This window comes from Mauremys reevesii, linkage group 7, assembly GCF_016161935.1.
Source record: "Mauremys reevesii isolate NIE-2019 linkage group 7, ASM1616193v1, whole genome shotgun sequence".
NCBI classification, from domain to species: domain Eukaryota; kingdom Metazoa; phylum Chordata; order Testudines; family Geoemydidae; genus Mauremys; species Mauremys reevesii.
In genome coordinates this window covers 102,164,665-102,374,270 of record NC_052629.1, presented here as the reverse complement: position 1 = coordinate 102,374,270, position 209,606 = coordinate 102,164,665, and the positions used below count along the sequence as shown (strand labels likewise).

Genomic DNA, 209,606 nt, shown 5'->3' with positions numbered 1-209,606 from the left:
GCTGTAGACGGGTTCTTTAAATTTTTTTAATGTGATAACCTAGACAAGGAAACAAAGTGAAAACTCCAAGGTTTTCTGCCTTAGAGTAATGAAGTTACATGGTCTATGTTGCAGGTGCATTTAAACCCAAAAGACAGCCTGAAAATAAAACAAAATTAGTTTCAAATGAATATATTAGAAAGTTAAAACTATACAGAGAATAGAGCAGGTTCTGAATTAGAAACCTTAAACTTGTCTCCCACAGAAACAATTAAAGAGGGAAATAATTACAGAGGTTGCAGATCTGACATAAAACCAGTCATACTAGGCAACAGCACGGAGTTTTGCATTTCTAATATATGTAACAAACACCAAAGCTCACGACAGCTTGTCACTTTTTGATGGATGATGGAAGACTCCATTTCTGATGTAGAAAGTATCCTTTACAATTCCAGACCTGGCATGAATTGGAGCCTTGATTTCAGTAATAACGTCTCCTGAAAAATAAGCGCATTTGATTAGCTTTTATGTCTTAAACAGTCTGACAATTACACTATTGTATTCAGCGTTGTTGTAGCTGTGTCAGTCATGGGATATTAGAGAGACAAGGCAGGTGAGGCAGTATCTTTTATTGGACCAACTTCTGTTGGTGAGAGAGACAAGCTTTCGAGTGACACAGAGCTCTTCTGTGGGGCTGGGAAATGTACTCAGAGTCGGAGTATTCAGACTACTTTCCCCAGACCTGAAGAAGAGCTCTGTATAAGTTTGAAAGCTTGTCTCGTCCGCCAACAGAAGTTGGTCCAATAAAAGATATTGCCTTGCCCACCTTGTTGCTCTGATAATTACAGAAAGGGCTGAGGTAAAGCTGAAAGTGACAGTTTGTTCAGCAAATTGGGCCCAATCCTGCAAAGCAGGAAGTAACCTCAACTCCAATGAAATCAACGCTTCACAGGAGGTTTTCAGCCTAGCACAACATCCCACCCATAGTGTACTGGTTGCATTATGCCCTAGTTGGATCCCCTGCAAGACTGCAATTCGGTATGTTAATAAGAGTGAAATACTTGACTCTGAATGACCCATGCTTTGGTAAGCTTTCAGCAGACACTTTTAAAATGTAATGTGCAAACTGCATGCATGCGTTCCACCAGTGACAGAAAAAGATGAGACTGTACTGGGGCCCTGGCAGATTGCCTTCTGGGTTTGTTGCTGGCTGGGATTTTAGCCAGGAAAAGAAAGGGTCCAGACCAAGCCCCCTCCTTTCCTGATAAGTTGCTTCCTTTTGTATCCTACTCTCTGCATGGAAGAATTGACGTTCTGCTACATTTTTCAGCACACCACACACTGAACAAACTAACTTAAACAAATTAAATATACAAACCCCAGCTGGTGAGACACTGGGGTCAAGTGAAGAGGAGGTGTAGAAAATTATGTCCTGACAGTAGAAACATGCTTAACTTTACTCTCATGAGCAGGCCCATTGACATCCATTGGATGGCTCCGGTGAGTAAAGTTAAACACATGTGTAGGCACTTGCTGAATCAGGGCCAGAGAGACCAGCTGGTAACTAGAGGGAAACATTTTGGATTAACTCTACTTTTGTGGTTTGTGTTCCAGCTGGATCCAAGCAGCAGGGAGTTGGGGTAGACAGAGAAGAAAGGGGTTGAAGAACATTAGCTAGTGTTAGATTTCCATCCCAAACAATCATTCTTTAGGCAGCCTTCTGCCTTACCTAAGCGCCAGCCATACTCCCAGGATGACAGGACTGGATAGTGGAATTTCTCCTCAGGATTCTTCAGCTTTCTCTCCTGCAGGTACAGGTGCCTTCCTTGGCCTTCCCGGGAGATGCCCTGGTACAGCAGATGCTTGGTCTTGGGGGTGGCAGGTCTCATTTCCTTAAGAAGGGGCTCCTGATCCTTATCCTCCTGCTTCCTGGGGAGGCTTATCCCCTCCCCCTGCTTCTTAAAGCCAGTTCCCTCCTCCTGGGTCCTAGGGGGACTGAGCCTCTCCTCCTGCTCCTTGAGAGGGCAAATAGCCGGTAGAATACATTTCCTCCTGGGGCCACTGCAGGGCTCTAGCCTGGGGAACTTGTGCCCATACTTCACCTTCCAGCTGACCCTGCTGAAAGCCTCTTTCTCAATCAACTCCTTCCAGCAGTGCTGGTCCCTTGTGGTCAACAGACCCCTCATAGCCTGGAGCAGGAGGCTAGCGGCTAGCTGCTGTGTGTTTGGTACAAGTTAGTTCCTGCAGCCTCTGGTGTCCAAGGAGACGGGGAGCCAGTGGAACAGGGTCTCAAGTTACAACCACCTCAGAGGAAGTGGAGAAGGGGCACTGCACTCTCCCTTCATCTCAGCTTCTCTGGACATTGAACAGGATATTTAAAGAGGTGTCAGTGAGCCCTTTAGTGCCCCTCAAGCTGAAAATCTGGATGAGCTGCAGGTTGGGGCCAGCCAACAGGTGGAACTAGTTACCCTCTCTGTGGCTGCAGAGTTTGTGAATCTTGGCAACAGCAGCATTACAGTTCACGTCCACTCCCAGGCATAAAATACTCCCACAATAACCCACCCTTTCGGGTGGCTGAAATCTTGTGAAGATCTTATTAGCACCTTGCTGTGCTGCAGGGGAAACACAAAGGGCTAGATCCTTGTTTTACTCACATCAGCAGCAAAACTCCCTCTGACCTGAATAGGGTCCAGCCCTGCACCCAGAGTGTGTGCGCACGCAAAGGATTTGTGAGAAACTTAAGTTCCATGGGTTTTATTTGTGTTGGGTTTGAACCAAACCAAAAACTCAAAGCAAAACTCAACAGAAACTACCAGTTTCACTGTGTTTGGGATCAGCTCCAAAAGGTTTCTGGGTTTCCCCTAACTTCCTGGTGGAACTAGACATTGGCCCTGGGTGGAACCTGTTCTCAGTGCCAGGTGCGTAATGCAAACCAGAACAGGGCAAGTTTTGACCGATTCGGGGTTTGTTATAAAAGTTTCCAATAGCTGAAGTACCATATCTATGATGCCAGTTATAACAATTGCCACAGACATGGATCAAGTGCCACTGGAAGACAGGTAGAGGAGATCTCTTTCCTTACTAACTGATATTTTCCTGATAAAGAGAGTACAATACACACACACTGGCTATATCTTCTATTTTTAAAAAAGTGCTTCAAAACAAAATATTACATGTGTGGACAGCAGACTCCGGTAAAGCTGTCAATGGAATCCTCACGATCACAAAATTTGAGAATCCTTATTACAGGGAATATAAAAAGAAAAGAGGCCATATGGAGAAATAAAGCCATACAACTTTTTTTTTTTTATCCTTTAATCAGAGTGAGACAGCAACCACACCCATAACAAAGTGGAAATATTTGGGCCCTGGGATTTAGCCACTAATTAAGTTCCAAATTCCAAATCTCCTCCTGAATATCAAGAATTTCACAGTAAACTAAAACTTAAAAAGGAGTGAAGTGTCTTAAATAACACTTTCATGAAACACTGAATTGTCTCTTTTGAAATTGTTGTACCCCAGAGCAGGGCAGAGAATAAAATACAGCTTTTGTCTACAACACAAAAGAGACACCCACAACAAAAAGGGGACATTTGACATCTATAAAAAAACATTTGAGAGAGTTTTGCCATTTAATAAGTTGCCTCCTACAACCAACATGAGACTTTGTTTTCACAGCATCCATTATACCACATACAATGAAGCCAAACAAAAAAATGCCCATTTGTTTTGGTCAGGAAGGGGCAGAGGCTAGTGGTGTTGTCAATGTCAAATATACTGCATGTGAGGATTACTCCAGGACAAATTTCCTGGTCACCCATCCCTGAAATCCCACTGTTGAGGTGGGGTATTCCAGCAGTGATTACAGAAGCAGCATTGTTTTTAAAACTAGGCTTCTGGCATTTTTTCAAATTTTTGTAAGAAAGGGTGTAACTGGAGCCAGGATAAACACAAAAGACACACAAACAACACGTGGAATGCCTTGTACAGTTATAAACGGAGACACTTGCTGTAGTAGGTGAGAGGTTATTTTTTTTTAAACTTGTTTTTAACACTGATGCTACCCACTTCAATCCATGTTAATTACGAAGAACCCAGTGTTCGTTTTCAGTCAAATTCCTTCATTTTAATCACTTAATCATGTGAGACCACGAGTTTTATTTGTGCAATGGTGTTATCACACAGCTAATAATTGTGCAAGTACCTACACCACCACTGGTTTTTGTTTTTACAGTTACTCTAAAATACATAATTATTTCAGGCCCCCACATCTGCAACCGAGTGCTGAGCGTGCATGCAGGCTCATTGACTTCAGTGGGGCTCTGCATGGGAACAGGGACACTTCCAGAGAGTCAACTGCAAGATCAGATACATGTAGCTTCCATTCATTAGAATAGAAACATTCCTTTTCATTGTGAGGGCACTTGGGTTTAGTTTGTACAATAAATAAGACTACAGTATTAAGTAAGCCTGTTTGTAAGCCTTTGATGTTGCTATTACCATTGTCCTATGGAACTGTGGATAGAAAATAAACATTCCAAGTACTACTTCAAACTATCAAGTGTCAGGGGGTAGCTGTGTTAGTCTGTATCCACAAAAACAACAAGGAGTCCAGTGGCACCTTAAAGACTAACCGATTTATTTGGGCATAAGCTTTTGGGGGTAAAACCCCACTTCTTCAGATGCATCAAACTATGTTTCATTTTGATACAATTTCCTTGTTTTTTGTCATTTTATAGGGGGAGATAAGTAGCTCGTGAGTAAAATCTATAGCACCCAGTAGAAAACAAAAGACTTGAGCGATGCTTTTATTACTATTGTCATGTTCGTGTGTACACACGAGAAATTTATTACTGATATTTCTGTTAGCAGCTTTTCTACTCGATCACTAATGGGTAATGCCCCCCACCCCCCTCTGGAATTTGGAGGCAGCCAATGTTGTTTCTGGTGCCTCTAGAACAGAGGTAGGGAAACTATGGCAGCCCGCGGGACCCCCCTGCCTGGCCCAGAAGGCTTGCCCCATCCCCTCCCCCACAGCCTCAGCTCAGTGCGCTGCCAGCGCAATGGTCTGGGCGGTAAACTCCTGGGGCAGTGCAGCTGCAGAGCCTGGTCTGACCCAGTGCTCTGTGCTGCGTGGCTGGCTCCATCCGGGCGGCTCGGCTGCAGTGCCGCCAGCTACCAGTGCTGCAAGCAGCGCAGTAGGGGGCGGGAGGGGGGTTAGATAGAGGGCAGGGGAGTTCGGGGTGGTGGTCAGGGGGCGAGGGTGTGGATAGGGGTCAGGAAAGTGAGAGGGCAGAGGTCCCGGGGGGCAGGCAGGAAGGAGGGGGGGTTGGATGTGGCAGTGGGCAGTCAGCGATAGGGGTTCCATGGGGGGGGGCAGGGGACAGGGAGGGTGGTTGGGGTCAGGGGTCCAGGGGGTCTGTCAGGGGGCCAGAAGCAGGGGGCCAGGCCACACACCCCCTCCCTTAACCAGCCCTCCATACAATTTCCAAAACCCGATGCAGCCCTCAGGCCAAAAAGTTTGCCCACCCCTGCTCTAGAACTAAGCCCTGACCTACAAGTCAGGCCATCAGAAGAGTTCTTGCAAAGCTTTAGAAATTCTCCAGCAACCATGTCACATGTCCAGCAACCATTAGCATTAAGACAACAACTTGTTATATTCATTAACCTTAAGACACTGATGTCATGCTTGCCCTTTTCAGAATGGGTGTATGCAATAAATCTTCTAACCCTGCTTTCCCTCACCGTGGGTGCTTGGATTGTGTCACCAAGACAGTGATTTCTTACCAGCGGTGTATTGCAATGTACACGGTGATTCTGTATGTATGTTTCACAGTAATGTGTTGCTTTCATCTTCCCAGAAATGACTGGAAGACCCACCCCACACTGTGGCAGACCATCTGCAAGGTATAAGAAAGCAGCCAAGATGCACTAGGGCAGACATGTTTCATGAGGTGATTCTGCACTCCCGAGCGGAGCTACATGATAAAAATAAATGGAGAGAAACCATGACAAAGTGGAAAGATGAAGAGATCCGAGACCGAAAAGAGAACAATGCTTTCCATAGGGAAACCACAGAGAGGCTAATCAAAGTTCTGGAGCTTCAGACAGCTCTGTTGCATTCTCTCATTACACTGCAGAGTGACCTGATTTGCGCCCGCCCCTCACTGCAGCAAGTGCAGAATTCTTTCCCATGCACTCCCCAAACTCCCACTGCACATTCTTGTAGGCTCGCTGCAAATTTTTCCATTTCTCAACAATCCACACCCACAGATAGCTTGTCAAATGACAGCTGGAGTTATACACAGCTGCTAGGTGTACGGTCCCCCCAGCCTGTTCGCCACCATCAAGGAGGATGGCTTGTAACGTTATCTGATTAGAATATGACCATATGGCTCATTGTTGCAACCACTGTTATATATTTGCAGCAAATAGTGTACAAAGGTTGCTGAGTGAGGTGTCTATAGAAAGCATAATCATAACCAACAAATCATAACCTATCTGTATGCATGGATCATTTCATATTGGCTCTATACCTGGATTTCAAATGTTTGCTCTTGGTGTAACACCCACAAAGTAATTAGCCAGCATATTTTGGAGGGGCCATTCAAATAGAGTGGCCCATCGAAAGAACATTTAACTGACCATGGGAGACGCCCATCTACACTTAATGACATTTCCTGCTGTGACTAGGGGAAATGCATGGACATGCAACTTGCCCATATAACTCCAAACTCCATCTTGTTGCTGTGATTTTCCACAGTAAAAACAATGGAATGCCCTCCACATGGCAAAAGCTATAAAAGGCCATGGAAACACCTCCCCTTTGTCCTCAGTCCTGCTTCTTACTTCTAGAGGAACTTTGCTACAAACTGAAACTCTAAACACTGGACTGAATGATCCATCCAAGCTGTGGATGTACTCCAGAGACTTGACTTAAGCCAGCCGCTTATTCCATCTCTGCTACAAGCCTGAACCCAGAACTTTGCCATTACTGTATGTAATTGATTCCGTTAACCAATTTTAATTCTCACCTCTCTTTTTTATAAATAAACCTTTAGATTTTAGATACTAAAGGATTGGCATCAGAATAATTTTTGGGGAAAGATCTTAGTTATATATATGTGGCTGGTCCTTTGGGATCAGAAGAACCTGTTATCTGATTAGACTGGTTGTAAAGAACCACTCATCTCTGAATCCAGTGTTTTTGGCGGTGATGTAAGAACTGGAATGCCTGAGGAAACTGCCTTTATGTTTTCTTGTTAGCTTGTGTGGTGAAACAGAAGTTTATTTTTGTGGCTGGTTTAGTATATATCTTATAAAAGAATAACCACCAGTTTTGGGTTGTGTTTGCCCTATTTCTCAGCAGTTCGCCCTGAATTTGGCATTCTTAGTTATGACCCACGAAGGCATGGTTACATGGCTATATGTACATGTGGTGTTCTCTTTTTTTTTTTTTTTAAAGCAGCAAGCTTTGTGTGTTCACATTTCTTTACATGTCATCACAGCTACAAGTCAACTAGCACTTCATCTTCACTGAAATTACAGACAGAACCGTTATGTAGCACAGCACATGCTGTTAACACTTCCTTTCCCAGGCACAGCAGCAAAGTTTAATGATTTTCATTTTCAAACATTTCCCTCAAGGAATCCCAGATCCCTAACCACCACACATTGTGCCCCTCTAATAGCCCTGGTATCTGGCTGCTGAAACTCAGCAGCCAGGCGTTCAGCCTCCACGCTCCACATAAGTAAGCCCTTCCCCTCACAAATGTTATGTAAAGTACAGCATGCTGCAATAACCATGGGAATATTTTCTTCACTCATTTCCAGTCTACTGTACGAACATCTCCAGCATGCTTTCAAATGGCCAAATGCACATTCAACAGCCATTCTGCACCTACTCAGCCTGTTGTTGAAACGTTCCTTACCGACATCTAGGTTTCCAGTGTATGGCTTCATGAGCCATGGCATTAATAGGTAAGCTGGGTCTCCCAGGCAGGGGCGGCTCTACAGCCCAGCCCGCCTGGCGCAGCGCGCGCCGCCGCCCGCTCCCCCCGCCGGTCGCCCGTCCCCTCCTCCGCTCTTCCCGGGGGCGCCATTTCTCCTCGTGGAGCTGCTCGCCCGCTCGCATGCGCAGGTCCACCGAGCCGGACGGGCGACGAGGGAGCGCGCAGCCTGCTGCGCGCGGAGCTCAAGCGAGGCAGCGGGAAGACGGGACGCCGCAGGCATGCGCAGCCGCGCCGCGCCCGGCCCGGACTGCGGTGGACGCGCAGGCATGCCGCGGAGCTCCACTCCCAATGACCGCCCCCCGCCCCAGGATGCCGCTGGCGGCGGGCGCCCGCTGGTGCCTAGAGCCGCCCCTGCTCCCAGGATCACAATGGGCATTTCCACTTCCCTGACGGTGATCCGCTGGTCTGGAAAGAAAGTCTCCGCTTGCAGCTTTCTGTACAGGCCAGTATTTCTGAAGATACGTACGTCATCCCAGACATGCATAACAATATGATCCCGCCACCCTGAGCTAGTTTCCCTTGCCCAAAAACACCGTTCCACAGTGCTCAGCTCCTCAGTTAATGCCAAAAGCAAATCAAATGTTACTTATTTCCATTTCAGGCAGCTCATTAGGCATCTCTGACTGCAGTTCTCTGTGCAAGTGACAGCTATCAGAGTAGTGGACAGCAGTGCAGGATCCATGTGGCGGGGAAAGCAGCCAGACAGCAAGAGGTGTTTAAAAAATGCCACGAAAGAAACAAGGAAGTACTGGTGCTGCTGTGACATGAAGTGGTGCACCACAGGGCACTGAGCAGGGACCCAGAATGACTTGTGCTTACCCCCCACCTTCCCACAAGGCCTATCATCAAAATGGAGAGAGCTGCACTGTGGGATAGCTACCCCTAGAGCGCTGCTCTCATTGGCAATGGCAGTATTGCAAATGTAAAAAACACTCTGATGCCCGTGGAAATGAGTGAGTACACAAACCAGCGCTTTTCTTTCACTGGTGAAACTGACAGCACAAAAAGTCTGCAAGTGTAGACATACCCTAAGGAACTATGCAGGAACCAAACTGGTAACACCTTCCTGCCAAAGGATGCCTCTGAGGAGGAATAGAAATTAATTTCACAGATCTGAGTCAGATGACTCACCTCCCCGACCCCAAATACTCCTATGGACTTTCTGTGAATAGTTTCCCAAATGCCTTGCATGCCAACCTGTGCAGGATTTTAATAGCATACCTGCAACAACTTGTGACCCTAAGCCTTGGCATTTTAGATGGAATGAGACAAACATGATACAAACGGCATGTGTATTCCATGTGCTTGAGATACATCTTCAGAACACTAGAAATGTCCATTCATGCCATTCTGGAACAAAATAGAACCATTTCCCAGGAATTGTGGAAAGAGGGGCTTACCTTGAAAGAATGATTACTTACCTTCCAGTGACTGTGACTCTTTGCGATGCTGTGGTCACTTTAGGTGAACTTACGCACCATACACACAAGACCAGATTTTTGAATAGCATTATCTTTGGGGGCAGCACATGGGTATCATGCTCCTGCGAGAGGTAATAGAGGTTCCACCAAGCTAGACCGGGTTACTCTTCAAGGCAAAGCCTGGGATCTAAGGAAATCTAAACCTCAGAGACCCTAGAAAAAGGGCAGTGCATTGAATGAGCTATGACTGACTGCCCAGCGTGTCAGTGAAAAGCTGAGAGGCAGGCACACAGAGCAGGGGCAGACTGCTTTCTGCAACTCAGGGGGATCCCAGAGGGGTTAGATTCAAGCATGTGTTGCTACCATTTGCTCTAAATGCTTTATACCTTTGGGAAAGGCATACATGATGCTTTGAATTGCTGGTTCTGTGTCACTGCAAACATGCTGTTACAGGCTCCCAAAGGGAAATTTGTGTAAGTGCCTAAGCAGAGTTGGACCTGTGTCATTAATGCATTTAGGAACCAGGTGAGGGGGGGGATGTTAATACATATAGGAACCTGTCCCCTAAGGGTCAAACTTGAGGGAAACTCAAAAAGGGTCTAAGATGCAGTTTGCCTGGTAACCATGACAGACCGTAGAGATAAACAAAAGGCTGGCCCATTTCAAGCATCTCTAAGGTCTGTCATGACACAAGTAATCAAGGATTTCAGTACTGAGGTTTGGACTGGGTCCAGACTGTTGGGCCACCCATATTGAGAACCTCATCCATTAGATGAGTACATCCATCTGGTAGATGTTTTTCTGCTGATTCAAGATTTCCTGGAGCTGTAGGAAGCAATCAACGATCTCGAAGAAGCTAATGTAGCTGAGATCACCAAAATAGTGTGATTATTGTATTTGGATTGCAGCAGCATCTGGAGGTCAGGGCCCCACTGGGCTGGGCACTGAACAAAGAGGCAGTACTTGCCCCAGAGATTTATTTCCCCTTGCACCAGAAACTTAATTTGATCAGATCAATGGAGTTTCCTGGTTACATTCTGTCTGGACACCAAAATGTCTCCAAGGCTAATGGAGAATCCCTGTTGAACTACACCTCCTTCCACAGCCCAGGCTGTTAACTGTAGGTGTTCCAGGTCTATGATTCAAGAGGTTTAATCTTTTCTGCATGTGTAATGTGGTTTCCTTGGCTGCCAAACAAGCCCAAAGCATCTTCTAGGCAAGTAGAGGACTAGGAGGAGGACTTGAGCTCTCCTCTTTCTGTATTTAAGTGAACTGACTTCAAAGGTAGCAACTTCTCCTTGACATCCTGGGCAGAGAAGATTTGACCTGGTTACTCCCTGCTTTTGGAAGGCATATAAACACACAAGCCTCACCCATAAGGCAACCCCTAAACAAAAACTTTATTTCTGCTGCAAGCATCTTGTTGCCCTCTGTGGTTTCTTGTTCCTTCTGAAGTTGGTACTGGCCACTGTCCTAGACAGGATGGTGTACTTTTCTCTGTATCGACCATTGGCTAGATCTCGGATGGCCATGTTTGGGATGCGTGGCCCCAAACACCACTAAAAACCATCCAAGTGAATAAACGGAACTCCGATTAGGACATTTGTCTTCAAGTAGGTTCCCCACCCTGTAATGTTTGTTTCCATAGTGAGTGTGCCAGGGCCTAGCATGAGGTTGGCTTGGCTTTCAGCACGTTGGTACTCACCTGCTCTCTCATGATTGAGAGCCACACCTAGTTGTCTTTCATCAGGTAGGTAGTTCCCTGTTTTCGTAGGTGCATTCTGAGAGCGCCACTGGGGATGAAGCCATTCTTTTGGATTTATACCAGAACACAGCACCTGTCCAACATTCTAGGTGCTCACCACAAAACACAGAAGATAATTAAGCCACTTACCCTCCGAGCCCCCCCCACCCCTCCCCAAAGTTCAATTCCCCCCACTGTTTTAATGAGAACTATTTGAGGAGACTTCCCCCAGGAACTGCTCAGTTAAAACATAAATTGCCCTCCCAAAACAGTCCCCCCCCACAATTTTGCCTTCCAAAGTCAGCAGTATTGCAAGTAGTCATCTGCAAGTGACTAGTCATCTGTCAAGCTCACTAGTGGTCATCTGCTGAGCCAAAGTTAGTACTCATTCAGATGCTTCTGTTACTTACTCCAAGTGGCTGGAAGAGTAAAAAAGTAAGGCACATGTGAACAGTATAAAAAAAACTGTCCTTTGAACTCCTGATTTCACAGAAGTCTGAAAGGACATTGCTCCCAGCTGATGCAAGCTTCAAAGGGACAATGAGCTTTTTTTGGGGGGTGGGGTGTGTGGGGCAGAGGGTGGCTTTCAAAAAGCTGAAATTTCAAATCCGAATGGTCTCAGCTTCTTGGTCCTCCCTCACCCTTCCCCCAGTTCAGAAATAAATTAGGCACTATCCACACAAAGGATTTTTGGGATGTTAGCAAGTAGCCACATTTATGCATAATCTTTATTTGTGGCCATATTCCAAGGTCTGGATTGAGACCAGTTAAGAGGCCTGTGTGCAATCCCACTACTGTTACTGGAACTAGAGTGGGTAATGGGTTTGTAGCAGAGAAGGGAACCGAGTTAATTATTCTACCATGTCTAAAATTCAAGCTTTATGGTTGTAATGCTGAAGTTTTTATTCCAATAGGGTGAACTTTGCTCCCAGAGCTGAGACAAACCCCTGCCATCATGACAAAGGTTACATGGAATTTGAGAGTAATTTACCTTAAACCCAGCATTTGCTAAATGTATTGCTAGCAAGTTCAATTTTGTGGATAAGTCACTTGGATTTTTATACTAAGGCACACCAGCCCTTGTATATTGTATACACAGGTAGAATGGTCTGCATTCTATAGCATAAATAGCAACATGGCACAGAATCAGTGTTTAGATTCTTGCATAAAAGTAACCTGGATGAAGGGATGAGAGGACAACTCTTAGGTTCAGCTTCAGTATAAGGCAGAGAAGGGTTAAATGGTAGCAGGCAAAAAGAGAAACTTCTGCCAGAGTACTAAAGGCACACCCATTTTCTCAATGCCTGTTTGCTGCAACAGGTGGGATAGTTTCACATTAATCAAAATGTCAGCCTTTATCTGGCTTCATTAGCTTTGTGCTAGGTCAGTTGCAACTAGGAAAGACAAATGCAATACAGGAGCCTCCTTGGCAGCAGTAACCTGCACAGAGTTTCTGGTTTCAGAGCTATTATTTGGAGTGGGAGTGCTTGTTTAGAAAAACATCTGCTAGTTTCTACAGCAACATATTGCTGTGTTAAACCTAATGAGATAAGGGTGTAATAAGCAGGTGGAAGCCACCCACCTTTTCTGATTTAGTAAATGCAGATTCTGCCTTTCAGTTATCAAAGCAAAGTCCCTGGCCTAGAAGGGAGTTTTGGACCAGCAAAACAAATCTTTGATTAGTTTAAGGAATTTAATGACTGACCAAATAAGTGCTGATGTATTAGCCATCCAAACGGAAGCACAGACCCAGCATGAGCAGTAGCAGCTTTTAAAGACTATGCTTCACTTGGAAGAGTGAAGACTGTTCAGTTGCCACATGCAATCCTTGGCCGAGACTACCAGCAAGGTGCCGGGCCAGGACTGGACACTGCTCTACTGGGCACTGGACTGAAGCCTTCAACTCCTTTAAAACAAAACTCACTTAACATCTAAGTGTTCATTACAATACACCCCACATGGATGGTACCTACAACCTCCAAATTTTACCCATCTGCAAGCCGTTCAGTCCACCTACCACCTTTGGGGTTGGTAAACCATACCTTTATCATTGAGTGCCTCATCTTTTGAGCCAAGCACAGTTGGATGTTTACTACACATCCTCCGTGCAATTTCAACTTATAAACAGCTAATTTAAGTGAAGCAGGTGTGGTTGAGCATGAACTGAAAGTTAAAAAAATACCAGTGATGAGCATGACAGACAGTAATTGAGGAGTGGAGACAGTATATAGTGTATATGCCTTATTTTTACTGTGCATCCATAAGTCACTATTTGTCTTTTAAAAATTGTAAAAAAAGGCAGACTGCATACTGATGCTAGTTCATTCTGAATGTTACCAGTGAAGTGTCTCACTGCAGTAGAGTGTCCTGTGGCACCTTATAGACTAATAGACATATTGGAGCATGAGCTTTCGTGGGTGAATACCCACTTCATCAGATGCATATAGTGCACCCACAAGAGCTCATGCTCTAATAAGTCTGTTAGTCTATAAGGTGCCACAGGACTCTTAGTCTGGAGCTGTAAAAGCAGCAAACACGGCTACCCCTCTGATACTTCTCTGCAGTATGATGGTTTTGCCTAGATTTAATCTTTTACTGCCCAGTCATTTTAGCAGCAAGACAGTCAGGAAAGTTTTAGACATGGCCAAATAGTTTCATTATGAGAACACAAGTCAAGTCTAAAGTAGGGTCAAACATGACTGTTTGAAGGGTTGTTGGTGACTAGTTTTAGGGACAGAAGATGTACTGTTACTGTGTACATGTGGCTGGAAGGTAGACATGCCACACAAGAGTGATGTTACTGTATTAACCAAGCTAAAACTGTTCCTTCAAATAGGCAAAGACAATCTGAGGTGGTTTTTAACATGCACATTTTAATGAAGCCAACATTGTTTTAATAAGTTAAGATACAATTTTACAATCTTGCATTTTCCAGTTTTATTTGTTTTTATGTCCTAGTTTACAATGTAGTAAGCATTTCACATTAAGGCACAAAGCATGGTAAAAAAATTACTCAATTTCCCCAATAAACTGTGCTCAAAAGTAGTGCATCGACATACAACTCCTACAAAATAGCTATATGTGGGAACCTCTCACTAGGGATAGGAGGTAAGCATCAACATATTTCCAACAAATTCTTCCTAATCATACAAAGTTAAAGCTATTTAGCCAAAAATTGTGCTCAGACCACAGCAGTTGGCAGTAAACTTCAGTTCAGCATTTGGAATGTATTTATTATGAAGGAAAACTTCACTATCATGAAAATTAGAACTAAGTGTTCATTCCTTATTCATAAGAAGGATGGATGAGCCCTTGTGCATTTTAGAAAGTTTGCAGCATGAAAGCGATTTCAGGAAATGAAGGTGCATTACTGAAGTCTTTAGACTGCAGTTCTCATAAAAAGATTATGATCTGATCAAGTAGCTTGTGCCTACTATGGTTACCTTGTGGACTCAGAGCACTGTTATTCATTGATAATTTCAGACATGCTACTGTGCAGAGCTAGTTTTCAAAGTTAAAGTTAAGTTTGGAGCAAGTGAATACCCCAAACATGAAGCTAAACCTTTGATCTTTTCCTTTTATGAGAGGCTACTGAGCTGTATGGAGTCACAACTTGATTTAAAGGATTTAAACCAACTGACTGGAGTTTGTGCTTAGAAACAAAGACTCCTGGGAAGTTATAACCAAAGTAATGATTGATCACACACTGGCAATCTATGGAGCAAGCTTCTATAGTAAGTTTCACTAGAAGCCCAAGCTAATTAAGCCACCATTACAAGCATTATGGAAAAAAGCTAATATAGTTTTACAAGGCATTAAATGCAGAAGGGCTGAAAGTAGACTGAAAGTTACTTCCTGGCAGCTTAGGGTTTGCTATAGCAAAATTAAGCAATTTCTCTTAAATGTAAACAATCAGCAAAGCATTTTGTAAAATATTCTCATGTTGAGTGGTAGTGCCACTTTAATAGCTTTTCATAATGTTAAGTATTAAAAATTGGTCAAGTATACAAAGGCACGTATTTAGTACCAGTTTTACCTCACTTCTTTACAGAAAGAATTTGAACTGGGGACAGCCCAAGTCATATTCCACAACTAAATGTAAAGTCTCCAGTCAAAAAACAAATCAGTAGTTTAAGATACCCAATTACAAAAGACAAATTCCAGTTTTCAATATCTCAAGTCTTTAACATCCACAAAGGAAATTAGTGTCTTAGTTATCCACGATTTTCAATGTTGATAGTTACCCACTGACAGTACTAAAGTTACAATTTTAAAAAAGGATATTAAATAGATTTACATTACATAGTATTATATTTAGGTAAAAAGTTGCAACACTTCTAAAAAACAGTTATAGAATTTACTTTTGGATGTATTGAAATGTGAGTTGCATGTATCTAGATACTGTATTTTGCTACAGAACTGCAAACAGTATTTATAAATCTGAATTGCAGATGCAAACATTAGATCCTAGAAGAACTTAAGGAACAGTGACATGGAATGGACTTCCAGGAATGTGCGCTTCGCCCCACTTCACTGCCAGGATATAGTCACCTCTCTCTTTGACTACATACGTTACATTGTATTGGTGGTTTCCCAAGTGTTTCACAGAAACTTCTTCGCATGGTGTTGTGGGTCCATGGACACCAACTAATAGCATGTTTGAACCTATGGTACAATGAGAAACTGTTAGCTTATCTATAATTATAGATAAGCTAACACATGGCTTTTACCCATGCCCCCTGGCCCCGCCCCAACTCTGCCCCATTCCAACCCCTTCCCAAAATCCCAGCCCCGCCTCCTCCCCCAGGCACACCACATTTCCCCTGGGAGGGAGGGGGAGAAGCGGAGCAGCAGCACTCTTGGGGAGGAGGCAGAGATGAGCTGGGGGAAGCAGTTCCTCTGCCCCCAGGGTACTTCCTGCAGCCCTCCCCACAACCCCCCACTGCCACAGCTCACCTCTGCTCAGGGCTGGCTTTTTGCACCCCAAGCAAAAAGGAGGCGGAGTGCCGCCCCAAGCACATGCTTGGAGCACTGGTGCCTAGAGCCAGCCCTGCTGGGTGCAAAAGAAACTCCAGAGCAAGGTATTGGAGAAAAATGCTTGGCAAAGCACAGTGAAGGTCTGTTAAATGCCACTGAAATTTTCCAAGACTAGGACCCACTGGCAGCCATGGAAAGGACACTATCTAGTTATCCTTAACGCAAAGAAAGCCCAAATCAAAGCAGCAGTTTCACAAGCATTATTTTTGATGGCTAACACTAACAAAATGTGCCACCTCCAGGGAGGACTGTAAAAGTCATAAAAGGCAAATTAAAATAGTAAAAAAGCAACTTAAATGTGTCATCTGCTTGTAACTTGCAGTTTACAAAAGGAACATTTCAGGAGTGTAAAGCCATTCTAGGAAAAAAGTTCAAAGGGGCTTTGCTATGCCAAGCAAGTTTAAAATATTTATTTGGTCTGTCGTAATACTGTTTACAACTTAGCAAGGGGCTGCAAATTTTAAAAAATACCTCTTAAAAAATGAGTAGAACTTATCTGTTAAATAAACTGCCTTTTAAAAAATTCCATCCATCCAAATCTTTAATTCAAGGTTGCAAAGCTGACACTCTTTGGGCAGTAGCCAACATCATCTGGCACTTAACTTTGCTAGTTAACCCTCAAGGTGTCAATGCTTTTAGAGTTCATTTTTTAAATTCAGTTAAAAATGTTAACCATAAATTGAAAATAAGGACTAAAGCTGCCAGAAGCAGAATTTACAGCACAAGAAAGAGGGACAAGTGCTGTAAAAATCTGTACAAGTTTTGCTTTAAAATGCTTCAAACTGTTATAACCTACAAATAAGGCCATGTATCAGAGGGGTAGCCATGTTAGTCTGGTTCTGTAGAAGCAGCAAAGAATCCTGTGGCACCTTATAGACTAACAGACGTTTTGCAGCATGAGCTTTCGTGGGTGAATACCCACTTCTTCGGATGCAAGTACCATGCTATCTTTTCCACTATAAAGCATCCTTTGCGACACCTATGAAAGTTGGCTCATTAATTGTTGGGATTTACAGGATGTCGTTAAATGAAGATGACTAGTGACATGTGCTTATCACCCTGAACACTTCACTTGCATCTTTTAACCCTGCTCCCTTACTGTCTGAGCCAGGGACTCTACAAAGTAAACCCAAGGCCTTGGGTACACTTGTGAGTTACAGCGCAATAAAGCAGCCCTGGGCACCCTAGCTCACTCCCCATCCACACCAGCAAAGCACAGAGCGCTCTGACTCCACAGCTACAGTGCTGCTGGTACTCCACCTCGGTGAGTGGAACAACATTTGCTGTTCCCCTGCTAGAGCACCGAGGCACCAGTGTGAACGAGGTGTTGTGTTACTGTGCTGCGATCAGCCTCTGGAAACATCCCATAGTCCCCTTAAAGTCAAGTCACTCTTGTTGTGAAATCGGCTGTAGGAACGCAGAAATGCCCTTTCAAAGCTCCATTTTGGAGAAACCGGCTGCTTATCAGCTCCAAGAAAAAGCAAACTTTACTGTTTGCTTTTTGGGGGAGGGAGGGGAAGGCGGTCTGAACTTACAAGACAGCATACTGACACTCAGCATCCAAAAACCCACTCCCCCCCACATACACACAACACTCCACCCCACCCCCATTTGAAAAGCACATTGCAGTCACTTGCATGCTGGGATAGCTACCCATAATGCACTGCTCCCAATGCCGCTGCAAGTGCCGCAAATGTGCTGGAAGCTCTCAGTGTGAATAGACTGCAGCACTTTCCCTACTGCACTCTATGAAGGTGGGTTTAACTCACAGGGCATCTACACTTGCAGATGTAGAGAGCTAAGTGTTCAGGCAGGGTCTGTTATCTACTCAATCATTAGTTTATTTAGCCCCATATGCATGGTACTAGGTGCTGTGGACGATTTTCCATTAGAGCTAGCACAACAGTTGAAATCCATGCTGTGGGAGGAGGGAGGTTTGTCTTGCAACACAACTGATTATTCCCCTTCTTCCTGCCATTATGCTAATTTATGCCTGATGAGTTGAGTGCCACTCACATTCAGTTCTGATTAATGGCTAACAATAGGCAGCTCACAGCACAGTCACATTCGTATGAGATAAATTCAGTTAGCTGGAAGTTTACCACCCCGGGATCTAAGAGCTGGTCTCCCACTGGACCCTTAAGGGCATAAATTAAACAGTTGCAGATACCTATTGCTTTGAGATCAAAATTCTTAAACTCATACCTGCTTTGCTGCAGTCTACAGTAAAGCTGCTTTTTTGACCCACAAAAGCCTTTGATAGTCCTGCACCTCTGGAAGTCACTCTGCTGGCATCAGATGTAGACTTGGGAATGGCACTATAGCAAGTTTCTGTTGATGACCTTGTCACCGATTCCACCATGATTGAGCTAGTTTCATTTGCACTGCCTGGGCTAACCAGTCGCTGGCCTAGAAAAGAGACAGATTTCTCAGTACATTTAGAAGGCATTCTGGGAAGTCGAGAAAGTAGTTATGTCAATAGGCTAGATTAAGATCAAAATATATTAATCACCTCACTGCAGTAGCACCTGAAGGTTCTCTCAGGAACCAGGATTTATTATCAACACTACCCAAACATGGCACATCCATGCCCTAATAAACCAGACTTGTAATTCAGTTCTCTGTTCACTGCCTAGTCTAAGTTTGTGGTGAACCTGGTTTCAAATCAGGAAGAAAAGCACTCAGGCCTGTGATGGTATAAAGAGTTTGTTAGAGAACAGTATTAGCACTCTTCTACTCAAGTCTAATTTTTACTTCAGCAGTACAGAGGCTAATACTAAGTATTCAGTTTGCATCTAGCACGGTAATATGCACACTGCAGACTTCACACGGCAAGTAATCAAGATTTTTCTATTTCTTGAACTCTTGCATTTTGATTTACAAACCAGGTGCTAGTTATGCTTGCAAACAGTTTAAGAGTAGTACATGAACCATGATTAAGTATCGGGCAATATTTAAAGATGGACTTGTTTATTATGCTTTTGCAGATTTGCGCCTACTATGATAAATGATTTGAATGAACATTTGCTATTATTTCTGGAAGCAATAGCACCCCAGTGCTTTTAAGCCAACACCAAGACCTCTGTAGTGCTTGAAAGCCAACAGGGACTTCAGATTTCATGAAGTGAAAAACTGGCTGAGAGAAAGGAGTATTGTACTTGAGTTGCTAAAGGCCAGGGAGATTTCATACACTTGAGTTGGCAGAACAGAGTGGGCGCAATTTTGTAGAAAGCTATGAAAATAGTCTGCCCAGGACTTAGCACGAGTGTGGTGGCATTTTACAGATGGGACAGCTAAGACAAGATGTGTAGTGTCCATTCCATGCTTTGAGCACAGTATTAGCAGACAAAGTCCACTGAGTTTTCCTGTATTTTCTTAAGAAAGCTGTTCAGAAGGTACCATTATCTGTCGATATGCAGGTCCTTGTCCTTAAAGAGGTTCCCTTTCTTTAAGGAAAAGTCAAAGACGAGATGGCATCCAGTAAATATAACTTATATCAGGGCAAGAAGTTTTGTAGTTGTCACTGGGAAAAAGTGAGCGATGTTTCACCCTCAATGCAGTATGCTGGAGCTACCACCTTTTCAGTATGTTCTAGGGAAGGTTTTGTTCAGCCATGGACAAACTTTCAATAGCAAGCACTTTAGTGGTGCCTGTCAACTTGTTCTGAAATAGAATCTCATTATCTAGAACAGGGGTCGGCAACCTTTCAGAAGTGGTGTGCAGAGTCTTCATTTATTCACTGAGTTAAGGTTCCGAGTACCAGTAATACTTAACATTTTTAAGTCTTTCTACAAAAGTCTATAATATTAGTGTTGCATGTAAAGAAATAAGGTTTAAAATGTTTAAGACGCTTCATTTAAAATTAAAATGCAGTGCCCCCCCCGGTGGCCAGGACCTGGGCAGTGAGAGTGCCACTGAAAATCAGCTTGCGTGCCATAGGTTGCCTACCCCTGATCTAGAAGATCTGAGAGGTGGGGAGTGCTCTACCCTTGATAGTCTTCAACATTGCTGCCAATAAATCCCTTTGCAGTATTGCACTGAGATATGCCACAGAAAACTAAAGACTAATTTAGTTCATGCCATCACTGGTTAGTATTTTTACCTGTGACTTTTGCCTTGAAAGGGCTGCCCAGTATATGGTTAGGTCCACCATATTTAATTCCAATTAGGTAGTTTCCTGGAGCCATAGGTGTATACATGACATCGTAACCCTCCGGAGTTTCCTGGCAGTCCATTTTCACCTTTGAGGGCCCTTCAATTGTAACGGAGAGCGTTCCTGGACCAGCTTTGGTTGTGTTTATGTGAAACTCCGATTGCAATCCTGGAAAGAGGTTTAGCATAAGAACAAAACACCAGGGTGCAGGAAAAGCAGTAATGCTTACCTATTTAAGGAATCACCAGCACGTACCTTACACAAGATCAGCGTGTGAATCAGCTAGTAAAAAGGCAGGCAAGAATATAGTACTGAAAAAGCTTGGTCACTTTTACAGTGTATGTAACAAAAAGGCAGCCATGAGTAGTCTAAGTGATGCTGATGCTTTGAAACAGATTGTTAAATACAGTAAGTCAAGCTCTCTGGCCCAGTTCTGCTCACTTATTCTGGCCTCATGCCAATGAAACCAGTGATTTCAGTGGGGTTACCTCTGCTCTACATTTGTAGAGAAGCAGAATTTTGCCTCTGGTATGTTTTCAGAAGTACAACCCCATGTTTTACCTATATGGGGCCATTATTGGCAATTCTTAATCAAATGCTTTTGCCCATTTTTTGGGCATCAGAAACATGGAGAAAAGCCCCTCAAGAGTTTAACAGGAATTGAGGAGGATCTTTTATGATACACGAGAGGCTAATTTAAAGGGGATGAAAAAACTCTTAAGAAAACTTTTCAGTCCCCTTTGCAGCCTATACTGACAAAGCTCTGCTCCAATCCTAAGCCCAGATAGGATCCCCATCTCCCTGCATCATTATAGCCACGCATCACAGAAGACCCCTTAAGTGTTGTCAGTAGGCCAAAGATTTCTTGGCCAAGTGTCACTGGTGTGAGTATATCTCTTGCAAAACAGTTATTCAGATCACCTTGGGTAGCCCTCCAAGCATTCTGCTTGAGTAGAAACAAAGCTTTGGTTTAGCTATAGCATTAGTTCAATACAGTGAAGTATTGATTTGTGTTAACAGTAACAGCACAATGCTATCAACATAACAGCTTTAAACAAAGTTTTCAGCCTCAGTCTGTCAGCTATTTGTAGCCTCAATAACTGCAAACTGGAAGGTCAGCTGTGCACAGATGTCCAAATACTACAATTAATCTTAAGATTCCCTTTCCAAGGTTTTATTATTCCTAGTCTAGTTTAAGTTTTTAAGTCTTTAAATGGCGCAACAGATGGAATAGAAGTTGCTAAATCCTGTTTTCCCACCAGTGCAAAGCAGGACTGTTTAGCAGAATGCCTGCTACCATGGGGACTGGAGGAATATAGGTGTGCAATCCTGTATCAGCCTACGGAGCCCACATAATATGGCATCTTTGCCAACAGCCAATACTCTGTCCTTGGGAAGGAGATTTTTTACTCCAACTCAATTTGTATGTTGGAAGAGCATTCTTTCCTTACCTCACTAAGTGATCAGTATGCAGCATGCGAATCTATTCCCTTTCTCTGCTTGTGAAGCTATGGGTATGACTACACAGGGACATCCATGGTTGGCCCAGGATGCAGGGCTAAAAATTGCAGTGTAGACATTTGGGCTCTGAATGCAGCCTGAGCTCTGGGACCCTCCACTTTTGCAGGAGCCCAGAGCTTGGGCTCCAACCTTAGCCCAAACATCTACACAGCAATTTTTCTGCTGGAGCCCAAGCCTGAGCTAGCTGACCTGGGTCAGCTGTGGTTTTTTAATCCATGCTTAGACATACCCTCTGAGTGTGTTAGTATTCGATTTGGACCTCCCATCGCTGTGAATTCCATCAGTGTTTGTTTACAATCAACTGCCCTGTTCTGCAGATTTAAGAGACTAGGAGGGAAAGATAGTTTCAAGTGTTCCTAGCTAGTCACTACCTACAGTCCTTCAGACTGGCCAATTGTTTGGGAGTCCTGCCATGTTGTCTCCAGCAGTTCCCAGGTTAACATGAACTCTGAGTTCCATAAGGGACTATTGGCCACATTCCTTGAGTTAATACTGGAATCTTTCACTGCAAAATCAGAGTAACATGTTTATGGATTTAAAAAATTCCATCTGAAATGTGTCAGTGGGCAGTGTCAAGGGAAACTTTCATTTCCATGGGGTAAAAAAAGGTGGGGATATTTTGTATCCATCACTGCTCTTCTGCACCCCACTGGTTACACTGCCAGGAATAGCTTTAACCAGGGATTGCCAGGGACCTACATTCTACCTTTGCAGAATGGAAGTACTGCAGAGTCCACAGCAGGGAGAAAGGAAACAAGGGGGGAGACCATGCTAGCTGTGGGTGACATCGCTACACACATCAAAATGAAAAGGCTTAAGTTTTAGTTGGCTACAGTGTTTTTGAACAATTTAAACGGTCCATAGTATGAGCACAAGAATGTCTTTGTATTGGATTACAAAGGGTAGAGTTAAGGTACCTTCATTTGTTTGAATGTTTAAAGAAATTGGCAAACTATTTGCAGGCAGGAGAGCTGAAATAATGGAGATTCCAGACTTCCAACAAGAACACTATTTAAGCAAGATTTTAAACAAACATTCTCTATACTGTTCCTAATACACAAATCACAAGATGCAATTCCTCATTAAACAGCAGCCAAAGCTTAAATTTAAAAACTCCCTTAAACTAAGTCAGAGGTTTAAGCTCCACTGCGATCCACAGAATTCCTGGTGAACCCTGTAGGTGCCTAAACTCACTTTTTGGCACCTAAGTTCTGGCTTCTTGGGAGGGTGGGGGTACATGTATACACACACAGTGCTGTCCCTCTTTAAGCACCCAAACACTTATTTCCCACCCAAGTCCCAGAGCAATTCACAAACTGGGCAAGGTGGATGAATGTCTATCTAATAAGTGTGCTTAGAGGTCACCTACCAGACTGGGTCCATTAGAAAAATAATGTGGGTGGCACCTCTGAGATAACTCCTAACCACTGGGTCACATCACTCACCTGGGATGTGGGAGACCCAGGTTTCATTTTCCCCCTCTCTGCCAGAGAGAAACCAGTACTGAACAGGCATCTCCTATCTCTTAGCGAAGTGTTCTAAGCACTGGGTATATGATATTGTGATGTGGGGCTCCATCATATCTGTTGAAGATGATCCACTGTGGATAAATATGAAGTCATTGGACCAGAGTGGAACTTACTGTAGTCTAGTAGTTAGGACACCCACCTGCAAAGTGAGCCCCAGACTCCAGTGTCCCTGCTCCAATCACTCATTTATCCACAGCAGAACAGCTTCAGTGGAGAGTCAGTGAGACAATACCCCACAGCTCAGTGGTCAGAGCACTCCCAAGAGGATTTGAACAGCAGTCTCCCACCTTTCTCCCCTCCTGCTAAAATGGAAGGAGTGGGGGAGAAGGGAATCAAACCTCTGTCTCATACCAGGCAAGTGCACCAATCACTGAGCTAAAAGTGGTTGCGTGGAGCAAGGCAGGCATATAACTCACAAGAAGATACTTAGGCACCTAACCCACCTGACTCCAGGAGACTGGTTCCTGTTTGTGGATCACTAAGCAGAGTGAATGATCTCTCTCAGGGAAGGATGGAGCCAAGGGACACACCTACTTGCCAGAATCTCCCACTGGCCAGTTTAGGCAGCCCCCTACCTAGTGTCTTGATGTTTCTGGATTGCATTCCAAGACACTTCTCTCTCCCACATTCATTGTATAGGAGCCTAGGCACCTCACTCAGTCTGTTGATTGCAGAGGTGTGTGTGTGTGTGTGTGTGTGTGTGTGTGTGTGTGTGTGTGTTTTTTTTCTAGGAACCTAAAAAAGTTACTCCCCATGTTGCTCAGCATTGCAACACCTAGGTACCTTGGTGAATCTGGGCTTGAATAATTTTCATCCTGCACTATCAATTCTCTTCCAAAGCTCTTTGGACAATGAGTTTAAAATGTCTTTATTTAAAAAAAAATACCTCCATCATCTTCTGCATACCTCATGTGTTAGAGCTTCCCACATGGGAATAAAGCCAAAGTATTTCCCAAGCTCCAGCGACCACCTAAGTTGAGCTGAGCTAACTGGCACAGATTTGCTTAGTCAAGTTACTCACCAATACAAGTGAAATCTTTGCTTCAACCACCAGAATTTGCAGTCTTTAATCCTACAAATTGCTGGTTATACAATCCTAGTAAGCTTTATAACAAGGCAGAATAAGAATGCATTGAGAAAAGGCGGAAGAACATATGCTTCTTAGTTTAGCTGCCTTGGCAAGGAGAAAGTAAATATTTACTATTGTATAAAAATCAGTCTAAAAGATGGCTTTTTGGAAGCATTAGAAAGGGGAATTTCCATTGGGCTAAACAGTATTTTCAGTCGGATTTCTGACTTTTAAGAGGGAAATTACCTGTGATACCACACTCTAGGCCAGGTCCATATGCAGTAACAAGTGCTGGATTGCCTGCCTGCCCTGGTTCCCCGACTCTGACTTTAAATGGGCTGCCTACCACATGGCTTCCATTAAACTTCACATCAATGGAGTGAATACCATTTTCATGTGGGATGAAACGAACAGCATACTTATCTGTAAGACAAGCACAGTGAAATATTTCAGTAATACTGCCAGTGAGGATGTAAAAAACACAAACTCCCTAACATTCAGTAAAATTTGAGGACCCAGATTAGGCTAGTTGGATTACACAGGTTGTCCTGCTTTCAATCTGAAGTAGGACTTTGGTGCCATGAAGAGTTTGACAAACTCTTATCTTCCCCATCTTGTGTAGAAGTGAGTGATCCTAACTGTTTAAAGCTGTACTGGTTTTTCAGTACAGCTTTAGATAGACTGGCTAGTAGAGCCATTTGCCTTATGCATCAGTTAAGATCACCAGCTGCATTTACTTTTGTGACCTAGAGAGTAAGCGCAAGGACAGCAAAGCTTTCTTCTTATTGCTTAAAGCACAACCTATTGTCCATTTGGTATAAGGGTTAAGTCAAGCCAAATCCCCCCTCAAATAGAAATGGGAATATGCAACTCAGGGATGATTGCTAAGTTACTTGGGGTTCCACATTTGAGAGAGTCACTTGACCATACAGTAGCATTTAGCATTTTTGGCATCACACATTAACCCAAGGAAAAAAGGCTATTTGAGTCTTTGAGCAACTCCCATTGACATTTTTAGGGAAGTCCCATTGACTTCAGAGTCTGAATTTCACTTAAGTTCTGTTTCCAGGCATCGGAAACACTGCCAGAGGCAAACAGCATACCCAACATTAACGACAGAACTGTGCTAACTGCTTTTGAAGTCGAACAGCAAGTCTTTCCCATCGTCATTTAGACTTTGGGATGAACTGCTGTACCAAAGTCTGTAAAAGGAAAACAGCAATTGAAATGGGAAATCATTGACTATTCTTCACACAAGAAAATTTAAACACATTTATTGCTTCTATTTCTGTGGTAATCCATGTCAGCCGATGATCAATTGAAAACGTAGCTTTGAATAAAACCTATTTGACCTTTAGGAAGAATCAGATTCTGTACTATTACAGAACAAGTACTTTCCAGCACCCAGAACAGAAAGTTTCAGTAACAGCACTATGTGCAAATTTCACTACACTACCAGTGAACAGGGAGTACTTGGAACTCAGGAATTTATACTGAGCAAGACAGGTAGCTACCTAATTCTAGCCCCCTGAAGTAAGGCATTATTCAAAATGAGCAAACATTTTCCCTTTAATTTTTTAAAACAAGTTTACATTGAGTTGATTTTTGAGACTGGGCAAGAAATTGCCCCATTAGATTGTGGTGTAATTCTAGTTGGAATTGTTCCAAAAGGCACATTTCCAGACTAGTTGCTTACTTTTCTGGTTTGTTACTAGTAAGTCAGAATGATTTGAGTTGCCAGCTACATTGGTGGTGCAAAAATAGTTAGCTGGTGTGAACATGATATTCAACCACTGTACTTAGGAAGTTATCAACTAATATCCGAGATATGGAAATCTGAGCTGTGTTTAAAATACAGCAGGCTTTCATTCATACAAGTTCTTACCAGGCTCCAGTTCAGAAACATGACATTCTTCTACAGCTCCAGAGGGGCTATGAACTTTAGCATCTATCTTGCCCTTAGCTCCATTAAGCCTTATAGCAAAAGATGCTGGCTGGTTAACTTTTAATCCAGATTCCTAAGAAAGCAATATATTTAGATTACCAAGTTTAGTTTCAGTGGTTTGAGACATTGTTAACAGAATAGTTACAAGGACACTTTAGTTACCAAAAATATTAGTGCTAGGAAACAAAGACATAGTTGAGTATTTGAGAGTTAAGTTATCCTGACCATAAGTGCTCTCTGCATTATCTTCACTGTTTGCCATTTTAAAAATGGAACATGTCAGCAGCGACCAGTGTGGTGCTCTGCTCTTGTTCGATGATAAGAGTCGGCTGCGTACATGTTCTCTCCGTGTGCTGCTCTGGCTCTGCACAGATAGCGGACACAGAAGACCGAGAGAACCCCTAAAGACCAGACTCTAAAGTACGAAGGAACCCGAGCCAGGTTTGTCAAACGAAGCACAGTAATAGTTTCCTGTAGACTCTACAAGACATACTATGAATTTGTGTCCCCTGACAATGGACCAGCTCAGTCAGTGGCAGGATTTTCCACTGCCCCATTGGCCAGACAAAGATGTGTACTCTGGGACCTACTTTTATACAGTTACAGGACACATTACTCATCCCTACTGACGTAGAGGTACAGCTCCTTGGCTCCCCTTAGGGTGCTGTCTCCCCTTTGATCATGTTTCAGACAAACAAATCTATTCATCATGCTGTCTTGTCTTTAAGATGCACCTGCCTGTTCCTTGTTATGTCTATGAGAGTGTCCTTGTACTGGGCTGTCCAGGTGTCATCTTGGCACAAGTGCCTCGTATTAGCACTTATATGTAAATGCACCTGCTTCTAATAACCCTCTTCTCACCATTTCTGTGAGTGAGGCCTGCCTCTGGCTCACAGCCCAGCTTTTGCTTAGCAATGCCTGGAAGTACTTTGGTTCAGGCTTCAGGCCTCAGACTGGGCCTCTGACAAAGTTTGTTTCAGGGCCTCATCTTACTACAGCAGACTTGTGTCCAGTAGACATTAACAGTGGATTTGTTAGTCAATGATTAACTAGAAAAACATTACACTTTCTACAGCTACCCAACAAGGCTTGTTTACTTATGGCTAGGAATTTGACATTCCATCAATAGTTTCATACTCCTACTCTGTCATGACGCAATCACCAATAATGTTCAATATCTGCCACCCACTATCACTGGAGGTGGAGTCAGTTTTCAGATGTTTGAGTGTCAGTTACATATTAGCTATAGTTTTACTTCGTCTGCTGATTCATTCCAACATTAATTCAGAAGACAGACAAGTCTATCAATGCAACTGTCAGAGGATCTAAATGCATATTGCAGGAAATTTAAAGTGACAGTGTCATCACAAGTGACGAATGGCAAGCTAAAGATTAACATGAAACCAGATGTTGCTATGCCACGTAAATAGATCAATATTTTGCACTTGCCTTCAACAAGTAATCAGTCCCAAGAAGTGTATTTCATAGTTATTCATGCAATTGATAGGGTCCTTATCGCTGAGGAATGGTTGCATTTGGTTAGGCTTTAGCCATGTTGACTATAATGCTTTGTAACAAGAACATACTTTACCTGATCCTATTTGCAGCTATACCCTGAAGAGGGAAATAAATGTAACTGAGTAGAATTTAAGTTAGATTAAAATGCACCCATGAAAAATTTAACTGATGGTGCAGGTTTTTGAACAGGTTGTATAGAATATTCAGCTTTATCTCCCTCTGCAGAAAAATTAGTTAAGAGCAATCCTGTCAAGAGTCTTTAAATGAAACACAAGAAAATCATCTATACCACAGTGACTAATTAAGGTCCATGCAACTCCTTGTTTAGGCTCTCAGAGGAATTACTATCCCATGTTAAATGTCAACTTTAATTTTAAAACTATGAAAAAATTAAATTTTTATCTAGGTTTAATCAGGTTGCGTTAAAGACAAGGAAGAGAGTGATCTCAACCTAGAAGAGCTCTAGCAAGAGCCACTTGAACAGTTCAAGTGCAGTAAGATCTAGGCACAACATACTAACTTACACTAGGTTCTCCGTCTCACTTCCAAGTGTCTTGTTTTTAGGTTTAAACCACACCTTTAATGTTACTTGTATTAATACAAGAAGCAACTCATGACTTTTTTGTGGTTAAGAATAACAGATGAGCCCAGAATGAGTACAAAGCTGGAATTCACTCACATTTGCTGCTGTTTATGCAGCTCAAATGGTTCAAGTCTGTGGTTTTAGGACATTGGCACATAAGTGAATCACTGCCTTGTATTCATCTATTTGCCCACATGGATTCTCAGAACAAGTCTAATGTAAAAAGGCTTGATTAAGTAAGTGTACACAGTTTTGTTTGTGTTTAAAGCTGTGGCTTAAAAAAAGTGTACCCTTACAAGTCAACTCAGCATTACTTGAGTAAACACAGTGAGTATTCACATTACAAGAGAGGATTCAGGGACAAGGGGCTCTAGGCTATACTAGAAGCTATAGGTTTATTCAACTCATCGGCAACTCTGCCAGATAATCGGAGGAGCAATCCCAAGTTTTACTGGACCAGTGTTCCCCCTCTTTCTTACTTGAATTCCCAAGTCTCCTAGTGTTAGCAACTGAAGCATGGCTAATGTTTTAAATACTAGTTTAGAGGTTGACCTTTAAGAATCTCCCTTGATTGCCGAAGGGCTTTCAGTTGCTTCAAGTTTTTTCTAGTTACAAGTATGAATCTATTTAAAACTGATCTAAAACTTAAGACAATTATTACAGCCTCTGAGAACAAGGACAAAAATCAGTCAGCATGTGGTAAATGATGAAGATGCTTCCTTATGTCTCACCTGAAGGCTAGTAACAGTGAGTCTACGAGCATCATCTGAAGGTTCGATGACAGGAACTAGGTAGGGGCTTTCTGGAATATGCTCATCGTTGAACTTTATGGACACCTCATAGTTACCTGAAAAACAAGGAAGTAGTTCGTAAGAAAGCCACACAAAAACCAAACTACAGAAGTTTCCAGAGCAGTGATTTCAGTATTTGGTCTCACTACGTACCAGGTTCTTGAGCAATGTAGGATACACCACAAGAGCCATCTTTATGGTCTTCAAAGGCAATTTCTGCTTTACTTGGGCCTTCTACTGCAATAGAAAGCCCTCCAGCTCCAGCTTCTCTTGTCCATATACTGAATTCAGCTGTTGACAAAGCATACAAGCAGAGTTTTCACTGAGACAATAACTGCTAGTGAAGATTTTGAATCCTTCGTCAAGAAGTAGGCTATTCCCTATGCAATGGTTTGAAAAATACTGATATGCCATGGTGATGACTTCTATCATGTGTAAGCAATAGACCTGGACTAACAGTTTACTATTTTTCTAAATCTAAATGGTAACAGTTAATTCATTTTCAGGTAGTGTTACTGACTGACAGGTTGAAGCTATAAGCACCTTCAACATGTAATTCTGCCTCTATTCACTGAATCAGTCAGGTTTAGTGCAGTTGTCTGAGTCAAAGCCCAACCTGGTGAGAGTTCTCTATTAAGTTAGAATAAACATTGAAGTTACATTTTAGGCCCCACCTGTAATGTTTTGCACTGATTTAACAGAGGCAAATCCCTAGTGTAGATGTGCACTGGTATTAGGTTAAGGTAGACCCAAGCAAGTTGCATCAGTGTTTTGCAGTGCCTTCTAGGGGTTTGTGCCATTTAGCTAAAAGGTAAGACAAGTCAGTTCCTAGTCAAGACAACCTTGGGGTTACCACATTCCTATCAATATGGCATGTCACTGAACACGAATTTAAAAAGCTGAAGATTCCTATACAAGACCTTCTTCACCCATGCAATGCAGCTGTATTTGTTATTTTCCTTGGCCTGTATTTCAGCTGCACACTGCACAGCTTGAAGTGATGCACCAATATTACAACTAAGCTCTAGTTGAGCCATCCAGCTGTACAGAGTCCTGTTTATAGCAGTTGACTATAGGGTACTACCTGACTTGCTGCTCTAAAGCCAAACATGCAATATTGTATTCCAAGCTACAGGAGTTTGGTAGGGAAAGCAAGGAATTCTCACCTGGGATGCCTGCTTCTGCTCTTTCAAGTCCTGGACCTCCAGCTGTTACTTTATTAGCTCCCCCTTCACCAAGTGGCCCAACGGTGAATTGGAAAGGACTGCCTGGGACGTGCTGTCCTCTGTATTTGACATCCACAGTATGGACCCCCATTTCTTGTGGCACAAAGCGGACACAGTATGTGTTTTTTCCAACTTCATTTATTTCTGCATCGGCCGTTCTTCCAGAGGGGCTAGTTACCTGGGCTGTCATATCACCACTATCAATTTCTAGATTGAAAGAGAGGTTAGCAGTCACTAATGGAACAAAATGATTAAGGTTGAGATTTGAGTCAATGGGCTTTGCAGGGCCAACTCCCTTAGGTACTTGTAAAAATATTCCACCTAAACAGATGCAAGCAAATCTATTATGGGCTAGATTAAAGAATAATGAATTTAGCTTTCACTTGATTTTTAAATGAAGCTGTGCATCCATGCTGGGTCCTGCCAAGGCTATCCCAGACCCAACTGCAAAGAATCCACCCCTTTATCTGGCATGGTAGCTTTCAGTCTCTGGGCTAGGAGTTTTACAGTCTATCAGAACTACTTCCAAGTCCAACAGGGCGATCCAGCGCTCCCTGACACAAGGGCAGAAGACACCATTTCTGTAGTTCTACCCTCCTAGTATGGAAGGCATTAAGCTTGAGAACATACATCTGTACTGCCTGGCATTGTTGAGCAAGACCCATAAATGGTCTGTTGCTTGTTTAGTTGGTCTAATCTTTCTTGTTCTAAGTGACAAAATGTTACAGATTTATGATCATGCTTGCAGAGCACCACTGACATGTTTAATAGAAGATGGTTAAGAGTTAATATGCATTGGATTTCCATAGTCTTCACAGTGGAGTCATTTACTCTAGCCAGCAATATCCAGGTAATTTCGTAGGAAGAGGTGAAATAGCCAGCCATTAAGGCAGGAAAAGCCTGCATAATTATTCGATATAAAAGGAACATTATGAATGTCACCATCAGTAAGACCATCACCAATATCATGGAAATTTCAGAATATTGTGGTTTAACTCGGAAGCATTCTTGAAAATAAGGTTTGTTCACCATAAGGTCATTTACCTAATCCAGAAAGTAGGAAATATGGTTGTTAAAAGTATTACAGATTGGGTGTGTCACCACTTCAGGACAGTTAGGACTCACCTCCACATTATGGAAGTAGCTACAAGTCACTTTTCTGGTTGTTTTTAAGGGGGCTAATAGGAGATTTGTTTGCCTATTGAACTTCACTTAATTCTTTGAAATTCTCTTAATGCAATACGTTTCTGCACACGGATATTCACATTTTAACACCATGTTCTGTAAGAATGGGATTTTTACAAGTCAGACTGGCTAATTAAATGTGAGCACACTGCCACTCAGACACCATGCGCCCAGTGCTAAAAATGCACCCTCCATCCCCACGAAGCCTCCACTGAGCACTTGGCATTGCTGTGGACCCAATAGGCAGATTGACTGAAAGTCTGGATCCTGAGAGTAGCTCATCCAGCCATGAAAATATGACACTGAGGTGCTCTCAACCGAGTTGGGCAATTGTCTTTCAGCTCAGACAAAAGTAATTCAATTGACAACAGAAATGAGGGAGTTTCTACAGAGATACAGCTATTTAAACCGAGTCACTAAGAGAAGGCAGTAAGGAAATGAAATAAGGGGAGGGGAAGATGCAAGAACAGCTGGGACAATTATTGTAATAGAAGTTGAAAAATTGTCAAAATACAGCTATAAAATTCTTCCATTAGAAACAGTAAATAAGCAAGCAGCTCAGGTCCTATAGCTCACAAGCTCACTTTAGCTGTTCATAATTAGTTTCTATCTATATCCTCTAAATACCATTTGCTGAATGAAAAACTTCACTGAAAATATTTCATAAGCATTTCGAAATAGTTACACCACACTAAGGAAGTGATAGTGGATTTAAAGAAGGTTATGTTGTTAAAAAGCCTACATTTCCCTCAAGTTTGCCAAGTTAAAAAACAAGAGTTAGACAGAAGTTGTCTCTAGGTTAAGTTAGTACAGTAATTGTTGTATAGCTCTACTTTCCACTTCACTATATGTGGTTTGATTTTATTTGTTCGCTAAGTTAGTCCTCCCTTTGTTAAACATTGTTACAGCCTACTTTCTAAATGGCTTAACTAATGCCTGAGAATATATAAATGCACTCTAAGTTTCAGGCCTCATTAAGACATTTAACATTTTGGCTAACAGCATGCTAAACTAGCAATCATTTGCAGGTTCAATGTTCCCACTATACTTTCTGTGGTAAGTGAGGTATGGATGTAAAACATGAAGTTAAGCCTTGTGGTATAAAATAGCCAGTCAGGAAGCATTACCTGGAATTTTCAAGTTAAGGTCACACATGCTTCCAACTGTTGCAACAGAGGGAGCTCCTCTTGCACGTGTGATACTCTCCTTCACTCTTCCTTCACCACTTATTTTCACAGTAAATGGACTACCTGTAAGTAGCACAACATTTCAGCTTGGAAATATTTGAAAGATAATGAATTTAAGTGTAGGATTTTTCAAGTTAGTGTAAAAGATGAGAAATAAAAGATACTGAGTCAATACATAGCCAAAAGACAGTAAATAGATATAATTGCCATGGCTAAGAAATTTTGGACACTTACTCCTTGTGATGAATAATGAAGAACCCAAAGGTTCAAGAGTCTGATATTGGTACCATTTGCTAACCAATCCTATGCAGCAACTGAAGAACTAGCAAGATTAATGGACCAGTTACTCTATTTGAGTACATGCCTTTTTGATGCCTCTCCAATCAAGGCCACCACTACTACACATTTCTTCAGAGACACGTTTTGTTGTGTGTGCAGACACTGAAGGGAGAAATCCACTTTCCTCCCATACCCAAGTTATGGTGCTGGGGTCCCCCTGCTCTGAACATGTTTGCAGAATAGGATGACTAATCCTGGTGTCTGTGCATCTGCAGAAAGTATCACTTAGGTCAGGATTTTAGATTGCTTCTCCCTCCTGCGTTAGTATGCAGTGAATTGAGCAGGGGGTAGGGGTGGTGGTGAGGGAGGGGAAGAGCCTTAGTTCAGAAAGTAGGGCCTTCTAGTATCCTTTCCTTTGCTTGAGGGGTGTTCCCACCAATATTCTTGGTCTTTTCCCTCTCTAAAGCAGTTACTCTGGAAGAGGTAAAACCGGAGCATGTAACCCACTAAACACCCCCCTGCATTCTAAGCTACTATTGTGTCTTTTGGGCATCATTTAATATGGCTAATAGACTGGTATTAGAGATGCAGTACACATCTTCCCTTGATGTTACCTCAGTGCTCCCTTATGGCTCTGATGGTTCAAGACAAGCACGTCCTAATGTCTGCGGCAAACAGGTCACAGCCAAGGCAACAAATATAACACAATGGAACCAGTACAGGAGCTAGGAGGTATTAAGTCCTTGACTCAGGTACAGCAAGCCATTCCTTCTTACCTGGAACATGCTCATCTGCAAATTTAGTGGACACGATGTACACACCAGGTACAGTTGGAAAATAGGATACTTGACAGGTTCCATCTTCTAGGTCTTCTGTTTGAATATCCACCTTACTAGGTCCTTCAACTGCCAGTGAGATCCCACCATAACCTACAAGTTGCAACATGTTAGTTTAGCCTCACGTATAGTTAAAAAAATTCAAATTATGGACAAATGATGTGAAGTCAAATATGGTTCAAACCCAAGCGTGGCAACTGATTTTGAAGTAAAACAATGCCAGTCATTTCAGTATATGGATGAACTAGTCACATGAAACCTTGAATAAAGATAGCCTAATGCTATTTTTATTGCAGTATGTTCTGGCTGTATAACCTGTATTGTATAACCTGAAAGGCAAGGTAGGTGAGGTAATATCTTTTACTGGACCAACATCTTTTGTTGAGAGACAAGCCTTTCAGCTTACACAGCTCTTCGGGGTGTGTTTGTTTTTTCTAAATTTATATTAAAAAAAGTCAGGTATAACCTGTTTTTTAGTTCTTAGATTGATGGAGTACTGACAGCATAACAATTAGTTTCAGACAGGGGAACTAGTTTCAGGTACTATACTTGGATTCCATGTCAGAAACTGGCAGTTTTACAGCCACATTTTCCTGACTTTGCAAGTGCACCTTCCCCTGTTGCAAGAGGCACCCATGAAGAGAGAAAAGAGGTATCCTACTACATGGGGGAAAAAAAAGAACAAACAAACATCAGGAAAGCTACTATATGCAAAATATCATAAAATTGGCTTCTTGAATCTATTCACTTAGTCTTAAGTGTTACTTTCAACAGGCAGAGACAGTTAGAAACAAGTGTCAAGGCTTTCAAAGAGAACTTGAATAGCATTAAAATTTAGTAACATGAATACTTAAGAGTGTTTGGGGCCAGCAACTGATTCCCACTTTGCATTAGACAACTTGGGGATTGTGCTTCAGGACTGAAAGTGGGGAAGAAAGGAGCAGCTGCATTACTTGGAGTACTTTCAAATGGAGAAGCCAAACATCAGAAAGGCACCATCCTGAAGAGCCCATAACTCAGGCCTATCTCAGAAGAAAAAAAAAAAGTGCGCTGGAACAGTCACATAGCACTAACCTGCATCTCTTGTATCTACAATGAAATCACACATCTCAAATGTGCGTCCTTCTATCAAGCCACGGCCTGAAACTTTTGCTCTGCTGGCATCTCCAATCTCTGACTGAACCACCATGATAGATACAGGGCTGTTTGGCACATGACTTCCATTTTTCTTAATGCTGACAAGGTGTTCGCCTACTTCTCGTGGAATGAATGAGATACCTACAAGGCAGACAATCATAGCAGAAATAAGACAGGCTGGCTTATAGGTTTGCATACATGCCACCCTGGTTAAAACCCTTGTCATATGAATCAAGAAGCACTGCACCGAGAAAGCGATTAAGCCTTTTAATTTTGCTGTGTAGCTGCAGTTCACATTTAAGGGGCCAATAGGAAATACCAGACTCTGGAAGATCAATTTGGATTAAACAGTCATGGGTAGCATCAGTGCACCTAGAGATGTGCCTTAACCCCAGCATGGAGTATTACTTAAGGGTGAGCCAGGCATTCAGTCTCCATACCCATTCTGTTCTTGGCCACCACACTTGCCAGGTGAGGACTGGAGGACACTGGAAAGAGATCAACCCAGTCCACAAGCTAGTGAATGACCAGCTAGTAACAAGTGCAAGACAGCATTTTAGTTTCCTTTTTTGGGAAGAGGTGGAGCTTACCAATGTGGTTATTGGGTAATCTTTTCAGAAGACAAGGCTCATCACGACCAGACGGGGCTCTAATACTGGCTGTTAAGAGGCTGAGATCAGACTCGTTAATGTCCAGCAAGAAGTCAGCCGCAGAACCAAGCTTAACTTGGGATCTTCTTCTGCCATCATCTACAAAAATACAAAAAAACAAACAAACAGATTCCAGTTAGATTTATATAGGACTAGCTTTATAATGCAGGCTGAGCTGGGAGGCCCATATCCTGTTCCTGGCTCTGTCAGACCATCAGTCTGAGCCAACAGCACACTCTGCCTTGTTTGCTTATCAGATAAAACACACTAGTGCTTTGAAATCACCTGATAGAGACACCAGATATCAGCTATGTATCTATATGGATCTAGTTAAGTGGCCCAGAAGAGCTTCAGTTCTACTTGCTCCTATATCCTAGGATATTTATCATGTCCTACTATGGTGGCCTCATAAGAACATCTGGAATTCTACTCCATGAAAGGATAAATATGGAACAAGATTATGTTAGGAAGACACTTAGCATGATTTTCTTTCCAGCTTGGTAACTTAAGTGAGCTGGTCAGTGTCACAAGGTTGTGTCTGTTTCCACTTTGAACACCTGCAGACCTCACCTAAAGGCATTCTGAGCCAGTGTGAGGCTAGATGCATGACCCTGAGGTCCTCCTCTCATCCCATGCGCTTACCATTACAGCAATTTAATTTATTACTGCCATTCTTGTGCTAGCTAATCTCATACATTACTAAATAGAGTAAGTTACTTGCTTACAGGTTAATTCACAAGGCTAATGTGTAGACTTCACTGGCTAAACATAAAATTGGCTACCTCACCCAGACTGCAGGCCAGAGAGTAAGTTCCCAATTTTGAAGTTGTACACTGAAGAGGCAGTTGGATTACACTCTGGAATCTGACCATCTGTTGATTGGAACAGTTAATTACTGTGTCAAAATTAGTGTGTTCTTCATACCTGTGATCTTGGCGGTGAATGGGCTGCCTGGGATGTGCTTGTCATTGTACTTCACAAGTATGCTGTAATCTCCAGGTAGGGTTGGCAGGTAAGTGACTGTGCAAGTGCCATCTTTGTTATCAATGCAGCTAATTTCTGCTTTTGAAGGTCCTTCAATAGCCAAGTCCAGTCCACCTGTTAGAAAGTAGTATTTAAATTTTATTTAAAGGTTACTCAATTAAAAGAGGCAAGGTAGCTGTAAAGGCAGCATCAGTTACTAATACATTGATTACTTAGTATTCAGTTTGAGGTTTACCGTTCAGTTTTATCCTTTCAGAAAAAGAATTTTAGCCGAAGAACCATTTGCTTTAGCCAGTTAGAAGTATGCCAAGGCGGCCTTGACAGAGCATGATTCAATCTAGTACATTTGATTCATGGAACACTGACTTTTCGGAGACAATTTACTGACAAATAAATTCCACCTCTTTCCCCTCCAAATTAAGCCAAGTTTATTATTCCAGGAAACAGTCTGAAATACTACTGTGTACAGGAAATGTTAGAGTTTTTACTCTGCTGTGTGCAAGTTAGAATTCAGAAAAAAGGAGTTTGACAAACAAACTCATGTCGGCATTTAACTTGAGTTTTCCCTTATAGAATCCCAGCTAACAAATTAACCTCTGAATAACTTTTCTGTTTATTTCCAGTAAATTAGAACATCACTATTAAATCATAAACTAAGTGCAATCATACGTACTGATTACATCTGATGTGTTTGAAATTGCGTTAGGCTTGTTTCTACAGAATTAAAGTTTGGTTAAAACAATATTTACCATCCCTCTTAAAGAACTCACCCTCTCCAGCATCTTCTGTGACAATGGTAAAAGTCGCTGGTTTGTTTGCTATACCATAAATGAGACCAGGTCCATAGGCAGACACATTCCCACTGTTCGGATAGTTTACATAGAACTGTAGTGGGCTCTCTACAGAGGATTTAAGAGATAAAACCAGACAATAAAATATGCACAAAACCACATTTTGGATGTTTAGAAGCACTGGATGTTTATTCAATGGTTTACAAGATCTTAGCTTTTCTAGTGTTATGTTTGGCATACACAATTCCTCGGAACCTTCCTTTTACCATTACACAATTATTGGAAATTCTTCTAAAAACCAAGGAATTGCAAACAAACATGCCAGTCTTCTTCCCAGCTCTTAAACATATTGCTCAGCTCATTCTGGGCCAAGATGGGAGACTTGTTAGCAAGTCACAACCACCACAAAACCTGGTTCCCAAAAACCAAATCCATGAAGTCTGTCTTGTGCTGCTAAACTGCACTGGAAGCTCCCCTGCCTCTTTCACTCTAGTTTCCCTGTCTATTGAAACAAGCAAAGCTATTTGAACAGTAAGTGCCTTTCAGGGAATTTCTAACTTTGGTTTAAGATGTATTCACTTCACTATCAAGTTACACAACCTGCCAGTTACAACTAAATTGCCAAAAAGATATCTGGGAGCAAACTGAACATTCCTAGTTTTACACTGACAATTTGTGTCACAATGCAAAGAAGGCTCAGCTAGACACTCACCTGGAATATGGTTTCCAATGTATTTTATGTGCATTTCATGCAGCCCAACCTCTGTAGGAGAATATCCAACTGTTACTGTACCATCTTTGTTATCCACAATCTCTGGTGTAGCAGTTTTTCCTGAGGGCATATGAACTTCACCTATAGAAGGCAATTTAAGAGTTAACGGAAACTGGAATAGCGCACACACACACACTCCTTTGAACAGTCAAGCTGACCATTTTGAACCAACGCATTTCAGATGCTTAAGTTACTTGTCCACGAGTACAAATACAAAACTAATGAGAATACCAAATATTCCTACTTGTGCTTCTATATTGTATTTGTACAGCAGACATATGGTGAACAGCCTAGTGGTGTGGCACAAGATTATACCGGCCAAATGAAAGTTTAGTAGGATGTATGATAATTGATCAAGTTACACTTCACTTCTGTAATGGGCTCCCCCACAATCCTTTAAAAGTGATGAGCACCTTAAAGGAAGCCACCTAGGCAACAGCCAAATACTGAGCTGAAGGACAAGTGTGCATGTTCTTGAAGAAAACCAATTCTAATAAATGCAGATACCTGGCCTACAGTGCATTTGGAGTGGGGAGCAGATGAGATGGGACACTTCATATTACTTTAGCCACCATCCCAGTGGAAAAATCCTTTAATTTGTGGCAGCTCCCTTAAGCTGTGCGTTTGAGGACTTGGCTTGGCTTCACTGCTAGAAGTGAACAGAATGTCAGCTACTGAGGCTGTACAGAAGGCCTGGAAGAAAAGTCAGCAGCTGTGGACTATGATCATCTATGCTGGAGGAGTTCACTTGGTAAGTTGCATTACAGTTTCAGGAGCAATATACAGGTGCTCTAGAAAGAAGCATCCAGAGCCCATGAATGGGATAGGTAACATCTCAGTTTTGGACTAACGGGATTAGTGGTAGTGCCAGGAGTTGCCTTGTTGAATTTTAGAACATATTTCACACATGCATATTTTATTAAGTACATTGCTTAGGCCTCCTGTATGCAAATAACCAAACAACTCAAGTTACGTAGTACTTAATATGTCAAGATATTCAATACTATTTTCTACACCACATTTACAGTTGTAAATGCTTAAGTGTGCTGTCAAAAGCTAGGTAGCTCCATGCAGCTTATCATACTATGAAGTGGTTACCTGTTATTTCTCCCTTCCTTACAGCCCAAGGAATAACTAGATCAAAGGGCTTAAATCCCACACCATTCATGTCACCAACAGGAATGTACGGTTCTTCTGTGACCTAAAGAAAACAAGGAGCTGTCATTTTATGGGGACAGAGCAAGTATAGAGCAGCTAGTGTTTGTTTACAGTACAAAGAGGAGAATTTGATCTGTGTGCAGTTTTGTGCAGTGCACAAAATTTGCACTAAGTACTGTAGAGATGAATCAACTACAGAATTTTGCCTAATAGACAACTGCCCAGTTAAGCATCCCTTGATATCCACTAGCTTAATATTGGCCCACCTGCCAAATAGTCAAAAGATTTTCAGCAAGTTTAAGATAAAAATTGCACATAAGTAAAGAAAATGAAAGACAAAATTTAGCACACACACAAGACGCAAAATGGTTCCATCTGAGAGAAGAGTTTTAGTTGCTCAAGGCCTGGAACAAAGTTTTTTTTTTAGAATGATTGCAATGTAAGCAGCAGCAAATTTTTGCTTGAAGAAATACAAGTTTCACAATGCAGTTTTAGACAAGACGCTGTTTGCCATTTTACTGGGAAAACGTTGCTTGAAGTTATACTGCAAAGTTGAATTTGTTAAGTTACACAGAATAGAAGCAATAAATGGACACTGTTCCTCTTCACGTTTGAGAGTTGAGAGTCCCTTTAAGCAGCAAAGAAAACAGATCTGCATGAAGTCTGAATCCCAAAATACATTTGATCAGCTGGAAAGCGGTGAACAAATGACCAGAAAGACCAAGCAGTCCCAAGCAGCAGGTTGTCATTTCTGAAATGGAATGTGAAGGAAGAGTAAAAAATTGTGTACCCAGGGATGGAATCCAGGGGGACATGCGCTTACTGGCTCCTGCGACATTACTGCAACTTCGTCTGCATCCGTAGCCTGGTTAGTGGCAAACGCAGGTTAATTCGATGTCAAGTGTGGAGGAATTAATACTTTTAGAGAGAGTACATAACTTAAGGGGTTTTACTTGATAGTCATTTCCCCATCCCAAAAATTTCCTCCCAGTTCTGTAGTGGCACCTCACCACCAGGAGGGAGACATTCAACTGCAGAATCTGACTGAGCATCCTTGACTAAATGTTAGCTGCTTAGTTAACGGATTCTCCTGATGCACGTTCTGGGATGGTGACTTCAGTGGAAAAGAACCATACTGGGTGTCATGAAGTCTCCCTTCCCACACGCACAGACAGGATGACTGGCAGACTCAAGTCATTCCTACTTAAAGCAACAGAAATCCAGAGTATCACATTAGGCCAGAACACTTCAGCTGGTGTTATGCCACTGAACTTGCTTTGCCCATTTACTTCATTGCAGATCCCTTAAGTGAAGCAACACACTGGGAATTTACACTGAAACAAAAAGATCTATTAGAGAGACAGCTATTGCTCTTTGGCATGAGCACCAAACCCCCACATCAGACTTACAAATGCATCAGTACATTAGGAAGTAGCAAATCGACTGCCTCTGGAACAGGTTCATTGACCTCAAGAGACGCTTCTGGCGGAATGTTTTGCATGGCTGTGAAGGGAGTCACTTCTCAATGAAGTGTCTTCAGGGGCTACAGTAGCTCAGAGTAAGCTAATATAAATTACCAAAGCATACGGCTTTGAAGGGCAACACTGGTACATCATGCTGTGAAGTGAAGACACGCAGTGATGCAACTGGATTAAAACTGGCTGGCTATAGGTACAATCACTATTGGCTGAGCTTTCTAAGCCTTTCAGCCCAATACCACAGTGGTTTAGTGATTAGGGGAGTCTGACAATACATGTTGCAATAACACTTGTTTTTCATAATACTGGGGAGAAGTGTTGAGACATGTTCTGCTCTACACTATGGGAACACCACCCACCAGTATTTAGGCACTGAAAAACAGTGCCTTTAGTAACCCCTAAGAAGTGGGATTTTTATCCCATGAAAGCTTATGTCCAAATAAAATCGGTTAGTCTTTAAGATGCCACTGGACTCCTTGTTTCTGTGGATACAAACTAACACAGCTACCCCTCTAATACTTGAGTAGTCGAGAGCTTCCTTCACCTATCCTGGGGTTTAGATTTATGTGACATAAAAAAAGCTGTGCACAGCATGATCTTAAACCAAGCTCTGTACTCAGGGTTTTGGTTTTTTTTAAAGCTATCTACTGCCAAGGGTCTCTTTGGTAATTACAATTCAACGGCTCTCAGCTGTGTCTGAAACCTCCTTAAACAGGCAAAATAAGGCCTAGCATGCCCATGTATAAATGGGTACTTGCTAGAAAACAGTGGGGATCTGACTTTAGATTAGAAGTCATTTAGCAGGCAATTGTGGAAAAAAAGTGTTTGGAATATTAACCACAGTATGTTCTACTATAGGTTATTTGGGTTGAACTTACAAATTACTGACAAGTCAGACATGATGCACATGTAGCAAAAAATGTACAGCTAAGGTAATAGGACTTTTAAAGCAGAGGCTATGGCCACTGACATGATTCTTAAAACCATCTAAAGTAAAGCAGAGATGAAAGCTCTGAAAGTGAAGATAAAAATCGGTCCAAAAGACCATCCTTGTACCATGTCCAACAACATGGTATCATGCACCCAATTGTACTGTGAAATGTAAAATATTTGTATGTACACAAGTAATGCATGTTCAAATGTTTCCCGCCAGACTATTTAAGAAACTACCATATAAAATCTGGAGTATGGCTGAGGGAAATAAAAACAAACAAAAAAAACTTACCATTACAGTGAAGGGGCTGTTTGGAATATCCACTCCACCAAAGCGGACATAAATCACATAGGTTCCTGGCTTAGCAGCGGTGTAGAAGATATCGTAAGTCCCATCCTCATTTTCAATAACATCTGCCTCAGCTTCTGTACCATCTGGTGTCAGGACTGTGCATGTCACTTTACCTTTTCCTGCAGATTTAGCATCTACTACAAACCCAACTTCCTCACCAGTCTTCACAGTGGATGCAATTCCAGGACCTAGAAAGCAGTTTTGGTTACAGAAAGTGTTCAGTTTTACCAATCAGTTTTTTCTAGGAAATAGGATGATTTGCTTCAATCATATCAGCAAACTAAACAGACATGCCCCCCGTGAAGACATTAAGGCTATAAGAGAAACAGTAACATGGTCACAGGACCAGTTTTATGGTATGGTACAAGTTGTGGTTCTGGTACAAGTGGTTTTTTTGCTTACATATTCATATGTTTCAGGAATTATTTTTCAGCTGCAAGAGCCAATTTTTAATCTTATTCTTCAGCTCAGTCAGGTAGGCTGGGTGAGGCTAAAATAAAATAAAGCTTTGAGGGAGAAAGCTGATGGACACTTACATTTAAGAAAGCAACCCATCACTTTTAATCCTTTATCATCAGGAGACAACTTCATATATGGATCCCCAACTGACCTAACCTAGTCACTTAACTAGATGCCCTGAGTGAAATAAGACTCAGTTCCTTAGTATGGGCTAAGGCAAGATATTCTATAGATTAGCAATTACAACTCACCATGTTTCCCCCTTCTCTGACTGCCAAGAAGTGCCTCTTAAAAAGGTATCATATTGATAGGGGGGGGGAGGGATAGCTCAGTGGCTTGCGCATTGGCCTGCTAAACCCAGGGTTGAGAGTTCAATCCTTGAGGGGGCCACTTAGGGATCTGGGGCAAAAATTAGTCCTGCTAGTGAAGGCAGGGGGCTGGACTCAATGACCTTTCAAGGTCCCTTCCAGTTCTAGGAGATAGGAGATATACCAATTATTTATTTTATTTTAACCCTTTCTGTATTAAGTATCAGAGGGGTAGCTGTGTTAGTCTGGATCTGTAAAAGCAGCAACAGGTCCTGTGGCACCTTATAGACTAACAGATGTACTGGAGCATGAGCTTTCATGGGTGCATGCATCTGACAAAGTGGGTATTCACCCACAGGACTTTGCTTCTTTTCTGTACTAGTTTCATTTGTTTGAGACACTCCCATGAATACACAGCAAACAAGTATAATCCAGTTTTAAAGATATGATTTAAGTCAGTGATGAGAAATATGACATTTAGGACATATGCTCTGGAATGCAAACAATGGCATTCATCACTGAAGAAAGCAATTTGTTCACATTTAATATAGATCAGCAGCATTTCAGTGTTTATATGAAAGCTACAGATAAGCATCAAATTTATTTGAAGGACATTTATTTTAAGGAAAGTGATTTAAGTGGACATCTGAGAACTTTCAATTCAACACTTTAGCAGTTAGTGCTGCTCTCAGCAACACTAAATTTTCACTAGATCAGAAAGTGGTATGAGGACATTAAGCCAAATGTTCTCCCCTGAATTTTGATTTGAGGTCCGAGGTGCTATTTCTTCATTTGATAGGAATCTATAGTTATTTTAGAAGCTTGAAGTGTCTCAACTGTCAAAAATACTAACTTTAGAAAGCGACAGTTAAACTTTATAAAAAAACTTTGTTAGTGCCAGGCTAAACCAAACCATTATCTAAAAATCCTTAGGGGTGTGTAGATGTAGATTAGATTTACATTAAATTCAGCAATGAAGTCAGTTTTTACTTACCAGCCAACATCCAAGTTCAAGATTCTATGCTTTTCCTGTAACTGTCATCAAAACCTGAAGTAGAGCTCTGTTGTGCGTGTTCACTACAGGAATTTAAGTCCTATAAACTGGCAGTTCGGAAGCCTCTGATCATTAAATTCAGTTCTACAGACTGAATTCAGGGAAAGGACTACTTCTCTGTCCAGGACTTAACACAATGGGCTTTGCGTGCACGTGTGCGTCACAGCTGTTACCTAATAGCACAAGTGCTCTTCTCACTTCAACTGAAGCTGGTTTCTGTACATTTGGCTCTGCTAGAATTTGCATGCAGGGTTGCATGTGAAGTGAGGTCTTAAGCATCTTACCCTGCATAGAGGGTGAGATTTTAAGTTCTTCAGCGAGACTCATTTATGCCAATGCAAGTTTCAAACTTCAACTGTTTGACTTTTCTACAGTCAAAGGGCTGCAGTTGAAGAGATCTGGCTTACCCCAGCAAGCTTCATCTTAATCCACAAAAAGGAATCATCCCTAAAAGATGATTTTAGGGAAGTCAATTCTGTCAGAATGATGTTCTATGAGAACATATTTTGGGACCTGCAGGTAACTGCACCTACTTTTGCAGTCTTTTCAGGCAAGGTCATTACAAAAGCCGTTTGTAGCTTGGCTAGAAATATTCATGTGAAAAAAAAGGGTAAGAATATACCAAGTACTTTGGAACACAGCAGACTCGCCACATACCTGTGGCCAAACACTTGCTTGCATCCCCTGCTGGCGACGCACGGATTCGGTAAGGAGAAGATGGGATGTCATCCCCACCATATTTAACACCAATCATATAACGGCCTGTCTTGTCTGGGACATATGTTACTGCATAAGTGCCATCCTTGTTGTCATGAACATCAGCTCTCTTTGGTTTGCCTTCTTGATCCTGAGGGGCACAAGTGAAATAGTTGCCTCATGAGTTACACATTTAATGTAAGGCTTTCTTAAGATGGCTAGAAGTGTTCAGGCCACAAATTTTACATTTAGAAATACACCTGCATGTTCTTAAACTCTGGAAGAGTTAGTACCAAGCTGGTTTAGTATACAGATCAAACAAGGGCTAGCACCAACACATGGCATTTAAAGTGGAAAATTAAACAGGCATCAGAAGCTATACTGCACAACTTTCACTGTCTATTTGCAGACAACTGTTCACAGCATCCAGCACTCCAACTCCTAATCCAGCCCCACCCAAGGCAGTTTCCAATACAACCCTTCAGGTCCTTTAGGATTCTTATGGTATGCTGAAAAAAAAATCTACACATTACCCCCTACAAACAAGAGTCCGTCCAAATGTTGCAAAAACCAGTTATGCAACAACTTGTTTTCAAGATGCTTATACACTCAGCATATCACCTTAAGGTTACAAGACAAGGCTATATTAATGCTTCCTGAAGTATCTAGTTGAATTCTATGGCAATTTGCATCTCATTTCCAGCACCTGTCCAGACTATGGTTAAGGTAGTCTGCCTTCTCAATAGCCATTTCTGTATGTCTGAAGTCTCAGATGGGCAGGGTTCAAATAGTTTAACATGAAGTATGTAAAAATAAGTTTCTGCCAGCTGCTTACTGAAAGATTAGCAATGTCAGGCAAAAGCATTGAGCCTACGTAAGCTTTCATCTGAAGAGACTGGTCTTGTAATGGTTTGAGCTGGGCAACAGCAAAGTTTACATTAGTCTAGTCAACTACCATTACTACAATGGATATTCAAAAAGCATTACAAGAACCGAGGAGCTGCTTGGACTTGCTGGTCGGGATAGTATTGAAGCTGAGGCATGCACAAGTTTTACATCTAAAACCAAGGTCAAGGCTGCACAAGATTGCTTCTAACAAAGCTGTTCTGAACACAGCTACAAAGCATGAAGTGAGCTTCCAGAAAACCCCACAATGGACCCCTTCATACTAAAGTTGCAGATCTCATTTAAGTTTATGACCTAAATGGTTCATATTTTAACACCTTAAAGCACTTTGACATCTTAGGTACAAGGAGTTATGCCTTGCTCCTTTAGTCTATGGGCTTGTCTACACTACCAAATTTTGTTGACAAAACTTGTCTGTCAACTTTTGGGTGTTGACATACAAAAATCACAGAAGGGCATTCACACTTGCTCCCTCTGTTGACAGATCATGTCTATACTGGGGACACCATCATTGACAGGGTGACCAATGCACCATGGGCATGTATCCCCACAACACTGCACGGTGGAAGGAAAAGCTGATCGCTGTGCATCTTGGGATTCTCTCCAAGTTCTCCCACAGCCCCTTCAGCCACCAAGAGCAGCATCACGAGTAGCTCTGTGAGCTCTCCGTACTGAGGAATTGCAAAGCTGCACAGCAGTCTGTCCCCCTACCTCTGCAGCTAGGGTGACCAGATGTCCTGATTTTATAGGGACAGTCCTGATTTTTGGGACTCTTATATAGGCTCTTATTACGCCCCACCCCCTCCCGATTTCACACTTGTGGTCTGGTCACCCTACCTGCAGCAACAGTCTGCCTGCTGCTGCGTTCCTAGTGCAGGGCAGAACAGGTGCATTCCAATGATTTGCTCTTTGTTTATTCCCCAAATAGAGCAGCACAGATACTTCCTGGAGCTTTCAAAAGGGGAGGGGCGCATGCCTGCAGGGCAGCAGAGATCAAGACACTGAGGCTTTGGCTACACTTACTCTTCAAAGCGCTTTGAAGTGCAAGTGTAGTCAAAGCGCCAGCGCTGGGAGAAAGCTCTCCCAGCGCTGTCCGTACTCCACCTCCCTGTGGGGAATAACGTACAGCGCTGGGAGCCGCGCTCCCAGCACTGGGGCTTTGACCACACTGGCGCTTTGCAGCACCGCAATTTGCAGCGCTGGAGAGGGTGTGTTTTCACACCCTGCTGCAGCGCTGCAAATTTGCAAGTGTAGCCAAGGCCTGAGAAAAGCAATCAGGGCAGGCACTGTAGGATACTGGCGGAAGCCAATTCCGTGACAAAACCATCAGCAGTGTCTACACTGGCTCCGTCAATAAAGGGAGGGGAAAAGACAAGTCTCTCTCATAGGGGTGGAAGTTTCATTGCCGCCATACCTAGGCATTTTTTGTGACAGAAGTCCCATTGTCATGTGTACCCTCTTGCTGTTGTGTCGCCAGAAGCCACCTTTTGGCAACAAACTTGCCAGTGTAGACAAGCCCTATATCAGATGAGTGAATGGAAGTAGAACCCCCAAAAATCAGACTGTACAAAGGATGTTTATAAGAGTAACTGAGTACGCAGCCACCTTCAATAAGACTAGCCTATGCAGTGCCGAGCACACTTAACTGTCACAGAATTTTATCTGGCAAGCTACTGCAAATTGGGAGGTTACGTATTTGCTACATGTTACGGATACTGTTAAACAGCAGAATTACAAACCAAGCAACTGCATTATGTAGTATGACTTTTGGCTGCACGAACCCTGCAAAGGCCATGAAATTGAAGATAGGGATAGAGAATGCAAAAAGGAGAAAGACTATCTATCTAAAACCATTTACTCCAGCCCTGATCAGTAAACTTTACTAGCTCACTGCACGAAGGGCAATTTTGCCCAAGCCACAGTCTTGCCACAACTCCTCCCCTACCTTATTAGATACTTCGGGGAACAAAGATGTCCTTGCAGCAATAGCAAAAACTTGTCAGACATACAAGTTACAGATGTATCAGTTTAAAGAGCCTGTAAATTTAGCAGCCTGAATAGGAGGATCATTTGATTAGTTTATCAAACACAACTGCAACAGCAGAAGTGCAAGACTGTGGCCTTGCTGGGTCAGGTAAATAGGAAGGCATTTACTTTTAAATTTAAAGTTTTTATTCGAGTCTGCAAACAGGAAGCTTGATTTCCCCCCCCCCCCTTCCTTTTAGTATCGGCATGTTTGATCTTTGGAGAAAGAGCAGAAAAACTAGAAGTTTACTACAGCACAACTGGTCATTAAATGCTTGGCCAGCCTTCATTTTCAGTTGTTTGAAGTTTAAGGATTAACACCCTGAAGTACATTTCCCAACCAATATCTGAATTTGACGTGATGTTTTAGCCAGAGCACACCTTTCAATGACTCCAGGTATTTCAGGGTGTGGCAACTGATAAGATAAGGAGAAGACTTTAAACCAACCTACTCCCACTCAGGAACACAGTGTGTGTTTGGATAAATAAGATTAATGATTTACCGTTATCTGTATGGACAGAAGCCCCTCTCCTGCATCTTTAGCATCAACAGCAAACTCCACAGGTAAACTGGCTGGAACTCCATACGAGCTGAGACCTGGTCCACTTGCAGTCACTTTACTGGCATCATATGTAGGAAGCACTTTTACCTTGAAAGGACTTGTTACAGGGGAACAAATGTGTTTAAGTCATCATTTGTTAGGCTTTACAGTAGGTACTATCACTATTCAGGACAACACTTAAGCATGTGCTTAAATCCCACTAACCAATATACTTTCCTGAATTGGGACCCAAGACTAATCTAGATTCTAGTTTGAAGGCAGCAGTAAATGGAGATCCTGTCGCTTAAGAGTTCACTTTTATCCTGGCATGCATATGCCACTGCATAAATCTCTCCCAAGTGCTAGGGGACAATAAGAGGAATCCAACAATACAAGATTAACCAGAGGCCACCTCAGAACCTTGCTGTGTTATAGTCTGGGGAATAGACACCACTTCTCAAGTCTAACACCAAGTTTAAAAATGCAGACTGGCTCTTGGGATCAACATCCAGAAAACCCCTCTAACTACACTGACTTAGGAGGAAGCATAAGTGTTCAAAGCAGTCAAAGTTACGAAGGCTAGGACTATTTAGCACTTCACTGCAGAGTTAATGTTCTGTTTAGGTAGGTGGCTTGTTCTGGAAAAATGGATGCTTTGTTAGCTTACCTGCGAGAAATCTCTTCATCTCCATATTTGACAGAGATTGCGTATGGGCCCTCCTGCATAGGTGTGTATGTTACCGTGTGAGTGCCATCTCCATTGTCAACTACATTAACAGGCTCCACCATTCCTAAAACAGAAACAGGCCACTTGTTCAACAGCACTAGTCAAACCCTTCCTATTGGAACAGCAGAATCGCATTAGCAGTTTTGTTGCTTCAAGCGTGAAGTGCTGCTGTTGATTTAAAGCCTTACAACAGATCTCATATAAGTCTCTGAGAATGACTTCACTGTGCAGATAGTTTCCACCACTTTGTGTTGACGAGCCATGGATCAGAGATAACCAGCATCCATCACCACCAGCCCTTTAGACTTTTTGCTGACTAAACTGACAATAGGCATCAGCAAAAGCCAATAGAACACTTCTAGAGAGCCAGAATGGTCTTGAAAGGCAGGCTAAGGGCAGTTAGACCACATCACTCCTCAAGTGCATCTGAAGAGCTTTACAAAAAGGGAAAGGTGATAGCAGTGACTGACAGCTGAGACAGCTAAGATTGCACACTATCACTGGAATACACTGCGAGCAGAGTCCAGTTCTAAAGCATGTTAGTACAAGACAGTGATTTTAGTCTCCTGCTCCCTCAGTGCATCTAGAAAAAAAAACTTTACTGCCCAATAGAGATTTACACTAAAACAAATGTTTAAGGAAAGTAGGTGGTCCAAAGCAGCTTCATTTTAAGATACAGGAAATCCTAAGATGAAGACTTGAAACAATTGTTTCAAGTCTTCTACTGCAGTTGCAGCAAATTTCTTAGCATGCAGTTAATCAGTTCAAATCATACATTTCAAGGCAAGCTATAATTATAATTGCAGTAATGCTTTAATATAAATTCAGTAATTCAGCAGCTATTAGGGAAGTTTAGTTGCCATGCAAAGCATTTAAAGCAAGTTATTTTTACAACTGATTTTTGCTCTTGGCAGAAGGATTTGTGCATATAGGCTGTCAGCAGTTAGTGAAAAATGCAAACCTGGCTCATTAGCTTCCCCCTTTGGGTCACCTTTAAAGAACTCTGAAATCGCTTTCAATGGACTGCGCCATGACTGGGAATCCGTTTCATCAGCTAGAATTAGATAATGGTTATTTGAAGAGCACTCATGTTTACAGAGCTATGGCTCATCTTTCCTTATGAAACAGGAGATTAGATGCTGACCACAGAAGCCGAGAGATCAGGCCAGAGGTGTCACAAACAAGATAACCCCTCCTAGTCAAATTCTTCTAGCACCATTAATCCTATATATTGATATTTGACTTAAGCTCTATGAGTTAATAGCAGTGTCTGCTTGTCCTGTAACATGTGGGTCATAGCTGTATCTAGTCAAGCTATGCAGGCCTTCCAAATGTACTCTGCAGACTTCTCAGCTTCCTACTGAAAGAGCAATCTTCCATTTTAAAAAGGGGAGTTTGGTATGCCCAGCATGCTTTTCTTGCTTTTTTTGACCAAAGAGGAGCAATCCTAGAGGGTAGGGGAGAAATGAACTACCACCCCTTAGATTTAGCTACTGGTACTTGGGATAGCTTTGTCTTGAACTATGCATTTACCTCTTCAATTGAAGTAGCATGTGTGTTCTGTCTGTGGACTTATTTGGCAGACTGGATTTGTCTAGTAGAGGCAACATGAACTAAAATGCAGTCCTAATGTTACACAGATCAGGGCACTGATTTAGTATTTTTGCTCACTTGACGGATTTGATTGTTCATGAAGCTAATGTGCGGTACAACTCATGTTGGGGCTTTATGGGGACAAAGATGCATTTCTCACCCTCCCAAAGGCAGGGGAAGATTGATACATTGCTTTAATAGGTCTGAATCTCACCCCACCTTAATATTTACCTCCTGAAATGTCAACTCTTCCAGGAGGAAGCCCATTCATTGTAGCCCCTCAGTTTCTTCCAAAGTTTAAGACTGAAGATCTATTTAAAGCTAATGTACTGCTAAAGTTACCCAGGAGAGCACAATTCTAGTATTTATAGAACAAGTCTGTCAATGGGGCTAATCATTAGTTTGGTAATCACATGCCCAGATTAACCAATGTGTACTCTGCACTCTCATGGCACCACCATCTCAAGCTCCCCTCCAGATTTAGGTGAGTGGTGCTGCAGCAGGCCAAATCTGTGTGGCACTGAACTGCAGCAATGCTACTTACTCAAATGTGGCCCATGCCACACTAGAGCAGGGTGGGTGATAGGAGTGGTGAGCTGGGGACATTGGTAAGTGGCTAGGAAGGTCCTGGACAAGCAGGATGTTCCCCCCCTTCCCTTCTCCCCCCATATGCACATCCCAGCAGTGCCGTCAGGACAAATGGGGCTGGTGGAGGGTTGATGGAGTATATATGGGGTATAAGTGCTTTGCTTAGCTGCTCCCATTTAAGCTGCATGGGGCTAGCAGCAGCAGGAGGAAGAGAGCTAGAGCAGGGTCACAGCACTGCTCAGGTTTGGCCTGACTGTCCTAACAGCAGCCAGGCCAAATTTGAGTGAAGGCACCACCTCCCCTCACCCCCATAATGCACAAGGCCCCACAATTCTTTGATCCAGCACCGCCTGCAAGATACAAAAGGTAGACATATCAAAGTAGGCTAAATGCTAAGGTCCTTACCTCTGGGTCCTGCCACCATAACTTCAAGAGGTGCTATTCCAGCCTTACTGGTGTCCACAGTAAAGGACTGTGGGATTTTGGCTCGAACTGCTGTTCCTAGACCTGGACCTGCAACCTTTACCTTGTATGGGTCAACAACATCTTTCACAGGAACTTTAAATGGACTGCCTGTAAAACAGAAGTGTAGACAATAGGCAATTTGAAGGGTTTAAGAAGTAAACGCAAGCTCACTGTAGCCTCCTGCCACCATCTTTTGCACCCCCAGTATTCTACAGTATTTCTTTCCAACATTAAGGGTAGAGATTGCTTTTTATTTTCAGGTATAGCAAAAAACTAAATATGCACTTCAGTTTGACAAAGGCTTCCAAGGGCAGTTGTGGAATCCCCATCATTGGAGAATAAGGACAGGTTGGACAAACCTGTCAAGGATGGTCTAGGTTTACTTGATCTTGCCTAAGCACGGGGCTGGACTAAATGACATTTCACCTTCCCTACATTTCTATGAATCTGACTATGATAAGGGAACACTATCCTCTAATTCAGAGCTGGTTTAGAAGATAAGCAGGTTTGGGGTGGAGAACTTTGAAGTTATGGTCACTTTTGATCAAGCAAAGTATTCAGGTCAAGTACTCCAAAAAAAGTCTTAAGAAAGGTAGGTCAGGTTTCAAGGCTCTATAATTGAGAGGTTGTTTCCAACGCCATCAGCTACAGTTTCCACTTGAGAAACTTGCTTATAGCTAAGGATACTTAACATCTCAAAAGAGAATTACGAGTCTAATATTTTTAAGGCAGGCTAACTTGCAAAATGTTGCAATCAATGGAAACCAGCTCACTTTTGTACCTTGGTTTCTTTCAAACTCTGTATCAAGAAGAAACCTGCTTCAAAAATTATCTACTCCACCACAGAGACAGTGAGTCTTCCAACATTGCCATCTACAGCCGTGTGTAGCCTAGTTTAAGATTTAGGACATGAGATTTGTGCTTTTGCAGCAGTCAATGTGGTTTAGTGGCTTCCACCCCATCCAGATGGCAACCTGTCCAAAAGTATGTAGTGGACAAGAATAAATAAGCACTTGAAGTCCCTAAAGCTTCTAGTCTGAAGTGTTTGGTTACAGCCACAGGAAAGTTTTAGTCTTCTCATTATTTCATGTGTTCCTAGTAATGCTGAAAACTAAAAGCTATTTTTCACACTACAGGTACAGTACAGGCTTCCCTGTGTTACCTTACTATTCCTCAATGTTGAAGGGAAGTGGCACTTTTAAAAGCGTAGTGAAGTTGGTCCCTATGCTCAGTCTTTTGTACTTCTGTGAAAGCCAGCTATCAAGTCTAATTGTTGTGCATATTCACCAAGACTCCACTACTAAGTGGATAGTTCTAGTCACTTACCTAGCTTTCAGTCTGTGGCAAGAAAATTAGTTGCATCACCATTCACTTTACCCCACTAGTATCCTGTTCATTTATAGCAGCTGAAAGTGACAGCTTAATTGTTCATTTGCTCATAAATTAAGGGCTTCACACAGATCCAATTTTGTAGGCTATTACACTTCTAAGCCTGCTGTGCAGTAAAAGTGTGCAGTATCCAGACAGAACGAGTTAAATTACATGTCAGTATTCCCTTTGAATTTCCATGTTGTGTTTTCACAAGTTTGACCATGTGTTAGCAAAATGCTATCAAGCTGTGCAGAAGTAGTGAGTGATCCAAAAGCAGAGCTGTATTAGGTAGTAAATCAAGAGAAGGGGCTACACTATGTAGATTTAACTGCAGGAAAAAGTCTTGTTGCTTACCAAAAAGAGGGGGATAAAGAACCAAAGAAACATTTGACGGGCCTGCAGACAGCAACTGGAAATATCTGGGCTACATGCCATAACTGGCTGGACCCAGAGTGCTCGCTAAAAAACACAAGTTTCACTGTTGGAAGTGACCTGCCGGCACCCTGCTCCTGTAAGCTGGATGTTTAGCTGTGAACCACTTGCTAGTCACATTGAGGAAGGAACAGAGTACAGGCAGAGGACAAGCCAGAAGCCCAAACGAAGGCGCATGCAAGCATCCAGTTCCTTGGCAGTTTACCAAGTTATAGTACATTGAGAAATGGGATTGGCAGGGGTAGAGTCAGTTCCATGAAGTCCTAGAAAGTGCACATTGTTCTACACACAGTCAAGGCTAAGTGCTCAGAACTATTTCAGCAGAAAATTAACAGCCATTTAATCCTTGGTACAATGCAAAACCATCTTAGCTAAAAATGTAAGTTAGTTGCTGCTAAACACTTGGAACTCTGTTCATGTGTTACTCCAATATACAAGCTGGAGATCCAGTGCACCTTTGAGGTAAACAGGCACCCATTCATTTTCATGGAAATGGTAGCACTAAAATGTTTTCAGTGACAAAAGTTTGCAGTGCATGATATAATCCCAGAAGACTGCGTCATCATTTTACAGCAAGCCATGGTCTTAACATTCACACCCTGGAAGGGCAGTCTTAGTCCGGCTCTGTCAAACGTCATTGTGCAATTCATTTCAAAATGCGTTTCCTAAATTGGCAGACTGCACTTTTAGAAAGCAAGTTCCCACACTAGTCTACTTCGTTTATGTCATGTCACAATATTCCACTGAACCAGATTTAGATAAGATGCTAATCACCTCACGATGCAAGAACAGACTGCACCAAGATGGAATGCTATGTCTATTATATTAGAGTCAGGAAAGACTGAAAACCATTCTTTCATATTCTCAGAAGTACCCAGAGTGAGTACAAAAAGGGCTTTACATTTTATTTCTGTTTGTATTGGACACCTATCCATTGCTCCCTACTACGTTCCAATAGCAGCTAAGGCTAATAGTTGTCTGGCTTCAGTTATTTTGCAGATGTTTTTGCAAGTTGATGTTTAAAATCCTCAGATTTTTTAAAGCCTGCCCAATGCTCCCAAATATTAGCTCAAGCAGCATCAGAGTGTCTACAAGTAGGGCACTGCAAGATTGTCTGTCAGCTCTGAGGAAGCTAAGCAAATTTTTTAAACCAGGATGATTGCATTCTTAGTGTCACCTCAGCCATTATTTAGCTACAATACACAACATTAATATCTGAAGACATGCTATGTGGATGCTAAAACTGATTTTACAATCCATTGTTAGTTTTAGGGCATCTTCTAATGGAAGAATTCTTACCAGGTATGTGTTCTCCCCCATATGTGATATTGACATCATAATCTCCTGGAGCATAAGGGATATATTCAGCACTGCAGCTGCCGTCTTTGTTATCTTTACAGCTTATCTTTGATTCAGATGGTCCTTCAACAGTTATTCCAAGTCCACCAATTCCTGCCCCTCTGCAAAAAAATGCAGCACATTGGTCTCCTTTCATATTTGTTGCAGATTTACAACAATCTCATTTACCACTTGCTAGCATTACTACACAAACTCTGAAATACATGGACAGAGTGTAGCTTTGCTGCATTTTACCCCAGAGGGGGCTACATTTCAATTGTGAATCAAACAGTTCAGGAATAGTTTGTGAAAGTGCTTATTAATGCCAGGTATGGATTGGGTGTTAACTTTTTTAGTTGCACAAGGGATACAAGACCACCAAAACAGGTTCGTGATACCTACTTCTGGAGGAACATTACCAAAGGCACACTGAATTCGATGGCAGTAACGAGCTATGTGACTCAGGATAGATTAGACTACTGAAGTTCAACCCCTGTAGTATTATTGGATTTAGGGTCTTATGTCAAGTTGTCCTGAATTACTTGCTACTATGTCTTCCACTGGATTGTGTGACTTAGTTACCTTGTGACAACAGTAAATTCGTTTGGTTTATTAGTGAATGCTTCCTTGAGTCCAGCTCCTTGGGCTTTTACACGTGATGGATGGCAGCCTTCAGTGACATCCACTTTAAAAGGACTGTTTGGAACAGGTACATCATCATAAGTCACTTCAACTGTGTGTGGACCTGTTAAGTGAAAAGCCATCACTAGGTTAAAATGATTAACCATCACCTTCAAGGAGTCATTCATTCAAGATACTGGAGACTGACTGCAACAGGTAGTGCTCCTCATCTACTCAAAAATGGTGTTTATTAGGGTCTTAAACTATACTTAATTCTAGGTTCTTTAAAATAGCATGTTCTGCTGAAGCTATACTTAAAAAGTGATGAATGTATAGTACATATAATCCTATACTATATCTCCTGCAGAAATAGCTCCTCAGTCAAAAAGACTATCTTGTACCTGGATGGTAATGTCAATAGTAATGCTAGTACTTAAAAACAAGCCCATTAACAGGGTATTTTTAGTTTGTCAGACAACAGGTTACCTTTTTCAAATGGTGTAAACTCTACTGCATATGTTCCATCAGCATTGTCTTTGATGAGGCAGTCTGTGGAAGCTCCCGAGGGATTTGTGATTTGTGCTTGGATATGGTCTCCTCCAGTCTTTGTTAGGGGCTGGGCATTTACCGTGAAATCTGTTGTAGCTTCACGGAAGACATCTGCAGAACACAATTTGAGAAGCCATTCTATTTAGATGAGCCTAGTATTTTAGGTCTATGAAAAATCCTTGATTATTCTTAGACATTTATGGCCACTTTGAATGACTGAAAGGTGTAGAAGTACATTATCTTGCAAAATTTATTTATATTATCTATCACTAGTTGCAATCCTGTACATAGATGTATCCACTATAGCCTTTCCCCTCCTTAAAATATTCTGTGTACAAACAGGCAGAGACAATATATGCTTAAGTCTTCTTACCTTTCCCTTCTATTCCTGGTCCAAACACTTTAATTTTGCTTGTGTCCACAGCTGGATCTACTTTAACACGGGCAGGAAATTTTGGCACTTGCTCTCCTCCATATTTCAACATAAGTGTATACATTCCAGCAGAGAGTGGCATATACGTAACTGCATAAGTTCCATCTTTGTTATTGTGAACTTTGACTTCAGCTTTAGAGCCAGAATCTGATACAGCTTCTACACCTAGTTCCCCAGGTCCAGCTTCTGAACAGTCAACATTGAGCAATCCTGCTTCACCTACTTTACCATGTTCAAGACCTGGGCCAGTGGCAATCACTTTAGATACATCAAATGGCATTTCAATATCTGCTTTAAATGGAGAACCAGGAATGTGAACCTCTTCAAACAGAATATTTACAAAGTACTCTCCAGGTTTAGTAGGCAGGTAAGAGACTGAGCATGTCCCATCCCCATTGTCAGAGCATTCAATTTTAGCTTCACATGGGCCCTCTACTGTCAAACCTAAACCTCCAGTTCCTGCTCCTTTGGTGTCTATTGTAAATTCTGCTGGTCTTCCAACAAGACCTCCTTGAAGGCCTGGACCATGGGCTTTTACCTAGGATAAAAATATTCAGTTAGATGAGAATTTGTGTAATTGCAATTGCATCTGGCAGTTGCCTGGCAAAATAACGGAGCAGTTTCATAAAGAACTGAAGACTAATTCATTTGGTAAGTCTTGTTAAAGTCTGCTAAACTCTCAAATTACGTAGACACATTACAGCAAGGAATAGGCTTCTTTCGTTTCATGGAAGAAAATCTTAATGTCAAGTTACATTAGAAACAATATGAAGTCCACTAAAGTTTCCATGCTTACAGACTTAAGCTTTGGCTGTCTTTGTACACCCATTAAACAAAAAGGTAGTAACATTAAGCAGTGCTTATACTGAGTTATTAGCCAACTGTATTACAGCACACATTCTTTGAGGGTGAAACCTCGAGTCTCATTAGATTAATAGGGCGTCATACTTCGTTTCATATTGCTTACAATACCTAGAGTTTGTTTTCAGTATTGAGCTTTTCAATTGCTGGTTTGAAGAATAAAGTAATTAGTTATGATTTTGTGATGCAAACAATTTAATCTTTAAGTAGCTCTTTAATTAATGTACTTGCTCCATAATCATGACAGGTCAAACAAAATGTGAAAGTTTGTTCTTATTTGATAGAGCACAATTCAGTTTGTGGCTAGCAAATATTTTTTGTATGTCAACAGCTGAAGCATTTCCTATGCATTTACCTTGGTAGGATCTGGAGGGAGAGTGGCTTCCACAGTATAAGGACTTCCTGGAATTGGATTGCCATCGTAACTTACATCAACCACGTAAAGTCCTTCTTCTCTTGGGATATACTTTGCAGTGCTGCACTCTTTGCCAAGAGCTGGCTCCACCACACATGGCACAGCTTTCCTTGTAGGGCTGGAAATACTAACATCCAGTTTACCCTGTCCACCAGCTCCTTGTGTGTCAATTATGAATTCCTGATCCTTCCCTACTTCCACTCCTTAAAGAGAAGGCGCATAATAGTATTTCAGGATTAATGGTCTGGTTAGATTTCTTAAATCCTATAGCTTAACATTCAGAAATGCCTCATCCACTGAGCAGTCGCTCAATGTTTTACAAGGATTTTTATCAACTGATAAGAACATTTCTTTCTGCTGGTCATGACAAGCTTCTTCAGCTAGACAATGGGTTAATTGGAAACTGCAAAGGGTCAATGGCAAGCACAATCGCTTTTAGACTTGTTTACACAGCCTCTCAACATATCTGAAATACATAATGCTCACTCAGGAGTTTACCACTATGTTGCAGCCTTCTGTTTCCCTGACTCCCTGCCAATTTACAGGTAGCAGAAGGTAATGTGCAATTTCAGCCCTTTCAATAACTGCATATTTGCTCAAGTTTTTCTGTCGGTAAATGAGGCTTGCAGAATAGTACTCCAATAGGTTACTGCAGCTGAGCTTTGTGAAGAACCAGCAGCTCAGAAGCAGTGGGATGGAGAAGTGCCACCATCCTTCGCTTTTGCTAGAAGCCAGTGTCCAGCAGGCACTTCATAGAGAAGAGATCCTTGAGAGCTAGTTTATGCTACATGTGTCAAAGTACGGCATTTGGAGCTAACAAAGTGTCTGGAGATCTAGGATCTTTTAACATGAAGGGTTTTCTAGACCCACCTACATCATACCAGTAACTATACCTTGTTGCAGAAATACACCTTTAAACTGAGTGTTCCATGGAACAGTCATGTACCGGACATTACTATTCAGGTTATTCTAGCAATTGTTTTAAAACTCTGGCTCTGGAGTTAAAAAGGTATTTAATGCAGTTAGGAGTCCAACTCCCATTGAAGTAAGTGGGGGCTAAGCACTTCAATCCCATTGAACATTTAAGTGCTTACTTGCTCCTTGAATTGCCCACCAGCCTATAAAAAAGTCTGGCCCCCAGTTATTTCATTTCAGTCACACACCGCCCAGTCATTGGCTTAACCCAGTTTCTAGAAGTCAGCCAATAAAGCGTCCACGCTTCTATTGGAGTGCAGTCTCAAAGGTCTGAATGAGCATAAAAAGCCAGCAGCTTTCCTATTGTGCTCCCACAAGAACAAGATTGTAAACAGACTGTAGAGGGAAGCTTGCATTGCCATAACTATATAGAGGACTAATCCCTGGGATTTAAGTAGGACATAGAGGTTTAGAGGACAAAAACCTAGTTAATCCTTGCTTTCGGAAACCTGTTGGGCACCCAGCTCAGGTTTAAAGCTGGGCACATTGATTCAATAATTAACTGGGTTTTATTCTCACTGGATTAGCATCCACTGACAAATGTCGGAGTCTGAAGTGGCAAAGTCATATCCATTTCCAGGTATTTGTGGTGCAATTTAGTCTTAAAATGATTCTTTCAGTGCAGCTTCTATGACGTGTTATCTCCTAGCAATAAAATGTTACCAAACCTTTAAAGGTAGAGAGACCCCACAATATTTACTACAAGATCACAAAAACTTGAAGTTGGTTCTGAATCCTTAAATTATAGCTAGATATAAACTAACTGGAGCAGAGAATTTAAACTGCCTGTTCCTATGACCAGGAATAAGACTTTAATTAAGGAGGGGAAAACCCCCTCATTTTAAAGTTTATCATCCTTCAGTATACTTCACAAGCTATACCTATATCATAATCCTGTTGGTAGTACTAGACAGAGATGGCTGCACCGCCTTGAAGAATTATGAAATTGAAATAATTCTCAAAGAAGAGTAGCTTATACCAAAGTGGTGGTGTTACAAAATTACTGTTTGGGCTAGAATACCAAGTGATTGTAAAAATCAGCAGAACAAGATTTTTTTTATTTGTTTTCACTCAAACATTTTAGCCAAGTTACTCAGTGATAAGATCTTAAGAAACATCCACACTAAACTAGACTATGCACTGCATTACTCATTTGCAAGTGTACTTACTGTTTTCAAGTCCATTGACTTTAATTTTGCTGAGATCCAGTGGAGCAGCAACCCCCACAGTGAAAGGGCTTTTGGGGACAGGATCACCACCATAGGTTACAGAAACTTTCATGGGACCCTGCCAAAAGGTTAATATTGTAGGTTAGGTCAGCCATTTCAGGCTTGTGCTTTGCTAGACAGACACTATATAAATTCTTTATGACTCAAGGTGTAATGGCAGACAGTGACCAGGCTCCAAGTGTCATGTGAGCTCCCTGCCCCAACTTCCCACTCCAGCCTTTTGAGCTTTGAACCCTTTTCATTTGACAGAGAGAAAGCTTGCTCTCCTGCCAACATTTGAGTACTATTTTGATTGCCTGGAAGAAATTCAGGTCCCAGGTTGATTCCCACCCTCCCAGAGCTCAGGCATGACAGCTGAATGAATGACCCAACTTGAAACTAGGTATCCTATTCCACCATACAGACAGCATGCCAAGTCCAGGCCCACAGAGGGGTTATATTTTTTTAATAGCATTTGAAATACCAAAGTTAAAATGTATAAATCAGAAACAGATTAATGCTCCTGTGTGCTTTGGCTGGAATGCCTAGTCATAGCCAGATTCAGCCCTAGATGTGTGATCCTTTTATGCTCTCCTACCATAGTCTATATTTCAGCTATACTCACTGTTTGCTTACTTTTCATTCTTGGCTGGCTCAGCTCCCAAGTGAAATATCCATGAATGTTTCACATAAGCCAACAGCCAGCTATAGCAGCACTGGGTGAAATCAGGAAGGCTGTTTGTATGTTATTCAGATGAAAATTACTCAACCTTATCTATAGCTGGTTAACAGTATTAACTCAAGATTTCTATTGATGCTGTCTCTTAGGAATTTTACTGCCTAGTAAGCCCCTCATCTCCATGAAAGATTTTATATAGGCCACACTCCAATGAGCTCTGCATGGAGACAAGCTACTGCACATAGACCAAAATATGGACACTGCTTAAAAAAACCAATGCCCAATAGCCACAATGTTTTCCCTTTTCCGCCAGGCTGGCAGTTTCCTCCACTCCTGTTGAGGAAGTGCTGTTACTTCACAGCCGCCCCCACCCCCAAGTCATTCTCCCAGATGCAGCTTGAAACCTCATGATCCCCACTGTCTGTACACCTATAATTTCCCCTGGCTTTTATACAGCAGCTTACTTGGGTGCCATGAGCTGAATGTTTATTGCCAAGAAGCTGCCATGCAGCTCTCTACAATGCTGAAGAATGGGTACAAGATTAATGTTACCAGCCTCTCGTCTTTCTTCTCTACAGAGCTGCTAGAAATCTCAGAAGCAGTAGAAGGATAGCATGGGATTGGATACTTTTCCCAAGTCATAATTAAAGATGCTAAATACTAGAGGTTCAGCTGGTTAGAGAGAATACAGTTGGTTTAATCCTTTGAATAGGTTTGAGAATGAAGTTGTTTTTACAGGGCTGAGAAAATGTTTGAAAAGTGGCATTAGTCATTGTTGTATTTACAGATTTGTCACAATTTCTCCTGCAATGTTTGCTTATTCTCCTCCTGCGGAAGATTTTAGACTGTCCTTTTCATTCCCCCCTAGTCTTTGCTATGTTCTGGTTTTTCACAGGCTAACATATGCTGCACTGGTCAAACAGGGTATTATTTCTTAAGAGTTACGCCACCCACTTTTCTTCATGTCTGACAAAGCTGGCTCGGTGCCATCTCCTTTACCCATACTGAATTATTCAGCTTCCTTTATCTAGCTGGAAGCCTTCAGGGCATGATATATTGATAGCCTATAAACAGTGTTTAGACATCCCACTAGCATTAGCAACCACCCTATTATACATGCCAGGGAAAGCTTTGAACACTGTCCAGGTCTGCTTATAGTTACTATAATCCAAAACCCATTTATTGGGTAAATAATTTCTCTACCCTAATGACAACACTGGCTGCCAGTAAGGTTATGGGTTTGGCAGTAGCAGCGATTCTGAGGAAACCCCCCTTGCATCGGGTGTACCAAGTCTGGCAGACTGCTTTCTTAACTGAGATGTGGTGTTATCCAGTCTTTCAGAGAAGCCAAGAATCAGCATTTGCTATTTGGAGGCAGCAATCTTCAGTTGGTTTTGCTGCCACTTTTACATGCAACAGCAAAGCCAGATTAGGAACCCTAGAGGCATGCTTTAAAACAGTGTTAGAAAGAGGATGTACAACTATCAGAAATGTGTTCCTTACTGCTTAACACACTCCAGGAAACAGATGATCCAGAATTAAAATCCAGTCCCATTGATATACGAAGCAGCCAAGCTCTGGTATCCGTAATACCACTCCAAATATTAGTTGAAGCTACTGATGTTTTCGTCATGAACTTGCCACATCCCAAGTGCACACCAATTTTATTGTAGATCAAAGAATCAGACAAGTTAGACTTCAGTTCTCACTTCTTAATAAGATCTGTCAGCTCATTTCCGTTTGATAGTACTAAATTCCTTAACCAGATTAGTCATTCTTGAATATGGCAATATAAGCCATCTTACTGGGAAAGTCATCTTAAAAACCACCCACCCATGCTTGCTTTTACTTCCATTACTGTTCTTGTCCTGTTACTCTATAGTCTAGGCAACTTGGTACCCAAGTCATCTTAAGTGCTGCAGTAGTTTCATTACTTTGCAACAATATAGTCCTAGAAATCTGGGATATAATGCACATTTAGAAGTACACACAAAGCTACAGGGAAAATATGCTCTGTAACTATTTCCATCTCTTTATTGTTGTAAGCTAGGAAAGCTGCATCCACTATCAACATGAAAGTTCCCTATCTGGGTTCCTTCCTCCTAGAGGCAAATGTTAAGTAACACCTAAACCATTGTGCAAAAAACTCATCTCAACTGAAAATACTGTTCTCTATCCTGCATAAAGTGTGTGTTGAGTCCTAAATGCAAACAAACTAGCTGAAGAGTTACTCTAGAAATGCATTTCACCATGAAATGAGTTGTGCACTATTGTTCAAGCACTGCAAATATCCGCAGATGTTTGTGGATTCCAATTTTGTTGCAGGACTCTAGCTATGTCTCCACTCCAGTTAATACTAGAGCTCATATTTGATTGAGGACAATTCAGTTTCACTACCTTCTATGGCTGAGTTGCAAACTACAGCCTGCAAAAATCTGCGGTGATTTGGAAGTCCCAAACATCTGGGCCAGGTCAATTCAGTTTAGTTAGTAAACTGTTGCTAATTTCAGATTGTTACCCAATGAGGGGTGCTGGAACAAGATTGGGGTGCCAGTGCAGGGGTGGGGCGCCCCCTCTTTTGGGGGGCTTCTGCCAACCTTTGTCAGTTGATAGACTGAAAATTACACTGTTGGTACAGCAGGATCTGTTTGTTACTGCTTCAGTAATAGTTCTCATGCCACCACCAAAATCTGCACTCATTTTCCAGTCAGATTTTCTGTGCATCCTTGTTTAAGTTGCTCTCAGGACAGGTCATTCCAAACATGTAGCCTATGGCTTTATTTATAAAAGTGATTCTAGAGTCTAACTGTACTGAGGAGGAAACAGACACTCATGACCCCTTACTGTGGAATTTTTGGGAGCTCTTGGGAATATTAAGCATTCCATTGCCATGTTTTTCCTCTGATCTGAAAAGTTCAGTTAGAGACAACACTTCATGCTAATTCATTTGCAATACATAGTTATTTTGTTGTGAACTGTGATTTCAAGGAGGATAACACCAATTTCTTCAGAAGAATCAGACCTACCTGCTGTACTGGAGTGTATTTAACAGTGTGGGAATAGTCATAGTTGTCAATAATGTCCAGGTCTTTCACAGCATCTCCTGGCACAGGTCCACTGAACTGCACATCCAGTGGTGCTTTCCCAGCACCCTTAGTGAATACAGTGAAGTGTGTTGGTTTGCCATTTTCCACACCTTAACAGAAAGTAACTTTGAAAGTTAGAATATGCTTGTGTTATCTATGCAGTATGTTTAAGTTCATAGTCCATATGAAAGTTGAGCAATTTCAACTTGGTCAAGTTCAAAGAGAGAGATACTGTACTTTTAATCTTGATGCCTCCAAAATTTGATGTTTGGCATAGAGTAATTCCATTCCAAATCCCTAGTGGGAAAATTGTGACATGGTTGTTTGCCCACATCATGAGTTTATGCTGCTGTCTAACTACCCCATGCTCATGTCAATATATTGCTTGGTATAAACCGAAGGAATCTCACCAGTTTTGCTTAGTCCAGGTCCTTCAGCTTTCACCTTGGTGGCATCATGTGAGGGGTCCACTTTAACTCTGAAAGGGCTGGCAGGAATTTCCTTCAACATAAAACATGCTACTTTAATATGACAGTTACAACCAGTTGTAGGCTAGCTCATGCTCTGCAGATAAAGCATTGCCTCCCAGTGAAAGGACTACTGTTTAAGTTTGAAATAAAGGCACTGTCTCAGATAAGACAGTCCGCTTTCCTGAAAGTTTTAGCCTGCCAAATAAATTTATTCTAAATGCATCCCATATGATTGCTAGCTGTTCCTGAGCAAAGCTGAAGTAATCTTCTGTATGTATTTTTGTCTTCCCTCGGAATTCCACTGCAACTACTAAAAAGGCAGAGTCACATTAAAGCCTCACCCTGATTACTGTTCTAGAACATTTCATTTTTGGCAAGCTTTATATTTTGCAGCTTAGACAAAGTGAAGCCAACTAGCCTTTGTGTTCTCAAGTACCAGCACAGCATTTGCCACACAGGTACTTTTGGTGTTACAATGGAGAGAGATTGAAGAAATTAAGATTATGGAAACATCTCTTTCTTGGCGTTTGGCCCAAATGACAAAGAACTTTTACAAAAAACTTAACAATGACCCCTTTTGAGTAATGCACATTGAAGAGTAATTTATATTAGGATTCAAAGCCTTCTGCATAGCTAATATTTCTAGTCAGCAAATAAAAGACACAAACCTCTCCTGCAAAAAGCACTTTGATAGTGTAACGCCCAGCAGCAGATGGTGCATATTTCACTGTAAATGTATCATTAGCATTGTGTATGATGTCAAAAGCTATGTCTTCCTCTTCCTCACTTATAACATGAGCATCACATTTAATGCCAACACTGACATCACCTAGGAGGAAACAGAGCAGCGTGCCACAGACAGTCAGGCATTTGTTTAGTATCCAAGTAGCTCTAGTACTGAGCAACTAAACAAGTCACATCTTGATTTTAAGTCCTTGGACAGATATGATAGTTTGTCAAGTACTTGTATGAATCACTCCATGTAATCTGTGTAACAGGACTTTAGCTACAGATTTCCCCTATGAAGCAAAAAGCTTGAAATCAAGAGTTTACAAATGAAGGGATCAGATTCCTGTTCAAATAGGGAGTGTTTATAGAACTAGTTTTGATACAAGACAGCAATACATTATCTACAGTCTGCTTTTACCTTCTCCTGCTTCTGTGCAGTCAACTGTGAAGTGAGTAGGCTCATTAGCTTTCAGACCAGCTCGCTCCACTCCAGGTCCAACTACTTTCACTTTCTGAGGATGACTGCCTTGTCCTATGAGAACCTAGATGGGGGTCACAAGTGTTCGGAGTTCTCATACTTGGGTCACATTGATTTATTAAGTTTAGCACCTGACAAAATGCCCTGACTTCTTAGCTATTCTTGCTTAGTTACTAAATAGAAAATAAAGCTCCTGACTTCCCTATGTTTATGCTGGGCTCACTGGTATCAGAGCCCTTTGACATGCTAGCCTACAGAATGGCACAGGCAACTTTCAGCTAGACTGATGCAACAAGAGTTTACTCATGAGTAGCTACTGACTTGTACTCACTAGCATTGGCAAGGACAACTAGCTTAAGGTTTGCTTGTTTTACAAGAACATGTACCACCAGTCCCCTGCAAAGTAATTTTGTAGGTGTTTGTACTTACCCTATATGGACTATTGGGTACATTAACTCCTCCCCAGACAACAGCAATAGTATGTTTGATTGGTTTAACTGGCATATAAGAAGCAGCACAGATTCCATCAGGATTGCTCTTCACTTGGATATCAATAGGGCTTCCTTCTGCATCCTGAAAGCAAGTATTTAACTGAGAATTAGATAACTGACTACATACAACTGTGTGCAGAGAGAAGGTACAGGTAGTTTTAAGATGGTGCTATCAAAAACAGTTGTGATCTCAAGAGCAACATCTACAGCAGAGCTATCTGGAATGGGGACGTTTTAATATCAATCTTACCACACATTTAAACTGCTCATCTCTCCTTGCCCGCACATACCGAACTGTAGAAGTCTGGTAGACTGACAATAGGACAATTTATGGGAGACCACTTCAAGAAGTCTTAACAGGTGCAAGACTAGTCACAGGCCTTAATAAAAGCCTTAATTAAATCTGTACTGAAGTTAGGCTTGTATAATCCCAAACAGCATTTAGATTAGAGGTTTACTATGCAGAAATGCAAGGACGGACCAAGATGCAGATCAAGTCACACAACTGCAGACAGACTTAGAACAAGACTCTCAGAATCTACATAAATATACTTATCAGGGGAGTGGCTAATGTGATGGAGCAAGGCTGGATGGCTACAGGAAAGTACCGAGGAGCAGGTATGTTAGCTCCAGGCTAAGCAAATCCCTAGTACCATGGGAACCAAATCAGCAGTTGCTCCAGGCTAATCAAGGCACCTGGGGCCAATTAAGAACTTTCTAGAAGGCACCGGAGAACTACATTGGCTGCAGGTGCTCCAATCAATCAGGACAGGCTAATCAAGGCACCTGGTATAAAAAGGGGAGCTCACTCCAGTCTAGGGAGGAGGAGCCAGAGGAAAGACGTGCACATGAGGAGCTGGGAGCAAGAGACACAAGGAACTAAGAACTGAGAGAGGGTACTACTGGACGATTGAGGAAAACACCATACAATCAAGCAGCATCAGACACCAGGAGGATCCTGTGGTGAGGATAAAGAAGGTGTTTGAAGGAGGCTATGGGGAAGTAGCCCAGGGAGCTGTAGCAGTCAAGCAGTGGTTACACGTAGCACTATAGAGACTGCTGCAATTCACATGGCCCTGGGCTGGAACCCGGAGTAGAGGGCAGGCCCAGCCCGGGTTCCCCCCAAGCCCCGCTACTCCTAATCAGACATAGGAGTAGTTGATCCAGACTATGGGTTTCATACAAGGGGAAAACCACTAAGGGGAAGAAATCCACCAATAAGCACAGGACCTACTAGAGGAGAGGAGGAACTTTGCCACACTAATTAGTCAGAGTGTGTTAGGTACTGGTTTCAAAGAAGAGACCATGACTATTGATAGGAGTTCCAGATAGTTAATGTGGGTGGTTACCTGTGCATATATCTTCAGAGGTGCATTCCCAGCTCCCTTGGTCTCAACTGTAAAATCAGCAGGGTTGTTTACAATGCATCCAGTTCTCTCCAAGCCTGGACCATAAGCCTTTACCTAACACAAAAAAGTGCACAAGTTTTACACTGATTCTACGGCAAAAGAAAGCAAAGCTCCTGGCTAAAAGCTAGGATTTCTAAAAGATGACCTGAAACCCTAACACAGGCCTTTGTGGATTGAGACTATCATGCATTAAAAACAAATTCACGATGGCCAAGCCTGAAGAGGCTTGAGCTTAGAATTTTGGCTGCCGAGAAGTACCCTGCCATGTTACCTGAAAGGATACTATAGTCGCATTCTTGCGACAGCTCTTATGCTCAGTCTAGTAGGGGCCAAGCAATAGCTTCATTTAGAGCATTTAAGAAAAAAGGACCATCATTGTGGTTGCCAACCAATCCATGGCTACAGATTGTAGAACATGAATGAAATTGAAAGATAAATTACAAGTTAGAGTTCTACAAGTAGCTTTTAAAATGTAACAGCCATATCAAAGGCTATTGATAGCTGAATTCTTCTGTATCTTGCCTTATCTGGGTTGAAGTCTGCAGAAGCAGGTCGGATAAAAGCCATGTATGGACTATCTTTTATGTCTTCATCATCACACATAATGTGAACAGCATATTCACCAGGTTCTTTGGGCCAATACTTCACATCACATGAGCCATCATTCTGATCATCACATTCTATTTTTGCTTGAGATGGGCCTTCAATGGCAAAGCCTAAAAGGAAACAAAAACATCTCATCTCCCAAAGAAGTGGGCATGAGGTGGGTTTTAAAGTCTTGCTCAAGCCTGCCTCCCAGTTGCCAGACATTTTCCTTGTTCACTGCTCTATTATACCTTTCCTGTGTATGGAGTAGGTGCTCTTTTTTTTATTAAAACCGACCCACTAACCCACAGAGGTACTCAATGGTGTTGTCTCCCCCTCAGCTGCAATATCTGTCTGTCCCAATGTATCCCACATTCTAGAAAACTAGAAAGTGGTTTCCTGTTCAATTGTAGTCAGATTTATGTAAGCTTAATGTTTAGTTAGTGACTGGGTGAGTCTCATGGGATCGCCATAATTGTCAGAAAGACTACTGCCATCAAGCAGTTCAACATTAAAGCTCCTGAAAATCCCAACCAGGACATTATTGACTTACCAAGAGAGCCAACTTCTGTGCCAATGGATTCTACAACGAAGTCAGCAGATTTACCAGCAATCCCTTCATGAAGTCCTGGTCCCCAAGCTCTCACTTTCTGAGGACCTGCTTCAGGTCCTACTTGAACTTCAAAAGGGCTATTGAATGGGGAAAGATGTCAAAATTCAGAAATAGCACCCACTCATTTCTGTCACTTTATTAATGACACTACATTATACAATGTGTGGCAAAGAGCCCAGCCCACCAGCCTATGGAGCAGTCTTTCAGACCGATTTGTCATTTGGAGCCAGTGTTCTAGATGAGTCATGCCACTGACAAAGAAGTCAAATAACTAGACAGTGTCTGCTGGAGTCCTCCACACTGACGTTCCATGAACCCTACTAAAAGCTCAATGAAAGTCTCCCCCATGGCCTATGCAGTTTAATACAAGTTGTGGATCACAGGAGGCATATGGGAGAGCCTGGAAAGACCTATGCAAGCCTCCTTTTACAAACCTTCCAAGGCAAGTTATGCTGGCCCTGGAGCAGAAATGAAGATATAGGTTAGAGCAACTAAAACAATTCTTGCCAGAGCTGCTTAGAATGCAAGTTTGGACCAGTGGATTCCTGTTAGCATTGGTTCCTACCCACATGATCTACTGAATGGTGCAACTCACCTTTTGGGGATATTGTGTCCACCCCATAAAATAGTGACAATGTATTTTCCTGGGCTAACTGGGTAGTATTCAAATGCGTATACATCATCCACAGAGTCCTTTTGTTTCACAAGCTCATCCAAGCCCTCTGTTGGAAGATCAGGTCAGCATTACTCAACAGGTTCCAGCCAACATCTTAAGTTATTCAGGCAAGTTCACATTTTCTAGTCTTTACATAGACTCTTGAGAATAAAGTTTTCCACCAGAAAGTGGTTAGGAAACAAAGATTGTTCTAGTTGCCCTCTAAGACAGAGATGGCATAAATGAGAGAATGTTTGAAGTCAGACTTAACAGGTTCCCTTATGTTTTGTCCTACGCTTTTTTGTTTCAAGAGGACATGGATCTCTGCTGACTAACATTTGTAGTCTGACAAATATTTAAGGAATGCCTACTTTTAGTTTTTCTGCAAGATAAAAAAAAGTCTTCCAAGAAAGGCTTAGTATACTGAAATTTATACTGATAAGTTTATTGCTTCTCTCCATACCATATTAAGCCACAGTGAGCTGGAATACCACTATCTCCCTAAACATTAAGGGTATGCAGGATACCCTGAGGGTTTACTTCAAAACTAGGAACAGTTAAAGAACAAGAGAGCTGGCATCACTGGTTAGCCCTGCCAAATTAGGGCAGGAGAAGACAAGCCAGCTGCTCCCAAAGCACTTGTGTGGTTGAATAGTGCTAGTTGCTTATCCTTATCCAAGTCTTCACACCATCTGAAGTTAAGGAAAGTGGGTGATGGGTGAAGCAAACAAGTTTCAGGCTGAAAACTCCTTCATTCACAGTTACGTAATTTAAGCCACACCCAAGAACTTAAATTAAGCTTTAGGATGCTCTATAGTGTTTACTTCCTTTGAGTAGGATCACAGCATTTCTAATTTCAGAGATTAGACATGGAAGCTTGCCCAATTTTGAATTTAACTGATTAAACTGGAAAGACTCCAACCTCTAGCATTAAGTGTTCAACTAATACGTTGTGTGTACACACAATTTTAACTTAATCACGCAGAAACTCGTTTTATTATCTAGCCCAGTGGTTTAGACAGACAATAGACGTTCATGGTGGACACTGGGCATTGAACCCCTGGAGTCTTGCTGCTGGAGGCTCAACCAAGGCTACGATTAAAAAATATTCGTGTCTAACATTCTTCAGTAGCTATGACGATCCTGTGTGTTACTTAAGACAGAATACTGTGGTGTCTGGCTATGCAACAGATGTGGATTGGAGTTCATGAAGTTTTCCAGCCCACTACAGTAAAAGTGGAGGACAAGCTATAGAAGTTACACCAAGTCATGATATGAAGCCACAGAGTGGTTGGCTTCATTGCTACATCTGAATACATATTTTACATATGAAAGAGTAAAGAACCACCTTAATTTTTTTTCTCCCTGTCACAATACTGAAGTCTCATACTGTGGATATCACTTAAAGCTACAATTCCTTGACTGGTCCACATCTGAGGCCTCTTTTTCCTTTTCCCCACAATACAGTACTGCAGACAACTTCAAAGAACTAACACTTACTTGGTCCTTTTATGGACACATTGATATCTCCACTCCCAGCTGCTTTAGTGTCAACCTTGAAGTCTGCAGTCTCTCTGATCCGGACTCCTTTAGGTTGCAGGCCTCTACCACTGGCACGACAAGCACTTGGACTGCATGCTGCAAATGAATTTTAGACATCAGTACAGCCTTTGATTCTCAAGTAGATGTAACCTAGCCAAGACAGCTTACAGCTATCTTTTACTTAGAACATTGACTCGGGGAGAATGTTTTAGCTTTTGAATGTGAAAAATCTGAATGACACTAGTCAAGGGGTTCTACATATGGCCTTTAGGCTTTTAGACTGTAGCATTAAGTTATTCCCCAATGTTCTGAGTCATTTACGTCAGCTGTTCTTAGAGAGGGCTTGTATACACTACTGCACAGGGTCAACCTAAGATCGTGTAGCTGAAGTTGTGTGAATAGCATAGCTGAAGTCGACATACTTAGATCTACTTACCGCGGTGTCTTCACTGCAGTAAGTCAACAGCTGATGCTCTCTCGTCAACTCTGCTTGTGCTTCTCATTCTGGAGGAGTACTAGAATTGACAGGAGAGCGCCCAGCAGCTGATAGACGTGATAGACCCCTGCTGGATTGATCTGGCAGGTAGCGTAGACAAGCCCTAACACTAAAAAGCCTTTGACATTTAAACACTGAAGACCAATTGCTATGTAGAACTTTAACACCAAACATTAGGAAGATGAGGATGAGAATGTTAATAATAATCCTGCCATTCCCAGAAAACTTTGCATTTGAGCCAAACTGCATGCAGTGTATAAAGTTTCACTGTAGGAGTGTGCCTTAGTAATCTACTGGCTAGTCCTTCAGGAGTAGAGCAGAGGTGGTAATATCTAAAGTGATCAGAACTGGCTTCACCAGACAGCTAGTACCTTGGAAGACATGAAATGGAAACTCTTGCTTTGCTGCAGGTTCATATGAATAATGAAAGATATGTTCTGCATTGACACATGCAGAGACTGAACAATGCCCCTTTGTACACTTTCAGGCAGAACAGAGTAATAGACGACAGAAGCAGAGTAGGTGGCAGAGTCTTAAACTTGATGGTTTGCATAAGTGTAGCTGTCCACAGCAAAGTGTTTTCCCAGCCATGAGCAAAGTGTAAATAGAAACTATTTCTACAAAATAAGCTACTGGGCAATTATGAATAACTGGCCTTACATAAATGCAATTCCAGCTATCAGGTAGTCTTTAGTCCAGTAACATTCTAGAGACAGATGACTCATTATAGGTTCCCAGTTCGGTCCCAGCATGCATTTATATTATGCATGTGCAGTGTTTATAGTAGAACAGTAGTGTACAGCATCTCTGGAAAGTCTGACAAGCAGTTCATTCTGCTTTTCATATATCAATAGTTTGAAGATAGTTGTTTTAATTATCTAGTAAATCCAACTCCTAATCCAGGCTGTATAAACAAGATCAACGCTTTAATCACATGCTACCTGCTAGCTCTGGAGAACACAGCAGCAAACCCAAGTTCAAACAGGAAAAATCCACATGCCCTTATGCAATTCAGTTAGGCAGTTAATTTGTGGTTAAGTAGTTTTACCAATTTGACTTATTGCAAATCAAATCTTGTTGCCCTAACTGGTAAGCGTTTTGTGTTCTGCCAAAGCAGCAAGGAAAAAAGCTGTTGATAAACAAGCTGCAGGTCAGAAGCTGAAAGACAGCAAAACCATGAAGAAAAGTAAGTCACCCTGCACCTCTTACCGAGGGAGCTTGCTCAACTAGGAAGCCATTAGCAGTGAAGTCCAAAATTCCACAAGTGGAGGGTAGCTCAGGAGAAGTGAGCAGAGGTTGAGAGCGTAGAGGCAGGTGAGGATGGAACAGAAAGTCAAGCTTCAGTTAAGGAGGAAAAACTGAGACAAAGTAAATATAGTAGACTGAGTCAGAGCTGGAGAAAAAAAAGTTAGACACTGAAATGGAGTTTAAAACAGCCGCTTCAAGAGAAAGGCCAGGATCTAGTTAAAGCCCACTGATAGGAGACTAGCACCTAGAGCCATATTACTAATATGGAATTAAGTGGATATGCAAGATAAACAATTCATTTGCTTTAATATTTGAAAAGCAAAAGATTGTCATACACAAGGTAATCTAATCCACCAATACAGATGAAAGCAGTCCATATTTACAGAAATACGTCAGTGCAGCCATCATCCCAATACATACCTTCTCCAACAGGAACAATGCAAGGACTTTTTGGAATAGTCTCTCCAGCAAATGTCACTCTGACCGTATGAGGCCCAGCTTGAGTAGGTTTGTAGGTGCAACGGTAGACTTGGCTCCCTTTGTCTTCTACCATAAGCTCCACTATATTCTTTCCTTGAGGATCCTCCACTTCCACATTAACATCACCCACACCAGCACCTACCCACATGAAAACAAGTTTAGCTCAGCCTTTGAACTCAGATGTTACAAGTGTCCACTTCCCTGGAAGCAAGACTCTTCCAAGTCTGACTCTGCTAAGATCCAAGATTAAGGCACGGTTTTGGGTTGGCTGCTTGTGTGTGAAGGGATCAGTCCATGAGGAAGCCAGCTTTGGAAGATTTTGCTATGGCCTAGCCATGCTACTGTAAGCGTATAAGTGACACACTAAGGTGGTCTGGTATACTGATAGCCTCTACTCAAAGCATTTGACTTAATACCACTTCTGTTCAGGAGGCACCTGAGTAGCAGAATTGAATCCTACCGCAGTGTTTACTTTTACCTTCTTGCCTCCCCTCCCTGGTTTGCAGACTTATGGCAAAAAGGGCCAGATCCTGTTTGCTAGTAAGTAAAGGCTGGCAGCTCCTTAAGGCAATGGAGCAACAGTTGCAGGGAATCCATCACTGCCTCCAGAACGGTTTTACAACCAGGATTATTCATTACTCTTTGCACTACATAGGCAGCTCTTTAGACAAACTATAGTATTTGGCTTTTCCTCCCCACAGAACCCTTTCACAATTCAGCCTGTTAGCACGCAACTGCAGAAGCCATCGGTTGTGGAGCTGGGGGGCCACCCAACCCAACTGCTTTTTGGCCACACCAAGCTTGAGTTGGCCACAACCCCATGTGCTACGTTGCAATACCATCATTTTCTGACAGAGGGACAACTGTCAAATCTGAGTCATTGTGATTTGACTTACAGGGTCACTAATGTTCAAGTTTGGTCCAGCGGCCCCTTGATCATGCAGGGGAATGTGGGCTAAATTTAAGTGAGGTGTTCCAACCTGGCACACACAAATTGAAGTGCCACTCAAATTTTCAGGGGGTTGGTAGAGGACAAACCTGAGCTCTGCACCTACTCCCTTTCTCTTCCTCCCCCCCCTTTTAAATAGCACTCCACAGCCCCTGGCAGAAGATAATCCAATTCTCTCTCTCAAAAAAAAAAAAACTTCCTTTGTATTGGCAACTTGCCCTACTTGAAAGGGGTTCCTGGACATTAACTGGGACTTAGTGATTCCAAAATGGTAAACTGGAATAACTCAGGAAAATTATTTTTATTCTATTCTTTAGAACTAGTTTAAATTAGAGCTTCTAAGCCAACATCTTATTCTAGACAAGGGTGTCTAAGTTTGTTCCTTTTCCTTCACCACCACTGAAGACACCTGTTATTCAACCATGTTGGTTGCTTGTTCAGCAGTACAAGGTGCTTTTTCAACATCCATGACTTAGTCCAGACATGTCTCTACATGAAGCAGATTACTACCTCTCCCAATTAGAAACAATGTTTTGCCAGAGTAGTGTGGCACTTGCCCTAGATCAGACAGCTGCAGCCAAGATTTTTAGGAGCCTCAGGCAGAAAGCAGTTATATATTAAACACTGGGTTCAAGTGTTTAAATACTTGAAGTAATTGCCCCATTTTGTTTTACAGTCAAGTTCTGCATCAGCATTTGCAATACCTTAAGCACACATTCCTGTGGAATATAGTATTATGGCCACAAAATGCTGTGAAGTAAATGGTCTATGAAGAAATGGTAACTTACAAGCTCACTAGTCATTTTATTAGACTGATTCTGGTTCATCAAGACAGAACTCAAACAGTAATTGGATCAATTATTTTGCTGCAGTTGGATACCGAATATGGTAAACATTGTGTTTTTATATTTACTGTTAATATTCAGTTTTTCTAGGAGGCAGATATATCATAGCCCCATTTTAGCAAGTAGTGGAGGGAAGACAGGTTAGTACTGCCCGAAAACACATCAAGCTGCAAGAGCTATTGTAGGGTATATAATTGTGTAACTGCTATACTAGAGATCTGTAGCACTCATTGAAGCATGCTTACCTGCTGTGTAAATTTCAAAGTAGGTAGGTTTATTGGCAATGTTTCCAGTTGCCTCCAAGCCTGGTCCTTTTGCTGTTACTTTGCTAGCATCTCCCTGGGCTTTGTCAACATTTACATCAAATGGACTCTTGGAAATATGCTGTCCAGCAAATAAAACTGTAACCTTAAAAAAGCACACAGACATTAGCACTGTGATAGTAGGATTAGAATTAAGAGGCCACCTTGCAATTATGTTAGGGGCCTGGTAGAAATGTTTTCAACTAGCAATAATCGCCCCTCGGATTAACCTCATTAGTTACGATACTGCCACTCCTTGAGCCACAAGATCAAGTGCTTGAACTCTTAAGGGTCAAGGCTAGGTTAAGAGGTCCTGTGGAGAAAACTTTGATGTTAAGTCCCTCACTTTCTGTGCCAACTGGAGGTACCCTAACCGCTTACTGCACTCTTAAGACGACATGGGAAATACTGGCCCTCAATTAGGTTTAAGTCTTAATGTCCCCATAAAAGATGCAGTTTTCCACTGCTGGGGGCTGAACTACTTGCAACAATCATGTTTATTATGCGAGTGCACAAGGACAGGATGGGACCCAATTGTACTTGGCTCTGTACAGACAGTTGTAGACAGTTCTCTGCCCTGAGAGTTTACAGTCTCAAAAGACAAGACTGAGGGTGGGGGAAGGGGAAGGGTAGACGAGTGAACAAGGTCATTATTTCCAATATTTGGAGGGAAAAGGGTTTGATCAGCTAAACTGAAAGCATGCCTATTGTGAAGTTGTGCTCCATCATTTAGACTCATTAGGCCAGGATGTGGCACCCTTTGGAGAAGCCATTTATTTGGACAATGAGCATGCACCACCATTTTCCTAGTTTCTGCTTATTTCTTGCACTAGAGAAATGCATCTTGGTCTTCCCTGGACCAGAATTAATGGACTCAAACTAGCAATTTGTTTGTCCACCAAGGACAATAGCTAGTTACAAGGATTAAGGACACATCTTGGACCAATGAGCTGAATACACATTCAAGAGACAAAATCCAAGGGCCACTTCAGGTGTGTTTTCCAAGCACACTAGATGAAGTGCCATATCTGCCTGATGAATCTAAGCTACACGAAGTCCCTGGCTTCTTCGGCCATGAATACTCCCAGTTAGAATGAAGTTTTATAGGAGATTAGTGATCCCCTACTATCTGTTGATAGCAACATGATTCAAGGCAACTAAGGGTATGTCTTCACTACCCGCCGGATCAGCAGGTAGCAATCGATTTCTCGGAGTTTGATGTATCGCGTCTCATCTAGAGATGATACATCGAACCCCGAACGCGCTCCCATCGACTCCGGAACTCCACCAGCGCAAGTGGCAGTAGCAGAGTCGACGAGAGAGCCGCGGACATCGATCCCGTGCCGTGAGGATGGGTAAGTAATTCGAGCTAAGGTACTTCGACTTCAGCTACGCTATTCACATAGCTGAAGTTGCGTGCCTTAGATCGACCCCCCGCCCCCTGCAGTGTAGACCAGGCCTAAAGCAGAGATGTTTGCTTCTCACTGCCCCTCCTACATGCTTCACTCCCAGTATATCCAGAGAAAAATGACAGTTTGAGGACCGAACTCTTATCATTGGCCCTAGAACTGGCCCTAGTTGGTTGCCAGTCAGAATGGTGACAAGAACAAGATTGGACACAGGACAGGGTTACAGGGTCTGAAACAAAGTTTTGAACTGAGATATTTTCCAGGTCTAGATCCTCCTGAAGAACTTGCAGGCATCTGTGTAGTCCAGGCACTCCAGATGGTAAATAAGATGAGGACCTACTGGAGATCAAAATGAAAGCCAGCTGAGGGTGCAGACTGCAGAGTTGGAGCAACTGAAGAAGAGAAATACGGAGACCCTCTGCAGGGTCAGCTTTCATACCTTGCCTGGTAGAACCATTAAGCTAGCAATCTAAAACATAGGAGACTAAAGTGGACACAGCTGTACAGCTAGGGAAGTTTTGAAAGGAACTTTTCCAGGCTTGGGGCAGGTGTGAAGATGACCAGAATAATCCAGAGGTTTGGCTTCATCATTGTTTCCCCTCTGGATCTAAATGGGACAGGGTGAATGACCGGCCTAACAACTCTACTGCATTTACTTTGGCCCCCAAAGTTGTCTGCATAAATAAAGATTCCAGGAGCCCAGGACCAGCATTTTAGAAGTACAACCCTAGAAGGCTGCTAGTTCTCTAATGCTTGAGCTTGGGAAGTAGGGGATACTGGAGAATGCTATGTATTGTAATGAAGCCCTTTCAACCATGTGGCTTAGAGTGGAACAAAACTTGAGAAAACTGCAGCACTGAGGAGGCAGGAGGAGCTGAATGGAGCCCATCCCTCCAATTCATTCTTGCCAGCCTTTTCCTGGGAGCGGTCAATGGTCCCGCTGTGGTTACCATCTTGGTGGGCCCCCAAGTCAGGGTGAGTCACAGGCCCTACTCCTGGTACTAAAAGCTCATGGAGACCAAAAGGCTCTGCTCATGCTCTGGAGAAGTATCTGCTAACACCAGTGTTGAGAAAAGAGCAGAGGATGAGCCCAGCGACACAGAGTGAGTGCTTTTCCCCATCCCTTTGGAGAGGATGGGGTATCCTTTTGATCAGCAGCAGGTCATCCCGTTATCCTTGCGCATCACATTAAGTAGGAGTATGGACCACAAGACCATGTTCTCTCACAAACTGGAGAAATGTGGGAGGGTTCATCCCTTAAGGGAAGGGAGAGAAGAGTCCACTAGCCCCAGACTGTGGAGACTTGAACAGAAAATGGAAACAGGTTATTTACACCAGGGTTTCTGGGTAGTTATGTCACCAGTAAATATGATAGTTTAAGGTGCCCATTTATAGTGCAATATTAACAAGCATGTTGAGCATCATGAACACCCAAAATCTTCTTGCTCACTCACCTTGTGAGGTCCAGTAACTTTTGGCACATACTGTACAGAGTAGGTTTTGTTCTTCTCATTGTCAGGTGTCACTTTTGCCTAGAAAGGAAAGGAAAGCATTTGTCCCAGAAACATTGAGTCTACACTTGATGATCTGCTAAACTAGGACTTTTCACAAGTGACACTAAATCTTTAGTTGGTAGAATTTGAAGCTGAAACTAGTCAAGAGAAGAATGATTCTCTTTAGGACCCACAGTAATGTTAGATACAGTTGCCATGGCAGCAAGTACACTTGATAGCTATCTGTTCCCCAATATTTGTGCAAAAGCCAGACATTTCTAGAAACACATGAACCAAGTTAAAATACACCTGGTGACCTGTTCTGTTCCTTTGCTACCAGGGGTGACTCCATGCACCAGTGTAGGAACTGGTGCTTGGGGTAGCCAATTCAAAGGGGTGGCACTCCATCTGGTATCAGGGCAGCACGTCTAGGTCTTCAGCGGTGGGTCCCGCATTCCCTTGCTTCCTCTTTGAGCTGCCGCTTAAGTGCTGCCACTTTTGGGGATGGAGAGTGCCTGCTGCTTGGGACAGCAGCAAAGCTGGAGCTGGTCCTGTTTGCTACCAACAACTAAACTGGGGCCCGACCAACATTTTTAACCAATATCAACTGCAGTATAATTGTACTTGTCTGGAATGTCTTAATTCAAATGCTCACTTGATTAAATTCACCAACCTCTATCACATTATAGGAGTTTCCACTAACTGAACTCTCAAGATTGTTCTAATGTACCAAGTACTAAGCAATTAGCAGCAGATATTCTACAACTTTAGCCATTGCTCTTGCAGAATGATCAGGGCGATCATGATTTAGTTCTATTTGGTAACTGAATGTACTGTCATTTGATTTTTTCGATTTGTCAAGTACAGTTCACTGAAAGAATTTACTTCTAGTGATTCAACATTTGAGCTGTGTTCGTTGTATTGGTCAAGTCAACTGATTCTCTTCCAGTTGCGGAACAGTGATTTATAAATTAGGAGAAGGGCTTAAAGACAGCAGGACTGAGTCTGGTAGGTATAATGATCATGAGACTATTTTAAAATGTTTTCTTCACTAAGATATTGCTTAGGGAAGACAGGCTATGGAAAGATTTCAAAGTTGCTTCCAGTCACATTGCACATAGTAATTGTGCTACTGGATCCTAGGTAAGGAACACATTTTGCTAGCTGGCTTGTTCAGGATTTGAGAGCGCCTTGGAAAGCTTTCCCAGGGAGAGAGAGTATTCCTGAAATGTCAGGGTCTTTAATACCACTTCAGATTCAAGTCCAGGATGTGAATATAGTTTTCAATATTCATGCTAAAGAGCAAAACTGCTTAATAGAAAGAGGAACTGAAGGACAACTTGACAAATATAAAACATGCTCATGTCCCACCTGATCAGTTGTAATTGAACGATAAAGTTTTCTATTCCTTTTAAGAACCATGTACACTAATTCTTAGCAAACTGTAGTCAGTTGTCATTTTGACTTTTAAAGTATTCATATATTCTATTTAAGAACAGAGAAACACCTTAAGTATTGTGCATCACTACCTACTGTATCTCAGTGTAGTAAACTGTATTTAACCATTTAAAACTAGATTTTTCCCTACCAATTTTCATGCTAAACACATTTAGCATACAGACCTCTTCTCTGTTCCCCGCTGGATCTTCTATGAAGACCATTACATCTCCTTGCCCAGCACTGATAGTATCTACTGTAAAGATGGCAGGTTGCTTCACCATGTTTCCATGAGGCTCAACTCCTGTTAAGGGGATAGGACACAAAAAGGCACATTTAGCTGGTTTCAAAACTAAATAAGAGGTTGTTTATGACCGTCACACAAGCCACCTAATACAAGTTCTGATACAGCCCAAGTAGTGAGACATTAAGTTCCCCAACAGTTTTCCAGGACTGCTTGTTTGTCCAATGCCACTGTTTTTGGTAACCAGCATCATAGCTCAGAGTAGCTACACCAGTCTTTCCTCTTATTGCCCCAGCAAGGGCACCCACTGAGACCTCCAGCTCCTCAGCTGTTGCCTCTTTGATGAAGACCTACATCTCTCCCCCTTCTGACTGGGGTATTCCCAGATTGCAGTGTTCCCAGCCTTTATACCTATTCTTGAGGGTACAAAGCATTAGAGAAACATTTAACAATGAAAATCTACATCTCATGCATGCCAAGAAGCCCATTCCTAATATGGATTCTAGCAGGGTAAGTCATTCAACCTCCACACCCAAGGGGGATTCCTTAAGGTTACCCATTCATCACAATTTCAGCTCAGAACAAGGACGCCACCTTGTGAGACCTCAATAGGCAAAATCCCTCTGATGCTGCTGTAAGGATTTGGGCCCCTACATGTACCAAGGGTCCCGTCCATCTGCTGGATGAGGAAGAAGGCTAATTCTGGATAAAAACCTGAGTTTTTAAACTGATGTCTTTTCTTGGTCTCTGGAAAAATCCAAATTTGAACTAGTCTATGAATTTCTCCCCTGGGGGTGGCTTCAAAGGTTCATGACAGAAGTCCATTAGCAACCCCCTCCCTACTAGAAAAGGCACATACACTGCCATAACTGCATTTATAATACAATGAACCCAACTGGTATTGAATTCGGATTACTAATGTTGAACTTTATTGAATTAAGCTTGCTGTAATTCAATAAGTTCTGTTCAGGATATTATTAGTGTCACAACCTGCACTTCCTAAAATACAGGCACCTTTAGGAGTTCTAATGGTTAACATAAGGTCACAGCAAGCTTATCCCAGAATGAAGTCTGGAATTCTGAATTCCACTTGGCTTTAAGTCTAATGATGGGCTGCCATATTCTCCGAGATGGAGTTAAGACTGTTCAGAAGAGCCACCAAAAAGTTAGAAGCCATGTCCCATGACTCAGCTTCCATATGGTAGCAAGGATTGTTTCATTCTAGTTACAAGAATGATGTTGGTGTTACTCCTTGAGTTCATAGAACTGGGAATGTTCAGAGTATCACAGAGAAGCCACAAGCAATGTTAAAGCAGTTGGAGAAGTGGTGGTGAAGTTCTGAACAGCAATTTGATATGCTATTTATAAGATTAAGTTATTCAGTATTAGATATTGTGGCCAAAAGTTTAGTTTTTAGTTTTAATAGGTATTCTACTTTCACTACATATAAGTGACACTTGTGGTTTATCTGCTTGTGAACACCCACATCCCTCCCTAATTTCTCCCATGCAAGGCATTCAAAACATCTTGCCAAAACTAAGCTTACGCAGCTAATATACACCAGCAATGGCTTAAGCCGGGGTGGCCAACCTGAGCCTGAGAAGGAGCTAGAATTCACCAATGTCAGCAGCACCTCCCACCCCCAACAGCTCCACCAATCTGCTATTTTGTGGCATGCAGGATGTGGGGGGGGAAGAAGAGGGAGGAGTGAGACATGGCAGGCTCAGGCAAAGGAAGAGGCGGAGTGGGGCAAGGCCTGTGGCAGAGCCAGGGGTTGAGGAGTGAGCACCCCCCTCCCCCCAGCACATTGGAAAGTTGATGCCTGTAGCTGGGGCCCTGGAGTCTGTGCCTAGACAAGGAGCTGCATATTAACTTCTGAAGTGCCACATGTGGCTCCGAAGCCACAGACTGGCCACCCTTGGCTTAAGCTAAGGTCTGTGCCCTGCAAGACTCAGTGGACTTTTATTTAAATTAGGCTAAGTGAAAAGGCTCTGCACTTCTCACACTAGACTTGTCACAGCATGCATTTACTGCAGCTTAGTTACTGAATCTTTTTTACACTTAGCCTTGAGCCATTACACCTGTCCTGCTGTTGAGTGGGTGGAGGAGTTCCCAAAGTTGCTAGCTCTTTGCTAGTCCAAGCATATCCATCATATCATGTCCAGGAAATTGCTTCTCATGAGACAGGCATTGCCTCTAGTTTTATTGAGAAAACTATTTCTCCACAGCCATTTGTACAGTTAGTAGAAAATGCAGTGTCTGGTTGCTTACCCAAAAAGTGGCTGCGAACAGCAGAATTTCCAAATCTATTTATCTCCAGAGAAATGCAACAGTAATATGAGGATATATTCCTGTTCACACATTAGGTGTTGACTGCATCAGTCATCTAGACAAATGCAAGTTTTGCACGTAAGCCATTAGTGTTCAGGCACTGTACAAGCATTGAGGCAGCACCTCAGAAGGTGGTTTCTCCTTCCCCTGGGCAGGGAAAGCAAGGCAACGAGATAAAGCTACTTTCTTGAAGTCAGAGCTGAAGTCATACCTTACCACTTCTTAATCCTGTTAGTGCTCCAGATCATGCTGCCCCTAAAGGGCCTTTTTTGCCCATGATAAAGGTTACTATAAACACTCCTTAGGGAGTCAGTGCAGTTCTATACAAAACTGTAACCACATCTTCTCATGCCAATTGAGAACATAGTTGTCCTTGCAGTAAAGAAAGGTTTGTTAGCTTGGAATACAAGGTAACCTCTCATAGCATAGCTTACATGGAAAGCTGGAACAGCTGTATATGTACATATTGCCATGAATGGACATGGCAGCAAGAGATTTTCCTAGTATCCAACATTAGGTTGATGGTCAACCTCCTGTTGGAGGTGTTTTCAAAGCCACACCTCCCAGGATGAAGTTTAAGATTTGGACCAAGACCATTACCAGCCAGTTACCCTCATCCAATAGAGTGAGTCTCCTTTGCCAGAAACCTCTTATGGCTTGTCTCACCACTTAGCACTGTCCATGCTTGCACTGAACTAAACTAACAAGACAGTGCATGGGCTGCATTGTTGATTCCCGATGAGCAGTTTTGCCATTCTGGGGGGCAACTGTGAACCTATTACTGCTGAGATTCCAAGTTATTCCTCTACAATAAGGTTTACTAGGACTGTTCATATGTATTACTCCCCACCCACCCCAGAGGCAGCTAGTCTTCTAGGGCAGGAAGCTCTGCATATATTCATTCATCTTTTACTTCGGTTTCTGGGCTTTTTAAGAAGAGTGCATGATATACAGTAATATGCAAACAGGGTGGTGCACACTTATGTCTGAGTATTGTTTCAGACATTGGTCCTGTAAGTTTTGTTAAAAAGTTTCCTTGTTGGTCATCCCACTTTTTCCAGTGGTGAGTTGTTCTACAAGTGCAAGGTGTCAAACATGCTCAGGTTTTGTTGTTGGTTTTTTGGGGGGAGGGGTGAGAAGAGGGGGAGAGTTTGCATTTTAGAAATAGGAGTGCTTTTTGGGCTGTTGCCACATTTCTCAGCCTAAGCACCACACGAGAAGTACATTAATCCAGCTTGGACTCCAGACCTACTGTGGACAACACAATCAAGCACCAACATGTTTTTCTGAAGTGTCAACCTAAGTCAAGTAAATACCCTGCATTGGCAAGTGTTATTCCTTACCTCTGCCATAGGCTCTTGCTTTCTTTGGATTCAGCTTGGGTTTTAGAGGAGCTCCTGGCTTAAGCTTGGCTTTGGGAAACTGTGACAGGTAAGTCATTACAGAGTGTTCATCCACACTAGGGTGAATAATTTCTTCAGGAGTAATCACCTGGAAGATATGCAGGTTAGAGTGTTAGGTGCATGTATTTAGTCTACCATTTATCAATATTAGACTCCCAAGAGCAGTACAATTCAGGTACATGGGAATTCTATGCATTCCAATAGCTCCCCTTACATAGAAGTTTCCTAGAGTAAATCCTTCCAGTTAACAATACAAAATTCAGTTTGAAAGTATTTAATGCAGTATTATGGGTTGAGTTAGTAGCAAAGAAGTCTGCATTAGAGGAAGTTTGTAATGCTATATAGTCTACTGATGTAGTTTTAGGGAAACAAAGATGGAGACCACCACCATCTGTTAGCCTCAATAACTAAAGAAATCAAAAGAAATGCATTATTTCCAAAACCAGAGAGTTACCCTCCTGGAAAAGCAACCTGGCGCTATTCCTTCAATGAAGGAGATTGTAGATGAATAGCTGAAAAAGTGAAACTGAAATTCACACTGACAGCAGTGATGCTGTCATGTCCATCAGTTTGTTCTAATGCCATGAGCAGAGTCACCGGTCAGAGAGCTTTAGAGATTTAACATATTTTGCTTGTTCTACTATTAGCATGAAAATATGGTTTGAGGATCCATGGGCTCCCATTCAAGTGAGATCATTGCAAAAGAAAGCTACTTTCTTACAAAAGCACTTAAGACTTCAGGTGGCAGATTGAACAGATTAACCCCAAGGACCCTGTTCAAGCAAGTACACTTAGTAATGAAGAATGAAGCATGAAGCAAGTTCCCCCCCTCACCCAAAAAATGTGTTGCAATACCCAGCCATATCTTTAGAACAAAAATTAGTTTTATTTGAAAGGAGAAGATTGCAGAGAAGAGTTTGGGTGTGCATTGCTGTTGAAGTTGAGTCTAGAGCAATTGATTGCTCTGAGGAATTTTAAGGGCCTGAGTCACTTCAACTGTTCTCACATCCAACAGAAAGAAGATGAAAGTGGGCAAATTACCAGAAATAAAAATAAGTCTCAGGGTTAGAACAGGAAAGTCATCCTGGCCTTGGTGAAGTATTTCCCCTTGAACACCATTAGTTGGTGCACCACAGGTTTCCTCTCCTCCATAGTGCTAGCATGGAGGCCCCGGACACACACATACACACCCCACTGCAGTTATATCAGTGGAACCCCCCAGTGTTCAGGGGAGAGGGAGCGCTCAGTGGCCTGAGCATTGGCCTGCTAAACCCAGAGTTGAGAGTTTAATCCTTGAGGGGCCATTTAGGGATCTGGGGCAAGAATCAGTACTTGGTCCTGCTAGTGAGGCAGGGGGCTGGACTCTGACCCTTTGGGGTCCCTTCCAGTTCAGAGATATAATATATATGGAGATATACCTATTATGGTAGACAGCATAATGTTGACAAGAGGGCTTCTGGGAAGTGGAGTACATACAAAGAGAAGCACTCCCATCAGGATAGGTAGCTTCTGCACTAAGCGCTACAGCAGTGCAGCTGCACCATGCAGCTGCTCTAAGTGTATACAAGCTCTTAGTCAGAACAGGGATTCACAAAAGTTACTGAAGATGTACTACAGATGTCTAGCACCACACCTTAAAGACTTCTGGAGGGCTACTATTGGAGAAGCTCACAAATTTAACAGGACTTGGCTGTCAGAACTGAGTTAGTGAAAACAGCACTGACTCAGTTCATGCCCTTAGTATTCAGACAGTGTCCTCTCTGCTCCAGGCATTTTTGCTTTGTCTTACCTGTGGCACACCCAGCCAGTCATCAGCTTGCTGCATGGCTTCACGAGCATTGTCAACTGGTTTCTTAGGGTCCCAGGTCTCCCAGTCAGGGCAGAGACCTAAGAATAAGCAAGTTGCGCATTCAGAACTCACATTGACAGTTTATTTGCTAGAGAAGGTTTTTTTAAATGGAGACAGTCACACATAACACACTGCTTATTCTGGGTGAGAAACTTTCCCAAATTGTGCACATGACAGCTTTTATAGTCCAGAAAGCAACTGACTCTCACGGAAGGAGATCTAAATAGGAAGTCTCACCATCGTGAGTGTTTTGCTTTCAGATTAGAAGGCTGGCTTCCTCAGAGTTCTAGAACTACACTTTTATTGGTTGCAGCCATCATTCTTCCAAGGAAGGTGGCATGAAGTAGGATGTGTCACTTTTACTTACTGACTGCCAAGTGTGTGCACTGCAGTTCAGTGACAGCATGTACTTCCAAGCTAGCCTATGAACCAAGAGGCCAGTCAGGAAAGACTCTCCCACTCAGGTCACCAAAATGCAAGGTTAGATTGCTTAGAGAGCCATCTGATTGGGAGGTTTTAGATTTAGCCTGAGGAATGAGGTATCTTATTGTGCTTTAAGTTTTAAAGATACTTAATGACACTCGAGTCCTGATGCTCAGTGGAATCTTGTGCAGCATTGACAATCTATACTGTGAAGATACTTTCTCCTAATGGTGCATAGCCAGAACTGCACTAGATTATGTGAGCTAACTATATTTACAACACTTTCATAGCAAAAACAGGCACTTGGGCTGCTCTCCCCCCAATCCCCTGGTCATGTTATTCTTGCTCTAGTAAAGAAATACACAAATAAAAGGTGAAAAATTAGAGTTTTGCAGGGGTGCAGCTTCCTCTAACTTCTACATTCTGCTCCCAGTAGGAAAGTGTTTTAAAAGCCTTAATGCAGAACCTCCTGCTATAATCTGAAGCGGAAAGATGTTCCCATGTTTGGCCCAAACAACAAGTGCTTTTCAGATTGGGAGCCAATGTTCGCTCCTTCATCCCTGGTGTTGCTCTAGTCGGTTAGAATACAACTGTAGTGGCAGCTGTAGTAAACCAAACTATATTTTCATCTTTGTGATATTTCCTTTGACCTTTACCCAAGTCATTTAAAGCTTGCTTCCACAACTACTGCTTTATAAAATGACCTGTTAGTCTCATGGAGAAGGGCATTAGATGTCTAATCTTATTACTAAATTTAGATTAGCTCAAATGCTGCCACAAGGAATAAAAGAGGGAGGAAAGACCCTGATCTACAAAGAGAACACTTACCTGGTGCACAGCTATCAACCAGGGCACCCAATGCCTTGCCATCCTGCCAGTTCTGATTGAAGTTTGTGATTGGCAAGTAAGGAATTTTGTTCTGAATCCATCCCAAAAGTCTCTGCTTAGGGGTCTGTTTCTTGGCATCATCATCTCCTTCATCCTCCCACACTGGCATGGAGATGGAATAATGGAGGATAAGGGTCCATACTAGGCCAAGGATCAGTTTTAAGTTCCCATCAACAATTGCTTTGCTATCTGCAAGACACAAGAAATGTGATTAAGCCTTAAATTGATAAAGGAAAGAGCTCGCACTATTTTAATCACTATCAATCAAGCACAGGAATTACACAACACTGAGGTAGTAACCTGACACCAATGCAAAGAGCTTTAATTTTGGCTCCTTTTAGCTTATTACCAAAATAGTTAAAAATGACAGCCAAGTTTAAAAAATTGTTGCTCACTGTATGCAATTACAATACAAGAATGTTAACTGTAAATTAGTGTACAGCAGAGATATACAAATACATAGTTTAACAGTATGTACTGTACAGAACTCAATTATAATATCCCAATTTGCATACCACTCACATTCTAGGAAGCTAGTTTTGTCAGACTGTTTTTTGGAAGCCAGGTTCAAACGGTTTAATATATTTAAATACTTGTAGAAGATGTGTCTGCTTTGGTGTGAAGTACCAGTTAATAAAACCGGACTGCAGGCTGTTGAAGCTCCCACAGAAGAAGATTAGAAGTTCCGAGAGAAAGTTCATGCAACGTAAGTGGTTTTGTAGTCTAGCACCAATTAAACAGCCAGTCCTTTATATTGATCATATATTCAGCCAAGTTCTTTACCCTACTTTCACTTCAGTATGAATATTCATGAGAGGGAGGACTTGTAGCCTATCAGGTCACCTACCCTAAAGTAGGATGTGTTATGATCACAAGTGTCATACTTATGGCTTCAAGGAAATGCCGGCTAGGAAGCTCATATCAGACTGGAAGCTAGAATGTATGAGTTTAGGAAATGTGCAGAGTATCTTTGCAATATAACCATCTGCTTCCTATTTTGTAAACCCCTATTCTATCAGGCTTCCTCATTTTGTATTTTGCACTGCTGCTCTTTATTACCCATATATGGAGCATTCACCTATCAGACCAAGATCCTACCATTTCAGGGTGTGAATTAATTTGGGATAACTGGGAACCTAGCTATAACATCACTATGCCAGAAGTTTCTCAGTGCTTAGGTGTCAGAATTTGTACTGGCCATTGGCATTTCAGTGTTACCCTTGATTCGTAAACAGGCAAAGCAATGACTTATGTTCTAGTTAGGACTACTTGAAATATAAAAAGAAAATAGCAATGCTTTATGTTTGAGTCAGAAATACCCATCCAGCATTACCAGGCAGGTGAATCAGTCGGATCAATTCGCTATATGTATGAAATACTGCTCAGTTATGACAAGGTGTGGCTTCACCAAGTTGAAGCACATCACTAAAAAGCTTCTATTTTGCAGTTACAGCAAAACTGCAAATCTACACAGAATTTAAGAGGGATCATTGACTGCAGTGAGCAACAATATGGTTTAGTGGTCTGAATCAGCTTCCTGTAGTGCTTGATTCTCACCATTTCCTTGGGTGTGCCTCAGCAACAGTCCCTGACAAAAACAAAAGGCAATTTAATGAATGCCATTTCTGAAGTCTTGTCTGTTATATCTAAGATGGCAGTTTGGTCCTGTTCCTATCAGGGTCTCTTGAATTCTCTTCAGTTATCTTGTTTTAGGGCAATCTCCGTCTTGAAATTTGGACCAGATTAAAGAGGATATGCTCTATCAACTCCATTTGCTCACTTGACCACTTCTATGCAGTGGTAACTGATTCTGTTATAGAAGAAAGTCTACTAGAGTCCCCTAACCCAAGCAAAGCCACATGACATTCAGATGCTATGAACAGCATGAAAAACTACATTAGCAAGTTATCAGGTGAGGGTATATTTGGCACAAGTACTAGATACTGTCAATTTGACAGTCATATCTACTTTTAAACTATTGTTAAGGCTAAGATTTGTCATGAATATTTCTAGTAAAAAAAGTTAGACAGGTCGCTGGTAAAGAAAAATTCACAGAAGCCTGTGAATTGTCTGACTTACTAAAAATATTTGGAACAAAATAGGGAGCTCAGCCACAGGATCCCCACACTGCACCCAGCAGCTATGCAACTTTGGGGCGGGGGGAGGGAGGGGCCTGCTACAAGGGGTTGAAGTCAGAGGTAGCAGAAGTAATGGATTCCATGACTTCCACAACCTCCATGAAAGAATTGTAGCCTTAACTGTTGCACCAAAGGTGACTTTGGAGATCAGGGTTTTGGGGCGGAGCAATTCAAAAATCTGATTTGCTCCAAATCCCTGTTGGAGATGACAATTTCCAATTTTACTTGTGCATTTGACAGTTGGCCCCATTTGTGGGTCTTTTACAGGAAGGCAGTAAGAAATAAAATAGGAAACATGGGTGTTAAAGCTTGACAGGGCATCAGAGAGGTTTTGTTCCAAGAACTACCTTTTGTGCCAGTTTCTATCCTTTTAAGAGAATTCACCAGTCTCCTCCATTTTGGTTTCCAGCATGGTTGACTGATCTTTAAATATACAGAATTATCCAGCTTACATTAAGCCATACTGACTAGCTTAGTCTTCTGTTGGTGAATGAGGAAGAGTTTAATAGAACTGATCAAAAGGCAAGTTCCAGAAAATATGCAAATTAGTTTTTTAACTCTCCATCCAACTCTAGTGGAAGTCTCCAGCACAAGTTTTGAATAAACTTGTTTGACAGTTTAGCTCATGTCTATTTTGCCACTTTAACTAGTTCTCTGGTCTCAATTGCTTGTAATACAAATACCAGCGAGATGAGCAAGTATCCATTTGTAATCACTGCATAATGACCAGAGACACTGATTATGTACCATTCTATGATAATTAAACTTGAACATCCAGGCCCTTAAGGCTATTCCCAGGCCAAGATGTCCCAAAAACCACTAGTCAGACTTCAACAACAGATGACAAAAATGCTTGTTAAGTTATGTCCTCTTGCTTGGGAGGAAGTTATACATGTTGAAAAGTGTGTTACCACAGCTAGAGCCAAGTGAGCACCAGAGCCTGACACAATTAGAGTTCCCATCTAGGAAGAATGGGCATGTTCCTTTTGCCTTACCTACTATCCAGGACATGTGGTCTGAAATCTGGGGATATGCAGAATTGTGTTCCATTGATGAAACCGTCTAAGCCAAGTCTTTCTAGAACTTCTAGTCAGTTTAAGATTTGTATACAGTTGTCACTCAAGATCAGGGGTGGGCAAACTGCAGCCCACAGGCTGCATCTGGCCCACCTGTGGTTTTAATTTAAAGAGCAGGGTCTGGGGCTTGCCCTGCTCCAGCACTCCAGCCATAGAGCAGGGTCAGGGGGATGCTCCATGTGGTTACTGGAAGTAGCGGCATGGTCCCACTCTGGTTCCTACACATAGGAGCAGCCAGAGGGCTCCACTCTGCACACTGCCCCTGCAGCTCCCATTGGCCAGGAACCACAGCCAATGGGAGCTACTGGGGCAGTGCCTGCAGACAGAGCAGCATGCAGAGCTGCCTGGCTACGCCTCTGCATAGGAGCTGGAGAAGGGACATTCTGCTTCTAGGAGCTGCTTGAGGTAAACGCTGCCCAGAGCCTGCACTCTGGAGCTTCTCCCCATGCCCTAACCCCCTGCCCCAACCCTAATCCCCCTCTTGCCCTCTGAACCCCTTGGTCCCAGCCCAGAGCACCTTCCTGTACCCCTGAACTCCTCATCCCCACCCCAGTGCCTGCACCACCCCACTCTCCTGCCCTGAGCCCCCTTCCTGCACCCTGAACTTTTCTAGCCCCACCCTGGAGCCTACACCCCCAACCAGAATCCTCACCCCCTCCTTCACCCCAACCCAAATTTTGTGAGCATTCATAGCCTGCCATACAATTTCTATTTCCAGATGTGGCTCTTGGGCCAAAAAGTTTGCTCACCCCTGCTTTAGATGTTACTTCAAGATGATCATGCAATTGTACTGTAATGCTTTAATGTGCATTTCTATTAGCAGTGAACATGATGCTGTGTGTTCAACTTGACATATCCCAGAATAAGCTGTCAACACAAGTGGCTCACTTTTAGTTCTGCACAGAAGTTCAAGAAGCACCACAAAAAAGACACTTACAAACAGCAGTTTAATCCTTTCAAAAACTTGTGCAACTATGACTATGCCTAATGATGAATTTCCCCATTTATGTTTCAATGCTGGAGACCCAGATTGTCTAATGCATCGTTAGGGGCTGTGACAAACTAAAAGAAAGTTCACCATACTCAGCCAGCTGGCCAAGCACAAGACATGGAAGCCTAGTTAAAAGTACTTTTCAAGCTTTCAGCATCCTTACTCATTTCCCACTCAGTTATTTGAATAAGTTACCACGGGCAGCATGGGCCCTGAAGTAAAAGCAAGAGGAATTGTCAGCTTCACTTTTGGCTCCTGCAACAGGAGCAACATAGATACAGCAAGAGCCTGAAGGGAATGTTGCAGGAAAGGATGAACAAGATGGCTTTGAATAAAAGCCATAAACATTCCAGCAGCCAGAAGGGAATGAGCAGCGTTCATTCTACAAACGCACACCATAGACAGAGAGAAGCCCCCAGAGAGGTAGCATTCTAGCCCTAAGCTGATGTCTGTCCACCCTAGCTTGGAAGTTGTTTGTATCCCATTAGCTGTTTCCTCACTCCTGTGTATTCATCTCTTGAGTGACACCTTGCAAGCTCCCTAGTCCCAGGGTCAAGGGCTAACACATTGTCCTTGTTTGCAAGCTGAGAGAGATTTGTCAGGAGATAAGTGACAGTAAGACTGAAGGTTGTTTGACCCTATTAGTCCAGGCAGCTTGAATGTGACTTTCCATATCACTGAATCTCAGGAGTTTGGTATGTTCGCTTTTAAAATCAGCATGTGCCCTCATATTTAAATCACTGCACAAGTTAACAGCTCCAAATGTCACTGGTTGCCAAGAGATGCTCCTTTATCACATCTAGGGTGACCAGATGAGAGGAAGAAAATATCGAGATGCATGGGGGGGCGTCCACCGGTGGAGCACAAAAGCCCAAGTGCTGCACTGGCAGAGCGAAATATCGAGACAAATTGTGTCCGGACCAAAGATTTTATTAGGACATCTGGTCACCCTAATCAAATCAAAGCTCAGAAATGCACTTATCACAGTTCAGGACAACTGCATCTGTATCTGCTCTTCAATGGTCCAGCAGGGGCACTATGTCTAGGCTCCTAGCTCCAAAGGAGTCATTTCTGCTGGAGAGAAACTGGCCTCTCCCCCCACTCCCGATCAAGGTATTTCCAGGCTGCACAGTTCCACTGAACTCCCCACAAGTTTCACTCCCTAGCTAGCCAGCTTTGTTTATAGTCATTTGAAGAGAGTGCTGTGATTGCCCATAGTTATTAGTCAGCACACAGCACTCCCAGCAAACCCCTTAGACTGAAACTACTACAGCTAGGATGACCACATAAACTGACAAGCATCTATGGAGGTTGTTTACCAGAGATCACCTCAAACTGAAACAAGGGCTCTGGCAGATTGATCCTTTCCCAAAATGATTTTCTCCTGTGGTCACAATAGCTGTTAGCTCAGAACAAGCACATGCATCAATGCATCACTACTTTATACTGTTTTGGCCTCTGAGCTTGTCTTCCATGTAAGAGGTGCAACAGAAGGTCCCCTCTGAGGGTGAAGCTACAAAATGCTTCACTCCAGTTAAGCAAAACACTTCATATTTGCATACCCCTTCCTTTAGAGTTTAAGAGAAGACCACAACTTGGTTTGTCCCAGAAGTTAATTCTTGTCTGGTGTATTGGTTCAAATAGTCCTTGCAAATCCACGACACTTCCCTGGATTTAGATTAGTCAGATCTCCCCACTAGAGATGTTACATGCAAGTGTTTGTACTGTGGGATTGTTTTTTAAATACAGACTCTAAGATACTTAAACTTAATTCAATAGGTTCCTTGTGCATATTGCAGGAAACTGCAATATCTGTCACTATGCCCCTCAAGAATTGTACCAATTATGAACACTTGCTTAGGAAGAGTCAGCTTTGTAGGTAAGCAGATGACTGGGAAATTGCCAAGTGACTGATGCTTCCAGGTGGGGCATTATGGGAGTGGACCAGTGACCCAAGAGCTCTTGGTCAAAGTGCTACTTGGTAGAGCACCAATGCTCTACCGGAGCCCTTCTCTTAGCCAGTTACTGAATGCAGGATGTCCCAACAAGAACTGCAATCTACATGCTGCACTGTAATTGCTACATTTACACCGTAGGTAACTTCTAGTTCATGCTCATAGAGGACTATGTTAATCCAAATTAGGTACCTCTTAGTCTACACTTGCAGGGTCACATTCCTATAGCCTGAACTGCAGGACATGTTGACAAGCCCATAGCAGCAGACTAGGTTTCATATGTAAAAAGTATTTGCCATTTTGCATTTACAAAAGTAAGTTTTCTGGTGCTACTCATCCTGTCAATTGCATATCCTTTGGACTTCAGTGGGATTTGCATGCAACTAGTCAGGTAGCTGTGGCCCCTTGGTGACCTCAGGCTCATACAATGGTACTCAATCTTTCCATACTACTGAACCCCTTTCACGAGTTTGATTTGTCTTGTGTACCCCAAGTTTCACCTGACAAACTACTTGCTTACAAAAATCAGACAAATAGCAGTGCCACAGACAGTTAGTGGAAAAAAACTGCTTATTTTCTCATTCTGCATGTATGAAATTTTAGTTATTGGCTTCCATTAGTGCTTTTTATTTAAGCTGTTAAACTAAGCAAATATCTATGAGTTGACGTACTCCCTAGAATACCTCTGAACCCTCAGGGGTATGTGTACCCCAGTCAAGAACCACTGGTCTAATACACAAACTGACCAATAGCCCAATGTTGTAGGAGTCACAACTTGAGAACACATCCAAGACCAGCAAGGAGTGGAATTTAAGTAGGTACGAGTCGTGAAGTTAAGGATTTCTATTAGCAACCTTTGCTCCTCAACTATCATTTTTTAGTCCAGAGGTCAGCAACCTTTCAGACGTGGTGCGCCGAGTCTTCATTTATTCACTCTAATTTAAGATTTTGCATGCCCTTACATTAACATTTTTAGAAGGTCTCTTTCTAGAAGTCTAAAATATAACTGTTGTAGGTAAAGTAAATAAGGTTTTTGAAATGTTTAAGATTAATTTAAAACTAAATTAAAATGCAGAACCCCCTGGACTGGTGGCCAGGACCTGTGCAGCATGAGTACCACTGAAAATCAGCTTGTGCGCTGCCTTTGGCACCCATGCCATAGGTTGCCTACCCTGGTTTAGTCTGTAGGTCAGTTACATAAAGAGGAAGAGATGCAACTCAGCTTCAATACAAGCAGTGGTAGGATAGGTGTTATGAAGTTTACCTAGTGGCATCAACCTAGGTAAGCAGTGCCCTACAAAATTCATGGTCCATTTTGGTCAATTGCATGGTCCTAGGATTTGAAAAGTTGTAAATTTTTTCAGATTTAAAGATCTGAAATTTCATTGGGTTATAACTGTGGGGGTCCTGACCCAAAGGGGATTGTGAAGGGATTGCAAAATTATTGTAGGGGGTTCAGGATATTGTCACCCTTACTTCTGTGCTGCCTTCAGAGCTAGGTGGACAGAATGGTGGCTGCTGGCCGGGAGCCCAGCTCTGAAGGCAGTACCACTGCCAGCAACAGCACAGAAGTAAAGGTGACAATATCCACAACCCCTCTAATAACCTTGCAACCTCCTCCCCCAAACCTCTTGGGTCAGGAACCCCAATTTGGGAAATTCTGGCCTCCCCATGAAGTCTACACAGTAAAGGGTAAAAGCACACAAGACCAGATTTCATGGCAGAAACGAGATTTCACAATCCGCGAGGCATTTTTCATGGCCCTATACATAAGCTAGAGAGAGCAGACCCATTGAGTAGTCTCTCCACAAGCAAGAGCCATGTTGGTATAGCATTAACTGGCCATTCAAAAGCCCAATCAATGCTGTAGACCAAGGGTTCGACTTTTTCTGCTGGGATCTCCTTTGAAAATTTGTCTGGCTGTGATGTTCTCATGCCTCCCCCCCCCCCCCCCCCATCATGTCACCCATACTTTGTGCTGGTGCCACCACTACCTTCACAGTGACACCTGGCAGCTGCTGCTCTGTGGCCACCCAACTCTGAAGGCTGCACCGAGTAAGGGTGGCAATATAGTGACTCCCCTACAATAGACTTGCAACCTGCGTTTGGGTTGGGACCCTGATTTGAGAATCTCCACTGTAGACATTTGTTACTGATGTACAAGTACTTCATTTTAGAACTAAAATATTAAGGGGTTAAGTGACTGAGGTAGCAATAAAGATTAAACTCACTGAGTTTCCTCCCACTATACTTTTAAGAGCCTAAATTTAAACAGGATAATAAAAAGCATAAGAATTTCAGTGGCAGCTTTTCAAAAGAATGGATTATGGGGTGTCATAAGGCATGCAGTATACACCACCACTTTAAAGTCTTGAATGGGAACCATGTTTTAACTATAAGCCAATTTATAATTGCTGCTTAATGTGAGTGCCTGTTGAAGTTTGTTACCCTATTTGACAGTCTCTGCAGAGAGTCTACAGTAACTTTGTAGTGCTATTCAGGTTATAGGCATAGTGTAATGGAAGCCAAAAGAGTCTTTAGCTTGACTTAGATCAACTTTTCCCTTTTAGTGTACACAAGGCCTAAGCTACACAATTTGAGTTACATGAATAATGTAACTTTTGCATTGGAGACCCCTTTCACACAGCAAACCTCAGTGCAACCCCCCCATATAAATTTAAAAAGCAAACTTTTATAGGTAACTATTATAAATATTGGAGAAGCAGAGCTTGGGATAGAGGCTGACAGCTTACAACCCCCTCCCACCCCGATGTGGTAACCTTGCAACCCCCTCAGGGGTCATGACCCACTTTGAGAAGCCCTGACTTAGGCCATGTTTTCAGGCTTTCCTGCAGCCACAGAAGTTTCTAGCCTTCAATTAAAGCCAATTCATAGTCACAGGACTCCAGAAACTGGAGCTTTTGTCATTCCTAATGATTTTACCAGGAGGAAAGCACTACCTACATAGTGACAGCTGAACTTGTACTCACTTGGCTTTTGGTTTCCATGCATAGCAGAATTGTGGCTGCAGCTGTTTTTATTTAACAAGGAAAGACTAGTTTTACTCTAGAGAGCAAAAAGTTTTGCTAAGATTAGGAATCCCACAGCAACCCAAGGATGTTGTTCACAAAAAGTTATTCTTCAGATAGAGAAGCAGCATGGGGAAAGAACAAGTGTTACATAAACTGCATCAAATACTTCTTGAACTTTGCTCTGCAGTAGAGCTGCAAGTCTTTGTTGGACAATTTGTGGAAGCACGAGGAGATATTGCAGCAGACGTGAGTCAGCTCCATTGCTAAACACAGCAACTTTCACAGGACTTAACAGTAAAATGCAGACTGAAGGACTGGGGACAGGATCATGAGTACAGAAGATTTTTGAAGCACATTCACATTAGAGGCTCCAGAAGGTTTGTGCAAACTGAATTTCCAACCTTAAGTGTCAGAGGTGCTCCTAAGACCCCATATCAGATTTAGACTACTTCACCCCCCCCTTCAATCCTGCCCTACTAAGTAGTGTAGTAATACTGCTCTAATAATTCAATGTACAAGAGCCTAGCATTCCTTCCAATTAAGAAGCCCACAAGTTCCTCTTGTATTAGTGTTCAGCTGTTTTTACAAAGTTTGCTTCCCAGTACAAACTGTACTGTTCATTTATAGCATTATCAGTTGCTTGCATTGCTTCACTTCACCCAGAGAGTTCTTGATGCAATACTGCTTTGACTAACTCCATTTTATTAATGCCATCTAACCTGTAAAGACCAGTTGTAGAGAGGCCAATAACCCAAATTATTCACTTTTGGGGGAAAAACAAAACAAATAAACATTGACATATCTGCTTTTTTTCAGTCTGTCAACTAACTGAAACTTGCCATGAAGATTTAGTCTGCCATCGACAGATCAAGAGTTACCCTTTGTTCAGCACATGCCACTCCATAGGTAGAGGTGCTGCTGTAAGCCAGACAAGATTTACTTTGGGCACCCAACCCTTTAAAAGGGCCAACAGTTAGATTTTCAGTTCTCCCACTTACGTTCATCCTTCAAGATCCACTTTCCTATATCTTAAACTAGTGTCAGTCACCCTAAATTTGCAAAATCTCAAATCATGTACTGCAGACTTCTTGCAGTTTGATTCCTGGTCATCAGTAATCAAGACTCACGTTTCATATGTAGCAAAAAGAGCACTGCTTTGCACTGTGACCACATCAAGCAGAGGAGACTTCCCCTGCCAAACACTGCCCCTTGTTCCTTTGTGTTTCCTGAATATTTACAGGGATGTTGACTTGGTACCTGGCAGTTCTCCTCAAGTCATTAATAGTACCTCTCATGTTTAGGATCCAGTATAAAATTTACTGGATTATCACTAGTTTAAACACACAGTAAGCACACCCATGGGCATTCAGGCATTTTGTATACTACATTAGCTTTATAGTTATCAATTTAAGTGTGATGAGAGCAAGTTTAACTCCATCCACAGAATATCAAAGATGTAGCTTAATGTATTTCCTGATATCAATTGAGCCTCTTACCACCATAGAGGTCTTGTGCTGCAGATGTGCAAAAGCCATTTGCCCATTAATTCCAACTCTAAGAATAAGTTTCATGCTAAGCCTCCACTAGGTTTGTTGAAGACCAGACTATGCCATCAAGTAGTTAATACCAGCCCAGTTCCATGTCAATCCAACTGGCACATTAACATAGTGTTAAGTATTTTGCTCGCTGGGTTAGAGATAGTAATCTTGTTTACAAAACCACTTTCCCTCCCAACCGCACTGTATGAAGGTATTATAAAGCTCTACTTACCTCTGGGTGGGACAGCCACTAAACCACAAATCTGAAGGAAGAAACTACAGTCATGCTCATCTCCCAGCCACACTTGTATTGTCCATTCTTCACCAATGCAGGACCTTGTGTATTTAACCCTATGCTGGCAGGGCCCAGCTGTCAGTGACTGTTATACTGGTCAGTCCAAATACAAAACACATTTGCCAACCCCCATTAACATCCCAGGAATTTAGATATTGGAGAGTGATGTCTGACGCGCTCGTGTGTTCAGAAAAAAGTTCTCCCATCCATAGCCATAACACTGCTATAGAAATGGATTTTTGCCTACTAAAATACAGTATCAAGACAATATGAGAAAAGGCAGCAAGACTTCAACTTTCCCCTGCAGTTCAATCTCAGATTTAAGTCCTACACCATGAGAATTTTGCACATTGAGCATGCAGATGAGACTCACTAAGTTGAGTGAATTGAGAAAGGAAATTCTTTGCTTAAGTGCACTGTATACATTCATTCCATAAGCTTATTGTGCCTGTTAAAGCCATTAGCAACATCCTCTATGGGGATAATGTGTCTAAATCAATTACACAGGTTCCTGTGTGCCTTGGGAACATACATCCTCTATTTCCTTCAATAGCTCTTTAGTCTAGACCCACCGAGCAACTTTTCTGGGCCTGGAAGAAACAGCTTGTCGTCTGCTTCTACAGTGACCCCATAAATTGGGCATTATCTTTTATTCCTAGGCATGATACCAGCAAGCTCCACAGGTTTACTGTGCCTAACTAGTCTGTTCCAGCTTCAGTGCTATTTATAGTTTGTTCAGAAACTTTAGTTTTGTGACTAATTTGTCACAATCTCTAATTAAGCAGAATTTCTTTATGGGTCAAGAAGTGTTACCCCCCCCCAAAAGGGACCATTACAGTGATCACCAGTAGCTTAAACAGGTGAACCCTCTGCATTCACTTATATTTTGCTAGGAGAGGTAATTTATGTTTATTCTGACGCATGCTGCTCCCTGCGAAGGTGTGGATTTTTGTAAAAAAAAGTGGCTGATTTGAAGAGAGGCTGGCTAAGCTGTCAGACTAGAAACTTGGGATAGCATTCAAGTGAGTGATGCCAGGAATGAGGGAGTTCTGCTCGCTTTTTTGGCCTGCCAATCTACAGAAGCCGTTTTATTTGAGTGCTGACATGCATTTGGCATTATCTGTGCCAATTACTTTTTTGTTCAGCCACTGAACAAAAACCTTTCAGGTCAACAAAATGGCATGTTGAGTCAAAAAATGGAAGTCTCTCAAAGATAATGAAACTGATTTTGGAATTTGAAACAATTCAGTAAATTCAACCTGAATTCACTAAATGGTTCAGTCGTTCTGAATCTGCTTTTTTTGGCAAGAAGTTTTGGCCAAAAGAGATTTCAGCCAGCTGTACATACAGTGCACACCGGGGAGGGTACCTTTTAGGACAAGATTTCTACTCTGAGAAGTCACTCATTTTGCAGCTTTCATGCTAGTTTTCTTGCCATTAAGGCTGGTAAGAACCTGCTGGTTAGATTCAGGGCCACCTGAGAGAGCAAGCAGGATCATTACCCTGGCCCCACAATCAAGTGGAGTTGCAACCTAGCACACTAGGTTGCAGCCCTAGTCAAGTTTGGCATGGCCGCCCCATCATCATGGAGGCCAAACCTGAGTAGCACTGCAGCTTGGTGTGCCATGGTGTGACACCTGGAGCAGGGCCCAGTCCCCATGGGACAGAAACCACTAAAAGTGGGAGAACACACCTGTCCTGTACTCCAACATAGCCCCCAGCTTCCCCTCAGTGGTAAATTTTGGGGGGGATGACTAGGTGGGACCACCATTTCAGATTTTTGTCCTGGGTCCTAAAAAGGATTTGAGAGGTCCTGAGTAGTTAGAGGGGAAGGGAGAAAAAGAAAGCCACACACACCAGACCCACACTTAACTGAAAGTTAAGTCTGAATGGATTTAGATTTCAGTAATGCTTTTAATGACACCACCACACCCATACACCAAGTTCTTGTGGTATAAGGCATGGACCTCAAAGACAGGAATCCCTATCCCTCACCTGAGCAAGAAACTTCTTCCCCCTCAACATGTGGTGAGATGCTAGAGTACCACATTTTCTGTTGTGGGAATTCAACTAAGGTTTACTACAGAAGTGGGTTAAAAATAAGCCATTGAACCACAAATTGCTTCCATAAGGGTGGCTAGGTGAACAAGAGCAGGGGGGTCCAGATAATTGCAAAATTAGGTAGTTGATAGATAAGGCTGTATAGCCTGGTAGGAAAGAGTACTAGAATAAAAAACTACACACCTTTAAATGGCATAATATCTCACCATCATTTTGGTACAGCACTTAGAGCTCTAGAAGTACCAGGAGGGCATCAAGAATCCTTTCAGAAGGCCAGATTGGATAAGCAGTCTCATCAGCAGTCACAAAAAGCAATGCAATGTTGCACTGAACCCGAATGATGACCTCCATACAAGTTAACCATTTAAAAATCATCCATCTGGCAGCGAGCAAGCCTTCTTGCAGCTGTACTGCTAGGAAGCAGATACCCAGCCACCAATTAGGTTAGTCACATGTATATCCATGATCCTTCTTTAAAGGAAGTTTGAATGTTCAGTCTTTATACACCAGTAAGCTTTCATAAGTGCTGCTTTGTTAGGGATACTTTGTCCCTTGCCAGTTTTGCAGGGCAGTCTGCCAATGTGAGTAAGTTAGCCACCACGACATTTTGAACTAGAAACCCCTGGTTGTTAAACTGTAAGCTAGTCTGGCAGTTGTGCCTGAAACTGGAGGCACACAGTAATGCTTCCTGTTCTAATAAATTCTTCCACACCCCACCTGTGAAACTCTACATTTGTTTATTACTAATCAAGAAACTAGCTTTCAGACCCCTTCTTGTGTCCTTGAGGCCTGCTGCAGCATGCTTTGCTAAATGACATCATTGACAAACTGTTTATTCTGACAATAGGCCCCATGAGCACAGGCCCCTTATACTTAAAGCACATTCCTGGTTAGTGAAGTCACCTTTGCTCCTGTGTTAAGAGCCCCCAGAAGTGGATGTTGAGATCACAATTTTTTCTTGCATGGGACAAGCCCTGACTGAAACACTGCTTCAGATACGCTTCATGCATGGACACCCCAAGCTTTTTCTTGGTAACTTTACCACTATGCATTAATACACAAGGTAGCGTTCATAACATCCATTCATTCTGTATCCAATTTCCTCATGATGCCTGAAGAGTATTGTTTACTCCAATGCTTTTTTAGATGGACTAATTTTGTACTATGTGGTAAAAAATGCTTCTTGCTCGTGACATTAAGTCCTACCTGGAGTCTGACTGCAAGGTGATATGCAGAGGCGGGACTGGGCTTGTGCCATTCTGTGTTGACTACACAAAGCTTTTGCCAAAAAAGCTCTTCTAGGTTTAAAATGGAGGTGCTGTCTAACCTGGAACACGAGTGAAATTGAGACAAGAGGTGATACAGAAAGCTGTAAACTGGATTGGGGAGAAGGGATTGCAACTAAAGCTTCAGATTTGTGACACGATCTCATTGACTGGTGGTAATTTGAGACAGATCTCATGTTAAAGGTGCAGGAGTTAACACCCAAATTCTAGCAGAGCTCCACTGATTTTTTTTTAAGTTTATATAAAGGTAGTACAACAAGCTTATCAAGAGGCAAAAAAACAGTTTTGTTTTAGGTATAAAGTGACTTTAAGAGGTCCCTTAAAGAGCTCAATGTCTGACACCTCGAAAGCTTGTCTCTCAACAGAAGTTGGTCCAATAAAAAGGTTTTACCTCACCCACCTTGTCTAAATGCTCAATCTACTTGTGCTCCTTATTGGCTTAAAAAAAACTGTTCACCCTTGTAACTCAAGTTTACACTGGAGGTATTCTCCAATAGAGAGGCTATGCAATGAGAGTCCAAAAAGGAAGCTCAGCTAAAGAAAAATTGGAGCATCCACCTGTGTCTGACTTTTTTCTCCATTTGCTTCCACTCAAAGCCTCCTGCCCAGGCCATCTTAGAGAGTCTCACTCAGAGGGACGGCAGTGAAATATGACTGGAAAGTGGGTGGCAAGAAAGCCTCCCAGAAAGCATCTATGGCAGAGTTCCACTTCTCTGGGTCCCCTAACACTGAAATTGTGGCATATGTGCATGAGGTAATGCATACCCTATGCCTGACCTGCTGTAGCATTGCAGAATGTTTGTAGTGAAAAATCAAAAGATTTTGATGCTGTTGGATTGGGCTGGGAATAGTCTGAGTCAGCAACATTTCAATATAGTTCACCTAGCTGTAGCAAGTTCTATTTTAAGAATGAACAATAAAACCCTAGCTTAAGACAGCCATATATTGGACTTGTTTTGTGAAATAAGCCTGAGACTCAGATGAAATTGAGGCAAAAGTGATTCTAGTTCTAATTAAAGAGTATGCTGCTTTATAATTTATGCCTCGTTGATTATATTTACGAGAAGTGAGTGATAAGAGCCTCATTAGCAAGATATTCTCAAGTTTTGCTTTGTGTAGGTTTAAAGATTTAAAAAGATTCTAGTTTATGGTGAATGGCACATTAAGCATGCTCTAACAGGAGTTTAAGAATCCCTTTACAGGAAGATAGTACAGATCCAGAAGACTGGGAAGACTTCAAGATTAGTTAGGGGTTGCCTCCAGAAATACAGCCAACCAAAATAGTCTTCATCACAAGGCATAATCTTTAAATTAAAGTTATGCTTTAATTCCTGACAACTCTAGGACAAGCCTGACTGGTTAGCAACCATAGAATTAGTGCTAGTTGTCAGGTATTAGGATTCTTATTCCACTGGAATGTTAGGAGCATTGTGAGATGAGAAACTCAATTTGTGTTTCTTCCCCTAGTTCTAAATAAGGTATCATCTTTAACTAAAGGGTCCAAGTGGGGAGAGGAGTCTATTCCTACATTAGCTCAGAGTGGAATCACAATTTGAGATTTGTCCTCCCACCCCCTTTTCTACCTTTTTGGTGCTATAAGACCATAAAAAGGATTAAAGATTCTGACTTGCTGACTGGGGAGCCCTCCAAGTAGGTAGGAAATCATAATCCAATTTCTAAATAACAACCTGATGTTGATGTAGTAATAAGTCATGTGACGTATGTTAGTTTTATTGCAACTTTGCCTTATGGTTAAAAAAGAAGAAGAGGACAGGATCCCCTAAAACTGAAGTAGAGATAGTAAAGTTAATATCCCTTCACTACGAGTATGCCTGACTCCAAGTATTCTTGCCCTCCCAGAAGAGGCAGCTAGATACCTTGGGCCAAAGAGGTTATAGAGTACCCCAGGGAACACAGGAGGCCTCAGTTGGAGTAGGCTGTTAACTGAAGCAGTCCCCAGCACTTCAGTGTAGCCTCTTCCTTACAGAGCTACAATAGACCAGCACAGGAAATAGCTGTTTTATGGCTTCCTTGGAAAAGTTTGAACACAGTAAGTTACATCCCTGTTTTACAGTTTTCCCCCACTTTAAAGTTCAAGGGTAACTTAGTGACTGGTTGTTTCCCCTCAGAACTTCACTCTTACAGCATGATGCCTCAGCTAAGAATTAGGAATGCCAAATGGCAACAAATAAGCTAAAAGGTTCCCAGATGCCAGAGTGACCTCTACATTGCTTAATAAAAGTGTTTACTCACACTGTGTGTAGGTCAAGATAGTTATGAGGCAGCAAGTAGACGACCGCTGAGATAAATGAGCCTATTCAGATATGGCTCAGTCTGATGTCTTCTCTGCAGCAGATGCCAAGTACTAAAGCCAGAGTGGATGGAATTTTTGAAGCCAAAACCAACACATTGGAAATAATCAGTGATTACTGTTTGGGGAAATCCTTGGCTACAATGTTCACTTTGATTCAGTTTTTCCATTTGGAGTCACTGTATTAACAGGACTGGCAGGAAGAAATCCCCATTCATGCAGCCCTGCACAGTTCAACTGAGCTCTGCTATGTATTGAAATAGGTTTTAGAGCAAGATGAGTTTAAGATAAAAAGTTTTGGTGTTCATAATCTGGCATGATCAAATCTTCAGGTTACCAAATTAGTTATTTTAAAGACTTCTCAGCATGCCACAGATCATGCACATGCACTTGAAGACCCAAGAGGTTGATTTTTATATTAATATATATGGACTGATTCCTAAGCAAATTTCTACTGTGGTCTTGATAGATTGATAATTTGTATAGTTTTGTGGCAATATGTTGTCCAGTATGTTAGTATGACACCAAGTGGCAAGATTTAATGGAGAAAGACATCCTATACACACACTTAAGTTTCATGTAATGTGAAGTTGTCATATCAGTACCCTACAGTTTTTAAAAAAAATAATGGAAATTCAGCTATCCTGATCTCATTTCCTTGGACAGAGGGACAGGAGGCAAGCAGACTGTAGGTTTTATACTACAAGTAAACATTCTAGTTGCCTTGTGCATTTGAGCAACTAACCAATGGAGTAGACAACCCCCTGCCCCCAACCTTTAGATATGGCAGGATCCTAGTCAGCTTTGGGCATGCATAGAGTTGCTCTCATCAGGCAAAGTCAACAAGTGCTAACAGTGGCATTGGTTTATTTGATCCTATAATAGCAGCTGAACTTCCTATTCTAGTGTAATCTACTATAATTTTAGGTTTCTGATCTGGGTAGACACTGCATGTGTCTAGAACAGTGGTCTCCAAACTTTTGATCATGCACCCCCAATATATGTATAAGTGTACTACTATATTATGTAAATTATAAAACATACAATAGAAATTTAAAATTTATTGTACTTTACCAGTACAAAGACTTTTGCTCAAAAATATATTTATGAGAGCAATGTGATTGAATATGCTTCATTATTTCTGAAAAGTCTTAGTTTAACATTGATACAGCGATTCCAAGGTCTGGATTGGGTGAGGGAGGGGGCTCAGGGCTGAGGCAGGTAGGAGGTGCAGAGCACTTACCTGGGGCAGCGCCTGTTTGGTTCAGGGGGTGTGCAAGTGGTGCTGTGCAGTGCGGGACCACCCCCATGGCCATGAGTCTGGGAGCTCACCCGGAGGCGGGGCTACCTGGAACGCAGTCCCTAAAGCCCCTTTCGGAATGCGGCCCTGTGAGCACAGACTGGAGGACTCAGGAGGAGCAGGGGCAGCTGCAGGTCCAAGAGAAGTGCTACTTTCCCCTTCAAAGCGCTGTTTCTCTCGGGCTGGCTTTGAAGGGGAAAGTGCTGTTTTCTGGCTGCCCCTGCTCCTCCACAGGCTGGAGGACTCTGGGCCACATTCCGAAAGGGGCTTTAGAGCTGCAGGCCAGGGCCCTGAAGCCCCTGCGTTCCAGGTGGCCCTGCCTGTAGGGGAGGGGAGCAACTTCCCCACTCACTCATTCCCTTCCTCATCCAGCTGCTCTTCTCCTCCCCTCCAGCCGTGCTCCTCCTGCCATGCCCCTCATTGGATCATCTTGCACACTTAGGGTGACCAGACAGCAAATGTGAAAAATCAGAGACAGGTGGGGGGGAAATAGGACCGTATATAAGAAAGAGACCCCAAAATCGGGACTGTCCCTATAAAATTGGGACATTTGTTACCCTACATGCACCCCACTTTGGGGACCACTGGTCTAGAAGACAGCACTGCAGCAGAGTTTAAATAGAAGCTAGTCCGTTACACCATGGCTGCATCTACTCCAGTCATGGAGATGTACCCAATTTGCATAAACCAAGCCCTTTTTCCTGACAACACTCCCTCCTCCAAATAAGATTCAGACCCCCTGCACAGCAATTGCAATAGCATCCAAAAAGTCTGATCTGTTAGACACATGAGGTGTCTATTTTGCCTGCATTCTTCAAGTCATCATACCACTGACTACATGGTTGGGGAAATCAAGCCCTTAAAGTCTTTGCACTCTATATTTAAAGTGAGAAATAGAAAGGAAGAAACTTTTTTGCAAATCTTAGAAAACGGCTTTGTATTTCTACTATGACTTTTTGGTACTTCCTGTGTTTGAGCCAACTAGTATTCAGTTTAGAGCGTTTCCCCCAGACCAACACTGATAATCCCAACTGTCACTATGACACAACAGCTTCTAGTATCACATCCTTTAAGGTGGTTGGGCCATAAGACAAAACTCAAGTGTTCTCCAGCCCTTTAGGTATAAAGTGATTCCCCCTCCACCTCCAGACTTTAAGTCATTTTAAGCATAGTGTGACATGTACAGAACTATAACCAGAGCAAACAGACCACCACAGGAAGCAGCAGTACTTCCATTGGCCCACCAAGTTAAACAGGTATTCTCCATTGCACAGTTGAGATTTAAGATCTGTATATTTAGCATACAGCAAATGGCACTTATGTTTATGTAATTTCAACTAGAAGTTGCTAACATAAGGAATAAGAATGTTGGCTTAAAGCCCAGATAACTTGTCTGATCATGGTGGCCACTGTCAGACAATCCCCTTTTGAGAAGCTTCCAAAAACAAGGATAGCAGTGATGAATCTGTATGGAATACATTCTGCATGGGTGGTCTCCAAGCACCTTAAGAAGGGCCATATGGGATTATTATAGCTCTGGGCACACTAACCACAGCTGTTTAATGCTTATGTGTGCAGAATAAATGGCCATAATATATTGTAGTTTAGACATGAGTTTCTATTACATATAGGATTTTATATCAAGCACATAGTGAGCTTTGTAAGCTAGTTCTAAAAAGGAGAGGGAGAAGTGGTTCAAAGGTGATTTTTTTGGGGGCAAAACAAAAAAATTGATAAATTTAGTTTCTACCAGCTCTAGCTGCTAGTGAGCAACTCCATTTGTTAATGTTTTTAGATTGAGCTAAATTAGGTTAGTTTTCGGCCATGCAGTAGGTAGTTATTTTGAGTAGCAGTTTTTCTGCTTTTTATATTAGGTCTAGCCAAACTTTCACTCATCCTTCAGAGCATTTTGTCTAGTGTTCACAAGCCATTCCTCTGCCAGACAATTTGTATTCAGCCGATTACTTAATTTGTGGTAATAAGGCAGAAGAGCCTCTTAATGGTGACTGTTTGGTGACAGTGAGGTAGGGAGTTGCCCTGCTCCAGAGTGGAACAAGATTCAACTGCTAAATATTTAGAATTAATCCAGAGGCAATGCCACTTTCACCCTCCAGCACATGATAGGATCTAAGATTCTCTACCCTTCCAGCGCTAAAGGCTGCACTATTGCATTTGTGCTGTACTTGGAGTTTGAGCAAGTAACCATATCCAAGCTCTATGAAGAGCTAGTATTACTGGATTTAACAGATTAGGATGCAATTCATTACAGCCAATAATTCACTCGACATTGCAGTCAGACTAGATCTCAGCTGCAGACAAGAACAGACTGTTTACAAACTGGGGGTCAGGACCCCTCAGGGGGGTCGTGAGGTTATTACATGGGAGGTCACGAGCCATCAGCCTCCACCTCAAATCCTGCTTTGCCTCCAGCATTTATAATATAGTGTTAAATACAAATTTAAACACACTTAAGTAAAGGGAGGTCACACTCAGAGGCTTGCTATGTGAAAGGGGCCACCAGTACAAAAGTTTGAGCGCCACTGGTTTACTTTTACACACAAAGCATGTATTATAGTTATGTATTCTTCTGCTCATTTTGGCACCTTAGAGTGAGGCACAAGTAGCCTATACTGGGGTTCTCAACCTTTGAGGGCCTCCCTGCCCCAACAGGTTATAAAAACGCCATAGCCTACATGTGCCACAACTAGTTTTCTGCACATAAAAGTGAGAGTCAGTGTTAGGGAGTAACAAGCAGGGCAATTGCCTGGGGGGCGCATGCCACAGGGGCTCTCGTGAAGCTACACTGCTCAGGCTTTGGCTTCAGCCCTGGGTGACTAGACTCAGGGCCCCAAGCTTCAGGCCCATGCGGTGAGGCTTCAGCTTTCTGCCCTGGGCCCCAGTGAGTCTAATGCTGGACCATGCTTGGAGGACCCTCTGAAACTTGGCTCACAAGTTGAAAACCACTGGCCTGTATGCCAGTATTGTAGATTTCATTTGCTATTGGATTCAAAGGAGGATGAGGACTCAAGGAGCCATTGTTTAGTTTGGAAGCTAGCTAAGTTAGTACAATGCTTTGCTGCCTAGACATAACATCTTAACTTGCAATAGTATCTTATCTTCAGGAAAGTCATGGTCTTAACATGACTTGTGATCCAGCTCTGCATCAGCAAGTTTCATCATGAATGGGAAGGAAGGTGGTCACAACTTCCAAGATGTGTGTGTACACACACGAGTGTTCCTAGACTAGACCAAGTCTGAATTTCAAGGATGGCAATGCATCTTTACAATGCATTCAATTCAGCGGTTTCACTCAAATGAAAACTCCAGAGATTAGGTTTAAGGATCCGTGTTATTTAATTACTGCATCAATGCAGATTTGGTTTAAGGGTTTGAATGCTTCTCCCAGAAGTTTTTACATAATCCCGTAAGAGTGAACGAGGCTAGCGCTGGCCTGCACAGGCCAGTCTACTTCTTTGGAGTCCACAAGTTTCAGCTTTGACTGTACATCTCATACTGGAAGAGACTTTAAAAGTTCATCTCTGTTAAGCAGAGATAGTTACTCCACTTTGTCAAAGAATTTAGAGACTTTTGAAAGCATAAAAAACATACAAACACCACACAGTTGCCTGCACATGCCAGGCAGATTTAGTTAGGTGGATACACCATCCACATATGGTGCAAATATCCTTTAGCTGATGAACAGGGTGGTCTGTTTTAGCCTTAGGTGTATGTTTCAGTCTGAATACTTTCTTTGTCCAATTGTAAGTTTCAGAAGCTTGTGATTTCTCTACAGCCCTAGTATGAAAAGTACCATAGCTTGTTAAAGCCTATATTTGTGTAATAAACTGGTTAATTAAATATTTAGGCTTCCTCTCCACTCCAGGCAATGTATTTTCAGCCAATAGTATAGAAGTTTAATTTAAAGTTTCCCTACACCCCACATATACTTAACATGTTTTCCTAGTGTAATTCAGGTTCAATTACAACTTTCTGCACCACAGCTCAGAAAGTGTTCTTCCTATTTTAAAATGTTGAGCTCCCAGCTTGCCAGTATATGGTAGAGCTATGCTAGGCAAAGCCATTACAATCTTTGCCTAACATCTCATGCCACACTAGTGAGACTGCTATAAGAAGTCTACAGATGCATGTATGAGCAGCTCAATGAAGACTCAAAGCAACGCTAAGATTACAAAAAACATTGCTTCCAACTCAGATCTGCTGCTTGATTCATGTCTGCCAACTTAAAGTTTAAACTCACTGTGGGATCTATAATGGCAAAAGCAAGCTGGCTCTTATTCCCTCTTATATCCCAAATTGTTTATGTTCAAGGCTAATTACCCTGTTCAGCCTCTGTTAAGGTAGTAGGGTTGCCAGGTATCACCAAGGGGATAGTTTATCCTAGCCTCCAAGAATCTTTGGCATGCAAGAAGAGAATGACTTGCAACTCTGAATAGACATCCAGTTGCAGGGCTGGCAGTTGGACAATTTTTTGTGCTCTATTAACTGAGCACATCTGAAACACTGAACCCCCCAAGTTCACTGGAAAACCTAACACTAGTCTAGAATTGCATAATAAATGGACTAGCATTAAAAATTACAGTGCAAGTTAAATCCCACATTAGTTGGTTCTGTTGTAGAGCTATCAGGTGCTTACCAACACCAGAATATACCAGCTGCCAACTTATCCTTCTATTGAACTCAGCACATTTGTCAGAGCACATGCAATGCAGACAATTTCTAAAGCCAACTTCAGCATAGATTACTTACTGGCAGCTACAGTTTGCACCTCAGCTACAGACCATGACTAGGAAGCAATCAAGAGGTATATCACAGAAAGTAGATTCTGGAGTCGGTGCATTGATTTGACCAGAGTGGCCTGAGCCATCTTCTCTAGAGGTAGAAGAGCCATAGGAGTAGTCTGAAGACATCCCGTTCAATATCCTGAGCCATCATTCCATTTTAGGAGCACCTACACACTGCTAGACTGGAGTCTCCCCTTTTAAAAGTCCGCCATTTTATTCCTTATCTGGTATATGGTGTGATGGCGGCAGAGCCTGCTGGCAGCTCACTACTAGCATCTGTTGATTCCTTATTCAGGCTTAACCCTAAAGGTTTGTTGGCCTGCATTTATTGTACTTAAGAGCTTAGCTAAGGTCCAGTCCAGACAATTTAAACTGGGTAAGGTGGATGGTTTGTATTCACACTCTAAAGGAGCCATGTGTCCAGCCTCTTGAAGCATTAAGTGCTTTGTCTAACCTAATCTGTAGCAACTGAGTAGTTTATTCTACTGATTGTTAGTTCAGAAGTAAGTGGGGCTAGAGAGGAAAGTGTGCTTAACCACAGCACCACCATCCTCTGACTAGGTGTATGAAAGGGAAACAGTTATGTATGAGCTTCCCAAATTGGGGTATTCTCACATCAAAGCCTAGGCATTCATTTAATGTGCTAAGCCACTCTGTACCAGTAGCTTGTAAGCACCTTTGGACCCTGCTCAGTGGATTTAACATCTCCCTCAGCTGGCATAGTGTGCGCTCTGGCACACTAAGTGGTAAAAGTTCATGAGAACTCTTAGTTCAAGAGGCACATGTGCTCCTGTCTGTGGAATGGCAGATATCTGCAAGTCATTAGCTTGTTTAGTAATGCCTGTGTAACACTGATCATCTAGTTAAGACAGCACCATGGTCAGGGTTGTCTACCACTATATACTAGAGCTTCGGGGAGTGAACAGAAATAGGGGATTTAAATTAGTATCTTCCCCTGTACAAATAGCAGAATAGGCTAGACTATAAAAGCATTTGGAGGGCAGGTTTACTGCAGCTGCCTGTCTTCAAAAAGCAGACAATATCTTTACTTAAAAGCTAAAATGGACATGGTCCACACCCAGATTTGTATATTGCAACAAAGGCCCTGAAGCTTTGCTGTAAAGTAAGGTATACAAGATATTCCAGTTCTAGAGTAAAGTATCTTCAGGCCATAAAGTAATGGCTTGTGCTGGCACTCCCTTGTTTGCTTTCAAGCCATCAGGTTATGATGTTTTAAGTTACTGTTCATTCAGATATCAGCATAGAGCCATTATAGCTGTGATTTCACCATTCATCAACTTATCAGGTTGTCTGACCTGCACCCAGTTATGATGCTGGGTTGACATAAGAGGAGCTGGCTGGACCATAAATTATCAGATTATGTAGGACTATGGAGTCTTCCTACTTCTTTGGGCCATGTGCCAGCCTTTAGACTACTAGTACCAGCCATATGGTATTCCATTTTAGATCTCTAGGTTCAGTCAAGGGCAAGATGTGAGGTTTATGAATATTTGTAATTGCCACTGCCTCTTCCCAGAAGAGGTTTAGTCTACAGCTAGCAGAGAGTTTGTAATTTATGTGGCGTTTGGCTTTAGGATCAGACATGGAAGGAAGATATGGACCAAGTACAGTAGTGCTGCAGCAACAGGAGTTTTGATCACTTCAACTGCTTCTCAAATGGACGCACAACTCCATGAACTCTCTGGCTTCCACTAGCTGGGAGTGCCATACAAAACTTGTGTGCTAGGTGCCACGTTCCCATAAACCTAATTCTCCCAGAAAAGTTACTTGAAGTATCTTCACAATCAACTTGAGTTAAGTGGTTGGTTTGATTTGTACCAGTTTCCATCACTATCAGATTAGCTTGAGCCTGGTTTGTAGCACAGCACTGCCCTTTAAAAATAGCCTTAGAAACACTAATATTAGGTGTCCCCTTAGAAGTAGGCTACAAAGCAAGAGCAGCTGATAGGAGCATTCTGGTTAATCTGAAGTGGTCTGACTAGGGCTCAGAAGGTGGGTGCTAGAGTACAAACAGCAAGGCTTAAGATACTATACCCTGTGCCACTCCAGATATATCTACAGTGCAATTAAAAACTAGTGCTAGGCCACTTGGGCTTAGGCTAAAGGAATGTTTAATTGCATGGAAAATGTTTGGGCTCAGGCTCCAGCCTGAGCTCTGGGACCCTGTGTGGTGGGAAGGTCCCATCATCTAGGCTCTAGCCTGAGCCCAAGTGTCTACACCTCAATTAAATAGCCCCTCAGCCTGAGCTGGCAGGCACAGGCCAGCCACAGGGATCTAACTGCAGTGTAGACATTTCCCTCAGTGTATCCTGTCCCAGCTTCACTGGCAGTATGTCGTCCTCTACCTTAGCTTAACTTTAAGGCTTCCAAGTTTACACTGCTAATGTCAGTGCTTGTGCTGTACATGCATGGCACAAGAGGTCACTTTTAAGATGGATTGATATTTGAACCTCAATCACTGTTGAGACAGGTAATTAATTGAACCCTTATCTACCTAAATCAGTATATATGAAATTGGGGTGTAAACATGTTAGTCACAAATTAGCAAAGAAGGTGGCTTCATTGTCAGCTATGTAAATAGCATAACAAAGTTGAATTAAAAGTGTCCCCACTCCACCCAGGTTCAAACAAAAGAGCTTGGGTTTTTAACTGCAATGTGAAAGCTGGAAGTTGTTCTGACAGCCTGTGGTGAAAACACAAACACTCCACCCCATACACATGCAGTCCACAATAGTTATGCCACTGATCTGGTGTAACTATTGCAAGTTAGAAGCTGCTACCCAATATAGCTCGAGAGTTACAGCCCTAGACCAATTTGTTCTATTTGTTCACAGGAGGTGTATGCTGGAATGCAGCTTATCAGTGCATTCTTGGCACAACTGAAACAGTTTATTCAATGACAAAGGGCGTGACAGGAAGTGGGTTTTTAGAAGTAATCCACCCATGGCAATAGGAGTTCTACTTGTCTGAGTTTCCAGTACACAGCAGACGTCTAGAAACAGCTAGAGCTGTTAGTTCCTACAGACAGTCTAAATGGCACACTCTTCTAATCAGCATGCAGCTGAAAGGCAGTTGGTAACATCCTTGGAGCAACAAAAACCACCACCATTAGATGTCAGAGCTGACAGCTTGTTCAGCTACAGCAAAGGTCCCCAGAAGCCTAGGGATAAGCCAGCTGCTTTTGCTTCCTAGTTCTACTTCTAAAGGAAAGTGGCAAAATTAGGAAAAGCTAGTTACCTGGGATAGCCAGCTTGCCCCCTGCCTTCAGTACAGAATTGGAGTTACACTGCTTCCCTCAGAAGGTCCATGGTTCAGAGTGCCATAACTGCAGTGAGACCTTGATAGCCCATATGTGCACCAGGATATCAATTGTCAAGAGTTCCTGAAGGACTGCCACTCTGGCTGGTTAAACAGTGTATGTAAAAAAAAAAACTTATAGTATTTAAAATTAAGTTTGGAATTGACAGCCTGTATTAAGGCCTGAACTATAATTAAAATTATAGATTTTTAATTTAAACAAATATATATATATATATATATATATATATATATATATATATATATATATACATATATATATATCTATATATATATATATATATATATATATATATATATATATATATATAAATAAAATCTCAGCAGCAAAGTCCAACTACTGAGCTGATGTAAGTCACTGGGTAAGCACCTGGAACCAGAGAGTCTGAAGTGTTAAGCACTAAGCCAGCCTTTGACAACAGTAGCATGGATTTGTCATTTCTGATTATTCAAGTTTAATGGCCTCTTCATTCAAAGTAGAGAAACCAAATTTTCCATTGCCAATCCAGGATTAGAAACTACATGTCAGAATGAGAACCAGTAGTTCTCAAATCTTGAAGGACATTGTGACCAAACAGTTCTTCTGTTCACTATAGTGAAGACTTAAAGCATTAAATGCAAGATATTACACAAGTTTAGAATCCAGCACATTTAAACTAAAAAACTTCAAGTCCTGTTTGTGCAATATAGCTGAATGCCAGTCACCAATCCATGAAGCTTAATAGCAGCCAGAAGTGTAAATTTAGAAGAATTCTTCCATCTACCTAGCCATGTATATACCAGGCATTAGGCCAGCTTCACTAGCTCTCAGGGATGTGAATTTCATACCCCTGGAGCAATGTAGCAAGGTGAATTTAAAACTTAAGTGTAAGTGTATCCTTCTGGTTGGCAAAAAGTAGAACCAAGTCAAATCTTCTTAAAGAGGTTGAGTACAAGTCAGTTTCCTGCTTGATTTAATCACTCCAACCTGTTGCCACCTCCACTGAGCCATAAAGTTAAGCAGCAAAAGTTGCTTTAGCTTTGCAGTTCCTTGGGTAGGTAAGAAGTGGTTCTTCAATGAAATTACTTCAGGGCATGAGTTTACGGTTTCTAATCACTAACCCTGCTTGATGTTTTAATCTAGTGCTCTATACAGAAATCAGTTCTTCCCCATTAGGAGCTGCTGGATACTTATGCTTGGTCTAGATTACATATGTCACTCATGTGTGATTTTTCATACCTGAGTGACATTTATGCCAACCATAACCCCCCATGTAAATAGTGCTGTCAGTGGGAGAGCTTCTCCCACTGACATAGCTAGTCTCATGGAGTTAAGCCAATGGGAGAACTATCATCTTAAAGAGTCTTCACCAGATGTGTAACAGTAGTGTCACTGCAAGTTTGTAGTGTAGGCCTGCCCACAGATCAGGCATATGTAGGAAAGTTACCTTGCTTCCTTTACCACCCCTAGAAGACTGGGGAGGAATAGGGAATTGGCTAAAGGGTTGCTATTTAAATATTCTTTAATTCCCCCAGGTGTCTTCAAGAGAGGATTTGATACAATGCAGTCCCACTTCAGTATTGTATCTTAATGGTTTCCTCAATTGCTATGTCATTTACCTGGAGACCTGAGAGCCCTACAATAGGATTGTTAGAATTTGATCCCTAAAAGGTAGTGTTATGGTAAGAAAGCCTCTGCATCAGCTTTGCACTAGTCTCTACACCTGCTGGGCTGTTCAAAAGTGGTCAGGACTCCTCAGCAAAGTTTAGTACTATACATTTTACCAAGTAAAAATTTGTCTAATAAGACGACATCTGCATTCCCAAAGCAAGTTAGGAGATTTAGAAAAAAGTGCTTGACCACGTGTGACTATTGGGAGTCAATATTGGAATGTACAAGTTGGCCAAGATGAACAACTCATGCATTTAAGTAACTAGCATTTAGTCTTCATTGTGTACTGCATATGTATGCTTACACTAGAGCTGAGGTCAAATCAGAAATAGTGGTCAGAAGAGACCAATTCTCTTATAGTGCAGGAACTCAGAGGAGATTCCTATGTGTTTGGTATGAGGGAGGTTGAGAAACAGCAACAATTCTCCAGGTCTAAATAGTTGACCTTGGTGTCAAAGTTTACAGTGCTTTAGGCTATGACAGCCATTTGCTGTCCATGCATTGGACAGCCAGCCACTAGAAATCTTGCTTCCAGACTTAATGTGTCAGGATACAAAAATCCCATTCAAGTATCTTAAGCCATAGGGGTAATGCCAAGAGGTTTGTGTAGTAGATTTGAGGAATTGCTCTTGCTTGTAAGAAGCCAGGAACAGTGGAGAAGTGTCCTCCATTTGCGCTTGTGAAACAGCCATGTTTAGACATTATAAAAGTCCGCATATTAAATCCTAGCAATACAAGCAAGGCTTGAGATACTTACTCTAGCACAGCTGCCAGTCATCTCATTTAAAACTGCAACTCTAGGATTAGTATTATGAATCAAGTTTAGTTGATGGCAGCCATTAGACCTCATGTGAGACTAAGCTGAAGCAAGACTTGCATGCTGACCTAGTCTAAGCATTGTGTTACAAGATGGTTGAAGTGAAAATTCACTTATATCACATACAAAACAAGATTTGTTACAAATCAATTGCACAAATACAAAATGGGAAATGACTGCTTAACTAGGAAGAAAAGGTTCAGCAGAAGAGGCCCTGGGGATTATAGTGGATCACACTAAATGAGTCAGTGTAATAGTGTTGCAGAAAAGCAAACATTCTGGGATTTATTAGCAGGAGTACTGTAAGCAAGAAGTAATTCTTTCACTATTTATCAGGCCTCAAAACTGGAGTACTGTGTCTAGCTCTGGGTACACCACTTTGGTAAAGATGGATCTATTGGAGAGCAACAAAAAAATTGAGGTCTAGAAAACATGATCCATGAGAAAAGATGGAACGAATAGGGGGTTTTATTCTGAAGAGAAGACCAAGGTGGGACAAGTCTTCAAATACATTAAAAGGTTGTTACAATGAGAAGGGTGACAAGTCGTTCTTGTGCTTAGCTACCCTTACAGCTAGGAAGTTTTTCCTAATGTCTAACCTAAGCCTCCCTTGCTGCAATTTAAGCCCATTACTATGTATCCTGTCTTCAGTAGTTAAGGAGAAGTTGTTTCCTAGGGAAGTTGGGGAATGTCACTGGAGGTTTAAGAACAGGTTAGACAAACCTGTCAGAGTATGTATAGGTAATATTCAGTCCTGCTTCAGTGCAGTGAACTGAACTAAATCTATCAAGGTCCCTTCCAGTCCATTTGTTTTTAATAGGCAGCCTTTTTCAGTTCACGACAAGAAATAGGTGCTTAACTAGCTACTCAATGCTACTAGATTTTCTATTATTGCAAGATGTTGCCTTTAAACTTTATGTACATGAAAACTCTTGTGTCATGATTCACTTCACATTTGCAGGTTAGAGTAATGGAGCCCTACATGTGAACTCTCCTTGGAGAAGGTCTTGTCACAGCTTTCAGCCTGAGACACTGCTCCTAGGAAAGCACTCCAGAGCCCCATGGTCACAAGCAGAGGGGAAAGAGGAGCTCAGCTCCTTCTATACTGGAAGACAGCAGTCCTCCAAGCCAGTAAGTGAAGCTCAGCTAGACAGCTTTTTTCTGTAAAAGATTTGAAACATCTTGTAGCATAATGTAACAAGATCCCACATTTGGCTTTGCACCAACAGATACTCTGTCCTGAAGAAGTCTAACCACCTGTGTTTATAAGAGGATATGAAGTAGCAGGGACTCATCCCCACTTTTACCTACTGCGTGGCTAGCTATGGCTATGCTTGAAGACATAAGGAATATAAGCAGTTTGTCTGCTGTCCCAGTTTTCCCTCCCTGGCGGTAGCCCATCCCTAGGAAATGGGATAGACACCACTCAGGAAACAAGCTGAAAAGTCTTACTCTTCTCCTTGTGCCCATGAGGGGTCTTTACATATGTTTCATTTTCTGGTTATCCTACCAGGAGTCATGGGTACAGTGAGTTTAACCCTGTAGATGCAATAGCCACTGACATTTATTCTAGGTCTACTGGCACTGAACTCTAGCTACTAGCCCATATGTATGTTATCAGGTCTCTTCTGTCTGGAGTTCAATTATACAAGTCTACTCATTGTTCTGTTCAAGTATCTTAAAAGCAACTCAGATTTGAGGGGCCCTGTTGTCAGTGCATCAATGGCATCAATGTAAACCCATCATCACAAACTGAGAAGTCACAGGTAACCACACAGTGGGAAGCATTCACAGGCATGTGATAGACATGTTCTCCAATACAAGTGCATGGCTATTTAGTTATGGCTAACTAGACTCCATATGCTACAAATACACAAGCTAAATCAAATTCCCACATGTTCACTGTGTCTGCTTCATTTATTTGTGGGTCAAGTAGCAGAGATTCTCCCTCCCACTGTTTGAGTTCCTTAGATCCCAAGCTAGAAGTGCACTTCAGAGTAGTTTCCATAGAGTGTGGTATCAGCTATGGCATACCTTTCTGTAGTCCATTTTGGATGGAAAAATGGATTTTCAGAGACAAGCAATAGAATGTAAAACATACAAGTCTGAAATGATTAACTACTAAGGATGAGTGCATCAAGACCAGGTGGACACACAAGACTGAGCAAATAGAGGTTGTCATTGACTGTCAGCTTATGGTGAGGGGAGAAGGGCCACTGTGCAATCCTTTTCCTTGTAGGAAACTGTCTTTCACAAGGACCCTTGTTAGCCAAGGAAGAGGAGGACATAGACAGACAAGGTTTCTCAACCCATGGGATATGACGCAAAATTGGGTGAAAGTGTCCTGCCCCTCAGTAATCCTGCAGTAGTAGCTCCTGCAGTTCTGGTCAGGCTCAGCTCCCTGCTCCAGGCACTGCACCCTGGTGAACAGGGTCATAGAAATGCTTGTGTTTGGTCCAGCCACACTGTCATGATGGCAAGCCAGCCATGCCTAGTTTGAGTGGGTGGTATTGTGACTCCATGCAGCTCAACATGGGAAGCAGGGAGCTGATCCCAGCTAGTCCTGTGCAGGGAGGAACCAGCACTATGGCACACGGGTGCTTGTTCAGTATGTATATATGTTGGGGTAAGAAATATTTATGAAGCTCATTTGGGGGGGTTTGCACCAAAACTATTTACTGGTTTTAATAGGTCATCAAGGTTCACAAATGCCTCCCACTTTAGTGGCCCTTTCAGGTTAGGGTTGAAGTCTGGTGACAAGGAGATATGGGAAGCTTTAGCTACAGAATGCTTACTAGCTATAGAGTACTCGGTGTTACCAAATTGTATCTGCTTAGTTTCACCAGGCCTGTGTCTTCACTGTAAAAACCCTCTTCAGTAAAGAAGTCACTAAAATCTTGGGAGGCTACCTCCTTGTACTTTACAGTATGAGGCAACTATGCCTCTCAGCTAAGCTACAGTACCTTCCTTGTCTCCAGTAAGATTTTGTACTGGGCTGGTGAATACATGTTACTTATCCTGTGATCGAGACTCCTTTTTAAGCAGTGAGACAAAGCCCAAGTTTCAGTGGTCTATACACAGTCTGTCAGATAGTTTAATGCTGTAACCATCACTAATCCTGGCAACTTGATGTCAAGTTGTCAGTTTTAGTGTAACCTGTTAAGTGGAACTAAATTTGATTACTGGAATTCACTTACGGAGTCTTCCCCTCTCCTAAACTTGATCTGTCATCATCGATCGATGTGCTGTTAAGGCTTCCTGCAGTCATTACTGACAAACCCAGTCCCAGCAGACTGCCCCACAAGACACTTTTGCTCAAGCTTTTGTTTTAATGCTGTTCTGAGTCCCATAGATGAAGTCTAACCAGTCTCATCAAGCCTTGAGTTAAATCCCTCTTTGTCCCTGCTATGCAGCATTTTGTAATTGACACCTAGCACAATTGCATGCATCTGAAGATCACACATTGCCCAAAACATTAACTGCCACTAAATGTAGCAGATTCTATCCTCCTGCAACCTTAGGAGAAACTCCTCTTCATCATGTTATTCATACCACTCAATACACCCTTGACTACTCCTCCAACAGGCTAATTTCTACCTCCAATACATACCAGAATGCACCCAAAACTTTAAACTTGCATTCTAAGCAAAACAAGTGACCTCATGCATTTGAGAAGGCAACACAGCCATAGTGTTGCTGAGGCACAATAAATATCGAATCAGCACCTCATAAGCAACACAATAGCTGACATTCTAAGAGTTGTCTGGAAGACAAATGTCATACTCCCCCGCCCAATAAGTGTTTAGTCAGAAAGATTTGGTGAAGTATCTTCAGGCAGAGATCAGCTTGTAGCAGCTATCACAGTAGTTTTCCTGAGTAGCTCAATCCAATTTCTGCAAGCTCTGTGCTTTAGAGTCTAGCATTAGATTTCTTTAGGCAGTCTATTTACATAGATCTGGGCTCGCACTAAGCTTAAGACCAATGTTTGCCCCCGTGCTGGTTTCACTTTAGTGCAGGAATGCAACTAGTAGGTTTGACATTGGAGATTAAAAAACAAAAAACTTATTTCAGTTAATAGGTATTAGTTTGTTGGCTACCATTTGTCTAGAAGAGCAACATTATGCTTCTGTCAGCTCAGTTGCTTTAGACTTCACGATGTCCACTTGGAGTGTTCTTCTCTTTAGGAGAGATGCAATCAAAGTTGCTGAGTTTAGCTAGGATAGAATGTTCAGCAGCATTTCTATACAAGCAAGATCTGGCTTGAAGACTATTTTAAGGAGATGGACCATGAAGTTCAGGTAAAGGGATAGCCCAGGTTCATTTTCTGAACTCAGTGCATATGCTTCCTTGTCTCATATTAAGAACATTAAGCTGTAGAACAGTTTGACAGGAATGGTGACTATCCCGCATATGATGTTCTACATTGGGGTGGCCAACCTGAGCCTGAGAAGGAGCCAGAATTTACTCGTGTACATTGCCAAAGAGCCACAGTAATACATCAGCAGCCCCCACATCAGCTCCCAGTGCCTCCCGCCCACTGGCAGCCCTGCCAATCAGCACTTCCCCATCCCTCCCGATCAGCTGTTGTGGCATGCAGGAGGTTGGGGGGGGCAGGTGGGGCCTGCAGCAGAGCCAGGGGTTGAGCAGTGAGCATCTCCCCCTCACATTAGAAAGTTGGCATCTGTAGCTCCAGCCCCAGAGTTGGTGCCTATACAAGGAACCACATATTAATGTCAAGACTGCATGTGGCTCCGAAGCCCCAGGTTGACCACCCCTGCTCTATGTGGTAGAACTTGCAGTATGGATTGTGTTGCTGCAGCACAGTGCTCCATCAGTAAGGAGGGGACATGAAAAGTGAGCCTGAGCAGACTAGTCAGTTCACTGGAGCACTGCTGCTCCAAGCTAGCATGTTTCTCAAGAGAGCTCCTGTGGACAAAAACATAGGTATAATATTGATAGGGCAGGGAATACATTTACAAAACAGAAGGGAAGCAGCTTGCTTAGTTTTGGAGGAGGCTGGTTGCCAAAATAAACTCAGTTTGCAGTAAGATTTCTTAACCCTCAGCCACTGGAAAGTAGGATGGAAAGATGATCTCTCAACAAGTGAAGTTCAAGCATCAGCTATGTTTGCACAATTACCAGAAAGTCATGAGTGAATAATTAATGGATTCTTTAATCATTTCCCCTACCTAGTAGGCTATGTAGGTCTGCAAAGCACTAAAGCTATGGTGCCAAATAAAAATACTTATGTTTCCAATTAAAAATGCAACCAGGCATAAGACATTTTTCTATAATTATATGAAGTCTAGTAGTTTAGAATAAGGGCACTATACAGCCCAGTTTTAACACGCATTTTTAGTTCTATGGACCTTCCATGTTAGGACATGGAGTAACAACATTGAGTCCAAACTCTACATAAGCTCAAGAAGAGTCTGATATTTAGAAGTCAAGTCTCCTCTATACTGAAGTTAGATTTCCTTGCTCCCTTAAGAGAGGAAATGTATAAAAGCATTTACCTTGCACAAGATGCCTTATTCATCCCACACCCACAGTTCACTGAAGCTAGAGCAGGATGGGGAGATTTTTAGATTAATCCATCTTCAGCAGGATTATAGGCATATGAATACACTCACATCTGGAAACCAGTAGTTGTGACTAAGCCTGGACTGTTATCCATTTGGAAGTCACTTATGAGATGGGTATTATACTCTTGCTTGAAGGGTTATGTTTAAGTTGCATGCCAACAAATTGAGATCCTATGCAGATTTCATTAGTATAATCTACATATTAGACCATGTAGTCACTCAAGCATGATGCTAATTAAAACAAGCTGTAGAATTTTAGAGTCACCAAATGTGTATGCTAGCTCCCATGTAATTAATCTTGTTCTTTCCTTTGTCTTATCATTGTGTTCCTTGTTATGGAGTTCATTACACTCATGAGTCTTATTGACAAGAAGGTTTCCTATAAACCCACACAACTATGAAGCCTTTTAAATAAAACAGCATATTAGACTGAACTTTTGGAACAACCTACCATGCCATATCTAGCAAAGTGAAGTTTTCCCAATGTTTATTTACCACTAAGATAGTGAAGTATCACTACCACACAATAGGCAATTGAGACTTCAAAGTTTGTTCAGTTGAGGAATTTATGTTGGTCATAAAGTGTCAGCCTGATATTTTAGATTATCTGGTTTGATTACTTTTGAGGCAACATTGTCCGTTTAGTGAGATTCGAGACCTTGTCTTCACTATGGGAAAAATGCCAAGTTAAAATCCTAGAGAAGACAAGGGCAGTTTGCTGCTTTCGTGTGACAAAGCCATAAGCTCAACCTACTAACTCATCTGAAAGCAAATGGTTTTCTTTAGGATTTTAATTCATTAGAACTTGCATTTAAGTCACCTTTGTTCCTAGTGAAGGATCACTCCAAGCATTAACTGCTCTAGGGTTAGCCAGCAAACACCAAGTATAGCTCATCAGTAAGAGGTTTAAGAAAAAATGTGCTTTAGGCCACGTTTGAAAGATTCTAGCTATACTCCAGAAAGAATTACCGAGTATTTCAGAAGATTAAGCTCTATGAGGGGAAGGAGTAGTCAACAACCAGCAACTTTCACCTATTTCTCCTTCCTAATAAGCTTCACTTAGAAGCATTTCCTTCTCTTTAGAATAGGCTCAATGGGTTCCCTCCCTCACCCCTGCCCCCTCAGTCCCTTCCTTCTTTTTCAAACTCTTCCCTACCCCCCTTCAGGCAGACCACCACCACAAGACAGGAGTCCTCTACCCATAGTTCACCTCTTGAAAGATAGAGGTCTGTCTTACCCTTGTGAACAGCTCATAAAACTTAACCTTATGATCACTGGTTGGTCAATTCTATTGACCACAGAATTAAGCTTGAACTCCTGCCCCTCTAGTCTCCAGAGGTGATCCTGGCAGTTACAGGCCAGTAAGCTTAATTTCAGAACCAGGCAAACTGATTGAAACTATAAAGAACCGATTTATCAGACACATAGCTGAGCACCGTTTGTTGGTGAAGCATTGCAGCTTTTGTAAGAGAAATCATGCCTTGCCAATCTACCAGAATTCGAGAGTTAACATACACAGCCAAGAGTGATCCAGTAGATAGATTTCAGAGTAGCAGCCGTGTTAGTCTGTATCTGCAAAAACAGGAGTACTTGGGGCACCTTAGAGACTAACAAATTTATTTCAGCACAAGCTTTCATGAGCTACAGCTCACTTCTTCGGATGCATAGAATGGAAGACACAGCAAGGTCAAGGTCCCTCACTAAAGGCTCTTAAGCCAGGTAAGCAGACATAGGGTAAGAGGAAAGGTCCTCTCATGGATCAGTAACTGGTTGAAAGTCACGAAACAAAAGGTAGGAATAAAATGGTCATTTTTCAGAATTAGAAGAGGTAAACAGCAGGGTTCCCCAGATCTCTGTACTGGGATCAGTGCTGTTGAATGTATAAGCAATTTGGAAAAAAGGGATAAACAGTGAGGTGAGTAATTTTGCAGTCTGCTTTGGACTTACAAAGAGTTACAAGGGAATCTCAAAACTGGGTGTCCGGACAATAAAATAGCAGATAAAATTCAATGTTGATAAATGCAAAACAATCCCAACTACAGATCCAATCACTTTGTATGCAAGTTACCTGTTACCACCCAGGAAAGATCTTGGAGTCATTGTGGATAATGAAAAATGTTAGCTTTTTTGACTGCACACTGAGCAAGCAATGTTAGGAACAATTAGGAAAGGGACAGAGAAAAAAATGCCACTACATAAACCTATGTACGTTCACATCCTGAATACTATATATCCCATGTTCTGGTCACCCCATCTCAAAAAAGATTAGAATTGGAAGAGGTAAAGAGAAGGAACAGCTTCTATAAACAGGAGAAAATTAAAAAAATTGGATTTGTCAGTTTGGTGGTAAGAGGGGATATGATAGAAGCCTCCACACCATTCATGGATTTTATAGAACGTGAATAGGGCAGTGTTATTTACACCTTCACATAAGAACCAGGAGTCACCAAATTAAATTAATAGGCAGAAAGTCCAAAACATAAGTACTTCACAACATCCCCTGGCAAGGAGTTCCAAAAGTTGACTGTGGAGAAGGCCAAAACTATAACAGTTCAAAACAAATTAGATAACTTCATGGAGCGGCTATTAGCCAAGATGGTCAGGGATGCAACCCCATGCTCTGAGAGTCCTTAGCCTCAGATTGCCATAAGCTAGTAGTGGATGACTAGGGATGGATCACTTGATGGCTTTTTTTTTATAATTCCCTCTGAAGCACCTGGTATTGGCCACTGTCAGAAGACAGGACACTGGGCTAGATGGACCATTGGCCATATGGGTTAGACCATTCTTGTGTTGAACAACAAGGAAGCCATTAGGCACTTCATGCCCACAACCACGTCATCTGGAGCGTGACCACAGGCTAAGGCCTAATCAACTTTGGCATCTGGAGCATCTATCAAGCCCTTGAGAGAAGGGAGCATGGCAGAGGCTGTTCACTATGGCACCTTAGTGTTAAGGCCACACAACCCCAAGTCTTGAGCAACACTGCCTATGCAGGGACCCTTGGGTCTAGAGGTGAGTGTACCAGCCAAGCTATAGTCACAACTCAAGAACAGCTGTCCCTTTGCTCACATCTGCTTTGACTTCATAAGGTCTGCTCTGTTGTATTTCTCCAGTTAATACTGTCTATTGCAAGCAAATGAAAGATCAGTGATGGCCTTAGCTTGTTTTCAGTAGAATCAGCAGTGGGACCTTTGTTACCAGCATAACCCCTGCAAAGCACTCAAATCACAGCAGCTGAGAGACAGTGGCTCTACCTGCCGGGAGAGAGGCAGCACAGCAGATCCTGTCTTCCTGAACAAGGCAGTCTTTACTTTCCCTATGGGCAGGAATAGGCCTAGCCAGCCTCTGGGCAGGCCAGAGGCCGGAGAGTAGGCAAAGTTAGGGTTTAAGTCTCACAGAGTCATGTACGGCAGTACAAGTGTGCCAGAGCACCCTGGGATTTAGCCAGCACTCCCCCACACCGAGAGCCACAGCGCAGATGTGTTAGAGACCTGGTAAAGGTCCCCCGCCTTGGGAGCTGTCTCTAGTCAGCACTAGGAGAAAACAGCCAGATGAGCTGGTTTGGCAACCACCGCCCGCAGAGCCAAACACACCTGCCTTGGGAGTGGCAGCTGGGCTCCTCCTTAGGGCCCCACCCAGCCACCGGGGCCAGGCTCCGCCACACCCCAGCACAGGCTCCCCACGCAGCAGCCCTTCCCCTGCCCAGGGTCACCTCCAGCCCCGGCAGGAGGGCGCTCCCAGCACCCTCCCGCACCCCATGGTGGTCTCGGGTGGGTGGCCGGAGGCCTGCGGCAGCCCGGAGGGAGGTCAGACGACAGCCCTGCCCGCTTCTGGCCGGGAACGCCCCGGCTCTAGCCCGCAGCAGGAGCAAGCGGGCGGCCCCAGAGCAGCGCCAGCCGCCGCAGAGGCCAGGGCGAGCCACACCCCCCGCGCCCGTGACCGACCCGCCAGCCCAGCCCGCGGTAGCCACAGTGGCCGGCTTGTCCCCTCGCCACGCTCGGGCGCGCGCCGGTCCCGGGGCGGGGCAGGGCTCCCTCCCCCGCCCGGACTCACCGATGGAGACCAGCTTGATGCTCTCCCGCTCCAGGAACTCGAGCGCCACCGAGACGTTCTCCAGCTGCATCTGGCGGAAGGTGGGGCGCTGGTGGTACTTGCGGTACATGCGCTTCTGGCTCAGCACCTCCAGCAGCGCGATGAGCCGCAGCCCGTCGCTCAGGTCGCTCTGCAGGTTGCCGATGCGCTTGTTCACGCAGCGGAGGTGCTCGTTGCACCAGCGGGTGAACGTGTTCTGCTGGATCCGCTTCCAGGGCGCGTCCTCCGCCAGGTCCTTCTCGGTCACCGGCATGTCTGCCTGCTGCTCCGCCTCGCTGCGGCCCGCGGGCTGCTGCTGCTCGAGCCGCCGAAACTGTAGCGTCTGGCTCCGCGGGCTGCTGCCGCCACCGCTGCTGCTGCTCCAGCCTCTGCTGCGAGCCCCCTGGCCCCGCGCCTGCGCGCTGCTCATGCTGGGGCGGCCGCCCCGCCTTCTCCGGGGGGTGCGCGAGCAGACTCCGCCCGGGCGCGCTCCCTGCTCCTAGGCGGCGGCGAGCTCAGTGCCAAGCGCACGCAAGCAAACCTGCGGGCAAAGGAGCGGTGGTGTTAGCAGCCTTACCCAGGCAGGGTCCGGGCTCGTCACCTGCCACTAGAACTCACCTGTATGTGCTCCTAGCCAGCCTAGGCACCTGCCTACTCCCCGGGCTTTAAATACCGTCCGGGGGCGGCCAGAGGTGAGCACAGCTGTGCCGTGGTCAGAGCACCCAGGCTGTGATTGCAGCCCCTTATCATATCATTAGGAATCAGGGATGGAAAACGCCTCCTACCTCGAGCAGGATCTTTGTCCCCTTCAGCGGCGCGAAGAACTTCTGCTGCTTCGTTACTATCTAGTAGTGAGATGAGAGACCTGCTGTGCTGCTAGTGCCAGGTCTTCTAACTAGCTAGGAGGGAAACGCCCGCACTTTGCATTATTACTTTACTGCATTGTTCTATAAACTCAGCCCCTCCAGGGGTGGTGCAGAATTTTGTGATCTAAAGAGGCGTGGGGAAAGGTTGGGCTTGTAGCTAACGTAGCGGGGATAGCCTGCAAACACTTTGAGGCAGGGACTATACAATGCCAAGGTCAGTGTGGGGAGGGACTCACTTACACATTCTATTCCTCAGTTTCCCCGTGTATTAAATGAGGATTACAGTGCTGTACATCACACGAGTTGTTGGCCTTCATTTGTTAGGGCTGGTCTACATGCGGTTTTTGTACCAGTTTATATCATTTTTCAGTGTAGCCGTCTAATTGTGTGGATGCACTTATACTGGTGTAAATCAAATACGGACAGTTAAATTGGTAAAAGCACAGTGTATAGACGAGCCCTTAATGTTTGTGAAGTGCCTGTCGATCTTTGCATGAGAAGCAGTAAATAAAAACAAAGTAGCATATAGCTGCAAGTTTTGATTACTTGTTTTATGTTCTTAAAAACAGTGACATTCTTTGTTATAAAACATGGTAAAATAACCTAGCCATTAAAATCCAGTAGATGTAATATAAGGAGTATAATACCTTTGTGTACATCCCAGTTGCTGTTTCATTATTTTTAAAGGAGTATCAGTGTTCACAACTGTGACAATAGCTTATAGAACTGATCCTGCAATAAGGTCCATGCATGTGGGTGCACGTGTCCAACTGCACAGAACAAGTTGCAGGATGAGGATTCCAAATCACACATAGTGAGGATTTTGCCACAATTTCAGCCATTGGTGGCCATCCCTCATAGAGCTGTGCCTTTGCAAAACCCCTAGTGTAGACAGGTTTTAAGTGCTGCAAACCATAATTTGCAACAATGCAGTTTACTCCAGTTTCAAGCTTGGGTAAGCTCCACAGGTCAAAATAGAGGCTTTAGCTGTCCACAATAGTGTTTTGTACCAGTGCAGCCATACTAGGGCTGGCCAACAGAGGTGGTCATCCAGGCGAATCCCCAATGCAGACAAGGCCTCTGACTGTAAATTCTTTGGAGCTGGGATTTGTTTTCTTACATATCTGTAAAATGCTATGTACCCCAATGATGCTATTTAAAGAATAGGAGTTATAACTTGGGGCAGGGACCAGCTCCTTTATTATGTTTTTACATGGTGTAGCACTTGGGGGTCCTGATCTCAGCTGGGGCCTCCCAGAGCTACTGTAATAAAAATAATCATTAATAAATAATTTTACTCCTCCAGTGTCAGTAGGACTCAGTACACTCCGAAATAATGGTTGAAACCTTAATTTGTGAAATCCCTATAACTAATCCTGAGTCAGATCATGAATTCTTTCCCCAATAGGCAAATTTCAAACCCTAATAAACAAACTCTGAACCTTAATATAAATATTCAAACTGGATAAAACCAAATCCATAAAGAAAAAAATGTGTGAATACAATAACATTTTAACTGGCATATTAAAAGTCTGCCTGACAGGGCAGATGGTCTTGTGGTTAATACACCAGGGTGGGACTCAGAAGACCAACATTCAATTCCTGCATCTGCCACAGACTTCCTGTGTGATCATGGACGAGTCATGTACGCCCTAATCTCGCAAACGCTTACGCACTGGTGTTTATGTCAATGAGACAGTTCATGTAGTTAAAGCTAAGCAGGCTCAGGGCCTTAATGTCACAAGGGGTATGTCTACACAGCAATTAAACACCCAAGGGTGCCTTGTGTCAGCTGACTCAGACTCATGGGGCTGGGGCTACGGGGCTATAAACCTGCAGTGTAGACGTCTGGGTCTGTTGACCCTGGATATCTACACTGCAGTTTTATAACCGCACAGCCCAAGCCCAAGTTAGCTGACATGGGCCAGTCACAGGTGTTCAACCGCAGTGTAGACATACCCTTGTATCTCAGTTTCTCCATATGTAAAATGGAGATGATGATGATTAATGGCACTTTCTTCCTCCCTAGCCTCTTGGTCTATCTTATCTATTTGGACTGTAAACTCTTTAGAAGAGGGACTGTGTCCTACTGTGTGATTATACAGTGCTTAGCACAATGGAGGCCTGATCTTCATTTGTTACTTCTAGGTGCTACCAGACTACTACTAATATTAATAAATGTTAAAAGGACAGCTAAGATAAGACGGTGATTTTACGGACACCAAATAAGGCTTGAGCTTTCACCCATTTTATCTGACTAATTTATTGGCTTACCACTCCCTTCCACTAAAGCACAACTTGCAATTTGCTACTGACTCATTTGATGACAATGGAGAATCAATAGGACTACCTTATTTGGAGTCATCACATCATCATTTCCCCCAGTTTAGTGGCATTTTTCACTGTAAATATGTGACATTAAAGGGTATAGTCAGCTGTCTATATATGCCTTCTCCCCTAATTAAAAACCCTTACCTACCAAGTATAGTAGTTTGATAACAACAGCCCTGATCCTGCAAATATATACACATCTACTCAACTTTACTAACAGGAGTAGTTCCACTGATTTCAAGTTGAGTACATCTGTACGTGTTTGCAGCATAGGGCCCATTGTTAATATGTTTTATAAGTCTATCAACACGCTATTTTTTTAAAAACACAAACTCATACCTGTTACCTGACTCTGACTTTGAAGATGTAAGAGGAAACAAATCTATTAAAACATCATAAATATAATTTTATAAAACTGGTCCTGCCTCCTGTACAATAAAATTAAATACCAATTCCCAATTATTTCTTTAAAAGTTTTTTTAATGTCAACACCTTTATTTTAATGCAGTGCAAGGTTATTCTGGATTATCTATAGATAAAGCTAAAGGGGTTTTTTTTCCAAACAATATTGTTTCTATGATGTAAACATATCTGCTAGGAAATAGAATTAGACCACTCAAAGCAAAAATAAAAGTGTTATTAACTAAGATTTGAACCCAGTTCTCTTTGGAAAGAGAGTAACATGCATAAACATAAGAACATAGAACATAAGAAAGGCTGTACCGGGTCAGACCAAAGGTCCATCTAGCCCAGTATCTGTCTACCGACAGTGGCCAATGCCAGGTGCCCCTGAGGGAGTGAACCTAACAGGCAATGATCAAATGATCTCTCTCCTGCCATCCATCTCCATCCTCTGACGAACAGAGGCTAGGGACACCATTCTTACCCATCCTGGCTAATAGCCATTTATGGACTTAGCCACCATGAATTTATCCAGTCCCCTTTTAAACATTGTTATAGTCCTAGCCTTCACAACCTCCTCAGGTAAGGAGTTCCACAAGTTGACTGTGCGCTGCGTGAAGAAGAACTTCCTTTTATTTGTTTTAAACCTGCTGCCTATTAATTTCATTTGGTGACCCCTAGTTCTTGTATTATGTGAATAAGTAAAACCACACAGCCTTCTGTTTAAACAGATCTAGATAACAGGTAATCAATATGTAACAGAAATTAAACTGAATTGACTTCAATGAGTCATATTTTGTGGTCTACCACCTATTTCCTTTTTTAAAAAAATATGATTCGCTCAAACACTGACTAAGCACTGAGTAAGAATGTCCAGATTTAGCCTAATATTTACTTAGGCCCAGACAGTGAAGTAAAAACATACACTAAACCATACATCCCTACTTGTGGGAATACCTTCTTTGTTCTATATATTATTACAAGTATATTAATGTATGCACTGAAGAAATACCTTACCTATATATTTGTACTAGTAAATGTGTATTTACGTGACTATATACATACTGTATACACACAGATATTTCAACACTATATTCACAAGTAGATCCTGTTTCTTTTATTTGTTCTACGCGGCAATTATTGAGTTAGGATGTTTCCTCACCTGCCCTTCTACTGCACAATTAGACATCTATGTAGAGGGGAGAACTTCATCACTATTATTTTCTCCTTCAGTAGTTTTTTTTCCATAATTTTTATCACTGTTTGTTTATAACAGTTCAATGAAAGCTTGAAACTGAAATGTGCTCCTTTATTTAAAAACCAGTGTTCTTCCATTGCCATACACACATTGGTTTGTTATTATAGGGCTGCTCAGAGTATTTGGGATCCAAGGTGCTATAACAACACATGAAGTGTAATGTATTGTAATCCTGGGCTACTGACATTTATTTAATGTATGTGTACAAAAAAACAACACTGAATTATGTTTTGAAATAAAATGTGACATACCAGTATTCAGACTGACATGGAATTACTTTGCAACTAGGAATTACAAAACCAAACAGGTACATGAAACTTTGGGTCTGCCAGCCTTGACAATGGGTCTGACCCAGCTTACCTTTGTGGGACTTTTGCCTAAAGTTCCACTGATGGAAAATAACCTCATCACAAATTATGTATGATATACATAGCATGGTGTTAAACATGTCACAAAAACCATGTGTCCTTAAATGTTAATACTGTACTGAACTGGCTAACTGAATCTGGTTGATGGAATCAGAAGTGCTGAAATGTGTGTCACAGAACTTATACTGCTATTCATTAACTGAAATTTTCTCTTAGCTCCTTTGGAAGAGGATGGATTCTTGAAGCAGGAGGATCTGAGTTCTGTCTCTACCACTTGAGCTCTGTGTATATGTAGAGGAAAGTAACAGTTGCCTGCTATTCTTTGTATATCACATCACAGGCAGAAAATGTAAATGTAAAAGATATCTCTAGTATTAACTCATAGAGGGAGTGATTAACTAGTCTGAGTAGGAGTACATGTGGTATGTCTAGGTACATACACCCTGGTGTAAGAATGTATCTCCTCTCAGTAGCAACATGCTGTGAAAAGCCAAGGATATTCTATTTTATCCTTTAGCAAACCCTTTTTCAAACTCAAATCAGACAAAATGGAAATAATACTTACACCCAGAACTACAGAAGTAGAACTTGCTTCTGAATCCCTAGTTCTCTCTCATGACAAAAGCATTAAGCTACTAAAATGAAGTGCTACTTAAGAGTTCTAGCTGAAAATTACATCTTGGAGATATGTGTTGATTAGTATTGGGATCAAATTAGGGATTGGGGTATCATGCAAAGATTGCTATATATAGTCTTCCATTCCCCCCAGAATCCCTGAAATTACCACCGAATTACAAGGTATATGCCTTCTAGAAACAATTATCCAGCTAGAATTCAGCAAAAGGACTTTATGTTACATACTTGTGCTTGTTTTTTCCGAAGACTCGTGTTAGGGCTAGGGAATAGCCGCTCTGAACTCTCATTGTTTCTTTAAGGAGTGGTCTTTTTAAACTTCATTTCCATCAGAGGGAGGGTGTGGAAAAGACACTGTTGCTAACATTCATTGATATTATTAAACTGAGAGCACATGATTGTGGGTGACTAATTCAGTCCAAGTTTTGCTTCATAATAACCAACTTTATCATAGTTTCATGTGATTGTGTTCTTGGATCACTCAGAATCATATATTGCTTATGAAACAGATCCCAGACATCTAGGATACAATCCATACTTTCATTAAAAAACTTTTTTGCATCCTATAGTAACTGCTTGCCTTGACTTTAGAAGAGGAAAGAATGAAAATATCAAATGTCAATCGATCATATGCAGAGTTTTGGGACAGTGGGTGCTGCTTATACCTAAATATAGTGGATTTAGTTTCAGTTGATGGAAAGATTTCTCTCTTTTTTTTTACACGGTTGCAGTACCACTTGCCTGCTATTCTTTGTATATCACATCACAGGCAGAAAATGTAAATGTAAAAGATATCTCTAGTATTAACTCAAGAGGGAGTGATTAACTAGTTTCACAGGAGTATATGTGGTATGGCTAGGTACATACATTCTTAAACTAGGGTGTATCTCCTCTCAGTAGCAATACGCTGAGAAAGCCAACAATATTCTACTTTATCCTTTAGAAAACCCTCTTTCAAACACAACATACCATGAGGGTTTCATACCTCCGTGTTGTAGAGCAGTGGATCTCAACCTTTGCAGACTAGTGTACCCCTTTGTCTTGCGTACCCCAAGTCTCACCTCACTTAAAAATTACTTGCTTACAAAATCAGACATAACAATACAAAAGTGCCACAGCACAGTTACTGAGAAATTGCTGATGTTCTAATTTTGTCTGTATGAAATTTTAGTTTGTACTGACTTCACTAGTGCTTTTTATGTAATGTGTTATAAAACAAGGCCAATATCTTGATGAGTTGATGTACCTCCCTGGAAGATGTCTGCGTACCCCTGGGGTACACGTACACCTGGTTGAGAACCACTATTGTAGAGGCTTCGGAATTGTCAGGGCAATGACTCTGAAACAAAGAGGAAAGGAACAAGGAACACCCAGCTCTCTTTGGAAAATTAGCAGTGGACTTATAATATTTATAAGACTTCAGCATGTACTAGGCTTATACAAACGTACTGTGTTGTATGATACAACCAAAACACATGTACAACAAATGCCACAAAATCAAATTTAGCATTTAACACATTCAAAGCACTACACAAACTGTGATGAAGTGGCCCTTAAGCATCCTCTTCCACAACTTTGTACTCACAGGTCACTATGATTCACCCGTGCCCTGCACCAACTGAAGCAAAAGGAAAGGCAGCTAATTGGCATGAATCTGATTGATTGCATCATAAAGAATTTTTGAGCTCTTATGCAGTGGCTAGACAGGAGGCAAAGACGTTCTTTGCCTCTACAATAGCAGCTGCAAAACTTTGAGCAGATCTGTTTTGAGTTGCGGACAGTCTGGTTAATCCAGCTTCTTTGGCTTCTGTGACCTTTACCCAGTGTCAGGTTGAGACAGCAGCATGGGTGGGAGTGAGCTGGTTGAGAGGGGCAATCCAGATAAGATGGAGGTGATGTCTGTAGTTTGGAAGAAACAACCAGAAGCTATTGTGGCACTTGTGGTGGCCGTTTGTACTTCCATTCATAATTTGGGAGCAGCCCAGTTAGACCAACATCTGCTTTAAGATGATAAAGTAGCAGCTGTGCCCAGTGTGGTTTTTTTCATCTATTCTTGGTCAGAAGAGTACAGCCTTTTCTTTCATATGCAGAGGTCTTGTTCTCTCTCCACTTCAAGATTAGCCTACTGCAATGTGATCTACATCTTACATGTATCCAGAAGCTGAAATTAGCAAAGAATGTAGCTGCCCATTTGCAGAGCAGAATGTTTTGCAGTGAACCTGTGTTGCTGTTATTGCTTTGGTATCTGCACTGGTTCCAGATTGGCTTTCAGGTGGAATTTAAGGGGTTTGTTTACCAGAAAAGTGTAAATGGCATGGGAGGGACCTGCCTACTTGTGAGACAACTCCCTCTGTCTGCCATCATACCATAGTTGTGATCAGTGGAGGCACTAGCATTGTGATAGGAGCTGCTGGCAGGACATTCACCATGAGATCCTCTCAATTTTAGAATTCACTCCACTTCTTGATCCAAAATAGCATGAATTTGTTGCTGTTCAGAACATGCTGCAAGACCCATCCGTTTTCCTGGGCTCTTGGAGAGGAGGGCAGTAAAGAGGGAATTGGGGAGGGTCTCAAGAGGAATGGCGTTTACTGGGGTACAGCTGATTGGGGTGTGCTTTTAAGGGATGGCAGAGGACTCATAACTTAACGTAGACACTTTTTTGTTTCAGAAATCAAAATAAATAAATGCTCTTTTCCATGCATAGAGGGTATCTGGTAGTTCAGACATATAGGCCATGAGCCTGCAGTCTGTTGTCAGGCAAAACCCCCATTGAGAACTGACTACAAATGCCACTGTGGGTATGGCCATGTGGGGGGTTATATGAAATGTAATTTCATAAAATAAAAATTTAAAAATATTAATTTAAATATAATTAGAGTAAATACAGTGATTTTGAGATGTTAATTCAGGGTCTGACATCAAGACCTGAGAAGCCAGGGCCATGCAGAAAATCATCACGTTGTACGCCTACTCATGACTGCACATTCAAATCAGTTATTTGTGTGCGCTGTTTTCATTAGACATCGCAGTAGCTAGTTGCATACGCACCACCAGCTTGCATGTGCAGTCACAGTAACTGCTGGTAGTTTAGGAATACAGTGGCTCATCCATTTTTGCCTGTGACCTTGGGCTTCTCTAGGTTTTGAAATTCAGTCCTTCAGAAGTGTCTGTGTTTAAATGACATTTTCAGAACAAAATATATTACTTCTGCTGGGCCATGTGGATCTCTGGGACAAAAATGAAGTGTTAGAGTACAAAGAGCTGGCCAAGCTCCTCCTCTGGACAGCTGGATGAACCGTACAAGAGAATGTCTTCCAGTTGCACAGATCATACATTTTTAAAACAAAAACCAGAGGACTTCTATGTGAAATAAACAAAAGCGCTGACATGTCGGCAACAAGAGGGAAAGAATATTAGGCTGTCTTGGCTGCTCATGCTTTAGAATGCAGATTTCTGTTTCGAGGAGAATGCAGATGGATGGAATGATTGAATGTAAGAGTAGTCATGCTATTTAGTATGAAAGGCATGACACAGCTGACTGTTCATAACTATCACTTCCATTGTATTGCTCTCATGGTGGTTGAATAAATAAAAATGATCATTTGAAATGCATTTGCCATCTTGTAACACAAAAGGAGCCAAATCTCTTATGTTTTAGCTTTCTCACAAAACAAACTTTTCCCAGATGGAAAACTTGCAAGAGAAGTCAAAGTCTCATAGCTCATTTTTAAAGACATTGTATGGACCTCCGGGATGGCTGATAAACCTTGGCTGTAGCATCAAAAACATAATTCTAAAATACGGTTCCAGGGCTCAGTCCTGAAATGTGCTGAGCCCTCTGCTCTTGACTCCACCAGCCACTTAAAAATATGTACCTTTAGGTACACAAGTAGTTGGGCAGCTTGGGAGGTCTTATGCTCATCTTGGTGGCATTTCTCTGTTTGGTATTATTGGTTGATGATAGCCATTAACACATTCCAGCATAACGCCCCACCCTCCACCCCCAGCCCAGTCCCATTCTTTGTCCTCACATAGCTTAAAAATGCTGACATCATGAGAAAGAAAGAAAACGGAGATGGGACAATAGGGATTCACACACACAGTCCCTGGCAGAAGGGGAGAGAATGGGAGACGATCATGTGTGGGGAATTGGGGGAAAAGAGGGGACCCTGATTTAGAATGGAAGAGGGAAATGGGGAAGGGGATCTTGGGGTTACATACAGCCCCTGGAATGAGGTGGTGAGAATAGATGACCGTGGGATGGGACAAAAGTGGAAAGAGGGAATACACAAAGCCGCTGGCATGGGGGAGACGAGAATAACAGGGGGCACATGGAGTACTTGACATAGGGGAAAAGGGGATAATGGAGTGAGGGACACAAAGTCCCTGACATGAGCGGGGGAGTTGGAGGGAGTCCCTGAAATAGAGGGACATGGAAGAGTGGCACACATAGAGCTGGTGGGTGGGGGGACTGAAGAATGCAAGGAGTCCCCAGTATGTGCAACGTGTTCGGCCTACGGAAGCAATGACACGTGCGACCCTCCAGGCCCACTGAAGTCAATGGGACTACTCAATGCTTACAGTTAAGCACATGTTTAAGTGCTTTGCTGGACGGGGTCCAGAGTGCTCAGCACCTTATAGTATCAAACACTCAGGGTCCAATACACATTTACACATAGTCTGCTAAGGGCAGTTGTGCCCAACAGAATGAATGCAGGTGATGGCATCACTTAGCAAAGTTCCCAAATCTGTCTCAGTCCTATGAATCCATGAATCTCAGGAGTGGCCCCATGGCTGGCACCAGGTAGGGTCAGGGCATGAACTCCTTTGCACATTGAGAACGTGGCATGCTGTGTCATTCTGTCCATCCTGATGACATGGGCAAAGAGCAGTAACAGTGCTTTCGGATATGATGAGCAACTGCAGGGAAGCCAGATCTTTGCGAGATTGTGACATTTTGCACAAAATCAAATCATTTTATACTCAGGATTTGGTTCTGACAGTGCGCACGGGTGGAACACATCTCTAGCTGCTCCAGGTCTGCCTGTGGGAAGGTCCAGGTTTCTGACCCATCTAACAATACAGGTAGTACATAGGTTTGATTGATTCTGAACTTAGTCTCAGAACAACAACATTTTTGCATCCATAAGTGAAACATGGACTTCATGCAGGAGGCAGCAAAACCTTTTTGCTGAAGAACATCCAGTTTGGTACAATCATTCAAACTCTGTTTGCAGCCTAGGTGGATGAACTTGTCAAAACTCTCCACGGTACTCGATTCCACCTGCACCATGCTTCTGGTGGCCCAGCTCCACAGTTCTGGACCTTGGTCTTCTGTGATGAGATAGTCAGCCCTATAGTGCTGGCCGCATCTTGGATACCTTGGAGGGGGGGCTGGAATTCTCTGACTTGTCTACAAGTGAGTGTCATTGCTCTGGATGACAATGGCTGTTAAGGAACAGCTTGCATCCTACCAAGCAGAATGTGATTGAAGACCTTCCAGGGACTGATAACAATAAGATTGGTCAATAGTTGCCACAGTCAGTGTGAGGTCCCTTTTCCTTGTTCAGGGACAATATGATACTATCTTTCCATTCTGCTAGTACTTTGCCACACTTTTAAGAAGAATTGATGCAGGCCGATGCTCACTGGTTTCAAAGCACCTTTGAGCATCTCAGGTGGAATACTATCAGGTCCAGCGGCTTGTCCATTCCATAACTTTTGGATGCCCTTTGTACTTCCTCGAGTGATGGAGGATCAATGGTCATCCCCAGTCCTACAGTCTGTGTGAAGTCAATGAGATTTGGTTGCGCATGGACTGCTGGGTAAGCCTATCATAGGGTGTGCCTGCCCAGTAGGGTAGGAAGTTAGTATGGCTCAGTATGTACTCTCTACCACAGTTTCCCTTCTCAAGAAGCCAGTAACTTCACTTCAGGCTGATGCTTGACTTAGTAATACCCTCCTGGGGGCTTGTTTATGACAAAAACCTCATCGATGATAAAAAGTCCCAAACAAACATTGCTTCAGGCTTTCAAGGTTCCTCTGAAGCCTGCCCTCTAAGCTCAGTTCCTGGTCCCCTCAGGGTTAACTCTCTGTCTTTGTCTGTCTGTCCTGATGGTCGGAGCCCTAGCCCTCCTCCTGGAGCTGGGTAGTTCAAGCAGTTATTATCCCTCTCCTTACCACCAATCCCCAGCTTGCCTTCTAGAGCTGGGTTGTAATTTATTTACTTCATCTGGCCCTAGTTAGTCCTTAAGGTCAGAGGGTTTGGCAGCCTTCTCCTAATGGTGTCTGCCCCCTGCTAATTCAAGGGCCTACAGACACCTTGTTACTTCCTTCGGCATCTACAGGCATCTGCCCTGCAATGCTGAGGGAAGAGGAGGCAGCATTTATGCTGGTCCCCTTCTCCCAGCTCATCCTCAATTGGTTGGGTGAGAAGGGAGCTTTGCCCTGCTCTCTTTGCAAGGCTCCTGACCTCAGGCCCTTAAAGAAACAGTAACAGGGTTTCCTCCCCAAACACTTCTACTCCAGGGACTGGTTCCTCTCTCCCAATATCATCCAGGCCCTTGTATCTATAATCGGACTTTTCAATTCTGACAGAGCTATGCCAGGTGGTGGGGTGGACTGACCAGTAAGGGGCAGGCTACCCTGTCACAAAGCCCTAAAGGGATTAATTTTCCTCTCTATGTGTTTCCCAGAGAGTGGGCACACACAATAAGAGAGGAGTTACGCAGGTCTAGTGAATTAGGCACCAGACTGGGAATCAGGAGACCTTGGTTCTGTTCTTGGCTCAGCCATTGTCTTACAATGTGACACTGAGAAAGTGACTCAACTGACTTGTCCCTCTGTTTACCAATCTATGAAATGGGGCTAATAATGCTTACCTACCTTTGTGAGGTTTTATGGGTCTATATAAGGTAAAAGAAGCCAACACAGGAGTTATTGGCAAGGTGAGATGGGAAGCAGATGCTAGATTTGCTAGATTAGATCAGCGTGTGCCTCCCATAGAGCTGAAACAATTTAGGATAATCCGGAGAATAACCCATGACATATGTTGTCTGATTTACACAGGCAAAAATAAAAAATAGTCCTATTTCAATCGGCTCCAAAGTGAATTCAACTCAGCAGTGCAGATTAATTGACAGAGAGTTTCACATTCACCATCTGGTACCTTGCTCCCCATTAGGAACACTGTCTTCATAAATAATATGTACTATATATTTCCTGCGGGTAAAAACACTGGCAGGAGTCATGCTGTGAAAAGAAGAAAAATGCCCCCCAGTAGGATGCACCTCTTATAATTCAGAGACATTAAGAGCAAAATTTAACTCCTGCATAAAGTCTGTCCATCACTTAATACCCTATTTTGAGGGCTTCAGTAAGACTTAAGTCTTGGGCTGACCCTTTGTACAGGGGTGAATGAAGTTCATTCTGAATGCACAGCCAGAAGTACACACTAGGAATACAGGGAATGCTCATAACGCGTATATACCTTTAAAGCTGACGGAGGGCAATCATGTGGTCAGCCTTAGAGAGCCTTAGAGGAGTGCACTCGGGGTTGTCCTCTCCCTATGCCTCGCCTTCCACAAACAGGCCAGGACTAGTGTGTGACTTGGCACATCTCACTAGACTGATTGGGCTCGATTCGGATCTCTCTTGCTGCGGCCAGATTTTCAAAAGAGCTCAGCAGGCAGCAGCTGCCATTCAGAACAATAGAGAATTCCCCTGCGATGAACCGGGAGCTATCTGTATTATTGTGATGAATGTAAGGGGGACTCAATTTCCCTATTTAATTTTGTACTGTTGCCTGCCTCAGGGCATAGAATTGAATCAAAGGAGGCTGTAAAGGGGGTGTTAAAGAACAAAGCAGGAAAGATTAGACAATGATACAGATAAGACAGTCTCAGCTGCACAACTTGAAAGCAGCTAAAATAACAATAGCTGGGCTAACAAGGGGGAAAGAAACTACCTGTATGGCTCCATCCAGGCTAGAATGGGTTACTCTTCCCAAAGCTAAGCCTGGGATCAGAGAAGTTCAAAAAACACAAAGACCCTAGAAAAGGGAGGTGGGTTGGGTGAGCCAGGAGGCTACCAAGGGTGTGTCAGTGTGCAAAGCTGACAGGCTGATTTAGGGTTGCCAGGCGTCCAATTTTCGACTGGAATGCCCAGTTGAAAAGGAACCCTGGCGGCTCCAATCAGCACCACTGTCTGGGCCACTAAAAGTCTGGTCAGTGGCACAGCGGGGCTAAGGCAGGCTCCCGGGCTCTACGCAGCTCCCAGAAGTAGCTGACATGTCTGGCTCCTATATGCAGGGGCGGCTACGGGGGCTCCGCGCACTGCCCCTGCCCTGAGTGCCGGCTCTGCAGCTCTCATTGGCCATGAAGGGGCAGCGCCTGCGGGTGTGGGCAGCACACAGAGCCCCCTGGCCCCTCCGCCTAGGAGCTGAACATGCCAGCCCCCTCTGGAAGCTGCCTGAGGTAAACACTGCCCAGCCTGAGCCCGCACCCTCACCCCCTGCCCTGGGTCAGAACCCCCTCCCACACCCTAACTGCCTCCCAGAGCTCACACACCTCACCCCCTCCCACACCCCAACACCCTGCCCCGGCCCTGAGCCCCTTCTTGAACCCCAAACCCCTCATCCCTGGCCTCACCCCAGAGCCCGCACCCCCAGCTGGAGCCCTCACCCTCTCCCAACCCCCAGCCTGGAGCCCCATCCTGCACCCTGAAGCCCTAATTTCTAGCCCCACTTGGAGTCCACCCCCACCCCCCAGCCAGAGCCCTCACCCACTCCCACCCCCCACCCCCCGGCCCCCCCCAGGGAAAGTGAGTGAGCGTAGAGGAGAGCAAGCGACAGAGGGAGGGGGATGGAGTGAGTGGGGGTGAAGATTTGGAGAAGGGGTGGGGCAGGGACGGTGTCTCGGGGCAAGGGCGGGGCAAGTTTTGTGCGATTAGAAAGTTGGCAGCCCTAGGAGGCCTTTTACTGTTATGCTTTGTGCATTTGAGGAATGAATAAATGATGCTTTGTTTGGAAGAACCTGGCTCTGCGGCACTGCAAATATATGCGGTCACCAGCTCCCAAAGGGAAACTCCTGCACGGTCCAAACCACAACTGGACCTGGTGAAGTAGTCATGGCTGGTGCCTGGCATTGTAACCAGGCCTGGTCTGAGCACGGGTGAATTGCAGAATTCCACCCCAGTTACAATTTGATAAGTACTAGCGAGGGCCAGGGACACAGACAAAGGACTACATTTAGCCCTATGTTACACCAGGTATGTCCCGTGACCCAGGCATGTACAAGAAAGGGGGAAATGGTCAATCTTTTGGAACAGGAACAAAAACCAGCCCCAACCAGGAGTGTCAAGTCTAAAGACAAGGCCCTCCAGCTGTAGTGAATCATCAGGAGTGAACAGAATAAAAACAGGGCAAGTCTCAGGAGCAGCTGCCCTAACCACAGAGATATATCTATCCCTGGAAGAAGCTGGGCAAACAGGTTTAAGACTACAGCTGGCTGGTAGGACAATGGACTTCTGTGGAAAAAGGGAAGCCTCATTTTGTGAATGTGAGTCTCTGTCCAGGTCTCCCTGAAGGATGGGAAGGACTAGATAATTCTCGTTCTCCTTCTCTTACTCCCATCTCCAGAAAACCCAGCTGAGGCAATGTTTCTGTTAAGTCACTTGCTTTTTATCTGGAAGTAAGAGTGTTTTCCCAACATCGCTTGGGGATGGGTCCTTTGTGGCCCACTACTGACATGACACCAAGGCACAGACAGCCTGGCTACAAGAGGATTACCCAGAAGTGATTGTAGCCTATTCTGCTAGAAGTCTGCGGCTGGCCAACTCAGCCCCAAAAGAGTGGGGTGCAGGCTGGGAAAAGAGGGTGCCCTGGGCAGGGATGTACTGACCCAGTGCATTTCCTGGGCAGTCTCTACTATTGGGACACTCAGGGCAGCAGCAGCTTAAAGCTGTCCAGGGCCGCCCAGAGGATTCAGGGGGTCTAGGGTCTTTGGCGGCGGGGGGTCCTTCCGCTCCGGACCCACCACCGAAGGGCCCCGAAGACCCGCAGCTGGGGGCCCCTGCCGCTGAATTGCTGCCGAAGACCCAGCACTTCAGCGGCGGGTCCTGGGGCAGAAGAACCCCCTGCTGCGGGTCTTTGGGGCACTTCAGTGGCGGGTCCCGGAGCGGAAGGACCCCCCGCCGTCAAATTGCCACCGAAGACCCGGAGCGGAAGAAGCTCTGGGGGCCTGGGCCCCGCGAGAGTTTTCTGGGCCCCCCGGAGCAAGTGAAGGACTCCGCTCCAGGGCCCCCGAAAAACTCTCGTGGGGGCCCCTGTGGGGCCCAGGGCCTGGGGCAAATTACCCCACTTGCCCCCCCACTCTGGGCGACCCTGAAGCTGCCCTCCTCTGGCAGAATCCTCAAGCTAATTACTTTACAGTGGCAAGTTTCCAGCAGCAGAATGTGGTGTATAGGTGTCTACAAACTGCTGAAATGCAACTGTGAAATGCATCAAATTCCATCATTGGTGCTCTAAATTAAAGGTTTCAGGGCAGGTGGAGCAGTGTTTGAGGTAGCTCCCACCTGCCCCAGAGGCACATTCCTTGCCATCTGCCAACTCCTAGAAACAACAGTTTGTACCCAAATATGTTAGTTACTAGCTTAGAGAATAAAGGGATATTCAAAGTAAGCACTTCCACTAACAGCTTGATTGAGTGCACAGTTTGCTTCTTTACAGTTCGTATGGGGCATACACTGCCAATTAGAATGGCTAAAAGCAATAACTAAATAATAGGGTTTCTTTGCTATTAGTAACTGTTCTAACAGGGCTGATGGTTATCAGGAAGCACCAAGCCTCCACCACCAAACTTCAAAAGAAAAAAAACCCTGCCCACTCATACTTGGGTAAACAAACAAGAAAAATGACTGCACAGACAGGCCTTGATTCTATTTCCACTATTCTGCCACTGACTTAAATGGAAAAAGGAGCAGGCTCTTCAATTGTATACAAGAATTGTATTGAATTTATGCTAACAAAAATCTATATTAATCCAAGATAAGAAGCTAAAAGCAGAGGTGCAAGTATTTTACAATGCTGCCACCTACTGCCAACAAATAAGACCAACAAGGCCACCGTTAGATTGTAAATTCCTGAGATTAAACTCCTGGCCTGCTTCTCCAGTGCTTTCCGCCTATGTACTCATTTGCACCTGTACAGAGTGGGCATACTATTCATTTGCTCTTACTCAGTTTGCAGAGGTTTGCAAGGGCTAATGGGTACCTTTTTCTGTCTCCACTTAGTCTGATTAAAATTCTGCATATACAGGGGAGGGTTTAGCAATACAGAATGCAAAAATTGTGAATTTGGGTGTCTTCATGCTAGTTTAAAAATACTCAGCCCCTGGCAAACTCAGTACCTGATTCTGATCATGCTTACCTTTGTGACAATAGGAGTCACTCCACTGAAGATAATGGAATTACCATAATGTAAAATCCGCTGAAGTGTAACTAGGCGCAAGCCCTAACACACCAACAGCAATTTCAGAAAAATAAAACATCTCTTAAAACTGCTGCAAGAAAGAGCTTACTTCCTCTCTTTATTAGTTGAAAGCTTAGTGCTGATCAACATAATCTGCTTTAATCTAAGGTACGAAGGCAGGAAAGTGAATGTGGTGCTGCTGCAGATTGGGGGATATTTTCTAATGCTATAGGAATGTAGTTGTGTCATGGTAAGTAACCCACACGCCCTGTAATTGCCTCATTGCTATTCTGAGATGAGAAAGCACAACAATGTTCTCGATAAATGGTGAGAAGTATTGTTACAGCTGAAATTAAGGCACAAAATACTGCTGATAGGACTCATTACCGGGAAAATCTGCAAGCCATAACAATAGACTATTGAGACTAAAGTTGTTATGACATTTCACATGACAGAATGAAGGGCATGGGAACCTGCTTCACTGGTAGGAGTTGTTGTGAAGTTTAGGGTAAAGTTTTAAAAAGTCTAACTTTAGTACTTGAGCTCAGTCAGGAACACAGGCCAAATACTGGCAGGTCTACATGCACAGTTGCCATTGACTTCACTGGGAGTCCTGCACCTGTATGCAAAGGTAAAAATTGCCCTGACTCCATAGCAACCCATCACACTGGTTTTTTTATGTACACCGTTATAAACTCTTGCTTCCCACCATTTTTCTTTCTCTTACCAACAGGGGAGTTTTGTTATCAGCAGAAAGAAGATGAAGCACCTTTTACTAGTGCTACTTCTCCTCTTACGGATTTTTTGAAAATGTTGCTTTCCTGTCTCAGAGTAGAAGAATGCTGCATTCATTATAGTTCATAGAAAGTATTGCATGTTACTGAGATCCATATGTACTCTTGAAAAGAGAGAAATGAGGCCAAGTTACTCTTGACAGGGCTGAGTAAACATTTCTCTTTAACACCCCATATCTTGTGTATAACGGTGCATATTGTACATGGGCACAACTATAGAATGGAAGGAAACCAGCACAAAGCCAGAAAAACCCAGCTATAAACCTGATTTTAAAAACAAATAACTAACCATTTCCATGCGTTTCATTTAGAGCTTTAAAATACGCATTTTTCATCCGATAGTCTAAAATATGTCATGCATTAAGAGTCAGATTCCAACCCAGTGAATGAGTCATCACCCAGTGGATGAAATCCCATATCTTCATGGTCACTCATAAATAAAACAAACTAAACTTTATAGTAAACCATAAGTAAACAATAAAATATATTAAAATGGGAAAATCAGAATCAGCTGTGGCCAGCCATGTTTAAGAACAAGGGCATTGTACGCACGCAAGAATGAAAAGTGAATGTGATACCATCACCATTCAGCCTTTAGCTAATGAATTTTGGATTTCAATTCTACTGAGGTTTCTTATAACATTGGGTGGGGCTAATGGTCATACATGAGAAACCACTGCAGATGTCTATATATGTCTATTAACAAAATATTACCCTAACCCCACAACCTCTTCAATTAGTCTAATTCATCCACCGGTCCCCTTATCTGAGACAGCCGTTTGGAAGCAGTTCTCATCTCTTGTCTTCCTACTACAGACCAATATCTCCAGCTGTTGACAATGCTACAGGGGTATCATTTGCTCTCATGACCTGTTACTGGGTCTCAAAGTTAACTGCAGTCTTTATTGTTAATAAGCAGTTAGAGTGCCCAGATAAGCAGCATTTTGGGAGTATCATTCCTTTACTCTCCAGCAGTACTTACAAAAGCATTTGGGGGTCTGGTGGCTCATATAATTACTACTACAAGTACCCAGGATCAGTGTTGCAAAGTATTTTAATAACTATTTCAAATAGTACTAGCATCAAAAAATCTTGACAGTAATGAGTTGTAGAAGGTATTAATCACCATCAGCATCACTACTCTTGACTATGAAGGCAATGGGAGTTAAAGCTACTCAGCACTTTGTAGGTTCACACACAATATCAGCTTATGATTCTGAAATATACCTGGTTGGTGAGAAAGAAATACACAAAAGGCAGCATTTTGCAAACTCATAATGACAAATTCCATGGAGACTCCATGCAGGGCAATGGGACCTCATGCCATGTTGGACAGGGCAAGGGAGTGGCCAGTGGGGTTCCTTGGGAGCCCTTTCTGACAGTTTAAAGCTCTTGTCCTCTGGCACAAGGTAGCACTAATAATACCACTGTCAGTCCTCCTCAGGTGCAAGTCCCTCCTCCTGTACAATCAGATGTACCTTTGCCCACGTGGGTGTTTCAAGCCCACTGTATTTAAAGAAGATAGGAAGTCAGGTTGCCAAGGGGATTTACTCAGCTAAAACCACCCTGCTTCTGAAGAAGAAAAATATTTTGCCACTTGTAAAAATCTTTAGGAAATGGGAATTCCCCCAGCAGCCTCTTATCCTGCCCATTTATTGGTTAATTATGCAGGCTAGACATTTATCTTTAGACCATCAGAGGAAGTGGATTCTTTTATACAGGCAAAAAACAGGATACACTTCAGCAGGAATGGATTCATGTCCTGGGGAGGAGGAAGTGGCAGATTGATTTTTTTTTAACTTGCTGCTGCAACTATTGTTTCCAATTGCTGGTGCTTTACATGTTCAAATGCTGTAGAACCTTTCCCCCCAACTCGTATATTAGTCCTTAGGAAGGGTTGTACTAACTTAAATGTCCCAGCATTGCACAGAAAATCATAATCATACAGGCATCCGTAGTTGCCAGCACTTTAAAATACATTCCTGGGACTATTTTGTGAAATAGTCATAGTTCAGGCACCTGCTGTGGATGGAAATGGTCTGGGGTAGTTGGGGGAAGGGCTCTTTTAGGTTTGGAGGGCTAAATGGGTTTGGTGGAATTGGCTTGAGGTGAGGTGGGAATTGCTGATTCTGCTCTGTAGCAGCAACCCTCTGTTCTTCAGCGTAACAACTAGCCACCCAAGCTATGCTCCTCCTCACTGCCATTGAAACAATGAATGGCTCCCCGATGTGGCCCAGGTCGCTGAGCTTTTGTACTGAAAGAGAAGGAGATCCAGAGGCATCGTTTCTCAGGGAACGGGAAGTTTCCAGACCAGCCAGCAGTCCCAGGATACCAGCTCCCTTGGGACTGTCCTAGCAAAATGTTGGCAAATATGAGTGTCTGGGGATGTTATAGGGATGTTTATCTATTAAATGTAGAAAAATTCCTCTCAGGAAAAGGAAGAAGAATCAAAACACACACACATACAAAAGCCGGAGTTGCCAGAAAACTTTCCTGCACCGGAGTGAATTCACACCCTGCCTGACTGAGAAAGCTGACTGCAGAGAACTCACTGGGGTTGGGGGACCAGACCCCATTCTGCCAAACTCAGGGTGGGCAGGCTGTGGGATTATAGTGCAGAGCCCTTCCAGAGCCACTATAGTACCTCTGCATCCCTATGCAGTTCTACATAACTAGAGTCACATAAGCATGGATCATATGGACTCTCTTCTTGTCCATCCACTTAGCCTCCTTGGTACCATTTGTAATGAACATGGAGACTCCTACGACAGCATGCAGAGGCAGGGCTTGATTAAGGCAATCTGGGACCCTGGGATACATAAGGGGTATCCATGGCTCCATTCAATACTCTTCCCTGCCATTTGCAGTGGTAGTAGAAGGGGATCCGCCCCCACCGCCCTTCTCTCCCAGAAAGGCAGGGTAACATAATGAGGCCACCTCTCCTCCTAGGTGTGGACTAGACCTGCTGCACTATTCTCCTCCTGCCCCACACAGAGTTCTTCGCTGAGGTAGCAATGGCAGGGCCCTCCAGAGCAGTGAGTTTTGGATTAACACCCATTGAAAAAATGGGGGCAGCAGTCCACTCTTAGCTATTATTTTTGCAGCAGGAAGAGAGATTTCCATCATCAGTTCTCAGGGTCACATTTTTCAGATTTTTTTTCACAATCATGAGACAAGAGAGTTACTGTTTTTAAAATGAAAGCCGAGGTTCTGCTGTAATTCCATGACTCCAGAAGCCAGGGCCCTAGGCATGGACAGGTATAGAGCAGGGGTTCTCAAACTTCATAGCACCGTGACCCTGCTCTGACAACAAAAATTACTACAAGACCCCATGAGGGGGGATCGAAGCCTGGGCCTGTCCAAGCCCCGCTGGTGCAGGGGGACCAAAGCTGAACCCCAACAGCTTCAGCCCAGGGGTGTAATCTGAGCCCCACTGCCCAGGGCTGAAGCTGAAACCTGATCCCCGCCACACGGTGCTGAAGCCATTGGGCTTCAGTCCCGGCCAATCAGGCTCAGTCTTCGGCTTCGGCCCTGAACCCCAGCAAGTCTAATGCCAGCCCTGGTGTCCCCATTAAAATGGGGTCACGACCCACTTTGGGGTCCCAACCCATCGTTTGAGAACCGCTGGATAGAGACACTTCTATATAACGAGCCACTCCACCTGCCTTGGTGCAAGCTCAGCATGAGGAGGAGGCACTGCCTCCCCTGGATCTAGCTCTGTGAGGGGGAGGGGAGCTCTGGCTGATCAACCTAGGCTCACTGAGGCAGATTACTGGATTGCCCATCCCGCTCCCATAGGGCACAGAGAGCCTCAGGGAACATGATAGGCTAGTCTATAGACTAGCTGAGCCTCTGGAAGGGGACACCGCAGGTCAGAAGGGCTCCCCTCTCAATTACATAGACACCCAACAATGAGGAGACAGGAGCCATCCAGGGAGCTGGGATAACTGGGGGTGTTGCTTCATGGAGCAGCAGTCCAGCGTCAGACCCTTGAGTACGGTGGAAGGGGATCGCCTGCTCTGTGTGGGAAAAAATCCCAGCCCTATTGACCCAACATCAACCCTATTTTGAAAACATTGCTTTTGTGTCTAACGAGGGGGGCATCTGCTCCTTTGGAGCCCAGGGTTTTGGTGCACGTTTGTGAGTATTTAATGTGCCATTTGTTTTTGAATCCCAGATAACAGCAGTTTCGGTCCATCCTCACCCCTCAGCATTTTTTTTGTTTTTGTCTAAATTACAGAGCCGTAACAAGGAATTTTTGTGCCTGAGGCAAGGGCCATCTCCAAGCTCTTCAGTGGCAGGTCCCTGAGTCCCTGTCAGAGGGAAGGACCCGCTGCTGAATTGCCGCCGAAGAAACGGCGGTGGTAGAGCGGCCGCTGAGGCACCGCCAATCGCGGTAGAGCTGTGCCCCTCCGCTTTCCGCGCCCGAGGCAAGTGCCTCACTCGCAGGGCCGGCTCTAGGTTTTTTGCCGCCCGAAGCAAAAACATTTTTGGCTGTCTCCCAACCCAGCCCTGGGCTCTCCCCCCACCACCAGTGCCCTTCCCCACCCACACTCCCTGCCACCCCAGCCCTGGGCTCTCCCCCCACCACCAGTGCCCTCCGCCACCCACACTCCCTGCCACCCCAGCCCTGGGCTCTCTCCCCCACCCCGCACTCCCTGCTGCCCCAGCCCTGGGATCTGCCCCCCTACCACATCCATACCCCCTGCCACCCCAGCCTTGGGCTCCCCCCATCTAGTGCTGACTCCGCCCACTGCCCCTCACCTCCAGCCAGTCCGGCGCTGGCAGGGTCGGGGTAAGCAGCAGGGCTCCCGGGCCACGCCTCAGCCCAGGGTCCCTCCAACCAGGGCTCCCACCTCCAGGACCAGCTGGGACCCGGGAGGGCAGAGCCAGGGGACCGCCCTGGCAGGAGGCTGAGGAGCTGGGGCTCGGTAGCCCCAGAGGGAGCAGAGCCCCAGAGAGCTGGACGCAGGCCCCGCATGGCAGCGCCCCATCCTCTATGGCCCCGCTGCTGCTGCTGCTCCTTCTGGCCCCAGGGAGCCCCTGCGCACCACGCGCTGCTGCCAGGACCGGCTCTAGGCTTTTGCCGCCCGAAGCAAAAAAAAAAAAAGATGGCCGGAATGCCGCCCCTGGAAATGTGCTGCCCCAAGCACGTCCTTGGTTTGCTGGTGCCTAGAGCCGGCTCTGCTCACTCGCCTCACCCTTGCTACGGCACTGCTAAATCATTTTAAAATGCCAGAAAGCGCAGGACACCTCCTAGACCCCACCTCAATTTTTAAGCCTCCTGACAGCCTTCCTATTTTTGTTTGCCTAGCTATGGGCTGCTTCCCTCACTGGGCACAGTCACAACTGGCGTGGAAGGTATTGTGCAGCCCTCAATATCTGTGGGAATTCCTGACACATGTCATAGGTTGCACTAGGGAACAATCTTTGTTCTTTAAACCTTTATCTATTTGAAACAGGGGAGCACCAGGCCAGGCATTTTGGCACTTTTGATGTAACTCAGCACAGTACTGCTCTGCTTATAACTCTGAGTTGGCGCTGACAGCTTTGCTGGATCAGGTCCTGTGTATCAATTACCTCCAGGAAACAATAGCAGAATCTATTTTAATTTAACACCAGTAAACCACCTTGACTAGTTAACAAAAGTCCGAAACCTAGTGGATAAAATCTCTGCAAAAGTACGAAGTTTAAAATCTGTAGAATGGCTATATTAGTTTCCTGAGAACATTCTTTCTGCCTTATACTCTCCAAATGAAATGAAGCATTACATTTTCCAACATGTAATTATTTTTATCATCCCAAAACACCACATTTAATGAAAAAAATAAAATTTCTTCTGTTAAAGAAGCAAAATATTATGCCGCATTACGCACATTTTTCTTGAAATTCCACATGCAAAGTTGATTCCCTAATTCAACATGTTTCAGAATTTAGTTGCAAAAGTTTAAATCACCCTTTATTGATCTGTTGCCAGATTCAAATACCCAGGACATGTTTGCTTAGAGCAGTTGGGTCTCCTGACTAAGGACAAGTGCAACTGCCCTATAACATACATTTGATCTGTTCGTATATGTTACAGGGAAATAATCAATGCTGTTCTTATAAAGTGTCACCAATAATACTCATGAGTGTAAGGCTATATCATCGGACTTAATATAAACTAGGGAATGTACTTTGTTTAGCTTCCTTATGAATAGAGCTGTGCAAGGAATGGACATTCCATTTCACAGAGGATTTTGTGATTTCAAAATTTGGCTTTGTTCCAAATCAGCAGGGGTGGCTCCAGGCACCAGCGCAGCAAGCGCATGCCCAGGGCGGCAAGCCGCAGGGAGCAGCATGCTGGTCGCTGTGAGAGTGGCAGGCAGGCGGCTTTCGGCGGCGCACCTGCGGGAGGTCCACCGGTCCCGCAGCTTCAGCGGCAATTCGGCAGCAGGGACGCCGATGACGCGGCACTGGCGGACCTCCTGCAGGCGCGCCGCCGAATCCGCGTGACCAGCGGACCGCCCGCAGGCGTGCTTCTGAAAGCCGCCTGCCTGACATGCTTGGGGAGCAAAAACATAGAGCCACCCCTACAAATCAGAGCAAAAAATTGAAAGTTTTAAAGCTCTCTGAAGAAAAATTTCAAAACATTTGTTGTTTTGAGTAGTTTGAAACATTCATATTGATTTGGACTTTTTAAATTTTACATATGGTACAAAATAAAAAAATTCAAAGCGAAGTAATTTCAAAACAAAAAAATCAAAAGATCTGTTTTGAAAATGTCAGAAATTCTGTGCTGATATTGTCAGAACATTTTCTATTTTCTTCAAAATGAAATTCCAGTGAAATAGACCCAATTTTGCAAAGCATTTTACTTTTGATGAAACCGCATATTCTGATGGAATATTGTTCCACTGAAGTTTCTTTGAACAACTGTACTTATTAATCATGGTTAGTCACATAATAGTTCTTCTGTGCATTAAACGTGTGTTTTGTAGACATGTAAATACAGAGAAATGGATTAAGTCATTACTCAAGAAGACAGTGACAAAATTTGGCTGCTTAACAGAGATAGTGTTTTATAATAGTTTTTGCTCTGTTCATTTGGGGAAATTTGGAAATGGTCTCTCTTAAGAGAAGTTTCCTAAAGAGGATGGATTTTTGTACGGATTCTACTATAAGTTTCTTTTATTAACAGAAGACTATGGAGCCTTCCAGTGGCAAACATAATTCCGCTATGTGTAAATATGTGATCAAAGACTTGTCACTGGAGAGACTGCTACTGGAATACTACGTCCTGTTCTGGTGTCTACAATTCAAAAAGGATGTTCAAAAATTGAACAGGGCTCAGAAAAGAGCCACGTGTATGATTAAACGATTTGAATACATGCCTTATAATGAAAGACTTAAGGACCTCAGTCTATTTAGTTTACCAATGAGAAAGTTCAGGAGTGGCTTGATTACCGTCTGTAAGTACCTGAATGGGGAACAGAAATTAGACAATCTAGCAGACAGGTATAACAACATCCAGTGGCCGGACACTGAAGCTAGACAAATTCAGATGTGACATAAGATGCACGTTTTTAACAGCGAGGGTAATTACCCTGTGGAACAAACTTATCCAGGAGTGTGGTGGATTCTTCATCACTGGAACTGTTTAAATGAAGGTTGGATGTTTTTCTAAATGATCTGCTCTACTTCCAACAGGAATTTATTCAAGGAAATTCTATGGGCTGTGTTATTCAGGAGTTCAAACTAGATAAGCACAGTGGTCCTTTCTGGACTGATAATCTATGAATCCTAGTGGATAATATATCTGTCCTACCGATTGCAGTGGTTGTGAGTTTTACCCCTTTTAGGAATCCTTATTTTGTTACCTCGTCTATTTTTTTCATCACTGCAATTAGAGTAATTCTTTTCACTTTCTTCAATCAAAAACGTCTATCTGCTGTAAAACGTTTTAGAGGTAAAAGTAGCCTAGTTAGAGAAAGAACCAGCCAGCCCTACAAAAAGGGAAGCTTTTTTACTACAGTATAAGAATTGTTTCAGACTGAGGTGATGACTAAGGACGGCTGCACAATCCCCCAGATGCAGCTCTTGGGTTTCTCTGTAGTGTGAAGTTGGCTCTCCTTTCATTACTGATAACAGATTTACAGCATAGGCATATGTTCTTTTATCACTGCTGTTTTCAGACTTCACTATATGTAGAGGCTTTCAACTACAAACTCAAAGACTGAAATCAGGAAGGCAAATGACCTTTGTGCATGTTCTCGCATGTTTTTATGGTTTAATTTATTTTCCTAATTAATTTATTAGGTATTCCCTTTCATTAACTTTTTTTAAGTAGCTCCTTTTTGACTGTAGTTTTAAAAAAATCTTCCAGGAAGCAGACAAAATTTTCCAATTGTTTTCCACCGTGTTTGTTTTCACTACTACTTCTAAAAGGAAAAGATCTTTACAAAAACAGGAAACAGCAGAGTGCTCTGAACTGTAATCACACACACACACACACACACACACACACACACACACACACACACACACACACACACACACACACACACACACTATGTGCACATGTTTTAAACTTTTATGAAAAGTCAGGAAAAGCAGCATGTACCATAAAGACCATTAGGGCTTGCTCCTGCTCCCATTCAACTCAATGGAAAAATTCCCACTGAGCTGAGTGGTATAGGATCAAACTCTTAATGAACAAAACCCACCGTTCATCCTAGTTCTGCTCCAATCTGACTAATAATATACCCACCAAAAACTCTCCATGTCAATTCAGTCAGAGACCAGATTTGTCATTTCCTACATTGGTATGCCATGCTGCAGTGTGCTGTGAAGTAGTCACTCTGTTTCACCCCAGAGGTAGATGCATTTCTGTACTTAATGAACATATTTACAAATGTATCGATAATGTTTCCAAGTTACAGTGGGACTCTGTCAAATTAAAGGTGTTTTATAAATGGATTGCTCTCTGGGATTTTTCCAAGCAGTCTAGGGGATTTAATTTGAATGGTGGATGTGTCTAAATCTCCTAGATTGCCTGGAAATCTCAGCCATTGTCCTTAGCTTCCCAGTATGTGTTATCACTATAGGACCTGCATGTAGCTGAAAAGACAAAAGCTGTGGCCCAGTACCTTCTTACAGAGCATTGTTAGTGCTCAGAACTTTCATTGTGTATTGCAAGGCTGGCCTGAGGTACAGGCAGAAGGTTCTCCTGCACAGGGCCCTCACTGTGGAGGACCCTATGTTTGAGAAGCATGTGTCTAGGTCTGCTGATCTGAATACACATAGAAATACTCTCCAGAGATGCTATCCTTCATGGAGAAGGAGGGGGCTATTTGGTTCCAGGTGGGGACCTCTACAGGAGAAAGATCTGTCCTCACCACTAATCCTCCTGGAGGAAGATAGTTAAACCTCTTCACAAGAAGAATTAGGGGCTGGACCAGAAAGGATACAAAGAGAAGAGGTAGATGGTGCCCTATTTGAGTCCCATCACCAAAAGGTGATGTAAAGCCACCTCAGCACTTCATCAGGACACTTCCATGGCAGCTACCACAACTGGGGAGTTCCCCGTCTTCTTATCTACTTCAAAGCACTGGCCTCCACTGATCTGGAGAAGGCTGGGAGCTCTACAGGCTCATTGCCTGTTTCCCTGGATCCCTGCACATGTGACTTTGCACAGAAACCCTAGGACTGTCCCTGGTGTATCGCTGGAAATAGAACACTTCGGTGCTGTTCTATTTCAAACACTCTTTTAACAACTTTTCAGAGCTTCTTTTTAATGTACTCAGCAGTCACCACTTTTTTCCCATAGACAGTCACCCTGATTATTTCTTTTTCTTGTTTTATTCTGCATGCTTTTAATTACTTAGGTCACATGATAAGGCAACAGCCTAAATGAAAAGCCATTGACTTCAGTCATAAGAAATTACTGGCTGCTTTTATTGTGATGTACATTTTCTAGGGATAATCAGAGAATACTAAATATCTCAATATTATTGCTCTCCACACCTTACAATTGTGAATGTTCACACCTTCCAAGAACAACTCTGTTTCCCTGTAACATACAAGAACAAATCAAACATACCTTGCAGGGGATTGTCCTTTTTGGTATTCAAGAGACTCAACTGTGATCGGTAAACAGAATCTGGTAATTTTATTCTAGCAACACAAAGATCAATAAAGAGCAACACATGTTTTTCCGACTAAATTCTGAAAAACATTGATTGCAGTCCCATTCACACTTGTCAGAAGCTACTATTTAACAGAGCTCAGTGCTGACTACTTTCCTTCTCACAGATCACTAAATTATTATGATAAATTACACAAACCAATTAAATCACAGCAGTAGAAAAAAAATGAAATAGTCTTAGGCTGTTCCCACATTGTAACTAGATAATAGAGGAAAAACAACAAATCCAATAAGTTTTTTTTTGGAGATTCATATTACATTAGCTGTCATGGATGAGATGTGAATATCAAAGATAATTAGGTTGTACTTTGGTTTGTTTTCTGTTCAATTAAATGTAATGCATATTTTTCCTCTTTAAAAGGTCATGTCTCTCCATTCAGTCTTGAATATTTTAATATAATTTTGTTAATATGATAAATGGTAAAAAAAACATAATATATGCTAAGATCATTAACTTCTGCAAAATATGCAGGCATTCTATGCTAAGGAAATAGTGTCTCTGATCCACTGAGATATATGAGAGCTTTACATTTTACAATTTATTTTTGCTCAGCAATCAGTATAACAGGGAAGACAACATAAGCTTGACAAAATTGGATAACATCTGATACGACACAGAATGAGACCATGATGTTTTCAATGTGAAAGTTTGCAACAGTTTACAATCATATGGAGAGGATCTTCTGTTGTTTAGAAATGGTAAATAAACATTCCAAGCTGTTTGCATTTAAGTTTTAAATAGCTTCCCATCAGACTAGGAAAAGATTACATACATTTGTCCTTAATTTCTTCCTTACAGGAAAATGTTTAAACCCATAGCATCTTCCATTACTGCATGCAAGGAATTATCTTACTAAACCATGCTGCTCTAAAGCCCTCACAGTGCCTCAACAGCAGTTACCTAAAAAGTTCTACATTTTGCTGGTCTGGTGAATCTTTAGGTCCACAGACTTTATTAACACTGGGGAGAAATTGTCAACAATCTAGATATATTAACTGATGAGCCATCTGCTCTCCCTCAATGGAACACAGATCATTCTATTAGAATAAACTTGATCTGAATGTCAGACTGTCACTCCCCGCTTCTGCTTTATAAAGGTGAGTGTGCCGTCTAGTTAAAAAGGTAGCTGTGTAAACCCTACAGAATGATAAAATGATATAAGAGGGGAAGTTTTATAGAAGGGGGGTTCATAGCAGAAGAGTAAATGTATGTGCATGAGCCCGGTTCCAAGATCTTCCCCCTCTACCTACCAGGCTAAGAGACAAAGGCAAATGGCCAGGAGCCTTTGCTGAATTCCAGGGCAGTCTTTCCTCTGACTCTTCTGCTCCTCCAAGTTCAGTCGCTCTGTTACAGATTCCCCATTTTTGTGCTGTCCAGTCTTGTGTGTTCCTGGAAATGGATCTGATGAAAATGCTGATCTTTGGCTGCTGAATTACTGTTGTCTTAGCAGCAGGAGGTCACCAGGCTGCTAGTTTTATCTTTAATTCATTTTCCAGCTGAAAAAAGTTTAACTCTTTCATGTCCTCTATACCCCTGTTAAAAACCAAACCTCTGAAAACACCAGGTTTTAGCTAAACCCATTTCCTGCTTCTTACTGTCCAGGGTATGGTAACACTCACCTCTTTACCATAATAAAGCCTAACAGAACAGCCTAGTGAAAGTCAGAACACTCTTTTTAGACCTGGGACCAAATTTTGCTCTGTTTGTTGGGTTTACATCTAGAAACACTGCACTGAAGTCAATTGCCAAATTTTGGTATCAATAATTAATCCTTCATCATAACCAAGACAAATCCTGAAGTCCTTATGCCGCTTGTACACACCTTATGCCAGCAAATACCCAGTGAAGTCAGTAGGCTAGAGTGTGACCTCCCATGGGAAAGCTTGAAGGAGGAGTCCAGGGAAGATGAAACCGCTGAAGCTTACCTCTGAATTTCTTCCAATGGGGAGCAGAAATAGTGGTGCTGATGGGATTTGCTTCCAGTGGAAGAATCTTAGGAACACCCCCCATCCCCAAATCCTTGGGTTTCTGCTGAAGCTACCTATGGATTTACACACAGCCTCTGTGCCTCCACATCCACTTCCACTGCTCCTCTGCTGGAGCCATGCGGCCAGAGGTGCTCCAGCCTGGCTGCCCCTAAGGCTGCATGGTAGGATGAGGTCACCCCAGCCATCCCCCAGGTTTCCAACTCTCTTCATGCTCAGATCAAAGGGGCATCCATAGGGATAATGGAGGACAGTGCCGCAAAGGCTGTTGAGCCCACCTTCTATATGCACATGTGCAGATATGCAAGTGGCCAGTGCATGCTACATATAGACCAGGGGTGAGGGTGGGTGCGTGATGCAGCTCAGTAAGATCTTGCCTGAATGAAAGACGAGTGAAAAGGACCCTGCTGTTTGGCCCATATGGAGGAAGGCTAATCTCTACTTTGTGAGTTCTTCCTGGTGGAGATTGAATCTTCCTATCTGTCTGTCCAGAGCCTTGCACATTGTGAGAGCTACTGTGATATAGTTATTACTGTGGTACAGGCACAGGACTGGCTGCCAGGAGATGAGAGTCCTGTTCCTGGCAAGAAGGTGGCTCTGTAATGCCCACCACCACCTCTTTGCACTTAACTAGAGCCACACTAGCTCTTAATTGCTGTGCCTCAGTTTTGCCCTCTGTAAAACAGGGATAACACTTCCCTGCCTCACCCAGGTGCTGGGAGGCTAAATTCACTGTTTGTAATGGGCTTGGCGCTAAGGAATTTCAGCAGTTCATGGAAATAAAAAGCGTTATAGTAGCCGTGACTATCGTGGCTTCAGCTTCGCCATTGAGCAGCAAATTCAAAGGGGTTTGCTTTTCCTGCCAGCCTCTTGCCTCTGTAAGTGTTTCATCTTGCTGCTGGCAGTGCATTCTGCTAGGTGCTGCTTTTCTGGTCAGATGGGCCCCCCTCTACATTTGCTCTGCTTTTACTGAAGGTATCTCCCATGCACCCTGTTTGGAAGTCAGGCAAGGAACATTTTTTGGCTCATACATGCAAGACAAAGGCTCTGCAGGAGCTATGCACGCTCAGATAGTGTGATGTTATTAGCAGCCAAAGGAATTGGGTTTTCATGTGAGAATATCTATGATCTAGTGTTGGCATGATATCATCCCCTGGCACCCTATCATCCAACTACAGCTTAAAGCAATTGGTTAGGGCCAGTCGTTCCCTTCATCTCTGCAGAAAATCCTACAGGAGGGGGCCAGAAAGCGCTGGCAGCTTCAACGTACGAAGCATTCAGCTAATTGTTTCATTGGAGGGACACGAGGGAAGAAGTTGCTTGGCATTTGGTGCTGAGAAGCTGCAGGTCACTGGGAATCTGCCAGAGGTGAGGGCCATCATATGCAGCATCCTTGTACCTCCCCTCTGGCTCTGGGGTCTCTCTGCTCCCCATCCAGCTCCGTGGGAGGTCTCCACTCACCATTGCCAAAGGACCACTCCTCAGAACCAATGGGAAGCTGTACTGAAGTATGTCTGATTTTCAGAAGTGCTGAGCGCTTGCTTCCACTAACTTCAGATAAAGTTATGGTGCTGAGCCTTGCAGAAGAATTAGGTCCATAGTGTATAAGCAGATTCCCCCAGGAGGTGATGGGGAGAATGATGAATGCTGTGCATCTGGTCCACAGATTCACCAAGTCTGCAGAGGCTCCCGCCCACCTCCAGCTATCTCCTAGAACCAAGAGAACGGTGCTGCAGAACTGGGTCCCATGAACAAGTGGAGCCCTCACTGTCCCGATACCCAAACATAAAAGCAGATGCTTTATGACTGACACAAGTTTCTATTCAGTGATACACTGTAGACCAGTGGTCCCCAACCTTTTTGTGACCAGTAGCACATTCATGTTTTCAGAAGAGTGTGGCGGGCGCCAACAATTTTTTCAAGGCTTATTTTGTATTTGTACATTAAATAATACAAAAAAAATATTTAATATCACATAATATATGAATCCAAAGAGAAGAGAGAAGCCGGAGAGAAGCCGCGAGGACAGAGAACACTGGCGCCCGCAGCCCCGGAGTACTCTGTCCCCAGCAGGCCCGGGGGCCCGGATTCTCTCCCCTGCTGGGCACTAGGCAGATTTGAGACTTGCAGACAGGCTGAATCAGTCTCAGGTCAGCCCCTCTTCCCACCATGAGCTAGGATATGAAATCAGTGTCCAATACCTATGCCCAGCTCCCAAGACTTTACCTTCATAAACCAGATATTTACTTGTTCAGCTGCGTTAGTCAGAGGGCATGCACTGAGGCTAAAAGCTGCTGGCTCTCTTTATAGCATTCACCATGACAGTAGGCACTTTGTGAGACATTTCTTGAATGTTCATGCTTTGGGGATGGGGAGAGGAAAGGAAGTATAGGCAAGCCTCAGAGAGAGATGCTAGAAGGCAGCAGAATAAAAAATTGATTCAGATTTGCTCTCTGAGGATGGGGGTTGGGGGAAAGTACTTTATTTCAGCAGACATGAGTTCAGAGTTTAGTCCATCTATAGGGCCTATGAATCGTAGATTCTGTCAAAGAAGAGTGAACAAAACTGATTATATAAAAAAACTGTGGCATTAACCAGACATACACTAACTTCATGGCTCAGACACTTGCTGTTGCATCCCGTCCACGCATCTTTCATCTATACATCTGGTTAGCTTGTAAGCAACTCAGGGCAGAGAACATGCCTGACTCTGGTGTGCCTAGTATACTTTAGGTCCTATAAAAATAATATAAGCATAACAAAAACTCCTCCTGTATGGCCTTGAGCTGGGGGATATCTTACTATTCCAAAAGGGAGAATACTGAGAACTTCAGTGCTCAGGTTAGACACAGCGAGGCATAACTCCAAAAGGTCAGTCTAGACTCCATGGCATGCAGATTATACTGTCTTTCAATCCCCTACAATACCTAGGCACAGTGGGTTACATTAAAGGCAAAGTTTTGCCTTCACTCTGGGAGCCCCTAGGAAAGAGGTGCAAAGTGGAGCTGTCTGTGGTAGTGGGAATGCAAAATGGATATACCACACGGTTTCTTCAAGAGAGGAACAATGTGCACTCCTGGCAGCACACAGAAACCCATGTGCTAACCAGCTGGAGGCCTGACCATGCCCTCACGGCACTGCCAGGCAAGGTAACCTGGACCCCTTCCTTCCTAGTATTCTCCTGAGTATGAGTATTCTCATCCTGCCACTGTGTGGTGTGCTACTGGGGGAAGTCTCCCTCTGCCTTCTTGGTCAGTTCTTTCAAGGGGAAGAGGAATTCTAACCAAGGAATACTCCTCACATCCTGCTGGCCAACACAGTGCTCCCAGGACCTGGTGGGAAGTGTGCAATTGGGGACGCTCTGCTGGTTCGTCGTACAGGAGCAGCGTGCAGCACTAGGCTACAGCCTGCTGGAGAGCTGCCCATTTCTCCAGCCAGAAGATCACACCCAGCTGTGGCCATAGTGCACACGTTGATGTGAGTATTTGGACATCATTTTCTTGTGCTCACTTGAGTACCAGAGTGAGATCCGGTTCAGCAGCTTGCATGGGGGAAAAAAAGAAAGAGGCCCCTTCATGCCCTCTTCCCCATAGCAGACTTGCACTGTGGCGCGCAGAAGTCTCAAGCCCAAATCTTTAATTCTATGCACATGGCATTTCCTGTGATTTCACCATGGAAAGAGCGAGAACAGTTTGAAGCAAAATCCCACTGTACAGATACCCTATTTATGGGCTAGCTCAGCTTTTGATCTGATGTTTGAGATCAGCTGCACTCTCTAATTTGATTTAAATACCAATGTTTAAAATAATTTTTCAAACCTAGTTCTGATGGGCTGGCTACTGGGTTTGCTATTTCAAATATGAAAAATGTAATTAGAGATGATTGTGATGCTTGCCAGAGCTGGAATGCGAGAATCCCCTCACTTCTGAGATTCAAAACCTCGCTGCATTTCATAGCTCTTGCTTGTGTGTTAAAATACAAGAGGGGTTCTGCTTTCATTACAGAACATATTTGTATTGCACTCTGAAAGGGCTTCTCATTTGGGAGCTCCCTGGTGGCCAGCCGTCTTTCCTGAGTCTGGTGTTACTTAGCCAGCAATTTTTTAAAAAATGTAATGCCTGGGGGCAAAAATACAACCAAAAGAATGCGTTAAAATTGTTTAGAGAACAAAACTGTTAGAATGTTTTGCTAGAGTCCAGGGAAATTACTTTTAAAATACATACACACTATATTAGAAACAATAATACACTTTGAAAAGCACACTAGTAAAAGGTAATGATATTTTAAAAATTGAGCCAGTTTTTTAAACCCAGTTGTATTGGGAGCCCATCAGACACATTACTTATATTTTCAGCACAAGCTGTGTGAAAGAAATGATACTCTTACAGTTGGCTAAATATGGATCTTTTAGTTGCATGTGTATTAGAAACTTAGAAAATTCCATGGATATCAGTTTTTTTCCTTCAGCAAAAACAAGCTGTCAGCCTTGAAATATGGTGACAAAGTCATGGTGAATGGTCTTCATTTCAGTTGTTTTTAATGGATTCCTACACTCTAGCCACCTAAATAATTATTCTAAGCCAAAAACATTGCGCTAGCCAACACTTAGTGCATTCTGGGACTTGGCAAACCTTTCAAACAACCTACTCAGAAAAATATTATTTTTCATTTTTAGCTTGGTTTTTATTGCTTTATCTACTCTTAAGGTTTTAGCTACTCTTGTTATTAAATAAAAGACCTTTTTGTGCTATAATAATTCTTAGTAATGGTAAAATTGGAGATTTTGGGGATGGGGGAGGGACAAAATTTTGCACAATATTTTTGCAAATTCATTTCACATGGTTTCAAGTCCTCAATTTTTTGTTTTCTGTGATAGTTCAAGGAACTAAATATTCCCTCAAATTGTTTGTTTATTTTGCAGTTCAGCATTCAAAATTTTTCTTCTGGCTTGAAGTTTTGTAATTTTGGGTATTTAAAATTTGACACAAAATTCATGTGATCTTCTTCTTTGGTCAGTGGAGGTAAAAAGGTGGGATAGAGCAACCCCTGTAATATCACCCCTGCATTTAAATTGTATAGACCCACACTCACACAGGCTCAGGCTATGTCCAGTGGGAATGACCAAGGATATATGCACTCAGATGTCATGTCCAGAAGTGGCATGGGGAGCTGTGCTGGTTCCTGCACGAGCCAGCCAGGAAGGTGTGTGTCTTTAAATGTGAATTTGAGCAGCTGGAGGGGGGATATGAATCTGAGTCTGCGGGCACAGTGGTTATTGTTCTTGGTTATTTATGGTGTCATCTGAGACAAAGGCAGCTCGTTTCCCACCACGACCCCGCAGCGTACCCAAAGCCTGATTGATTCTTATAGTGTCTACATTATGACTCCAAGAGGAGTAAGCTAAAAAATATGCCAACTCCAGCACCAACGTTGAATATAAGAATGGCCACACACAGTCAGATCAATGGTCCATCTAGCCCAGGATCTGTATTTAAAAATGTTTTTTTGCTGTTAGTTTTTGTCTTTAGCTGGCGACTCTTCAAATTCTTTCTTGACTTGCCCTATTATACTTTTATACTTGACTTGCTAGAGTTTATGCTCTTTTCCATTTTCCTCACTAGGATTTGACTTCCAGTTTTTAAAGGGTGCCTTTTTGCCTCTATCTGCCTCTTTTACTCTGCTGTTTAACCATGGTGGCACTGTTTTGGTCCTCCTACAGTTTTATTTGGGGAATATATTTAGTTTCAGCCTCTGTGTCAGGGTTCCCTCCCCACAATGAACTCTGGAGTATAGATGTGGGGACTTGCATGAAAGACCCACTAAGCTTATTTCTACCAGCTTAGGTTAAAAACTTCCCCAAGGCACAAATCCTTCCTTGTACTTGGATGAGTATTGCTGCTATCACCAAGTGAGTTAGCCAAAGATTCAAGGAAAAGAACCACTTGGAGTTCCTGTTCCCCCCAAATCTCCCCAAGCCCCTTAACCCCCTTTCCTGGGGAGGCTTGAGAATAATATACCAACCAAATAGGTTAACAAAGTGGGCACCAACCAGCCCTTGGGTTTTTAGGACACTAAAAACCAATCAGGTTCTTAAAAGCAGAAGCTTATTATAAAGAAGAAAGTAAAAGAAGCACCTCTGTAAAATCAGGATGGAAGGTAATTTTACAGGGTAATAAGATTTATAACACAGAGGATTCCCCTCTAGGCAAAACTTTAAAGTTACAAAAAAACAGGAATAAACCTCCCTCTTAGCATAGGGAAAATTCACAAGCTACAACAAAAGATAATCTAATGCATTTCCTTCCTATTATTTACAATTTGTAATCTTAGATGTTTAGTTCAGATATGGCTTTGGGAGATGTATTTTCCCTGCCCTTATTCCTCGCTGACCCAGAGAGAACAACACAAAGAGAGACAAAACAAAAACCTTTCCCTACGGATTTGAAAGCATCTTCTCCCCTCATTGGTCCTTTTGATCAGGTGCCAACCAGGTTATTTGAGCTTCTTAACCCTTTACAGTTAAAGGAGGGATTTTATGCTACCCTTCGCTGTCTGTTTATGACTCGCTATTATGGTGTTTTTAAATAGTCTCCATGCAGTTTGCAGGCACTTCACCCTCGTGAAAAATTATGCTGTAACCTGGCCTCAGTATCACCAAGCTCTACAGCAATCTAGTGATGGAGGACCCCAAATGGTTCAGCGCTTATGTTCATGATAAAGTATCCCATCCTCCCATGCCCAAGCCACATGTCCCTCTGGCCCCCAAACCATCCCTCTCCAAATCTTCCTGATATTGGTTCTTGTGGGGAAGGACTAGTGACTTGCTAACCCTTCGGGTGTCTTTGGTGAATTGACAGCTGGTCACAGCCAATCCCTGATGCAGTTGCTGTGCCATCTTTTTTTTTTTTTTTCCCCTGACTGGCATCTACAGCACGCAGGAGTATGCTAGAAGAGAGCCCATTTACATGCCTGCCTGCACACAGATCTCCAAGGAGGTGTGGCCTGTGGGTTAAGGGGTATGTCCACCCCCTCACTTCTCCCATGTTGGCGATGGTACATATGTTGCCACTGAGTGCCAGAAACAGAGTTATGTGCCTCTCTCAGTGGTATTGTGCTCCAGCTGATAAAATGTTTGTGGCAGAGGACGCAGTTGGCTGTGGCTCTGCTCTTGTTCACGGAGTTTGTTAGGTCAGAAAAAGGCCCTAATACCATTTTAGCATTTGCTGAAGAAAATGAAATTACGTTACATTAAGTATTGCATACATTTCAGTTAGAAGTGAACAGCCCCAAAAGTAGCTGATAGCAAGGTAACCCTTTGCACCAACTATCCCTAGTGAACAGAAATTGGGTTTCCTCTTTCTTGCCTAGGAGGATGAAGATTTGATGATCTCTGGAGAGTGCAGTGGAAACTTCTCAAGGTGGGCATGGCAATCTACCTTGTTTTGCACCAGATCATGATCCAGTGAAAACTGGCTCCATGCAACACCCAGCTTTCAGATGGCATTAGCTTCCACTGGCAGGATTTTCCATGGTGGCATGCGGAGATCTAGAGTATGATTCTTGGTGGCATGTACTTAGCTAATATCTTATCATGGCACCAAGGTGTGCACTGTGCTGTTGGAATACAATGCGGACCTACTATCGGCTACTTTATAAGTGTTGGGAGATTTCCATAATTTTTTTTAAATGGGCCAAAATAAAACCACGGAATTTCCACTAGAATGAGCAAATGCCACATCACTGATATTTTTCCTGATTATCTTTGAGGCTCTCATATTTTTAGAATTAAAGATAAAAAGACCCGAATTATCCAAATTTGAGGTAACATTTCCTAATTGTTCAAAACTACACAGACTGTCTCAGCCTGTTTTAAATGTTTCACTATTAACAAAAATGATTATCAGAAGCCTTGGCTTTTTTCTGTCAAAAATCTACTTTTCCTTTAAAAATAATTATCTGTATTCTTACTGTAGATCAGGGCAAAATGCTGAGCTTGTTTTTCTGATTTCAGTGTCAGAATGAGCATGTTTTCTAATCTTTGTTACATCCACCACCTCATGCTCAAAGGATATGGAGAAGTGAAATATTTCTCTCTATTTATTTTCAAAAGAGAACTTGGTCCAAGTGTTAAAAAGCTGTGGAAAATAAACCCAGCAGAGAGAGTAGCATGAAGCTATGTCCTCTGAATGCCTCCAAGTCTCTTTCATCTTGGTCTGAAAACCTCATTGTTAATCAAAGTAATTGCATGAGAACCACTCAGGAAATTCTTAAACATTCAAAATGAAAACTTGTCACTACAAATTCACCAGTATGGTTAAAATACAGATTATCTCCATCAAATGCTGTGGGAAAGTTTGCTCTGCAGCAGTGAGGGCAGAATAAAATATTCTCCCAATCTGCCTTGTTTATTTTAAAAACATATATACATGGACAGCGCTTCAATTAAACACTATTTTCTTTTCCCTCATGTGCATATCATTTAAACTTCCCATTTGAAGCTCATTTAAAACATCTCTCCCTGGAATTAGGCTGATGATGAGTTGCCAGCAAGTCAGTCATATGATTAAGCCACCATGGGGCAGGTTGGACTGCTTTGAATTTTAAGCATCACTTCTTTGGTCTCACCTCTGATCCCATTCAAATCCAAGTGACCCCTCCACTATAATGTAGACAGATTTAAAGCCGATGCATAGACTCCCACTGAAAACATATTAGGGAATGTGTGCTATTTTTGACCATAAATATATCACACATATTCATGGTCTCAGCTGGAGTGTGCATACATAACACAGCCAAGACAATCTGAACATTTTCCAAATTACTGTGTTTAAACTGTTTCGTAGCCATCTATTTTCTAAGAGTGCACTTTATGAAAACAGAGGTGCAGTATAAGCTGAAATAAATGGAACAATTTAACCCCCAGCTCACAAAGGATGAATAGGCATTTTTGTAGGGCTCTTTACTTAAGGGACTGGAAATAAGCATATTCATATGTGCATCTCATCAGGATCACTACCTCCCAATTACTCAGCCTACTGAAGTCAGTGTGAAAACTCCCCCCAGAATATCAAGGTTAGAAGGGACCTCAGGAGGTCATCTAGTCCAACCCCCTGCTCAAAGTAGGGCCAATCCCCAATCAAATTGTTGTCCCAGATCCATAAATGACCCCCTCAAGGATTGAACTCACAACCCTGCGGTTAGCAGGCCAATGCCCAAACCACTGAGCTATCCCTCCAATTTCAATAGACTTTGGATTAGGCTCATACACACATGGCTAACTTTTGAAACCACTGATACTACTCACAATAGTAAAGATAAACACATGTGTAAGTATTTGCAAGACCAGGGCCTTAATGAGTACCAGATTGTATCTTTCCCCACTGTCACCCCCAGCAGGCTAGCAGTCTTCTTATACTCATTTGTATTACTGTCATGCCTGGGAACTCTAGTCATGGACCAGGGCTCTATTGTGCTGATACAGTACTGCCTGCCTATTTTATCTCTGTTTCTGTCCCCATCTCCTTATTCTCTTCCACTGCCAAATCATCCTAACCCCAGGTATGATCCCCTGATATGGCCTGCCTACCTGCTGCTGGCCTAATGGAAGGGTTGGAAGTGCAGGAAGAAGACTAAGTGAATCAGGCTTGGCTTCTTCTGGTGGGAGTGGGGGTGGAGAGATATACTGTTCTCAGAATTAATGGATTTCTGCACCCAAGGATTTCATTTATCCCAAGTCATGTGACATTGCTCAGTGCAATGCTGGCTTGTTGCACCTAAGACAAGCAAATATTCAGAAGTAGAGCAGAAAATTACATAGGAAGGTCGTGGTGGGGATTCTATTTCTCTTAAAAAGAAGGTTTTGTTTGTTTGTTTGTACCCAAGAAAGCTTATGCCCAAATAAATCTGTTAGTCTTTAAGATGCCACCGGACTCCTTGTTGTTTTTGTGGATACAGACTAACACAGCTACCTCCTGATAATTCTCTTAAAAAGACACTCAGAATAGGTAACACCACCTTTTGACCACATTGGAGTCTTTCTGTAATGTCTGTTTGCAAAGTTAGTGAAATACTTTATAAGTGGAGACTTTATTTTCAAAATACACAGCATTTAAAAAAAGCCTGTTTTTAAAAAAATCAGCCCAAGCATTCCTTTACTTCTGAGTCACCCCTCCAATAACAACCTGATGTGTGAAGGAAGAAAACAAATGAAAGTGAAAAAGTGAATTTGAGCTTCACGTTTCAAAGCACCTGTTTTAAGCAAGAGAAAGGGAAAATCATTTAAAACATTACAAACAATATATTGACCATCCCCTTGAAACTGCTGTTCAAATGCCACTCCTGGTGCTATTGTGTTAGCTGAATAGAGAACACTATTCTTTCCAAATAAGCTTGCCAAAGTCTCTTCATTACATTCTGGGACACTGCAAGGACATTGGTTGATTTCAATGGCATAACAGTAAAGTGGAACAATTCTTTGTGAGGTACAAAGGCTTTTTTTAAATTTGTTCTTGCCTGGAGCCCTTTGCAGTGGAACAAAATGAGAGTGCTACTTTGCCCAGATTACCAAATCTTGGCTGTTGTTCATCGTGGGAGATTGAGGGCCTGATGCTACTCTCACTGAAATCACAGTGAAATGTTGCCATTACTCCAGAGGGGAACCACATCAGATCCTAGACCTAGATCAGGGGTCTCACACACGCTGCGGCCCGTGAGCTCCTCACGGCTCCCCCACCCTCCCCCAGCGTTTAGCTAGATCAGCTCCCATTGGCTGCGATTCCCCATTCCCGGCCAATGGGAGATGCTAGTCCTCATGTGGCCCTCGTGGTCATTTGAGTTTGAGACCCCTGACCTAGATGCTTATCTCCTTAGCTGACACCATTTAAAAAAAATTATGGAAATCTCCCAACACTTATAAAGTAGCCGATAGTAGGTCCGCATTGTATTCCAACAGCACAGTGCCTATGAGTTCAAGTGCAGTTATAATTAGTCATGTAGTTGGAGCCCAATCTCTTCCACACTAGGACCCTTTTTAGTCACATATAAAAAATTCCTCCAAAAAAATCTATTTAAATTTTTCAGCAATTAGGGTGACCAGATGTCCCGATTTTATAGGGACAGTCATGATTTTTGGGTCTTTTTCTTATATAGGCTCCTATTACCTCCCACCCCCAGTCCTGATTTTTCATACTTGCTGTCTGGTCACCCAATCAGCAATTCATCTAGCCATCTTGAAACCTCACAGTTGTCTCTGAACTGCATGCTATGGCCACTGGCATCTCCTTGTTACAGCTGAGATAGCATTCAGCTCCCTCCCGCTCTAAAAGCAAAGTGCCCTGTTATTTGAGCAAAAGGAGAACTGCTGTTGGCAGCTCAACACACAGTTCAGCAGTTCTGCTGCTGTCCAATAGCACTAGTACAGGGGTTCTCAAACTGGGGGTTGGGACCCCTCAGAGGGTCACGAGGTTATTACATGGGGGGTCATGAGCTGTCAGCCTCCACCCCAAACCCCGCTTTGCCTCCAGCATTTATAATGGTGTTAAATATATAAAAAAGCGGTTTTAATTTATAGGGGGGGGTGTCGCACTCAGAGCCTTGCTGTGTGAAAAGGGGTCAGGGGTCACCAGAACAAAAGTTTGAGAACCACTGCACTAGTACAGGTATCTGCTAGCCAGCTCAGTGCAGTATATTGGCATGCAATGCACTTAGTAAGGGTTCTTCAGACAAGGCCTTAACAACTGAGCTCATACTCACGGGTTTTTAATCTCTAGCTGTGGCCTCAAAACCATTTGCACAACAGACTGGGCTGCTAATTTTTAAAATTGAGGATTATCGATTAATAAAATATGTGCAATCTGGATCATTAATTAATTATAACTGCACTTATTCAAACAAACAAAACACACCATATTGCTCTGTTCAACTTAAAATTCATGGTTCAGAGCAACACAGTGGCCCAGTGGCAGGTTGTGAATGAAATAAGACACACTGATATAGGGGACACCTGTTCTACAGTGGCTTTGGGACTCTAGCGCCTCCTCTGGTGAGCTGCGCTGTGGAGCATTGTTATGAACTCCAGGATTGGAAAGGTGCTGCTAGGATTCTTTTTAAAACTCAGTTGGGTTACAGGGTCTGATATTATCTTTGCCTAAAAGTTTGAACATGATACACGCACATTAAGCTAGTAGATGCAATCTCAGATACTAGAATAGCAGAGGATTTCTGTAATGAAATACAGGGTGGCTGGCAAAAAATGTTGACCACCCAAAGAGTTTTATGACTAGTTCATTCTCGTTGTGATTAAAGAACCAAAATCTTTATCCAGAATGTAATTTGTAGGGACTATTTTAGGGTGTCCATTTTCTTAGCACATCAGAGAATGGTAAAGCAGCAGCACAGGGGAAAGCAGGGGGAGTACTTGATATTTTTTTAATCAATGTTAAGGGATTTCTTAGAACCAACTTCTCAGACAGAACCCGTTTCTTGAACTATGGCAAGGAGATTATATCTGCCAATAGAACCAAGCAAAGGACCATTGTACTAACGTGCAAGAGGCTATCTTTGAAAAATCTCAGCTGTAAAGTTTCCATATTGGTGGCACAACTGGAATATTGAGGTATTTGTGTGAGCATTTTCTTGGACTACCCTCCAAGTCTACTGTGGCAAAGGAAAAGCTTTGCAGACTTGGCAGAAATAAGAAGACTGGCATTAGTGCTCGTCTATCCTGCCAGGCTAAATGTGAATTTCAGGGCCATATGTATACCTTCAGACCAGTGATTAGGTCACAGCTTTTGTCACTTCTCAGAAGAGTTTTTAATATGTTATTTTCTTTAATTTTCCACTAACCAGAGGCAGAATGAGAACACGTCTCTGTCTATTGGTCTGGAAGCTTTTTGGTGATGGGACTACTTTACGCTTGGCTTTGTACAAACGTAAAGATAGCAAGCTTTGTGGGGCAGGGAGTAAGGGTCCCACCCTGCAAAGAAATGCAGACACACAGACCCCTGCCCTCCACTGGAGACCCACTGACTTTAAATGAGACTGCCACCAAAGCATTCATAACTCAGTGGCCTTCCTCCCGCTACACCGGCAGTCCCAAGTGGTGTGGAGGGCATTCAGCAGACCCTCTACATCTGGGTGAATTCCACCAATATCAAACCCTGTCTAGTCTCCTCTTTGTACCCTTATATATGTATAACATTATGGCCTAATAATTCAAAGGAAGTTCCCACTTTAGACACGTCACCTATACAGAATTCCTGATGTTGATGGAACTCTATACAGGAGAAAGTCTCTCCTCTGACTGCTTTCTATACTATGCAAGTCCTGTGTATCTGCTGCCTCTCAAGAACAATGGAGAAAGTCACCTCTAGCTAATTTGACACTGGCAAGTTATCTTGACTTAAAAACAAAACCTATTTTTTTTCATTGCGTCATTATCTTAATCACCCTCAATATTTCATGAAAATTCTGCTGAAGTAAATATATTTTGCACCCTAAAGTATAGTTTCCTGAAATTTCACATGCATCAAGCTCTTACTTTTAAAAAGAGAATGTACTCTACTGGAATTCCATTGTCTTTAATATTCATTTTTTATTAATCATTTTTAGTCAATATTGTTATTTAGCATTAGTGCACTTTGTGCACATATCAATAGAGAGAAGCATGTAAAGTGATAGTTCAAGGGAGGTACCAAAAATTGGCTGCATAACAGGGTTCGTCTTTAATGAAAGTGAAACAAAACTACTCAGTATATTTGGGAAGATTTCAGGAATTTCTTAAGGATAGATTCTTGTGCAGATTGCACTGAATGCTTCTCTTTTGTTAAAAAAAATATAGAAATCCTGCAGTATCAAAAATAATACACTTGAAATTCAATATCTGCTTCCTGTGTATCCTAGTGGATAACGTATTTGCCTTATATCACAAGTTTTCGCTCTCTGAAGAATACATATTTTATTACTACTTCTATTAATTCATTCCATCACTGCAATTAGAGTAATTCTTTCCACCTTTCTAAAGCAAATATATACACCTGTTGCAAAATAATTCAGAGTTAAAATTAACATAATTAGAAATAGAACAATGCAGCCATATAAGAGAGTGACATTTTTCCTACAATATAAGAATTACTTTATGCTGAAGTGATGGCTGAACAATCCCCCAGCAGCTGCTGCTGTTTTTGTTGTTGTTGTTTGTTTTTTCTTGTTTGTGTTTTTTTTGGTCAAGCTGGCCCTTCTTTCATTACTGCTAACAGGCATGTAGGTTCTTTTATCAATGCGGTGTTAACTTCACTAATTTACAAAGACTTTTAAATTAGGACAAAAGATAACACTTATGCATGTGTTTGCATGAAGTCATTTCATTACCTAGTTAGGGATTTGGGTTTTTTGTTTGTTTGATTGATTTTTGTTTTGTTTTCCATTTTTTAAAGCCATAGTAAGTTCTCATTACATCATAACATATTTCTTGGTATCAGAGTACATTACATACCATCCCCTAAGGCAAGCAACACATGGCAAGTATTAGGGTACATATCTAAGGCAATTTACAGCAAACTGCTGTAGAGAGTGCATGGAAAGCCACCAAATTAATTGGAGGAACTGTGTGTACAATTGGACAGTTTTCTACAAAAGTTTACAAGTGTGAATCAACAAGAAAACATGCAATTGATGCAACCCATTATGTTGGTGTATTGCTATATTAGTCACTGCTCTCAAGCAAATGGCCATTAGCTTTCAAAGTGAGAGGTGATTAGGAGGGTGACAAACATCACAGAATCCACATCCAAACACCAACCACATGGAGAGCTCTGAGAAGATGATGGCACAAACATAAACCATCTTTGGATTTAACTGAGAAGACCTCATGCTTCCCTGAACATCTTAGAATCAGTTCCTTAGTGGAACCTCGGGGCGTGTTTCTTAAGCAAATGAATTGATGGGCGATTAACTTTTCTTCTCTCTCCTGGCACCAGCATAAAAAAAAATTAGATTTTGGTATAAACCATTTCCACTACTTCCCCAATACACCTTGACTAAACTTTGGTTACCAAACAATTGTTGTTCTTTGCTTTCATCATTCCTTATTTCATGTATTCTGGCTTAAGCATCTGTTTGGGTTTTATTAAATAACCACTAGATCACTTGCTGAGAAGTGTGATATTTTGTGAGAAAGTATAAATGCACAGCAATTTAAAATATATACATAAATATATACATAAAATATATTAGACATTTTAAAGCTTTTCCCCTAACTGCTGCTTCTAACATGAGCTTTGAAACTGAGAGCTTGGCTACACTTGTGAGTTAGAGCACATTAAAGCAGCCCCGGGCGCCCTAGCTCACTACCCGTCCACGCTGGCAAGGCAGGTAGAGCGCTCCGACTCCAGAGCTAGAGCGCTCCTGGTACTCCACCTCGGCGAGAAGATTAATGCTTGGTGTGCATTGGCTGAAACGCCCAGGCATCAGTGTGAACGAGGTGTGGCATTACTGCGCTCTGATCAGCCTCCGGAAATGTCCCATAATCACCTTAAATCAAGTTTTGTAATCACTGCAGGAATGCAGATATGCCCTTCGAAAGCTCCATTTCTGACGTCCGCATGCTTATCTGCTCCGAGACGAAGCAATCATTACTGTGGAATGCTGTGGGTGAGGGAGAGAGGGGGTCGGCTGCTGTCTGAACTTACAGGACAGCATGCTGACGTGCTCTCAGCCCCCAAAACCCCACTCTCTCCCCTCCAGATACACACAACACACTCCCTGTCACACTCTACCCCACCCCCTCCATTTGAAAAGCACGTTGCAGCCACTTGCATGCTGGGATAGCTACCACAATGCACTGCTCTCTGTAGCTATTGCAAGAGCTGCTAATGTGGCCACGCCAGTGTGCTGTCAGCTGTCAGTGTGGACAGACTACGGTGCTTTCCCTAGTGCGCTCTACGAAGGCTGGTTTAATTCAAAGCGCTCTACATCTGCAAGGGTAGCCAGGCCCTTATATTCGTTTCCTTACTAACATTTGTTGGTACATAGACCAAAGATGTGGGAATTAGAGACAATGTCTCTAACAATAGCCTCATGTGGCCACTTTGTTTCCATGTAGAAAGATCTTGTACCAGCAGGGAGGGGATGTGCGAGCTATTGCAACACTTTCAGAAGGCAGTTACTATAGTCCATAAGCCAGTAACTGTACTGAAATTTAAAAGAAGCTAGTTTATAATGGACATAAGTCCTACATTCAATGATATCCTAAAAAGGGCCTTATAAGCAGGGCATTTCCATGTACCATTGACCCCTGTTGATTCATTATATGCATTTTTAACACCAATGTCTCATTTATTTCTCCCTCTCCCCCGCTCTCACCTCATACTGATCCAAAACTGCCCACTTCTCCACCAGGTCTGGGTGTTCTGACTCTGCTATAGGTCTGATTGGTTGCTCTTCTCTATTAGTTCTCTAGCGATAGGTGGAAATAAACTCCATCCTACATGCATTCTGAGCTGAATTCCTCCCAGTTTCATCTCTGTACATTCTTTGATGTAGTCTCTAGGCCTGGACTCGGGCTGCCATGCCTCCACCCACCCTATCAATGTCATCCATCGATGAGGACCCTATGGACCCTAGTTTCACACTAAGGTGTTTGTCCCTCTCAACATTGGTTCCCTCCTAGAGGGATTGCCCTTCCTCCTCTTCAGCTCTGCAACTCCCAACTGAATCTGTCAGAGAAGGGGCAAGAGAGAGAGAGATACAGCAGGCACAGGACATGCTTCCTGGTAAGGAGAGACAGACAGACATTGAAGGGCTGTGGTCAAGTCAGCCAAGGCTTGGAAGGATTTGAATTTTATGGGTAAATGTCAGTAAACGTCGATTTCACCATACACACAGACTGAAGAAATTTTTTTCCAATCGATAATAATTGAAATTTATAGGTGGACAAACTAACTTATCAAGGATATTTACTTTGTATATTTTGACATGTGATGTTGACAATTTGTGTTTTAATGTTTATAAAGCTTTTAACTTTTTGAATCTCATCTACTGGCATTAAATAATTATTGTTTGTCCCCCCCACCTGAATTTCCCACTGTTGTGAAAACTTAAATCAATAAAAGTAAAATAAAATGCTTAAAACCCATAATTTTGCACAATTATGAAAATTTAAAGTCAATAAAAATGGAAAAAATGCTTAAAAATAATCATCAATATTATCCAGCAAAATTATATTAAAACAATTGAATTGGGCCAAGTCTACCTCTCAATCCCTGGGCTCTTAGCCTCCATGGTTCCTAGTAGATGGGGCTATAGCGCAGGCTAGGACAAAGAGGCACCAGCAACAGATACCCAACCCTCTCCTATTTCCCTTTTACACTTTTGTTTCCCTTTCTTCTCTCCCTTATTTTGAGGCCTCCACTTTTATTTCCTGTTTGACCCTACATTAACTATACACCTCAGCCTTTTCCTCTCATCTCCCTTCCTTGTTTTCCTTTCCCAGAGTCACTGTCTGGTCTATAGCAGTAAGGCTTGGAGTAAATGGCCTCAACCAGACTGGAAAACCCTGTCTTGCCCTGGCAAGACTCCAGCTAGTAGCAGAGGAGTGGGCGTGTTGCTGTGCAGGGGGGTGGCAAAGAAGAGGGATGACGTGTTAGGATGATTGCATCCTCCCTGGAAGGCCATTTAGAAGCAAGTCATCTCTCATCCAGACCTAAAGGAAATATAGCTATTAGCAACTCATCCAGCATAGTTAGCTGTTTGCTGAATGTATTCCAAGTCTAATGACTTTGTCTGTATAGCAGAGGCTCACTACAGGCACCAATCTCAGGCATGCATTGGTGCATCACTACTTTTACAGCACTGACAAGGAGGCTAGGGCTTTCCTATTTGCGGTATAAAACAGACCAGACACAGCCTCATCATGGTGATCTTTACTAGTACAGTACACATTAATAGCCTTTCTCCCAGAGGCGTACAAACTTTTCATCAGTTCACTGAACACCAACACCACTCTCAGGCCCAGATCCACAAAAGTAATGGAGGTGTTTTGACACTGAGCATTGCAACACCTCAATTTTAGGTACCTAGAAAACCACAGAAAAACTGGTTTCAGAGTAGCAGCCGTGTTAGTCTGTATCCACAAAAAGAACAGGAGTACTTGTGGCACCTTAAAGCCTAACAAATTTATTTTAGCATGAGCTTTCGTGAGCTACAGCATCCGAAGAAGTGAGCTGTAGCTCACGAAAGCTCATGCTAAAATAAATTTGTTAGTCTTTAAGGTGCCACAAGTACTCCTGTTCTTTTCACAGAAAAACTGTGATCCGTAAAGCCTGAGTTAGGTGCCTAGATTCCTATACAGTGAACGGGGACAGCCTTAGAATGCAATCAACACTGCAGGGAGTCATCTAAGCTAGCCAATGGGAGATGCTAACAGGAGGGGTGGGTCTTAAGCCCCACTCCAGAGATAAACACCTAAATCCACTCCACAGGAGGCATCTATCTGTGTCAGCAATCCAGGAACAAGGGGAAGATAGGTGCTCCTCTGCCTAAGTTGCAGGTGGGGTCTGAGCTAGTTGGCATGTTCAGAGGCTGCCTAATTTCACACAAAATAGGCAAAGGAGGACCCGTATAATCTTCAGCCCATTGGGTAGTGCTCTCATCTAGGAGAGAGGTGAGCAGCAGTTCAAGTCCCCCCTCTGCCTCAGTAGAAGAGATTTGAACAGGGAGCGGGTTGCTACCTCTCCGGTGAGTACCCTAACTACTTAGCCATGGGACATTCTGATGTGGGCGTCCTTCAAGCACTCCTGTTGAAATTGTTCCACTTTCCTGGAACTCTGTGAGTTGCTTTCCCCCACCCTGAAGTGCAGGAATACCAAGATGAGAGCTGCCCTGACTGTTGAGAAGCGAGTGGCGATAGCCCTGTGGAAGCAGCACACTACTACCAGTCACTCAGGAATCAATCTGGAGTGGGCAAATCTACTGTGGGGTCTGCTGAGAATAAAGTAGCCAATGCAATAACTGACATTCTGCTATCAAGGGTAGTGACTCTGGGAAATGTGCAGGTCATAGTGGATGGCTTTGCTGCAATGGGGTTCCCTAACTGTGGTGGGGCGATAGACGGAATGCATAGCCCTAGCTTGGCACTGCACCACTATTGTTTTGAAACCATGCATTCTTTCTTTATTAATTTAAAAAAAAAGGTGAGATAACTGATACTGTCCACTGGGTGGGGTAGGGGAGGAGGAAAGGACAAGGCCACATTGCTTATTGTAACCACACTACAGATCAAAACTGTTTGAATGGCAGCCTTCTGTTGCTTGGGCCATCCTCTGGACTGCAGTGGCTGGGTGTCTGGAGCCTCTTCCCCCCGTCATGTTCTTGGGCATCTGGGTGAGGAGAATATGGAACTTGGGGAGAAGGGTAGGTGGTTGTACAGTGGATGCAGCAGCAGTCTGTGCTCTTGCTGGCCTTCCTGCAGCTCCACCAGACGCCTGAGCATGTCCGTTTGCTCCCCCATTAGCCTCCGCATTGCCTCCTGTCTCTGCTCATCATGCTCACTTAATGCTTTCCTGGACTCTGCCACTAAATGCCTTCATGCATTCAGCTGTGCCCTATCAGTGCAGGACTGCATGAGCTCAGAAACATGTAATCACTACTGCGTTTTTTCTGCTTTCTAATCTGTGATAACCTCAGGGACGGAGATGATAGGGGGAGCATAGAAAAATTTGCACCTGCGGGGAGATAAAAAGGGAGAGTAAAATTTATGATGATACATTTCTGAGAACAAAAGGGAGACTCTTTCACAGTGAATCAAGCAATTCACAGCAGACAGAACATGTGCTTTAGGTACAAGGTCGCATTTTGTTTTATATTGAGCGCCTGCCGGTATGGTGACACATCACACATGGCTGGGCAATAGAATTCGGTTTCAAGTAAGCCAAAGGGTACGCGCGTTTGGCTTCTAACATCTTCATAACGTGGGAATGTTTTCAAAGTGCAGCGCTCTCCTTTCCCATAGCAAGCAATGTCGGTTGGGTTTGCCATTTAAAACAAGGGGATGCGGTTTTAGGGTGGACGTGCAGCTCATACTTCCTCCCACCCCTCCGCGCAGCTATTTGGGATGATCCTTTCACCCCTCGCCCCGCTGTGTGGCTGTTCTCAGGGATGATCCCTTTTAGCCAAGCACAAACAGCCCAGCATGAACGGGGTCCTTTTACTGTTCCCTTACAAAAATTCCCCTATTTCAACCAGGTGACCATGAATGATATCACTCTCCTGAGGCTGACACAGAAAGATATAGACTGAATGTTGCTTGAAGGCGACCAAAACCCAGGACCATTCGCTGCCATGCTTTGTGCTGCAATGATTCTAGACTACTTGCTCCTGACTTGGCGTGGTAAAGTGTCCTACTGTGGAGGACGAAATAAGGCAGCCTTCCACAGAAACCTTGTGCAAAGGCTTTCAGAGTACCTCCAGGAGAGCTTCATGGACATGTCCCTGGAGGATTCCTGCTCCATCCCCAGACACATTAACAGACTTTTTCAGTAGCTGTACTGACCGCAAATGCATCCCAAGTCTTCAGGGCAAATCAAACATTAAACACTATTACTTTTAAACCTTGTACTGTAGTTACAAATGTGCACTCACCAGAGGGGCCTTCTCTGCCTCGGGGATCTCACCTTGGGAGAGTATTGGCTCTGGGGTGATGAAAAGGTCCTGGCTGCCAGGGAGAACGGATTCACTGCTTGCCTGCTGCACATTCTCCTCCTCCTCATCCACAAAATCCTCTTCCATGTTGCATGAGACTCCCCCCTTGCAGGTGTCCACGGACAGTGGTGGATTAGTGGTAGGCTCCCCCACCCCAGAATGCCGTGCAGCTCATCATAGAAGTAGCATGTATGGGACTCTGACCCAGAATGACTGTTTGCCTCCTTTGTCTTTTGTTAGGCTTGTCTGAGCTCCTTGACTTTCATGCAGCACTGCTGTGTCCCCCTGTTGTAGCCTCTGTCCATCACGCCCTGTGCGATTTGGCATATATATTAGCATTTCTTCTTTTTGATCAGAGTTCTGCCTGCACAGATTCTTCTCCCCATACAGCAATCAGATCCAGTATCTCCCGTTCCCTCCATGCTGAGCTTGTTTGTGATTCTGGGGGGACTGCATGGTCACCTGTGCTGCTGAGCTCGGCAAGCTGATCAAACAGGAATGAAATTAAAAAGTTCTTGGGGCTTTTCTGGTGTATCTGGCTAGTGCATCGGAGTTGAAAGTGCTGTCCAGAGTGGTCACATTGGAGCACTCTGGGATAGCTCCCGGAAGCCAATAACGTTGATTTGCGTCTGCACTACCCCAAATTCGACCCAGCAAGGTTGATTTTAGTGCTACTCCCCTCGCTGGGGAGGAGTACAGAAGTCGATTTTAAGAGCCCTTTAGGTTGACGGAACGGGGTTGCTTGTGTAGACGCATTCATTATAAAATCGACCTAATGTGGCTAAATTCGACCTAACTCTGTAGTGTAGACCAGGGATTAGTTTACTACCACCCATCTCTAGATTTGAGAGGAGAAGCTATATATAGTTAGCGCACTGCTTCACTAGTGTCTACTAAAATTCTTTCTACACAGGAGTAAGAATATGCTCAGAGAAACTGCATTTGAGTATTATGAGGGTGGACTTGCCCCATGAAGTACTGATTAGAGAGATTACTATAACCAATTGAAAGAAGCTGGCTGGGAAATGATGAAGGGACTGAAACGTCACAGCATACCAGGGGAAACAAGAGTTACAATTTCGAAATGAATTGTGTAAACAGGCTGTCAAATAAAACTACAAAATTACAAGTTTTGATAATTAGAATACAATTAGTAGGGAACATAGGTCATTGATGCAATGTTTGATTTAAAGAAGATAAGCGCTCACATAGCCAAGGCAAATGTCCAAGTGCAGGAAGTACCATTATGAACCTGTAAGAACCACCATTCCCTGCCCCCACAATCTCCCTGTACCATTAGTGTGTGTGTGTGTGTGTGTGTGTGTGTGTGTGTGTGTGTGTGTGTGTGTGTGTGTATATATATATATTATAGAATGAAAAATCCCCAGTTATGCTTACATTGCAATCATATTCTACAATAGACACATACAAGATGAACAAACAGGTCTTCCCATTAGTTAACATTAAGCACATGGAGGATGGTCCTAAGGAATAGCTAGAAAGGATTGCAGAGCATTAGGCCTAGCAGACATGTACGAATTAATGTTGTGATTTGATTTCCAATTAGAGAAAGTAAAAGAGGTCACCAAGAGGGGCTACAGAGTTCTGGGGGCTGTCTGAAAGCACAACCAAAGGAGGACTAGTAAGGGAAGGTCAGCTGGATCTGAGGAACTAGATGTGGTAACAGTTGTAGGGAACAGCAAATCTCACGAACAGATTCTGAGGTAGATGGCTTGAGGGCAAGAGAAAGCAATTGTTCCATCTTCTGACTGACCCTACGGACCTGCTGATGTGATTCCCTCCCATCCATGTAGTTTCTAGTTCTGTCAGACTGCATAATGCTACACTGACCTGAACACAGGATCCTGGAAGGGTTCCTGCTGGAAGAGCTCCTGCGGGCTGAAAGGAAAACTAGAGGAACTGGCTTTGAGTGGCAACACATCAGGCCTAGTTGTGGAACCTATACACACAGGCTCCAACCGTTGGCAGCTTGCCAAATGCCATGTTAGTGAACTCATGCTTCAAACCAACCAGACAGTGCTTCTGGGAAAGGTCAATGCAACATAGGCTGTTCCTGAGGAAGAGTGAAGCTAAAGAAGCCATTGTCCCAAGCAATACGACTCTTCTACAGGCTAAAGGAAGACTTGGAGACATATGTCAAGGCTTGTATATGTAAAGGAAAGTTATACTGCTATTAGCTGAAGTGTGAATTTAAACTGATAGCTATACCAGTATAATTCCCTGAGTGGATGCTTATTCTGGTATGAGTGGTATTTTTTTGTTTTGATTTGTAAGTTTAGCTTATGTCACCTCACAAGGAGTTTACACTAAACCAAAAAAAGCCATTCTTTTGAATAAGGCTCCATATGGATAGTTATACTAGTATTATATATTGGTTTAACTATACTGGCATAACTGGCTCAAGGGCCAGGGCTGGTGGCTGGAGAGATTAATTTGCATATTCCTGCTTCCAGAAGCAAGGGAGCAGAGCTATACAGCCATCTCTCTCAGGACGAAAAGACGGCCACTCAAAGTCAGTCATATCAAAAGTCATACCAAAGAGTAACTACAGCCCAATGATAAATACACACCCAGCCATCTTTACTAGACAATGGTAAAAGTAGTTGAAACTGAATTACATTAAATCAAAAGGATACACCTTTTGTTTTGGGTGGTATGGAATGGGGGTAAAGGTCCCTAAAAGTCAACAAGAGCAGGTTCTCTTAACTGACAAAACAGCTGTAACGGAGAGATGGGTAATCTTAGAGAAAGATGGCTAATAAAATAAGTTATCTGCCAAAAAGGTCAGGCTACACGATTATGATGGTCCCTTCTGGCCTTAAAGTGTAAGAGTTCCACCTTCGTTACATGAAAAGGAACGTAAAGAACTACTGAAAGAAAATACAGTGATTTTGAAGCTGGAGAAAGTGCTTGGAGGAGTTGATATAAAGATAGAAAAAATAGTTTTAGATAAATAAGTAAATTAAGATATAGCATAAATAGCCATACACAATATGTGTGCATGCATATGCGTGTGTATATGTTTTAAAATGACAAACCTATATATCAGTATATCTGTAACTCCAAAATTACTACAGAAAGTATGCCACTTTCCCACAAAGTATTGTAGGAGTGACACTGATGACCCAAGATTTTCTAGAAGTGCCTGGAACCAGACAGCATGGATATGTGAAGGTCAGTGAAAGTTGTTACTGATGACACTTCTAGAAAATTTGGTCAGAAGACAGAAAATAAGTTGGGATTCACAAGTTTACTTGTCGAGATGGATAGTTACATTGACCCCAGCTACCATGCAGCAATCAATCTGGCACGGACTCTTCAGGGATAAGACTGCTTGTTTCCTTTATGACATAATTCTACAAAATATCGTCTGTCTCCATAAAATTCAGTCTTCATTTATCACCAATGTTATCCTGATAATTTCCTTTGGCAAAAAAATGACAAATGGTTCAAAAATGAGCTCACTGATCTGATCACAAGTAGACTTCAACCTGAGAGGTCAACTTTAATATAATTCAGAAACATGGTACAGATAAAAAGCTTGTATTTTCTTTTAATTATACTTCCCCTTTAGGTTGTAAATCAAAGGTCTACTGTTGCAGTCCTTATACAGGTAAAACTCACTGAAGTCAAAGTTTTGCATCAATAAGGACTGCAGTAGAAAACTAAAAATGTTAAAACAGAGTAATATAATGTGGTTAGAGGAGACATGTTTTTAATGTGTCAGTTGGGCTGAGTAACCGATGAAACAGTTTTCTGGAACCAATCCTGCAAGATGCTGAGTGCCTCTCTAATATCATTAACTTCAATGCAAGTTGAGGGTGCTCATCACCTTCTGACAAGCTCTCATTGTATCAGGGATTTGTTAGTTTTGTTTTTTTTTAAATCCCCAATCTTTTGTTGTAATAATCCCCAGACAGAGCTAGTTAGTAGTTACTCTCAGGCCTTATAATTCAAAAAAGGGTTGTAAATGTGCATCTCATATAGATAATTCTGTAAACATATGTAGTAACAGTCAGCTGGGAAGGCAGGTTTGTGCTCAGTTGGGTGGCTGTGTTTGGAAAAGTTTTTTATCCACTTTCTCTTTTATTGTAAAAATCCTGGAGATCAGAAAATTCCTAGACACTAACCAAACCTCTTCCAGGTATTCCCTAAAAGGAGAGTGAACTATGCATCTTAATTTATTCTTGATCATCTTTTAAACATGCATAAGTTAACAGTTCTCAGGAAGAGCACTGTACTATGGGGAATACTGTATTGTATATCTGGACACAGATGCATATACTGAACACACATATCCATGCAAAGTATACACATTATATGTGTCTGTGTATATAAAGTGAATATAAATATGCATACATGCACATACATCCACCAAGTTAGGTACTTTTTTCTCATTTTAAATAGACATGCTAGATTAACATTGTCAGCTGTTTGATGTTTTGAAGACTACTGAAAACTCGCACAATTTTTGTATTTGTGTAAAGAAAATAGTGCTGTGAAAACAGTGAGGGCTGCCAATGATCAGGCATCTCAGAGGATACTCAAATTTGGCAGCCCCGTCATGCTAAATCTAGCTGAGCTGCAAGGTGGAAAGGATTGCTTGCAGTTCCTCCATCTGGCCTCATGTTTCATGTGGCCTCTCTTCTTCAGCAGACACCAGGTCTGCATGGAGGCCAGCGCCAGGGAGGAGGCGGTCGTGGTAGGAAGGTGACTGGAGCAAGGTAGGGAAGAAAAAATGGCTAAAAAGGGACAGGGCAGAACTAGAGAAGCTAGTGGGAGGACGGATACTGCCTCAAGCTCCTGCTCTACCCTCAACAACTCCTTTCACAGCTGCCTCAGGCTCTCTGCACTGTCCATAACCACCCTTCCACCTTTCCCCTGGCTTTCCATCCCTATTATAGGCACCCTCCAAGCTCCACCACAAAAAAACTCTCTTCCAGATTTTTCCACAGCACCAAACCCCAACCCCTCGTGCTCCCATTCCTTTTCTGCTTCAAACTAGACCTGGACAGGAGAGAGATTTAAATTTAAATTTAAAGCAATGTGAATGTGAAATGAAAAGTAAAACCTTTTCGATCATCAAACATGCTGCAAACATTGTAGTAATCCCTAGCACACAATAAATTTAACACAGATGTGCGGTTTTCAAATGAGATTCAACTCAAACATGCATACGGAGAGTAAAGTTATTTTATTAAATCATGCACATCACGTGTGTTAGTGCAAATAGTTTAATCTGTACTCGAGAAATTCTATTGTATTTTATACCTTTACAAAATAGATTTAAAACAATTATTTACTTTAAAAAATGTAATTCTGAAGTAAAGCATTTCAGAACAATATTTGCAATAATATATATACAAGAGGTACCGAGTACCACTGGCATATGAGTGTTTTGTGATTGGGTGGCTTCCTGCAACTGAAAAAGATGAAATGTTAACTAGGTGACCCAATATTATAGTCTAAAAGTCACTTGTGGACTTATTCTTCCATAAATCTAATAATCCTCCCATTAGCAAATCCCAAGTATTTTAAGATAGAACCTTTAATTAAAGGACAATGACCCTCAAAACCTCACAAGGCAAATTATATGCTAAAATTCTATTTAAATATTCAACTATATCTGTTGATTGCCATTAAATATTTTAAAGCCAATTAAATCTTCGCTGAGATTATCTTCCTATTCTTAAATTTCCATTAGATGAATTCATTTTACTTTGCAATCCTTTAGTATATTATATAGAACCTTAATAAAACTTTTTTAACTGAACTGTTGAGTTGCACAAGACAACTATAGCCAACATTTAATTCATTGTTTAACTACAGTAGTTACCCAATCAAAAAGTCAATAACTAACAACAGTTGCCACCCTTCAACTAGGAAATAAACTTTTTAATGAGAACCACTGTATGAAGCTATATTATGCATATTGTGTCATGTAATGTTGATGCAAAAGTTTCTAATTACCAAAAGTAAACACTCTCAGCTTATTAACTTGATGCATACATGACCAGTTAGATGACTCTAACTTGGCAATAGCTTGCCTATCTTGGATTTTTTCAGTTACCCATAGATGCATTGTAGCACCTCCCATATTGAAGTTTTCAATAAAAACTTACCTAAATAGAGAAATAATATTTCTCCAGTTCAGTTTTGAAAGTATTAAATGACTGAAAAAATAAGTTGCTAAAATGTGATACGTGTGAAAATATTCGAATTTTAAAGAATGTGTCTCTTTAAATATATGAAATTTAATAAATTACTTTCAAACTAAAGGTAATATAAATTGGATCACTGCACTACGTCCATCAAATGACCAAGATTTTGCTCCCAGAAATACCTTAGTTCACTCAAGAACACACACAAGCACACATTCCCACACGCACACACAAAATATCCTAGGCAGGTGTTTGCCATCCAATGTCTTATCTATCTCTTTAAGGCTGGAAAGGAATTGTATTTATTCCCAAAATTATTAATAAAACAGAATCATTACTGAAGCAAAATATCTGTTTCCTTCAAAAGGCCTGGAAAGAGAAGTTATTTTAAGTCTTGTTCCCACTAGCTCAGTGACTTGCAGCAAGTAAAAATGGTACATAAATGTAAAAAAAATATTTCAAACTGAAAGGCACTGAGCATACTGCTTCTGTTTCCAAGTATCTGTAAGGTTATTTGACATGGGCATCCAAATCAGAAATGTGTTTTTCTTTTAAATCTGGCAATCAGATTCTAAAGTAAAATATCCACAAACCTACCCATTATAAATAATTTGGTACCAAGAAGCCTACTTTAGGCCACCATAATAGTATTTAGAATCCCAACATACTAATTTAAAAATTACATGAAATTGTAAGCAAAAATATTGCTCACAGTAGAATGAAGTCATAATTTTATTCCCTCTTTATAGACAGATACATTTTATACAGTTTAAAGCAATGACCCTACTACTGTTCTCACGCAGAGCTTTGTTGTATTAAGAGGTAAAAAGGAAGAGAATTAATCTGTTTTTCCCCAGTATGTGAATGATGCCAGCTTCTAAAGGGAGGACGGTGAATGGATTCAACAACAGTTCTCATGGAGAAGCTCTGGTTAGGCCTGGGTACAGCACCACAGCTGTTACAGCAACCAAAGCTGCCATCAGAGGTATCCAAGGCCATTGTCTCTGTGTGGAGAGAAAAAAAATATCAATATCATATTTGTTCTAGTTTACACTACTCAGTTTACCCCTTGGTTCCGATAAGTCCTGAGCACCTGTTGATAAACATCACTAATATGTTTCCCATGAACCCTTACTTTTGGGAAATCCTGACACCAAGGAGTTAAACCATATTTGGCCTACCACAAGGAACTCCAAGAGACGTAGTCATCACAATGGCATGTCACCATGAGTCTCTGTAGTCGTACTGTATTTCCAATTTTGTTACAATGTGCACCTAGGATTATATCTTCTATTAAACCTTTGAGGGATTAAGATGCTTATAATATTGTTCGTGCAAAAGTATTGCTAGACCTATGCTATGCAATAACAGCATCTAACTTCTTTGCTTTGTGTGTTTAAGCCAGATCTGAGATATTAGTTCTAAGTGGATCCTATCAAGGTAATTTTTATTATTATTTTACATCAAGGGTAACAAGTATTTTACACCAGACATACCGGGAGACACTGAAAATGTAGTGCAAGCTTAGAGTTAAGAATGCAAACCCACCACCTATTTGTTATTACCATCTTGTCCTTTTTCCACCTTCTTCACAGCAGTAGTGAGAAAAGTGAAAAAGTGTTCAAAGCCAGAGAGGAAATTCTAAATCCACAAATAAGAAATAAAGGACCAAATTTCAATTTAAACAGAGAAACTCTTCGTTTTCCATATTTGATTAAGTAACTAGGTTTTCTTTCAGGTCCTGTCACTGCAGTATTTCACAAAATTTGCCCCATTTTGCTAAAGACAAACTGAGACCAAGTTAGAAGAGAGACATTCAAAACTGGTTAGGTTAGAATTAATTCATAGTTAGAAATATCACAAAGAAACCACACAGATGTTAAAATGATTAGTTGATTGTTCAGCTTGACAGTATCACCACTATGGCATATTAAATGAAGGGTTTGCTTCAGGTAAATAAATATCCGTGAGCAGTTCACCATGCACTATTTTACAAAAATGGCACAAACAGGCGACAGGGACAAACATACATTGACTGAACAGTAGTGCTTGTACCTTTCTCTACCACAATGGGCCGTAACACCAATACAGGAAAGCCAGGATTAGGCCGATGAATACGGCTGGGACGGGTTGTAATATGGAAGGCTAAAGAAGGGAAGGGATATTAAAAATCATTTTTTGCTATAAAATCAATAAGGTAAAGATGATTTAGATGGGGGAAAATAAGTCAAAGAGTGAGTTTTGTTTTAATCGAAACGTATTAAAGACATCTAACACGATACAGCATGATCTAATTCGGTATACAAAGTTAGTACACCACTCTACTCAAATGAACATGGATATTTAAATATAAGATGAAGTAAGCAGAAAAATGTTCTAAGGAAGCCTTTTGTCACCACCTAGAATTTAGGATTTCAGGTCAAAATGAGGCTTAGACTGACGTCAATCTATCATATTAGTGTCTTCCTTATTAAAGGGGGGGGAAAAAAAGGAGGGGAGACTGAGCATGGGTTTTCCTTTACACAATGAAACCTCATCCAGGCATCCCTAGGCAGTGTACTCTGCATATTCTGAATCGATGACACTATATTGACGTGATATTTAAGATCCTGAAGAAAAGAAAACACTCAACCAACGGCTGCATCAGCATTTCAACTCAAAAACCAATGTTAAATGTTTTCATTTTTGAAAATATATTAATTCTGATGGGGGCTTATGAAAAGGGCTCCCAGAGAGTATTTTAATATCAAAAATATAAAAGTCCAAGAAGCACTACGTATTCTTCATCCATTTCTTCACACTCAGCAATTTTCAACCTCCTGCCCACAAGAAAAAATTCTCTTCCTATGAATAGCCTACAATTATATCACAATGCAAATCCTGTGATCAGGAAACTTCTATGAGACTGCAACATTATTCAACATTAGCAATGAAGTGTACCACAATGATGGAGTACATATCCATCAGGGGACCCTGGGAGATGAAAATCTCCACCAGGTCATCAGCTTCTGATAGCTCAGATTGCTAAAATCTGAAAGTTGGACTTACGTCTTGATCTCATGTTGTGACAATGTTGTGTTTCTAGACAAATTTCAGGCCATCAGCATAACACATACCTTGTTGTCTCAATGTTTTAATTGCACACAAACTTGTTCAATTTGTTTTAATAGACACTAATACACCTCTTTATTTCAAGCTTTGGCTGGGTAACCTCTATCCTGTATCATAAATTGGTTAACTCAATTTAAAAGGAGTGACTGACATAGGTGATGTGAATTGGTAACTAAATTCATTTTTTAAACTATCCTTAGAAGACTCCTGCTTTTTCTGTTTCTCTGGCTATATGTGTGTGTACACACATACTCAGGAGTAAGTTCAGATCATGCTAGATGTCTTTTTAGTGCTTTTTTGTGCTGAAGCCATGTTGATTTCATATAATCAGCTAAATGAGTTAAACTCATGTTTATAGACTTCATAGAAAAGTTACTAATAGATTTTTTTTTTTTAAAAAGGTAATACACGCATTTCAAGCATAACTTCAAATAAAGGTCAGTATATATGAAATTTAGAAGGTGTTCTACCCTGTGCAATACATGCCTTGAATTTATGCTAATTTAAATTTGTTTTAATCAAAGCAATATCCAATAGGCAAGTTATGTGTAATTATAATCAAGGCATTTTCATTTGTGCTGTAAATCCGAATGCCGTCTTCCCACAAGAAGCATGGTGGTAGAAATAATCAATGCAGTGTCAAAAAAGTGACAAAAGATTTCAAATTCATCAAAGCACCTTACATGCTCAGAACCATTCACATGGATAAGTCCATCACTTAAAATCTCAGGAAATCATCAACAAACTACAAACATGCAAATACATGTAGCTCCATAGGTCTATGCTTTTAGAAAATAACATTGCTTTTTAAAATTAATTATTCACCCCTTCAAACGAAAGAGGAACACAAAAATCCTGTGGATTTCCAATATGAGTTTGCAAATGGAGTAAAGGAATTCTCTCTCCTCTAGCATTTATAGCACATAGAATGGTCTACTGCATTTTATTTTAGATATCATTACATGCACCCATACAACATGCATGACATACATTAAAAGCAACCACCACATTAAATGTACTTGCCCACAAAAAGACAAGACAACCTTTTTATTCTCTCCCCACACCACCCTGAAATGTAATGAAAGTTTCCTCATTGCTGTCCTCCTGTCAAACCAATGCCTGATTAAAAACATGCGCCCCTAATACTATGATTGAAGATCTGTAAACTCAGGCTTTGGCAGGCCACAAAAGGGAGGACGTTCCACAGTTGGCGTCCTCTCTTCCAAAAATCTTAGCCAAAAGTGAGGTGAAAGATGATGGCTTCAGCCACAAGAAGAGGTTAGTGGTACTTGGAAAACATTTCCAGCCCCTTGGAAGCTCCAGGATTTTTTGAGTCACCTAGCAAAATTAACTGCATTTTCAAAGTTTTAAAAATGTCACCCTATGAGTATCGAATTGAGGCTCCTCGTAAGAGTCTCTCCCTCCATACACTCTTTGCTGTTGCTCATCTTATTCTGTCATCCTCCAGCCACCCCATTCTCTGTTTCCCCTCAGTCCTTCCTCTTAGTTTCTCATTGACATACTTAGTTTGCTTCCTGAGGTCCAGGTTCCTAAAAGGTTAAATGTAAGGAGTCTACTACTTACACCAGCCACTCAGGGGATGTCTACACTGAATTATAAACTCAGGCTCAGACTCAGGTTTGAGCCCAACCCCCGCTACCATCCACACATAAATCTATCTGACTTAGGTCAGCAAGCACTTCAGGACCCAAATTCTAGGACCCAATCAGGGGGGTGGGTCTGAGCCCAAGTCCTGTTGAGACTTCGGTCCTAGCTCTGTTAGTTTGCAGTCTGGACACAGATCAAGCTATAGACCCAAGTCAGAAGGTCTGCATAGTGCAGCATGGGTGTGTTAGGACTGTTGTGAGACCTGGGGGCTCCAGCAATTGTAAACCAAAGTTTTGAATGCAGTGTGGTCGCTCAAGCATGGGCTTGGAAACAGCTAGTCCACAAATGTGGGTGCCACAGACCTGGGTTTATAATGCAGTGCAGACATACCTCTAATATATTCCCTGATGAATCAGGCCCTTTTCCCTGTTCCCTCTCACTCATAGTGCTTAAGGCCAAAAGGGACCACCAGAGTGTGGTCTGTCATTAAAAATTTGGGGAAGGATTCCAAGCAGGAAAGAAACTGGTGTGAGATTACCACAAACAGCACATAAAGCAACAAGAAGAGAGTGAATATGAGCTCCCCTTTTCTTTCCTCCTCTCCCAATTCTGCTGCATGTTAAGAGGTCTACAGGGGAGTGGGGTAGTTATATTGGCTTTAACAGTGTTGGTGGCATTCAGTTGGTGTTGTAGGCACCAAAAGCTGTCTCGGGCAGTACACTCAATCCTGTGATGTATTTAAAATGAATTACTACAGAAAAGATCATTCCAGTTACTCAGGCTGGAAAGCGTAGTGCATTTGAGCTATACTTCCCAATCTAAGTTCCCAGTAAGCTGCGCGGCTCAGCAGCAGCCTATTTAGTGCCACGCAGGTGCTCAAGGAACCCGCCCGGGGACCTGCCGCAGCCGAGAGAGGGGTGACCCTCCCCTGCCACATAGCCCAGCCCCCAACCTGCTGCGCCTGGACCTGCTGGGGTGGCATGGCCAAATCGGGCCCAGCCATGGTTGGGGCGGGGCAGAGTGGCCAGGGGGCCCGCACCGGGCACGGCTGGAGCAGCCCAGACCTGTTGGGGCATCGTGGCTGGAGCAGCACGAGGCTGGCTGCGGCCAGCTCTCCTCCTGCCCGGACCCAGCCAGGGCAGCCCTCCCCTAGCCCAGACCTGTTGGGGCATCGTGGCCGGAGCGGCACGAGGCTGGCTGCGGCCAGCTCTCCTCCTGCCCGGACCCAGCCAGGGCAGCCCTCCCCTAGCCCAGACCTGCTGGGGCCGGGGGAGGGGCGCCTATCCTGCAGCTGCTGCCCCAGAGGTGCTGCAGCCAGGAGAGGTGCCCCTTCCCTGAAGCCAAGGTGTTGCTGTGGGGAAACAGAGCTGCGGGGAGTCCTCTCTCCCCGCCATAGCCCCTGAGCACCCTCCTGCACCCCAAACCCCTCATCCTTGGCCTCACCCCAGCGCCCACACCCCAACCCTCTGCCCCAGCTCTGAGCCCCTCATCTCCGGCCCCATCCCTGAGCCCTTACACCCCAACCCTCTACCCAGGGTGAAAGTAACTTAAAGGACTTACTGGTACGCCGGAGTCCTGAGCGGGGGCATGGCCTAAATCAGAAGAGGCGTGGCCTCAACCAGAAGAGGCGGGACCTTTCAAGATTTAAAGGCCCAGGGGCTCCGGCTGTGGCTGTGAGCCCCAGGGCCTTTAAATCACCCCAGAGCTACCAACTGCAGAGGCAGCTGGGAGCCCTGGGGCTCAGGGGCGAATTAAAGGGCCCTGGGCTCCAGCCACTGCGGAGCTCCGGGCCCTTTAAATCACCATGAGAGCCCAGCTGCTGGAGCTCCGGCGGCACTTTAAAGGGCCCCGGGGCTCCCTGCAGCGGCTGGAGCTCTGGGCCCTTTAAATCACCGCTGCAAAAGCCGGTCCAGTCCGGCACGGCTTACTGGCTCTTGGGGTTACGACGTACTGGACTGTACCAGCTTACTTTCACCTCTGCTTCTACCTGAGCCCTGAGCCCCCTCCCACACTCCAAATCCCTCAGCCCCACCCCCCACCACATGGATTTTGTTATGTGCACCAAATATGAAGGTCATGTGTCACACACCATCTCCATATTGGTGCACATAAAAATCATTCCGCACACGGGTGGGAAAAATTAGAGGGAACACTGTTCTCAATGTGTGCAGCACTAGCCCATCAGGGCCCTTTGTCCTTAAGAGGCAAGACCAGGAGACAGTCAGAGGATAACATTTACTGAACGGAGCACCACAGAGAAGGAAAATATCCTGGGAAAGATCTGTTTTTCCTGTTATTTGTAATAAAATTGTTTGTGTCCAGGTCTTTTGGCTTCTGTGCAGAAGATTTTCAGAGAGGATTTTTTGCATTTTTTTGTGAAGTGAAAATGTTTTACCTGGGTCTGTTTGCTAGTCATTAGTCCAGATTTTTAAAGAAAGCAGAAGCACAGTGACATGTGTAAAACAGTGTATGCAGTTATGCACCTAATTTATGTGCACAATTACTGCAATTGTGTATTCAATTGTGCATTCAATTGTGCATGCAAATGCACAGGAATCTAAATGGTTACTTGAATGTACAAAGACAATAGTGCAGCACACATTAGGTATGCAATTGCAGGTGGATTTTTGTACACATCCCTTTTGAAAATCTGGTCTTTACCATTTAACACTCAGATGTTGTCACAATCAACAAGAGACTTGCCAACACAGAGGCCCACACATGATTTGTACAGACTTACATTGTTTCCTTTTTCTTGTAGCAGCTTCAGGTTGTCTTTACATTGTTTGAGCTCATCTGTGATTGATTGCTTTTCTTGCTCAGTCATCTCAAACTTCAACTTCAGCTCTGAGAGTACAGTCTGTGTCTTTTCATACTAAAGGCAAAGAAAAAATAATCTACAGACTCATCTTAAATTGGACATTAGGTGTTAAATTCTGTTAAAGTAAGTCAATGAAGCTTCAGAAACAAAACCTTCCTTATCGATCACATTTCAAGATAATTTGGTCAGAACCAGCAGTTCCATATAAAAACAGCAGATGAGAGAACTGTTTGGATGATAATTAAAGCCATCTTATATCCTAAAGAAAAACTACAACAAAGAACCTTTTTTCCATTCTTACTGAAACAGTCTTCTAAGTTTTCTTTTTACTACGATTTCTCCCCCTTGTGTTGAAGGCTTAGAACTAGTTGCATGTATGCGTTTTTGATAGCAAAGAGACTCATAACATCCTACTGCAGGTATAACTAAAGGACAACAAAGTTATTTATATAGTGTCTTATCTTGCATGATACCAACATCTTTACTAAATAAACATATGCTATACTCATAAATTACTTCACCTACCACTAGAATGCAGCCTTTTTCTTGGATAGAAGGCAGCAACTACCAGTGTACACCACTGCATTACATTTTAAAAAAAGTAATTAAGGACCACCATTACCCAAATGAAACTGCCTGGGGAATTTAAGAAGGCAGACTATAACACCACAAATCAAAATTTTGCCTAGAAATTGAGGCTACACTCCCCTAACATTAATATAAAGTGATATGCAAACTATAATGACAACTTCAGTAACTCCTTTACATTTTATTCAAAAGATAGCACATCCAACCACAGTATGCCCCCCTATGGACATACCAGGGCATTAGTTCAGAACAGACTCAAAGAAGTATTTCTCCTACTAAATAACTCAATCTACTTCCTAGAACACTCAAAGAGTTTTCCTTTGTAGGTTTTCCATTCTTTTGCTAACCAGATCAGACCCTGCTTTGTTTGTGATATAATCAGCAGGGATTCTTCATTAGAATGATTTTAGTAGCCTAGGATATTCTGAGATAGTCTACTAATTCTGGAGTTTATCATTTATTTACACAGACAAACAAAAATATTTTCATAGCTGGGGTGGGGGGAGGAATTATGCACTTCTCAAGTAGGGTGAATTCACTATAGTGTGTCATGTGAAACTACAGTGTGCTGGTGGCCAACTACATTGACAGCAGCGCCTGAACATTTTCAACTTACTAGCCACACCAAACACAACGTGCTTACAGTGTTCCTCATTAATCAAGAGGGACAATAATTAGGGCTGTCAAGAGATTAAAAAAAGTAATCGCAATTAATCACGTGATCATCCTGCCTTCTTCTTGTTTACAGTGTCACCTGAAAGTAAGGACAGGTGTTCGCATAGCACTATTGTAGCCGGTGTTGCAAGATATTTATGTGCCAGATTTACTAAAGAGTCATATGTCCCTTCATGCTTCAACCATCATTCCAGAGGACATGTGTTCATTCCGATGACTGGTTCTGCTTGATAAAGATCCAAAACAGTGCGAACTGACGCATGTTCATTTTCATCATCTGAATCAGATGCCACCAGTAGAAGGTTGATTTTCTTTATTGGTGGTTCGGGTTCTATAGTTTCTGCATCTGAATGTTGCTCTTTTAACCTTTCTGAAAGCATGTTCCACACCTCGCCCCTCTCAGATTTTGGAAGACACTTCAGATTCTTAAACCTTGGATCAAGTGCTGTAGCTATCTTTACAAATCTCACATTGGTACCATGTTTGTGTTTTGTCAAATCTGCAGTGAAAGTGTTCTTAAAATGAACAACGTGCTCATGTAATTCTCCCTCCAAGGAGTTCAGTCACAAATTTAATTAATGCATTTTTTTTAAATGAGCTTCAGCATGGAACCATGTCCTCTGGAATGGTGGCTGAAACATGAAGGGGCATACAAATGTTTAGCATATCTGGCATGTAAATACTTGCAATGCCGGCTACAAAAGTGCCATGCGAACACCTGTTCTCACTTTCAGGTGACATTGTAAATAAGTGGGCAGCATTATCTACCATAAATGTAAATAAACTTGTTTGCCTGAGCAATTGGCTGCACAAGAAGTAGAACTGAGTGGACTTGTAGGCTCTAAAGGTTTACATTGTTTTGGTTTTGAGTGCAGTTATGTAACAAAAAAAAAAAATCTACACTTGTAAATTGTACCTTCATGATAAAGAGATTGCACTACAATACTTGTATAAGGTGAATTGAAAAATACTATTTTTTGTTTATCATTTTTACAGTGCAAATATTTGTAATAAAAAATAATATAAAGTGAGCACTGTACACTTCATATTCTGTGTTGTAATTGAAATTAATATATTTGAAAATGTAGAAAAACATCCAAAAATACTGAACACATTTCACTTGGTATCACTCTGACCTCAGACCTCCATGACTTTAAGATTAAGCTAGATAAGTTTATGGAGGAGATGGTATGATAGGATAACGGGCTTAGTCAATAGGTCAATTAAGTGCCACACTGGTAATTAGTACAATGGGTCAATTATAGGATATTGTTAGCCTTTTTCCAGAGGGTATGGCTGGAGAGTCTTGCCCGCATGCTCGGGGTTCAGCTGACCACCATATTTGGGGTCGGGAAGGAATTTTCCTCCAGGGTAGATTGGCAGTGGCCCAGGTTTTTCGCCTTCCTCCGAAGCATGGGGCAGGGGTCGCTTGCTTAAGGAGTGGGTGGATCGGCTTATGTGGCCTGCATCTTGCAGGAGGTCAGACTAGATGATCATAATGGTCCCTTCTGATCTCGAATTCTATGATTCTATGATTCTATTTGAGCTAAAAGTAGCAGCTCCTTTATGGATATAGAACTTCTATAGTTATAAAATTACATGTTAACATTAATTTACCATTTTTTCTGAAATATGAAAATGGTATATAACATCATGCTGATTAATTTATGACAAATCAAGGAAAAGTATTACAAAAACGATAATGAGAAATCCACCAGTGGCTGGATAAAGCTTCTCTAATTGTGTTCATGAGAAAAGGAACTAACTATTGCAGCTTTTTCCCCCACAGAGTATGTGCTTCAGCAGCCTCATCTGAAGGGTTCTAACTTTATCATATGCACTTCTTAATCACCTTCAAAAGTCCTGGGGATCCAAGCGAGGCTCTATTAAATAGGAAGGACACTCATTTTTGCAGAGGATGTGAATTCCTAATGCTCAGGAAAAATGGGTGTGTCTAATATAGTACATGCATTGTCTCAGAACAGTTAATACCTATTTATACAGGTTACTGAGAATTTAATGCTGTGGTTAAGAAGATGACTGCCTATCTGCCATCTCAATGGTAGTCATAAGTGAAAGCTGCCCATGAACAGCATGAAAACCAGTGCACTTTGCCTGCAAAGCAAATATTTAGAAAGTTTCCAAACACACACACACACCTTACTTGAGCTTCCCTTTTAGGTTCACAAATTTCCTCATTTGTGCATCAAGTCCCACTCACACAGAATCACTTATATTAATAACAATTTTCAGAAGTTTTGAGGTCATAGCTATTTTCACTGTATTTCCATCTAGCTAGCATAAATATCAGTTGCCGGTCATAGGATCCAATCATAAGAGGAATTAATGTCTTTCCTTTTACCTCTTTCTGAACATCCTTTGCTTGATTCTCAGCTTCACTGAGTAGAGTTTTTAGACTAGCTGCATCACGTTGATGTTGTTCCTTCAAAGATCCCACTTGATTTTCAAGTTGCTTTCGGGTCATTTCAAGAACACTTAGATCACTGGTTAGCGCTAAACTCTGTTTCTGAGAACTGCAAAACAATATTCAATTCATGCTTCACATTTTAAAATAAAACATTTACATGATTTATAAAGAACTTTTTAGCCCTAAGAACTTTACAGACCTGGGTCCCTCACCACCAGTGGAGGCTCAGAGCTCTGGGATCCCCCTGCCCTCTCTCCAGTGGCGGGGAGCTGCAGGAATCCCCCTGCTGCCACTGGAGTGGGGAGCTGTGGGGGCCTTCCTGTCCCCCTCATGGCGGCTGGGGAAGTCCCTGTCCCCGACAACAGCCAGGAGCTGCATGGTACCCCCCCTGCCTGTGATGGCTGGGAGCTTAGGGGCCCGCTGCCTCAGCTGCTGGGGGTAATTCGCAGCTCTCTGCCACTGTGGGAGGTGGTGGGACCCTGCAGCTCCCAGTTGACGGGGCTGAAGTCATGGAGGTCTTTGGAAGTCATGGATTCCGTGACTTCCACAACCTCTGACAAAATCGTAGTCTTAACCATGAACATTAGTGATGTGACAGAATAGAGGATCCTGCAATCCTATTTCAATGTTATTTGCAAGCTCCAAATGTTAAGCATTTTCTAATCCAATTTTTATACATATTTTTTTCTTTTGAGCAGTAAAGGAAGATGACTTTTACTAAGTTTAACCAATGTTAGAATGCATATTCCCAAGTCCCTATTAAAGAGGCAAAATTTAATTTAAAATATGATGTGTCATCTGAAGCATATTTTATGTTCATTAGTAATATACAAATATTTAAAAAAATAGAGCACAAAATGTGTAAATGTAACTAATTGTAAATGTGAACTGTTCTTTGACCAAAACTAACTGTAAATCAAAAGTTAATAAAATGCATAATATACATTCCAGTTCTCTTGTGTACAAGCTATTTAAAAAACAAAACAAAAAATATAATTGGCCCCTAATTTTTAAAGTCCTTTTTAGCTGTTATAGAAATCTTTTGCGCTAAGGCCATTTGTAACCTTTAGAGTCAGTAGCTCTTACCTATGAAGCTCCTTCTCTTGTCGCTGAAGTTCAGATGCAAGCAAAGTATTCTCATTCTTTAAGGAGAGGCATTCAGCTTCTAAATCACTCCACTCCTTTCTCAACTTTTCAAGTTCACCTGTAAACAACGTAATGTTACTATGAGTAAAACAGTCAAAGAAATAATGTTTCATGTGCCCTCAAAAAGTAACAAAGAAAAATCTGAGAGGATTTGTAAAAACAGTAAATTGTCAAGTTGATTATTATGTTATACAAATTTTGTGGCACAGAACTGGTATATATCATATATCAAATTATAAACCAACATTAATAGTTTGAGACACTTAAACACTTAGATTAGAATCACAGAAGATTAAGGTTGGAAGAGACCTCAGGAGGTTATCTAGTCCAATCCCCTGCTCAAAGCAGGACCAACCCCAAATGAATCATCCCAGCCAGGGCTTTGTCAAGCAGGCCTAAAAAATCTTCAAGGATGGAGATTCCATCACCTCCCTAGGTAACCCATTCCAGTGCTTCACCACCCTCCTAGTGAAATACTTTTTCCTAATATCCAAACAAAGACCTCCCACTGCAACTTGAGACCACTGCTCCTTGTTCTGTCATCTGCCACTACTGAGAACAGCCAAGCTCCATCCTCTTTGGAACCCCCCGTCAGTTAGTTGAAGGATGCTATCAAATCCTCCTTCTCTCTTCTCTCTGCAGACTAAATAAGCCCAGTTCCCTCAGCCTCTCCTCATAAATCATGTGCCCCAGCCCCCTAATCATTTTTGTTGCCCTCGACTGGACTCTCTTCAATTTGTCCATATCCTTTCTGTAGTGGAGGGCCCAAAACTGGATGCAATACTCCAGATGTGACATGACCAGTGCCGAATAGAAGGGAATAGTCACTTCCCTTGATCTGCTGGCAAGGCTCCTACTAATGCAGCCCAATAGGCAACAAGGGCAAACTGTTGACTCATATCCAGCTTCTCGTCCACTGTAATCCCCAGGTCCTTTTCTGCAGAAATGCTATTTAGCCACTATTTCTTAGTGCTGCTATTTCTTATAAAAAGTCAAGACAGTAAAAAAAAAAAAAAAAAAAAGTCTTTAGAGGTCTAGTACTAGAATCTGAAAACTGAAAAAGTTATGGAAAAGTTTATTTGAAGCATCTGCTTTTCCAGCCGCTGACATCTAACTACAAAATTATTAGCACTAGCAGAGTTCAGGAGAATCAGAAGTTACTAGATGCCATACATGTCCTAGAGCCACGTAACAAAGTATTCAAAGCAAACACTGGAAGCTTGAAATTAAATCTGTGAAAATCAGCAACCAGTGCAACTAGTAGAGAAAGTCTTGGGGATACAGTGACAAGAGACTGGATTAGGCAAAGCTCTCTCAGAGTATGTCTATACTGCAATTAGACACCCATGGCTGGCCCATGCCAGCTGACTTGGGCTGCAGAGCTGTTGAATTGCAGCCCAAGCCTGGACATCTATACTGGACATCTACACTGCAAATAAACAACCCCGCAGCTCGAGCCTCAGGTCAGCTGGCATGGGCCAGTCATAGGTTTTTAATTGCAGTGTAGACATACCTCTGAGACCTTCACAAAATGTTATTAATGCAGAATTCTAAATCTTGTGTATGTACCAACTTTCATCTACACACCACTGAAGAAATGTCAGTACAAGTATAATTTATACTGCTCTTACTGTATATTGTAATCTGTATCCTGAGCTCCTTGAAATTCTTAATGTAGATGTCAGTATGGGAAGTTTGTATCACTTTTTCCTCTAACATAGGTTCAAGATAAACACCAGAATTAGGGTTGACACTGGAAGATGCTACTGGAGTGCAGTACTGTAGGATGCAGTTCCATTCATCATCTATATTGTTTCTGTATTGGTGCCCATCATTGTAGTATCTGAGCACCTCGTAGGTTAGCAGATTGGCACAACAAGATCCCTAGTGAACTTCTGGAGTCTCTGGCTTCCTTACCTTTTTTTTTTGATCAAAGGAAGATCCTCTTGTAGTGAGAGATTGGTGGGAGAAGTAGTTGTGTCACTCTGGTTACTGTGGAAAAGCTTTTGTGAAAGAGGTAGATCTTGAAGTATGGCCTAAATGTGCCAGACTCCAGATTAGTTTTCTCTCTTGTGGGAATTTGTTCCCTATCTGGATTCCCTCCTCTGAGAAACACCTTGTTGCCTGCTTTCACATTATCATGGTTTGCAACCTCTATTGCTGAATATGAATGCAATAGTCTTGACAGCTGATAGACTGCACTGGAAGGATCGATTCCTTGAACTGGCAGCAGAAGTGAACTGGAAGTCAGTGGATCGTCCAGGCCTCTTAGCCAAATGTCTAGAAGACTACAGCTACGGAGGTTTGCTGAGCACTTTGCAACTCCTGTGGTAATGTATATTCCTATAATATGTGGAGTTTGCCATGCTTTTCAGCTATTGCCACTATACTCTTATTTCAATGAAAAGCATACCTAAGTTTATAACTAATATCTTATAGGAATAATTAGACAAAATTTAAACTGCTATTTAAGTGACAGAAAGCAGTGTAGAATTATTCTGTAGTGTATTCATGCAAAGTTTCTAGTTAAATTTCAGATGTTTGTTTACACTATGGATTTTGATAGTAAAGAAAATACAGAATAATAATGGGCTGAGTAATTTAATTCTAAATATCTGCCACTCAGACATCTCAAAGTGATTGCGACAGTTCCCATCAGGATGAGCCATGACTTTCTTACCTTGTAAACGAGTAGCTTCCTCTCTCTGCTGATCCTCACACTGCTGACATCGCAGCTGGAAACTGGCTTGAAGATTGACAATTTCTTTTTCGTATTCTGAGGCTTCTTTCCGCCAACGTTCAAGTTCAGCCCGCACCTCCTGCAGCTCTTCTTGCAAAGCAGCAATATCAGTGTCTCGTTCTGATGCAGCTTTTTCTGCCCCTTGTTGAAGTAGCAGAATCTCATCTTGAGCACTTAGCAATTCATCTCGAGTGCTTGAAATTTCATTCTCCTTTTCCTCACGAAGATTCTCAATATCTTCCTGCAACCTATGCAGCTGGGCTGGAAAGTAATGTATACAAGTACAGTATAGATTTTTTTAAGCTATATTTATTACATTTGAAGAAAACCTAGAGGGAGAAATCTCGTCCCTTAACCAACTGAAGCTCAATGGAATAAAAAACAAAAACGTGATTCGAATAGTTACATTCACAAATATTATGCTCTTAAAAGTACAAGTGGTGATTTCTCTCTGTTAGCACTATATTCTAAGTAGATTAATGATGACACCTCTAGCACCTCAGTTCCAGATTTAACTTTATAGTTGGGATTAAACTTTGGATGGGAACGGTTTCTCCGGTCCAGGATGGATTTTCTGGTTTAAGTAAGAATGAGTCAGAAATACCCCTTCTCCAACACCAGAATAGCCAATATCCCAGTGGCTAGGGTACTCACCTGCGAGATTCAGGTTCAAGTCCCTGCTCTGCCATTGCTACATCCCTAACTATCAGGATATTTGTTATTCTAGGGTTGGTCTCTCCCAATCTCTCCTGTTGGAGCTGTTCCACTCTGTAAAAATATTCAGTGAAGTAGGGACTCAAACCTGGGTCTTCTACATCCCAAGTGAATGCCTCAACCAATAGGCTATTGGCTATTCTGCGATCTCTCTCTGGTGAAAACATTTTTGATAAATTTAGCATAACTTTTTAGTTTTTATTCCCCCATCAAACCTGGCAAAGGACCAATAAATATTCCTTCAGCAAGGAATATTTTTTCATGAAAAATTTTGGATTTTAGTGCAGTCTCAGTTATTAATGAATAAAAAAGTCTCAGAATCCTTTGGGCTGGGGTCAAATAGGGGAAGATTCATATCCAGAGAATATTTTTTCAGAAAGCTATTAGCATTTGAAAAATATGATCATGTTGTAGGGTAATCTTCATTGTAACAATAGCTGCCAGGCAGTGTGAGAAAGGTTTCTGAAACACTGGGTGTAATTTGGAGAGCTATCAAATGAAGTTTCCATGATACCTTTTCTTATTTAGGCAATACACAAAAACCATTACCTCATCTGAGCTGAACCCTTTAACTGTACAATGACTAATTACACGGGCCCTTACAGTCTCCCTATTCTTCCTATCCATGGATGGAAGGAGCACTACACTCTTGTGAATGTAGGGATTCAGCTGCTTCTGTGGCACTATCCATTCTCATCCTCCACTCTTCTCTGGACCTCACAGATGGGGATCAAGAAAGAGTGGTGGGTCAGAGGTGTGATGAGTCTGACCACTGTCCACTCTCCTAACCCCATGCAGATCTTCTAGAAAATATACTAGAACATCTTCCAGGAGTCCTTGGGGACAGTGAAACCAGAGAGTTCACTGTAAAGCATAACCGGCAAGGAGCTAGGGAGACAGCGAAGAAAAGAGTTAAAGCAGAGACACAGAGCCTCAGCGTGGGTCTACCAGGTTTGTGGGCAGGTTCTGTGGCTTATTTTTTGCCAGTTGCAAACCTTCCCCACTCTACAAAAGATAAGTAAAGAAATAACTTGAGGGGATCCTTGTTGAGAATTCTCCTCCTCCAGAATCAGACTTCCCGCTTTTGCTACTACTTTGGTTGGTTGGAGACAGTTTTCAGCTAGGCTGTTAACAGAGCAGCCGGCTCAAAACAGATTATTGCTCAGATTTTTCTGCAGGAGGGTATTATCCTGAGAAAGGCCTAAATATTTTTGCTGGAAGGCATATGCAGTACTCTATACACTTTTCAGTGTGAGTGGTATATTACTGAAATTATCACCTGTAAACTCACTTGCTGTAGCTATTTTTCTTCTCATAGGAGTTGTTCTTCCTTAGCTTGGTGATGGTTGCTTCCAGATCCACAAGTGTAAATGTAAAAGTGATGTAATAATTGGATTCCATTTTGCTTTATCGGTTTTGGGCTGGAAAACTCATGGTTTGCTTATTTACCTCAGGTGGAAACAGCTAGTAATGCCATTCCTTCATAAAAGTATAGGCAGTGGTTCCACTAAAATTTTTATTATTTCAGATTCCGAATTACTTTGGAATGTACAGAAGAAGAACTTATTTAGGGAAGTTTTACCAATAAGGAAAGAAGCTGACCAGGGCATAAACCCTAAAACACTAAGAATTGAGCATGCCTGTCAAGTTTAGAATGCCTGTCAAAAGACAATGTAAGGTAGCACAACAGGCCTTTTTGGAGAATCTAAAGCTGAAAGGGAGAGAGAAAAAACGTACACTAGAGATTATTTCCTGATAAAACCTAGAAAATACAATGAATCAGAAGTGTATGAATCATTGAGAAGCATAAATTGACACAGTTCAACTCTCAAGAAGAGAAATTAGACTAAGATTCATAGATAATTATTTCCTTTTATAAAAGTTACCTGATGCCACCAAAAGTGACTGAAGTATTTTCTTTTATGCCTGAGGTATAAAGAATGAAGAGAAAAATCAATTATTTCATACCTTGCAGAAACTGTATTTGCTTGGTGGACTCCTCAACCTGCAGCCGGTATGCTTTTCTCTCTTCTTCCAGTAGTGCTATAAATGAAAGTGGAAATGTGCCTGAAGTTGTAATTAGTTAAAAATTTAAAAAAATGTTCAGCTGTATAGTTTAATAATTTAAAAAAAGTTAATCTCAAAGTCAAATTATTTCCCCAAAAATGGATTTTGAAAGATTAAGATAATCAGATTATTTCAACAAATCAAAGCTAATACATATGTAAGTAGTTTAATAAAAAGTTAATACTTTCAAATGATTTTTGGTAGTAGTATAATTAGTTTAGGTTGTAAACAATTAATGTTGCCAGTCGTTTTGTCTTGGAAATGCAACTGTATTGTGTGTGAGGGAGAAGCATATAGAAAGAAATTTGTAGAGATTTCCTGAAAGAATATTGACTACAATGAGTTTGAGTTACATTACATAGTTTTCTGCAAAAACAAACCAACACTTTTGCTATTTGCACTGATACGATTATAACAGGATGTATGGATGGGGAATCTAAAAAATGATCTAGCTATCAGTGAACTCATTTAACTACCTTTATTATCCAATTAAAATAGATGAATCAAAGAATACACACAGATAAATAAATTTTGCATTTTATTAACTCACTTAAAGTTGTGGTACTGCTTAAAGCAGACTGTCACGTCAATATAGGCCCAAAATTTAGGTTTTGTATAAAAGATTACTTATAAGGCTAGAGACACTGGCAGGTTAAGATACCTTTTTCTACATATGGGCAGTAAAACAAAACATTTACTGTATTAGACAAAATTGGTTTAAGCATCCCCTTATAAGATTAACTGATATATTTACTTAAGAACAATTAATTGGATTTGCACTTAAATTTGATTCTGCAGGACCGTCATTCAAATTTTGTTTATCTCCATCTCACCTTGAAGTTCAAAGCATTTTTGTTTACTTGTTCTAGCTAGCTCTTGGGCTTCAATCAGCTCCTTGTGCAGCTGCTGAATTTCTTGTTTAGTCTCTGTTTCTGATTGTGCACCCTGCAATTCATCTGATAAAAGAACATTTTTCTTTTAAAGCATAAGTTTACATAGCAATTTTATTTGCACTGCCACATAAAGACAGGCAATGTTTTTGGCTTCAATCATGCAACATTGGCCACAATAGTTATCGTTGGGTTAGGTAGAAGTTAGCAAAAAACATTAATTTATTTAGCAGTTTGTTTGAATCTTGAGTGAAATGAAAACAAACAATCATAGTTAAATCCAACATGCAAAAAAACATAACACATATATAAGGAATCCCAGTTTACATAACACTTAGTGAAATTTAAACTTTTTTAAAAAAATATTGTATAGAATTGGCATCTCTCAGGATTACATTCATGAAGCCTTAATGTTGCTGATATTTCATTAAAAAGTTCTTTTTGTGCATGTAAAGTAATTTATAAAGTATAAAGAATGTACACTGTTTCTTTGAAAGTCAACTTCACAAGTTGCTAGCACAAAGAATTCAGTATGGCATTTCAGCAATGATAAAACACAACATTATTTATAATGCCATACCTGGGCTAACATTTTTTAACTTGGGTGTCTAAAGGTAGGCACTTACATGAAAGCACCCTGATTTTACAGAAGCTCTAAGCAAGCCATTTGAAGTCAACATGAAAAGCAGATGTTAGGCCCAACTGAAAGTCCAGCCAAGTTTTGGCCTAAAAAACCCCTAGCTTTACTGTGATATTACTCTGAAAATATTAAAAGTTCCTTTAATCTGAGATCATGTCTAAGGATGTATTTTTAGCTCAAATAATGGTAAGTATATGAATTACAATACATAAAACTTTTCAAATCTGATCTTCCCCATCTCAAAGTTTTTGTATTATTTATAAAATTGCACAAATAAAAGACCTCAGGGAATAAAAAGAAATAATCTGCCAATGGACTAGAAATATTCATATTTGTCTGAAATAAATACAAAATACTTTTTCAACTTAAATTTATTGAATACTCAAATAGCAGAAAAGAGAAACATATAAACAGATGTGTAAAAACCTTAACTAATAACAGCATATCATTCCCATTGACTATTAATAACTGAGTACCAGTAGTATGACTTGGCGGACTAGAGGAGAAAGAGACAGTTCTAGCTCCAAGGAATTTTCAATCTTAGGATGTGATCCTTGAAACTCTTACGCATTTAACATTTCTCATGTAAGTGTTATTCACGTAAGGGTTTGTAGAATCAGGCCCTTATAGGAAAACAGACAATGTCAAACTCCATTGATGTAATATATGTAATGTAGAAACTTCAAGGAATTCAAGTCAATTGTCTGGTTGCAGAAAAATAGGGAGAACAAGACAGTCCAGCTATCAGACATGAGAAACAAAAGAAGCATGTATTACATAGCTTTTGGTTAATAAACTGACAATCCCAAAATCCATACATAACTAAAATTAATATATTGTGCAGAAGAAAAACCCTAGTCAAGACCCAGAGATACTTTTGCTGGAGAGTCCAGACAAACTACTAATGATTGTTCATTATTAAGTTTTTACTTTTGCTATATATTGTTTATACTTGTTTGTTTATTTATTTAGCTTTATATTAGATCAAGGAAATAACTGTTCTAGTTAGTTCCTTGTCTCAAATTATTATTTTTCTTAAATAAGCTAGTTATTTCACCATACCACCACAAAGTACTTATCATATCACATCTCTCCAGAAAAATATCTTGTGCTTGTCTTATTCGTGCAGTAATAAACTCCATGTCTTGGACCTCTTGCAATTTCTTTAACCACATATTAATGGATTTTCCCCTTGAACGCCAAAGTAGCGTTATACATTTCCATGCTGTGGTAGTTAACATCCTGAACATGGATCTTTCTTTGTGGCTGACCACTGTTGCAGGTGTCTCCCCTAAAATATAACAAATTGGATTTTTGTCAAACCGAATATTAATATATATTTCATGTTGTGTGTGTCCACAAGTTTGTGTCTTATTATATCCTCAAAATATAGGAAAGGTGTCCATTACAACATCTCCAGCAGAGATGAGAAATGTACCAGAATAGCTTTTTTGATCATTACAAGGGTATAAAAATTAAGTGCTACAATTAATTTCCACAGCAATCGCCTTGTGGATGGGGAAGTAATGATGCCAGCTTCTTTAAAAAACACATTTTTAATGTTTAGATTTTTACATACTGGGATTATAAAAAGGACAAAATGGGAAAACTGAAAAAATTGAACAAAATATTTTCTTCTATGATCAACTGGAGTTTCTAAGCACAGTTTTTCTTTATTACAGAGGTATTGTTCTCAGTCTCTCAGAGATAAATAGTTGGACATTTTTTCCTGCCTAATGAGATTGTCAACCTTTTAATTCATGTACTGAAAACAAGTTATGTTCAAGTCAGGTATGGTAAAGAAGTAGTGCCCCACCGATAGATAGAGTAGAAATCTCAGCTAAGATCTCTGGTGAACAGCTTCTCTCCCATCAACTGTAGATTCCATTTTAACAGTAACACTGTTCCTTAGGAGCTGGAAAACTATTCAAGTTATCAGACAGGCCCACAGAGTGGGAGATGGCAAGAGCCATACTTTTGGGGTTTTTATCTTTCCCCCACCCTCCTCGGACCAAACGAATATTTATTTATACAAAATGGAACAGCTCAAACAGGAGAGATTGATCCTGAGCAGAGGCTTGAACTCAGATCTCTCTCCTGTTTGAGCTGTTCCACTTCGTATAAATAAATATTAATTGGGTCAGAGAGAGAGAGAAATTGACTCTACAGCCCAATGACTAGGGGTACTCACCTGGAACGTGGGACTCCTGGGTTCAAGTACCTGCTTGAAATGAGGTAGAACAAGAACTTGAGCCTGACTCTCCCACATTCCAAATGACTGCCCTAGCTTCCAAGCTCTTCAGGGGGGTCAGTTGCTCTTATTTTGACCAGAAATTCCATCCGGAACCTGAGAAACCTCAGTTTCTTCAAGCCCAGTACATCTCAAACAATTCCAGTTTTTATGAATCAATATTTTCCAACAAAGAAAATTTTATCAAAAAGTTATCAACCAACTCTACACAGTAATCAAAGATTACTGAACTGTGTGGCAATTAGTTTGTAAATGTATAATTTTGCAAATTGTTCTTCAGAACAACTTGAATCAGAATTGGAACACACAGTCTACTTGCTCTTTCCCTTGCATGCAAAATTGCAACAAGCAATTCTAAAAGGCTGGGCTTGATGTTTTGGCCATTCTAGCTTTAATTAAGGGTTTTTATTGAAATTTGTGGAATGTGTATTTCCACATCTAGAATAGCACAAGATATTTTCTTAAGTCTAAACGGGACTAGAGTATGCTCATCCCAAAATAAATATTGTACAATTTTCCCTCTAATTGCCACACAAAGATTTGCAGGAATTCATGTAAACTTATCAGTGATATGAGAGTGATAAACAGTATTTGAAGACTGCTTAGTGGTAAACCACTTCAATCTTTAAGAGTTAATCTTTCATGTGGGAAGAAAGTAAAAGGAAAAACAAAATATTTTAGAATATTTATCTAGACTTAAGTTTCTTCATCAAAACAATATTTCTTGATTACACAAATAGTTGTGACCTATAATAGAATTAATAAGGCAAAGATAAAAATAGGACAAACCCTCCTCCCAAAAGCAGACACTGACACAAAGTGAAGTGTGATAGGGAAACAAAGGGCATCAAATTTTCTAGTTTATATAGACACCTCTCTTTGAGAGTGGCAAGGATGAGAGTTCTGAAAAGTGAGAAATAAGTAGTTTTCCCCAAAACATTCCCTTAACCATTCATATATCAGCAAATCTGAAAGGAAGTATAAATCACCATCATAAGTGTAGAAGGCATCCAACTTCCAAAACATCTAGAGGAAGAGGACAAACTACACTCCTAAGTATTAGAAAGCCTTCAGTTGATCACAGGCAGGCTAACTTGCTATATACTGAAACCAGAAAAAGGTGCAAAGGGCAACATTCAAAATAGCTTCAAGACAAGTACCTGAGATTATCTGTATCTAAGATAATCAGAACGCCAGGGGCACAGAAGTCAATGCTGGCTCCAATATATCTGCCAACCCTTAAAGCCTGTGCCTCACATCCAAATATCAATGCACTGAAAGAATACGTTAATCACTCCCTTAAATATCAAGGACTTCTTCTATGTTTGTCTCCAGGGATAGTGTTAGAACTGCCGTGTAAAAGTTAGCATAATTTGTGCCAACGCACGAGACACTTGTTCCTTCACCAATCTGGTTCAAGGAAAGAAGTCTGAACATGGATATTCTTCTTAAGGCTGTGAGCCATGTCACAAACATGTGAGGCATATCCTATGATGGTCTGCGAGAGACAACTTATGGAAACATTTTCCATACAACTGAAATTACCTGTCTAATGTCAGAATCTGCCATCAAATAAATGTTAAGGCCCTAGAAAGTCATTACAGGAAAAATAGACCAACACTGCCAAATCTGATGGCAGGCAGGAAAAAAAAGGCACCACGAGAACTTCACCTATATGGTTGCCTTTACAGAAGTGGTCTTACTGTACATATATAAACACAGAACCCTGGGAGGCTCTGCCTTTTAGTTGTCCCATATCCATGTGCATCCATAAGAGTCAGAATCTGTGGAAGCAATTTCATGAAGACAGACATTGGCACAGCTCTCATTTGAGGCACCTAGCTCATTTTCAGAGCTCTTGAAGGACCCTATCCAATGCGAGCCTCCCTTTGGGGAAAAACATTGTTCTACTGAAATAAAATAAATTAGATTAAACACACACATTTTTGTCAAATTCCTGAAACACTGAGTATGCCAACTGTATTAAGTAACAACTGAATGCAAAATCTGTAATCTAAAGAAACATCAGGAAGTTGATGATAAGAACTATCAGTGCTAGCTGCCTTGATTGTTTCCTGGTGCTGTATTTGTTGGACACAGACACCTATTTTTCATTCTTCAACTTTTCTTTGTAATTATCAGCTACTGACAGACTTAGCCTGTCTTTAAAAGGCAAATTTCAAGAAACCTCTATTAGTGGCTGATAAATACATTACCTCATCAACAAAACAAAGTCTGGTAAATGCACAAAAGTATTATGGATTTTTTTCCCCACACTTTGTCTTATATAAAGTAGAAACAGTATTAATAAATTTGAAGTTTAATGATAGAAAACACACATGAAAGAAACAGAAGCAGAATTAAACGTATCACCATCCTCTTGTTCCATGAATTACAGTAGCTTCCTATCAGAGGGGTAGCCGTGTTAGTCTGGTTCTGTAGAAGCAGCAAAGAATCCTGTGGCACCTTATAGACTAACAGAAGTTTTGCAGCATGAGGAAATTTCCAGGGACAGGTGTGTATATATAAAAGCAAAGAAGCAAGCTAGAGATAACGAGTTTAGATCAATCAGGAGGATGGAGGAGAAACTGGTTCTGTAATTGGCAAGCCATTCACAGTCTTTGTTTAGTCCTAAGCTGATGGTGTTAAATTTGCAGATGAATTGGAGCTCAGCAGTTTCTCTTTGAAGTCTGGTCCTAAAGTTTTTTTGTTGTTAAGGTGGCCATCTTACATCTGCAGGTTGAAGTGTTCTCCTACAGGTTTTTGTATATTGCCATTCCTAATGTCTGATTTGTGTCCATTTATCCTTTTCCTTAGAGACTGTCCAGTTTGGTGTGGCTGATCTGGTTAGGTCCTGTGATGGTGTTGCGTTACTATGGTGTGGTGTGCAGTTGTTGGTGAGAATATGCTTCAGGTTGGCAGGTTGTCTGGTGTGGGATCATTGTCCAGGATGGTGATGGCCAGTGGAGTCCTGTTGGTTTCTTTCTTGGGTTTGTCTTGCAGAAGGAGGTTTCTGGGTACACATCTGGCTCTGTTGATCTGTTTTACTGTAGTCTTGAGAATGCTTGGTGGAGATTTTCTAGGTGTTGGTCTCTGTCTGCGGGGTTAGGGATGGAAGCTGGAGGCATGAAGGTCCAGGCTGAGGTTGATGGAGGGGTGGAAGCTGTTGAAATCATGGTAGCTTCCTAGGTTGTTTTCTACATTCCAGTAAATAATCGAACAAACTGAAACACTAGTTTTCCATCTGACACTTCTGCATTTTCCTAGAAGCCCCAGGAACAGCTTCTAGTTCAGAAAAACTTTTGTCTTCCCATGGCTCTACTAATGCATAGCTAAGCCAACTGAGTCCTACTCTAACAAGTAAGATTCTCTTTAGTAGGGAGGGAAGCAAGATGCCTAATGCAGCACTCTGGAAAGTTTGTTGAATAAAATTGCTGGCCTACAGGCTGTGTGTGAAATTATTACAATAGAAGTTAAAAAGCAACAAAGAGTCCTGTGGCATCTTATAGACTAACAGACATATTGGAGCATAAGCTTTCGTGGGTGAATACCCACTTCGTCAGACGCAGCCCACACACGTATTCACCCACAAAAGCTTATGCTCCAATACGTCTGTTAGTCTATAAGGTGCCACAGGACTCTTTGTTGCTTTTTAACATATCCAGTCTAACATGGCTACACCTCTGATACTTAATAGAAGTTAATGATTTATTGCTGAAGATATTTAAGAGATATTTCATAATAATGGACTGTAAGGAGCAATAAACAATTTCAGCATGCAAATGAATGAGGTTGGTCAACTTCTAAAGTAATTTATTAAATGTGTAATTCAACAGCAGTATTATTTCTCTTATATGGCAAGACAAAATACTAAAATGTAAAAAATGCTGGAAATAATTTGGAAGTTCAGTACTGATGACTGCTTGGATTTTCAATTGTGGAAAGGTTGTTATAGCCCATATAAATAATTCACAGGTGTGAATAATTATCCCTGCTTGAAGGAGTGACCTAAGTAAAGTAAAGTAAAGTAATGTGACTGATTTGAGATCTCTGGTTTTAGTGCTGTTTGAGAGAACTAATGTTTGATTTTGCTGGGATCTGACTGGCCAAAATCTTCTCTTCTCACGTGACATAAGCAGATAGAGGGTAGCTAAAGCATTCATGAATAAATCATTAGGAACCCACTTGCATATTATAGGAAAGGGAACTAGATGGTCTGCCAGCTCTTTTCCACCATTACTTTTTTTTCCCCACCAAAAACATGATTAAAATCATGTTGACTTCCAGAATTGCTCTTAAAAAAAATAAACTTTTTTGGAATGGTAAAAGTAATACTTTTGTAATAAGGTATTTTTTGCCTACAGTACAGCATGCATATCTTAAAAGGCAGACAAACTGATTTTTAAATAAGTGAATTCTTTCGTAGTCTGATACCATGTTTTACAAATTTCAGCCTTGAACTCATTTACATAGTTGAATTATAATACTTCAACCTTAAGACAAAATTTAATACATTAAATACAGAGGGATTAATGAATTATATTTCAACATTAGAAATTAGTTCCTGGTTGAAATATATATATTACATATATATATTTATTTGAAATGTGGGTGAACAGGGATTTGCTATTGTACTACTATTTGCTATTGCAAATTATTTCTTGGCTTTCTGTCCTGCATAAGAAGAACTGCAGACAAACACACATTCTGAAGTATACACACATATTTTGTACTTCGAGGTTTGTCTACTTCAACAACATATTATGATAAAATTCACAACCAGTAATATTCACGTAGCTTTTCTTCGAAAGAAGAAACACATTCCACATATTGAAATTTACTACTAAAATATTAAAGTAATTATGTTAACTGTTATGTTATCAGTATTAAATTTTATCTACTGGCAGATGAAGTCAGTGCATACATCTACATTCCCATTAATGGCATTAATTACAGTTACCAAACCAAACTTACTGGTATGTCCTCGACTTTTCAAACACTTGAATTCTTAAACTGTTTCACCAGACTCTAATCTGCCAAAATAAGCTATACTCCATATATTTTTGTTGGTTAGCTATTTCACTAAACATTTTGTAATTGCTCTGAAGTACTTCAGATATAAAAATCTCTCATCTTTTCCAGTAAAAATTTGGGAAAATATATACAACTGAGGAAGTGATCTTATGTTAGTTTCTGTATGGTTTCCAAGTTTTTTGAGCAAACAAAATTAATAGTGTTCCATTCATTTGTAACCCAACATAAAAACTGTATCATTGCTGACCATAAAAGAAAAAAGTCAATAATTACAGAAGTGAAGCAAAAGTTTACCTTTCAACAGGTTAAATATAATGGTATATTAATATTTTATCACTTGTCTTTAAACTATTTTTCATGTGATCAATTTGAAAAAATTAATTTGCGGAACACGGCAAGTTTTCTGTTAAACAGTAAATACATTTTTAGGTCTGACTGCAGTATGAAGGTCTCCTGCAGAAGAATTTGATTTTCTAATTTCAATGTCCAAAGTTAATATATCCAACATAGGCTGTTTTGTTTAGCAAATCCTGAAAAATCTAACATAACATCTATGATAAATCATAAATACATTCATAATTGAAGATTTAACAGTTCTTTAAATATAAATAATACCAAATTACAAACTAAAGAGTCTTTTTCATCATCAATGGAAACAATTTACACAGATAATAGCCATTTTAAGCATTATTGGGTAACAATGACCAGAAGAGATATACAGATTAACAACCAAGAAACAGAACACGAAGAAAAACTATTATTTTCTTGACTTGTGCTTTAAGTTACACATGATTTATTTTAGCAGCACTGTGTGAACTGGGGGGGGGGGGGGGAGGAGGGCAAAGAGTACTCTAATTTTAAAATGTCACTTATCTCTACACTATCACTTGGCTACATTATTTTATTTCAGATGAATGAATCACAATTTCTTTTCAAACATACTTCCTTAATAAAGTAATTTAAATATTTAAACTGGAGCACTTCTCACTTAACTACAAATATTCATCTGACAGAAATACAGAGTCCTAGAATAAAACACACATGTATTATTCAGAATATGGATCTGTCACACTACATCTTAAAGTTAAAGTTATGTAAATTT

General features: G+C 42.1%; 3 protein-coding genes, 1 long non-coding RNA gene and 1 pseudogene across 23 annotated transcripts in view; 1 reads left to right on the top strand and 4 right to left on the bottom strand.

Annotated features, from left to right (window-relative positions):
* Positions 1-210: 210 nt before the first annotated feature.
* On the bottom strand, positions 211-2,272 carry LOC120408892 (protein ATP6V1FNB). Its single transcript, XM_039546043.1, has 2 exons — positions 1,709-2,272; positions 211-476 (listed from the first exon to the last, which is right to left on the bottom strand). The coding sequence occupies exons 1-2, from the start codon at positions 2,163-2,165 to the stop codon at positions 358-360; spliced, it is 576 nt and encodes a 191-aa protein (XP_039401977.1). The 5' UTR covers positions 2,166-2,272; the 3' UTR covers positions 211-357.
* An 11,737-nt stretch (positions 2,273-14,009) lies between these two features.
* Positions 14,010-125,370, bottom strand: FLNB (filamin B). Of its 4 annotated transcripts, XM_039546615.1 has the most exons (48): positions 125,240-125,370; positions 124,604-125,162; positions 86,311-86,559; positions 85,000-85,097; positions 83,151-83,298; positions 79,418-79,536; positions 77,757-77,834; positions 74,837-74,999; positions 72,738-72,935; positions 70,532-70,669; positions 68,972-69,098; positions 68,317-68,453; positions 67,701-67,894; positions 67,119-67,232; positions 65,708-65,851; positions 65,219-65,342; positions 64,740-64,900; positions 64,012-64,102; positions 63,542-63,711; positions 59,798-59,915; positions 57,594-57,856; positions 56,318-56,915; positions 55,882-56,055; positions 55,357-55,519; positions 54,736-54,896; positions 51,574-51,741; positions 49,949-50,041; positions 48,928-49,051; positions 48,222-48,378; positions 44,749-44,938; positions 42,211-42,458; positions 40,298-40,372; positions 39,448-39,550; positions 38,290-38,430; positions 37,557-37,685; positions 36,727-36,900; positions 35,743-35,901; positions 35,090-35,293; positions 33,956-34,108; positions 32,841-32,963; positions 30,469-30,735; positions 29,456-29,593; positions 29,243-29,358; positions 26,351-26,483; positions 24,712-24,888; positions 20,296-20,514; positions 18,399-18,602; positions 14,010-15,821 (listed from the first exon to the last, which is right to left on the bottom strand). In XM_039546615.1, exons 2-48 carry the CDS (start codon positions 125,049-125,051, stop codon positions 15,634-15,636), a joined length of 8,061 nt encoding a protein of 2,686 aa, XP_039402549.1. In that variant the 5' UTR covers positions 125,052-125,162; positions 125,240-125,370; the 3' UTR covers positions 14,010-15,633. The 4 variants fall into 4 exon arrangements, with proteins under 4 accessions (XP_039402549.1, XP_039402551.1, XP_039402552.1 ...); XM_039546617.1 differs by lacking the exon at positions 40,298-40,372; XM_039546618.1 differs by lacking the exon at positions 49,949-50,041.
* On the bottom strand, positions 74,999-75,157 carry LOC120369572 (annotated as a pseudogene).
* Positions 102,188-116,850, top strand: LOC120409134. The gene is made up of 3 exons (XR_005601144.1): positions 102,188-102,396; positions 115,924-116,093; positions 116,192-116,850. It is a non-coding gene; the product is annotated as an uncharacterized LOC120409134 (long non-coding RNA).
* Positions 125,371-180,805: 55,435 nt separating the features above from the next.
* Positions 180,806-209,606, bottom strand: part of LOC120409130 (sarcolemma associated protein) — a 169,148-nt gene continuing 140,347 nt past the window's right edge. For 7 of the 17 annotated variants that reach the window (XM_039546620.1, XM_039546628.1, XM_039546625.1 and 4 more), the window contains 7 exons: positions 200,523-200,645; positions 199,591-199,665; positions 196,849-197,169; positions 194,109-194,226; positions 192,957-193,128; positions 189,251-189,385; positions 180,806-182,795 (listed from right to left, as the gene is read on the bottom strand). In XM_039546620.1, coding sequence (XP_039402554.1) covers positions 182,706-182,795; positions 189,251-189,385; positions 192,957-193,128; positions 194,109-194,226; positions 196,849-197,169; positions 199,591-199,665; positions 200,523-200,645 — 1,034 coding nt within the window. In that variant the 3' untranslated portion in view covers positions 180,806-182,705. Of the gene's footprint in view, positions 182,796-183,846; positions 183,937-189,250; positions 189,386-192,956; positions 193,129-194,108; positions 194,227-196,848; positions 197,170-199,590; positions 199,666-200,522; positions 200,646-209,606 lie in introns of all 17 variants that reach the window. The other 10 variants (XM_039546622.1, XM_039546624.1, XM_039546630.1 and 7 more) reach the window with 3 other exon arrangements.

Coding starts and splice junctions, on each gene's coding strand:
- LOC120408892 (XM_039546043.1), bottom strand. CDS start 2,165: ATGAGGGGTCTGTTGACCACAAGGGACCAGCACTGCTGGAAGGAGTTG. Junction 477..1,708: donor GGAGTATGGCTGGCGCTTAG/GTAAGGCAGAAG, acceptor CTTATTTTTCAG/GAGACGTTATTACTGAAATC.
- FLNB (XM_039546615.1), bottom strand. CDS start 125,051: ATGAGCAGCGCGCAGGCGCGGGGCCAGGGGGCTCGCAGCAGAGGCTGG. Junction 67,233..67,700: donor CAGACTTCAACCCAGATAAG/GCAAGATACAGA, acceptor TTTTTGTGTTAG/GTAAAGGCTTATGGTCCAGG. Junction 34,109..35,089: donor TGTAGATACAAGAGATGCAG/GTTAGTGCTATG, acceptor TGCAACTTGTAG/GTTATGGTGGGATCTCACTG.